The sequence below is a fragment of the Zeugodacus cucurbitae genome, chromosome 4 (assembly GCF_028554725.1).
Source record: "Zeugodacus cucurbitae isolate PBARC_wt_2022May chromosome 4, idZeuCucr1.2, whole genome shotgun sequence".
Taxonomy (NCBI): Eukaryota; Metazoa; Arthropoda; class Insecta; order Diptera; family Tephritidae; genus Zeugodacus; species Zeugodacus cucurbitae.
The window spans coordinates 68,654,542-68,942,899 of NC_071669.1; the positions used below are offsets into that span (position 1 = coordinate 68,654,542).

At 37.1% G+C, this 288,358-nt stretch overlaps 3 protein-coding genes and 1 non-coding gene across 7 annotated transcripts; 1 reads left to right on the forward strand and 3 right to left on the reverse strand.

Moving 5' to 3' along the window:
• Nucleotides 1-3,281: 3,281 nt before the first annotated feature.
• Nucleotides 3,282-129,597, reverse strand: LOC105213691 (L-lactate dehydrogenase). Its single transcript, XM_011186699.3, has 3 exons — nucleotides 128,981-129,597; nucleotides 3,715-4,564; nucleotides 3,282-3,651 (listed from the first exon to the last, which is right to left on the reverse strand). The coding sequence occupies exons 1-3, from the start codon at nucleotides 129,370-129,372 to the stop codon at nucleotides 3,469-3,471; spliced, it is 1,425 nt and encodes a 474-aa protein (XP_011185001.2). The 5' UTR covers nucleotides 129,373-129,597; the 3' UTR covers nucleotides 3,282-3,468.
• On the reverse strand, nucleotides 126,124-128,974 carry LOC128921398 (uncharacterized). The gene is made up of 2 exons (XM_054229014.1): nucleotides 128,580-128,974; nucleotides 126,124-126,301 (listed from the first exon to the last, which is right to left on the reverse strand). Exons 1-2 carry the CDS (start codon nucleotides 128,971-128,973, stop codon nucleotides 126,180-126,182), a joined length of 516 nt encoding a protein of 171 aa, XP_054084989.1. The 5' UTR covers nucleotide 128,974; the 3' UTR covers nucleotides 126,124-126,179.
• A 5,819-nt stretch (nucleotides 129,598-135,416) lies between the features above and the next one.
• Trnar-ucu (transfer RNA arginine (anticodon UCU)) lies at nucleotides 135,417-135,490 on the forward strand. The gene has a single exon. It is a non-coding gene; the product is annotated as a tRNA-Arg (tRNA).
• A 23,455-nt stretch (nucleotides 135,491-158,945) lies between these two features.
• On the reverse strand, nucleotides 158,946-210,515 carry LOC105213679 (probable serine/threonine-protein kinase DDB_G0267686). Of its 4 annotated transcripts, XM_011186687.3 has the most exons (7): nucleotides 209,947-210,514; nucleotides 207,502-208,015; nucleotides 182,273-182,341; nucleotides 166,093-167,410; nucleotides 165,327-165,429; nucleotides 164,627-164,652; nucleotides 158,946-163,588 (listed from the first exon to the last, which is right to left on the reverse strand). In XM_011186687.3, the coding sequence occupies exons 4-7, from the start codon at nucleotides 167,027-167,029 to the stop codon at nucleotides 162,897-162,899; spliced, it is 1,758 nt and encodes a 585-aa protein (XP_011184989.2). In that variant the 5' UTR covers nucleotides 167,030-167,410; nucleotides 182,273-182,341; nucleotides 207,502-208,015; nucleotides 209,947-210,514; the 3' UTR covers nucleotides 158,946-162,896. The 4 variants fall into 4 exon arrangements, with proteins under 4 accessions (XP_011184989.2, XP_011184980.2, XP_028896581.2 ...); XM_011186678.3 differs by having other exon boundaries at nucleotides 163,445-164,652; nucleotides 209,947-210,515; XM_029040748.2 differs by lacking the exons at nucleotides 182,273-182,341; nucleotides 207,502-208,015; nucleotides 209,947-210,514 and adding an exon at nucleotides 174,237-174,812 and having other exon boundaries at nucleotides 163,445-164,652.
• Nucleotides 210,516-288,358: the final 77,843 nt, after the last annotated feature.

Here is a 288,358-nt window from a genome sequence, read left to right on the forward strand (position 1 = left end):
AAAAAAATAATAAATTTGCGCATATTCATATGACATGCATTATGTGTACTCGTATATCACTGCTAATGGGTTTGCTGGCTGATGATAAGGTAGCGGACTCATTGATGAGTGTGTATGCATTAGCTGATTAGAGGTTATACGCCGCGTGGGCAGCGTTATCAACGCGTAACAAAGTCATCAACGAAATTTCCATACGAAAATGCGATAATGACTGACTGGCGAAATCGATAACGGTAAACGAAGATATCCACACAAGCGGTGTTTATATGTACAAAAAATTTCTAGATATATATATCTATGTATGACTACCTAATTATCATTTCATTAAGAAATTAGCACACAAAAATGAAAAACTTGAAAGCACCTCAAAATACCCAAAATATTTCTCAGAAATGTATGTCATATATCATTGGGCACGATCTAATATAGTATTTAAATTTAACGTTATATTCTAGAGCTCTAGAGTTCTTCAAAAACGTCTTGATCTGTAGATCTGATATTGATTTGAATAAAATTATTCACAACCAAAATAGATTGATATCCAAAAATCTTCCCCTAATCAGAATTTAAGCTGTTTTGATAATAGATTATTATTAAAAATAATGTTTTAGGGCCATAATCTTTCGTAAATTGCATCACTAATTAAAAAAATTGAAAAACCTCTCGAAAAACTTGATTACTGTAATGTAAAATATCAAATAAATATTTGAAAATCAATTGGGATTGTTTTGAACAAGAATCACCGTCTGATAACCTTCACGGTGTATCTCATATTCTATCATACAACTGACCTAAGTCCATATTTGTACACAATACATGTCTTTTCATAATCATAAGTATGTAATTACGCAAATTTGTTTAAAAAACATTGAAACTTAATAGAAGCGATTTAATATAGATAACTGTCATTATCAACTAAACCGCTATCAATCATCAGAGCCACGCGCTCTGGCGCTGCAAGTCGTGTGTGCAGATACGTAAAGGAACTCATGTATCTGATTATGAACTCTTGACGTCAGCTCACATACATACATACATACATACATTTGGAGACAATACATTGCATTTAAAAACTTGTTGTTAGCCCGATTTTCGCTCCACCATCTGATTACTCACGCAGTTACTGCTGAATATTACGCACTCAACAAAGCTGCAGCAACATCCACAGAACTTGTGCAATTTAGTTGCTAACTGTGGCAGTGATGCGAGCGCACTTATACAAACATTACTGTTTCTTCATATGTGTGAGTATAATATTTGTATATGCCATCAGACAATCTTATATGAATTCTGTCTAGTGTAGTTGTGAAATCGTGCCGACGCTTCTTAGTTAAGGTTTATAGTTTTCCAATAAGATTAAAGCGGAAAATCCTTATTTTAATTTACTATAAACTTACTAATATTTATTTATGGTGTCTTTTAGTATGATATCGTGCAACAATTAGTTCTCTTAATACATCATACATACATACATATGTATATAATAAATAGGCGATTGAAATTTTAATTGAAATAATTACTCGTTAAAATATATTTTCCCAACAATATTATATTGCTTTGGGGTTTTTAAAGTCATACTGACTAACATCCATACATATATGTAAATATTTAATCTTTATACCCAGCAAGCAACCTTCAGCGAACCCAGCGAAGTGACTGGAATTGACATTAGAGTCCAAGCGCTTTGTTGAACCATGAGGGGCTTGGCGATCCATTAGGGGTATTTGGGTGCCACAAAGAACGGTCGAAGCTCTCTAAGTGAGATGCTCTGTAGTTGCGGAAATCTACCCTATGACTTAAGCTAACCTAACCCAGTAAAGAAATCGAAATAGTTTCTAGGAGGCATAATTTTTGAATTTATCTATTAGATATTTTTTTTTTTATTTTATTAATTTCATTACACTGAATGAAATTTTGAACTAATGGCTTCGAATAAAGAAAATGTAGGCTATTCGAAGTAGTTGTTTAGCTGCTTTCATTAAAGCTCTCTTAGAACAGTAGCTATTCTGAAACAAGCTTGAAACGTAATGTCACCATGAAAGCTCTTCGGTAGACTTTTTGTTATCTGAGACTCCAGTGTTTACATTACTCTCACAATAAATCTAATTTGAATAAAATGAATGAACTTGTTTGAATCTAGACACGCCCTAATAATAATACTATACGGCACGTACTAATACTAAAACTCTTATATGTATTAACTAGTAATTATTTTTATTTTTTTCTTAAGAATTTGCTCTGATTACTAATTATTCTCTGAATAATTTAACTCAGCTGATCCCAAGCAACCGCAGCAACAAGGCATAACAGCTTAACTCAATATTGATAAATTCAGAAGCCAATACATTAGGTTCTAATTCTGTTGTATTTTATTTTAAAATTCATAATAAATGCGTAAACATAATTCCAATGAAACTTAACTTTAATCGTTCCACCCTCCGACGCAAAAAAATTATTTTCATACATAGTACATTGTATTTCTTCCGCATATTTTTAAATATTTTTTTGCAACCTTTTAGTATATTATACAAAATAAATATGTGTGTATATCCAGTATTATATTCTTATCTCCATTTTAATGCCACTTGTGTGCCCGCATTAAGCTCTCATCCACTTATAAATACTACACTGTATTATTTTGTCTTTGCGAATTTAATGTTAATGCCGACGGTGAGATCAATGCAAATAAAATATAAAATCTGTTGTTGCAAATTTTCCTGCATTAAACGTATGAACACACACACTTTTTCCGAGGTTTCGTTTTTGTGCCAATATTTGCTTTGCACGCGATCATTGTCACGTTTACCTTTTGCAGGTCTTCTGTTGCAATTTAACTGTAAATGTTGACGCACCGCTTGCGTACAGTGGAGTTCATTTGCGTGTACAGTGTTAAAAATATCCATTATACCATTATTATATGACCGCGTACTTCTGTTTAAAGGGTTATTCGGACGAATAAGAAGTGGTTTGACGAAAAAATATTTCCACTTTATACCTCAGAGGTTTAATATTTTTCGAACGAAATTAAATTGTATTGTGATAATTTGTGTTTAAATTTAAAAGTGACTACTAAGCCTCTGAAACAGAAAAAGTTCAAAAGCGATTATTCTTCTTGGTTTTAGTAAGCATTTATGTAAATGGAACATATAATCTCTTTCATGAATTTTCGACATAAAAAACCGCATTCGCTTCAGAAGTCAATTCGAATGAGTGCTGATTGATGCTCAAACTCTCTCTTCCATACTAAAATCTTTGCATTTTTGAGTAAAACAAAAACAAAATACAATAATAAAAATTGGTGATCTACTTTAATAGAAAAACAAAACAATCTCTTAAAATAGTACAAATATTTTAAGAAATTGTTTTAATTGTTCTGCGGATCATTAACATAAAATATACAACAAATAAAACAACAACACTTTCAATTGGAACCGAATCAACCGTTTATAATTTCCTCGAACGACGATTTTATTTTTTTTCTTTATTTTTGCCGCCCACCGATTTGATTGCTTTATCTATAATTTCAGCAGATTTGCATAAACCTTCTTGTTCGCTCTCACTCAGCGTTAGCTTTATGTATGATGTTATGCCATTTGCGCCGAGCACTACGGGTAGTGATAAGAAAACATCATTTTCAATGCCTTGCTGACCCTAAGAATAAATAAAATCTTAAATGCATTTCCTCCACAATGCGAACTCAAGGTCTTAACTTACCTTTGCCGATACAGAACACGTGACTATTTCATTTTTATTATCCAAAATTGTCGAAACTACGGACGCCGCTGCCAGTCCGATTGCCCAATTGGTGTAACCCTTACCGGCGATCACCTCGTAGGCCGCCTTAACGACACGTTTATGCACTTCACCCCATTTATCGGTGTCACCCTCGGAGCCCACACATTTAGAAAGATCCGTAAAGCGTATACCACCCACACTAACAGCACTCCATACCGCTACCGAACTGTCACCATGCTCGCCAATAATATAGGCTAACACTGAACTCGGTGCGACACCCAGTCGCTGTGCGATGAAGTAACGGAAACGTGCGGTGTCTAAGTGTGTGCCAGTGGAAAATACACGTTCTTTGGGCAAACCGGAAATCGTCCAAGCGCCATATGTCAATATATCACAGGGATTCGAGACCATCACTAATATCGTATCGGGCGAATACTTGACCAGTTGTGGTATTATTTGATTTAAAATCTTCATATTCGTATCCAACAGTTCCAAGCGCGTTTGTCCCGGCTTCTGACGTGCACCAGCTGTGATGACACAAACAGCCGAATCCGCCGAAGCTTTGTAATCTGTATTGCCCACAATTGTTGCATCCCTCAGAAACACGGAACCTTGTTGTAAGTCTTTGCTTTCGCTATCCACTAATTTCTCGTTGGCATCTATAATGCACACTTCGTTGGAGATGTTTTGCGCTAGTATGCTGAACACTACCGCCATGCCCACATTGCCGCAACCCACAACGGTGACTTTGCGTTTGGTTTTCTTGGCTGGCCGAGCCACAGGTGCAAACAGTTTTTCACGAACCAAATCCGTTGAATATGCCCTGGAACTGAAGAGAAGTTGATATTAGCTTTCATTTTTTGTATATGTGGGTATATTTTGGTTTATAAGTAGTAATGAGAATTTAAATGGCATGCACTGGCTTCCTTCCAGAGGCAGTATTATCCAAACTACCTTGATAGCAAAGAGATCGCCTTGTATGTGGATTAAATTCACAGAATACCTTTATATAATGTATTTTAGGGTTTTATAAAAATAAGTACGTTGAAATCAAGTTTGCCGTGAACCCGTAAACAAATGTGTATCGAAAGTTCATATGTGCGTTGGTGGGTTAAGCAATGTCAGGCGCGCCATCTCTAGGCGAAAATAAGAGGTAAACACTAGCGAGCACTGATTATTATGAAACTCGGATAATTATTACTCAAATGTAGCTAGCAGCCGCTAGAGGTCGCAATAAGCAGTAGTATCAAGTATTTTAATGCTCGCTTTGCTTACATATATTCCTCGATGAGCTAAAGGCAAGTGCTTTTATAAGAAATATTTAAATTTGTGGTGCGTTATAATAATACAATAAAATTGTTGTATTGCCTCTCTGGGAACCTCGAATTTTCAATATTTTCATATACAGTGGAACTTCCATAACTCGAACTTCTATAAGTCGAAGTCATATAACTCGAACTTTTGAATTGGCAATAGAGTTTAGAAATCAAATTTCATACAAATTACCTTCCATAACTCGAACTTCCTTAACTCGAATTTCTCCACAACTCGAACTCATGAATGGGCAATAGAAGTCAAATCTCATACAAATTTCCTTCCTAAATCGAACTCTTCGACCAGGCTATGATACAAAATTTAAAATTTTACTATCGAGGCAGTATTTTAAAAGAGTCTGTCTATATCGTATGGAGGCTAACGAAAAATATGATATTATTCTTATGGATTGCATAAATTAGGTAACAATGGCATGGGATACAGACTTCAATAGCCAAACAATAGCAAAATGGATTACAGAAAACATCTTTTAACGTACGTCCATTTTTGAGAAGTAAATAAATATATATTTTACAGCTTTTTGAAAGATATTATGTTTTAATGAAAATTCTAGAACTCGGAGTTTTTTTGTGGATTATGGTGATTCGAGCTAGAGAAGTTTCACTGTATTAACATATCTTAAGAAATAAGTATTAGGACGACATAGTTCATTCTATTGGCTTGCATTATCGACACTAATATCCTTCCTAGAGACACCAGGGTGACAATCCCGGTTTCTCTACAATTCTTCTATAAGCTGTATAATTAATGAGGTCTAGGAATCATATAATATATACCAATCAATACGCTTTAGAGACCTACGTAAAAGAAGTAGTCTTAATGGAATACATTTGTGTTGCAGAAATCGTCGACAAAATCTAAGAAATGGATCATATCCAATGTTTGCAAAAATAATCTGAAAACATTTTTGACTTTAAGGGAAAGGTAAGACCTTCAGTAGTAAGAAGAGAAATTATCAATTTTTTACTTATCAGTTGAATCAGTTGGGAACTAAGTAGGTGTGGATCTTTAGATCATCAGAATATTACCAAAAATAATTGCAAGGATTTTGCTATATTTAGTTCCGTTAATCTCATTTTTATACTCTCGTAACAAAAGTTGCTAAGAGAGTATTATAGTTTTGTTCACCTAACGGTTGTTTGTAAGTCATTAAACTAAACGAGTTAGATATAGGGTTATATATATCAAAACAAGTAAGGAAAGGTTAAGTTCGGGTGCAACCGAACATTTTATACTCTCGCAATTTATTGATGTAATTTTATAAAGATAACACAATTCGACCCATATATTCTGATTAAAGTTCAATAGAGTAACGAAAATCATCATAAATAGTATATGGGGACCAGAGAGCTGCAACGGGTATATCATTTTCGTGCACACTCGAATGTCCACTCTGATTTCGTTTGATCAAACTTTTCGGTATGAATACACGTATTGATCGCTTGGAGACATGTTCAAAACGAACGAGCCTTTCGCGACACGCGAAACACAAGCATATATGCTTGTTTTAACAGAGTGCCGAGTTGACACTCGTTTGTGAACGAGCTGGCACTCTAACCCGATCGTATTGAATGTGATCGAGTCACACACGAGTGTGCACAAAATTTCAGAATATGTATGTATGTAATTGGCAGTCATGCTATTATTGCGTAGTGATTGTCAACGATTATTGGTTTTGTTTGTTTTGTTTACTATTTATAATTCATAATGACAACGATAGAAAATTCGGGTTGTGAGAACATTTCCAATGGCACAAACACCTTATCTGGTCTACACCTGAAATTTGTGATTTAAAAAAAATTAAAATATTTAAGTGCAATGAAATGTTTTTTATTTATGATTTATGAATTAATAAATAAAATAAGTTTTGAGTGAATTCTATTCTTAAATTGAATTATTCTTTTATAATATGTACTATGTACGTCTAATATTCAAATTATTCAACCAAAAAAGCTAAGACAGAACGCGTCATCCCGACGCCAACATACATACATATGTGTGTACGTATGTTTATCTATTATTTTTTGGTCTTCGAGTGCCACTCGAGTGTGTCGATCACAATCAACACGTGCACGACACACCCGAAAATATAATATACATAAAATCCGAGTTTGCTGCTTGCACTCGAAGATAGGACCGTCGTGATTGTTCGTTTGCGTTATTTTCGCTTCGGGTTCCAAACTCGATGGAACACGTGTTTGAAGAGTGTTACGACACACTCGTACCGAATTTAAGCTAGTGTGATTGAACACACTCGAACATACCCGAAGCTGCTCTCCGATGGGGACTGAGGTAATTCCTGAAGAATAAAAAGAGAAATTATCAATTTTTTACTTAGCAGTTGAATTCGCGGGAACTAAGTAGGTCTGGATCTTCAGAACATCAGCATATAACCAAGAATAAATGCAACGATTTTGCTTTATTTTTTATTATTTATTTCCGTTAATCTCATTTTTTTGTAACATTCTATATGTGTCATACATACGTAATATAAAATATTAATTACCTCATTGAGACATAAAAACATGAATAACAGTAAACCAACATTATTATTATTGCGTTAGACGGAAAGACATTATCAACGTCACATCGATGGGGCAGAACAATCAGTTCTGGCAACATCAATACGGCAGCGTCAATTAATGCTAATTTGCATAAACATTCATGCAACCTTTTTCAAACTGCAACCGCAGATTATGTGGCAATGTCACTGTTGTTGTTGTTGTTGTTGTTGTTGTTGTTGTTGTTGCTGTTATTTTGCATTTATTAAACTGGCTGTTATGGTCGTCAAAAAAAAAAAATACCGGCTCGATGTCTGTCTGCATTGCAATGGCTTTGTCTGGTATTGTCGTTGTTGTTGTTGGTCAACTGCATTTGTTGTTGTTGTATGCATCTAATTTTTGGCGATCGCCTAAAAGGGTTGCTCCACTGGCATTGACGGCACAGATGCTTTTCACAAAAACAACAGCAATAACAAAGTACAACAAAAATACCAACAATCATTGCGGTCGCGTTGCTCTTGTTGCTTTTGCTGTTGTTGTTGTACTCGGCGAATAATCGACAATGAATTGAAACTTTGCCAAAAATATAGTTGTTGTTAGTTTACGAATATCGCTTGTAGCAACATCGGCATCAGTTGCAGTGCTGTTGTTGTTTGTTTTGTTAATGTTACTGCAGCGTCAAAGCTCCAAGCAACGCATAATAAAAGCTGCTGTTTTGGTAGATTGTCTTTGCGCGCATTGTTTTCTCTGTCTTAACAATTTTTTCGTTATTTTGCTTGTACACGTTTTTTGTTGTTGTCCCGTCTGTTTTCGTCTTTTTATCGATTATGAATGCATCAAACAATGGATGACGCAGCTCAGCAACACTGAGACTTAACAACTTAATAATCCAACACAAGACGCTGAAAGCCGACAATGAAAAACTATTCGCTGGTTGGTTGTTGGTTGCAGTAAGAAGGGGGTGTAGAGCCCTATGGGCGTCTAAGATATTTAAAATTCCGTCCATTTTTGGTTGAATGACGACGAAAGAGTTGTAAAAGGATTTGCGGTAAAAACGTGAGCATCGCTTGAGGATGGACCTTGTTAGGGTGTTAGTGACTTAAATTTTAGTGATAATTTAAGGGAGAAATTTTGTAGAATTTGTTGGTAAGAAGTCAAATGATTTTAAATATACTTATACAAGAGGTTTTAGAGAACGTAGACAATAAATTGCGGCATGTAATTTGGGGGTCTAGAACTATTAGCTTGAGGTCGTCTAGTTCTGCACACAGAATAGCGCGATACTAGAGATTTTTTTCAATTGAGAGAGTCGTACGTTCCCGCATTTAGTATGCTAATGAATTTATGAATTATTCGCAGCACCTTGGATCTTTAATGAGATGAAACTACTTGATATGAAGAGCTTTTCCCTTGCTTATCATAGGCTAACAGTATATTCTTCGGCAATTATCCTTTTGAATATAAACTCACTGTAATAATGAATGAAAGAATCATGACAATGTATCAGGGAATCAAGAGAGCATCCAGCATGAGATCACTCAATACCAAAAGAAGAAATATAATCACGATTTAACACATTTAATCTGAGCAGCTTAATTAGTCATCGTAGAAAATAGTAAATTTTTGTGTTGAAAGGCTTTAAAATTTAAATTCAACATTTAAAAGTGCCAAGCAGAACTAATGGAGAAACAAATATTGCAGTAAATAAGTATTAACCCAACACTATCGACGGCTTTCTAGTGGCTCACACCAGTTGCTTAACAATGACCACAACAAATACTTTGCACTCACCAAACGAAATAATTTTCAATGAAAATATTCAATTTCGTTGTGTTTTCGATTTTCGATTAAAAACAAAAATAATAAAATAATTCTCTAAATACATTTGGTAAATTATTTTATGATTGCAATGCATATCCCTCTTCATGCCTTTTCAACCTTTTTGCCAACATATGAAACGCAATATGTGTGTGAGCATGAGCATGTAAGTAAATATATGCACTTACACACGCAAATTACTAGCGCCCAGCAACAACAACTTGTGTTGCCTCGAAACATTAAAATTTACATTTGTGGAATTTTGTATATTGTCAGTTCATTTGCATGTGCATTAGCAACAAATATTTCATAAACCACACAAAATACTATATAATGCCTGCAAAATGCACTATTTCCACACACAGGCACACACACACACACTCAGTCATAATGCAAAAATCCGAATTCAATTCATAGTAGAAGAGTGGAGAAAAAAGAATACTGCGAAAAAAGATTTATTTGACATTTTCCGGCAAATCATTTGTGAATTTTCATTTCATTCTAGTTTTGCATACAATCGTAGTAGTTTTCATCGATTTATTGCCCGAACTGCAGCAGCAACAGCAACAGCAAAAAGAGAATAGAAAATTTGCAATATTGCCAAATAAAAATCCACACACATGCTTACATACAGATATACTACATATGTATATATATATATGTACTTAATATGTGTTGTGGAACCCAGTGGTCAAAGTGACTGGTTTTTTAATTTACGAACTATAAAATTTATATTGGTTGGTAAATATCTCCCTTCCGCTTTTTTGTCTTTTGAATTTCGCGGCAATGTGTGTAATGAGCTACAGAGCTCCTATCTGGCAATACTATACATCTTTGAAAGGTCTTAACATAACCTACTAAACGACCCATGATTAGTTTGGATATTGCGTTCAACAGTTATAGACGTGTAAACATGGAGTCCACTTACGCCGAAATTCGCGCTTTCTAAAGTTTTCCTACGTTAAAGGCAAATCCGTTAGAGAAACGTTCCGTGAGATTGATGATGTTTTGGGGGATGGTACTCTATCACTTCGAACTGCGGAAGAATGGTCTCCACGATTCAGAGCGGGTGAAAACGACACCATGGATAAGCTAGCCGGCGGAAGACCTGTGACGACGAATACCGATCAAATCATGGAAAACATCGAGTTAGACCGGCATACGGCATCTCGTGACATTGCCCAGGAGATGAGAGTTAGTCACCAAACCATTTTAACCCATCTGCAAAAAAAAACCTTCTGTGCCAAATGAACGCCTGCCATATGCTGCTGAAACAGAACGAACTCGACCCATTTTTGAAGCGGCTGGTGACTGGCGACGAAAAATGGATCACATACGACAATATCAAGCGAAAACGGTCGTGGTCGAAGGCCGGTGAATCGTCCCAAACAGTGTCCAAGCCGGGATTGACGGCCAGGAAGGTTTTGCTGTGTGTTTGGTGGGATTGAAAGGGAATCTTCCACTATGACCTGCTCCCATATGGCCAGACGCTTAATTCTACTATCTACTGCGAACAACTGTACCGCTTGAAGCAGGCGATCGACCAGAAGCGTCCACAATTGGCCAACAAGAACGGTGTAGTGTTCCACCAGGACAACGTCAGACCACACACTTCGTTGATGACTCGTCAGAAGCTACGGGAGCTTGAATGGGAGGTTTTATCGCATCCACCATATAGCCCGGACATAGCGTCAAGAGAAAATACTAGTTTGTTATCTTCACAATTTCATATCGGGATAATTTTCTGGAAATCTGCACAGACTACACGCTCAAAAATTTACGAACACAACCGCATTTGTATTCGGGCAGTATTATTATTGCATGCCTGCGAGAATTTGTTTTGCCGTTTTGTAACGCAACTGCGACTGTGTGAGTGCATGTATATGTGTATGCGTTATTGGCTATGTTGCAAGCACTTCACATTTGCATGCGTGCCGGCAACTAGACCCATACATATGAGCTGATTCATAAATGCATAACTACATAAGTAAGCGTATAAGTATGTATTTATGTGAGTATGTATGGGTATGTGTGTGCGTGTGTATTACGTGCCCACTTGCAATTCCGTTGTATGTTAATTTCCTATTGAATTTTCAATTAATTGCTGGCTGTTTGCATTTGCCATTGCAATCGTAGCGCACAAACAGCTAACATCCAATCACACAACTAGCAACAACAAATGCAATAACAACAGTAACAAGAAATCATTCATTTTGCCATGGAAACAAACAACTGTCGAGGATTAATTTATGGCAACCATGCAATGATGGTGCTTTGGTGCTGGTGTCACAGCACGAATCATACCGAAAGTGAATGGGTAAGTACTCGCAAACACATACACTCACACATACACTCACACGCTTGTAGTACCCGCATGTGTGTTTTGCATGTTTTAATTTAAATTTTTTTCTTTGCAACATTTGCCATATGTCCAAATTGACTCATAGCAATAGAATCTGGATTTTATTTACCTGCAACTGTAACTACATGCAACAACATTTACATACATATACATATATATACATATATATGTACATATATACGTAGTATGTATGGCCCTTTTGCAGTAACGGTCGTGATTGACCGTAATTATTTTTGGTAATTTTTTGCAGTGTCAGTGATTGTCCTCTGATTGTGTGATTAATTTTTCTACTAAATTGAAATTGAATTTGCTTTGTTTGTGTGTGTTTGCTTGAAGCCAACAAAAATTTCAATTTCTGGAAGTGTGAAATGTTCAATGGATTATACTTCATCTGCTTAGTTGACCATAAAACTGTACGAAATTTTGGGACGAGACAGGATGAATTGTTGTTGAAGAAAAAGTTGTCGCTCTCACAAATCAGGAAGCAGTGTGAGAGCAGACTTACTATCCAATGGTCTCATTCAGTTCTATTAAAAATATGCTTTATTGGGTTTCAAGAAAAAATTCTCCAATTTGGTCTTCAGAGCTGGGTACATCGGGTAAGTTTTGGCGGTTCAACAACATTGGAAACCCTTCGAAGTGAATTGAGGTATGGCAACACTTCAAGAAATTGTTTTCAGTAGCTTCATGAAGAGATAGAGAGAGACCATACGTAGGTTGTAGACTATGGTTTTATCAGGCTGTAGTTTGGCAGTTTGATAGCCAAAGATGGATATATCACCGAATTATTTCAGTATTCTGGATAAATTACTTCCTGGACCTCGCGTTAAATGTCGTCAAGGGATTGATATAAGTTTCCACTGCTTAGTACAATTAAACAGCAACAACTGTATTTTCATACTCTCGCAACAAAAGTTGTTAAAGAAAGTATTATAGTTTTGTTCACATAACGGTTGTTTGTAAGTCATAAAATCAAACGAGTTAGATATAGGGTTATATATATCAAAATGATCAAGGTGACGAGACGAGTCAAAATCCGAATGTCTGTCTGTCTGTCCGTCCGTCCGTGCAACGGATAATTTTAGTAAAAATCGAGATATCTTAATGAAACTTGGAACACATGTACCTTGGGATCGTGAGAGGGTTGCTTTCGAAAATGGGCAAAATCGGACCACTGCCACGTCCACAAAATGGCGAAACATGAAAACACATAAAGTGTCATAACTAAGCCATAAATAAAGTTATAACAATTTTGGTACAAAGGATCGTCCTAGTAAGGGCTGTAATTTTTTTGAGAAAGTAGGCGTGGTTCCGCCCCCAAATAGGTTTTTTTATACATCTCGCAAACCAATAAAGCTATATAAATCAAATCAATCTGCAGTCGATTCCTTTACGCATCTCACCATACACCATGAAAATAGTTGAAATCGGACAATAACCACGCCCACCTCCAATACAAAGGTTAGGTTGAAAATTACTAAAAGTGTGTTAACTAACTAATGAAAAACGTCAGAAACACTAAATTTTTCAGAAGAAATAACAAAAAGAAGCTGCACTCTGATTTTTTTACAAAGGCGTGGCATCGCCCACTAATGGGTCAAAAAACCATATCTCAGGAACTACTCGACAGATTTCAATGAAATTCGGTATATAATATTTTCTTGACATCCTGATAATACGGATAAAAAATGGAATCGAAATCGGTTCACAACCACGACAACTTTCCATATAACTCAAATTTGAATTCCATCTGATTCCTTCACTTTATAATGTATACATAAGGAACCAATGAAGATTTCGGAATAAAACTTTACACAAATACTGTATATCATCTGTGGCTTCACTTGTGGAAAATTACCGAAATCGGACTATAACTTTTCAAGGTCCCGGATAGCGAACATGATGAACTATGCGCCAAAGGGTAATTTTTAACCGGGGTCATCTCTCAGATAAGTTAAAGTAGGAAAGAGGAAATTTTTTTCTTCTAATAGTGTGTCTCTGTTCCAAAAATTATAAAAATCGATTAAATATTGGTTAATATGTAATACTATTTAATTGTTAAATGCTAGCGTTCGTACCAATGAATAAGGGGTTGTAGAGTTATTTTTATTGGATTCACGTTCCATAAAAACTCAGAGTACGTACGCCATCCCGTAATTACTTATTTATAGGTGCATACAACCGGATCAATGAATACAAATTACCATAATTCTGAAATAATTCTCGGTTTTTGCATAATTATCACCATATTAAAGAATCGATTGCATTTTATTGTCAAATAAATAATATTTATTTATTTTACCATTGTTATGTAAAATAGCAGAAAATGCAACATTTAAAATAAATAGCAGCGTATTGTAATAAAATTAATGTCCGTCGGTTGTAAAGTAGCAAATCGTAAAATTATTGCACTCATTTGCAGTCGGCGTTAATGCATATTGTTATTGTTGTTGGTAATGTTGGTAATTTGAAAAAAGAAGTAACAAAAAAACCAAATCACAACAAGCATTTTATAGTTCTCGGCTTTTAATAGCAACAACCACAAAAGCTGCCGTTGTGGCAACAACAATTGCGGCGGCCGCAGCAATAGCAACAACTCAACAACACAGCAATTTGACTTTTGTCGTTGTCGTGACCAATTAGTCGGCGGTGCACACTGAACGCACACTTGTTGCCGGCCGCTGCTCGCTGCTTACTGCCACTGCGGGCGGCCGAAAATTTGCCAAAACCAGGGGCGAATAGAAACAGCGGTCGCGCCGCGAACGAAACAAAGGCGTGCCAACACACAGTGGGGCTGTTGCCAAAAGTTGCAGCAACAATGAGGAAAATAACAGCAACAACAATGTTGATGACGACGAAATGTCGCATCGCCTTCAGTGCGGTAATCACATTAATGCCAAAAGCAATTGAATTAGGCGTCACATAAATCCGTTGCAGTTGCCATTGTTGTTATTGTTGTGGGCTAACGAATAGTTGTAATACATATGGCTAAAAAATATACACTGTACATATTTATACTAAAAGTAAAAACAAAAATATTTGTGTTTGCCACTCAAAGTTGCACATACAAAGCTTGTCATAATTATTATGGCACCGCTGTGTTGCTGATGTGTGTGCAACAATGCTAACGAGTAGTGTAAAGATACAAAAGCGAGAGTTCATAAGTGCCGTGTAGGAAAGCAGGAACTGGTGCCATTCAACTGGAATGTTCGAAAAATTGTCTTCGAAAATTCGAATATGAACCTTATTTAAAAGTTTAGAACTGTTCTACTGCGATTATTTCGAAATATTATGGACGTCAGACGATTATTAAGTATTTATTGGCTTTTAAAGCCTCCTTTAAATGGATGGTTCTATACTCTCTGAAAAAGGCATTTAATACACTTTTAAAATGTATTCGACGCTACGGTGATTAATAGTTTATTTATGCATCGAGTAAAGATTTCTAAATCGACTCTAGATACTTATTAGAGCTACTATCAGAGCTTTGACATTACATTCAAACACTTTAAAAAGCTCTCAATGAACTTTATTTCGAGAATCATAAATAAAAGCTTTATCTTGTCTCAATTTGCCTGCGTTACATTTATGTTTCCTTTTTTTCGGTTGAGTCATAGCAGTTTCACACTCATGCTGGTTCAAGCCACATTAGATTCTACTTTCCTACAGGGTATTTATTAGATAAATATGTACTTTTGTATTTCAAATAGTAAACGCTAATGACTACGTAATTATTTATTTTGTTGTTGTTGTTTTTAAAATATGAGAATTGCAGTCTCCTCCACTTATAAGTTGCAAGTAACATTAGCACAATCATATAAGCATATTTAATCTGCTGCATGTACAGGTGTATATGTATGTGTGTGTATTCGAGTCATGCGGGCACTGGGTTTGTAGCACATTAACCTTGCACTGGGGCAAACGGAGTGCACTGCGCCCTAAACCAAAGCCACAATAAGACATTACATATTATTACATTGTTTATGCATGAGCTGGTGTGTGTGAACTTACACGTATATATGTATATGTATGTATGTATGTTTGTATATAAATGCATTGCAAATGTCAAGCTGTGGGTAAGTGAACTAATCATTGTTTCCATTATCTTTTCTCTGCTTTTCTTTGTTTTTTTTTTTGCACATGTGCTTTACCGTTTGAATTAATGTTCTCATACTCTTTGAAAGGTCTCATGTGGGACTTTGAAATTAATGATACTGTAATTAGATATTGCTCGTGTTTTAATGTATGTAACAGTGATTAATATTTTTTTTTTTAATTTTAGGCATTAAAGGTGAAATTTGTTGCTGGGTACTTAAATTTAATGTTTACTTAGAGCATAAATTAGTAGACAAGTCTTACAAAACTGTGAAGAATAACCCGGGCTCTAAGCTGTGTTAAGTATTTATTGTCTGCAAATGTTGTGCTTATCACGTTTATAATGATTTTCTAGATATTTTAGACCTGAATGAAGCTTCGTAAGATTCTTCATTTTTCCACAATTCCACAAAATATAGAGAAATAGTAAATAAATGCTTTTAGAAATAAAATATATGATGCCAACATGAGAATTGGAGACCTTTCTCTCTTAAATATAGACGTCATAACTGTTAGGCTCCAGTCGACTCTCTTTCCTTGCTTTGGATTTAGATCATAGCGTAAATTCCCCTCGAATTATGTATTCTGTAGAATTATGGAACCCTTTTTCATCCATTGTCACGTTCGACGACAAAATCTGCTCGAAATCATTAAATCGTTGTTGGATGATGGTAAGCAGAGGTCCAACACATTCCTATGTATTTTTTTAGGGTGTTAGCTATCCGTCTCTATCTCTCTCTCTCCTTTTAAGGATCCACTATTTTCTCACCTTTGTTGCTCAATAATAGGAAACCACTTACGAATAGTTGCAGGGCCTAATACAGAGTCCGGAGAATGCCCATCAAGCCACTTTCAATATCTAGCTTTTTGAAAACTCTAAAGCTTTTGTCACTCAAATTGCAATGTATATCTTACTGCAGTACATGAATCTCTCGAAAGTTAGGTCTAACTAAAAAATAGTTCTAGTGATCCTCTCTTAGATAACTTACTCACTTTTCAGCCCGTCTGCTACATATGTATGAGTTCATGTTCGAAGATTTACTGATGGCGAGTTTCGAAAGAATTCTTAATAGACTATAAATTCATAAGTAGGGGTAGGTTAATGTGATTTAAACATGGAGTGTCTGCGTAGTACACTCAAATGTAGCTGAGAGTCCCTCTATTTAATTAAAAAATTGGCTAAACTATTTATCGCATACAACCTCAACCATAATTATTGATTTACTGAATCCACAAAAAATTCGTATAAATATTTTACAGGAAAAAGAAAAAGGAGAACGTCGGTATGAGACACCTAAACGAAATGTAAATTCAATCTCAACTTGACGAGCAGTACACAGAGCAAAAGCCAAAAGCGGCGGCGGAGCCAAATGGCTTGCAACAGGACAAACTTTTTGGTATGCCATACTACGCTTGTAAAAAGTCGAAGAAGTCAAACCGAAAGCCAAAGGCAAGAAGAAGATAAAAAAATATTACACAACAACAAAGAATGCGCAGAATGCGCAAAAATATGTCGGCAGTTAATAAAATTTAATTAATTTATCTTTTGCAGACGAGAGAAGAAGAAGAACTTTGGCAAAATTACTGAAGCAACAGAAACTTCATACAACTCGAACTCCACTCATACCGAAAATGGCACACATGCACATACACAACAAGTGTGTGAAGTCTGAAGACTGATATGTGGTACAAGGTAGGTGTGTTTGTTTGTTGACAATAATTCTTGCCGGACGTTGTCATGAGCCATAATAATATTCGCAGCACAGCTTTTTGCTGCCGTCCCAGCTATTTACGTGTGCACTTTTTGCTCCACGCTTAGTTGGACGCTTGGTGTGGTGTGGTGACATTCCATCATTTCCAACAGCATGCCAAGGATGGTCGAGCCAGTGGATGATGGCCTTTGCAGCAAGATATATACATACATACAAAGACACATGCCAACAACTCAGTTGCTACAACATGCATTATGTACAGCTGTTGCATGCAGCTGGCGACACACACATACCAAAAGGCTGTGCGAGAAGGCAAGAAGTGAGAGCGGCAGATTTGGCGGAAAGCAGATAATAGTCAATGTGTAGAATTTCAAGGCAAATCAAGCGAAAAATTTCAAACAAATTGGTTGCACATAAACAACAAAAAAAACGAAAAAGCAAAAAACAAAAAGTTAGAAAATAAAAATTCAAAGCTCGTAGCATTGACGAAAATGCGGTGAGTGTGTGTGTGTGTGCGAAAAGAGCAAATTACTTTTGCAATAGATAGCATGGCAAAAGGTGGCAATTGGTTGAAAGTGGTAGATGCGCAGCTGCTGTTGGCGGGGAGACGCGGTGCGGCCAGCGGGTTTTATTGCTCGAAATACGGGTATTAGATGTGGTTAAATATTACATGAGCGGTTATTACATTTTTGTTTTTTTGTTGTTTGGTTGTTGTTTAGCAGTCTGCGGTCGCTATTAGCATGTGGTTACAACAACAAATGCAATAAAAGAAATATGGAATTGTTTTTCTTCATTCGTATGCCTCATGTTGTGGCAAGTTGTTAACTTTTTTTGTGATATTAAGAGTGCAGCATGTTTGAAATGTTTATTGCTTCAATATTAATTTTAGCTCGCTAGAAAAATCTTTAATGGTAAATATTCTACCAAAGTTGAGTATTCAAAAGAAAGTTGAGATAATCTACATATTTTCAAATATTGGCCAATGTATGTATTTTATGGCCAATACTAAGAGAATATTATAAAAATTTGCAAATAATCTGTATGACAAACCAATATTCCAAAGCAACATAAAACGGATTGATTGATTTAATCTATTTCTGTGCCTTAATAAAGGTTGTTTAGGACTAGTGAGCTCGAGTATAGACTTTAACACTTTCAGGGTATATGATTTTGTATTTTGTGTTATCTAACAGCCTAACTGCCTTAAACAATGAGGAAATCTATCGAGTTTTATACAATTATTTTGCTTCTTAATTCGATGATAGTATCGTACTAGAGATCTTCCGGGTCTGGTTATTTTCTTTTGACGGTTCAAAGAAAGATACATAAGTAAGCGAAAAATTAAAAAAATTCTAATAGAAGGAACCAGAGCATATTTAATAGAAACAATTTGATTTTGATTTGATCAAGAAATATGGATCAACTTTGTTAATAAGGAAAACTTACAATAAGATGATCTGTCGGATCTGTAAGTATTCGATGTAGATTGCTATTTCACTCTATTTCACCGTAGTTTTAGAATTGATTATAAGAATATTTAGGTACTATACATTAACATTTGAGACCTTTTCTTCCAGATAGGAACTATGGGAAAATACATATATATATACACTAACTGTAATGTTATACATTTTAAAAATATTTAATTTGAAGAATTTCCATTAAACTATATGAGATTGCAAACTCTCTACTTGCTTTATCTAAAATTCGAGATCTTTAGGAGACCCATTGTGGAAAAAACTTGTAGACAACAAAGAATTGAGTATAATGCATTGACTCTTTCAGTTTACTTATATAGTTCTAGCCTGAACTAAAGATATGACTATCCACTTCCATTTTAGTGCAGCGATATTAATGATATGCAAAAAATTAAAAAAAAAAATGTTTATCATACGACATGGTGTACACCACATTTTCAAAAATTTAATAAATAAAAATTTTCTATTTAATGAAATAATTTTTTATTTAATTTTTATTTATATAAATACATTTACCAAAATATTTGGAAATTATTAGAGACATTCTCTGATATTAATTTTGTTGAAGTTTAATAGTATCGAGTAATTATTTATATTTATTTAAATCCAATAAATATAGATATGTATTATATACACTTTATGGATGTATTCGTATTCTCTGTAATTCTTACTTTACGTTTTTAAGAACGTAGGGCCTTACATGTAAGGAGTATCTATGTATGCACGTACATACAATATGTTAACTTGTATTAAGAGTCCCTTTATTTAATAGGAATCTATTATTTATAAGTAAAATTAATTTTTTTTCATTATTGCTTCAACTATATCGATAATGAGAAGTACCATAAATGTTGGAATTGTATATTTTCTTAAGAAAATTCTCAGTAAAATTCTCATAAACAGAGCCAGCGCCAAATAGTTGTACTCTGTGGAGAACTGGTATGTGTTGCGCTCACCATCATTTGATGCTTGTTCTTAGTTGTTCACAACGTTAACAACAACAACAGCAACCACTGTGCAAATTACAAATACTCTGCGCAACTTTTGCTTCATTTGCAATGCCTTGGGAAATCCTTGTTTTCGATTTTTTTTGGTTTGTTTGCCTGATCATGCGGTGTAAAAGCAAACAGTTTCAACATATTCCTCAACACTTTCTCTGCAATTGCCAAGTGTGTTGCGTTTTTTTTCCTCGTCGCCCGCATTTCTACCGCATTGATTGCACATTTAATTTTTGCATCCGTTAAACAACCAGCATGTGTGCTTGGCTACCGCAACAATAACATGAAACAAAATAACAACAAAAACGCTCCAACACTTTTGCCATTTTCATCATCGTCATCAGTGCAACATCGATTATTTGAAATGTACTTGCTGCTTGCTGCGCTCGCCGAAATGTATGCGCATATCTTATGGATGCAACATCGCCCAAGTAAGTGCATGTGAGACTTTCTTTGCGCTTGCAATTGCAGAACGATTGGTGTGTGCTCTTGAGGAAGGCACCAACAACAGCAGCAGCAGCAACACTTTCATCGGCATGTATGCATTTATGCATGAGTGTGATGCTGCAAGTATGTTTTTAGCCATCAACGCGATTGCCGCGAGAGTAAGAGTAGCAGCGGCGACAACGGCAGCGCTATAAATGTAATGCCAAGTAACTATGTGTAGATGAGGTGACTACCCAGTAGGAACTTTATTCTAAATAGTTTAGATTTTGCTTTCTATAAAAGCAACAATACTTTATCTTTATCTACGTCATGTACCAGTGGGAATATGCTTCTTTGGATACATTTATAAAGGATTCTAATACCTTTATGGAGTTTTTCCTATTTTTAAAACATATTTACCAATTAAGGTGGTTAAATCGTACACTTGAACTCCCGAGAAGTAATCTTTGAGCAGTAATTTAAGTCTAGACTACTGCGTATATAATTTTAAGGACTCTTTTTCCTAAAATATTTTTACAAAATAGTTCAAAAATATTTGCTCATAAATTTCCTGCCGGGTCATTGCACGACTCTGGAATAAGTACATATTTATGCTTGTATTTGCAATACTTAGCCAGTCAGGTGTAAACGTTTGCATTTTTCTGCGTCGTTTCTTCGATTTATTTATTCAACTCACCTACACATACATTCATACACACATAATGCTTTTGTGTACACTTTTTTAATTTGTTTGCCACCTGTAGTGTATACATGAGCATACCCACTACGTACATGTTTGTCGGTGCGTTTGCAGAACTTGCGTTCGAGTGTGGCATGCTCCTTGTGGTGAGTGTGTTCATAAGAAATGTTAGGAATTTTTAGATTTTCGCAATTTTTTTCTCGCATTGACGCTAGTAGACACTCCTAGACAAGGTAAATGCTGTTGGTATATTTACCTGTAGGTTTGTATATATTTGCATGTTGCCGTTAGTGGTATTTTAGAATTTTGTTCGATAATTTAAGTATTTTGTATTTGTTGAATTGCTCGAATGCATTTATATTGCTGGTTAATTGAAATGTTCTTGGTACATATATGAAATCTCGGGTATATATATATACTTATTTGTAAATATATATGAAAAGGTTTTGACAATAGCGGAGAAGTGGTGAATATAATGCTACCGGAATATCAACCACCTGAAATCCAAATAATTGCTTATAAAGGTAAATCGAGAACACCCTTGGCCGCAGGCAATCGCTATTAAGCCTGCAATAATGCTCATTGCAATATCGGGTTACCGAATTGGGAAACAGCTGCAGGGTATAGGACAGTAGACCGACGAATTTTCACTGAACCTTTACGGAGTTAATATCCTGAAAATCCTTCAAGAGTATTAAATAGGGACCGTGCACATTCTTCTTCTTCTTGACTGGGTAGACAACGCTTACGCGGTTATAGCCGAGCCCGTCCACAACAGCGCACCACGCATCTCTCCATTTGGCAATTTGGCGGCAATTGGTAATACCAATCGAAGCCAGGTCCCTCTCCACCTGGTCCTTCCACCGGAGTGAAGCTCTCCCTCTTCCTCGCCTTCCACCAGCGGGTACTACATCAAAAACTTTCAGAGCTGGAACACTTTCGTCCATTCGAACAACATGACCTAGATAGCGTAGCCGCGGCCTTTTTATTCGCTGAACTATGTCTATGTCGTCGAATAACATATACATCTCATCATTCCATCTTCTGCGGTATGCGCCGTTGATAATGTTTAAGGGACCATAAATCATCCGCAAAACCTTTCTCTCGAAAACTCCTAGTGCCGTCCGACCGTGTACATTGTTTTCATAAAAAATAGTATAGTTTATGATGATAGGACAGTCAAAAATACAGATAGAAGCTTATACCAATATACTTGGACTCTGATTAGACATTTCTATTTCATCGAGCGAGATTCACAACGTTTATGCTAAAAGAGTTTAAGTTAGGTTATGTTTGTGCAGATAATTCCAGATCCAGAATATCCGAAGCTTTACCAAAATGATTTGTTTCTGCACCAAATAGTTCCTTAATAGTGAGAGGGAAGGCACTTCAAGCTTTTTGCAAAATCAAGCAGAAAGCCGCAGGATGATTGTATCTCGCCATATACTAGACAATTTTGAAGCTAGAGACAACGTTCAGTCAGAATCTGTATAACTGTAGAGTACTTTACTAAGTTCAAGAAGAAATCTAGACCGGAACCAGGACCTTTCAATTGACAAAGTACGGTCAAACACTCTTTGAGCTTAAGTCCAGTACACCATTATCAGGGATTTCGCCCCTATTCATGCATGATTCCATGAAAAGAAAGTTTATTTCTTGTATTTTTCGTCCAAAGAGAAATAAATGCCTTCAAAATCCATTTTACTCACTGTTTAAAGCTTTAAGCTTCGACGACGCTTAAAAGTTTAGTACTCAATTTATACGAGTATGTAGGTATATGTAAAGGTCAAGTATAATTGAAAATTCAGTAACAGCACTAACGCCAGTCTCAACTGGATCAACAGTGTTGGATGCAATATTTTGAAAACCAACAAAGTGCTACGTTTTTGGCCCAACTGAAATAACGGTAAATAACCGAATAAGAACCGAGGTGTGGTAGATGCAAATGAATGTGCGTAAGCTTCTTAAATTCAGGCCGAGGCCGATATGTACATAAGAGCATATATATACGCTCTCTTGTAGCTACTCGCTTGCGAGTGTCATTAACATTTCATTTGGTGTGAAAGTGGAGCTTGGCTTTGTGCGTGCGACACATTCGGTTGCTTTATGTAAGTAGTTGTATGTGTGTTTGCGTTAGAATGTCAAGCCATGGGTTTTCGGTTAGATGCATCGGGACTGATTGCCACACTGATATATGCACCATTTATCCATTCAACGGCGCAATCAACTCAATTCCGTTGCAAAAGGCAACCACATCAAGACTTGAGCGCTCCACACAAGAAGAAGCAGCTCCAGTCGAGGGCAATACACACACACACACACCAGCAGACAGCGGGCAAACATACATTAGCAATGCGCACCGCACGAGTGTATGTGTGTGTGTGTTTGTGCCAGTACGCAAGTGTACTTAGGCTGACAGTAACTGCTGTTTGGTTGCTGATTGTTTGCCAATGCAACACACAGCAGCAGGCGGCAGTCAGCAGGCAGCAGAAATAGAAGCAATGGCAATCAAATTGGAATCTGCAGCAAATAGCAGTCGCCAAATGAATTTTCTAGCAGCTACTGCTTGAAAGCGGGAAGCGGCATGTTGCTGCGACAACATGTCGTCCAAAGACAACGACGACGACGACTGGGATGATGTGGACAACAAAAACAGCAAACAAACCGAGCAACAAACAACTCGAGTGATGTAGATGGTGATGCGCTGCGGAAATGCGGCAACAACGGCAAAGTTTTGTATTACCCAAGCATTGCACTGACCAGCTCTTCTAACAGCAAGAACTACGTGTATGTGTGTATATGTCTATGTATTGACTTGTTAATGTGTGTGTGCGTGTGCGCATTTGCTTTGACTGCCCACTGATTCTGACCATCAAACATCAGCAAGCAGCCAACAACCTACCGGTGTGATCAGTGATAATCGCGCAACCGCAATGCTTTTTAAATTCTATAAATTTGTTTTGTGCTGATTACAGCTGGCGATTTGGCCACCACCGGGCCAACTATAATACATAATAGTTGTAGCATTTGGTGAGTCCGGGGTATGCTGTGTGGCAATCTCTATGCTGGCTCATCGTTGCAGCGAAACCGCATATCTGTTTCATTTATTTGTGTTAGCGAATCCTTTATTATATGCTCTCTTGTTATTGGCAAAGTTATGGCATATAAAATTTTATATATTTTTGATCTAATCAAAATTTCATGCGTTGGCATAATGAGTTCGTATGTATTCTAAATGGAAATGTGTGCATGAATTATGACGTTGTTTGCAAATAAATATGCATTTAGTTGGCACGTATAATATATTTTTAAAGCTAAATCGGCAGGTGTGCAAGTATTTCGAAGCATAACTTTTAAACAATAGAAAAATATTTATGTTTTTAACATTTGTAAAAATGTATAAAACCATTCTGGCTCCCAAAGGGAAACACACGTAGACTTTAAGATACAGTCCTTTGTGAAGGCTGGATCCACCCTAGATAAACAATTAGAAGTCGCCAAAGCGCCCTGAACCTACTACAAATCTGCAGAGATTTTTAACTTCTATATTCGCTATTTTGCGAGCCTGCTCGAAAAAGTGAGATCCAAGAAATCTCTTTCTTGATCTGGCAAAGGCGGGACATCAGAAGAAAGTGATGAGACGATTCCACCTCATCCTCCTCCATGTAGCTAGCCTCCGGTAAGATTTTTAACCTTACAGCGTGGATTCCGATGGGACAATGGCCAGTAAGAACCCCTACGACTAAGGAGAGGTAAGGTTTAGGTTAGGTTTGTAGGCAGATCTCTGTAAAAAAACAGAAGATCTCACTTAGACAGCCTGACGCTGTCCATTGTAGTACCAAGAGGTAGGTTTACTGAGGGCGAAAAGTTCGGTAGACCTACCGCGGTTTACCTTAATCCAAAAGGATCTTGCGGCTACGCATGTGTTGGTAATTGACCAGCGCCTACACAGCTCAGCCGAGGCCCATCTGTCCATTAGCAGACCCAAATAGGACAACAGTGCTCCTACATGCTTCCATGCTGCTAATAGTGAGTACGTCGTTACTGACTTTGCAAGCTCATCAGCCTTACAATTCCCCGCGATTCCGCAGTGCCCCGGAACCCAGACTAATCTAATTGAAAAGTATAACGATGCCACCGACAGTGAGGATAGACATTACTTAACCAACCTTGAGCGCATAGTCAGTGAACTCAGGGTTAGTATCGCCACTCTACTATTCGAGTGGATCGTCACCTCCCTAAAGGTTGGTGCGCTTCGAAGCAATATATCCGTCACAGCCTTAATAGCAGCCACTTCCGCTTGAAAAACGCAACAATAATCGGGAAGCCTGAAACTTAGGTTGATGCGAAGCTCCCGACAGTAAACTCCCCCTTCCAGAGACTTACTTATATGAAAAGTTCAAAACCGGAGCCTAACTTATAATATTCCAAATACTGTAGAATGGGTCTTTTATTTTATTGTTTGTACCCACAGAGGTTTTTATCCGAGGTAGATATGGGACTTTTATATAAATGCGAAAATATTGTATTGCAGAATATGTTTGTCTGTCTGCACATATTTGTATTGAAAAATCTTGATTTACTCTTAGGAAGTTGGTACTAAAGTTTATCAGAATAGGTTTGTGATTCCATTCAATAATTCTTCTCATATAATAATAGCAACTCTGATAGTCTTTTAAGCTTTATCTACAGAAACCAAATCTGCATTGAATTTCACCGTTTCTGAACGATAAATTTACAAGATACAATAAATTGGATGAAAAATGAAAACCTTCAGAGCACTCTTTGAATTAAGTTTTAATATTATAGTAGCGGTTTCCGGTATAAAATGATATATAACTTATAGTTGCTGATTCTTGAAAATAAAAACATTTTACAGCGTTCTCTTTAAACAGTAAAGTCATATTTCGTACAAATTCGCTAACATGACGACAGCAAAGCAATTTTTTCGAAATGAAAATCAAGTGATCCCGAGTATCCGTTAAAGACGAAAGTATTTCCATTAAGTTTTCTTCATTATAATGTCCACTTCAGTAATATCATAAAAATACACATAGACACTTACAATCGTCATGCTTATGTACGTACTTCATCGTACTCTTGCATTCTTCCCATTTCATTATGCATTTGTTAAGCTCTCCTTGTTTGCTTATTATGACAGATCACCTGGTCTAGTCATTCCATTGCTTTGATTGCAACCTACTCGCGAAAATTCTCAACAGCATCAGCAAGCATGTAAAGTGATATATGCAAAAAACACTAATAAAGTACTTTGGCTATTTGCAAATTGCACAGCTGTGTGGGTTGTGATCCTTTTAAACAAACTGAGCTTTACTTTGAATTTGCATTTCTTGGCATTTGTCTAATTTTCAGTATACCCTACAACATGAAGTTCTGGCATTTGAAATGTAGCAAAATGTTGTCTGGACAAAAATATTCCACGCCTATAAAAATAGTCGTGACTATTTCATAAACTGGTCGAGAATTTCGCACAAAAAGGGTCTGTTGAACAAATTAGTTTGATAGTGTTTTCGCTCACTCATCGCGCCAACACTTGTATACTGTGACTCTATGAGAATTTTCAAAAATGAGATGTTGACTCTCAGTTCTCTTAAGAGAGTTAGTTTTAGGATCAATCGAAAAATATAGTATACTAACTTCTTAGATATAGCTTTACCACGAAAACAAATTTTGATTTCACAGACGTTTTATATAACGGTTTAGAATATGAACTTGTGGAACAGAATTAAAATTAACTCAAAACAGGGAAAAACATTAGAAGTAATCATAATTAGAATTCAATCTTCAAATAAAAGTTCCATTATAAATATTCCATCCCATTATCATTATCAAGTTTGAGTATAGCGCGCTTGCGCAGTCAAATTCACCGATTCTTTTTTAATGTCCTCCGCTGCAAACAGTTATTAGCCCTGTTATGTTATTGTTGTTAAAAATCTTGGCGGTGTGATAGTGAAATACACACAGCAGTCAGGGCTAAACGAATTCGTCTAACCTGTTGAACTTCAATTTCAATACCAGCCAGTTAAGCTTGGCCACAGCACGGACGTCAAAGCATTCATGACAAGATCGCAGCGCAAGTTATGTTTATGCGCGTCTGTATGAAAAGCATTTAAGCATGCGCATTGGAATCTCAGTGCCTGGGTGTGGCGTGTGCGGCGACGGCGTCAAGGAGTTGCTTTGTTAGCACTGCAGCAAACCTCACAACAGAGACGGACGTAAATAAGATGGCATGAAGAAAGCATCAACCAGTTGGTCATTTGACCAGCTGACTCAGGCAAAAGTGGGTGATCATGATAAGTAACGGGTATAGTGTCTCCTCCCACACCACAAACAACATAAACACTGGCAGCGCAAGGCAGCGCCTTGAAAATTACAACAAAAGTGTAGAGATTCTTACAAATCTGCGCAATCGCCGTTGCTGCAATGGGTGTGTGGCACACAAGAGTTGCATTCATATTTCCATTTGATTACATTTGCGGCCAACAACAACGACTGACGCCATTTATCGCCTGCATAACTGTAAATGATGCATTAAGGCGCGTTGTGGCAACGCAATTGTCACATAAAGAAAATATTTTTGAAATATGTGCTTATTGCAAGCATAGCGGAACCGCTTTAATGGCACAAAAGTTAACTGCAAATGGTGTTTATATTTTCTAAATTGTCTGAAAATCTTTTGTGCGTCCGAGTCGGTTTCAGAATTTATTATAGATTTCGTCCCGTGACTATGTGATTCGAGATTTGTAGTGTTGCCATTTTATTTGTGATGCCATAAAATCTGAATGCTCGACTCGCGCATTTGCCACATTGCCACAAGATAGAGATCTTAAAAATGTGCCTTCATATGCCAAGCCATAGAATAATTGTACTGTATGTGAGTGTGTATGTCCAGGAGAATGATATGCAAATGCCACACACACACCTTGCCACCTCGTCCACCTCATCCATGCCTCAAATGCAATGCACGCACACATTCTTAGGTGCCACGTCGCTCATCTACTCACCATTCCTGTCGGACTTGAATAGGCACAAAAGTGATTTATATGCCGTTGAGCCACTTGGACCGCGCAGAACACCACACACCAACGGACACACACACACACAAACAGATATGGACGCATGACAATAACAATAAAGCATCATCTAATCTTAACGATGACACAAATACCAAGATGTGAATTTCATCAATTACATTGTGTCATAATTGCCAACAACAACCAAGTCAACAGTGACTACAACAACAACATAAGCAGCAACAATTGCATTAATGCGCACATATTGCACATAAAATACACAAATGACCGACCACAATGACCAACTCAGTTTGAGCGCCCAAGCAGCGAACAACAACAAGCAATAATAGAACGCGCTCAATGAGGCCTACGCACGTCGCGCATGCGTCTCTCGACAACAACGCTTGCGCATTTATGGCAGCTTGCAGCAGACGTTATGATTTTGAGGTACTGCTTGGTCCTGTCATAGCGTCCAGAACAACAACATGATGTTGGTAGAGTATCGTGTTGTTGTAGGCATTGAAATGCATTGAAGCGCGTCGCGTTATGTTGAATTGCGCTTAAAGTTGTGGTCATATTGTAAGTATGATGTAAGAATTGATAAAAGATCGCCTTCGTACGTTGTTATTCTCGATAGCATACATTTAAATTTCCAGCCGCAAGATGCACTGAGGAAAATTGTTATGGCATCTTTGAATAATTAACCATTCTAGACATAGGTTTTCTTATATGGTATATTATACATATATGTGAGAAAGAGACAGTCTTTAACCTCTGAACTGAACTAAGGGTTAGTATCCCAACTTTAACGTTCTAAGCTTTAATAAGGTTTCCAAAAACTACACTCTTATTTTTATACAATTTTGTTCGAAGATAATCCTTTCCGAAGACTACAGTAGCCGCTAAAGAAAACCATAACGGCTGGGAATCTATAAGCTTCAGTCAGTTGCCATCTCGACACCATCCGATCTGTTTTAACGCGATGTATTTCGGAGTTTATGAAATATATTATTACGAAATGTGACTGCAAACGAGCAAGAAACCTGGGCTATAGGACCATGGAATACAAAATTGTCTTCGTTTTATCTGTGTCACGAAGATTCAGTATTCGAACTTCCTCAATGTTATCGTTTGGAATAATTTCCCTATGACTAACTCTTATGTTTACCCGCAGTCTCTTGTTTAATGATTCTTTGATCATCAAATCCGTTCGTCGTGTTAAGTTTCCTTTAGCATTCTGAACGTTCTCTAGATCACATTGAGAATTATTAGCGGTTCTCTTAGAGGTAAATATATAATTTCATAAATGGAAAATGCTGTGACCACTGTCAGAGTACTGTCACTGTCTGAGTAGACACATGTCTTTGACATTTATGTTCGATATACTTTGACAAATCTCTTTACAAAACCTTTCGCCGTAATAATGAACATTCATTTCTAAAACCTCGAACCCAACAAAAGATTTAAGACTTTTTGGTTCCATATATTCAATATTATCTCACTGCTATATGATTCGAAAAAGAAGATACTACAAGATATGTAACAAGTTCTACTAATTCATTGGAACGGGAAGAAAATATTGAAAAAGTTATCTCTTGTTTTGTTCAAACATGGACAATTTCCGATGAGGTGTTTGAAGGGTTTCAAAATACGATACTGAGAAGATGTACTGGATCTTTTATTTCTCTCTCTTTTCTCTCACTTCCTCACAGATTTTTCTTCCAGTGTATTCAGCAGATAATATTCAATGTTCCTACTCAGTACTCATGCAGTCGAACAAAGGAAGAATGCCAACAAAAGTACATCAAATGCTTTGGAAGATGTATGGCTTTTCATACATTGATGACGCTAATAAGGAAGTAAGTAGATTTGTATGGCGCACCTTAACGCTGCGCACCTTTGAATGCGACACGCACAAACAAACACACACAGACCGAGAATCAAGGCAAAAGTGATGAACTTCGAAGGTCTGGCATGAACGAATTCTATGAATGAGGTAAACATCTTTAAGTAAATAAGGATAACCATTTAGCGGTGCTTGCGGAAGATGAAGCTGTTTTCGCAAGAAGCTTTGTTCTCATGAAGCTTTGTTGTAACTACATAAAAGCGCAGTAAATACAAGTGAACCAGTGATGTAGATGACCCACCCTATATTATCGCATGACAAACACGAGTTGATTTTCAAACAATGTTTTAGTATGAAATTTCTGATGAATGGGCTAACATATGTCATATTTGATGTTATATACCAATATATGTATTTAGTGTTTACATAACTTTCACATAGCTTTCTCGCTGTTCAAATAATTCTAAGTATTCGCATACATTGGCGCTCTTCAGAGTGGGTACTTCATTTCCGAACTTCAAGAGCAGTCGTTTTCGAATGTTTGTAATTGGTTTTGTGTCGCTACGAATTTCCGCATAAACCCACACACACACAGACACTTACTTGGGGACTACAGTAACACTTCCGGATATTCAGTCACTCTTGGATGAAATGAAATTAAATAGAGTCTAAATGGTTTTATGTGCAAAGTTGCAACTAAGTGTGCAAGCGAATAATTTATCAGCAGCGGTTTGAACTGAGTGTCTGTGTGCACAGACTATAGTTTATAAGAGATGAAATTCAATTTGACTAAGTGTGCAACATTTTCGCATTTCATTCACTGACTGACTGACTGACTGGCGCACTTGACGATCGGCGGACAGGCGGGTTGGTGGGTGGCGTTATGGACCAGCGAACTGTCTGTCTGCCCGACTGGGCGGTTAGACAAATGACTGCAACCCAGCAACAGCCACAGTCAAAATAACAACAACAGCGGTCACGTCACGTTTTACTATTAGTGCATTTGCCGAACCCGATTGCAGTTAGGCTATGAACTTGGCCCAACTAAATTGGGTTGCCGCGTCGGCGTTGTATTCCCACAAATGGCGCTGCCATAGCCTTTCAACTGTTACGAAATTTTCGGTTTTTGGTTTTCGGTTTGCCGAGTGGCTATGTACATGGGGGTATCAGTTACTGCACTGTTTTTGTGTGATTAATTTGCGAAAGCAAAAGAAAAACGACAACAACAAAAACACAGATGAAACTATCGTACAATTTGCAAGTCCGTACGAAGTGACAGGTGATTGTTTGGCGTGACATGAAAAGTGCTGCACTCAAAAGCGGCACTCGCTCTATTCTTATCTTGTGGTAACTGCGCATAAGAGTCTCAAGTGTACTAGAGTGCAGCAACATTATGGACGCTTAATAAATTAGCTGAGAAGTGGACGAATTCCGGCAAAGTGCAAAGCTGTTGAGCGCACAGTACGAGCGCAGAATGTTTGCGCTGACAAAAGGCTTTTGATAGAGGAAATTAACCGTAATTTATGTTGACCGAATGTCAGGTCATGGAAAGGTGGCTTGCAATGGAAATGATGGTGGTCGAAATGGCAGTGAGTTATTGTACTCTGCTAAGCTATGATATGTTGTTTGGAGGCTATCCGCATGTGTGTCTGTAATGTAATGGTATGCATATAATCAAATATTTTGATTAAATTGACCTCAAGTGGAATGCTGTTACACCTTTATGTAGGTTGGATCTTAGTATACTGTCGTTGAACATTGATAAGGTTTTAAGAAAATTTAGTCTAAGTTTGAGAAAATGCTAAGTAAGCTCTTCAATATTTTCAAATTTGAACGAAAAAATGTATGAATGATCCATTTTCAGGTATTATCAGAAGTATACATTCCGCTTTGGAATCAAGGACCGATATACTGCAAGGACTTAAGACGAGTTCTTGTTTTAAAACGGAGTAAGAAGTGTTCAGTACTCTGAATTGGTTATGTAACCTGAAATCCTTAATCGTGATCTGGTCTTATCGAATCCTCAATTAAAATAACTTAAGCCGATCGGTTGAAGTGGACTTAAATATAAAGCAACTTCCTGCAGGAACCAGCATTAACAGCAATAACAATGTCAGCCTGGAAATCCAACGCAGAATGACTCTTACCAACAGGTGCTACTATGTAAAGTCCTGACTCGACGAACAAAAACCAAACTCTACAAGACTCTCATCATTCCCGTCCTACTTTACGGTGCAGATGAGACGATACTAGGAGTTTTCGAGAGAAAGGTTTTGCGGAAGATTTATGGTCTCTTAAACATTGGCAACGGCGAATACCACAGAAGATGGAATGATGTTATTTGACGACATAGACATAGTCTAGCGAATAAAAAGACAGCGGCACCGCTGGCTGGGGCATGTTGTTCGAATGGACGAAAGTGCCCCAGCTCTGAAAGTTTTCGATGCAGTACCCGCTGGTGGAAGCCGAGGAAGAGGGAGAGCTTCACTCCGGTGGAAGGACCAGGTGGAGAGGGACCTGGCTTCGATTGGTGCTACCAATTGGCGCCAAACTGCCAAAAGGAGAGATGCGTGGTGCGCTGTTTTGGACTCGGCTATAACCGCGTAAGCGCTGTCTACGCCAGCCAAGAAGAAGAAGAACGTCCTGCAGGCACAATACAACTATATAGGGAACATTCCAATGACTTCTATAGATATCATTAAACGCGATATTCAAAGCATAATCATGAAAGGAAGAAGGAAAAAATCCGCCAACCTCCTTTGTTGCCACATTTATACACATTTGTTTACTGCTGCACGCAAACAGTCCTCCGAGTTTTGCTATTTTGTTGGTAATTGCTACTTCCTACACACGATGCACTACAATCGACTGCGTTTGGGCCGCAAGCAAAGCTAAACACAGCAACTTGCAATGCATTCAGCTGCTTATGATTGACAGAAGCTAATATTTGCGACGGTTTCCACAGGCGCTACGCACGCTATAAAGCGTTTAGTGCCTTTGTCATGTGAACTTTGATGTGTTCGAGTGTGACAGCAAAGGCAGAAGCAACAACTGTTACACAACCTTTGCATATTTTTGCATAACAACAACATTGAGCGTTGAGCAATGGCAATACAACGACAATGTAGTCATTGCAACACACACTTACACACCACATACATTATGTGGCAATGTAGTGGTATGCATGCATAATTCTGCAAAATGCTTCAAAACGCTGAAAATCTGCGAGACATATGCGTACATAAATCATTTTGATTCTTTAACCGTTCGCTGTGTTGCATACGCTGTGGCATATACTCCTATGTGTGTGTGAGTGTTTGTTGTGCTAATATGCGCTGTGTGACATGTTGAATGAGTGAGTCCCGTCGTGCTTTTTGTCAACTTGATGTGCAAAATTTGGGTTAATCAAAATGCAGCGAACCGCTGCAATAAAGTGGTTCATATTGCATAGTTTTGCATTATTTATGAGTTTGTGGCAACTCTAAGACTGGGAATTGCCGCACGATGTGTTTTGTTCAACTTCCTTAATTCCGCTGTGTCGATATTTGGACTTGAAGATGAGTGTATACAGCCAGTTTTAGTTATCTCTATCTCTATCTCTATCTCTATCTCTATCTCTATCTCTATCTCTATCTCTATCTCTATCTCTATCTCTATCTCTATCTCTATCTCTATCTCTATCTCTATCTCTATCTCTATCTCTATCTCTATCTCTATCTCTATCTCTATCTCTATCTCTATCTCTATCTCTATCTCTATCTCTATCTCTATCTCTATCTCTATCTCTATCTCTATCTCTATCTCTATCTCTATCTCTATCTCTATCTCTATCTCTATCTCTATCTCTATCTCTATCTCTATCTCTATCTCTATCTCTATCTCTATCTCTATCTCTATCTCTATCTCTATCTCTATCTCTATCTCTATCTCTATCTCTATCTCTATCTCTATCTCTATCTCTATCTCCATCTCTATCTCTATCTCTATCTCTATCTCTATCTCTATCTCTATCTCTATCTCCATCTCTATCTCTATCTCTATCTCTATCCTATCTCCATCTTTATGCACTATATCTATCTCTATCTCAATCTGTTTATCTAATATATTATAACTGACTTCTTTGTATTTACATCCCTTGTGCTCTTACTTATATAAATAAACTATGATTTAAATAATTCAGTCCATTAAATTACTATAAAGGATTTTCTTTATTTTAAAGATTTATAGCAAAATATTCGTATGATCGAGTATATTTCTAATTGAAACTTTCACTAGACATAAAATAGCCTTTGGCAGCAACATAATGGGAAACCTTCCGAGAATTGTCTTATTATGTGTACAAATCGTACAATACAAGTTTTCTATGATTTACATCAGTCGGCGCAAACAAACTCACGAACTCGCCAAATTGGCTAACACAACCATTTTCTTCCTTTTTCTCTTTTGCTTGTATACCCTTTTCTGGACAATGGGTGTTCAAGTGTGAAGAATCTGCACTTTAAGGTGCCTAAAGCCCATAGCAACTCACAGAAGGATTGGTCGAAGTAGCCGCTTTTTATTTATTTATACAAACACATGTACACATACACACATACATACTAATACAGTACATATATGTATGCGAGTTAATGCCATTCAATGTTTGATTGTTTGTACGCAATAAGTGCCTCGAACAATGCGATGAGTGTTAACAAAACACGATACTCGTGATGACAATTATTGTGTGATTTGGCACAGAGTGTTATTTCCTATATATGTATAGTATGTACATATATATGTAAGTCTGGATGGCTATGAATAATGCTCAAAGTCGATGGTCATTGAAGGAGTGACAGCTCTGATCGGTGGCACATTTTCTACTAAGGAGTCATTGCGCGTGGATTTTAGTCCGAATATACCATATAAATATATTATATAAGAGATAAGGTTAATACAAAGAGATTTTACAAAAACTTCTATTTTTATTAAGTAACCATGAAAATATGGTAGTCGTATAGTACAATTTTTTTAAATATGAGCCCAGTTCCACAGTTGCCCGCTTGCGAATGAAACAACGCCAAAAGTGTTACTTTAGTTTACGAGGCTGATACTTGCGTTCAAGGTTTCGAGGGAGTCCACTTGGTATAGAAAAGCCTCGTTCATCTCCTAATTTGGGAGAGTACAAGGACCGGTTGATAAGTACTTAATTTGACTGCTAATTTTATTTCGATTATTGATGGTTTTGAAAGGGAAATCGCATAGTGAAATCAAAGGAGTTTAAACAAGGATGGAAGATGAGCCCCTTCCAAATCTACCTCGGAGAAAATATTAAAAAAGTAACTAGAAATATTACAAAAAGCTGAAATTGTTAACAAACAACAGGTTGTTGTCAAAGATAATCTGTTTACTTCGAGTATTGAAGCTCCGAGATCCATATCGCCGATTACACTTGTAAGAAGAGCAAGCAAAAAGTCAAGACGAAAATAAGATATTGTTGGCACTTATAAAAAACTAGAAAAATTTGTAACGAAACAGCAACAAACAAGGTTGATAAAGCAAAAACTGAGATATTTCGTGTGTTGCAACAAAAAAGCGACGAACTAATAAAAAGTGCTAACACATCGCCTGCCCATATCGAATACCCAGTGGCAGTGTCAGCTGGCGTTGCCAGCATAAGCATTGTTCAATTGTTACTATTGTTGCTGCTACACATCGAATACAAATATATAGCGATGTACGGTTGTGTGTGTTTTGTGTTGCGGTGATCTATTGCTGCTGCGCGCGCTGACTGATGATGACCATCAGAATGATGAATACGTACACCCGAGCCTTGTGACGTGAAATCTATGCCAAATGTCATTGCCTGCAACACAACAACTGCAACTACAATGCAGGCACGCTACTCATGCCACGCCACGCCATGCCATGCCACCGCCAAACACTCCTGAAACACACCACGCATCACACCAGCACTAGCGTGGCAGTTGCAACAGCCAGCTATATGATGCTGCATAAATGTTGGCATTGCGTGTTGCTGCCAACGAGTTGGTGGGAATATCTCGCTGCGAAAAAAAGTCAAAAATTAAAACGTAAGTTAAAAACTTCATAGCCAACAGCAGCAGTAGTGATGCTCGGAAATAGCAACATGCTAGGAGTTGCATGCCACACCAGCGCCACAGCATTGCCGCAATGCATTCGCCAACCGTGCTGCATGATCGATCGGCATCGATCTGACGAAAACGGCTGCACCGCAGCAGTCAGACAACCGTCTACCGTGTAGCTTGACCAACTAGTTGTTGCATCATGCAACCTATTGTGGCAGCATGGCAGCATGACGTTGTGCTGCCGCTTGTTGCTGCCCCCATGTCTCCCATTAATTTAATGCCTGCTTCGATGTCGACTATTATAATGCCTGTTGAGTCCTTTGTGTGAGTGTGTGTGTGCTCCTACAACTCTCGCCATTACATTTCGCATTCGAATTTCATCGATTTACAAGTGTAGATCAAGACATGCGCTGACAGCTCAATACGCAATGTGGCATGCAACGAGCAGCAATGAGTTTTTGTTTCGCTTTGTTTCTTTTCAATGGCTGTTGAAATGTAGTGGCACAGTGTGTTAAAGTGGTTATGAATAGGGATACAGTTTTTTAAATATATTTCTGAAGAAATGAAGTCATCTTTGGTTCAACACTCGGAGAATTTAAAATAAAAATGTACAGAGTTGCCACCTGTTCCAAAGTTTCACAGCAGTTGCTCTAATTTTTGGTTATTATTTCCAAAGGTTTATGAAAACCTTTCTTTACAGATTTGAAGACTATGAGAATACATCAATCAAGTTTTTGGCAAATTTAAGTCAGTAGATTTTAAGATTCTTCGTAAAATCTTCTTACGATTTATATAAAACTAATTTTCTAGAAAATAATCTGCATGTGTCAAGAACCACAAATGTTGAATGATCTGTGCTACATTTTCAGAATACATTTTCAGAATAAGATATATAGGATGGAAGAAGATTCATCCAGTATTTAATCCCTAATATCCGTGAACCTGTAATTATTCTATTGAATTAGTTTTCTTCCTATTGTTATCTCTTTCTTTCGATTTGGTAGGCTTTCACAACATCTGATTATTGTTTTAAGATCTTGAAAGTTCGTTGCTAAAAGCTTCAAAAACAAAGCCTGGTGCATCAAATAAGTTTATGGAAAAAAATATCAGCAAGTAGTGCCTTTTTTAAATCATAATTTCAGCTTCGTCAGCTGTGCATCACTGTGCAACGAAGGTGAGTTGAGGCATTTGTCGCACGAAGACCATTCAAAAGAGTCTTCAATTTCTACACAACTCGGCTGCAACATAACAGCAACAACAAACAACAACTGACAATGATAACTAGGCAAATGCGAAAGCAATCACGGAGCGCAACAGTGATTCCCAAACGTTTCGAGCAGGAAGTCAATGATCTCATCAATTTACTAGTTTGTATTTATGTTACACTTGTTGGAGCATTGTTGCTGTTAGAGCAGCAGTAGCCGTTGTTGTATAAATTTCTCACCATTTAACTGTAATCAAGTGTGAATGTAAAATTTATGAAAGCTCTTGTCCGAATATGTACATAAGTGTATGTATACAAGTGATTCTGCCGATTTATAGCCCGCAGGCGTGATTGTTGTGAAATTAATTATTTAGCGGAAATGTTGCTATTGGCGTACAAAACTCAATGGTTGCTAAATATAATTGCTGCGTTTAAGCACATAACAGTAAAGGTGTATGTGGTATGTTTTGGCTGCTAGTGCTCTTATGATGAAACCAACTTTGGAATTACATATATTCATTTTTGACATTTTACTCCCGTTTTCGGAGTTATAAGGATATAATTTTGCTTTCCAAATGGAAATTGTAATTTTCATTAATTTGTATTAATAGAAATCGAATGTAATATACTGACCTAACCTTTCTGATTGATCATGTAAATTATATGTGCTCGTAATGTCAAGAAAGTAAGTGAGGAGTAGAGTTTTGACCGTCTTGGGGATTAAAGCTCTGCTTTTGATCTTCTCTCAACAAATGATGCTTCCTTTTTTCAGAAAAAAGTGATAAAGATTAATTTACTAAATTATACCAAAGGAAATGAAACATTTCTTCAGAGGTTCAACAGAGATATATAATAATCTGGTTCTAATTTTTTTTTATTTCTACTGCATCTAAATAGAAAAAGCTCCATCTAATTAAAGCTTAAAACTATTGAGTTAAAAAAATTTGGCATCTGTAACAAATATTAAAAAAAAAACTCTCTGTCCCGTCAATTTTAATCCGAAGGATGACTACTTTTAGAGTCTACTCATGATAAATATTTATTACACGACTACTTTCTCGAAAGGATTCGACCATTGAAATCTTTTGCGAAGATCGCATTGTTTATGAAAATAATTTGTCATGGATACTCTGTATACAAAATTCTGACAAAGCCTAAATCTTCTTCTTTCGTCAACGGTTTGTGAAGAAGAAGTTTGAAACACTAATGCTATTGTTTTCACATTGCGTTCATAGTCGCACCGGCAGCAATTTATTCCTATTTATGTTAGATATGATTCATCGTGAAAAAGTCAAATAAAGTATTATGCGAACATCCATGTGCATTGTCTTCTGTATAAATTATTAGCAGACCGTTCCGGCGTTGCACGGGTTTAAACAAAAATTTCAAAAGTTATAAGTTTTTGCACTTATACACACTGTCCCATACATATGTATGTACTTTCCCGTTTCTTGAGTGGGTCCATTTTAAAAAAGTAAAATGAGGAAAATTCGAATATGAAATTATATTTTATTTGCAATGAGCTACGACTTGATTACGACCTCTAGTATTTGGTGTCCGTTGTCTTTCTCTCTGATTATGAAGGCGTTGGGAATGCACAGAGTTCGACGCCCTAGTGCGAGCTTGTATATTTCTAAAATTTTATTCTGCCGCTGCACACGCTCCGCACTCGACTCACAAGAGCGTACTTAGGAGGTTTTGAAATTTTGTTCAGCAAGCAGCTACGAGCGCTCGTTACTCAACTCTCTGGCACGCGATTGCGATGCGAAGAGAATGACTTGCACCACGATTTTCAGTTTCAGATTAGGATTCTCAATCACGGAGCCTTTTTGATACCCTCACCTGGGAACTATTTCCAGAAAGTTGAGATTCTAGCAATAAATATAGCCTATGTTACTCGGGGTGAATGTAGTTTTCAAAGGTGAAAGAATTTTTGAAATCGGCACAGTAGTTTTTGAGTTTATTCTTTACAAACATACATACAAATCTTTCCTCGTTATAATAGTAGTATAGATATAGCTAAGAGATAAGACTTCTTCAAGTTATGAGAAAACAATTATATAAACTTTATGCTCTGACTCTCATACTAATGCTCCAGTACAACTCAATTTCACTGTAAAACAAAGGTAGTTCTTACTTATTCATTAATTAAGTAAGAAAGTAATTTGAAGAGTTCAATAAATATGGTTCTGCTATCGTTCGTGTGGAGTTAGTCTTCTAGGCTGTTTATTGACTGAGACAGTAAAGAGAAATAAAATTTCATGCACACATACTTTCACTGAAAACAATAAACCTTACAACAAATATATTTGTACGCTGTTCGCCAACTCATTCAAAACATCTCGGAAACACCTCAAATCTTTGTAAATAGTAAACAAGTAATTCAATATATTATTCAACATTTTGCAATTTTGCATTTCGAAACCTTACAAGTGTGAATAATTTCTGAAAACCACAAGTAAGATCGAGAATAAAAGAAATCAAATGCTTGCTGCAGCAACAAATTTCCGATGATTGCTGCCGTTATTGGCAATTGATTGCATTTGTTGTTACCTCGCCTGTTAACAATAACCAAAGCAACACTTTTGCATACAAATATATGTAAAATCAAACGCACACACATACATACATGAAAATGTATGTGTTTATAGCTGCCACCAGTGTTGCCGGCGTCGCCGCTGCTGCTGCTCCGCTTTTACAACATCCGCCGCAATGATTTGCAGTAATTGATAAAATTGTATCGGATTTTGTGCAGCCACAATTGGAACAAGACAACAATAATAGCAACAACAACAATGAGTAGAAACATCAAATACCAGCAATAAGAGAAAAGCCTAATAACAGAATTGCGGAATTAGGTTGGGAAATTGTGGCCAACGCTACATTTAACTAGGCACAACAACATCACAGAGATACAAAATGCATAGCAACATACATGCCTACAAGTGTTTAGAAACTTGTTTATATGCTAGGCTTAAATGTATATTTGCAATTTGTGTTAACATTATTATTCGTTACGATAATGCTCTCTGTGCTTGTTGTGTTGCTTGATTGGGCTGCAACATTTGTGTTTGTGTGTGTCTGGTGGTGATAGGTAAGTGGTATTCGTCATCGCTGTTATTTAGTAAATTACATGGAAATTTGTGTGATATTTTCTATTTCACTTGTCAGCGGTTAATAAATAGTTGTGCCGCTGGAAGCGCGTGTTAGAAGAAAATTGGTTTCAATTGCTTGCTGGAATGTTGCAAATGTCATTGTAAATGTATTACTTTGATTTTATGTGAGATTGGTTTTCATCGAAAAGAATTGTAAGGCATGTTTTATAAGCTCCGAATAACCGTTGATTTATTTATAGATAGATCATCTCCATACAGGCAATCTATCCTGGTCTATTATCATGAAATGGCATCGCATTCCGATTCCTTTAGTGATTTCTATCTACTGCGATTGCGGTATAAAAGAGATCGTTGTATAGTCATTATAATATCACATCACTAATTAATCTCTTTGAAATATATGCCATTCTTCATTTACCATTCTTACATATTTTTAGCAATTCTCAGCAGTATCCATCGGTTAATTTCGAAATATATCTTGAGGTTATATTTATCAGTTTATGAGAATATACATATATTTTTCAATAACTTTTCTCTTCTAATCTATTATTAGATCTCTATTTTTTGATTTTTGTATATTTATGCAATTTACGTCGAGCCAAATCCAACTTAACCTAACAATAAGGCATTTTATCGAATATCAGTCATACAGAATATTTCAAATATGCGAATTTATCTCATCATCTCATCTTGAAACAATCAGAATTCTTCATATGCATTTCTGGCGATTTCTTCGGAAAACTAAAGAAATAATAGTGTTAATTTGAAGCATATTTTAGCGCAGTGTTGTATAGAGAAAGCCGTTAGTTCAATTCCAAACTTTACAGGTCCACGAATGTGGTAAGAAATTAAAGACCGGAGGACTGAAGATCCGCTGGGAACAACTCGTTATACTACAGGATCCTAGGCTAATATTGAGATTTACAATATTAACTTAAAACTATTCAAGATATCACTACACGGATAATATATACACATCGGTTTTATGGAGAGATTATAAGCCTAGAAATTTGATATACTAACGGTAATCTATATATGTACATATATATATAAGAAAGTCGTGTTAGTTACACTATTTATAACTCAAGAACGGCTGAACCGGTTTAACTTAAATTTGGTTTGGAAGTAGCTTAGGACCTGGGGCAGGGCATAGGATACTTCTTAAATTCATCGTGATTCTCGTGACGAGAACATGAATAAGAGGGCCGCCAAATTTCGACGGCCAGTATTTCGACGATCCGAAAAAACGAAACGAAATCGAAATAATATCTTTTTTTATCATTTTTTTTATTGCGATATTTGCGAGACCGTTACCACTGACAACTTTGATAAAAGTGATATAAGCAAGTTCCAAAGTAAAATTTGAGATTATTTTTCAATGAAAACAGAAATCATGAAAACCTACATTAAATTATTATACCATTTAGGCAACGTAAAAAACAACAACAATGTCGCGCAGTTTGTACAAAATATTCGCTCAATTTAATAGTTTTCAAACCCATTCAATGGTTAAAGTTTGCCGTGAATAGCGATGATTGTACGCTTGATACTCACTTCATGTTGCAAGCACCGCTGCTGCTTTGGCATTATGCTTTTCAATATAATCGTATTATGCGAGTGCGCCGTGAGTGTGTTTGTGTGAGTTTTAAGTGCCTGTACAACTTGAGTGAGTGATTGTAGTAAATCGATGAAGTGGACCACCAATGTGGTGGTCATTCTACTTTGCCAAGAGTCCTTCAGACTCGAAACACCAGCGCGCGCCGGATAGACGGACAACTGTTGGCGGTGCAATGCAACGGCAGCGGCAGCAAAAATAAAAACAAATACGTTAAAGCGCAAAAGCAGGCAAATTAAAAGTAGAAAAAATTTTGCAGATTAAACGATTTAAAAAAGTCGTGAGAGGCTAAACTACCACGCGTCACTTGCGGGAAAAGTATCTCATGGATACGAGTATACACTCGTATAAGCGCTGTACACTTTGTAGCTGCGCATGTTGCATGTTGCATGTATGGTGTGTACACATGTTTGTTGGCAAAGCAGTTTTGTTGTAGTTTTATTGGCGTATTTAAGGATCATTGGATTGTCGCGACCGGTTGTTGTTGGCGGTGCAAAGTGTAGAGCTCTTCAAAGGCAACAAGCGTGTGGCGGCCGGTTGCAGCAACGACAAGCGAATGGGCGGACAGACAAAGAGGCTGGTTTGGCGCTTGGCGTGGAGAAGCGTGGCCACAGCCGGCGCTGCTTGCGCTGCAGCTGCCGTCGCTGTCGCCGTCGGCTCCATCGCCATCATCATTTCGTTGCCTTTTAATAAAGTCATTTGATGTTAAGTGTTGCGATTATGCGGCATGCCACAACCGCCTTGTAGTTGAAATTCACCGCCTGTGTGGCAATGCCTTACATTATTACAAACTGACTTTATTTAATTTTTTCGATTTTTTTTTCTTCACGTAACTGTTGCCAACTCGAGCTGTTGGTGGGGGGCCCTACTTTAGTGCCACAGTGTTAGCTCACTGCGTCCCCTCGAGCGCTCATACAAATCGAATTGTGCGCATCAAGCGAAATATAAGGCGGATAACGAATGCGAGCCGAAATAACCACAATAGCGGTTACTGCGAGCGCACATAATAAACGAAAGTGAAATTGCAAAAATCGAAATGGAAAACATCGCTTGGATTCGCATGTTGTTACCAGCAATTGGATGAGCAGACAGTCGGTTAGAGGCGCGACGTGTCGGCGGTGCGCAGTGTTGCACGGACACGCCACAAATCATGGTGCAAGGCAATTGTTGTTGTTGGTGGGGGCAGTCGAGCAGCCGCCGCGCTTCATTTGCTAACGCTGTTTGTTGTTTGTGTTATTTTTACTTTTTTCTAATAAAAAGCATAAAAGTCATCGCGCGTCGGCGCCGAGTTGTGGCATTTCGGTTTATCGCGCGTTTGTGTGGCAATCAAAAATAAATTGTTGCACATGCGCGCGGGCGCATATTGCATGCCACATGCACTGTGTTGCATGTATGTTTCGACCGCCTACAAATGCATTGCTGCATGCCACCACAACGACCCAGTACTACAAGGGCACACTGCTTTTCACTTATTTGTTGTTCACTTTTATTGTTATTGTTATTGTTTTACTTTTGCTTGGCTGGTCTCGTGTTTGTTGTAAGCGGCTGCAGGCAAACGCCAACCGGCAACCACAAGTATGCATGCAATGCGGTGGGTGCAGCAGCGTGCGGTCGCCTGTGGTATGCTGCCATCACCGCGATAAAGAATCAACTCGCTTCAGATTTATTCTTACGTACAAGTACTTACGTTATGGCACGGTGTTGAAGTAGTGGCATGGATTGGTCAAAGTGCGAGAGTAAGCAGCGCAGTTATAGCTAAACAATTGCACACTTTTGTTTGCGTTTGGATGCTTGCAACATATTGCGATCGCTTCGAATATCGTCAAATCAATGTATAAATGTACAGACAAACATTGACTCACTCACATGGAGAGGCAAGTTGGCACAATTACAGTGGCGGCAGATAAATTAGCATACCCATATAGTACAAATGAACTTGTGGAACACTAAATAACTCTATACAAGATGTAGACATGGTTCTACAATCGTAGCTTAATGCGCTAAAAAAGTTGTGTTACTCTGAAATTTGATAAGACAGGTCTTTAAAGAAATTTCCAGATGAAGTAACACGCCCCTTTTCGATTATTCATGAAATATGGTACATGGAATGTCAATGAGCTTCAACATGTTCCTTGATTTTTATGAGAATTTTTGGAGACTATAACAAATACTATCAAATGGTACCGTTATACGAGAAGTGGGTCTGGTTACTATGGATTTTTCACCCGATATTTTCATATAATTCAATAGTACAATAAAATTGTACTATTTCTAGCGAGGCACCTGTACCTAGACTCACTCAAGCACCCGCTTGGTATTTTACAGATATTTTAGCTTGTTTTGTTGCAGTTGTTGTTGCTATTATTGTTATGTTCACAAGCCAATTGCACGATTTTCATGTAGTTTTCGAGCGATTTGCCTGCCGCGAATGATTATTTCCGAGACGCCAAAGTCGCGCCAGCGCCGTCAATTTCATTCAACACACTTGTGACTCTTATATATGTATGTATGAGTGTGTGTGTGCGATTGTGCGACAAGCAATTGATAAGAAAATAGCTGTGCATAGTTTGGCGCCGACAGCGCGGCTGCGAAAGACCTGCTGCTGTCGCAACCAACCAACTGCCACCGTTGTCATTTATTTATTGTATTCGATTTTATTTATTTGTATTTCGCTGTATTATTGTATAACATTTATTTATTTGACTTTGTTGTTTTGGTGTAATCGCGTTTTTTTCTGTTTTTTGTTTTTGCATTCGTAGTCATGTAGTTTAGTCAAATTTGTTTTAAATTGTTCACAGCAATATCAACAGTTGCCGCAACAAGTCCAACACGAACAGCAACAACAACAAATTGTTTACTTTTGCTTAGGTTCGACCCTTGTACGCAAAAAATAAATGAATTTTATTTGCTTTAACGGAGCGAAAACCAATGAAATCAGCGTTCGAAAGCAACAGAAACAAATAAAAAACCTTGTTTGTGTAGTTAGAGACCGTGTTGCATGCAGCAGGTTGCACTTGTAGATCGTCGATTGTGGATCACCGCTGTTTACAGATCGTGATTTAACGATAACATTTTTATGCTAAATGTGATATCAATTTTTGTAATGTGTTTTTCATTCGATTTACCTAAATTTACCTTTTTTTTGGCAATTGACTATTGGGTAACGGTAGTGGTTGGAAATTCTGAAGCGAGCATGAAGTGAGTAAGCTTTCGAAAGTCAAATGTCTTATTGCATTATATATAAATGTATGTATATAATATATTGTATATGAGGTTATGGTGATATTGGGGTGAAATTAGGCAAGACCTTTTTTGCAAAAAAATCCTATATAATATATAATAAAACATATGTACTATGTATATTTTTAAAAAATTGCATTCGAAATAGATGGAACATATAATTTAAATAATTATTTTAGAAAACAACAAACATACTTTATATTTTGGCCACAAATATCTCTTCACTATATGCCAGTTTTTAGCTATCCACTTTCATGAGCAAATATATTGCCAGTGGTCTTAAAAGTCTTTTCATCTGACAATATTGAATTTATTTTTCTTATAGAAAGTAATTAAATTTTTCCAAAAAAAAAAAAACAGCATCCATGTTTCAAAGGTTGTTAAGAGAAACTATGAAATACTATAGGCATTTTCCGATGTTCCCAGTATTTCAATATGCTCTAAAAAATCTTAAAATCCTTCCTAGTTTTTTATACAATAAATTTTATAAACTTAAAAAAAATGTGTGACAATATTAATAGAAATTATTCCAGAGATTTCTCCGCATATTTCTCATACCGTTCAGACAAATTTGGCTTTCTTTCATTGTTTTATAATAGTGGCACTACTAGGTATAATATAATCTGTTGTATAAAATAGAAGATTTTTTCTTGTTTGACACTGCGTTATGATAATTTTCTTATTATCTCCTTCGCTTTCTTCAAAGGTTTCAATAACTTTGTTAAAGTTTTTTGTCAATAATGACATGCCTTTATGACCGGTACGTCTAAATCAATGACAGCCATAGTCAAATATACAATCATAGAAATCTATAACAAAACTATCCGAACCAAAATCACCAACAAAATAATGAAATTAGGAAGGTGTCAAATGTGACCACTGCAGTGGAAGTCATAGAACTCGTGCTTTATCAATTTAGTCTCCATACATTTGGTATAGTGGAAATCGCCCATTAGTATTTCATCACAATATTTAAGATAACATTTTTTGAATCATATTATTCTGTTTTCGCTCTTCTAAAAATCTTCGAAATCGGTCCATAAGTTTTCAATACCCTCTATATCGAATATGAGGACCTTAGAGCTTCCAATAAATTTTTTACCGAAAATATAGATACGTCTCCCAGATATTTTGAAGAAATTCAGAGGAAATATTTTTCTTCTAATAATATAAATAATATATATAAAATGAGTGAAATCGGGTCATAACTTCCCTTATCTCCCATATACCTAATATTAGGGTTTTGAAATATTCAATGGATTTTATATCATATATATGCCGTTTATGTGAGTCAAATTGTGTGTTATATTAATATAATTAAATACATAAATTGCGAGAGTATAAAATGTTCGGTTACATCCGAACTTAGCCCATCATTACTTGTTTTATCTTAAAAATTATCTGAGTGAAATGTTTATCATTTCTAAGTGTTGTCTAAGTAGTACAGTTATGCGTGATTTATAAAAATTTCTTATAACCTTTTCGCACAGCCAAATCAATTTAATATATATAATTATAATTGAGAAACCAGTTTTTGTCTTTCGCACATCCGACTACTCAATTAAGGATCATATATTTTTGTTTGCATTAGAAATTGCTTAGTTTCATCAGTTTATTACTATTTTATTAATAACGACAACCGAATTTACAGCGTGGACAACTACTGGTAGAGTTGCATTTTATTTTCGACTCAATTTGCATTCGGTTCAAAATAAATGTAGTAAAATAAGATTTTTCAGTTTTTGTATGGTAAATCGAGCAAAGGCCTGTTAATTGATCAATTAACTCTTGTGCGCAAAGACTGTATTTCCTTCTCTGTATGCTACATAATTTACTAATTAAGATTTCAATAATCTATCGTGTATCTAAATGCCTCCTGAGTGCAGCAGAAATGTTATGAACACAGTGAGATCAATAATGAATATATTTCATTTGAAACCCTAATGGTTTGATGTCTCTTTTGCCACACTTGATATTGCTGAAATTTCTGATATCTGAATTTATATTCAATAAACTGTCAGCAATGTATGTACAAATAATAAGTGTGCGTAAGTACAAACCACAGAACTTCGTACATACAAACAAACAAACAAGCATATTAATAGAGTAATATGGATATTTAACAACGCCTGATATGTTAACAAGCAAGTCGAGAGGGAGTACAAGGCTTTGAATCCTTAATTGCATTTTAGTGCTGTCCAGACAATCGCCTTTTAAGCTGTCGCTCTCCGCCGCCGCTGCAATGCATGTAAACAAAACACATTGAAAACAACAACAACAACAACAACGTACCATTTTGCCAAGCGGCAATGTACGAGCGTTCAAAGCGATTCGCAATTAACTGCGAATATCAAAATTGACTTTGTCAAGCAGACAATAGACAATCGTCTATGAGCACACCAACACACATTCGAATACACAGATATATTTGTGAGTGTTTAGATTGGTATGTATGTGTGATAATCCTTGCAGGTTGACATTGAGCTGCAGCCAAATACAAACCACAGAGACTAAATGAGACGCATTGCAACGGAGTTGAGATGAAATGTAGCAGAATTTGTGCAACGCTGGAGTAGTTAAAAAGGTTGGTTGGTTGATACATGTCGTTTAATTGCACATTTGATGCACAACGAAAATCGACAATATTGCCAATTTTATCAAACAACTGACGCACTTCCAACTCACCTTACTCGCCACTGAACACTGTACAGGGCTATACTCCACTACACTCTACTCATCCATTCAATTCAATTCATCTCATCTCAAAGAAGCGCACTTGTCACACTGCAACTATTTTGTGAGTGTATGTTGTTGGTGTTGTTTGTGTACTCTGCTGATATTCGGCAAATCGGAAAGTCGGAAAGTCGCATAGATCTCATTGGTATCGCGCTTGGTACACAAAGTAATCGATGGAAAGCCGTCAGCTGTCGCACGGTCACAGCTAAGTGTAACGGTAGCGTGTTGGTTACAGTGGTGTGATGTTGCTCAAGAAGACTACAAATACTCTGAAGTGTTTGAGTATCTAGGTTAGGTTAGGTTAGGTTGTAAGGCCCTTTCCCAAAGGGAAAACACACGTAGGCTTTAAAATATAGTCCTTTGTGAAGCCTAGGATCCCCCTTAGATTAACAAATTAGGAGTCGACAAAGCGCCCTGAACCTACTACAAATCTGCAGAAATTCTTAACCTCTATATTCGCTATTCCGCGAGCCTGTTCTAAAAAGTGAGATCTAAGAAATCTCTTTCTTGATCTCGCAAAGGCGGGACATTCCAGAAGAAAGTGATGAGACGATTCCATCTCATCCACCTCCTTGCAGCTTCTACAGCTAGCATCCGGTAAGATTTTTAACCTTACAGCGTGTTTCCCAATGGGGCAATGGCCAGTAAGAACCCCTACGACTAAGGAGAGGTGAGGTTTACTTAGGGCGAAAAGTTCAGTCGACCTACCGCGGTTAACCTTAGGCCAGAAGGATCTTGCGACTAAGCATGTGTTGGTAACTGACCAGCGCCTACCCAGCTCAGCCGAAGTCCATCTGAGTATCTAAGAGCTCTTTGATTATTTTTCTCAGCTGCTGTTTATATTCTATATCTTCTGAATCATTGAAAATAAAAGTTTTGAAAAGTTTTGAGATATGTTATATATCAACATACTTCCACTCTCAGTCATCATAACAACAATTGTTAATCACTCTTCTAAACATATAAAATGAAAACCATATCAATCTAGCAATTCAAGAGAGTCAATAAAACGATCTTACCGACAAATATCAATTTTCCTCTTCACTCTATTGGAAAGTTTAAAAGAAGTACTTGGCTTCAGTTGAAGTTGGAATGACAGTTCCTTGCGGATCCCAGAAACAGTAAAGGTGTTATTCTGTACAAAACAGTTGCAGAAGAAGAATGAGGAGGAACTCTACTTAAAATATTTGGAGTGAGCTTAGATATCTTTTATAGAAATCAGCTTTTACTTGCTTACTAAAATTTTTTCATATTATTGCAGCAACAATAAGGCACAAGGAATAATGCGAAAATGTAACCCATCTTATATAAAATTTTGTTTAGACTCCCAACAACCTCGCTGCACTGTCGATTGCTCTTGTGGCATTCGCGATATTAGGAACATTAGGAACATAACAATTTGCGCGCCTGTCAATGCCGCAACGACAACATTACACGCAATTGTTTCAATGTTGATGTCAAGTGCGTTGTTCGCGTCGTCATCATCATCGGCATCAACAGCAACATCAACAGTGCTACCAGCATCACCGGCAGCAGCAGCAGTTGTTGTGTTCTCTATTGTTGCAACAAAGCGAGAAGCCAAGCAAGTTGCAATTGCGTTTGTCACAAAGTGAACATTTTGCATTATTCAGCAGCTGGATAATGGGTGCTCATGCCACATGTACGCATTTGTGTGTGTGTGTGCGTTAGATGAGTGCCTCCACCGGTGCGCCAGCTTTAGCGATTGTTCGCTAAGCAAGTGCTGGCCATTGATGTACTATTGTCGCTGGTGCGTTGTTGCCTTGTTGCTGCTGTGTTGCCAGCGCGTCGCACAACAATGTTGCTGATGGGGTGACGGTTTTTAGTGCTGTGCAATTTTTTCCTCTTTTCTTTGCTTTCTGCGTGTGTTGTGTTGTGGTTGTGTCAGCCATTGTTCCTGTGTGTGCGGCGCTTAGATCAATTGGCGCCGCCGCCGCCGAGAGCCAAGTTGCTGCCACGTTTTTTTCCATTGACGCATTGCATGCAAACAATTCCCATATGGTTGCTGCTGGCGGTCACATGCTGATGTTGGTCTAACTGCGCGCACAGACATTGCCACATGCCACATGTATGCCGCCCCCTCCGCATGTGTGTCTGTGCGTGTGTACATGCGCGTGTTTATGCGTCAATAAATGTCGAATGGCCAACGATTGGGTCATTTCACCCGGCGTTGTTTGTTCGATTCTCGCATAGCAATTAAATTTAGTTGCTGCTGGCATGCGTTGCATTGCGATGTGTGTGCGCGCGTATTTGTTGTGCGCAATTTCGCATTTCGCAATTGTCAGCGAAAATTTCGCGAGATTTTCGGTTTGTCTGAATGCCTTTTGCAATGCCTAGAAAGCATTCCAAAAATGAAATTAAATAAGCGTAAATGAAGTGGGATGCGTTGCAATTGCGAGCTCAATTATTGGCGTCGAGAGGATTGGTTCACCGCCTTTGGGCCTTCGTATGTTGTGGAAACAGAGAGATTTAGTACAACTGAAATCACTTGATTCTTGTTAAGTCTTTGGTTTAATGTGAAAAAAAATCACTTTTTTGTATCCATAATTTTCAATTAATTGTGTCACTTGCTAAAGTAGTACAATTTTATTGTTTTAATACTTTTGTAGATATTAAATATTTTCCCAATTTTCTATGAAATTCTCAAAAATTATGAAGGATATGCTAAATATCGTTTTCATTATCAATATCGACAAAAATCGATAAATACGATAAGTTATCGAATTTCTATTAAGAGTACAGCAATTACTTAATATCGATACATATCAATAAATAAAATAAATTATCCATTTTTTAATAAGTTTACAGCTATTTCAAGATATATATCGAAAAATTGATTTTTTATTAAAAGTACCATTATTTTTCGATATCGATAAAAATCGATAAATATAATAAAATTGAATCGATTAACTAAATAAAATACCGATTAACTCCCTTTTACTTGTCACCAAACTCTAAATGCTCATAAAATTCAGCTGAACACACAATTTTCCATGCATTAGATTGTATATTTCAACAATATGTCATTCAAGTGCTTGCAACACGGCTGCAAACTTCCTTCGCAACCAGCCATTTATCACTTTAATTACAAATTACAGATTTATTAGGCATTGTAATCTTGTAGAATTCAACGCGGCTGTGTCGTGCAGCGGAACTGGCGGCTGTCCTTGCAAACATCATCCGTCTGTCCGTCCGTCCATTCGTCCGTACGGTTCAACAGGCAGGCAGCGCGCGTTGTTGTTCGCTCATCATCTGCGCCTGCAATGTTCCAATATATTTTACAGCAATTGCCAACCTGCCTCAACAACACCTTTCCCTACTTTAAGCACAACTAAAGCAAAGGTATGTGTGTGCGCGATGGGGCACATATGTATCCATTTGGTCCTGTTCCCACATTCTTCACTTGCTGTTCATAAAACCTCACCTCAACGGTGCTTTTAATGGCTTCGCAGGCACATGTTGCACGTTGCGCTACTTCTGAACCACTTGCAACACAAGCCATATTGCTATTTAGTTGCATAAGCCACATGGCTAAAAAATATTAATGGCATTTGTAATTTGCAGTATTGTAATTAATTAATTTTTCTTTCGCCTCATGTTTATGTTGCCTGTTTTTATTTTGTGTTTCGCACGTGTGTTTGTTGTTTTTTGAAATTGTTTTAATTGGTTTTAAAACACGGCATTTGCGGCACGCTCTGCTCCAATTCGCAGCATGCCACGTCCACCAATAGCACACACTCGCACTCGGTTACTGTTGTTGTTGTTGTCATAGCCGCCTATGTAATTACGAAATACTTGAGTGTCAGCGCTGTGGCTGTTCTCATGTCCTCATGTTATTGCGTTTAATTTATTTGACAAAGTTTCCTAATTTCTGTTGTCACCAATCGTAAAATACATCTGAGCAGCGCAAGTTAATGTTTTAAAGTTTCGGCAATGAATTTGGCCCATGAAATATTCGCAAATGTTGTAATTTGTGGCAAGTGGCAGATCGAAACGTGTTTGGAATTCGAATGCAACATGGAACAGGTGACGCAAAGCATCAGCCATAAAATTGTAATTACATGGGGGGATGGATACATGCATAGAGTGCTTTTCATTTATTTTGAATTTGTTTATGGTAGAGTAGCGTCTCCGAAATTTATCAAATAACTACAGCACAGTATAGGTATCCCTTTCCACAAATTTTTATATTCTGGAAGACCAGAACTATATTGAGTTATTCTCAGAGTATAAAATCCTCGATGAAATTAACTAAAATTGCTTTTGCTAATTTACTATATTACTCAGACTGGAGAAGAAAAAATACCGTATATATGATAGATTTCTCATCAATCATACTTATAGATTAAAAAAAAATCGAAAAATAAAGCTGATGGATATCTTAATAATCTATTTATTTTTCATATAACTATAGTGTAAAATTCATCTCTCTAGTGCTTTCCATTATCTACTTTTCTTTCCTCTTCTGAAATCACGCGATACCTGGGTGTCTTAGGAGTGTATGGGTGTTCCCTAAGAGTTTGTGATGATATCTATTTAGTTTTTGACAAAGAAAGAATACTGAAATATGAATATGAATATATAATTATAAATATGAATATGAATATGAATATGAATATGCATATGAATATGAATATGAATATGAATATGAATATGCATATGAATATGAATATGAATATGAATATGCATATGAATATGAATATGAATATGCATATGAATATGAATATGCATATGAATATGAATATGAATATGAATATGCATATGAATATGAATATGAATATGCATATGAATATGAATATGAATATGAATATGAATATGAATATGAATATGAATATGAATATGAATATGAATATGAATATGAATATGAATATGAATATGAATATGAATATGAATATGAATATGAATATGAATATGCATATGAATATGAATATGAATATGAATATGAATATGAATATGAATATGAATATGAATATGAATATGAATATGAATATGAATCTGAATATGTATATGAATATGAATATGAATATGAAAATGAATATGAATATGAATATGAATATGAATATGAATATGAATATGAATATGAACATGAATATGTATATGAATATGAATATGAATATGAATATGAATATGAATATGAATATGAATATGAATATTAACCCATGATCCATCATGTGGTCGGTAAAAATTAATTTAAATTAAAAACTGATGGTTTTAGATATAGATCATTTCAACATGAAAAAACTATATCAAGGTTCACTGCTTTTCACCAATTTCCATATGTCTGACCAGTGACATTAACATTTGCTTTCAGAACATTACTAAACATATGAATTTGACCACATAAATGTTAATGCTTCTGGACATAAGTTCGCTGTAATTTCATTTGGTCAAAAAGCCCTTCATATACTTATATATATGTCTCTTAATAAATATGTGTTGGCATGCGCTTATATGAAGCTTCGTCCTAACATTAAGAAACTATGTGTCTACAAAACTATGTGAAACAACTCTTTCGCCATCCGACGTCGCAGACAACAAAACTTTTTAGCAACAAGTCATAAAATACCAAAACGCCTACCCAAAAGTATAAATATGTCATGTAAACAACTACATGCAACAACAAAATGAACTTCCTTCGAGTATTAAACGCCTAGCAGTATGAGTAGCAGTATGAGTACTAGCACCACTGCAAAGAATGCCAATAACGAGAAATTTTTGTAAAAGGCATTTTGCAAAGCATTTAATGTGGCACCACGCACTAAAATTAAATGCAACTCTCAAGTAAAACGACGGGGCGCCGCCAATGTAACGTAAGCAAATGGGCGGACATGAGAGTTTAAATATTTAAATGTATGTATATCTGGTATATATCGGAGTATAAGTATTATTTCAATAATTTATTGGAGTGTGCTTTTTCGTAGGCTGCAAAGAACCCTGGAGAGTAATTTTTAAAAAGCAAAGTGTAACTCAGCAATCTTCGGTCCATTAATGAGACGAAGGCAAAGGTTTATGACGAGATAATGACAGTTCCCCCAAGTGGCAAGTTTTAGAGAATACACCAAAGAAATCTCATTTTGCGGTGTCTAATAAAAGTAGTCAATTAATTTATGTTGAGTCACAGCTAAATAAAAATATTTTGTATATAAAAAGACGCTTTAGAAGTTATGCAAAGTTGATGTATCGACACAACAGATGGCACGTTCAGTGTTCCTGACAGAACACCACATTTTTAATGTAATTATTAACAAATTATTTTGGAAAATGAGGAAATGAGATAATATGGAATGGTATATTTGCTTCCCAGCATTAACTCTTACTCGACCTTGGATTTCTATTGCTTGGCATTTTTTGACATTGACCTAACTACTGATCTTAATTTAGTCCTATTGTGGTAATATAATTTATGTGAGAAAATATTGTGTCTATATATTTTCCATTTTACTTAAGTAAGTAGATATAATTTCAAAGAGCCCAAATCTCACATTATAACCGGTCATATTTCAGCTTGTGAGGAACTGGTCACTTCCACTAAATTCAATAACTTATAACTACAGGGTTGCTGTATACATTTTTGAAATATATGTGAATTCGCAACGTCACCGTGTGACGATCAAAACGGTAATTGCAATTGTGCACCGCAACATATCATTATGAGGGCACAAATTCGAGCAGCTGCAATGCTGCAACAATTTAAACATTAAATTTTAAAGCAATTCCCGCAGTCTGCCTGCTGTCCGACTAATTAGGCATGCCAAGCGCGTACGTGTGTGCGAATGAATGTATGTATGTGGGTTGCCCAAGTACTTAAGGCCAAAAAGGGCGTACACGACGGTGTGGCTTAATTTCTTACATTTTCTGAGGCGTGAAACTGCATGAAAATGTTAAGATGTTTAATAACTTAATTAAGCGATTTTTCGGGTAGCGTTGTGAGCGCAAAATAGCACAAGTATCAAAGATTTCGCAAAAATGCCGCTCACCTGGACCGCTCGCTTCGGTATTCGCTTACCTTACTTTGAGGCTGGACCTTGACTGATTTGTCGGCGAGAATGCCAAATGTGGCAAAGAGTGAGTAGAAATTTGTTGTTATTATTGTTTGGCCGCTGGTCACTCAACAAGCCGGGTGTAGTAGTAATAAAGGGTGCTTTTTTAAGAGCTTGATAACTTTTTAAAAAAAAAAAACGCATAAAATTTGCAAAATCTCATCGGTTCTTTATTTGAAACGTTAGATTGGTTCATGACATTTACTTTTTGAAGATAATTTCATTTAAATGTTGACCGCGGCTGCGTCTTAGGTGGTCCATTCGGAAAGTCCAATTTTGGGCAACTTTTTCGAGCATTTCGGCCGGAATAGCCCGAATTTCTTCGGAAATGTTGTCTTCCAAAGCTGGAATAGTTGCTGGCTTATTTCTGTAGACTTTAGACTTGACGTAGCCCCACAAAAAATAGTCTAAAGGCGTTAAATCGCATGATCTTGGTGGCCAACTTACGGGTCCATTTCTTGAGATGAATTGTTCTCCGAAGTTTTCCCTCAAAATGGCCATAGAATCGCGAGCTGTGTGGCATGTAGCGCCATCTTGTTGAAACCACATGTCAACCAAGTTCAGTTCTTCCATTTTTGGCAACAAAAAGTTTGTTAGCATCGAACGATAGCGATCGCCATTCACCGTAACGTTGCGTCCAACAGCATCTTTGAAAAAATACGGTCCAATGATTCCACCAGCGTACAAACCACACCAAACAGTGCATTTTTCGGGATGCATGGGCAGTTCTTGAACGGCTTCTGGTTGCTCTTCACCCCAAATGCGGCAATTTTGCTTATTTACGTAGCCATTCAACCAGAAATGAGCCTCATCGCTGAACAAAATTTGTCGATAAACACATTTCGAACCGAACACTGATTTTGGTAATAAAATTCAATGATTTGCAAGCGTTGCTCGTTAGTAAGTCTATTCATGATGAAATGTCAAAGCATACTGAGCATCTTTCTCTTTGACACCATGTCTGAAATCCCACGTGATCTGTCAAATACTAATGCATGAAAATCCTAACCTCAAAAAAATCACCCGTTAGTATACTTGTGCTAGACTGGCGGTTTTTTCGTGCTCCACTTTTCGGCCAAGCGCAAAAGTTTTTGAGCAAATTTTAAATTAGTTCATTGCTGCAAACTTTTTGTTGGCCGTGTTGGGGGCATCAATTTCATGGCTGTTGGCTGAAGCCAATTGTTTTCAAACACCAAACACGGACTAACAAACAGATGTACATACATATGTAGATATATAGAGGCTGGTCCGTAGTATAAGGCGTTGAGCATTGAAGTTGTTTGGATTCACAAAGAACATTGTTGTAACTTTGTAATAATGCAACAATGTTTATGTTATATTAAGCTTCTTTTTGTTTATTGCAGCATATAATGAATATATAATCTCGAGTTGTTTCTTAAATTTTTAATACATTTTTCAAAATTGTTTCAGTGCAATGGAATAGGCAATTGAATATTGCTGAGTAGTGATATAAATTCTTCTATATATTATTTAAAGCAGCTCTGTGGATATTACATCTTTAAGATATATTTCTGGAAACGGAAATAAGCCATTTCTACATCTGTATGGACCATAGATAGTTTGATAGTTTGGAATTTAACACGATATAACAGATAGTTCTGCTATCTAACCAACTCAATTAGTTAGTATATGTCAAAGTTATTAATCAACATCAAAGATGGTGTATCCTGTATTGAAAACTTTCTTCAATATTGGATTAATTGTTGAAATAATAACTAGTTTAAGTGAACCCTATAACAAGGACTCCTAAACTTTCGGTAGGAAATCACTAATTATGATCTAGAAATTGCTGCTCAACAAATTCTCATTTTTCACTCCCGTTAAATAATCCAAAACTAAAAGTTTTTAGGCGAATTTTAAGAAAAATCAATCGTTTTTTTCGTTTTAAATGGAATTTTTGTAACTCTTTTCTATGGATTTCCAATAAGTTTAGTAAAAGAAGGAGTTACCTTTTGAATTGTGAAATTTTCAAAGTTAATAAAGTGTGCTCAATAAGCTTGCTTGATTTATATGACAATAATTGACGAGACATCCGCAATGAAAGTATATCGAAATGCCACAACCACTTGAAGCTCAGAAGTATTAATCGAAATTACGAAGGTAAAGTTTTACAGCTCCATAATAACTGCGAGTAAACGCGAAAACAAAAGTGAACCTTCATTATCGACGTCGGTTACTGTGCAATTATTTTTTTTTAATTTGCTGCAACAAAGTTGAAATTGCCATTCCAAACAACTCACAGCGACCAGGGCGAAGCGAATATCGATTTAATTAACTCCAAAAGACACAAACCAAGTAAAATGTTATGTAAAATATCTGTTGGGTGGCCGTGCGTCATACTTATGCGCAAGTGTGAGTATTTGTGTGTTGCAGCATCGTTATTGGCAACGTTATCTTCTTTTTGGCTTTGAAATTCTTCATAATTTTATTAATTTCGATTTTCTTGCGATCCTTTTATCGAATATTTTCTGGTCTGGTACTTCAAAAAGTACAATGAAGTTTTTGCTTTAAGATTTAGAGATGTGTGACCGCGCGGAAGACTCTCTCTAAATTAATTCTGGGAATATATTAATATGGATGGTTGCAAGTAGTCTATAACATCTTATCAAACAACTTGTAACTTGTGATGTCCACTAAATTAAAATTAAAAAATTGCTGGAGTCTCTAAGTCGCTAAAAAAGTATTTGAATCCTATTATATTTCTTTGAATACTCTCTTATTTCTTCTTAGCTTAAATTGGAGTATGTTAATCAAAGGTTATCAGACAGGTTCTGCAATCCGAGTGAAAGTGAAAATTAAAAAAAAATGTGGAATTTGAAAAGTAAAATCGAAATTCAGTACACCAGATATACCAAATACCGGATTGAAAGTGAATTTGCTTGAATTTTACTCGGAAGTGAATTACAGAACCTGCCTAATGACATCGACCCAAAATATTTAGCACTTTTTCTGTAAGCTTATCCTAAAATACTGCTAGCTGCTACTTGCAACTTAGTTGAAATTGGTTTTTAAGATAAAATGTTACATCTAATTCTCCTTTTATTCTTTTTCGTGTATTTTCATATTGCTTTTTTATTGTTGCTGAAGATTATAGATTTTCGTCTAAAATATATTCCGAACATAAGCAACTCAAATGAAATGTTATAAATATACAAAAATAAACAAAATAAATCCTTTCTTACCTTTAATTCTTATTGTAGAAATAAATTTTACAAAATTTCGAATGCGAAGTTTTTAATAAAGCAGTCAATATGCTCACTTTAAAAATCAGCTTACTAAATCTCGGTAAACCGGTTAATATTTTATAGAGAATTGCAAATAAATTTTACACAAATGATGACTTATGTACTACACCTAACCGAGAAGTGCATAAAATATTGCTTACAAGTACCCAGCAGTGAAACAACAAACTCAAATGGAATTAAACTGGACTGCAAGTAGATTTTTCGGAGTAAAAATGAAGTAGTTAGGAAAGCTATAGGTATACATATATTTTGGGAGAGTTATTTTCGAAATAAAGCACCGTTATGTTAGTGTACTCGTTGGTTTCTGACAGAAATCTGACCATATGACTCTTATAACTCGTAAAATATCATGATGCTTGTATGAAAGAAGACAGTTGTGTGACTAGTCAAGTTCGCGATTCATGCTAGTTGAGAATTAGTTTATAACTAGGTGATTCCTCTTTGGGGTATAACAATTATTACAACAATGTAAATATGTCTATGCCTGCATTTGTACTACCAAATTGATAGAATATTCAGCAAAATTGATAATACTAACTGAATGTAACTAAATGTTGCATTCATGGCAAATCTACGTATCTACATGAAGTATATATATTTATTGTTTGTTTTTATTGTTTTCTGCTTGATGTTAGTGCAATCGGTGTTGAACCAACAAACAAATTACTTAAATATCCTGTGGTGTGTGCAGCTTCTTGTTGCTCGGCAAATGAGGAATGTTTGTGTGTGTGAGTATGAATGAATTTAGATGCTTGCTTGCTAACCTACAAGCACTCTGTGTGACATTTCCGATATTTTAGATACAAGAAGCTGTTGTGCGGGTGTGTGCATATAGATATATAAATTGCACTTGATATTGCTGTATTACAAATTATAATTGCAATCGTATGAGTTGTTCATGCTCGCTTAAAAGTGGTATGTATATATGTATATGAATGTGTGTATGAACAAGTAATTGAGATAGAAGTTGTCAAATATACGTTGGTACATATTTATTGAGGGTATTTCAAGTTGTAGCATAGAATATAGATTTGGTACTGCTAACAGAAGAATTTATATGAAGATGTCTCTTTGAGTTGAAATTGAAATGGAAATTTATATTTTTGCACTTTTTATATAAGAGGAAATGCAAAGCTTTGTATAAAGTGTTAAATTTGAGGAAAATATTTTATCGAAAAAATACAGGTATTAAATATTTATCAATAAAAGTATACCTGTATACACATATGTACATTAAATTAATAAATAGCTTGGAAAACAAAATGTGTAAAGAATTTATCCAAATATAATAATAAAATGAAATAAAATTCTCTCCATAGGAAATTTTATTTTTCAAAATAAATTTTGCAATATTTACTGCTGACTTTTTGCTATGGTGAGTGTAAATAAAACACAAGTATTTAACAATTTTAAATTATTTGTTGATTTTCCAGCAAATGTTTGGAAAAGTATGTTTAAAATATTACAATAAATTTAAGTTTTAAATTATTTTTCTTTGTCAAATAAAAACACTAAATATACATATTCAAAAAATAAAAAACAAATTTCCATCGAGTTTAAAATTATTATAATTTATTTTTATTTTTATAAAATACCAATACCCATTAAATCTAATGAATCTAACAGCCAATAACTGTAATAAGCGCCATTTTATTAACAAAAGCCAAGTTGAGCCATTGGTACTACCTCCACATATGCAGCTGCTGCTGCTGCTTGCACTGGCATTTCAAATTACAAATTTCGTAGCGTCATCATGCACTCATTGCATATCCGCTCCACTTGTTGTTTGACTAAGTATGTACATATTGCTGCTGCTTCACCCTAAATTAATACACTTCTTCCGCTTTACAAGTGATGATGACTCGGTTTAAAATGCATAGTCACCGTGTTGTTGGCTCCGCCCCAGAACTAGTTGCTGCAGCCGCAGAAGCAGACGAATGGTAGTAAGAGCAACGCTGAAGATACCGATCGTATACGTAATTAAATGTAGTCTAATGGCAACGTATTAGTGATAATGATGCGTGTTGCACATACACTTACATACATAGATATAAATATGTATATAGAATGGCGAGCAGAAGACACATACTTGCACGGAAACAGCTGAAGAGAGTAATGAATGTAGCTGACATGCAAACTAATTTACATACTTATTGAATGGCGCACGCTTACAGCTTACATATGTAGCTACATGTGTACATATATACTATAGTATAACGTGGCATGCATTGTTGCGTTAGCTTCTGCATGAGTTGCAGGAATTTTTTAAAAATAGCACATCCAGCTTTGGCTGTGTCATCCTGCCTGTTTGTTGGTTGCCCACCAGCCTGTGCTACTTGAAGAAGATTAGTGCTACAATAGGTTAAACTCAGCGACTGCGGTGTAATTACATGCAACTATTCGGGTTATTACTTAAGCTACTGTTGGCAGCAGACGGCCTGTAGGATACAACACAGATAATGAGGCATATTTGGAGTTTACTCATGGAGATAGAGAGAGTGTTTTACCAAGAAGCCTAATTTACGATTAAATGGCTTAAAGTGATATTATATATTTTCACAATTCTTATTTTTCAAAGAAAACTTTCATGGAATTATAGCTCCAACTTTACTTAAATTCGATGATTAAATCTTAAATCAAAAATTTATAAAATAATCGATGTTTATATTATAACTAGGTTTCAAGCATTTCACTTCGTAAATCTTCTCTTTCATTGCCTTAATCTTCTCTACAGGGTATTTTACTAATAAATCTGTTGAGATTTCTAAGTCCGGATTCAGTTACATATATGTACATATACTATACATATATATGTCAAACAATTAGTAGGTCAATCCTTTTGATAGTGAGTCAGCTATTTGAGTGGTTATTTGGTTTGCCAAGGCAACCGATATTCGCCCTTAATCTTGTGTATATGCAAGCATTATATACAACCACATTTCCATACCAATATCCATTCTACATCAGAGTCATTCCTCAACATTGACATAATATAATATCGTTTGGTTGCTAATAACACTTACTGGTGACAAAGGATTTATATTAAATTTGGTATATCTACTTATAAACTGAAATATCTGCATAATTGCAAGAAACTATTTATATAAATGTGGACTTAAAATTAATGTGTCAAGGACAATCTGTTTTGTTTCGAGCTTTTTTTTAATTTGAAAGAATTTCTCTCAAAAGAGTTAACAGTACTCTCAATAGAGGCGGCTCATTCACTACTCGCCAACATTTGACAAATCGAAGACAGCTATCATCAATTATTAAGCCTTATTGAGAAAGTCTTGCATAAAATAAGTACTCAGGTTCAAAGCGAAGTTTGTGCTGTTTGCTAACAGAACGAAATTTGTCAAACAAAACAAAAAACTTGCATTAGGTGAATCAAAAAACACAATATTTATTCTCATATCACAACAATCTCCTAAGTTAAATTAAAACAAGAAAAAACGTTAACTTCGGCTGTACCGAAGCTAATTTACCCTTCACAGGTGCATTTCTTTTAGTAACTATGTGTTTAAGCAAATCTAAAGACGTAAGAAAAAGTAAGTAAAAAAAGAAAACATTTAACTAATTCTTTTTAGCAGGGTTGTTTGCTAGAAACATTAAGGTTATATAGTTAACCGATCTAAACAATTTCTTCGGAGATTATATTATTACCTTAGGCAGTAATCCACGTCAAATGCGAAAATTTTTCATACAAGCCATTCATTCCGATCGTTCAGTTTGTATGGCGGCTATATGATATAGTGAACCGATCTGAACAATTTTTTCGGAGATTAAATTATTTCTACGAACAATAACTCACACCAAATTTCGTGAAGATATGGAGTAAATGCGGTAGTTTTCCATACAAGCCCTTGATTCCGATCCTTCAGTTTGTATGGCAGCTATATGATATAGTGCACCGATATCGGCAGTTCCGACAAATGAGCAAACGATATCTTAAAAACTGAAGGACTAGTTCGTATATATACAGACAGACGGACATGGCTAAATCGACTCATGTATATACTTTATAGGGCCTCCGACGCTTCCTTCTGGGTGTTACAAACTTCGTGACAAACTTAATATACCCTGTTCAAGGTATGAAAATATGAGACAGACGGGGTATATTTATTCTAAAGCATTCTAAAGCAAGTACTTCCAAGACAGCATTATAGGAATGGAAGCCCTTCATCTCTATAAAGAGATTTTCTTATAAGTAGATTAGATTATACAATATAATCTCATGTTTTAAAAGTCATAACTGTCTGAGAACAGGAATATGTTTCCCAGAATACTATATCTTGATTTCTTTTTCTACTGAACTCTTAAACTTTGTGCAGGGTCATTCTTCTAAAAGAGCAAAGAAGAACAAATAAAGCAGCATATCTAATGACGACGTTCCAAATTAAAGATTTAAAGCAAACGTTATCAGTCGAATCAACTTGTATCAATCTTTGTTAGATTTCGAGTCATACGAGGTATTACAAGAGATAGAGAGCTAGAGCCATAGCTTTTCTGAGTGTAGCCGATAATGCAGAACTACATTACTCACTCAGAATAACCTTAAATCGGTTACAAAAGTTATCTATGAGTAGAAGTAACTAGGCCCTATGTTCCATCTTGAGGACCTATGTTCCACCTATTTGAGATCTATGCTCCAATTAACTATAAATTTTTTTGGGATCTTAAATTCTAGCAGCGAGGCGGTTTTAAAAAAGTGTATATAACTATGTTTATCATGTGTATCGAAATATTTTTAGAAGTCTCTATTACAGTTACACATGTCTGTACACATGTATTCATGCCCTAACATCGTTTTTAATGCTTTTCATATTCATATCTGTTTATTAACGCTTCTCACCTCTTCCGCTGCGGCAAAAGTAAAAAAGTGTTATTTATTATGAAAAACAAGCAAACAACGGATATCTGTAATAAACAATAACGTATTTTAAGGTTTTTTAAAACATTTTAATGGCTCAATTCGGCGCTGGAATTAATTTTCAAACAAGCGGCAATACATTAGAACAATTCGAGGTCTACCGTAGGAAGGAGGAAAGAGAAAAGTGATATTTGTATACAAAAGCGTTAATTATAGTGTGCATGTGTGTATGTATGTATGTGATTTTTTATAAATTTATTTTGTGTTTCTGGCTACGTGCTAATAAAGTATATTGTGCGCTTCATACGTGTTCCACCTGTGTTGTACAAGTACAACATGCAACAAGCAGGCCTTATTATATATGCAACCGAAGCATTGTGGCAATGAAGGTAGAAAATTTCTTAATAATTTTAATCGGAAACTGCGGCGAGTTGAAAGTGTTAAGCGCCAAGTGTTTTAGAATGCGCGGCACATGCGATTACGAACAACTTCAGTTTTATTTTTGAGGTTTTCTGTAAGGCAACAACAATTTCTTGACTTATTGCCTATAAATTGAGGACGCTAAAGGTAGTAGCGACGGCGGCGGTGTTGATTTTGTTTGTGAAGTAGAAAATTGTAATATTAAATTTGTGCCGCTGATTGGCAGTATTGATGTTTTCTGCTTTTTTCCCCCGCTTATCTTCACTGCTTTCGTGGTTACGTAAGTTGGGTTGTTATTTTTGTGGCGCTTCTTCGCATAATATTTTCATAAAAAAAAATTTGAATAATTAAATTCACGTTGAGCGCCACCTCCGCCGCCGCACCGTTGTGAATGTCAAACAAATGAACTCATTAGCCGCAATTCAATAACGTCCGTCCCCACTCGACTCGAGCGCGACGCGCAGCGACTCAACACGCCTCAACAAGCCGCAGTCGTCGATGTGCGCGAACACATTGAAAACGCTCGAAATGCCCTAATTGCATGGCAGTCGAATTGCAGATTGGCAGTTGTCGATTGCGAAGCAGCGCGCTGCAGGTTAAAACTTGGAAGTTGGAAGCTGCAAGTTGCGCGAAGCCGCCACAAAAGTGGTGCAATCGAACGCCACTACTTGCAAGAGCAGTGGGTATGCATGCAGCTCCGCCACAAATTGAAATTATTGAAGACAGCACAGTCGAAGACGGCGAAATATCGCTGGCATATCGCGAATTGTAGCGAAATGAAGTGAATTGTGAAGCCACTGAAAATGTGAACTCAATTAAATTAGCAGAATTGAAATGCAAAACGGCGAAGAAATTTTCCGTCAGTTTGTCCGTCTCTGGGTCCAGCTGTTTGTTCGTTCGATTGCTTGTTCCTCCCTCTGACTGGCTGGTTGTCTGTCTGTCTCTTTGTCTGTATGTTGTTGCAACATGTGCTGGCTACTTGACTACACTATCGGCGGACACAAACAGACAACAGACAATGTAACAGACAAGCGCTGATAGACAACAGTAAGTAAATGATATGGTGAGGATGAGCGAAAGGGGGTCGCGCGCAGACAAACTTGCAGCCGCCGACAGCCGCTATGCAGTAAACGTCGATGAAAGGCTCAAAGTGAAGTAGCAGAAGAAGAAGAAGCAGCGAAATGAAATTAATTGTAGGAAGCTGAAAACATTTAACGTCTCATTGTTAAGAAATTGCAGAACCTTCGATTCGATTCGATTCTTTCGGGATGCCAGCAAATAAGCATTGTTTTTGTTGCCGCTGTTGCAAGTCTGGCCAACTTGGCATTGACTGTAGTTGTTGGAGTTGTTTGGGTCATTTTGTTGGTGGCACTGCCACCATTTGTTGACAGTGACGATTCTTGATAATGACGATATTGTGTTTTGCTTATTTAATGCTCCTGCTTCGCGCACACATCTGTGTCTTCAGCTCTGTAGCTCTATAGCTCTTCAGCATTGCAGTTTGTATTCGTTTGCTTCGGTTCTTATTGCATTCTTATGCCGCTGTGTCTATCAGACGTGCACGAAATTTATTAATTTACTATTTAGTGTGTGCTTGTGAGAGACTTTGTGTAGAGTTGCATTGTTAAGACGCTTAAGTTTTGTTGGTTGGTATGTGTGTTTATTATGATTCTTTCCAATTAGTATTTAATGCTATTAAGTTCTCCACCCATAACCTGCCGGAAAATAAAACAATTCATTTTACTATTGGTTTTACAAGAAGTTCTTCACTATGTATTCGACATATTTGTTACGTTTATATAAGAAAAGCTTTGCTTGAGATTTTTTGATACTTCAGTCTTGAAATGATTGAGTTTTGCTGTAATTTGCCCATTACCGATGCCATAATCGATTTCTTGATTCGGTTAGACACATTTTCGCAGAAGTTATTGTGTCTAAAGAAAGCTTAAAGATTAAAGACTCCAAAATTTTGACTATTCGAGCTTCGAGTTAAGGATTCATATTATATATAATATCAGAAGAATAGGCCTCTAGTCAAGCATTGAGCCAGAATACACATGATTCATTAAAACTAGAAAGAAATCCGTTTTGTTGGGAAGCACTCAACTTGATATCGATTATGTAATTGTCTTATTAAATTATACAACATTAAGTCGATTCGAGTAATTATTTCGGAGCTACAGTCCAGTCTGAGGAGCTTGCATGCACCAAGTCAGCTAGTTTAGTCATTCAAAATTTAAAACTCGTTTTCTCAAAAATGTGTTTTCAAAGTCAGTTGTCAAAATTTATCGAGATCTTGATAATATGGGTCAACAGGGAAGCCGGTTCAAAGAAATAAGAGTTTATATAAGCGTCATGACTAACCGATATATTGCTAAATCCGCTTGAGTAGATATTCAAATGAAATAAAAATCTCTTAAAACTTAAATGGGGATCTCTCCTGTTAATAACAAAAGTCAATAAAATTTCCTTGGATATTAATCTAATATACATGTAAGTTCAGTAAAGGGATAACTTTATTGTCAATAGCTTATTAGGAGAGGAAGCAGGATATTAACGAATTAAAAATATAATTTTGATTAAGATCATATGTATATTAAAATAAAATTAATTGGTGAGTCAAAGGAACGTTTTCTTCTAAAAAAGGAGGTTGATTAAAATCATTAATGACAGAGCAATACATAATATTCATCTTCATAAAATGGTATAAATCCCTCACCAACCTCTTAATTAATCATATTCCCAACAATATTCAAGGAGATCCACTGTTATCTGTTCAAAATTAACATTGTTGCAAGTACAAAGTTGTTAGCCAAATAACCTCTTCTTTCTTATACTCGTATACGTATGTATATCCCCTCCCATCACTTATATAAGTTTTTCCTTTTCTCAATATAAAAGAAAATGCACATAATTCGCAATATTAGACGCTTTGTGCGATTATGCGCATGAAATGCTTAATTTTAATAAGTCAGTTCTTTTGCAACATTCGAGCAATATCGCTCATTAAAAGTAAAATGCGCCGTTCAAAGTCGACGAATAATAAGTTAAATTAATTACACTCTTCCTTACAAGCTATTCTACGCGAAACGGATAATTAGGCAAGCAATTATCTTGCAAAACTTAAATACAGCTGCTTTTCCATATCTTGATTTATGGAAATATAGAGCAAAAGGCTTTTACGCGCGGCAGCTATCGACTGCTCCTCGCTTCCCACCATTTAATCTCCCAACCATAAAAGTAGTCTGACTGTTCTTAACGCTGTCATAGTATTTATTTTACAATTTCACGCAGCTGATTTGAACTCATGTCTTATATACAAAGTATGCATCTTTGCTTGGGTTGCGAGGCGCTGCCTTGGCAACACTCATTGCCGCGCCAGCCACAGCGAAGGAGTGCCATTAATCTTTGCTGCGTTCATTATTCTTGTGAAAAGTTCTAGGCGAACGCATAAAAAACTGGAAGTTTTGATGCTTGTCAGTCATTTGCCATCAAGAAATCGCTGCATACAAACGTCGTGGCCTTCCCGCGTGATGTTCGTATGTTGGCAGCGGTAGCACCACCTTTGTCCTTCGTCCTCCGGAGAGATTTATGTCAGTTGAAAACTCGTAAGAGCACATTTGTTGCCAGAAGACAAAGTTCTGCTTCTTTTTACTATTATTTTATTTTGATTTGCTCTTGCTCTTGCTCATTTCGCCAAAGCGCATTTATTTATGGCAGCGCGTTAAAGTAACACAAACAACTTGTTGATTATCTATTTTTAAATTCTTCCTTTTTATTCTATAATTTACTCTTTACGCGCTGTGCTGTGCGAAACCTAAGTATTAATTTAAGTTCATGCCACACGCGCCGCCAGTAATGACTTCATTAAATAGACGCGTTGCAAAGCAACAATTTAATGTACTTGGATGTTGTTGTTGCAATGCACATAAATACACAGAGATAGTCAGTTACTTGATGCTGCATTTTATTTCGCTCATTCAGCTGAGTTGCTGGTAACTAGTGCTTAGTTGTTGTTGGTAAAGGCACTCGGTTGATGCGCATGAAATTTGTATTAACAAGTAAGGAAAGGCTAAGTTCGGGTGTAACCGAACATTTTATACTCTCGCAATTTATTGAAGAAATTTTATTAAGATAACGCACAAATTTACCCATAAATTCGGCACAAAGTTTAATAGAATAGCGAAAATTGTCATATATAGATATGAGGGCTGAGGTAATTCCTGAACCGATTTAATTCAATTTCACCAGCAAGGGACACTATATCCAATACAATACGCTTACTTAATTTTGCTAAGATATATCACATATTAACCAATACATATATGCATAATTAAGCCCAACGAATTTTTGAGAAACCTATAATTAGGTATATAGGAGTTAGGGGATGTTGTAACCCGATTAATAAGTTTTGGAACAGAGACACACTATTGGAAGAAAACAAATTCCTCTGAATTACATTAAATTAGCTGAGAGATTTACCCATATTTTCGGTTAAAATTTAACCTTAGGCGTTGAGTTCAACATGTTCGATATCTGGGGCCTTGAAAAGTTATAGTCCGTTTTCGACAATTTTTTCACAAGTGATGCCACAGATCATATACTGTATTTGTGTAAAGTTTTATTTCGCTATCATCATTGGTTCCTAACGTATATATTATAAAGTTAAGGATTCAGATGGAATTCAAAATTGAGTTATAAAGAAATTAGTCGTTATTGTGAACCGATTTCATCCATTTTCCACATATATCATCAGGGTGTCAATAAAATATTATATACCGAATTTCATTGAAATCTGTCGAGTAGTTCCTGAGATATGGTTTTTGACACATAAGTGGGCGATGCCACGCCCATTTTCCATTTTGTAAAAAAAAATGAGTGCAGCTTCCTTCTGCTATCATTTCTGTGCAATTTTGTGTTCGTGACGTTTCTCGTTGGTGAGTTAACGCACTTTTAGTCATTTTCAACCTAACCTTTGTATGGGGAGTGGGCGTGGTTATTATCCGATTTCTTTCATTTTTGGACTGTATAAGGAAACAGCTAAAAGAAACGACAGCAGAAAGTTTAATTTATATAGCTTTATTGGTTTGCAAGATATATACAAAAAACCTATTTGGGGGCGGGGCTACGCCCACTTTTCCAAAAAAATTACATTCAAATATGCCTCTCCCTAATGCGATCCTATGTTCCAAATTTTATTTTCATAACTTCATTTATGGCTCAGTTATAGCTCTTTATGTGTTTTTGGTTATCGCCATTTTGTGGGCGTGGCAGTGGCCCGATTCCGCCCATCTTCGAACTTAACCTTCTTATGGTGCCAAGGAACACGTGTTCCAAGTTTCATTAAGATATCTCAATTTTTACTCAAGTTACAGCTTGCTCGGACGGACAGACGGACAGACGGACGGACGGACAGACAGACATCCGGATTTGAACTTTACTCGTCACCCTGATCACTTTGGTATATATAACCCTATATCTAACTCGTTTAGTTTTAGGACTTACAAACAACCGTTATGTGGACAAAACTATTATACTCTCTTTAGCAACTTTTGTTGCGAGAGTATAAAAAGGTGTGTTCTTGCAATTCTATCTAAGGCTGTGGGCGCAGTGTAGGAATGAGTGCAAATCAGTTGAAACTAATTACATGTAACATCATAAACCTTCACAGCTGATGGAGTGCATATTAATGTGAGGTACTAATAATAAGTGGTCTTGGAGCCTAACACTGCTAAAAGTGGTTACTACATCGGCAAATGAGATGCTAATTACGCTTTCGTTGAATAAAAATATGATACTCAGATCGCTTCTATTTTATGGTATTTTGCAACTGACGTGGTACCCTCGAAGTTTTCTAATTTACTTTTCTAGGGAAGACGTGTGAACCTTCGATAAACAAAAAGATCTGCTCTCTATCATAAATATTGATTTGAGGAGTTTCAAGGGTTTCAGAGCTTTAGAAAATATATTTTTTGCATTTTCTTATAAGGTTTTCCAACATTAAGTTGATCCGAGTAAGAGTTTTCGAGATACAGTCTGTCGAACTTCTATGCATTGAAACTCATTTCTATTAACTGCTATTCTCAATATGTGGATCATCTATTAATTCTAAGAATTCTTAAAGAAACATTATAGAAAAATACTGCAAAATCTATTAGAAAATTAGAAAAACACAAACACAGTTAGCAAAATAACAAAACCACTCCCTTTTCTTTTACTAGAAAACAGAAAACCGGTCATAAGAATACGCCACTAAGCAGCGTCACGACGTACTAACCATACGCCATAAATTGCCAGCTCAACTCTTCAGCACACAGCATATGTTTATTAATCCTTTGACAGTTTATTGACATCGGCTGACACTAAATTGCATTCTTACCGCCGCAATCTGCATAGCTGATGAGATTTATGCAACAGCCGGTGTGTTGGACTCGCCGCAGGATGTGTTGTGGCATTACATGCAAAGCAATTGTTAGCGTTGTCAAATTAAATATTGCGCCATTTGATAAGCAAACGAACACGTGCGTGTGAGTATGTGTGTGTGTTGTTATGGCGAAGGAGAATGCAATCTATTAGCAGTCAATAGTAATAAGCCATAGCAACGCCCCAAACGATTTTCACTGCAAAATCCGCACAAACTCAATATGCGCTCAACGAGTGCAATCATCGGTGATATAGAGATATGTAGGTGCTTAAAAAAGTTCCGCCCTCAATGGCTTGTGTCATATTTGAGACTAATAATAACAATGAGTATCCTACGATGCAGCCATTAAGCGACCTGTCGTCCAACCCGCTCACCGCTCCACAGTTCAATCGACCCATTCATCGTACGGTGCAGCCAGGGCACCTCCAACCATCAAATCGACCAACCGACATGCAATCCAAGCTGTCACTTATTGTGACACTAAGGCAATTGCCTTTACGTCGCTCGCCGGCTATCAGCTCAGCTGTGCGGCATGGTGCGTTATTGTGCCACAACACAACGGTTCCAAGTGGAAGGAGCACGCTGCACACACACTCTTACTGGATTGCATTGTGCACTTCACCTGTCATATTAAATGGCAAAAGTTGAAAAGCAATTCCTTCAACGAATGGTGTGCGGTAAGAAGGGTCCCCCCTGCACCTCTCCTGCCCCCGCTGCCTTTGTAGACTGTAAATAAATGTCTAAGGATGCTGTCAGTGCGCGGCAGCGCTGCTTTAAGTGGGTTTCATTGCCAAGCAAGGCGAAAAAAAGACGTGGGCCATCACAGCCAAGGACCAACATTTAACTAAGGTACAGCTTTTTGAGTGTGTATCTGTGTGCCTGTGTGTGTGTGTGTAGGAATAGTTACAAACTGTTGTAGTTCACAAATTGCTTGCAGCGCGTTCACTCTCATGCCTCAGAGTTACTTATATTCATAACTATTTACATGTAACGAAGTAAGTTGGTGCGCTGTGCGTGGGTTACGCTCGCAGATTAAAAAGCCAGCCCAACGGATATGGGTGTGTGCGCGTATGTCAACTGCAGGTGTGCATTTGCCTGTGCTCTGACATGCTCTTTGTCCGTTGCCTGGCTGCTCTTAATACTGATTTTGAATCTGATTCTGATTTCGCTTTAACGCCGACGCACAATTTCTGTTGTTATGTTGTTATTAAATCGATTAGAAGTGTTCTGCGTAAATAGCAAATGGTTTAATTCACATGCAATTCAACGAAGTGATGACGGCCTCATGAGTTAGATTTATTTCACAAAAGGCTTTTCCACGATAATAACGTGCGATTAAATCCATATTTTATTATATCATCGCTTGGCTGAAGTAAAAGGTGACACAATAGTGGGAGTATTTGCTTAGGGAGACATTTTCAGTCTGACAACTTGAAATTGGTAGTGTGCTCCTACTATGGACTGAGTAGGCAGGTGAAAAGTAAAGTCCTCTCTCGACGAACAAAAACTAAACTATAGAAGTCCCTCATCATTCCCGTCCTACTTTATGGTGCAGAAGCGTGGAATGATTTTATGGTCCCTTAAACATTTGCAACGGCGAATACCGGCGGAATGATGAGCTGTATGTGTTGTTCGACGACATAGTCCAGCGAATAAAAAGACAGCGGCTACGCTGGCTAGGTCATATTATCCGAATGGACGAATGTGCTCCAGCTCTGAAAGTGTTCAATGCAGTACCCTCTGGTGGAAGCCGGGGAAGAGGGAGGCCTCCACTCCGATGGAAGGACCGGGTGGAGAAGGACCTGTCTTCAGTTGGTATTATCAATAGGCGCCAAACTGCCAAAAGGAGAGATGAGTGGCGCGCTGTTGTGGCCTCGGCTATAACCGCGCAAACGTTGTCTACGTCAGTCAAGAAGATGAAGAAGTGTGCTAAATATATTTGCTAATTATAATAATTTCAAGAATTTCTTATTCAATAATTCCTACATTAAAAAGCCGTTTATCTCTATAAATGGCCCAAACCACCCTATCACTAGTAGCATTAATGTTTCCAGCCTAGCCGACTTCTTTTAGCTAATGTCGTGCTGTTGAGTTATAACTTATTACTCGTCCCTGGTTCATCAGTAATAGAAAAATTAGTCTAAATGAAGAAATCATATAACCTAAGCAGTGAATTGACAGACCAATTTCTTTATACACGGTACTCACCATTGAGAATAACATTGGGTTCATATTAAACATATATCAGATAACTTTTTTTAAATACAAAAGTTCCTATAGAGTATTTCAGGATGTTTCGGACTTCGAATATGACTTGTATGCATGGGAAAAAACGTATTATTTCCGCAACTCGTATGTTTTTAAAAAATACTTATTAAATATACACATATATATATCTTCGCTAGATGCTTTTTTGAACTTTTCCTTCTATTTGTTATATGTATCTACACATCTTACGTCCGCTTAGATTGAGTATTCATGATGTGTATTTTTAATCATTGTTAGCTCTTATATATCTAGCACTCTCTAAGTGAAATTTAGAAGTCAGATCGCTCACATTGAAAATTCCGGCGGACATTTAAGTGATTATTCCAAATCAATGGCTTACAAGAACCTTAAATACCAGCTCTTCAAACTATATCGATTTTGAAAGCTTCATTGCGAAACGAAAGAATACGAATATTTACGAATTAACCGAATGAAAAATCTAAAGATTTTTGAAAAATATACATGAACATGATTATTCTTAATACTGAAATATGACGAAATCTTAGTGAATTATATTAGCTTCCGACATTGTATTTAATGTCAGCACTACAAACCAGTCATGCGTCATTAGGCAACCGCATGTGCATCTATCTAACCTCATTTTAATTAGACAATATCTATACAAGAAGTACTCAAACAGTATTAGATACCCGAATAAAACGCTTTACGCCGCCCTTCTTCCTATTCACAGGCAATAGCTTTCCATATGAGCAGAGAAGTGAATTTCTACCACATTTGCTGCGGTTTAATGTTCCCATGCGCCTATCTTTATGTATATTTGCCTACCTGAATATGTATGCGGTCATAAAAACAGCTTCATAATCAGGTTTATGCGCTTTTACCAATTACATTTCGCTGTCCACACTCAACTTCGACGCAAAATTTATGCCCACTTTTGCCTTTATGTGGATTTAATGCATTGCCAATGCGAAATTTATGCAGTATGGTAGTAAACATCTTCACAGACACATGGACAAACAGCTAGATTCACTCTTGGAAGTAGAGATAAAAAGGAATATTACTGCCGGAAAGCCGCTCTAAAAGATACATATGACAGACTTTTGTAATACTGCTCTTTGGAGCAAGTATAGTTTCGATATGAAGTGAGTATTAGAGAGCTACAATAGGAGCATCAGACATTTTGATTTAGTAAAAATGCGAAGCTAGAACTCGCGATATTCAAAGTGCCGAAAGACACTCATCTCCTTGCAACACAATTCGTATCTCATAAACATACCGACTACTTAAATTAATCTTTGAGAGTATTTTAAGGTAAGATCCTTGCTTATTTATACACATATGTATGTCAGTATTTGTTTAAAATGTCTAAAAACATCAACATATTTTACTGCCTCTCCTTACACCTCGCTAATTTAATTTATGTCTTCGCCTACGCTTAGTACCCGCTAGTTCGTGTAAATATAGTAACGCCAGCAGCAATTTGAACATGAGAATGCGCTGTTATTTTCGAATTTTCTTAAGCTTTTGACAAGTTGATGACGACAGTGACACGACAGCGCAAAATACTTTTCTTTCTCGAAGGGACACAAAAAATAAAGGCTAAAAATGTTCTTCGCTTCAAAAGAGTTCCATGCATGGCATGCAAGAACGCCAGAGTACCTCCTTTCAAAAAACGCACACATTCATGCATTTCTAGACAAGGCCTCGTGGCCATATTTCACTACACTCCAAGGACTGCTTTGAGCGCAAGTTACGGCGCACTTGGCCCATGGGCTGTCGCATAAGTTTTCGTTGACACAAAACCGGCTAAAACATTCGCTTTGCAAAGTAATTTTTCCTGCCACACCGCGTACCTTGTGTACCTTTGTGTGTTGCAGGCGTAAGAAAAAATTCTTATACAAGTGTTTATGTGCTCTGCGCCTAGAAGTAGGCAAGCTTGGAAGTAACTATTGAGTCCTTTGACTATTTTGTTGGTGTTTTTATGCACACTTCGCTCGGACGTTACTTTCCGCGAACTCTGACATTGTTTGTTTACACTCGCATGCCCCGTTATCAGTTGAATGGCAAAAACTTTGCTCGTATTTCTCACAAGAAAGTCATTGCTTCTTTTCGCCCGCTGCGCACTCATCGCATACATTCACATTACTCGGAAGAATTTTCCGAAATTTCTTCTATTCACCGTCTGTCGAGGAGAACTCCATGCTTTTTATGGCTTTTGTTTTACGTAAGTCAAGCATTTATTTATCTAATGCGTGTCCTTTTTGACTTTTATCTATGTATTTGTGTTGAATGTTGTCTTTATTATTTTGTTGTTGCCGTTATTATTATTATTTTTTTCTTCCGTTGTTGTTGTTCGTTACGTTACTCTGCTATTTTATTATACCCACTGTTGCTTCTTGCTCCATTGTCCGCCGGCGTCCGTCTACTTCCCGAGTTGCAAGTATTGCTCGCATGAGTTTGTATTATGAAAATTTTTTGTTTTTCATTTTTCAAGCGCATCCTCTTCGCTTGTTGTGTGTTTAAGTCCTGTCATATTTTCTCACTATGCGTCGATGTCATGAACTTTTGTGCAAAGTGCGGGAACACTTTGACATCGGTCGCCTTTTGATGTCCTAATGATATTCATTTACCTTCGGTGTTCTGGGTGTGTGTGTGTGTGTGTGTGTGTGTGGTTGATGTGCGCGTGACCGAAGTGTCATTGTTTGACGTTGCGAAAATTATATTCAAAAATTTTTCTTTCCTTCATTTAATATGTTTTTATTTTTTTTTCGCTTTAGTTTCTTTTTTGTTGCTTTTTATTTGTTTTGTTTGGGAAAATTATGATAATATGTATTAAAATAAATGTGAAAAGTTGTGTTTAGTGAATTGACTAATTTTGGTTTAGCAATTTTAGAAGTTGCGAGCATATTTTATTGTAGGAAGCAGAGCTGTAACCTAAAAAATACACAAATATTCTCAAATTCGTACTTGAAATCAAATTATGATATTATGGTTTACTAGTGCTGAGTTAAATAACTTTTGAGATTACCAATTTTATTACTAAATGAAATTGCGGTATTTTATTTATTTTAAAAAGTAAAAGAAAAGTAAAAAGAAATTATTTGTCTCTTATCTTATTAAGTACAACATCTGACTGATCTGTTGCCATCCGTTGTCAAAAAAACTTTAAAACTGTATACAATTTAGCTTATTATATTCCATCCGAAGAGTTTAAAAAATCACTTTTTTTCTTTCTGACTGCAGTGTAGCTTAATCTCTGGGCATGCAGTCTTATTACTGATAACGGAACCACTGAAAAATGCAAAGTCTACTGCTTGAAAGGAACCTGAGTCTCTTCCCAATAGCATCCGACTGGAAATTCGGTGGAGCATAACCTCTCTTATGAGCCAACTTTAAGCAACAGGTCCTCTAAGTGAGAGTACTTGCCTGGCTGAGAGATTATAATGTGGCCCTTAGTGGGACGCTATTTCATGAGTTTTGGCATCACAATAATACCGTTTTCTAATATCTAAGTGGAAACCCTATGGCGCGGTTCTCTCCTGAAACCTGAGCTGATCTGCATGCATTCACATCGAATGTTTTAATGAAAATATTTGGGGATAAGCGCTGAGGTCTGATAAGTCCATGTTAAACTAAGAACTGAGAGAAGATCATAGCCTGTAGCAGTTGTTAAATAGAGTCAACAATGAACTCAATGTTCGGTTCACTTATCCACAAAGTTAGTGGCAAATCGTAATGACCTTATACTAACCAGTCTAGATCGTAATTAAAGTGCTAAAAGTATAAGAAAAGCCTATTTAAGATTTCTCCCTAGCAAAATCTTCAACTGCTACATTTTTCACATCGACTTTCTTTAATTACATTCTTCTACAGTGTAAAAGTGAAAGCCTCTCCACCAGCCATTGCTGCCAAGTGACAGTAAATAATCATAAATAAGAAGTTTTAATTGCGAAAATGCAAATTCATTGCATTGCGCTTAAGCACTTTTCCATGAACCGAGTTATGCACCCACAAATATGACGCTATAAGATTGCTTACGCTTAAGTTAGTAAGTAAAGCATTCGCAAGTCAACTTTATATACTTTAACCTTACACATAAGCAAACAACATGAAATTTATATGCATTCTGTTAAGATTAAAGCACATGCCACTTGCCACATACATAAGTATGTAAATATGTAAAAGTTTATATATTTGTATGTCTGAGAATACTTATGAATACATACATAAGTATAAATCCACTTGCATCGAGATGTGTAAATATTTTGTTACGATTTAATTAAGGCGGCAAATCACACTGACTTGCCAAAGTTTTTGGCGAAATGAAACCACAAAAACTACAACAAGCACTACAACAAACATGCACTTATACACATACATATACATATGTATAGAGATATAGAGAGATGGCTGTCAGCATCAATGGCGCTCCGTTGAGTTTTGTGTGCAGTCTAAGTGTCTGTGTTTGATGGCAGTGTGAGACATAAAGTGAAAGCAAAACTTACACTGCACAGAGCACAAGGTATTGCCAGGATGTGCTTGATATTGCGCTATGAAAATTAATTGGTTTACCAAAAGATTTCGCCACACATGCAGACATATACATGTATTTTCCTTGATATGTTTACAAACTTACATATAAATATTTGTTTATCTTATGCATGTGCCTATATCAACAGCTAAGCATTTACATACACTTAAATAAACATAAAGACACTCGTATTGCATACATATATATATATACCAATGTACATACATACATCTATAACTATAGTCTGCACTTATTTGAGCATTTTACACAACTTTTGAGGCCGCCAGTCTCTTGCCACATACAAACTTTTGCTTACGCTGCGGTTTCTCATAAGCAACTTAAGAAATGTGTAGCATACATTAGGGCGTTGTGACTTGTATCTGTTATTGAAATCTTCTTTTATTGATCTAAATTAATTTAACAACTTCTTAGGTGTTTCTTCGTTACTTTTGAATCGTATTACTTAATTTGTTGACTTCAAAATATCTTTTATCATGGTGGATGTTTGTCAGTGACATTAGGCTTGTAGTACATTTAAGCTTCGCTGAGGCACAGTTGAAGGAATACAATGCAATATACATACATGCAAAATTAAATAGTTTTATAGATAATTTAGAAACTCATTAAATTAGATAACTACTACTTAAGTACAGTTAAAAGTTTTACAGGGTTGCCACCACTTTGCTTCATTAAAAAAAAAAATAAAATTAAATTATCAAAAGTTGAAGTAATTTGAATAAAATAAAAAAAAGTAATTAAAAACGCTAATAAATATTAAATATTTCTGCGGGTAGGGTTGTCATACGCATATACATATTTACAATAAAAGTTTTATTACTTTATTTGCAATAATTTACTTGATAAAAATAAATCAAATGTGCTCCCATTATATGTTTAATAAAAAAAATCCGTCATAGAGTTATCAGATTCCTTATTAAGTATAGTCTATAACTGAAAACCATGTTGATATATGTAAAATATGTTTTTGAAGTTTATCTTTGACTCTTTTCCAGTAGAGTTGCCACCAAGAAAAAGCTTTACTATTTATTTTGAAGAGGTTTGCCACCAGAAATAGAAAATTGAATTAAATAATTTTAACTTTAATCAGAATAAACGAAACGAACTCACATTACTTATTTTCATAAAAAATTTCTTAATAGAGTTGCCAATATAAAAAATTTTGTAAGACAGAAACATTTGTGATATGTGGTTACTCTATAAATACGATGTAGATATGACTTAAGAATTTTAAAATAATTTTTCCAAAAAAAATCATATGAGTTCACTTTAGACTGCTTCCGGACAGTGTTGCCACCATGATAGTATTCAAAACGATTTAAGAACTATTAATAAATTAAAGTTGATATACCGCTAATAAAGTTTTTGTTTTTTTTTTGCTTTTAAATAGAGTTGCCAATTTCCAGTTTGCCAATTAAATTTAAAATTATATCTACTATTTTTTTTATAAATATGGATGTATTGTGGAGTATAACATCAAACTATTTTAAGCAATTTTCATTTTAAGATGTTTTCCTTCTCTTCTTCTTTTTTGAATAAAATTCTTTACAACATACCTCACAATATAGTTATATTTTCCTCGTTTCGAAGCGTTAACATACTCGTAATCAAGTTGGAAAATCTAAACAAAAACAGATTCCATAAGACATATTCTTGGCAGCGCTTACGCATAAATAAATAAATTCTATTATTTACATATTAACACATCCTGGCAGACAAGCAAATAAAGAATAGATTATCAGAAAAAATTGCATTGCTGTCACTTGATTATCCTATTAATAAAGTTTAATTAATTTTCTGAAAAGCAATGGAAAAGTTGGAAGTGCTTCGTTTACCCAATGAAAAACTGTCAAGAGCAGTTTTTCCTTAGACAATCTTTTATTTCGCTTTTATCGCGCACGCTTTCTATATTCGCCATTGTCAGTTAGAACTTTCGATTTACTTTAGCGAAAGTGTCGAATGTGTGAAGCTGCCACAACAAAACAACCGCAACGATGGGCAACTCTGTGTGCACGTGTGTTAATGTGTTAATGTGTGTGTGTGTGTGTGTGTTGCGTGGGGTTTTTTGTGTGTTCGGAAACCATCAACCCGCAATGTGTGTAATTTAATAAAAGTTCAAAATAATTTTGTGACACATTGCGCCTCAAAGTCTATTATGCCAAAGTACGACATATATTTTTTGCGATTTCTCAACTCGCTCGGCTTTTTCTCTAAACAATCGAACGAACGCGACACATGAAATACCGTTGCATGGATACATCTGTGCTCCAAGGTGTGTGTAGACACACCAAAAAAAAGCGCAAGAAAATATATTGTCAAAAGTAATTGAACTGCGGCTGTGACGATGACAAAAAATCTGTCATTTCGAATTTCTTTGCTAAAAAAACTTGTGCAAGTCAAAGTTTCTTTTATCTATTATTAATTTCTTGGCACAGCTAAGTGAAAGTAATTACATTTTCACTTCTTCCAAAGTTGTACTGTCTGCGACATGACGTGAAATATGTTGTGGCTTATCGCAATTTAATACAAAAAATATTTAGAGTTTTTTCCATTATGTCTCGTAAAGGTTCATAAATTATTTTTTGGGAGGCAATAAGAAGACTTGATTGTTGAAATTCATGCCGTAATTTTCACTTTCTTGAAGTTCTAATAAATTTCCTTATCAATTGTGGTTTGTGTCTTGCTGTTTTCGACTAAACTTGAATCCACCTGTTAAGTTTTATGAAAATGTTTTTCAAGCCTACATTGGTGTAAGCTGTCCTGTTACAAGAATTGTCGGAAACTATAAATGAATCTAAGTACTAGTGAATATCAGTCCACTCTTTTTAAAAAGTATTATTATGCATTCAAGATAAGACCAGTTTCCATCGCGTAATTGGTAAGAGTTATTGTATACTAGCTATAGGCGTTGTTGCTCTTCGAGCTTCTTTTCTTCGTACTTAGGTTGGTTACTAGACCTTCTCGTTAATTTTTTAGGTATATACCGGGTATTTCCCGTGAGACCAAACCTTCAGTGCTTCGCAAATTAATAACTTATTGGACTTGTCGATTATTATACTTAATTTTTTTGATTTCGAATCAATGAAAGCACTATAAAAATCCATGTTTTGAAAACTGTTCGATATCTAGATTTGCAATACTGTACCCTAAGAACTAAAATAAAAATCTGAACTATATCGTTTATTTGTTGTCAGTTTGACGATTGCAAGTCACTTTTCCAACGGACAATGCATTTGTCAGATCAAGCTCTGTGTTTATCTGTCTTTCTTACCTCTCTGTTTTGGTTCATTATTTGCCTGCTGTGCTAGAAATATCACTAAAAGTCGAGAATAAAAACTTAGAGACACTTTATGATGAGGATGACAACACGGAAAAGCTTTTATCTCATTTCAAACGGTTTCTTATACGCGCGCAACATGTCGGACAGGGTATAATAGTTTTGTTCACCCAACATATGTTTGTTCCACCTAAAATCAATTGCTATACAGGGTCATGTAAATTAAAATATTAAAAATAGAAAAAATGAAGTATCTTAAAACGTGGAACGCGCTCTAGTAAGGAGAATTTCATATGAGTGGTTCGAAACATTGCCACGCCCTCAAATCAGCGTACTTCGAAGAAGAAAAGAAACACAATGTGCTAAGTCTAAGTCAAGAATTCAGTTTAGAGGCAAGAATTTATACAGGAGGTCCCATATAGGTTTCGAATATTTCACATAACATATACTCGCATAATGGTTTTCGAAAATTTAGTTTATACGTCTGCCCAATAAGGAATACGGTCTTATACGAGAGTCTAGCGAGAGTACCTTTTGATCGGATGCACTCTAACTGAGCCCTACCTTACTTGCTCTTTAGTTTTGTTTCATTGTGCCGGTTTGTCACTTCTGTTTTGAAGCTTTTCTAACAACTTTGAGCCCGGCGGCTATATTAAGTAACGCTTACACTTTAAGCTGTGCACTAAGTTGTTTGGGGAAGTGCAAGAAATCGAGTTAATGATGTCGCCATTACCAATGCCAACTAGATGACTGACTAACTGTCATGCCTCAGGTTGCTGTCACAAAAACTATATACTACTAAAATCGTAAATATATATATCCGTATATATATGTATGCATTTGAAAATGTGGTGAGTGTGCGGTTTCCAAGACTGGTGAATTGTTTGCTGGTCTGATTGGTCTTAGCTTGCGTCTTCGCAGTTGATGAGCGTTGATTAGTCGGATTAGTTGTGGTGTTGGCTATATCACTAAGCGATTGTTTTTTCTGCTGCCCCAACGGCATTGTGGCTACTTTTGTGTGTTGCTTACGCGAGAGCCGTTACATCAAAAGCGGTGGCGGTGTTGCTGTTAATTGTACCTAATTTACCAGTTGGTTGAGTCAAGCGCACACCATTGCGGTCACAATTGGATTTGTAGCCATTGTTGTGCACAACAGCGGAGACAAATCGCTGCGGAAACATAAAGCAAAGCAGGTAAACTATTTATTTACTTATGGGTGTAGATCCCGCTGAAAGACACTCACACATATATTAACACATTCATGCTGCTTTCTTGCAACTGAGATTGAGGCAACGACGAAGTTGAAGAAGGCAAACCATAATGCTCGCTTAGTAATTACTGCGGTGCTCTTGTAAGATTCTAAAGAAAAAGAAAATTACCGCTCGCTATATACCGCTTTTGTTTACTTAATGTGCTAATGAAGCATCACAGTTGTAATTAGTGGAGTTCGTAGCTCAAAAGCGTAACCTTCACTTCGAGCATGCGGCATATGGTGTCAGCTGTGCAACAGAACATTGTGGCCACAATAGTTAAATTTTATGAGTAAATGGGAATCTTATGTTGAAAATAGGAAACAGATACTAATAAGTGTTTTTGGAGAATTGGTTTCTTATGGAGATTCAAGGCTATGCAATAGTTAGAATGGCGATTATGGTGTTACTCAGAACATTTGGGAAATAATGTTCGGCTTTGTATAAAAGGATTAGTAAATGCTTGACTAAATAACCATGGAGCTCTAGTTCTTAACTGTAAATAATTAGTTAGCAATAATTTTTGCTATATTTATGATAATTAAGCACGGATTTATTAATTTAATTATAGGTTATTCAGACAGCAACATAATTGAGTCAATTAGCATATTTTGCTTAGTGAAGATAATTTAATGGCTGAATATCTGTAAAATTCTTCCACCAGCATTTTGCTTATTGAAGTTGAAGAAAAGACTCTCGAATTCTCCAATTTCATAATCAACGGGCTAACAATTAACACTAGTCACAGCTTCACTACTAAATATCAGCGGAATTTCTTTAAAATTTCATTGTTGAACTCAAAGCTTTATTAGCTGACTTTTGCCATCGAAACAAAATTCAAAATACTTTTTCTTAAAGTTGGTTCCGTTTTTTTTTGTGAACACGCTGTTTCACCTTTAAGACATACATGCATATGAAAATATGCAGCAAATTTGCAATTCAAAGCACACAGAATGGAAGTACCGCATACCAAGGATAACAATGAAAGTAAACATGAAATCAAAAGCAAATTTTGCAATGAATAATTAGAAGCAGTTTAGGTGTGAGTATGTACTTCCATTTAAAGATAAATATATATTCATGTCTATTTATGTCACGAAAATAAATTATATATCAAAATGTGAAGACCACATTGTATGTACATTTACATACAGACAGTAAAGAAACCTTGTGCAGAGTCATATCTCATATCACTTTGCCATACATGAATGTTTCTATATAATATATACGATAAATTGCCACAAAAGAAGTAGCAACAACTATTGTGTGCATTTATATAGAATTTAGTATTTGTGAAAGTCAACGGTAAAATACCTTAGGAAATTACAAAATACTTTAGTTAATTCCGAAATGACAACAGGAATTTCTTTACACATCTCTACGGTGTTTAGATATGCGAAACTTGAAACTTTTAACCGCAACCGTATGGCCGGCGGAAAAGGAAATGACATCGGTTGCAGGCAACGCAGTTGATAGTGGAAGTATTTGATATTGATAGTAAACTTTCAACTTGTATATTTGCGCATTGTGCATGCAAATGAAGCACTGAAAATTACATTAAAAAAAAAAACAATTGTGGTTTAGAGATGAGATTTTATGAATTGCAGCAAAAATATTTTGTAGTGAAAAATTTGAGAATTTTATTTTTTTAATATTTAATATTATTTTCTAACATTTAAATACATTTTAGTTATATAAATAATAAACAAATAGCAATGGTATGTAACAAAAAATTTTTGAATCGCTAGAATTGTAAAATCTTAGCACAATTTAAGGCGCTATTGCGCTGAAATAGCAATGTCGATATACAAAAAATAATTAAATAAATTATATAAAAAATTTTAAAGAATTTTATAGAATTTTTTTATCATTTTTGTTGTTATTTTTATTGCTTTTATCAACAAAAGAAATACCAATAAACAACAACATAACATAATATATTGTATAAACCTGTCTAAATACACGCAATGCTTTTAGCATAAGTACATACTCTAGTCTAATAAATACTTATAAATATGCATATATCAGTGCCACATAAATCAACAATTTAAAAATAAATTGCTTGCATAATTCTACTTTTCCTAGGTGTTTTACTCTTTTCAGTTTAATGGCAATTAAGTTGTGGCTTCCAGCCAAATGAATATTTATAAGTTTGCACACACTCACACTCACACGCATTCACATTGGCAGTCACGTGCGTATATGAGTGTGTGTGTGTGCTTAAACACATACACACAAATAACATTTTATCTCTGGCTCGCCTGCCACTCTCTGTCAGATTTGATTTACCATTGAAATGAAAGAGTTATCTTTTTAAAAAGTTTTAATTTATCTGTCGTTCAGTTGTTTCTTTGCTGTGCAAATAGTTATAAGGTTTTGTCATACACTTTTCAATTAAAAGTTTCTACCATATTTGTTTATAAAACTTTTGTGTTTTCTTTTTTCTCTCCTCTTTTATTATTATTTTTTTTGAAATACTATCTTTTAATTAAATGCGACAGTTGAAGCATTGAATTATTTAAGTTGTTGTTTGAGTGTATGATATTTGTATGTGTTTTGGAGAGAGTTCATCTTTTTGGAGTGAAATACTATGTGCGCGTCACTGCAGCTGGAGAATCTGGAATTAAAAAATATATATTGTTTTCTTTCTAAATAAGAGTTTATATAGTATATTATTATATACATTTTAAAAATTTTGCTTTCAACATTGCATTTTCCGCTAAGAAGTGAACCACGATCTTTGGATTTATTTGTAACTGCTAGAAAATGGAAAACTAACCCAAGTTGTCAATACATCTTCGGAAAGTAACAGTGCTAAGACCGAAAGGTTCAGGGAGTCAAAGTGCCCACGGTGAGTCCTATGTTAATAATTTTTTTTTTGTCCAGGACTTGGAACACATACCTAAAAGATCTATTGGAAATGGTTTTTGAATCAAGATGGGCTAAGACTCCTAGTTCGTTCCGCTTTCATATCGATTTGATGCTGTTACTCTTTACTTGATTTAATGCTTGTGGGCATAATCTAACCAGAAGACTTTAAAAAGTTCTTTGATTACCAGTATAAGTAATATATATATATATATAACGAGCAGTTCAAATTAATGAAAAAATCATAAATTGTTCCTATATATTTATACTGGCAGCGGCTTCGCATGGGTTTAAACAAACATTCCACAAGTTATTAAAGATTCAAACATGAAATTTAAATATTTTATAATCAATGAGCTGAAACTTGATTACGACCTCTAGTCCTTGGTGTCCGTTGTTTTTCTTTCTGAATATGAAAGCGTTGGGAACGGTCAGAGTTCAACGCCCTAGTGCGGGCTTGTATATTTCTAATATTTTGTTCTTCGAGACGCTGCACACGATCCGTACTCGACTCTCAAGCGCGTACTTGGGAGGTTCTGAAAGTTTGTTAAGCAAGCAGCAGCAAGCGCTCGTTACTCGGCTCTCTGGCACGCGATTACGATGCGAAGAGAATGACTTGCAAGATGATTTTAGTTTCATATTAAGATTCCCCATCTCGAAGTCTTTTTGATACCCTCACCTAGTAACTATTTCCAGAAAGTTGAGATTTTAGCAAAAATAATAAATATAGCATATGTTACTCGGGGTGAATATTGCTTTCCAATGGTGAAAGAATTTTTGAAATCGGCACAGTAGCTTTTGAGTTTATTCATTACAAGCACATAGATAAATCTTTCCTCTATTTATATATAGATATATCGTATATTAAAAGATCGATTACATCTTCATTGATAAGTGTTTGCTATAATACCAGCACATTGTGTCACAAACTCGAGTTAAAGATTGTTTGTATATGACCAACTATCAATTATATTTTTTGTTGTCGTTAAGAAATTCTGAGTTAAACTGAGTCAAAATTTGTTAAAATTCATAATATCTCAGACCTTATTAAATAATTTGTATACAGTCGTCTCTGTTTGTGATCAACACAAATAATTATCAATAAACTCGAGTTTATGTTACAAAGTTAACACACATTTTTTGTAAGTCCAATCTAAATATTCTGCTTTTTATTAAGTTTCGGAGTGACTTTGCTTTCAAATGTTGAATAATTCTTCCATCCTTTGGATCAAAAATGACCCAAAGGTCTTCTTTTTTGTGTTATTTTATTTTTGAACTGTAACGGTGTTTGATTTTATACGCAAATTCGCAACTTAAGAATAGCAAATCATGCGCTAGTGAAACTCTACACACAATTTACGAGTATAGACGAGGCGAAATGCTAGTAAAATCATTTAATATATGCGCCCCAAATATATAAATATATACATACACACATGCATATGTATATGTACAATATATATGTAGGTAAGCATGTTAATAAATAACTATCAAACTGACTTGGTCTACATTAGTGAAATACCAGCACGTTTTTATTTTCACTTGAGTCATCGATACTCAAACGAATATTATCTACGACAGACGTGCTTGGCATGTTGGAGATATAATTGAATTCAGGATGCTGAGCGTGAACACACACATAAACACATATATTTATACTCCACAGCTAGGATACACGCATATGAATATGACCCAAACGCAAATCGATATGTGTGTGTATGTATATGTATGTGTATGTGTGTGTGTGTGGAAATAAATAGAATAGTTCAGTGAGTTACTTTTAGTCTTGCGGTTTACATAATAAAATTATTATTTTATGGTTATCGCCTTCAAATGCCTGGCGTATAAATATGCTCTGCTCATGTGTGTATGTGTGAGTGTGTGTGTGTCTGCATTAATTTTCTTATTCAATTTCGATTTCATTACAACAAGCAGTACATAAGTGGTAATTCATTGCGCTGCACTTCATCTCGTATGCATGTTGGGTTTTGACCTTATTTAATATTTAATTCACTTGAAAAACAAATCTTTACACTTGTAGACTCATACAGTTACTACTAGTAAATGTGCAGCTTCTTGTGTGCACTAAATTGTGAAATAAATATGCCTAGTTTTGTGTTCATGCACCTGTGTGCATTCTAATACAACTAATAAAGCTGTTGGAGATTCGGTTTTCATTGTCTCGCCAACAACAAAACAACAACCACAACCGTCCGTTCAACTAGCGCGCAGGTATTGGCCGGCAGACTCGTTTAGCCTTTCAATAGATAACGAAGTACATCTCAATCAAGCGACTAAAGGTAAAGGTGCGGTGCGCTGCTCACTGCTCGCTGCTGTGCAAGAACAACGGAAGCAGCAGCTGCGGCGGCAATGGTGGCGACGGTGGCACGGACAGCAGCATCATTGAAATTATCGACTACACAAGAAAATTATAGTCCAAGGGTGCGCTGTGCTGGGAAATTTTAAGCCGTTGCGCACTAGTGAAGGTAAAAATGGCAACAACAACAACGAGAAAAGTGGCATAAAAAACGAGTAACCATCAACACCAGCGGTAATAGAAACAGAACAGCAACAGCATTATTATCTGTGGCATTAAATCGAATTGAGTAATTTTGTGTAGTGTGTTTGTGCGAAGGTGAGGAAAGAAATTTATAAATTTCGTGCATTGTAGGCACAACAATGCCCAATAACAAGTTAATTTTTCTGTTTTGTTGCTTTTATATTTTTAGTTTTTTTTTTGCTTCAAATACATTAGTTGTTCATAAGAAATTGCTACAGAACCTGTTCCGTGGTCGCCTTTCAACTGCACGCTGTCAAAATTCGGCTCCCCAACTGTGTCGTGAACAGGTAGCTCTGCAGTTGATTTTTTTTGGTTTTAACCTATTCTTATAGAAATATATGTATGTCTGTAGTTTGATACAGAATTTACGTGCCTCTGCATGTGTATGTGTGTGTGTTTGTCTGCCGATAAATGCCGCTCATTAGAAGGAAGATGTGATAGCAGTTTTGATTCGATTGCCTGCGATTTGCTCGGTCGTGTCTAAGAGATACCGAAAAGGCAATAAAGTAGCAAAGTGACGATGAAGCTGCAGCAAGTCTGCGCAGCGAGTGTAGCACTGAAAGAATTTTAAACGTTTTGTAAGAACTTAATTTGGTATAATGTAAATTGAAATATATTTTAACATGATCTTTGAACTTTATCTTTTATCAGAAATGTGCCTGATATTAATTTTGAAGATCTTAATGTTATGCGACAAATGATGGGTCTACCAAGTGTAAGACATCTTTAAAATACTTTTCATGCACTTTACAGTACTACAGAAGTTGATATTATGAAACCAAAAATATGAAGAAGTAATGCATGGATCTCGGTAGATATATATAGGTCTTCAACTGCAAAATGCTTTAGGATTTATTAGGACTTCTATCTTAAATTGAACTTGACTTGACTTTTTATCTTAAATTGAAGAAATTGAATCTATTTAAATAGTACTTTCGATAAAATTTGTGTCCCGGGAACAATGATATTTGATGGATTTACAATATAGGATTCCAAAGTTGAAATTATGAAGACACTATTTCGTTAAAGTGACGAATCATAAGTCATCACCCAAAACAATAAATGTCGATTAGTCTATAAAGAGAGAATACAAATATCTTTAGTTCTCACGTCATCTTCAAGATTAGTTTCGAAAACTTGTCTACAAAGACTTGTGATTTTCAGTATATTTTAAGAAGAACAAAGCATTAGAAAGAGAGCAAGGTTATTCATGGAACTTAGAGTTAGAGGCATATTTTTATTAACAAAAGAAATTAATTGATGAAAAGGCCCTAAAAATATCTAATAATTACAACTTTTAAGAAAGAAGAAGACTTTCGGTGCGATTATCGTATCAGATTAGAGCAAATCTTCAAAGATTTGTCAAACAACCGGTTTCATCAGTGAATTTTACAGAGAAATTGTTTTCAGTGCCTCAAAATGCAGACATATTCGATTTAAATAGCCTTCAATTAAACTCAATATAATCAGCATTGATATAATGTACTAATACTATTGAGCTTTCACACAATAAATTGACTGTTGTCAACACAAAAAAAAAAGCGAAATAGTACAAGAGACAGTAATTTGAGGTTAATGAGCTTTTCATGTGTTTCGAACATGAATGCCGTAGACGATATGCGAGAGTTGGCTGGCAGACGATGGAACGTGAGATTATTAGGTAATTCTTTTAGTAGAATTCGACATAATATTTGCCTGTCACCATTGCATTTCTAGTATCGAAAGTTCTATAAAATTCTTGAAAGCCTTCGGTAGTGTTGAAAGCTTTCACTTCCGAAAGCTTTCATGAATTTTATAAAATTTTTGAGCCATCTAAAGTACGATATATGGTACTACGCAGCGTTAAAAATTATTATTGTCCATTTTTTATATAAATTCTATTTAACACTCTTTAGCTTCGTAGATTTCTTTCTTTCATATTAAAAAAAAAAAAAACATCTCTCGCCTATCATTTTCTTTTCATGAATATAATCAAATGTATTTTATTGCTTCCGTCATCATTACTCATATCAACCTCAACAAACAGCTCTCTGTACCCATCTCCCGTTGTTATTTTAATTTAGTCAAATTACAACATGTGAAACGAATTAAAATGCCGTTTTTATTGCACTGACAACTTTTCGAATTGCTGGCCATTAAACGTGCAATAAAAACTATTTGGAAATACACACACACATCCAAACTCATTTGCATAACTCATCTGCATGAGTGTGTGTGTGTGTCGCCTTAAGTGGCAGCACATTATTACAATGGCATTTATGCCAAATCTAATGGCAGCACTAATTTCTCTACATTTTAATTAAACTCTAATGTTATTGCATTAAACATTGAAATTGCAAGTAAATTCGAAAATTTTACACACTTTTCGCTGTAACGTTTCATTGAAGCAGAAAGCGCGAGCGGCAAGCAGACTGGATGGTGGTGTGGCTGGCGGATGGAGGGGCGTGTTAAAGCAATTTTTGCCAAAGTGCTGCATAGACATTATGCAGAGACAATGTAAATGAACGGCAATTGCCCACCCATTCAGGTGTCGGATGCCACAAAGCCACACATAGTGTGATTAGGTATGAGCTGCTCGAGCAGCCGGCGCAACCGATGAGCGCGTATTAGGGTGGGTGGTTGGTTGGGAGAGTGGTGGCACCGAAAGATAAAAGGCGCACAGTTCGCTTTGCAACAAGGTTTCACTACTTGCTTTTATTGTTATCTACACAAACACATACAAACACACGCGCGCGCACACAGGTGAGTATAGTTTGGTGTATTTATAAGCAATGTTGCTTTCCTAATAGTTATCCAGGCTGCTGCTGTTGTTGCACGAGTATTTTTACTGCCGTTGTCTGCGCTGTACACACAAGTGGATTTGTTGGAAATTTATGCGGATCACGTTTTCCCATTTTCAAAATGACTAAGTATCATTTATGCTTAATGTGCGTCATTTTTCCTCCGCGTAGCAGCAGCGGTGCGACAGCAGCAAAAGCACAGTAAACAGCAGCCAGCCAAAACGGCAATATCGTGTAACAACAACAACAACAACAACAACAACACGCTGTGTTGTGGAAGACAAGGAAGTGCCGTGCACACGGAAAAGCTAAAAATGTCTGTTTGTCTAACGCTCTAACGGTAGCAATAACGCCAACAAAGCAACTGTTAATCCAAACTAAGTTCAGGTGTCGAAATTAAGCAGCCGCCATTAACGTGACGACAGCCTGACTGCGCACCAATGGGCAGCGTTGGTGGCATGCAGGAGTGTGTGTGCGTGTGTATGTGTTTGTTGTTGGTTGGTGGCCCGCTGTGATTGGAATAGCTTTAATGCATTCACAAATTTTGTTGTCTGTGTCATTTGGTAACTTTTATATTCTCTTGAGTTGATTACAGCAATGTTTACATAGCTTCCCGGGGCTAGTGGTGGTGGAGGAGTGTTATGTTCCAATATTGACAGTTGTCAAATAGATAAAAAATATTTATTATCTAATTTTATTGTTAACAGCTGGAAGTGGCTCCGAAATTGGATTTTTGTGGCGCCTAAAAATTGATTTTGAATATGTCGTCTATGGAGCATGCTATAGCCTTCGTGGTTTTGAAGTAGCAGTGTTGTAATTTGACAGGTCTTTTTTGACTTCGAGAAGAAACGTCAACTGTTCAACAAAGTGGGATCATTTCAAAAGCAGTAATCATGATTTAAAGGAAAGAAACTTAAAATATGGTTCAAAAGATGGAAGAGATCAATTGTTTGTAATATGTCCGGAAATAGTTTTGGAATTTTAATAATTTTCTGATAATATGAAAATTTTCCAGGACACAAAGCGCTGAGAATGACGTCTACATCTACATAAATCTTCTCAATGACATATTTCACCCCAAACTCGTGCGATATTAAAATAGTACCTTCAGGTCCGAGGTGAAAATCAATGAACCGAATAGCGCGGCAAACAGTCAATAAAATTAAGAAAAAAATATCTCTTAGATCCATTTCAGGTTCATCCAAGCACAAATTCCGTTATTTCAACAATATTTTATATTTTTAAGGACTTCTTAAGAATGAAATAACATTGAATGCTATTAAAGCCACCCAACCAACAACACTCTTATTTTGTATATAAATTAACAGTTATTTTTTATTTCCTTCCTTCGAATGCGTTCATTCATGGCACTTAACTTTTAGAATTTCTCATATTTTCAATACAGAATGCATATATGTATAATATATATTTTTTTCCAATTTCCCCAACCGGAATTTTTATTCAATTGCATTCTTTCCGCAGCTAAAACCTATATAGTGGCAAAAGCATTTATCATTTGGCAATTTCCCTTATTTTTCTTCACACTTGATTGCCATCTTGGTGCTGTCGGCTGCCAAGTTTTGTGCCAGCTGTTATTGCCGCACAGCAATGGCACGACGGCCCGCATTACCAATCTGCGACTACAATTCCATATTCAAATACGGCAAATAGCAAATGGCAGCGACAGCAAACAGCGACGGCGACAGAGACAGCAACATCAGTGGCAATAGTTGCTAATGCTAATATGAATTGACATTCCGACAGCAACACATTAGTATCTGACTGCACCTTCTCTGCAATGGCAAGTGTATGCAAATGAGCTTAGCGCTCAGCTCTAACCAAGCGAACAACCAAACACCGTGCGAGCACCGATGCTATCACCACAGCCCACAAGACAGGCAGCCGGTGATCCCTTACTCTAGTAGCAATTCGAGTGATAGGGAATTAGTTTTGAACGCGAATGGCAATTTTTAAAGCATACATTTTGGCGTAATGGTGAATTTATTGTAGGGAAAATATTGTAAAATAAATATTCCGCTTTGACTCCATCGATATATTAACTGTGTTACTTCAACAAAGTTAAAGACATTGTTTGAGGGACCCTAAAGCTAATGAATTATTTCGGAAGATGACTTAATTAGAACCTCAAGATGTAACGTATGGTTCAACACTTTTCTCAAAGAACTATTGGAGATCGGAATCGGTATCGAAAAGAAAAGTTCTCCTTACCTACAAGTTTCCAGAGTTTGTTGAATTCAACCACTTTTAATAAGGCCACAGAATAAGAGTAAAGGTTTCAAAAATAAAACTTGCAAAGTCAACAGTAGTAATCAGTGTGGAGCAAAAAATAAGATTCGTCTAGACAGAAGGGACTCCCAGAGGACACTCAACATTTCTCATAGACAACTACATAGGTTTTTCTGTTAGAAATTTTTGAGATTTTTTCCTCATTAGAAATTAATACCTTTCATATTGAAACTGATATTGTAAAACCTCGAATATTGTAAAACATAAATTTAAGCCTTTAATTACTTTACAACACTGCTCTTAAGTCTACCACTCTCTCTCAAATCTGTTTTTACACTACTCATCTCTCTACTTTCATCCGCTTACCGACAATTTGTAGGCATTTTCTCTAAGTTAATCCTCTTGCTTTATAAGAATGCAAAATTGAAGGTTTTCCTAACAGAGCATTTTTTTCTTGATTTTATTTTATTTTATTTTATTTTTTGTTGTTGCCCAGCGCAGACATTTATCTCTGGTCTGCCGTTCGTGTCGTTCTCGCCGTTCGCAACACGTTTTCGGGCGTGTGCATTTTATCTGCGTCCTCTAATGATAATTGTCGGCTTAGGATTCAAGTTCAAAGCAAAAAAAAGGAGGCGAAATTCTTAACGCCAGCGCAGGCGACCAAGAGCCGCAGGATTATATTTTCACTTAATTGTTACTTAACGATGCAAAGAAGGCATTGACTAACTGTAAGTACGGCTGATAGGCGAAGCAGCAAGGAAACAGAAATGGAGTAAGTGAGTTATATATCTGTTCCGATCTCTTTGGAAATGTCTGTGTGTATGTGTGTTGGTGACTCTGTAAAAACAATGCGTCTAAATAAGTCATTAAATGCAGTGCAGGCAGGGAGGGGAAGGTGTTTGTGCGGTGCGGTTATTGGAAGTGGCACAGAATTGAAAGGTAATTTCTAAGGCGCCACGGATTTTGTGGGCAGGAAAGTAGATACCTCGAAGGATTTTTTTGCTGACGCGATGCCATGTGGTGCATGGCTGCTCTTTGTTTTTTAGAATACTATAGATATAAGAAGTGTAGGTGCTATTGTTATTTCAATTGTGGCCGGCAAAGAACATATGGACCTTAAATAAATTTTCTACGAATCATGTGATTGCATTAGAGAGCGAATAATTAGAGCATCTTTAAGAGTTATAGATTGAGAAAAGGACATATGCATGATAGACAATCGCTAATTACTACTTATAATCTGTATTGAAAATGGGATATTTAATGGTGAGCTCTCTCAGAAGAATGGATCATTAATCGTTTGCCATATGAATTCTTAATTAGGTATGAAATGATAATTGTTAAGAAGGAGGAATGGAACAAGCTTCAAAATAAGATCCACTAGTGTATATATTGCTATATAAAAAATACTGCAAATATAAAATAATATTTTTTAATCAAAACCCCTTTGATGTTTTCACCTTCATCGCAATTTATTTATAATAGTTTCAAAATAATTTCAAGATGCTTTGAAAAAATAACTATACACTCACACACTCGATTCGAAAAATAATCTCGCATCTGTCACTTTCATGCCATGTCACTGTTTTTGCAACAGTATTATTATTGCCGCTGCTGCTGCTGTTGCCACCATGCGTGTCGGTGCAATCGTATTCCATGCACTTTGGAAAACGTGAATTATTTACCGCGTTATCAGTTGGTATGGATCTGGATTTTATCATGGTAAATGTCTGTCGCATGCACGCATTTTAAAGTGCTTAGTTCGGTTGCATGCAACGAGCACAACAACAGCTAGAGTGGAATTAGTGCATTTCGTGCGAGTGATGATGGTGTTACCGCGTCGACAGTACACCGTTGATGATGGCGGTGGTGTTGATGATGACAACGATTTTGATTATGAATTTTTACCTTTACGCTTTAATAAAAATCTTTTTGCTAAAAAAACAGAAAATATGTAGTTAAATAGATTTTATGTGCAGTACTCACGCGAGGAGTAGTACAGGTCTACAGTGGTGGACATAGTAATGGAACGCTGTATAAGGTAATCCTACTGCGAAGAACAGTTCTAGTTCTATCGCTCTAGCTATGATCATTGAACTGTCTACGTCGGTTGTCATTAAATTTTCTCAGATACTTATGGATCCATATACTCAAATTAGGTGGACCTGGTGGTAGTTGAGTTTTCTGAACCATTAATGATTTTGTCTGGTAGAATTTATCTTGCCAATTTATTGTGAATATCTCCAGTGAATAAAACTCAACACGCTTATTGACAAGGAGAAACTGAATATTGGACCTACTGTGTTCACACCATTAAATACCACTTTCTTTGAGGTTCAAATTTATTGAGGAGTTACCTTAGTATATTTTGCTTTCAAAGATTATGGAAAGTTTTATGATATAATTAAAGCTCTGAATAATATCATCTCTTGGTCTTCACCATACCATACTCTTCTACGCGAACCCGATATATCGCGCACACATTCATATATAAATATTCTTCGCTCCTAGGCGAACTAAACTTTCATACTCTTATTGAAAATTATTTTAGATTAAATAAACATGTTTGATCTCTGACTCTAGCAGCATCGACATGCCAATATAGTCCACAACCACAATTGCGCTGCCAAAATGACTATTGAAAATATTAAACCAACAATCAACCGACACGAAAAAGCAGAACACAAAATTAATAAAGCCTGGCAAGCATTTATAAAATCTATGCGATTTTACCAAACGCTGCAACATATCGGTTGACCTGTCAACAACACCGGGGCATAGCAGTGTGGCATAGAGCGAAACACTTGCAACTCAGACGCTGCCACTTTGGGGCGCATAGCGTCAAAAGCACAGCATGCAAAGTGATTGCAACAACAAGAAAGCCGTTGGAAATGCAAACATTGAAATGCCAAATGAAAATGAAATGAATACGAATTTGAGCGGGCCAAAGTTTGGGAGCAAAAGCGACATGCAGCCACCTACAAAGCCCGCGTGCAGTCGATAACTCTGTGCGGCAGCTTAGTTGTCATTGTTGTGCATGCGAAGTGAAAACGAGCAAACACTAACAATAATGCAATCGAATATACATAACGGCGAATAGCAGCGCCATCACAGACGTCTCTTCGAATGTGACACGGTTGGAGAGGGGAGTGCGAGCGCAAAAAAGGTTTATGAATGCCATGCCAAAGCGGTGGCAAGGAGTCAACAAGCCAGACTTAGCGAAAAAAGCCGCACTAACAAAACAAGCATAACAACAAGAACAACAACAGCAGACAGCAGTCGCAATTTTTCATTTAATTTTGTCAATTTTTTCCTTTGACCCATGAAAATTGGCATATCCTACACACGAGCAGGAGCAGCAGCAGCAGCAGCAGCCAAAGCGCTGCCATTGCACCGACGCAAAGCCATAAGCCAATTCACATGCACATACATACTATATCTATGTATGTGTGTGTGGCTGCTTGTGGGTGTGCACATTGAGGCTCACACGCTGTTGGCTGCATTATGATTTCACCCAATGCACAAACACAATTCAATTCGATTTTCAGTTCAATCCGATTTGGCTCTGAATCTGCGAAGTCTGATTCTTCATTCCATCTATTTTGCCATCGCGCCAGCATTCTTAGCAGGAGTCAACTGAAGCCGTATAAATGCATTCAATGCAGAGGCAAAAGGAATAACGGTCCGTTGACGAAAAGCGAAATAAAGTAAACTGAAGTAGAAATTAGTGAACACAACGGCGATATGAACGGTGATAGTGGAAAAGAATTTCGAAATCCGAGGAATTTAAATTTGTAGTAGATATCCGTAAGAGCTATTATTTTGAAGATCTGATAGTGTGAGACTGAAAATTCACACAATTGTTTTAAGATTAAGATGTTAAGTATATCGTTTGCAATTGTTGAAGAACTCGAAATCGAAGATTCCGATTTTAAAATAATGTGAAGGCATGAAACATATTTTAAGAATACACTTGGATTTCCGAGGATTGCCTTGTCATGACCAGCAGGGTCCAGTTTGTGGAGAACGCTACATATCACAACAGCAAACCTTCAATAGTCAATATAAAAATTATCAACCTCTTTGTAACAAAAAAGAAAATATTTTCATAAAAATCCATCGGAAAGTCGGAAGCTGTTTGTTTCGTATAGTAGCTCTCTCTATTTGTAAAAAAAAATTAAAATATAAACCAAAAATAGAAATAAAAGTAATGTTTTGAAAATCGACTCAAGTGCTGCTACATCTGCTACTCTGAACCTCTGTTAACAAATCAGCAACAAATCAATACTCCTACAACCAAAAGTAAAACGACAATTTTATAACGCAATAATGAGAATGGCAATTCATTTCAACACAACAATATATAAACTCAAATGAAACCGAAACTAAGTAAATATTGGCAAGTAAAAGTTATGTCTTAGAGTGTTCACCAGCAGTTGAGACTCATCAGTTTGTCATACAACTCAGTTGTCTGTCTCTTTTATCACACGTTTTTCATACATTTGATGAATTTTATGCGAAATATTCGCAATCATTGTAGTTGACAACGTTGCCAGGTTTGTCGTTGTTAAGAGTCATGCCACTTTTTGACTATTGTCAAAAGCATTTTCATTTATTATGCATATTTTTTACGATTCTTCGTTTTTCCGGTTCAACGCTGCATAAAAATAGCTTTCAAGATACCAAATTAGCCTTGTTCGTGGTATGAAGTCGCATTAATACTAGTATGAGATATATAAAAGTTTGTAAAATATTTGCTTTTATTGTGTGGAAGTTTATTTCATTGGTCTGTGGTCTTTCTCCATCATTATACGAGATTCTACCTTCAAAAAAATTCTCCAACCCTCCTCTCTCAAATAAAAATCAATATAATTATATAGATAAATAATAAATATAAATATATAGACTACAAACTATTTGATAGTCAGACATTTTGAAGAAAAACCTTTATTAGAAAAAGATTATGGTTATATTTCACACTACGATAATCTAGTAGAGATATCGTTAGTGTAACCACATCACCTTTTGAAATTCGTGTCAAGCGCAAACAATCCTCGTTGATGACTACTTCTCATTGACTAAGTAACGGTACCTGGTACCGCAAAGGACCAAAATCGGTCCATATGTGGCTCATTGGTCTACCAGATTAACCTAACCTAACTTATATTTCAGTTGAAAATCTTTATCTCACGAAATATCCACTAAAATCTTGGCATAGTTTCGAATATAGATGCCACCTGTTAAGAAAAGGTAAACTGAGAAAAATATTACTAAAGTAAAGTATTGAAAAAAGTTTTCCGGGAAGCATTACGCAAAATTACAAACCTGAAGCAATCTAGAAATCAAGTTAACATCTATCAAAAATAGAACTATTAGAAGAATCAAGCACTCTGCTTTCAGTAAGAATATCCGGGAACATCGGTGAAAACGTTCATTTATTCCCCATATGTCTCATTAATTTTCACAAACTGACTCGATATGAGTCTGCTTAAGAAGCAAAGCAAGCTTTTAGATTGTTATACCATTTGCATTCTTGCGGAAGCTGAACAGAGACAAATGTTTCATATAAGTAGTTGAGAACACTCTTAGGTTTCCTAAGTTAATTCAGTAATTTGAAAAGTAGCCCCATCGTACGACAAAAACCTCATCTCAAACTAACGGTAATAGTGTTAGTAGAAGTCTGGTAGTGTAGGGAGTTCATTTCATCAACTTTTCAAATTTTTTTCTCTTAGAAATCGCTGTTTTTCTATTCTCTATAATCATCTAAAAGCGAAAAATCAGGTGACACTGATTAAATAAAGAAATAAACGGTAATATTCGTCAATAACAACAAAACAAAACACCTCACAGTAGTGCAACATGTACAATTTGTAACGGAATAGGAGTAGCAAGTTTGGGACAACTTGAAAGCCAACAAGACAACTAACACGCGTGTTCATGCCACACACATGTTAATTTGCAACATTAGCTAACAAAGTCCCGCAGCAGCAGCATGAAAAAAAAAACAAAAACAATTACAATGACAAGCATAGCTAGCGAACGAGTTAAGCTCTTTGCTGTGGCAAACTTAAGCGCACCGAAGTGGGTCGGCAAGGGACTGCAACGCGGGCAATGCCAAGGTATTAGCCATAATTAAAATCAACTAGAAAATGGCAGTGCAACGAAATAAACAAAAGACCGTTTTATGCGCTCACACACACACATATACCCATGCATACAGTTGCCTGGATCTGTGCTTAAAAGTGTAATTGTGGTCTTGAGCCGCTTGTGGCGCTTGCGGCGCAAATAACACGACAGCCAACTTAGGTTGCAGCAACAAACGGCAATGGCAACATTGCATTGAAATAAGGTGAATTTCAGGGAGACAACTCCACCAAGAAACATCTAAATGAATCCCCAACCGCCACCGGTTGGCTGCGATGAATGCCAATTTCAATAGCCTCCAGGTATTTCCTGAACAAATGAGTTCACATCTCACCAAACAGGCTGGCTCTGTGGCTCTCCGCGCTGACGAACTGCTGCAAACGGCACAAAGTAAACTTGTTGCCACACACATTCGCTCACTCATACACATACATATGTATGTATGTGGCATGTGTGTTGCTGCAACAACACCAAATATGTTGCGAAAGGACGTCGTCGCGTAAAGTGTAACAAAACTCCAAGAAATTGTGGCGAGCAAAAAATAAATAAAAGAACAAATTAAGTGGATTGTTTGCGGAAAAACTAACAACTACCATAAAACAACAGCAACAAGAACAACAACACCAGCAGCAACGGCTGCAGCAGCTATAGCAACAGCCACCAAAACACTTGAAAGTGAAGAAGTTAGCCATATTAGCAAAAGAGGCCAACAAAAATTTGCTGCCATGGCCATAACATAATACACAACAACAACAGCAACACCAACAACAATAATAGCAGCTGAGACAGCCGAGCATACTAGTACAAGCGCAACAGACACTTAACAACTCAATTAAGAGTTGCCGTCGCGCTGAGCCAAGCGGCGGTTATGCGGTTAAGCGTTGTTGTTGTTATTATTTATTTTTGTTGTTTTTTCTTACTGCTGCAATGCTGCAGTGTCTCAGCTGAGTTGAGATATGCTCGGCGGCTGTGTCGTTTTTGCGTTTGCGAATTCTTCGAGCAAAGGTATTGGCACCAATTTGAACAGCTACAAGACGCTTACATAACAGCAGCAATTGGGCCACAATTGTTGTTGGTATGTGTGTGTGTGTGTGGTTGAGGGATTTCGCAGAAAATTAAAATTGCCTGCCATCTTCTGTTTGCAGCAAGCGAGAGAGTGAGCTGTGCAGGATCATATACGAAGGGAATGGTTGCATCAGTCATTATAAATGGATATGAGAGCGAGTGTTTAGAAGACTGAATGTGAAGTAGGAAATTAATTAAAATTCGAATTTAAAGATCGCCACAAGCTGATTTGTGATTCGTTTAGTTCGACTAAATGGGAATAGTTAGTGAATCCATCTCTACGTCAGCCACTAAGAAGTTTCCGAAGTTTTAGTAACCCACCTGCACGGCTTGGCTTTACTGACTTAAAAAACCTGAGATCCCTCAGTGAAATTAAAATTTATGTCAGACATATTTGAGGCTCATTTCTCGCTTTCTTGAACTGCGTGGTCATTGAATAATGAGATATTATTGCATTTTTAATGGAATTTCATTAAAATCTATTATATACAACAACCCAAGTGAGTAGCTGTAAATGCTGTCAAACTTGAAGTACTTGAAGAACTTTGAAGTGTTATCAGTTCTTGGAGACACTAGTCCTCTTCAAACCATTAGAAGATGGCAATATTATTTGTCAGTGACTCTACCAAACAGTCATTAACGCACCAACACAAAACTTTTGCTTTTTCAGAAAAGTTTCTTACCCCATCCATACCTCCATGAACCATTCTGAAGTATATCCAATTATTCTAAGTGTTTCCCGCCGTTTTAGGTGTAATATTTCTAAAATCATATCGCAACACAAATTGCATTTCCTGCACTTAACAGCGAGAGGCTTAAACTTACAGCAATTGAGATGGCTTACTGATAAATTAATAAGAAATAAAATTCACGCAATGAAAATGAAACGAAACGGTATTACGTAAAATCATGCGTTAAAACTGTTAAAAGCCAAAAAAATGTCGAACTTTATCAGCTGATTTAAATATTGCCACACACACTTGCGGCATGCGCAAATCCATATGGTAACACGCGCGAGAGGCGCTTGCGTACATTTCATTTGACGGCTGAAACGATCGATGCGGCAGTCACCATTTTCGTCTTCCTCGTTGTCGTCGTCGTGGGTACCTGAGCTACGCCAACTTCTTATCGAAATCTGCACAAAATTAATTACAATCGGCGCATATCAATCAATTCGGCGCAGCCAACGGTCGGCCACAAGCGAACTGTCTGTCTGCTGGTGCCTGCTGGAGCTTGGCGCAAATAAAAATTTATTGACGCTTATTAACAGATAATCAGTTGCATAAAAGACGCCACAGAAATAAATGGAGAGTTGGAGAAAGCAAGCCAAGCAAAAGCTCGATCGAATGACTCAAAACTGAAAGAGCAACAACAACAATGTGCGTGCATATTTGTTTGTGTTGTGGACTCAAGCTGAAATAAATGATCGAAGATTCAACAACTTAAGTTTGCTTATTAAACTGCATTAAGATAATTGAATTGGCTAATAAAAATTATGCTTTCGCACATATGCGAAATGATCGCAGCGAAGGAAAAAGTGAAGCAAAAATGCATAACAGATGTGTGAGGGTACAGAAATACATACTATATATATAATATATATCTATAGATGACTCGAATTTCTGATCGATGTCGTTACACAATAAAAGTGGTATAAATGGTACTCACAGTGTAACATAGTTAACAATAAACCAAAAAATGTTTGAAAACAGACTCTGAATGAATATATATAAAGAGACTAGTTCCCTTTCAACAATAAATCGAATTATGGCAAACGCCTAAATTTCTATAATGTTATTATATCTAAAGGCATGAATCCACCCCATAGCGAGGTTCAGAAAATATATGGCTTCGTTCTGTTTAAACTGTTTAGTGCTGAGTCCTGCCGTAAGCGCACTCGGCCAAAATTCATCGAGAAAAGAAGAAACTGACATCATCGAAAGGTTCCTGGACATACACTGCCGGATGATGAATGATTCCTTGTCATTCACTTTCTTAGATAATGAAGAAATGTTGCCAAAGAAGTGTTTAAAGGGCTACTTGGCTTTCGTACGGAGAAAATTTTTATTTTTTTAATATTAATTTTTGGTTAAAATTTCGAATAAATTATGAAAAGAAAATAATATTGCATTTTTGGCAGTTGGAAAATCCTTCCCCAAACCTTTTGTAAATTAAAATTTTTATTATATATAAATTAAATTATATCTCGTAGACTTGTCTCAAATTTAATCAAGATCTGTTGAATGGTTCTGTAGAAATCTTGACAACCGAACATAGTTTTGAGAAAAACGTGTTTACAGCTACAGTAACAATGCCTTAGCGCGCTCGGTTCAGACTATATCTTCAAAACTATTACTTGTATTGTGTTTAAATTTTAAAGCAATGTCCTCGAGATCTTGTAGAGTTTAATAAAAAGAATTTTTTCGACGCAGTAAAAGATACGGAACCCTTTAAAAAGCTTCGTCATAAAAAGTTTTGAGAAAACCCATTCAAACTATTTCGTACATACTGAAACTAACTAAATCTGAAAGAGGTATTTTTTTTTGGCAGAATCAGAAATGAATTCCTCTCTCTTCCCTCTGTCCTACCCCTTACCCTTTATCCTTATCAATAATTCATATTTTATTCCATATTTATTTCATTTCACCACTGGACACTGTGTAGCGGCGCCCAGCAACAGAAAAAACAAGAACCCATTGGCATTTTTTCCGGAGGAGCCGTGTTGGGTGCGTAGTCATAATTCTAGGAAAGTCATTGCCAAGGTAAAATTCAACGAATATTCACAATTATTTGCTTGCCTCTTTTTTCCCGCTGGCCCAGCAGCCGGCCATTGCTGTTTGTTGGTGTTGCTGTGGCGTTGCTGCGGCCTTTGCCGTTGCCATTGTTGCAATGAAGGGCGGCACCGTTGTTCCATATCGTGATCGATCTGCTGACTTTGACTTCGATCCCTGCACAGCGCACATTTTCCGTTGGCGATTTATGCACTGCGTAGACTCGCACACACACATACACTAACAAGTTGTTATCGAGTTAAATTTTGGTTTGGTTTTGTTTACTTTGTGGTGAACAATAAAATTTTAATAAATACCGCAAACGCAATTTCGAACGACTCGAAACAGTCGCAATGCTTGTACGCCGCCTTTGTTGGCGCTTTTAAATTGGGAGAAATTTTATTGTATTTATAAAGTGAAAAAGGTCACGCGGCGATTGTGTACGAAGGAAATGCCTTTTTTATGACGAGTTGTATGCCTTTTGTGTTCGCAGTGTACGAAATGCTGTTGTTGTTGCCGCCGCCGCCCATTCAATGTGGCTCGTTGACTTCTCGCTTGGCCCCTTTTAATGGCCCGAACACGTTGCAACTCCCTTTAAGTTGTCATAATCTGTTGCAACGTCGATTGGATTTCAATATGTACACAGAGGTACAACACATAACTGTATGCATGTGTATGTGTGTGTGTAAGTATATTTATGTTCACATGCAAACAAGCAGAGCTGTAAATATAAATATTTGCAAAAGGCAGTTTGGCAACAGCAACAACAACAACTATAAAGCAAATACACGTGCACAATTCGCGAAATAATAAAAAATATCGATGTGGCACGGCCACGGACACTGCCACTTGCAACAATTTTTACAGTTCCGCTCGTTGTTGCTGTCTTGTTTATTGTTGCTGCTGGTGAATGCGACTGTTGCCAGTGTAATTACTGTATACACACAATTGTTGTTGTTGTTGTTGCAAGTTTGTTTGTGTATGCAATGTCCAAAGATTAATAATTCCCGCAAGTGTACGTTGTTGTTGTTGTTGCTGGCAGTTGTAGTGGGTGTTGCCATGCTAAATACCAACGACGCAGTTCAACACGGCCAATAACTGCAGCAACGCCAATAAACTGCTGCATCAGCGATGCGCAAGTCGCTGCACTCGCCACAACGACAACCGTTGCAACAACAACAACAAGCAATGACTGTCATAATTTTTGTATGCGTACCGTTAGCAATGGCGTTGGGCAGCCAAGTGACAAGGCTCGAATGAATTGTGGCTGGTGGAGATACAGGAAAGAGAGAGAGTGTGAAAGAGAGAGATAGCGCTGTGTGGCCTGTTGTTTGCATGTCGCAGTGCTCGTCGCATATTGCATGAAAAAAATTAAATTTTTGGTAATAACTATTGAAGTTGCTGTTATTGACTTGGTGGTATTTGAATAGTTGTTATTGTCTGATTGTCAGCCGATGCCAAAGATCGTTTGCCGTACGATACTCTGTTGCCACACGGGCATACATTGTTGCATTCTGTGTTGACTTTCAGGAAGTTCTCTATGTGGAATGCTGTGAAAGTGGAAAAGGTGTGGATATAACGGGAGATATTTAAAATAATGGAAAAAAAGCAAATGAAAAATTTATTAAAGAAAGAACTGTAAAAATTGATTCAAATTATCCAAAAATTTTACTGTTTTTTGTAGACTATGGAATCCTAAAACAATCCAAACCATTTAATAGTCTGCGATGTTCATATTTATAACCTCTTTGAAACACACTTGGTTTAGTTCCAGTATATGTCCATTCTATCACACTCTAAGAAGAACGATTTCGTCTTTTAATAACGTAAAGAAATTCTTCACATATTTCCAGGATTCTGGAAAAATAATGGCTCTCTGAATGTATCAAAATTTATAACTGCTGAAGTACTAGGAGAACACTAAATTAATAGTTATAAGAACAACTATTATGAACATCGAGCAGGTCTCATGGATTTATATTTGATCAGACTTGGAAGAGTATCTACAAATTCTGAGAGATAATCCAAAGCTTTATTTGATAGGCGAGAAGATCATATAGTGTTATTACTTTAGAGATCAAGAGGGTCATAAATATTATTGAAATTGGTAAGGACTGACTCTTACCAAGTACTGTTAATCTTAATGTACATAAATGATTCTTCTTTTCACATCACATACGTACATATACAACAAAAACAATATTTTTTCCATTTACAACAACTACAACACATCAGATTGCTATCAACTACATGCATCAGTTTGGAAATCCAATAAATCTGTAAAATTATTCGCCGAAAAGCAACAACAATGACAAAGCAAGTTATGCAAAGGCCTGTAGTATGACTGCACAGCAACAAGTCTGAGTACAACAACGATAAAATGCAATGTCAAAACAAGTACAGCGGTCATTGTGATGCCTCTGAACACCAACACTGTCAGCTTCAGCGTATACAACCAACACATTGCGCACGTCGTTGTATGCAACAACGCCGCTGCATCCAAAGGGTAACACCTGCTTTGCAAAGCAACAACAAAAGCAAGGCGGCCAATAACCGCGAATGGCACACAATACAATTACATTTTACAACAAGCAGGCCACTAATATTTAGTAAGTGTGTATGTGTGTGTGATTGAGTTGACGCTGTCAGCAGAGCAATTTTCGAAATGTCTTAATTTCGCCGCAGCACACTTATTTCAGTTTTTTGGTTTTTTTTTGTGTTTCAGTTGAGCTTGCCACTTATCAGCGCAAATATGTATGTATGTACTTGCTTATTTGAATATGTGTGTGTGTGGGTAAAAAAGTACATACATACAAGCAACATTAAGTGGGAGCTATCAGAGGACGACGGACTGACGGCTCTGTAACATATCATTTTTATTTTATTCACTGATTGACTGAGTGCTGGTCGCCCAACCGCACTTATATAACACATAAATGTTGCATAAAAATGTATGTATGTATAGACGAGCTGATAGTGACTGCCAGTGCCACTCAATGTCAGCTGCCCCGACGTGATTCGCAAAACTTTGTCGTTGTTGCTTTTATTATTATGCACATTTTTATTGCAGTTATTTTTATGCCGCATATGCGTGTAATTTGTACTGGCCCTCGCTGCCATCTTCCAGTGCCACAACGCTTAAAGCTGCGGCTGCTGCGAAGTACCCAGTTCGGCCCGGCCTTCTTTTCTCCGTGCGACTTTTGAACTGTTATTATGTCTTTATGCCTGGCGTCCGTCCACACTTCTGTCGCCACCAACAATTGTGGGTAAATCATTTTGCTTATTTTTATAGTTGTTGTAGCGGTTTATTGCCGCCACACACTCGTACACTGGTCTGTTCTGCCATTGCAAGGTGCGCGCCCATTTTTATTCGCTGATTGCCTGCTCTTAACTGAGCTACACCTTCTTCGCATGCAAAATTGCAACAAAACGCTATGAACGGAGTCATCTTTCAGCCGCATGCTTCGCCCAAGTGGCCACGCCACGCGGCTGCAACAACAACAAGCCGACACATTCGTCATTATTTTATTTGAAGCAGCGCGCATGTTGTTACTGCTGGAGTTGGCGTTGCTGTTGCTGTTGGTGTTGGCTTTGCGGTGCGATATGCGCAACACTTTAGTCTTGATGGCCGCTGATTTACGTCGAACTTTTCAGCTGCGCGCCTCCTCCCCGCCCACACATCGATTGCCTACACTCTCTTGGCCATTTCATTATTTTCATCTATGATTTGCCTCTTATCCTTTATATCTTTCTTAATTTCTTTTTGCATGAGCAGGTTCCCAGCACTTTGACTCCACTGGAGGTACTTTTGTATGTAAGTACGTAAGCAGTAAGTATGCCCTGCGGGCGCCGTCAACAAGGCAATTGTTATGGGTTAGGTTTATCATTTATTTACATAAACGTTGATCCTTGAAAGCAATCGCGGTTGAGAGAAAATTATAAGTTTTAACAGCAAATATAATCTCTGCTTGTTGTAAATACAAAAATATATATGTACTCGTATATATCTGAGACGATATACTTTTCTTTCGTTGTTACAAAAGAGAAATGTTGAAAACTTGGTGAAGAAGTTGACAAGGTTGCTGGGACTTAAAACAAAAACTGGAAAGTGATACTCAAAGGCCAAGAGTCTGGCTTTCATTGCTTGACGTTAGAAATTTGCATTAAAATCGAAGAAGGAGTTTCAATGGTTGGTATTTATAATAGAAGAGAGAATGCACTCTCCAACCGATCTGGACCGATCCTCTAGAATAATAAATGTACACACATACATACTAGATTGTAAGATCATTATTTCATGAATTAGAAAATTAACTTCGACCACCTCCTACGAAACGGTTATATGCCGGACTAATAAATTTATCAAAGTTATGACCATCCTGACCCAAAAATGGTCAAAAACGGTCTAAAACGATCTGTCGATTTACCAGAAAAATTTCAACGTGCATACCATAGGAAAAAGAAACAGCGATATAAGTAACAATTTGGTCCTTGATTTCACCACTGGACTAATTTGAGAATGTTATTTTACAAAGTTCCCATATGATTCGTATGTTACTATCATCCTCAGAATAGTCAGACTTTTTAAACCGATTAATTTATATTTCCTAGAGAGCTTTGACTCCTAACGTTACAATTTTAAAACCAATAAAAAAAGGAAAAACTAGAATGTATTGTTTATTGGTCCTGAAAATTAGTTTATTCTAGAGTGGTCTTTATATCCGCGAGCATGGAAGATATATTCAACAAAACTTTGTTTAGTTCATTGGAAAAAGGATTATATTAGACTTTTAAGGGTGTTGTTCAGAATCTCAATAAATTAAGAGGTTACATGGGTTTTATCGCGTAAAAATGGCCTATTTTCAATATTTTTTTTTTCACAATAAAAATATTTATTTAATTCAAACTTTTTTCTTTGTCCTATAGATACATATGTATTTAAAAAATAATTTCTGAAATTTTCAAAAAAAGGAAAACTCCTCCATTGCGACGTCATTTCCGGTGACCCGGTAAAATAAATGTTTTAGGTAAGACCATAAACTCGTGAAAAGTAAAAAATTGGAATTTTGGCAGACATTTTTTCAAAAAAAAAAAAAAAATTTGGTCAAATTTGCTGGACATTTTTTTTTTAAATAGTTGTAATTGAAAAAAAAAAATCTTTGTTCAAGCACGAGTAAATTGTTTCTGGAACACTTGTTCAAAATTCCATCAAGATCGGTTGACTAGTTTTCGAGAAAATTTGACAACCGACTTTGAAAGCACGGTTCCGAGAAAAACACTTTTAAAGTTTTGAGTAATAATAATACCTGACTTGGAGCGCACACCTTCCAATGGCTGTAGCTCCGAAACTATTATTCGGATTGACTTGAAAATTTAGGACAATGTTGTAGAAATGAATAAGCCAAAAAACAAAAAAAAATTTTGAATCCACGAAACCAATGTAACCCCTTAATACCGATATTATTCAAACTATAAGAGAACTGACTGTCATATTAGTCAAGTTAATTTGAATATTTGATTCAAGGTATAAACTTAAGATACTCGAAAATTCAATATATAGTTACTGATTATCTCTGTTAAATGCTTCTGAAGAACATAATTATATATAGAACGTGATAATATCTAATGATATTTCGATCCATTTAGGAGTTCTCAACGTTATAAAAGAACAGTGCTTCACCTATTTAAATGAGATACTCTTAAGTTTGGATTTCACTATCAAATATATATATTTCTATTAGTATTTTAGTTAGCATTTTTGAGGATGTAAAATGATGTTTCATACAGAAATTTAATTAAGGTTTATTCAACTGTAGCGTCTTCAATGAACGCAACCATCTTTTTGATTGCATTAAATTTGCGAGCCAATGAGGTCAGTTGGTTAATAATTCGTTAATAGTAATCACATTTTGTAAAATAAAAACACCAAATATTTAAATCTAACACCTGTATTTGCTTTGCCAATGAAAGTTATAATATTTTTTTTTAGAAAATCCTTATTTATAGATTTACATTGATGAAAGCGCCTACACACAGTGTGAATAATGCTCCACTCGGGTGTATTTAGTCATATACACTGCATATATGTATGTGTGTGTACGGTATGCAAGTGAGCAAAAGCCTTAATTGGAAAATACCGAAAGTAGAGATGTTTGTGTATAAATACTAGGTGCACCTATAGCAACAACGTTTATGTTTATGTGCTCCTCTGTTTGACCATAACAACAGATTTTGTGTGGTAAGCAAAAAGAGCAACAAATAAATAACAACAAAAAAGTTTATGCCGAAAAATCAAATAACAGCAGTGCAAAATATTTATGTGTGTGTGTGTGTTTGCGAAAAGCTTCCTCGTTAGCAAATCACAACCTACACACTGAGGACAGCAACAACAACAGCAGCAATAGCAACAAAGCAGCATTAGTAACACAAGTTACTAGAAAATCAAGACAAAGCAAGACAAGGCTCCCCACTCTCTCACATAGCGATACTAACTAACGCAGATGCTGGATGTGGCAGACAAGTCCAGTTTGTGCGAACTGTTAAAATTTTGCAATGCACTTACAAAGGTTTAGTATGTACATATGTGTGTGTGTTGTTGTGGTGTTGAAGGAAGTACCATAAGAGCCTTCATAATAATTTTTTGTGAGGAGAATTCATCCAATCAACATTCATAACCCAAGTGAAGGCCATGCTAAAAACATCAAATCACGCAAACACATAGATATGTATGTATATGCCCTGATGTATGTTTGTATATGTATTTAGGAGCACTTGTATCATATATGTATGTTTGTACATATGTATGTTGCATGAATGTGTATATTAAATAGTTCTAGGTTTGAAGAATGATTATTACATAGTTTATAGTGAAGTCTCAGGCAGCTTAGAATCACAAGGCTATTGTTATTTTCATTTTTTTTTTGCGAAAATATCTTTATACTTGTGCACCAGCAGCCAAACATACAAACTACATATATGTATGTATGTACATTGATACAAGTGGATATGTTATATGGGCGTTTGTGTCGTCGTAACCGAAGAGGCGTTCATGTGGTATGTTGCGAATGGTTTATGTTGATTAGATTTCACTTTGTCTGGCAGCAGTTGAAAATGCATTAGCAACCACAAGCTCATTCACACAAACATATGTATATATGTAGCTGTGTGTGTAAGCCTGTACGTGTATATGTACGGAAATACAAAGCTTTCTGACCGCTGCGTTTCAACCGAATTCGACACAAATAACTAGTTCACATAAATTTTGTTCGATATGTAGGGCATTGAACGACGATATATAAATACATACATAGATTTATGTATGTATGCCCACATAGTCGAAACAGAAATCTAAGAATCAAACTATTTCATACAGAATTCATCCCCGTGAGTGTGAAAATGGCCACTGTAAGACCATCATCCTTATCTGGATGACTTAACATTATATATCAAAACTAACCTCAAATTTACGAAAAATTAAAATAATTATTATTCAAAAATACCTGTTACATGCTGGCATCGATTTGTTTAAAGTTTGCAAATAACGAATCGAATAAACTATATGAACGGTTTAAGGTGCTATACCAGTGTGACATTTTCAAAAAATCGATTTTTTTTATTTTTTGCTTATTCGATAGTTTATACTTTCAAAAATATCCTGTGAAAGCGGTAAGATCATATCTTGAATAGTTTTTGAATGGTATCGTTATAAAGAGCGAAAGCTCGTAGGCATAAAGCGCCATAGTCGAAACTTTAAACGCGTTCTTCGCGAAACGACATTTCTGAAAACTGCTAACATAAAGTAATTGACCTATCGACTTTAAATTTAAACTGATTGTTCTTGATTATATTAACTATACAATGACCTACGATCTTTTTGATTTGTTGAAAATAGTCAAAACTAATAAAAAATACCATTTTTTCACCTAAAAAACGACATTTTTTTAGAACCACGCCATTTTGTTAATTTTTCAAAAATCATAGGTCTATGTATAGGAAATATTTTCAACTTTAATACCCTTGTCAAAATTTTTTGTTTCAGCTACTCATACGGCCGTAATCATGTCAGCAGTTGGGGAACTTTTTTTTTGGTACCTCCCAGGACAGTACATAACTCTGTTATTTTTCAATATTTTTGTAAAAAATCTTAAAATATAGCTGAAAATATACCTTATTATGTCCAATAAACTTCGAAACATTCAATCGAGTACTTTCATTAAAAAAATTCACGAAAATCGCCGAATTTTTCATGGGTTAGACTGGTATAGTCCCTTTAACTGAATACCACATAATTTAAACAGATATCCGCAAAACAACGATTGGAAGCACCGAATAAAACTTGAATGAGATATCCATATAAAAGCTCTTATCAAAATCAAATTGGGTACATTAATTCTTTGTTTTTCCTTGCAAATGATTTGGTATGGGATCGATGTTTCAAGAACAATACTATATTACTTTATATTCAGAAGAGGAGTACGAATATGAAGTGTTCACGAGTTTTCATAAGGTTCTGTATTAGTAATCTAGCCAAGCAATGACGATGATCGTTAGATTTTACTTTGCTTTCAAAATCGATTTTAAATCGCAGAGGTCTCATCCACACAAAATTCTAATGTCACCTATAAAAATTTTATTAAATGAATTAATAAACTGTTATTTGAGAACTTTTCTTGGAATAATTACATTCATTGGCAGTAAAACCAAAAAGTCTTAATTTCGAAATAAATAAAATGAACTCGTGTATGTGCAAATAATATCACAAAAAATAATCTAATGGGATCAAAACATACCACTTCACACACCTTGAAATTGTACAATTTACCTGCATCATTTAACTGTCTTGTTTAAAATCTTAGATCCCAGACTATGAAAACACATAAATAACTCCAAAACTGGGATAAATAAGTGCTATTGTCTAATCCAACCACATAATCTACTCGAAATGAGAAAATATTTTTGAGCAGTTAATTTATATCTCCGGGTTTTCTTATAAAAAGAGAAAGAGAGAATATTTGTGTATGTGTGTATGTAGGGTTGTAAAGGATATTAGGGACCACTTGAGATTTCCCCTTAAATGGATGCTCAACATAATAAAAATATCCTTACTTCGCTTTTATTGCATTGGAGGTAAATATTTGTTGCGAAACAAATATTTGCACGTTACAAAGCCACACACATACATGTATGTGTTTTATGTGTGAATATACAGTTAGAGAAACATATATGTACATATGTATGTGTATATAGTTTTATTGTTGCCTCTTAGCTTTATTATAAACTTATATTACGTTTAACAATCACAGCATGAATTCAAAGTGGAATTACATACGTACATACTTATTTATTTATTTGTATGCATGTATGTGCGCTTAAACACAATCATCGTTTGTGCAAAATATTCGAAATACCTTTGCAACTTGCTTGCCCTTTTTCACTGGTGATTACGACGACTTTGTGCTATGATAGTAGATCAGCATGAAACTATCACAGCCAGACAGACAGACACTTGACAACAACAACTGTGGTGGCGTCGGAAACAAAGGCAATTTGGGCTAAAATTTTCATTGCAAAGTGATAGCAATTTCACAGATTCCTTTCTTTCTGGCCTCGAAAAAAACAAACCCTTAGAAAAAGCAACCAAATTCGGGCTATCCCAGACGAAATAAACGAGTGCAAAAGTCGCCAAACCAAAAGACACACACACACATACGCACCGCAGGCATGTGAGGACACACGTGAGTGTATGTGTGATTACAACCACCATTCGAGCGTTGGTTTTGTTGCTTTGCTGACTGCCCTTTTTCAATTTTCTTTATGGCCCATGTCTATGAAAAAAGCACACAATTTATGTATGGCGCTGCTTACAGTCACATACATAACCTGTATGGGTGTGCGTGAGTGTTGTCCATATGTTAGTGTGGACCGCCTAAAAAACAATCAATTGCACAGCATCTGTAATAAAGGACATACCCATAGCATCACCGAGCGAAAAAGCAAGAGGCCAAAGAGCAAAAAATTGAAAGCGGCAATAAGCAAAACAAAAAAAAAAATGATGAAAAAAAGTCAAGAAGCAGCAACAAAGTTATGAGGCACTCGATTGTAAAGGATACTTTGCTTAGATTAGCCTCACTGTGAACGACGTTCGTACGTTTGAGTACGTACGCCTTGAGCCAAAAGTTTAATGTTTTGTGGTGTTGTTGTTGGTTTGTAAGCAAGTAGCACTTGACTAGTCGAGCGCACATAATCTGTATATATCTTTATGGCAATAGGTATATATGTATGTATATTTGAGCTTGAATATATTTGCAACGCGTGTACCGGTTACACATCCTTAGCCTTTGAGACATAAAACACTTTTTACTGACATCTTTATGAAAATTTCACATTTGTATAGCTGACATGAATTAAGATTCCCGGTGACTTGAAGTGGTACAATACCTTGAAGTGGTCTATACGCTTGTGTGACCACTGGAAAGTTCACCCTATTAAGGCAACAATGACACTGTGGTGCAAAAACGGTTGATGGATGTAACCAAGAAGCGTGTTGGTTAATAATCAGATTGCAGAAATTGGTTGAGTAGATAAAAGTTATTGCATTTCGGCTAACTTTAGATTGACCTAAAAGCGTTACATTACAAAGGGTTCTAAGTTATATTCTCATGCTTTGAACTACATTTTTGGTGTAGTTCAGGAAAACAAGATGAAAACAGTCGATCTAACAAGAATTTTCGACCGATTTGAGAATGACTTACTTATGGATATGGAAACTTCAGTTTTTATTTGTGGATGGGACAGACCGAGGGTCCCACCGAAGGTCATGGTATGGATGTACGGTCAGTTGGAAGATCGAACAGATGGATGGACGACCGGTGGTGCGAATGGACGATTGTGCGAGCGGACGGATGAGCGATTAGACGGATAGACAGACGGATATGTGCGAATAGACTGAGGACGTACGGACGGATGGACTGATACATGGACAGACGGAAGAACGATCGGATTGGCGAACGGACGGATGTGCGTATGGATGTATGGACGAATGGACGTTTGGATGAACGGACGGATGAGCGATTAGACGGATAGACGGACGGATATGTGCCCAGACGTACAGTTAGAAAAGCGGGCATCCGAAGAACGATTGGTCTCACATATTGAAATTTGCTCTTTATAAATGATAAATATTGATCACTCCGTAGATTAAAGCACCTGCAAATACGCATTTGTCTAATTAAATTACCGAATGTATTGGGGCATAAAATCGTGCAATTATTTGCTTTCAATTTCACAAGTTCGCTAAACAGTAAAAATACAACAAAAACAAATTGCGCACACTTAAATCGTACGTGTATGTGCTCACATTCTTATATTCGCACGCACTCCTTATTGCTTTGTATTCCATTTCGGTTTCTCTTCCATTTCAGTGCAGTTCATTTCATTTCATTTCATTCGGTTTAATTCTCTTTTATTATTTATAAATCCTGCGCGAATGCGTTTCACACTTCATTGAGATCGCGCATAAAAGTGCTTTAATAACTCAAGCAAGATGCCGATGCCTGCGCCGGCAACAACAACAACAGCATTCAAGAAAGGAAACGGCATACCAATAATCAGCTAACCGTCCAAAAGATTCGACGAAGAGCGAAGAACGTGTCGGCTCACTCTTCTCGGCTTGCGCTCCTCACCTCACCTCCCCAGGCCTGCTGCGTCCGCTGCTCCGCTAACGGCAGTGGTTTTATCGGTCTTTCTGGCTCACTTGGACGCTGGAACGAAGTCACTTATACAACCACTTGCCGAGCGTGATTATTTGCGCGGTATTTGCGAAATGCGCCAAAGAAATGATGGCACTGCCATAAACACACTCGCAAATACGAAGTTGATATGTGCATTCATGAAGGTATGGCAGGCTGGGTGTTGCTTTATTTGCACTCGATGCCTTTATGAGTTATGAAAATTGCTTAATATCAGAGGTTCGACGATTTCTTCATCTTCTTTACGGTCGCTACGCTCATAAATTCGCTGATTAAAGAAATTTCGAATGAAATTTTTAAATTATACGCGCGCCAATTTGGATTATACACGCGCGAATATATATATATGTATATATAGTATATACATATATTGGTGCTTTGTATCGCATATCTGGGCGCGCATCGCCCATCATTGCCGTTCAACCTTAATCGCCATCAATTAACACCAAATTCAAATAAAGCCTGACATGCACTTAATTCGCTTTATCTGCCCAATGGACATTTCATATCGCGAAAAGCGCTTCCGAATATTGTTGTTCGCACAGCGTCTTAGGCGCGCATTTCATTTATCATTGCGGCAATGGCGTTTGCTCCTTTCACCTCCTAGTGCGCCAACGCGACTCTGCTGCCACTCGCCGTTGGCATTGACTTTGGCGTTCGGCCGCATCTTTTGGCGGAAAAATGTTGCAAGTGAAAGAAAAATATATCTGAAGGCATCAAAATTGTAGCAGCAACAACAACAAATGGAAATGCTACAAAGCAAAGAGTTGGCGTAAGAAGCGCGCGAATGTGTCTTTCCGTTGGTTGGCATCGACATATTGTTGCACGAGACAATACTGTTGCGCTGTTGCAATTGTGAACACTGAAAAAATTTGGTGGCAAGTTCTGATAAAAGAAGGATCTAGCACAACTCGTAGACCGAACTCACGGAAGTACCATGAATGAGATGTTTTGTTATTATAGCAAATTTTGGAACCCTCCGTGCAGGAGTCTTGTTAGATGTTTTCATTGAGGTCAGGAGGTCCTCAAGAAGACGTTCAGAACTTTTCGAGTTTTAGACAGTTGAAAGAAGTAGACTGTCTGAAGAAGTAAGGGATTTTTGAATTTAATCGATTTTTTTCCAATTAGTATTGATAGAGGTGTGACTCTGTTGTCCGCTTCAGAAAATGGGGATTAATATGACCTTGATCAATTCGATTCTGTTATTAATTCTCAGAAACATACTGAAAGATTTCACATTGTGCGCATGTATCAAAGATGGATACTTTGTGAGTCGATAAGCACTTCAGGGTGAAACTGGTGCTCGAAAACTGATTTGATATCTCAACAATCCATACAACAGACTATCAACTTTTGCTTAAACGCTTCAAGCCTAATCAGAATAGCTGGTCAAGCTGCTGTTGCTACTGTCAAAGCTATGTTCTAGTAAAAGACGGATAACCTATGAAAACTTCAAGTCATTCTAAGCCAAACACATTTCCTCTCAGTGTAACAAATGCAACTGCGGTCAGATGAATCCTTTCTAACTGTGCGCGGCTGCCGCATGATTGGTCAGCATGTCGGGGCCAACACTTTGCTACACTCCACATCAACTCTACGGGTTTCGCCAGCATTGGCCAGAGTGGCCAATGTCATACTTACATACTCCTACAGCCCGCAGCTATAGACATCTTCGGTGTAACAGCTACCAATTTTGAAAACATTTGTCCGGCTGCCGTGCGGCATTGTAGCCGGCTGCTTTTAAATGGTACAATGGAGGCCTGTCAGCCGACTTTCGTTGCGGCCGTGTTTGTGGCGTCCACTTGTACCGATGCCGAAGCCGCCGACGCCGCCTTGTGCACACACAATGATGATTAATTGACTTTCAAATTCGTTGAAATTTTTAATTTTTTAAACACGCTCAAGCGATTAATCAGCAAATGGTTGAGTAGGCAGTTAGACAAGCACCCAAGCTGTCCGGCTGGAGATGGTGGGCTTTGCTGCAAAAGATCAGCTAGGAGCGCCATGTCGACGTGTTTACATTAGAAGGGCACAATGATTAAATGCAAATCCTTTAACAGCGGGATAATCCAATAAGTGAATGAAAAAGTGATGTCAAGTTCGCGTATTCAACGAATTCAGAGTTGCCTTTTCTTCGTTTTCGCATACTGTAAGTTGTATGTATTAATTTATAGCTTTGTATTTGGAGCCCAAGTGGATGGTGAATGTAATGGCTTGGAAATGGTAATAGTGCCAGATTTGTGTAACATTGTTGAATAAGTTTCTGCTGTGAATAATGCGAACAGATTTAAGATTCAAGAATTTACATGGACTCTGCAACATGTGAGCTTTTGAGTCTTATTTGAAATATCTAGATATTGTATTTTCAGATTTCACAAAGTTTGGAGACTTATAAGAAATATTTAGACATTCAGATGCCTGCAGCATTTTTCCACAGAGTAAATAAATATATTGCTACGGAATGTTGTGAATATTCTCCTTAATAAAGATTATAAATACTAACCTTGCGCATATTTCTCGTCCCTTCTAGACCAGCTAAGTCGAGCTTAACCTTGTTCGACTTATTTATATGACTTAGTGATTACTGAAAATTTGGGAACTGTAAAGCTGATAACTTTGCAAGGTAAGATCCCTATCATACTATCATCATCGGTGTCACGAAGTCTTCTAACCGTTTAACGCCAAATGTTTTATGGGAGCTTGCTGAGCTCTGGTGAGTAGATTATACCATGATCCTCTACCTCGGGCTGAATTGAGAAAGATAAGTATTTTTCAGACATTCAACAACCAAATTAGGTTGGAAGGTGACCAGCTTGACTTATTTTAGAGCTCCTTCCAAACTCGGGACTGTCAAGAGTTTGTGAGAATAGGTATTAAACTTAAGTTATATTATTTGGATCTCATACTTTTGGTCATACAACTGAACCTATTTAAATCGAAAAAGCCGCTGCTAAGATGATTTCGTCGAATTTGTGTGTAGGTATCTATATGTGATCTCTCGATTAACTAGGTTATATTTAAAACCTAACTTAATTTAATTTTGCGATATTGGTCCGGATTTTAAGTCCTTTTTCTTTAGACTTTCAGGCGGTTTTTTTATAGCAACACCTTTAGTTCTTCCACCCCTTATTTTGTTCACCTCCTTTGGAAATCAGTTACAAAATCATGCCTGCTGTATAAAACAAAAAGGGAAACAACAATTTTTCTATTTGGGGAATCACCGAATGCGCTTTCGCCGCCGGCAAAGCATTTGCAAATTAAACACGTGTTTTCCACGTTGATGCAGCAGGAGTGACTATAGTAACCCGCAACCAATACTTCTCCCGGCGGCAGCAATCCACATTGGCTTTGCAACAACAATGAGGCCAATGACACAGACACAATAAACAGCAATGGGATGACAAAGGGAGTATGGCCCTCAGCAACATTCTCGTTGAAATAGACGAAGTCAAACACATCGTCATTGCAAACACTAACTGTGCCAAAAACAACGAACGTATGCGTTATAACAACAATATGGCACACATAGCGTGAAATTGTGGCGACAAACAATGCAAAGTGCCAAAAAGCTTGACTGCATCAAAGCTCCACTACTATAATACGCGAGATGGGACTGGAGCGAATGAAGCTCTGAGCAGTTAATGGGTCGAACCGGGTGGAAAATAGGGACGTGGTGGACGGCTTTACAGCAGGCCGGTTCTGCGCGTGGCTGCAGCTTCAATAATTTGAATTGTCAACAGGCGTCAGAAAGCTCTATGGTCGTCATATGTGTATATGAGTATTGGTGAATGTATTTGGTATATGTATTTGATTGCTTGCTTGGTTTTGTAAAGTACTTTTGCAATGAATATTTACTTACACGTCATCAAGTTTAGTGAGTGTGGTCGATTTTTGTGGTTTACGGTTGCCTATCGAAAGCAAAAATACTCTACTAAATACGATGTTTTACTACTATGTGGTCGCCAGAATATGTGGTAGAAAGTCAATAAAGTTAACGATATGTGTTATGGCGGGAAATATTTACAACAAATATATATAATATGACTGTTTGACAATAAAAGCATTTTATTATTTAGATGTCCTACTATTTACTTATATAGATGAAATAGAGGTATCATCACATTTGGTTGTCTAACATTCAATAGTCGAGAGATGGCATTTAAACTGTGTGTATGAGTATTTGCTATGAGTAAGTTTGTTGATAAATTATTCAGTTGAAGATGACTTATCGAGTAATACTCTATATGTTGAAACATTAAGGAACACAACAACCGTAAATTCAACGAAACATGAATACATTAATCGTTGGATAGAGCTGAGATGTTATAAGAGGATTACTAGCTAGATTTTTGGTTATGGAAACTTCTGGTGTCCCCAGGTGTTAGGTGACATTTTTGTTTCTGAATATTTTTGGTATCAGGAACCAATGAAACAGGAGTTATCACACATGATGCAACTAAAATATGATATACATCAACCATCCACCGTACAGAGTTAGTATTTTTTATGGGCTTATTAAAGTTCGTTATTCGTTTTTTCTTAAATGATTTAAGATCATATAAGATCATATGAGCTCAATTATCGAAATACTGATCTGTTTTAGAAAAAATAGTATCGGCAAAATGCCTTTTCTGAGAATATATACATATGTTTATAAATATAATTGAATTGTTTAATAAGAACGAACGCCTTCAAATATATATTTCTGCAAAATTTAACGCCAATATAGTAAATCCACCCTCGACAAACTGAAATAAATTTCAATTAAAACACAAATGATATTTCACTACACTTTTAGTACACGTAAATGTGGTATGTACTCATAAACGACCATATGTATTTACGTATGAACATCCTCACCGACGACGCAATCCATTACAATCATCCCTCAAACGCCGCTACCGAAGAGCAGCGTCTACGCCACAATAAGTAAATTGTTTTTCCGCTTGTAATTAAATTTCGTTCTACATGAAATCAAGTAGACACGCCCACATGCTCCACATAGCTGATGGGTGAGCAGCGGTGGCAATTTATTGCCATGCCACCGTGCAACATGTTACACGCAAACACATATAGACACATTTGTATACACATGCATGCAGGGATACATATTGCAATTGCCTATCTGGCAGTGAATATCAATGAAACCAATCAATAATTATCGCTGCTCATCGCCAGCACCGTTATCTTGACTAGCAAGAATGTGCCACAACTGATGACAATTACAAGGCATGCATGGCACATAAACATATGTACATATGTATGTATGAAAGCATATATGTATGTATGGGTGTCAAGCCTTGGAAGCAGTCGTGTAAAGGCAGTGGCAGCTTTGCCTGATCTTCAGGCGCAACATGTCTCTAATGCAAGGCGCTCTTGGTGAGGAGGAGGTGTTGTTAAGCCAATGCAAGTGCATCTGCTGTACGAAATATGCAGGTGTATTGTATTCAAATGCCACACTGTGATTTACACACTTCGCCTCTCTTGCCGCTCGGCGCTCAGACCGCCTGGAGCACTCAGAATTGCAATGTCGTAAGTGATGCGGTGGTGTTTCTGCAAAGCAACCTAGCCACCTAACCAAATAATCGAACAATGTTCTAATGTTGTTGTTGTTGTTGCAACTAAGCAACTGGTCAGCTGAGCAACCTGCACAGCCTCAACTGCCTCGGAATGCGCAGGAACTAATGCAATTAATATTGAATGCCAATAGCTGGTCATAATTTACGTGCAGCGTTTATGATGCGGTGGCGGACGTGGCGGATTTGTTAGAACTGGCTGGCGGTGGTGGGGTTAACGGCATTAAGATTGTGGTTGTGGCAACAGAGTTAATGCAATAGACCGCCGCCTTCGAGGTGTTGCCGCACACTCAAAGAAGGTGGAGCAGTTGCAATTGCTTAGTAGTTTTCAAAGGGGAATATATGATTGTGATTTATTTAGAAAGATGCGCCATGCATTGCTAATATGTAAATAACTCAGCTAAAAAATATTAGAGTTTTTATAAAAAAAGTTTTCAAATATGAAAAAAAATTGAGGAATCTTTCAAGAGCGCGATCCATATGACACCATTTTAAATTACACCAGTGTTTTCCTTAAAAAAGCTACACCAAACATCAATGAATATATCGGAAAAGATAGCATAAATAGAACGAGCTGCAACTTTCATCTAAATAAGGTTCATATAATATCTGTAACTTTTCAAGGACTTCAGTCCTCTCATTCCCGTCCTACTCACTCATCTTCATTCCCGTCCTACTTTATGGTGCAGAAGCGTGGACGATGCCAACATCCGACGAGACGGCACTAGGAGTTTTCGAGAGAAAGGTTTTGCGGAAGATTTATGGTCCCTTAAACATTGGCAACGACGAATACCGCAGAAGATGGATACACTGGCAAGGTCGGGTTGTTCAAATGGACGAAATTGCTCCATCTCTGAAAGTGTTCGATGCAGTACCCGCGTGGAAGCCGAGGAAGAGGGAGGCCTCCACTCCGATGGAAGGAACAGGTGGGGAAGGACCTCTCTTCACTTGGTATTACTAATTGGCGCCAAACAGCCAAAAGGAGACATGCGTGGCGCGCTGTAGTGGACTCGGCTATAACCGCGAAAGCGGTGTCTACGTCATTTAAGAAGAAGAAGAGTGTCTATGTTTGACATTATACCAAAAATATCAGTCTAGTGAAGAGACATTTTATTAAAACTAAATGGACAGCTTTTCCTGGTAATACTTTCGGTTCAATACTTTCCCGAGACCTAATATCTGTCATATAGTGATCTCCTTTGTTTTGACAGATTTAAATAGATTTTACGAGAAATACCTCGATCAATATGCGTATTTTAATAAAAAAAACCGATCTGATTTAATGATATTCCGAATAAATCGCCGAGATTTTTTATATTTAAAAATAAATAATGGGGCTGGTGCTAATAATGTTTGAAAGCTCATATGTTTCCATGACTACCCAGTTAGTTGGTCGTTTTTCTCCAAAATTGTCCATTTTAATTTTATTTTTTTCTATGTTATAAGATAGTAATATATGTAGGCTTAACTCCTCCATTAAGAGTTACGCCCACTTTTAATTAATTCAAAATTCAGTCATCCACAGAAATAAACCGATTTGTGGGTGCAATATATTTGCTAGATTCGTCGGTTCATCAAAATTTTGTTCAAATTATCAAATGTAGACAGACGAACAGATACCACGAAATCAATTAGCCAGACCAACTGCTACCTATATGCCATAAAATTATATTTCGCTGTAATAATTTCCGTATAATGACTTGGAACATGCTAAACGCCTACAAATATGCTTCAAAAGCCGGCACAAATCGATACGCGTTTCATATTTTTTGTGCTATAAATAACCACAAATGCACACACCCACGAAAGATACACCAAATAAACAGCATACACATATTTCTTCCATTGATACAAGCAATGAGTTTATGAGTGTATATGAGAATCTAATATGCGATATATAAAATTTGGTAACCAACACAGCTGCAGCGATTGTTAACGCAACGCTTTGGGTGGTCCAATCAAATGATGGGTCCATCAACAAATTAATGCCACACACAAACGGTAACATTTAATAAAAAAACAAACAAACACACACACACGCTATATGGCACTGGCGCTACACAGAAAGCATTGAGCCATGTGGCAACAAGTCGTTGCGGCTTGTTTTGTTTGATTTAAGCGCGACGCTGTTGACGTTAGAACCAAAATAAAATAAAAGTGGAAATTAAAGTTGGAGGTGAACGCAACATTTGTTGTGGTTGCCACAGCAGGAACACACACACACGCTTATAAACCGAATTTAGTATCGCACGCGCGCAGTGGAACAATGGAGACACCAAAAACCGTGGAGACACAGAAAAATTAATAAAAATCTACGAATTATGTGTGAGTGAGTGAAATGTTATTGTTTTCATAACAATTTGTTTGCTGCGGTGGCGATGGCAACATGGGTGGTCCACACGAGCGCTGGCAACATGTTTATATACAAATGTGTGTGTGTGGCGTTCTATTCAATAACAATAACAACAGCAGTGAAGCGTACGCGCACACACGCGCGTGTCTACTGCTCCATTGTTGCAACATTTGTGGCAACTAGGCATCTCACAATTAGCCCGGCGCTTGCCACCAACAAATTGTGTGGCAAGTACTAGCAGTAGCAGCTACTTAATTAGCAGCGTTGCATTTTTGAAGTGTAATTAATTTCGCTTTTCATTCAATTTTATCGCATCGGCAGCGAAAGTGTTGCGCTACACGCGGCGTAGTTAGTTAGCGGTGGCGGCAGAGCTGTCAATGGAACGCGCGCCACACTTACCGCATGCAACAGCTGCGCGCTGCTTATTAAAGTTGGCATAATATATTTTTGTTGTTGTTGTTGTTTATTGCTGTCACAACGGTAATTAACTGGATTAAAGCGAGCGTTGACAGCTAACACCAAACACATGCATACGGAGTATGGCGCCAGTGCGTGTGTATGGGTGTGGCGCGTTGACTTACTTGCCACAGCCAGCTTTGCGCCGGTTGTGGCATGCGACAGCGACTTGATTTTAACCTTTCACACTCGCCAACAACGGGCGCACTGCCGCTTTAGACCAACTCCTGATGTTGTTGTTGTTATTGTTGCAAATTTTGTAAGCAACAGTGTATGGGTTGGCTTACAGCCGCTGTTGCCGTTGTTGTTGTGTGACTTGTGTTCGCGCTTTTGTCGCAAGTTTTGCGTTTTTGGCACGTTTTCATTCTTGTCTTAATTAATTACTTGCCAAAGTGCATTACGTGCCAATGTTATTGTTGTTGCTTTTATTTGTTTGTTGTTGTTGTTGTTAAAGCTAAACACTATAGTTGCTAGTTGGCATGCTATTATAGCAGTTGTTGCAGTTATTGCTGCCTTTATTGTTGTTCTTGCTTTCGTAAGCGCTTTAACCCACATTTCACGCCATCTAATTAGCAAAGTACATCGCTAGTTCGCTTGCCACCATACTCCGCCACTCACTCGTTCCGTTCTGCAAGCCGCTATAGTCCTTGTTGTTGTAGCAATTTTGCAGGTTTTTGATACTCACTGACACTCACTTCGAGCTTTTGTTTTTGTGAATTTTTCGTTAGCTTCTTATTTGCCAGCAACTGTAGTTGCTACCAGTATTACTCCGGCTGCTTGCGTCGCTGTTGTTGATGCAAATTACCAAATTTGCTTAACTCCACTGGCGTGCAACATGGCGTGTGGATATTCGCGCTAGTCGCTAGGGTAAGGGCCACGGATACAACAGCTGACGCAAAGCGGCTTACAGCGGTGGCCGCGTAAGCCCAAGCGGAGTTGTGACTGTAGCGCGGCGCTTAATAGCCTTCACTAGTCTCATTGGATCAGTTAGACGCTTCAGTAGTGAGACTGTTTGGGTGGCGGGTGAGCTGTTTTTTGGTAATTTGGAAAAGCTACCAGCTGAATTGAGCTACATTTGTGCGAAATAATCGAAACCGCGACGATTTTAATGCGTGTTTAGTAAAGCAGATCAGTTCCAATACTGTAGAACGTTTTAGTTGTAGCATGAAAAGGGGGCGTGGCTTGTGATGCCATAGGGTAAATGCTAGAGCACTAAAGCTCTAAACTACAAATTGAAATTATCTCATTTATAATATAAGTAAAATGAAATGGCATTACCACTAACCCTATACTAGTTCCGAGTAGACCCTCAGCTCAACAAAATCTAAAATCGAACTACTTCTAACCTCAACAAAAGCAAGTATGATTTTCACTATGCTTAAATATATGTTTAGCGTTAGCTAGTGATTCGAAAATGCTATGAATTATAAAACACGACTAGTCCAACACTCTCGGATTCGAGAAAGCAAGCCATTGTGACCTGTGTGTCAAGATTGCATCACGATAGTCAAAGCGTTATTCTCCTCAAATAGTTCCTAACGTTTTAATTGTCTCTTGATATCTATAAATCTCTTAGGAAAACCTGATTAATCCATTTTGGGTGGATCGTCCTGTGACCAAAACAATCATCTCATTTATGTTTCGTATATGGGAAAATTCAACAGCGATCTTTCCAGTTATGTAGCGATCCCGGAACAAAACAACAATTATCTTAAGTATGTTGGTTCTTTACTATCTTTCAGTATCATCCCACTATGACTGCAAACACTACTAGCTGGAATAACAAAAATGCATCGGATAAATATCGGATATTAACCAGGAATACAAGGATTCTGTCAATGATCTCTCTGGGTACGTATTGGAAACAAAAATTTAGTTCTCAGAAAGGTTTCATCGCCATACAGTTTTTTTTTTAATTTTTGGATCGTCCTTAGCATTGAATTCCAAAGTATTAGCAAATAACGACAGAGGGGTTTTCAGATAAGCTTGGGTTCTATCACACGAAGTATTTATGTGAAGCAGAACTTGTTTGCAAACCCATTAAAACTTTTCCGTTAAATTTAAAAATTATTTCTCCAAAAATCGTACACCACGAGTTAAAAAAAAAAACTATTTAAAATACGCACATTTAAATACCCGTACATATGTCTACGACTACTATATCGACATGCCAAAGATGGCGATGACACTTTTGTAAAAATGTCAGCTGTCCACGCTTGACAGCTTGACACTGCCCCCGACATGCAATAACATTTCCGGCAGTTGGCGAATGAAATGCGATAATTAATAAGAAAAAATCTCGCAGTGAATTTCGAGAGCCAAGAGCCACACAGACAGCCACCTTAAATTGGTCAATAATTCATGAATATTAACTACTTAAATGGTTGTCCATAACACACGTATGTATGTTCGTATATACTCGTTCGACATAATGGCGAAAACTATCAGTCGTGGTTGTGACAATGAACGGAATGTCAGAATAAAAGGTAGTGACATTAAATTTAATTAGACATACATACTTTCGCAATATAAAATAATTACGACAAAAAAACGTGAAACTGAAAATTGAAAAAAGTGCACTTCTTGAAATATCAATATTTTTTCGAAAATGCAATAACTCCAAAGTGCTGCTATTAAAGCGAGAGAAAGCGGCCGCAACAGAACAAGAAATCAGAAATCAGTGCAGCGAATGAGTTGTATACATATTTATGTTGATATGTAGCAAGATTGAGTAAAAAGTGGACAGTGGTTTGGGTAAGTGAAATATTGTGAATAATTAAAAAAAAGAAATTAAATTTTGAATTGCAATTAAATTCAGCCATCCCTGATGAAAGAAAATAGTTAATCAAGAAATAAAAAAATATAATCTCAAATTTATTTTCTGTCTCACGAAAAGGAAAACTAGCAAATTCACTTCTAGCATCTCCCTTTCCCTTCCGCTTTATAGCCAGAGTCTGGCTAATAGACTTGGTTCTGGCTGACGTTGCTGTTTTTGTCTTCCTATCTTTGTAACATCTGTTCTAGAGCTCATTGAAAACCCTTCCCACACAAAGGTCCTTCCGGCTTCTACGAAGAAGAACCAAACTCCTTTCGTGTTTATTTGTTGGTTTGATAGAACTCATAATCTAGACCCAGTAGGAGAAAACAAGTCCGCTTACCCATAGCCCCCGCTATGCAAGTAAGGCAATCTTATTACGGAGGGCACCAGGGATACCTGGATACGTAAACTCCGTTCGAGACTAGGCAATTTTAGGGCCCCAGCGCTTCCTTGTATTCACTAGCATGTAAGAATTCACAGTTGAAGAATGGATCAACGAACGGCCAATTCATAGCTAGAGACCTCCCGACAACAACATGAGCGAACCAGTCTGTTCACGCCTCAGTAATTATACTAGTTATTTATTTATTTATACTAGTCGGCAGTTTTGGAGAGGGTTCAGCAGGGGATTTTTTCCGAAATTTATAACGCATAAATATTAAAATTCCACAAACATATCTAATCGCTAAGATATGCATTATAAGAAAGTGAAATACAGTTTTTTAAATATGAATTTAATTTAAGCTATAAGAGTTCAAGTACACCCTCCATAATCAGGATCGATAATCCATAATCAAGAAAATAATCCACGTCAAGAAATTTCGTCCCACTGTAGCTCTGTCTGTTTGTCATTTCATTATGCGTATTGCGTTCAGTTTCCGAAGCGTTTTTTGCTGCTGTGGCTGCTTTATGGCTACTCGTTCTGATGACAAAATTTATTAATGCCTCGCAGACGTATTGGCATACTGCATGGTGCACTTAGTGTCGCATTGATGCTGTTGCATTATACCGCTAATATAATGTGCTTCGGGCTTTTTTTCAGATCCCTGTAATAGTAGTCGCCAAAATTTCGGCGCGAGTAATTTTGGCGGTGAATCGAACGTGTGGACATTTGTCGGAGCGACTGCCAGTCAGTATGCCGTCAATGTCCGCATATTGTCATTGTTGCCTAAGTTTGGCGAGAGTTAATAAATCACAGCGCCGCTGACACATGTCGTAAATACCGAAGTGAAAAATACACAGGCGAGTGGAAAAAAACAACAAATCAAAGCGAACATAAATTTAGCAAAATGCGTACAGATTTATAGAAACACATATACATACATATGTATATGAAATAAAAACAAATTGCTGGGACTTACCTGACTCCAGTTGGATATTTCGGTTTTTTAGAATTTTAGCAAAGCTTGTCAATCAATCAGTTGACAAATAAACCGAAGTGCCGCGCCGTGGAAGGGGTACAATTTCGTATATACAAAATAGCATTGGAATTCGCAGGGGTGTGTGGCATCGATTTATGTGTGTCCATATGAATACGAGCTTTGTAAAAAAATAATTGGTAAAATGTCAGGAAAGGTCAAAACGCAAAATGCACCAACACCAACACCACAGTCGCATTTGCATTGAGAAATTTCAATTTTTCAATTTTCGTTTTTTTCTCATTTGCATTACATTTGCTGTTGTTATTGCCTTCACGCTGTTGTACTAAATCACGAAAACGCTGTTCGGCCGGCCACAAACAAGCGCACATCATTTGATGGCTCCTTACTTGGCCACGCCGCACACCCCCACGCATGCAGCGTGATGCTTTTAAATCGCATTAAGTCATGCCGCGCCGCTCGCTATAATTCGGCTACAAAGTTGAGTGTGTGTGTGCGAGCACGGGACCCACGGTAGCATCTTAGCGCTAAGCCTAACGTCCTGTTTTACTATTTCACATAATGGTATTCACTACTCTTCATGTTGTTGTTGTTGTTTTATCCACATTTGGCTTTTGTGTTGTGTTGTGTTGACGCTAATGGTGTTGCTCGCCGCGTAAGCCACTCTGTTGTTGTTCGGTGTGTGTTTGTTGTTGTTGTTGTCGGCAACACCTTCATTAGCATATTTGGAAATTTGCATTAACACCTTCTGAATTATGTAACTACGTTGGATTTCTGAATGAAATTACCGAAAAGTGTACGACTGTACAGAAGACACGTTGGCGCGCCACCATCATGTGCAATTGTAGTTGTAGGTGTATGTGTGTATGGGTTTTGTTTTAATGTCACAGCCGGAAGAGCGGTCAATTGGGCATGTCTGTAATGTGGCAAGTGGCAAGTGTCTCGCTTCGTGCCTTCGCGTTGCGAACACAATTGGCAAGACATGAATGTCGCGTTATAAAAGTATATTTAAATATGTTGTTGGTGCAAAATTGTTGGGAAATGGGTGTTTCGAGGGTTGATAAGACAACAATTTTTTAAATTTAAAAGTTAAGTATTTTAATAGAACACTTCTGGACTTGACAAATATAATTTTTAGTAATAAAATACTATAATCCATAAGTACATCAAAGTCTTTAATTATGCTGAGCAAGCATAAATTTATTATTGGAGTTCATCTCTAAGGCAAAATGGTTTTTTTTTTCTTTTTTTCCAACACTTTTCAATCTCCTAAATTAGATCAGTCAGCTAGATCACGATGACTTATCCTAACTTGACACTCTCCCAGGAAAGGAACCTATCCTAATGATTTTGATATATGAAATATTTGCTTTCAGATCGGTCTCAGGAAAACTTGTTTAATCATCCTATAAATAGCACATCACCCAGAATTCATAACTTCCTTACTTATGACCCCAAAAAGATCTATCGGAGAAGACCTTAACCTAACCCTAACAATATTTAGTTAAGTATTTCTCGATATATTATTAAGAATTATATTGAAACTGACCCACCTTGGAATACTTTAACACTGAGAAATGGATGTTCTCAAATATTCCCGAGAGAATTTGTTCCTTAAATAACTGAGAGTGGTATTTAGTACATAGAAGAGAGATGAAAAATATTCAACGGTATTCATCAGAATTGTCTTATAAGTTCGGAATAAGCTTTCATGTGAAACATGTGGAACGTCAGTTCAAATAAGAGACAAGTTTCGGCTATTTAGCAAAGGCCTAACTGACCATTATAACATAACTAGGGATAAATAAAACAAAGCGAGACACGGCACAATTTGTGAAATAGCATTTGTGAACTTTTTATTACAAGTAATTACGATTAACGGTATTAACAATTTCAACAATTAAAATTTAGTAACACTGTTAATACGAAACATTGTTAAAAAGAACTACCTCAGACATGGATAATTTGCGTTTGAAATTTGGCTGCCTTTCGAAAATGGTCTTAAGCTTGATCCGTTCCACTCTTTTCAAGTCCATCAGTTATTCTAATAAGGACGGGAAAAAATAAAGAAAACCATTTTAGTGAGTTTTATATAGAAAGAACTTAAAAAGATGAAAAGTCTCCTATATTCTTACTACAGGCTATTCGAGGCTATAAAATCTTCTTTCACACTCTCTCTCTCTCCTACTTTAACTTTCAATATTTGCGCACAACATTCTTATCGGCGTTTCTTATGAATGTAAGCCTGCGAAAGTGCAACAATTATGCAATTGTGTTGCAACAACCATCCACACACCCATACATGTACACTTATGTGTTAATATCTACATAATAAGCGAAAAGACAGCGAAACAGCAAAGGTGAAGGCAATAACAATCGTGTCTGCGACTACTGGCCACGCTATGTCAGCACATCCACACACACTCATACATACGCACATGTTGCACTCACAGCCGGTGCGCATTGCATATTGCAACATTTATTATGCAACATTGCAACAGACAGCAAACGCAACATTTTCGCTTGCAACTTTTGCTGCAGCCGTAAATTACAGTAAGCGGGAGGAGGCGGCAACAAAGGCAGGCAGTGGACTACAGTTTGTGGTGTAAATGTGCGATTGCGATGGGCTGGCCGCATCGGTGTCGGCCATGACGGCTGTTTATTGTACCACGCTGCCTCCTGCCGGCTGCTGTCTGTTGCCTGTTGCCTGCTATGGCCATAGCCTGATCCCGAGCTGCTGTTGTCATCGTCATACTGAATTATTACATCGACACGAGATGTTGCACGCGCGATTTCGTGAGTGCATCTTATAATGCTATTAATTATTTGCATGTATCACCTTAAAATGTCAACGCCATTGCTGGTTGCCGGCTCGCTGGACGGCCGTGGCGCGTTCAAGAGGATCTGCATGCGGCCCAGGTGCCGCTGGTGCGTTGTTATGGACGGTATAACCGTGCGTTTGCTTAAAGCTACACCAGACGCATATTTTAATGGCTGATATTTCGTCGTCTTCTGTTGCTCTCTTAGATATTGCTGACGCCGGGCACCGGTTGCATACGCTTCTGGATTGTGATAGAACATGCGCTGGGAATACTTGCGTTGCTGCGACAGAATGCTGCATTCGTGCGGCGGATTGAGCGGAGACGGCGACAAAATGCGTCTGTTGGAGGCACAACGCAACGCGAACGCACCACGAACGCCGAATTTAACATGATTTAATTTAGACAACATAACCGTAATACCAAATAAACGAGAAAAAAAACAACGATTAAAATTTTTTTTTCAAAAAAGTTAACGTTTAATTTTGATTGACCGATTTAAATTAAAAAAACTTTTGCACATATATTCATATATGTTTATCTGCTACGAAATTTTTACGAATTTTTAAGCTTTCTAATTGACAATTCTCTCGATTTGATTTTTTTTTTTTTTGAAAACTCGTCACTTTTACAAAAGTTTTTGATGGAAATTATTACTTCAGTAAACTTGTGCCCTGAAAATGTGATTGGGATGCTGTGGGTCCTGAGTTCAAATTTTTAGAAGAGATAATCTAAATCTTAAAACAAGTGTAAACAGTTCCAATAAAGGTCAGGTATGACGATCAGTCCAAAGACTTAAGTGGGTTTTAACAATGAACAAGTTTTTGAAATAACTTCTCGGTTAACTTCCTAATGGAGCGGTGTCCATTGGGGAGCAGGAAGAAATCAGGGAATTGAATGTAAGGTTACGAACGCGTTGATTGTTTATTTTCAGTCAATATTCAGGTGATATTATCTATAACTCGTAAAAAAAGTCCGTGAGTTATATTCCGTTCACTTATGGATGGTTGAATGTCTTTAAGTGGAATTTCTTACTGACCGTTTGATTCCCTGGAATTAAATTAATGTGAGCCATCTAACTTGGATTGTAGAAACCCATGAACATAAACTAATGCGAACATCCATAAGTGATTATGACGCCCGGTATCATCCCTCTTAAGATCTATTCTGATCTTTATGAGAAAAATATTAGCGTTAAAGCCGGGTCAAAGTTTTATGGTCTGAAATATGAATATCATATAATGAGTATAGCTCATATATCTCATATCTACTTCGTAATCTCTATAGTAGATTAATGTTTTATCCCACCGTGAGAAAGACCTTATCGTATTAAAGTAATTAAAGTAATTAAGTTGTCAATTTCTCGTTTTTGGTATATGTCGTCTTGAAGTTAGTACTAACTTTGCCCTAAGCGTCAGGTCTACATCTAAACCATGATTCGAATAGGTCGTTAAAATAGAACACATAACTTATAATTGCTATATGCTGAAAAGGGTTGTTTGAAATAGCAACAATTTCGATTTCTTTATATTTAAGAATCTCTTGGAGATTGAGTTGCTTAGTAGAGACTATTTCGAAGATTTGTGACTCCATTACAATGACTTTCGATATCTTAAGAGTATTATAAGGAAAACTTATTAACATTAGTGGTTAGTGTACAACTCGATATATTGAATGTCTCGGTAAATTAGTTTTCTTTTGTGGATATGTGGATATAAGGTATGGATTCGAAAATGCATGATTTTAGACAAATAGGCAGCCCTTCAAATGCTAATCACTTGTATGTAGATAGTGTTTCAATTTCGGCGGAACATTAGTTTTGCCTAACTACTTTCTTCGCTCACATTCCTCGCCAATTTTTTTCACCGTGTCCGGAAGAAAAGAATTTATTCATTATGCACACACGTGAACCTCGAAAATTGCATAATGTCCACACACACACACGCACACACAGGTTGGGCACTCGTGCAGTTGGTTCATGCGGGAATTGATATAAATTCTGTACTGTGCTGTACTGTCATCGTGTGGTTTACAGACTCCGTGCAACATTACACAATTTTCACGCCACAGTTTCACGCTTTTCTAATTGTGTGTTCTCGCTTTGCACAGGTACAACTACACATATGTGCATATTATGCCACATGTTGTTGTTGCCATTGCTGATGGCGTTTAGGATGATGCTTGGCTTTTTTTTCAACGCTCGCTCACTAGCTGGCTGGCTGGCTTGCTGGCTCGCCTTTGCCATCGGTGGTTAGATACCGGTGTTGCACTTGTAGTACTTTGCATGTGCGCTCAAGCAAAAAAAATGGGAATCGCCGCAAGAAAGGTGTGATCATTGCAACACTTCCTGTTGCCGACTGGTGCTAAATCGCCAACATGCCACAGAGCTATTGTTGTTGTTGGTGGTGTCATCACCGTCACTACCGCCGTTGTCGTAGTCGGAATCACCGCATTTGTTCATTTGTTTTGAGGTTTGTTAGTTGGTCGGTCGGTTGGTTGGCTGTTCGGTTGCCTGGTTTGTTAGACCAAAAATGGTTGCAACACGCGCAGTGATAATATTTAAGGAAGCGTTTTACATGTGCATTAAATTGCAACGTCGCACTGTGCAACACACCAGCACACAGTCGTACACGGATGAGCTTTCATATGAGCGCGCACATTATTTACAACTGCCGCAAACGACTACAACAACAACAACATCTACACCAACAACAGTACTAAGCAGCAACTTTACGCTTCTCAACATAGTTTATCGCTGCCACAAATACACTTTTATATGTATTTTTTTTTGTTGTTGTTATTTGTGTGTGCTGTGTGTTGTTGTTGTTGCATTTTGGTTAACTTTGCTGATTATCCCTTTTTGCGCTTTTGTTCCGTGGCTGCCGTGTTTGTCGTGTGAAAAACATGCATTTTCTAACTCCTCTCCGGCATTTCTCCATTTTCGGCTGGTTGGTGTTGTTGCATGCTTTGGGTTTTTGTGTGTGATTTTTTCCCTCGCCGCTTTGGGTTGAGTCCTTGCGCAAGTTGGCAATAAATTTTACATTATTGCGGTTGTTGTTGGTGGTATGTTTGCTATTATTATTGTTGTTGTTGCTGTGCGTGTGTATATTTGTTGTTGTTGTTTTTTTTGGTTAACGCTCTTGTTGCGGCTGCTGTTCTTTCTCAGCGCTTATCTGCTGCATCGTAGCGTGAATTGCTTATGTTTTGTGGGCGAACGCTAACAGCAACAACATCAACAACAGCAACAACAATATGAAAAGTAAATACTGCACTTTTCGCATTTCCACTCCAGCGATTTGTGTCAACAGTAAACATTCGAGTATGATTAAAGTATTAGATTAACACCACTTTACGGTGCACATGTGGCAAGCAGTAAATGAAAATATAAATACAGTGAAATAATAATGTCTTAAGAAATAACAGTAAACTTATAAACAAACAATTTATTTAATAATATAGAACGGTTGCAACTTTGCATTCTACAGAGCTTTCCTCAGTTTCTATAAGATCCCTTTGCAATGGTTTAGTATATGTGGTTCATCTCAAGAAATTATCACAAAAAATGTTTACTCTGTACCCATGGTCAAATATATAGTATATACTATTATAGTGTATTGATCATGACTTCTTAGAACATTAGTCCAACGCTTCCTAATAGGTGCCACATCGTCAACAAATCGCATATACTAGCCTAATATATGAAGAGGTTTCTAGAAACTGACCACTGCCTGATTTATCTCAAGCTGAAAGAGCTCTATCTTAAGTTCTCAACTCTCCTGAGACAGCTTTTGATCGTTCCAAGCTTCAATCTGAACATATTTATTCAAAGCTAAGTCTGTAGTCTATAGGAAAGAGAACTGTGTTTATTTGAGGAAAGCGTACGAGAGGATCATATACTATAACATAGATTAGAGATAGCTACTACTGTGCCTGAGCGACAGTTCAAGATTTACTTTCATAGAACCAACTCTATCAATACTGAGTTTACTGAACTATAGAAGATGGTGGATCAAATAGGTTCAGAGAGAAAGTTTTTATAATAGCAATAGCTACTACTATGTGAAGACACCCCGAACTAGGTCGCGTTGTACCCACCTGCTTAAGAGAGTACAAGCATTAGAGCACATAGTAATCAAATAGGGAGATCCACCATACTGTTACACCAAAACTATACATATTTCCACTATATCTGTGAAACCGCAGCTACAGGCAATTTATTGACAACATATCCAGTGAAATCGCACGCGGATCGCCGGCGCTGCCACAATGATTATTTCCATGCAAAGAAAGTGCTTCATGCGCTGGCGCATTCAATTTGATCACATGATCAGTTGGTAATTTCTGCGCCCACCTTCGTGCCATAAACTTTATACTCCAACCCAATATATACAAACATATGTATATAAAACTGTCTATGTGTGCATGTAAAGTTGGTGGAAACCGCGGCAACAAATGCCAATTTATCGATATGCAGCAAATAGCAAAAACAATGCGATTGCCGTTAAATTTAACAATAGACAATTGTTAGACGCACATGCAATGTGCAATGTGCGCAGCTGCAACAATTGTTGCAACGATTTCTTTCGCCCAATTTTCAACTTGCAGCAACATAACAACTGTAAGCATACATATAATCAAATAATATAAGCGCATGACACACATACAATACCAGCCGCGAGTATTAGCTGGCTCCTTCTCTGCATGGTGAAACTGGCGATCAACAGCGCACGATGCACACAACACACCAACATCGCCTGCGGTGGCAAGCGCACTGACCGGCGCGCATGGCTAATCCACAGTTATCGCTTGCCATGCACCTCCATAGCTGTGTACATTTGCGCTTGCAGCTTGTTTGCCCCATCAGACATTGTTGAAATTTCGTTGGCGATAGAAATTTGCTGACATTGAATTCTAAGCGATATATTCTTTATGTTGTGTTTGCTTTGTCGCTACAACGCTGCAGCATTTCCAGTTTGTTGGCAATTTTTAGTTATGGTAATTGTTGTTATTGCACCCCAAAGCAGCGGTGTTGCTATTGTTGTGCTGCGTTGTTTTTCTAACCGTTGTCTTGCTGCGGCTTTTCGTACTTGTTCTATCGCCTATCGAAGTCGATTGTTGCAAATTGCATTGTCGAAATATTTGCTCTGACTTTGTGGCGTGTGGGTGACGCGGCGCTCAACAGCGATTGTCCGTGCATGTGGTTGGTGTGGTTACTTAGTCATCGAAAAACAGCAACGCGGAGGTAAATCTTGCATGTGGATAACATGACCGTTTCACATTTGATTAGTTTGACTTTGACCCCTAATAAAAAGCTTGCCTGCAACATTTGATATTTATCTACAACATATTGCTTGCATTTTTTATTACTTATATTTTTTGGTGCTAGAAGAAGTGGGGTTTGTCATATTAATATAATCATCAAACTTATTCATAATGCATTATGGATCTGTAATATCTGCCATTCAATCCGTTCGTATCTTAAAGAAAGGAATTTCAAAAGGAATGATTTTTCAAAATTTCTTGAGAATTAATCACGTTCAAAGAGGACTGTTAGTAGTAGAATTGTAAATAGAATTTAGTGTAATTATATGTAGAATATGTTCTATACGAGTACACCTAAGATTATCGAACTACCGAGTATATTTGGTTTGGTCATTCCGAGAGAAATGTCGAAGAAGCACCCCACAGCCCGCGAAAAGTTATATAGCAATTACAGAATATATACTGCTGTCACCTTCTCACTTCGGTGCTTCATTATATACGAGTAGTAACCGAGATGAGGTTAGGTATGTTCCTTGAGAGAATTTGTCCTTCTTACTACCATGCTCAGTTCATCAATTTGGAAAATCTTCCAGTAACAGTCATTGTTCTTTGTCCTTTATTTGTTCATAATCTATTCAAATAATTGTATATGCTATACATATAATGTTGTAAAGGTTGAGATCGAAATGATCCATATACCATATTTCAGTAGAGTCTATTTATTCTCTCATTTAAATTTTTTTTTGCTGTTTTTATCAGGCTTTTTTGTTCCAGCGGTATCAGTTCCGATTTTGAATCATACTATCCAGTTTTCTGATGCTTTTGCTATCTGTCATCAATACGATCTTTGACAAGCCTAACATAATGTAAATGTTAGTAAATATGATTCTTATTTGCTCAGGTTTTTCTTATCCAAATATCAGAACACAAATACAGCCTCCGCTATTGTTTAACATAGACAGCTGTATTAAGATAAATGTAATATTATTATTTACATTATAACAGATCATAGAACAGTAAATAGGCTAGGCTTATATTTTTTAGCATGGTGACCCAGTTCTAAACCCCGAAACAATTGTGTCAATATAATTTTGTGAGTTATGCTTTCATAGTTCTTATGTTATTTATTATTTTTTTATAACATTTTAAAAAATATATTTTTTTGATTATCTACTCATTGCTATATTTCAAATCGGCCCTTTGGTGCAGTGGATAGCACATTGGACTTCTAATCCAAAGGTCGCGGGTTCGATCCCCGCAAGGGCTCAAAGTATTGTAATTTTCATTTTTGGATGTTTTAGTTTTTACTATAATTATTTTTGAAGAGAGGGTCAAGCTACTACACATAATTAGCCCAAGGTAAAGTCTGTTGAACACAGAGTTAGTAGTATATATTCTTTAAGAACTATTTTACAATAGAAAGACAGTTTTTCTAAAATACAGTACATGGAAAATGGGTTCAGGGACTCACAGTATTATACTTTTATGACTGAAACCTTATGTTCCTAAAAATTCTTTACATATCCCATAACAGATTCGTCAACTGGTCTCTTTTCATGACACATTTTCTGTGAAGTGGCAGTAAATCAGAATAGAGCAGAAGTTCGATTTTGATAAGGAAAACATAGTGTCTAGTTGTAAAATGATATATTCCCGTACTTGATGTTTCACTAAAGGTCAAATACCGTTAAGGCCACAGTATAACAACTTGTTTACATAGATATTCGAAACGACAATTAAATCGTATTACAAATAAACAATATCTTTTCATTGAATCCATAAGGAATTAAAATTTTATATTCAAGTGCCATAAATAATGTGCCTAGAAGCTATTATACTACCAAAAACAGAAATATGCTCACCAAATCAAGGCAAATACATATATTTTATTAAACTCACTCTGTTATGTACTAATGTATTATTAGTTTGCTTATGTTACACAATCACCGATTTATTGTTAACTCTGGAAAAATAGTAAAAAATAACAAAAACAAATTCATAAATCCGAAAGTAATCGTAATCATCAGTGTGGTACGAGGCGATATTGTTCGAAAAAACGTGCTAAAGAATTTATGACCCCAAAAATACGAGCAAGCCCCACAACCTGAGTGACATTTAATTATCGCATGTAACACATAAATCTCTAGAAAAAATCAACAACAATTAATGTTAGGAATAATTTTTCTATTTTCTGGCGCATAAAAATTTGAAACATCATAAACATTCAAATGGGGAAAAAGGCATAAAATTGCAGCACATCTAATGTATGGATCTAAGTAAGCTTGTGTGTGAGCTGCAGACCAAATACGTATTTGCTTGCGGTTCTTCTTTTCATAAACCCAAAAAATTATACAATTTTTGAATTGTCTTTCTTCAATCAAGACACGTCGATTTTGGTCATGCATTTGTCGTAAGCGATTCATATCAGTTGTTTTTATATGTTTGTAGGTAATCATAGATACTGTCATTGCTTTGAATACCCTGTAGGGAAGTTGTGGCATAGTCAAATGGTGTGACTTTTCGAAGTTCTGTTGCATGATTTTCTTTAAAACACTGAAAATCACATAAACAAATTTGATCTCTCATACTTTTTTCAAAAAATTGGACTTACATATTCCTGGAACTATTAAATTTTTTGAATTCGAAATTCACTCGATGTGAATAACATCACGATATCTTTAATTAAGCTCTCTCATTATTACACCTTTGACTTTTATGAAGTACGACCTAATTTCTATTAATTATAGATTTTTTCCTGTAGGGCATGTTCTGAAACATATACCATATTTATGCATGAAGCTCTCTCGCATACATATTCATGTGTTGTTGTGGAAACTCACATCAAGTTGTGACAGTTTTAAAGGCAGCTCGTAAATTATATCAGCCTTTGACGATCAACCGTCGTTGCGTGATCGATTTTTAACGAGCCACTGAGTCCATCATCGCTGCGGCATTTACCACACTACATTGTACTTGGTTGACTAGGCTTTTGTTGTAACTGTTGCGTCTTATCCGATGTTAAGCGCGCTGTGATTAGTTTTCCGCCACCCGCAAATGCCTGTGGAATTTCAATTAATCCAATTTCTACGGCTTGGCTTTTCCAATTTCGTATTACATACCTCTAACTGTATGTATGTCTGCCTGTATGTGTGTGTAGGTGTGCACCATCTGTGTTAACCAAACCTTTCTCCGGTTGTTTCTTGCGCTTTGTTTGTTGTGATGACAAAAATTAATTACAATTTGACATTTGACGCTTACAATTGTCAACCTTTCAGTTACTGTTGCAATTACCTTTGTTTGTTGTGGTTGTTGTTGTTTGGGGTTTTGAAGTTATTTCTTTTGTCACTGATTCTTTGAGTGCCTGCCTGCAGTGCGGGATTATTGTATTGTGCGTGACACGTTTAGTAGATCACACAGCTGATAAGCTCGATTATAGCCAGGTTAGTTAGCGGGCATGAAGGCATGTTAGGCGATGAGGCGTGCGATAATTGCTGGGTAAAGATGTATATGTTTGTATATATGTGGTTTGTCCGATTGTAAGTGTCACATATTGATGTTTTGTAAGAAAAGAAATTATCGTGATTGACTTCTTTTCTTCAAAAGAACAGCACAGCCATGACAATGGGATTGCAAAAGTATGAAGAAGAAATTGTCCGAATTGTGATCAGTTAAACTGATAATTAATAATTTTTCTTTCTTCCTTTCGAAAGTTTCATACAATGGAAGCTGCAAACTCTTTTTGATTTAAGAAAAATAACCTCAGATAAACCACGAACAGTTTCAAAACAATAAATTTGTTAGCATGTTCTTCATATTAAGAGACAAATCAAAATCACAGTCTTTGATCACAGATGGTCTTTGAATTATGCTAAATTAAAAATTTCAAATTATCAATAGAAACAAATGATATATGAGATATATATATGAAATATCGAGATCAAATTATCGTTTGACCAAATGGTCGACCGGACAGACGGATGTTGTGCTGTGACCACGTCCACTTACCTAAAAATATGTGAATCCTAATGTCCTTCCGTGCTGTGAATATCTGTTTCTTAGTATTATGTCCAACATACGAAAGAGAAAATCATCATCATCATTTGGCTCTACAGCTCTCTGTGAGCTTTGGCCTGCTGAACAATACTCCTCCAAGCTACTCTGTCTTTTGTGGTCTCTCTCCAGTTTTCTAATCGGAGCTTCTTTAGATCCTCGTTTATTACGTCCTTCCATCTTGTTCTTGGCATTCATCTTCAATACCTTCTTTAGGGCTCTTGAATCATCTATTCTTGAAATATGTCCTAGCCATGTTATTCGTTGCGTTTTGATGAATCGCACCACGTTTTCGCCTTGAATTAGCTGGTCAAGTTCGCTATTCCATATTATCCTCCATTCGTCAGGTCCGATTCTGACTGCGCGGAAATTTTTTCGGAGAATTTTTCTTTCAAAGTTCATTAATTTTGTTTTATTTGTCCGCTCATTTGTTTTGTCCGCTCTTAGCTCCATAGCACAAGACTGGTCGTTTGCATGGTCTGTTGATTAGTTTGGTCTTAAAGAGTTTTATAAGAGATGCGAACGATCTATTTGCTGATTGTAGTCTGTCATCGATTGTAATGCTCATTACGTTGTCTGCTGTTAGCTAACAAGAAGATAAGAAAACTTATTCTTTGTGGATGATTCGAAGGTAGATTTCAAGCCAGAGGTAAGTTTTCTCCCACCAGCATTTCATTCAATAAATAGTAAGAACACATAACTAGTCGATTATGGTCCATCGCTCGCATTAGTTCTAGTCTAGAACCCTTAAATATTCCTAACTTTAATTTTTTCTCTCACTCTTTGCTCAACATTAATTGAGTGCCTTCAAAAAAGTTTATATTGACATTATGGTTTAAAATGACGGCTACTGAAGCGATATTTAAAATCACATTATTCATATGACAGTCTACGGACAATGTTGATTCTAGAAACAAGTTTCCATCTAAAACAACTAGATTTACCTGGGATCAATTACTATTAAAAACGTTGTTATAAAGATTTTTGGAAAGAGAATTACTGTTGACTGCTAATTACTTATGTTTTAGCTTATTTGACAACTTCGAACTTCATATTTTGCGACTCTCTAAGGAGTAGTGGGCGTCAAGTTCTACAAATTAAGATTTCGGTGTGCTCGAGTGCGAGATTTATTTCTGTTTACCGACACAATCGATTGATCAGTTGGTATTCATATATCTTGCTGTAGTTCTATGAATTTTAAGAACAACATAATTTAGCTCGTTCGATATTTCATCATTTTGTCGTAACGGAGAGGTATCCAAACTTATTGTCACCGAGCTTTCCAAGTTCCAAGTGCGTAATTTTTTCATTTCGAGAAAAATACATTACTTTATGGTGTCATCAAGATATTTAATATCTTAAAATTACAATAAAATACCCGTTAACTTCTGTGTTCAGTAGCTTCATCACTTTTTTTCTGTATAATACAAAGCAAAAAAGTTCGTAAAGTATTTCCTTTATTGAAATTAAAATTGCAAACAAATAAATAAAATTAAAATTCCGTTATGGAATCAGTATTCGCCTTTGATTCGAGCGCATATTTAAACAACTAGCAATGCATATACTCGTACACCATCAATATGTTGCAAATGTGTAATCAGATAGGTCAATTTGTGGCTGGATATAAATACATACGCAGCATTTTAATACACACATGAGCATGAAAGCAATAAATGCTTGCGTTTGTATTTATATATTAATACATATGTATAAACACATATATAGTATGTTATGTATGCATATTATGGTTTGCATTGTGTTGCAAGTGGCATGTCAGCGCCATTTCATTTCCTGCCTTCCTTCCTTTTGCAGCTGCACAGCTAGACCACAGCACACACATGCCCACAATTCCGCAGCATTTTAATGCTGCATTCAATGGCTGTCGCTCGCCTGCAATTCACTGCATTTGTGCACCCACACACTCGCACTCTAACAGAGCTCTACGGGCGGCGAATATCCTTTGGCATTTTCTTGCTAGCTCACTTTTATTGAATTCATTTTTTGCTGCTTTTTCTTGTTGTTTTGGTGTGTGTTTTCTGCTTTTGTCATGAATTTCATTTTACGTTTTATTTACTCTTACGTGGCATGATGCATTTGACCGTTCAAGAAAACGTAACCAGAGCGAAATAAAGCTTTGAAATGTAATTAAAAGTCATTCGTGCGTTGCTGTTATTTTTTCCGTAGATTAATTCCTATTTTTCTTTGCCACTTTCGCTTTGTTCCCCACACTTTGTGTGTGTGTGTACTTTGTTGAAAAGGCAAGCGGAAATGTCGCCATGTTTTTGTGCCACGAACAAGCAAGGCACACGGCATGACTATTGTGTGTGCTTGTGGATCGCATTGCTCTGACATTGGCAACCGAGCGCAGACACACAGACACATAAAATTGCAAGTGCAAGTTCATGCATATGTTAGAGCTTTTATTTGTGTAGTAGCTGAGAGGACTTTCATAATGCTATTGTGCATTCGTGCAATGCCTTATAGTGGATACAGGGTCTCAAAGGGAATATTTTAGAAAAAAATTATTAAAAAAATTATTGTGGATTAAACTTGATTTGATCTGTTAAAAAGCTATCTCTTTAATAGCCTTTATTGTCGCCAAAGATCGAACAAAATCATAAGTATATTCCGTAAAAGGACATAAATCCGTAATGAACAGTATTGAAATGGTGATCAACAGGGCTAAGCTGAGAAGCAATCCGCAAAGAGCGCAATTATTCACATAAAGCTAAAAGCTTCCGGCCCTAGAATGCTGCTTTGATCAATCCTCTGGTGCCTGCAACACCCTATACAGATACACTTCCATACATATGTCAGCAAAAAGTGTGAATTGGCATGAGAAACAACAAATGATCGTATCAACACCCAACAAACGGGAAACGGAAGCCTCTACCTATGTGCATACATAAATACATAGCTACATAGTTACAATGGCGCTCAGTTGTGTGCACCAATTGTTATTCAACGCCAGTTCTTAGTCATTTCAGTTTTCATTGCATAGACCCACACAACCACAAAAACACGCGCGCAAACATTGTGCACACTTAGTAATGCATCCACTTTGTGTGCATGTGTTTGTCTCTGTGTGTGTGTGCTCATATTGTTTTAACGTCTAAAGTTCATTTGCGCATTTCGGGCTATCGCATTGTTAGCAAAAACTTTCATACTTAGACAAACACACAGTCACACACACCCACACATAGTGAAGAATGTGCAATTTTAGTTTTAAAATACTAAATAACTATTCGCACAAATGCACATATATACACATATAGAGTCATACTTATATATGGAGTATATATAATTGTTCAGTTATAAAAGCATTTGCAGTGACTTCTGGCTTATAACCATGGTGACCATGTGCATCCTTCAAGAAAATTTGGAATATATTTATGTATGTCATATGTGGCATTATATGTTGTATGAATTTCCCTCTCCGTTCAGTCACTTTTCAAAGGAGTTGTCTAATTCTTACGTTTATACGCTTTCAAAGTGGTATTTGTTTACTTAGATCACGAATCATGGTTTCAAAGAGGAAATTGATTACTCGGGTCATTTAATCTCTACTCCAGTTTGTGTCCTCTACAACCGTACTCTGCTTAGAAATATACAAGTTGACTCCATTAAACCTTTTTGGAATACTATCAACGATGTTACGCGTACAACCTCGTAACGATTTCTTCGATATAAGATTACATATCATTATTAACAAAGGACGGAATCGTGGAAGAACTATCCTACTCGAACAAAAAGTTTGCTGTTTCTTCAAGACATTGCTCACAAATCAAGGAAAGTATCGGTAAAATTGTATTAATTGGGCTTCGTATTGCTTTAAGATCCATTATTAAATATGTCTCCAAATGATTTATTTCTAATTTCTGACCACAGAGTATGCTCGCTGGAAAAAATATATCTAAATTAAGGGGAAACTGCTTGGACAGAGGCTACGACTACAGTACCTTTGCGATGAAATACAAATATAAATATATTAACTATCGAAGTAAATTACTTTATCTTTAATATAAGGTTGTCAGGTAACTCCGCTATTTTAAAGTTTTCCTTCGTTAAGAGCAGACCCGTTAGAGAAACGTTTTGTGAGATTAATGGTGTTTGGGGGGATGGTACTCTATCAGTTCGAACTGCGGAGGAATGGTTTCGACGAGTTGGAGCGGGTGAAAACGACACCATGGATAAGACAGCCGGCGGAAGACCTGTGACGACGAATACCGATCAAATCATGGAAACCATCGAGTTAGACCGGCATGTGGCATCTCATGACTTCGCCCAGCAGATGAGAATTAGTCATCAAACCATTTTAAACCATCTGAAGAAGGCTGGATACCTAAAATGCTTGATTTTTGGGTGCCGCATGATTTTACGCATAAAAACCTTCTGGACCAATTCAACGCCTGCGATATGCTGCTGAAACGGAATGAAGTCGACCCATTTTTGAAGCGGATGGTGACTGGCGACTTCGAAATGGATCACATACAACAATATCGAGCGAAAACGGTAGTCGAAGGCCGGTGAATCGTCCCAAATAGTGGCCAAGCCGGGATTGATGGCCAGAAAGGTTTTGCAGTGTGTTTGGTGTAATTGGAATCGAATCATCCACTATGAGCTGTTCCCATATGGCCAGACGCTTAATTCTACCATCCACTACGAACAACTGGACCGCTTGAAGCAGCCGATCGACCAGAAGCGTCTAGAATTGTCCAACAGAAAGGGTGTCGTGTTCCACCAGAAAAACGCGAGACCACACACTTCTTTGATGACTCGTCAGAAGCTACGGGAGCTCGGATGGGAGGTTTTATCGCATTCATCATATAGCCCGGACATAGCGCCTGCTCCTGTCCATGGCGAACGCCCTTGGTGGTGTAAAGTTGAACTTAAAAGGGGCTTGTAAAAAGTGGCTGTCCGAGTTCTTCGCATATAAGGAGGGGGCTTCTACGAGGGGGGAATTAAGTTGCCGTCTAGATGGAAACAGATTATCGAACGAAACGGCGCATATTTGAACTAAATCTGATCATTGTAACACATTTTATAAAGCATTGAATAAAGAGCTAAAAAGCGGAATGATATTTGATAATCTAATATTTTTGGTACATTATATGTGGAAATAAAAAAGAGATCAACCATACATATAATTTTCGGATCAATATGACTCTGCTTCATTGTCGAGCGGTTGAGAAAGAACTTCATATTTGTTGGACATTTATTTTCATTCCATTTTTTTATAAAAATTTCTAAAATAATATATCATGCAACGCACATGCCTTAATAATTTGGCCACATAAATACTATTATTTTCTTGGTAATTATTATAATTTGAAATAAAAACACGTACAACATTTACTTTACATTTAGCCAGAGGGCACAGACAGTAAAATGTTTCTTGCAGCCTTTGTTTCGACTATAAAACTTGAGAATTTCAAAAAGAAAATTTAAATAAATGTTTTTGCAATTAGGTGCAAGGTGTGTATGATGGTGTTTAGATATGAACTAAATTATCATAAAAACGAGTGATGTGCTTGCAACACCGCCACTGAGGAGGAAGTCAAGGTGTATGCCGAATTGGCATTAGAAGCTGAAAATTTCTAAACATTTGTATGTATGTATTTATGGCACACGTTGGAAAGCTACTAATTTTCGGGTGAACAGCAACAGCGACGGCGCATAAATAAAGAACAGAGGAAAGTTAAATTAAATATTAATAACATGAAAAAGGCGTTGCAGTTGCGGTGATGATAGACATCGATTGCTTAGCAGCCGCTAAATTATTTATTCTTAGACGCAAACACACACACACACACTCCCAGACGCCTGTACACACAGAAGCTGCGGCTGCGATGTCAGGCCAGCCAGTCAGCAGCCATGGCGAACTTTCGGTGACTTGAAAGCAAAAACTTTAATTAAACAAAAAGCACCTACCGCAGAGAACAAACATACAACCATCAACAAACTGAGAATGGCAGTGGCGCAACAACAAACAACAAAAACACACAACAACATAAAGCGAAAAGCAAACAAGTGACGAAAAAATGCTTTAACTAACAACGGAAGGAAAAAATGAAAATAAAATAAAACTCGACGAATTGCAGAGGTGAAGAAAATCACGAGAAGTGAAGTGGGGAGCCGCAGCAAAGAGGTTGTTGAAGAAAAGCTGGCGCTCTGCTAAGCAATTTCCACGCGCCAGCACAAGCACAAAAGACTAAACGATGCCGGTGGCAAGGGCGCTTGAGGTGCAGCACATATGCTGCGAATGAGCGCCGAGGCAGCCTCAAATTTGAAATGATTTGAAAGCACTTCACGAACCACGCACCGCGAGCCACAACTGCAAATGCATGCAAGCACCCACATTATGGCAAATATATGCATATGTATGGAGGTGTGTGTGTGTGCGGCCAAGTGTTGCAGTATGTTGCCATTCATGTATGCCCGCCTGACTTTGTATGCGCCTCAACGCAATTGCATTTCTAACCAACTCACGCATCCGCCAAACGTTCATTATTCCCTTCAAAATACTCGTAACTTTGCCACACCAACACACACATCTGCACTTTCTGTTCCCAGCTTCAATTCTTATTTCCGCCATTTCCCTGCTGGTTTTTGGCATGGTCCAGTTGCACGTATTGCTGCCAAACAGTTGGCTGGTTGGTCGGTCGGTGATTGTTTGGTTAGTTGGGCAATGAGCAACCTGCGAATAATTGTCTAAATTCCGTGCATATTTGAAAAACCTTAACGGTGCCTTAACAACTTACTGTGCTGCTGAGACGCTGTGCTGGCGACTGCTGTTGGATAATGATGCAAGTTGTTGCCACTAATAGCTTGTTGCATGATACGTGAAGCTTCACGAAGCCATGAACTCATCAAGGTGAATATTTGCACTTCATCGTCGGTGAGTTAGTAATGGTTTTGGTAACCCTAAAGGGAGATTTTCGAAAATTTACGAAGGATAAGTATTTTACTTAACATAAACTGAAGTGTACGGTATATTTACATACAACAAATAATTTGATGTCGAAGAAATGCCTATGAGAGTTCATATTTTTGGCCTAAGTATTGTTAAATCTATTCAAACAGTCTTAGAAGTCACTTTCAAAATTTTTTTCTCATTCGTGATTGTCTCACTTGAGTCTGAGATAAGCTTAAAATACGGTTGTGGTTTTCAACTTAGAATATTGGTTTTCCTTTCAAAAAGAATTTCAAGTTGCCTTGTTTCAATATAAAATTCAAGATTTGAAATGATTCTTAACTTAAATTGTTTTCATGAAATCGACGCTACGTCTCATCGTCCGAACTTAACCGCTCTTGAATTATTATAATCAATTAACTAAGCTTGTTGTATGAATACCTAAACGATCTTACTATATTGGGAGTGAGAGAGATATCCACAACTCTTCATCTTGCATGAATGTCTAAATGTTCTGACTTGCATCCTTGAGAGAGAGGGAGACATTCTCTCCTTCTTTTATAAGTTGTTATGAGAGAAGTTACTTCGTTTACAATAATAATTTATACTAACTGACGAAGAATGATCGAAGATATCATTCTTCGATATTTACGACCCTTCAAAGAATATAAACATTTATTGCGTCTATCTGTAATGCTTAAGAGTACAAGGCTTAAAAATGGCGTACTAATAGGCAGATTGCTTCGAAAGATAATCTTGACCGTGCTTTATAGAGAATATGATATATGATGGTTGCAGAAGTCTTTTTTTTAAGTCGGATAGTTCTCTCATTCTCATTATGGATGGTCTTAGATGTTGGGATGAAGATAAGCTGCCGTCACGGCTATAAAATACCATAATATTTTTGTTTGGAGCCTACAGTTGATTCAAAAACATATGTTTTATTCGTACTGTATCATAACAAACACTTTGGATTAACTGTATATTTTACATGCAAGGGATTATTTGGATTTGTCAACCACTGAAATGTTAGGATTACAAGAAGATTCGTTTTTTTCCGAAAAAAGGTCACAGCTTACAAGTTGCCGCTGCAGTATTAATCTGTGTATGATCTGTATCACTAAGCCACGACTTCATTAATATTTTATATACTCGACTAAACACTCGCTTGACAAAAAGTATCATTTGAATGCAAAAAGAATGATTCATTGGACCAATGCAACATCAAATGAAGCGGTATATATCCTCAGCTATTGTTTGGTGCTAAGCCTAGAATTTATTTATTGCCGAATTGAATTGACAATTTCAAATCTTTGTTTCTTTTTTTTGTAATTTTCCGCTCATTCACATTTCCCGCAAATCTTGCAGGGTACACTGATTCACACCACTGTTCGACCACTCGCATTCGTTCGCCACGAAAATGACTGGAAGAAGGACAAAAACAGAAACAAGTGTTCAGTCAATTGGTAAAAATTCGAAAATACACAAAACATGCTGCGGAACATAACAATTGCAACGCATTCATTGGCTTTTAATTTACCGGCCGACAGTAGTTTGTATGCATGTAATACCCGGCTATAGGGACTTTGTTGTATGAACACAAGCGTTTGTGGCTGTAATGCTGTAGGGGAAAGATGAAATGAATTGTCTGAAGAACGGCGGCAAGTTGCCATACAAGTTGAAGACAATTGGAAATTTTAAATTCGCCAAAACTATTTGTGGCATGAGTCGTTGGTATTTCACCACAGCCACCACAAGCTGCTGCTGCCGCCGCTCAGCTACTATGCCACTAAGCCTATATCACTATGTAAGGCAGACATTGTACTGAGCAAGTAGTAGGTAAAAGGTACGAATTTCGAGTTGTGGCAATTGTTGCGGATAATACCACGCTTAGGCAGCCTTAGGCTCGCATTCGATTTTTTTTATCTTTGTCTGGCATCCATTGATTCCTTTTGTTTGGCACGGCACACGGAGTTTTAGTGCGGAGCTACTGTGAAATAAATTTCATTACATTTCATTTTAATCTTGGCCAGCTATTGATTCCGCTACGCCTACCACATGTCGATGGCAGGGGACTCAAAGGAAGCGCGCCGACACGGACGCAACTTAATAACAATTGCAATAGCAATACATACACAAACATAATACAACCATAACAGTAGGTGTATGTGTATTGTCAACAAAATCACCAACAACAACAACAACAATCAGCGTATTGTTGGCGACAATTTTTGCAATTGTGCGGCTCTTAAGAATGCCGCCACCGTTTGGGCGGCTGTCAGTTTTTCCAGCTCCAGCGCTGCTGTTTGCATAGCCGCTGTTGACCATTGTCACATACACGTATATACAGTATGTGTGCAACATGTTGCCTGCAGCATCTCAATGCCGCAGCCACTGAGTCAACAACACGCGTGTGAATATGTGTCCCCGGCTTCGCAGAGTCGGCGCATAAAAATTTTAGCGACCTCCGTCGTAGTTTTAATTTACTGCTACTGCCTCAATGACTTCTGCTGCATTGCTCGCATCGCTGAGGTGCGCGCAATTCGCCACTTCCGTGCGTCGCCGCGTTCTCATCATCACCACACACTTAAGCAATTTACTCACGGACCGCTCTTCATTATGCGCCTTCCCAATTTTTGCACACGGGTCCACGTCCAGCGGGCGCTCTTTTGTTGTTTGCTCCTGTTCGTAATCTTCGCCTTCAGCGTTGATCATCAATTGCCACAGTACACGGTGAAACAAGAACAAGCAACTATGCAAAAAAGAAAAAATGTCAGCGGAAAGTACAAAAAGCAAATTTCTGCATCGACAAACAATATGTTTATTTGTATTGTCAATGATGAGGCGTTGTTCTGTCCGTGTACGTGTCCGTGTGTGTGTGTGTTTTGGTAATTTCCATTTGTACTCTTCTTGCTTTTATCGTGGCCACTGTGGTCATGGTCAATGCTACCGGAGTCATAAATTGCGGTGTTCATACAGAAATGTTTGCTTTCCTTATTGTTATTGCTATTGCTATTTTTATTCATTTATACTTATTATCTTGAGTGTAATATAATTGTTTCTTCTTTGCGAGAACATCTGGAGAAATTGAATAAATATATAAAGAAATAGGTTATTCATAGTTAATCTAATAAAAGTCCTGAGAGATTCACTGGAATATTTCAAACCTTAAATTAAAATTGCAAATAAATGTTGACTGATTCTCCCAGATACTCATTTATCTTTTTGAATAATTGTTAAACATTTTGTTCTACTTATACAGTTATCAGAGGTCATAACTCAAATTTTGGTATTACCGCGATCACATGTAGTGGCGGTTGAGTTGTATTACGCAGCGGTTATGATCACGATATCCCTGACCTACTTCACTTCACTGGGTGCATAATTAATGATCTTGAATGGGAAGATTCAATCGAACTTTGTGGAAGTTAATGTGAATAGTTTTGGAGAACTTATACAAATTTTAAGAGAGATTTTCTTGAGATTCAGTAATATTGACGCTGGTGCAAAATTTGGACTACTCACACTTTATTGCCATTTGGATCGAAGTTGTTTGAGGGATTTCGGAATTTTTTTCTTTTTGGCGTCACAATACTTTAGTATTTAATGTAGCTAAGAGAATTTCACCGTCTAGTAACTTTGCGGTTGATGAGCTTGCCAGACGAGAAAATTAACAACTAAGTGAATTTTGAGTTAGTGCTAGTTCTATAGCTTTGCTGACAGTTCTGGAAGTGTAGGTCGCTATGAAATTGACAAGACCACTTTCGGTAGGGTCGATATATACATATTTGAGTCAATCACCCATTGGGACAATGTTCTGAAACATTTGCACTCGTATCAGCTTCGGTTCTTACTATATTACTTTATACTGTAGTGAGAACTTTAGACTTCATTGGCCTTTGTTGAAGTAAATGAAGTAATATAAAATTATAGATTGAGGAATAAACATCTCAAATCAGCGATACTCATTAATTTAGAACCAATTTTGTGGATAATACAGTGTTTTAGTAATAGACCAAACTATTTCATAATACAAAAATAGTCTCAAAATGGTGAATGTTCGTCTACACTAATGTCATATTACATACATTTTGTCAATATATATTTATATCAATATACACTTAAGCAATCCATATATTATAGCCATATTGCCGAATTTCATGTAATTAAAGATAAATCTCTTGTGGAGTGGAGCTAATTACTTCTAAACTGTGTGTCAACAATTCATGCAAAATTTATGAAATAAATTTACTAAAATGCTGATCAAATCAATATGAATTAATTAAACGAAAGGCGGGTGAGATAAAGGCCAAACACGCATAATTGTTGCTGCCTGGCGTTAGCTGCCGAACCAAAGCAAACAGTTGACAGTTATTTGCACAATGCCTTTTGTTTGTTTATATGATAAGGTTGATTTCAAAATTTCCCTTCTTTTTTGTGGCATGTTGCAAGGTGCAATCGCAGCGCGAAATGTCAGCAAAAGTGCTGGCAGCTCAGATAGGCGCAACGACGCGTCGACAAGCAGTCCCGACAAGCCGCTATTTAAATGTAAATTTAATTTATTGCACGGCGCTGCAACCCCTTCCCGGTGCGTTACACCTATCCACCTGGTGCAACGACCTCGTTGCCATCCTTTGCTTGCCTAAATATGTGCACACTACGCGTTGTTGTTGTTGTTATATTATATTACAACTATGCGTGTGTTTGTGTGGAATGAAGAGAAACTAATTAATAAATTAATTACACCGCCGCACATTGACTTCGAACACATTTTTAGCGGCAGCAGCAACAACATCAGGAGTGGCAGCAGCAGTGTGCATTTAGTTGGCTTCGTTATGCAAAACTCGTTGCCGTTGCAGCGCTGAGTTGTTGGCGCACGCATGCGTGAACGGCATTGCTGACGACAACATTTTTTCCACATTCATGCACACACAGCGCTAACTGCCTGCTTACTTTAAATACTTGTGGTTAATGTTGACTATAGTTTATTACTAATAGGTTAATGTATATATAAGTGTATGTTATTAAAATACAATACAAATACGAGGGCGTGTATAGAATAAATGGATTTGGAGAATTTTATTCATATTTCTTAATACAAGTCTCGTGGTATATGTATGGTGAAAAAGTATCCATAATAAAGTATAGTCGAAAGTGTTATTGAAAATCCAAAATTTAAGATATATACTCTAGAAACATCATATTTTCTCATAGCTATCTCTTCAGCATTGAATATCCAGAATTTTAAACTCTTTACCCACCCTCGTAAGCACTTGAATTCCACAAATTCTTCAATTAATACCAAAAACCCCTTATCGCTCATATCCACCGCATGCCTCTCAAAAGCGGCTATGCGCCAAAATGCCGTTCTCTCGTAACAAACTTAATTAACCGTGGACGCCAGCGGCATAGTTACACACACACACATTCAAACACATACAAGCATATATAGTACATTCCATCAGCTACCTTCATCTTTCCACCATTTTCATGATGGGTTTGCGATATGATAGCGCTACAAAGGAATTCAAAACTAAAATAGCGTAATTGACCTATGCTATGTAGTGCTGTGCTAAGTATGTGTCTGTGTGTGTGTGTATTGGTACTCTTTTGGCCTTTATTAATTAATTTACCAATTAAATCAACATGCAAATTATACGTTCACTCGTTTGTATGCTGCGGTATGCTCTGGAAAAGGAATGTGTTTTACATAAATACTATTAAATGCATAATTAATGATCCATAAGGACTAAGTGGAAATTCCATAAGCACTTCACAGCTGTATTTAAAGAGTTTGGACATAAGTAACTATAAGTTGGTGTATATTAAGTTAGTTGAGTTGCGGAAGTGTTGTAGCAAATGGTGGGCGTGTTTCTTTACAGTTCCTCTTGAGTCGTTCTCTTGAAGGTTATATTGGTTTTAGGCGTAATAAAATAGAAACTCAATCAATATTTCAAGCTTAATAAAAACTATGAGTTTATTGGAAACATCTCTAGAATATCACTAATAGTTTTGTAGATTTTTCTCTTTACTGAGTTTTCTTCAACGGTTGTCAAGATTTCTCGAGAACTCCTCACTGACTACAAAGGTGTCCCAAAAATTAATTTTTTCATATATCCAAGTACTAGTTCAAAGTATAAACTATACACTTACCTCAGGGCTTGATGGAAATGATGCCACATTGGCAGAGTTTTTCCTATTTATATTCACTCTCACCTACATAAATATGAACATATATTTAAGACAATAAAATTTGGAATGAAATTTGAGTTTTTTCTCGAACGAAATCCATGTAACCAGATAATGATTACTCTGAATTGGCTTTCTGAACATTTTTCAACTTTTTTTAAAATATTCAACATTTTTTCTTCACTACCGATGAGTAATAAAGACATTTCTGCAAGACTTTCAATATTCCATAAATTCGATGGCTAATCTATATGGGTTTTGCGGTCAGCATTCGGAGAGATACACAATTCACTGAATTTTGCACCAAACTTAACGAATTTAATGAGAATTCATGTGATATGGAAGTAAACAGGAAGCCCGAGCGAAGATTTCAGCGCAAGAAGAAATAAACAAATAGCACCTCATATCAAGCATGCATGGGTGCCAGGCAATCAAGACAAGACGAACTAAATGGGAGACTGAAAGAAATGACGTATATGGGAAGCGAAGCGAAGGTGTACAGCAAAGGACCGGCACGGAGCTTGTAGGCATTGCTGTTATTTTTCTGCAGTTCTTGTTGTTGTTGTTGCGATGACAATGCGCGAGTATGTCACACAACTCACGACACAATTGGCGAACATGACAACAAATAAAACAGATCGAAATCAAAACAGCGTTAGTTAACATGCCACCACAGGCAAAAGCAGCCACAACAACAACAATAGCAACACGAACCAGAGCAGCCGCCTGCACACAGGCGATAGGCCCCTGAAGCAGTGAAGCACGGTTGGAGAGCAAACTTTTACCACCTCAAGCGTGTACATATGTATGTGAGTATCAACGTACTTATGTCCAAGTATAACTATATGTTGAAACATACACACACATACAATTGTGTGAAGGAGTGCAATGCATATAGGCTTCGATGGAAATTATTCATAAACGAGTGAATGCCGCCGCAGCGGAACGGGTGAGCAAATAAACAAACAATGGCCACGGAATGACAACGCGATTGGCAACAAAGGAGCGCACCCACTACAATCAGAGAGACAGACATACAAGCAGCTTGACATATGCACACTCAAAGCATATTAATATACGAATGTATGTAGGAACGCTGTGCCGCAATAAGGATGTAGTCGCCTCCAACAGTGTCGATAACAAAGAGTTTACAGGAGCGCGTTCCATTGTTGCCGCACCGCGCGGTGGGAGGAGGACTGTGTGTGTGTGTGTGTATGCTGGCGAAGGCGACTGATTGTCAAGCAAATCAGCGCCGCGAAAGCTGCCAACTGATTTGCCTCTGAGGAACCCCCTACCATTCCGTTTTGCATAGGACTCCAAAGCACACAGTTCCACACATATGAGGGTGTATGTGCTTGGCGCGCGGTGGCATGGCGTAGTCACGGCTGTTGTTGGCTGTGGCAGCAGGTAAAATGTCGTGTGGTTTTATGACTTCATTAGCACCGCTGACATTAAGGGGCGCGCTCAAAGCAATTTGCATACAACCGTTGGTGCAAGCGCGGCGGGCGCGGGTGCGGGCGTTGGCATATTGGGAGTAGCGCGGAGGTGTGTGCGCTGATGGCATTCGCTCTGCTCCATAATTTATTTAAATTAGAATGCACTAATTTTTGCAAAATATACATTTTTCATATCACTCAAGTGGGTCGTTTGCGATCAAAAGGCCGTTATGTGTGCCCTGAGTATGGGTGGAAATAAACATACATATGTGTATCATAAGGGGCAGTTGTCTGACCACTGCTTTTCGCGTTTTTAATTATCTTCGCTGGGAGCCCCCAAAGTCTGCACGTTTCGATCATATAATGGCATTTTGTCATACTCTTCAAATTTTTGGGTTACTTCATCATAATCAAGGTAACAAATGTCATTAAAAAAGTAATTTAGCACAAATTTAGAAAAATGTGTACGCTTTCCCTTCAGTGTCAAGTATTCTCATTACGAAAAAAGTTGCAACTTTTATCAGCAGTTAACATTAAGTTAATAATGAATAAACAAGTTAGTTCTTCCGTATTTTCTGAGAGATTTTTTATGACAGAAAGTCTCTGAGAAGAAAATAAATATATATGTGTATATATTTTCCCACAGTTCCGAGATGGCACATAGTGCCTCAATTAACAAATTAGATATAATTAATTTTATTTAAAACTAGGAATTCTCTCCAAGAATAGCTATTGCTTCGACTTCTCGTCTCCGGGTGATTGGCTGGTCTCCCGCGTCTTCGGCTTACTTGAGGATTCCATATAATAAATGTAATAAATGCTATACTCGTACTCACCTACGATATACCTTTTAGCCTTAAGGGATTATCTATGTTTCGTCCGGGAAAACAAAATATTTTCAATAAAATAAAATAAAATAATTGTAAATATAAAAATAAAATGAAATATTTAATCCTTCACTCAAGCCCCTGTAAATTGTACCTGTATAAAATTTTATCAAGATCGGTTGAGTAGTTCTCGAGAAATCTTGACAACGATCATTGAGAACTCATTTTTGAGGAAAACGAGTTTAAAGTGATAATACTCAGCTACTCTGGAGCTTGCATCTTCTTCAGATTGTATGTCCTAAACTATTACGCGGAGCGACTTGAAATTTTAGATAATACTCTATAGATACTGTTGAATTTAAGAATATCCAATTGTTTGAAGCCGTAAAACCGATATAGGTAACCTATTAGTAACATCTTAATTAATATTAAAGTTTACTAAGCAGAGTGATTTCGAAATGTCTAATAAAATTAAAATATAACGATTCTACCTCCATCTTACCCCGGCGTCTATCGAAAGGTCCTCCTGTGCTCACACACATATTTAATCACCGTGTCGCAGGCTCCGCATTCTATTCGGTCAAGCACATAGTCCACATCTGGTCCGCAGCTACTTTATCCGGGATAAAGCAGGGTCAAATATAACATGAAAGCATATATTGATAATAGACATTTATACACAATAAAAAACGTACCTCCTTCATATTAAATAAAATTTTGGTTTCTATACTTTTGGCCCACCCTATATATGCATATACATATGTTCAATAGTTTATGGATATGCGACATTTAAACGAAAATCGCTGACACACATTGTTAAGTGCAAATCGCTAAACGAAAGTCAATTTCGGATTGTCGGGTGAACATTAAATTGAATTGAATTTAAAGTCAGCAATGGTGACAACAACACAGCAATCAAAAATCAACTGCTCACGATAATGTCAATTTGACTACAGCAAATGCAGCGATGATCAACAACAAACGGCTGCAGCAGCAACAGCAGCGCCTGAAGCAACAACATGCGCAGACAGTCAAGCAACATTAGATTGAGAGACGGCTGTGACTAGAGGCGAAATGACGCGGCTGCGAATGAAGTTGTGCTTGCGCTGCTCTGGCATACACTGCCACATTGAGTGCCACATTGTGCAGCGCACAGCCTACTCATGCCGCCGCTGATGAAGACGTCCTACACACATCAGCAGTTGTGCATCTCGGCATGCAACACTAGGCCAGACCAGCAATGCGGCATTGCAACCAGCACGAGTATGTAGCTGCCGTCAGTGTCAACACGGCGAAAAGCTGCTCGATGTGGTATTGCTGCGCTTTGGTAGGCAAATCAGCGGCGGCAGGCAGAGCGCAAATGTAGCGGCGATGAATTAGTAAGTTGCCATGTCGTCATGACACACCGACGCCGAGTGCAGCATGCAATTTAATTTTGTCTACATTAAAGCGAAGGAGCAGCTCATTTGCTCGCCTGCAAGGAAAATAAATACCAAAACAGAAGGTGAAATGCAAAACTCAGACGAAATGTGGCAAACGTGCGATTAAATGGCAAAAATTTAATTGACAAATCGTCATTGTTGATGTTGTCAGCGCTGTTGTTGTTGTCTTTACGCTGTTAAACCAAATGCCTGTCGACATGAGGAAATCATGATGTCTCATTTCGCGCAACTCACTCACGATCATTGGTTTGTGCGATTGCTAATGGTTTGCAACTCGGTTGCGCGCTAATTAATTGCTGCTTGCAACAGCAGCGACAACAACAACTGCTGTCAATGCACATGATCGACTTTTGCCGTCGCATGTGCCTATATACTCTATGTGTGCACAAGTATATTAGTGTGCGCCTTGCGTGATCAATTGAAGCGTACGATCGCTTGACGTTGCACGAACGCGCAAACCGCGCCGCTCATTCACACTGTCAGCCACTCAAGCACACACTCTAAGATACTTGTGCTCGTTTGTTGTATATCCACATTCATATTTATGCATTTTCAGTGAGAGTGGGCCGAAAAGTGTCAACGTTTTCTTTTATTAATAAAAGCGGGCCAACAGGCAGGCTGCTTTATCGATTTTCAATCTGTGAACGTGCGAAAGATCTTAAGATGGCGAAATCGTATAATTACGTATTGAAATACATAAATAATTTCTGGTTGACAAGAAATGACAGCTGAAAATTCACATTCACTTCCTGCTTCACACGTGTCGATGAAGATTTATGCTGGCCGAGTGGGCTGAATGCGGTATTTCAGGCGATTGGCGATCGCTGATAAGATTGTGTGCTGGGTGCTGGGTACCTACATTACTGAAACGCTGGACTTTGGGATTTACATAAGCGTATATAAAAGTTATGTATCATTCATAATACATGAATGACAATGTGGAAACTGTTATGGACATTGCCGAAGTTTATTAAATTTTCTTTAAATGCACTTAATTATGGATTGCATGACTTGATTCGTAGTAGGAAAATAAAAAAAATTAATGAATAGGCGCACTTGTTTTGAAATATAAAACATACATTTAGGCATATTGCACATTTTATCAACATAACGGTAACGTTATAGCGTTTGCGCTTAATTAAGTCGCAATCGAAAAAACTTCGGTTATTTATGACCTTCGATTTACATCACGTGAGGTCATTGACTTCCTCCAAAAAGTAAACAAAAATATCACGTGACCTTGATTTGACATCACGTGATCTGGGCGCGGTCATTGACCTCCTCCCAAAATGTAAACAAAAATATCACGTGACCTTAATATGATATCACGTGATCTGAGTGGGGGTCATTGACCTCCTCCAAAATGTAAACAAAAATATCACGTGATTCACGTGATCAGGGTGGGGACATTGACCTGTAAACAAAAATATCACGTGACCTTGAAGTGACATCACGTGATCAGGGTGGGGTCATTTACCTGTAAACAAAAATATCACGTGATCAGGGTGGGGTCATTGACCTGTAAACAAATATATCACGTGATCTTGAAATGACATCACGTTATCAGGGTGGGGTCATTGTTCTCATGGGAACCAGAACCCAAAATGGGAAACCGGAAATGGGGCGACCGGTTATGGGTATCCGGAACCGGAAATGAGGTAACCGGATCCGGAAATGAGACAACCAAAACCGGATATAGATGTTGCTGGAACCGGAAGTGATATTACCGGAAAACCTATACATACAGGACATAACCATACATACAGTTCAGATTTTGTTTCAAAGAGTTCTAAAATACATGTACAGTTCTGTAATATTTAATGTCCATTGTGGAAGATGTCATGAGATTACGTGAAATTTGAGATTACTCTTTTAGTGCTCGAATTGAACACGATATATCCCAACGAGTACAAATACTGTAGTATAGTTTCTTTGGTATTGACATATTGATATCCTTTCGATTCCAACAAGTTTTATCGAATTGCTCTTATAACTTATCAATGCATAAAGGTACCCTTTAAAAACCATTGATTCCGTTATAGGTAATTTTTAAAGATCTGTTTCATAGTTCTTTGAGTTCTGCTCGCCAATTAGAATATTAATATAAATTAGCTTCGATGACAGTCGAGTAAATATCGAAAAAGCATTGCATAATATCAAAGTTACTTTCGTGTGAATCTTATAAGCGTGATCTCTTTAAATATTCAGCTCAGCAGGTATTTTCTAAAGAATGTATGCGAGAGATCATTTGTATATCAACCTTATCGCAGAACTTTACACATCGTCTATACTTACTTGTCTTCAAAACCTCGTTCCGACAATAGCTTACTACTATCACTCCACTTATTGTCAATGAAATCGAGCATCAACTCTCTCAATTCTATGCTTTCAATACAAACCTTATTAACCAATATTAACAATATACCATGCCTTTCTGTGGATATAATGAAAAACCAATTTTGTTAATTTTTTTGAAGATTCTCTTTTTTTCCATTTTATTTTACTTAGTTGAATTTTAATAATTTCATATTTTCTTTTCAAGTATTTATTTGCTTTAAATATCGAATTAGATTTGATTTGATTCATATAACTACATATTTATTGTATGCATTATATTTTTAGTAGTTATTTATGTATATATATATACGGAATATGTATTTATGTAGTGGTAACTCACACAAAAAGGAAACATTTTCAGTTGCTGATAGTTTACATTAGTTGAAACATTAGATTGCTTATTTTTTCGATTTTTGTAATTTCGGGTTTTTTTATGATTTACTTTTTTGTTTTTTACTTTCTCACTTACAACTCGCTCTACGCTTTCTTTGCACACGCTTTGCAATTTTCAAAAATTAATTTTCGTTTTTTGTTGTTTCTACAAATTTTACCGTTAAATTGTAATGATTGAATTTGCATTTATTGTACATAAGTATGTGTGTGTGCGTGTGTGTGTGTGTGTGGGGGGGGTATACGTATGTACAAAACGTGTTTCTTTAGCTTTACTTTGCTGCTTTGAAATGAAAGTGCTTTCTACGTCTGTGCTGTTCGAAGTGCAGTTTGTTTGTTTGTTTGTTTGCATGTATGTGTAACTGTGTGTGTATGTGGATTTTCTGATGTGTATGTAGTTTGAAACGCATTGGTTGTAATTATTGTTGTAATGCATGTATTTATTTAATATTTAAAATATTTATTATTGCAATTAGTTAAATTCATTTAAGGACTACAAATATACATTTACACATTAATTTAGGTTTGTTGGCTTTTACATTTTTTTGTATGTATGTAGGTATGTATGTCTATTTATGTTTAGGTATTTATTGATAAACTTATTACTTATGTATGTAAGTACACTGCACTTGCTTGTGATTCACATAATCTATTTGTTGTTCTTGCTATGTACATATGTATGTGTTTGCTACTGCATTATTCATTCGATAATTAATCTGAGCATAGATTCTTACATTTATTAGGACTAGTCTTTGGTAGCATCAGTTGCAATTGTTGTTTATGTATGAGTGTGTGTGTGTTTGTGTTTGTGTATTGCTATTTATTGTTAATTGTTGCTGTTGTTGTATTGTAGTTGTACAATTTTCAACTAATTACATAGCGAAATTACTACAGTTAGTTAATGCTTTGCTGCGTTGTACTTGAAAATTCACACACACTCAAACACACGGTTGAGTTAACTGCTCTCAAGTGTATGCGTGTGTGTGTAATCGCTTAGGTGAACAAATAGAATTAGCTTAATTTCGTTATGTATGTATTGTAGTAGTAGTAATAGTAGTTATTAGTATGCATGTTGAACTCTTAAAAAGGAATGTTTGTGTTTTGGTTATATGTAGTTTAAATAGTTTCTACGTAAATGAAATACACTTCTCTCTGCCATGACCTTTGTTTGTTTCGGTTGTGGAAGGCAGTCATGACCGGCTTAACATAATAAATATCACTCTGATGAAATACTTAATCATTATTTAGTTACAATAGTTGATCTTAGCAGCTATTACAAACACACTTAACATTAGAATTTATTTATTCAAATACATGCTACATTAGTTAGTTGAAGTGTTGTTGATTTTGGACATTGCTGCTGTTGCTGCGCTCGAGCAAAGCAGTTCACTAAGTCTTTAATAGCATTAATTTGTTCCCTACAGTTACTTACTTACTTATATAAATATATTTATTTTATAATGTTTGCAACGCGCTATGCATGCTATGATATTATTTTGGAAGTTTCTTTACCGTTATGTACTTACAGCTATTTTATGATACAGTTTTTTTTTAATTTATTTACAACAAAATACAAGTCACTCATAGTTAGTTAGAGGTAAAAAAAAATATTTACAAACAATTGTTAGCATGAAAAAATAGTTTTTACACAACACTTAAGTAACTAGCTAGTATACAGTTATTAGTAGTAGTGCGCCGCACTGCTGAAGTGGCGCGAAAAAGTGCGGGCAAAGAGTCTAAAAAAATAGTAAACACGCTTTGAAAAAGTACTTAAAACTTGCGTGCGGTATTTTATACAACTTTAGAGTATTCGAAAAAAATTGTGTTAATTTATCAAATATTTTTACGCACAATAAAATTCACTTTCATTAAAAACATTTTTTTAATTTGAATTTTTTTTTTTCAAAGAAATTTTTTGTTTACAAATTACGCTTTGCATATTTATTTACCCACAATAATCCTAACGGTTGTTAAAAACATAATTTTTTTTATATAATTTTTTATAAAATATTAATGTTTTGTTTACCAACAACAATATTTTCGTTTGCGCGCATTTACTTATTTATTCATTCTACCACTCCCTTTCGTCACTCTAATCAATTTAGCATAAAAAATTTAGTTTTTTGAAAAACAATTTTGAATATTTCATTTAACAACCTTTTGGTGTAATTTTTTAGAGTTTTTTCAAATTTCAATTAATTTTTTTATATATATGAAATTGTGGCAACATTTGATTTCTGAATTTTTTTTATAATTTTTGGCTTAAATTTCTTATTACTCTCTTTATTTACAACCACTTGCCTATTTTTATTATCTCTTCTATTTTTTAGCATTTATTTATTTTGTTTTTGTCATAAAAATCTGCGTGCTTTATTTTTTTTTTTGTTGCCATGATATGATTTTTTCACGCACTCATGCAATAATTTTATAGTCCTTTTTAACTGCATGAGTTGCTATAATTTTTTCTGCCACTTATTTCTTATCTGTTGATTAAGATTTTCACTCACTCAGCAGGTTTCTGCTCAAATATGTATAATTTATGAGTTGATATAGAAATGTGTTTGTGTGTGAGTGTATGTGTGACTTTGTGGAAAGCGAAGAAATTGCAAAATATCGCACTCCGCAAGTTCTAGGCCCCAAAATTGGATTTTTCTAAGTCTTCGAAAGTTGCTAGAAACGCCAAAATGGGAGAAGCTGACGCTTATCGTATACAGCTTTCGCTCGAAGCTTTCACCAACTCAAAGAAGCTCTCAGATATGAATCTTATAAACACAGTTACTAGTAAGATTCCATGCTAGTCCGACTGTTTTAAGCCAAATAAGATACAATAAGAGATTGTATAAAGAAATCGAGTTCACATAAAAACTTTAAATTCTTTTGTTGTTTGTTGTAATAACCCAAGCATTAAACTGAGTACATCACAGTGTTTTCACAAAGCAATCCCTTTCAACGAGCACAAGCCAATTGAGTTATCTTATCTCGTTTCGGAGAGGATATGAAATATGACAGCAGAATGAAGCGACTAATGAAGAAGGAAGTGCAGTGAGCCAGTCTTTTTTCCAGCGAACTAGTTGCGAATTAACGGAAATGAGTGCAATTGACATAAAAACCAACACATAACCTTTGAAAACGCTTGAAAATGCCAAGCGCCACGAGCAGGAGATTATTTTTTTATAAAGAATTCTTCTGTTTTTTCTTTCAAGAGAAATGCGGCAGTAAGGAATCGTTTAATTTCACTGCGGGGTTCTTAGGCGACTTAACAAGTGCATAAACGTGTGTGTGTCTGCGCTCAAAAGGACGAAACGTGACTGACATGCTGATGCCATTGCTGGTAGACAACAAACGTAAACACACACACACACAGAGACGCATGTAAACAGTTGCGCCGCCAGCGAAATGCTGCTGCAACATTTATTTTTTCCACTTTTTTTTTTTTTTATTTTTTTTTTTTATTTTTTCAGCGAAAGCACTCATTCTTTATTTCTTCAACACTTGGCGGGAATTGTTACTTTTTTAAGTTGCTGTTCGAATGCTGCACTCGCACCGGAAGCCCAACACGTGTGTGTGTGTGCGTGCGTGTGCGCCAGAAAATCAGCGTGTGTCGCCAGACGGTCAGTGGTTACTGCTTTGCAGTCGGCAGGACTATTGGCAGTCACACAACACATGCGCATGCGACACACACAATCAGTATTCTATTATTGTTGTTGTTGTAGTATGTGTGTGTGACTCCAGTGGAGTATTTTTAAGGATTATGTCTTGCCATGATACCATCGTTAAATTGCGACTGTGAACGTGTGCTTAGAATTTTTGATTGCTGATAATTTGTATGATATGGCGAGCAAAGGCAAAAAGCAAAAAAAATAAGCGAAAAAAACAGAAGGGATTGTTAGAGATTTGACGGTTCTTATGGGTGCAATTTAAAGTGGATTGTTGTGCACTGCAGGCATACAAAAAAGGCCAATAACAACAAAAAAAAAAACCGAATTGAGCAACTTTATATGCCTTGGCCGTATAAGCACGTCGCATTGTTGAAAGTATCCGTTTCAATTCTCCGTAAGTACTCAGCTCAGCGCATGTTGGCTAACAAACCAATAAATATTTATAAGCGTTGATTTACAGCGAGTAGGTTCTAGGAACAATTTGCGCTATGAAAAGGTTTCCCAAAAGTACAGAAAAAATAGTGTCATCATTGAGTTGTAAATAGTTGTCATTAGAAACCCGGTGTCGCCTTTCCTCTAGGAATTCATAAATAATTGACTGCAGTCTAGAGATCTCTATCAGTTGTGGTGCCCAATCAATAAATAGAACATCTTATTTGACTCGACCACTTGAGCTGGCGTCATGCTTAAATCGTGTGAAATGTGTTATATGTAAATAACTGTTAATGACTTCGTTAATATGTGAAAACATGTGCGCTTGCAGTTTCAAGTGTTTAAGGAGCCAGCTGCAAATTTTACATGTGGCGCTGCGAAACTGCAGGGGTCCACAGTAGCATTTTTTGACAACTACATTTAACTCCGAAAGTCTCAGATATGATTCGCTCAACAAGACGTCACTGAAACGAGCTCGAGACTTTCACTTGTTTCAATGAAGCTACATCAGTCAGAGAAAGTTGAAAAAATATTTTCTTTGAGATCGAACCTTCCTTGAATGGATCATAATTTCTACGGAGTGCGGTAAGTACCTTCGACTGATAATTTTTTCAAGCCAAATCTACACACTCATACGATCTACATATTGTCAAAATATCTACCCTCTACAGAATATCAAGATCCTCACAATTTTGTTAAATATTTACACGCACCTAATCCCACACTTCACGCACGCTTTGACTCAAGATAACGCACAGCATTTTCACATGCCTAACACCGCTGGTGCACTCAATGCCATATCCAATCATTCTTCAATTGCTCCGAGCTGCATGACTTGGTCCAAACAAATTCGGTGGCCTCCACTTCGCGCTGTTGCCGCTGCAGCTGCTGTTGCTGCTGTTGTTGGCGCTGATAATGGTCGCGGTATGGATGCACCGGTAGCAGCGTCATTGCGCCGCTCAATGTCGCGGGCATACGACTTTTGTACGCAGCTTGCACTCAGCTGGCCACCACAATTGTTGCATTCGGCCAACGGCAGGACGACGACTCCTCGCACATTTCACCAGCGCCGCGACGGCTCATGCCAACACCGACCACACCCGCGCCAAAGCCAACTGTCACACCATCGGACACATTGTAGGCCGCTTGCTGTTGCTGCTGTGACTGCTGCTGTTGCTGCTGATGGTGGTGGTGCTGCAACGGCTGATGTTGCAGTTGCAGCGTGCGCGATTTATTGTTGTTCGCCACCGCCACCGGCAGTGTTGGCGTGTCGGACAGCGATGACAGCGACGAGCTGTGTTGGCGTTGGTGCTGCAGCTGCAATTGCAATTCCTGCGGTTGATGATATTCGTGTTCGTATTCATAATCGGGCGCGCGCTGGTGACCGCTGATGCTGCGGTGTAGCGACGCTTGATGCTGTTGATATGGATGGTGGTAGTATTGCTGCTGTTGTTGTAGTTGCTGTGGCGGCTGCGTGGCGTTCGGTGTGACCGCGTTCGAATGCAGGGGTCCCGCTGATGCGCCCATTGCGGTCATTGTGGTCAGCGATGAGGCGGCCGATAGCGAGGGCTGCTGCAAGCCACGCACGCTATCCGCAGGATGCGCTGTGTAAATATTGCTACGACGCAAGTGATTGTTGTTGTTGCTGCCATTGGTGCGCTTGTTGCGTGACCACCATTGCACGTGCGTCTCTGCTTGTGCGTGAATGGTGATGCACACAGAAGTGACGATGCGAAGTGAAGTTAAGTGTAGTGAAGAGAAGAGAGGGGTGAGAAGAGAGTTATTGTAGTCTCAGTCAACTAAATGCATTAAATTTTGAGTTAATTCAATTTCGTTTTCGTTTTCGTTTAGTTTTTGGGTTTGTGTGGTTTCAATTTTTTAGTTGTTGTTTTTCAATTAATTTTGGGGGGGAAGGTGAGCACGCGCTCAGAATTTCTCCGCCACCATAACAGCCGCTTCAACTATGGGCATATCAGCCTCGTCGACCGGTGACGCATCGATCTCCAGCGTCGTCGGCTCTTCATAAGCCACCGACGATTCGGCGTAACTGTCACTGCAAATGCTCTCATCATCGCCCCTTCTACTACTGCCACTACCACTACCACTACTACCGCTATGACTCGCAATGCTGCTGTTGCAACTGCGCTCGATCACCGCATCGTGATGCGCCTCCGCTGGTGGCGATGGTGGCGGTGGCAGTGAACGCGTAAACATATCAATGCGCTGCTTCAACAACTTCTGCTTTTGTGCCGCCTTCGTCAATGCCACTGTGCCCTCGTGCACCGTGGCGCTGCTGTAGTAGCTCGGTGGCCGATATATGGTCGACAGACTGGTGCGTTGCGTGCTCTGGCTGTCATTTGTCAGCGATGAGGAAGAGCAACTATGGCTGACGTAATGCATTGGTAGCGGTTGAGGTAACCGCTTGTGTTGTTGTTGTTGGTTGTGGTGTTGTTGTTGTTGTTGGTGATGATGTGTTGTCATGGTGTTATGGTGGCTAGACAACGGATACTGTGCGTGTAGGTTACGATAGGCAGTGGGATACAAATGTCGTTGGTGTTCATGTACATATTGATTGAGGTTTTGGTTGTGTTGGTGTTGGTATGGATAATGTTGGTTAAGGTGTTGGTGGTTATATTGTAGTTGTTGGTTATTGTGAAGATGGTGGTGGTGATGGTGTTGTTGTTGGATATAGGGTATCGGTTCGTCGTCAGCAAGTTTAGTACACTTACCGTTACGGTTGTTCGTTGGCTTTTTCCTGCAAGCGAGAGAGAAGAAGAAGAGTTAGTTTAAGAAGGAGAACTTAATAGGCGCAAACTTATACTAAGTCACTGTATTTAGGTCTATAAATTAAATATTTCTCCCAATCATTGTAGAATAGAACCTTTAGTATTTGAAAAAAAAAAATTATTTTAATGTCACAATATCTGCTCTTCATTAAATTTTATTAATTAATATCAATTGAAAGCGCTTGGACTTTGCAAAAAATATATAAAAAATGCTGAACCCTGTTAAAGTATCGCCTACACTTATGCTTTATAAATGAAAAGCCCACCTTTTGCAAAAAGTATGTAGCAGAGGTCAATTAAACTAATAATGAGAAAATATGCCCGTCCTTTTTGAAACACTATATCCCACACAAAGGTTAAATCATGCAATTATCCTCCCCTTAAATGTATTTTATAAAAGGTTATGTGTATCTATATCCTGCACGCATATTTCATTTAGGTTTTGCACTCTCCATTTATAATTGGTATCACATTTCCCAACTAATCCCTTCGTAATTGGTTTGAAACCCATAATTTTGTATATAACCGGTGAAGTCACCCCTAAAAAAGACTAATATCATAATTCGGTCACGAATATTTACACTGATTTCTGCATTTATTGCCTCTATATAGGTAATGTATGTAGAATTGTAATTTAACTCACCTTCGGCAGCGTACAACCGTCACCATGACGATCGCTCCCAGCAATGCTGACAGCACTGAAACGATAATCAGCGTCAAGGGCCAACCCAATTCGGAAGCTTTTTCTGCAAGCGAAAAAAGAGTAGAACATAAACGGAAATTAGTTATGGTATACCATATCCGGCGGAAAGCAGAGATAACCAAATCCTTTACGAGCTTTCATGCCAAATGCATGGCACCGAAAATGTGAAAGGGCTAACAGGTACAGGCAAACAAACAAACATGCAAACAGATATAAACATACACACAGACACATATTGCTTGAACTCAAAATACATATATGTATGCATGTGTGTGTATATAGGTATTCAAACACATTTCCACAGAGAGAGAGAATCATAGCTTAAACCATTCTGTGAACTTTGCAAATCGATTTCTATATATGTATGAATATATATTTAATGCAAAGTTCCCGGAAAAATGCCGGGTGCACGTAAAGCCTTTAGCTGTCTACGTTTTTCGCAAATGCGCTGACAAGAGCAATCCCTTTTTCTGCATACCTTAATACATTTGCATAGATAATGATTGCAAAGCTCATGCACGCACACATACATACTCACAAACAAACAGAAACACAGAGTGCCAAGCACTCGCACATATCTTTCACTCGACACAACCAATTTCATTTAATGACAGTATACTTTTACTCTCAAGCACACACGAACACGTCCTTAAACACAAACACACATACACACACATTCAATCTGGCAGCCACCCACTTTACTCACCTATTGTGCCCTCGAACATGAATGTACTCTTCGTTGGCATAGCCCACGAGCACAAATCACACGTTGTCAGTCCATCACTCAGCACCGGCTCATCGACTAGGAAGGGCGGACGGGGTGGTGGCGGCACGAAACGGCCATTCCACAAACCATTATCGGAAGCATCAAATGCCAATGGCGAGCCAAACAAATCGTCATCGTCGTCGAATATATCGAAGGACACATCACGAAAATTGCTCAAATCCTCAGCTGAACTTGCGACAAGATTCTCTATGCTCGGCGGCCGGAAGGTTGGATATGTGACAGCAGCACCACCAACACTACTACTGCTGCTGCTACTGATGGTTGGGCTGCTGCTGGCGGTGGTGGTGGTGGTGGCGTTTGTGACGGCATTGATGGCAGGCAGAAAATTGGTTAGCAGCTTATTGGCGAGGCGGTTGGGCAGCGCGGCGGCGGCGTTGGTTAGATCAACATTTACGCCTACTCTACTTCCACCTCCGGTGTCCGTATCGACATCTGGTTGCAGTCGTCGCTCCAAAGTATCCGGCTCCCGTGTTGATATGCTATTGTGGTTGTTGTAGTTGACGAAGCCGGTTGTTGTTGTGTACGATGCTGTCGCAGCTGCTGCTGCTGCCGCTGCCGCTGTGGCGGCGGATGTGAGCATCGAGGCGGCTGCTGTCGCTGCGGCAAGCACGGTCGCTCTGAGTGGCCGTAGGCAGCGGGTGGGCGCGGGTCGCTTGTCGGGTGTCGCTTCACTTGTTATGGCAGGCATTTTATTTACTTTTGTTTGCACGTTTCTAGTTTTTTTGTTGCGTATTTTGCTATTTGTTTGTTGTAGCCTTTTGCTACTATAGACTCTAAACTTTTTTCTAAGCTTGTTGTAGTAACTTTTGTTTTGCTTTCTAGTTTCTTTATTGCTTGGCAGCGGATTAGTCGGCATTCAGTGGCGCTGTGTATGTGCCAGCGCTTGTGCTCAACTTAAAATGTGTACTTTAGTGAGATTGAAACCGTTTCCCAACACATTCGAGAGTCTTGTTTTAGGTCTCCTTGCACTGCTGTGCTATTTTTAGTGGCACGAGTGTATACTTTGTAGTTTTCTCTATGCAATATTTTATACGATTATCACTTTGTGTGCAGGAATTTTCAACACAATCTGATGTGCCGACACATTTCGTTTGCTTTTTATGTTTTTTGTGATTTTCCTTTTTTTCAATTTTCCAACTCTCTGTGTTCGTTCGCTGTGATTATTATCCTTTTTTGTGCGCTTATCGTCTGCTGTTGTCACATGTGATTGAAGTCAATTGCAGTAACTAAAGTCGAGCTGTAACGAAAAGAAAGGAAACGTAAAGAAATGAGTGAAAGAGATTAAAAATGTGTTTAATGTAGTTCTCGTTTTTTGTCTCGATTTTATTGCCACCAAAGGACAACCATTGAACTTCATGTCCAATGAACGGAGAGAGTGTTAACTAGCCCTAAATGTGTATGTGTGTAGAAATGTTGCTGCAATCTGTTAAATAAGCCAATAGAAAGTACTTTTCTTAATTGAAACTCACTGCATGAAAAGGACATGGAAGCTTGTTATGTGTAATTTAGCGCACAGTTGTAAGGAGATTTGCGCTCGATAAAAAAGTCAACTGTCATTGGTAGCGAAATTGCTTGGTTTTAGCAGACGTTGATGTGGAAAGTGTATTTTGCGCAATTAATTAGTGTGAATGGGGAAGGATACGATAAATGTATTGAAATTTAAATTATTCGTTAAATAAAAATTATGGAATAGTACACTTAACTCGAGTTTAAGGTTTCGTGTTTATGCTTGAATACCGTTGTTAAAAAAAAATATTAGCTCTTTACAAATTAAAATATACAGTTTTAGTAAAAAGTGTTTATGGTAAACTCCGAGTTTATGGTAGTGTTAAACTTCAAACACTCTCAAAACAAATATTATATCGATAAATATTCAAATGAACAGTTTTAGTAAAAAGTGTTTATGGTAAACTCCAAGTTTATGGTAGTGTTTAACGTTAAACACCAAAAGTTAACTCGAGTTTAAGAAAAAATGTTAATGAGCTGTAAATTGAAACCAATATAAACTCGAGTTGATAGAAAAATGTTAGTGAACTCTAAATCATTTTCGTTCTGTCTCTTCATAGTTTAGATATCACTCTAAATCATATTTTACATTTATATGTACACATTACGCGTTAAAATTAAAGCAGAGGAGCGAAGTTACAACTTCTTCAGAAGGTTAAATGCTTGCAATAAGGTCATTGCGCTGTTGAACTCGATAAAAATTACTTTTTGGATGCGCTGGGGTAGAGAAAGTACACAAAGCATAAGTAATTAACCATTCCAATAAATTTTCCATTTATGATATTTGTATGCATTACTCTTCAAATGCATATAGCTAATTGAAATTTCCGCGCCCTTCAAATAGAAGGTCTCCGCTGACTCGTCCGGCTTTCATCTCCAGCCTCTGTCACCGCAGGAAACCCAACATTGAATTAAACACATATGTATTTCATTCTTAGCCAAAACTACAACATGTGATTACAAATGAATAAAATTGAATGCAACAACATACATCCCTTAATGACTAATATGATACTTAAAAGCATCTCAGAAATCAAACATTTGACAGACATGCTGCTTTGTGCGGATTTCCCAATGAACACAAATCCAAATGTGAACATTGAATGGCCGATTAGTAAGTAAAGCGTAAACTACATGTTCAACGATTATTTTTTGACAGAATTTGGGATGCCAATCACCTGGCTGATATGCAGACCGGAATCGAACACACACACGAGTACATTGTGTGGAGAAGAATGTAGCGATTCTATTGATTTTTGAAAAACGACAACTGACTGAGCACGAAATTCGCCTTTCTTAACTATTGAATGTCGCCTGTCAGTGATGAGCGCGCAACAAATACTCCTGGGTATGCATGTGTGTTTGTGCGTTTGTGTGTTTGTGTCTGCACTTCAATCCAATTGATATTTTTGACAGTTTGACAGAAACGACGGTTCTACGGATTATTTGAATATCAATACAAATACGTATGTTCGGCAGACAGTTGTGTGAGTGTCGAATTGAAGTTGATATGAGGGTAGGTAACACTGACGTCGCAGAAAACAAGGAATTTTAAGGATACAAGCGAAATCAATGGTTTTGAATTAATACGTGAGATTTTAGACAGCGGAAGGTGATATTAAAGCGATAGATTTTAAATTTGAGGGTATAATAGTCAAAATTTCAAATAAATTTTTTTTTTGAAGAGACATGCATATATACATAGAATATATACACAAGTCTTTATTAGAGCTCGTATTTTCCAGTGATTTCTACAATATTAGAATTTTATGATTATGATATTGACTTCTGAAGCGCGACAAAAGCTTCTTTAAAAGCTTCTTAAAACCATCTTAAAATTTTTATTTTTTTGGTTTTCAAATAAAATACATTTTTTTTTAAACTATTGTCAATTGCGTTAAAAATGTAGTAAAATTCCATATTGGTGCCAGCAGATAACGGCAAACATCAAGAAGAAAGCAAGAATTCAACTTCAAATGTGCTTTCAAAAGCTCCGATGACTCCAAACTCCACAACTAACTTAAATTGCGAAATCCCTCCCTTGAAATAATGCAATAAATGCAATTCCACTTCCATTAACGCCGAAAAGAAATGCGAAACTTATAAAAGCTACAAAAGTTCACAAAAGCTATTATTTCACATTTCCGAATTGTACAGTTATTATGACATATTTCTTTATTTTCTACACTTGTAATCGGTTTTTCTCAATCGATTCTGGTACCATTCAACAACTCACCAACTTAATTCACGTGGCAAGCGCAATCAAAGTTGATTTCGAACAAAATAAAATTGTTGCGCTCACAATTCAATAGTAAATGGAACTGTCAGTGCAATGACAATTGAAAACGAATTGTTTTTGTTGTGGCTGTAAGCTTGTCATTGATTGGTAGTGTAGCTGTAGTGCGGCGAATAGCGAAATGAATTTCTATGACAAATCAAAATTGCAACAAAAGCAATTGTCAAAAGCGTCAAAGCGTCAACATTGCAAATAATTTTTAGTTTTGCGCGCGATAAACACGCAGCAACACCAACACGCGCACATACACTTGCATGCAACATAAGCAGGAGCACGAGCGAACTGCTGTGATGCCCTCAAATACACACACACACTCCCAAGCTGATGTGTATTTGTATGTGTGAATTGGAAAAAAAGTTGCTCGATGACACACCCACCGTACAGCGGCAGCACACCTGCCTGCAAGCGTGCTGGTACGTGCGCGGCAAAAAGTTGTTCTCGGCCGCACGGTGTAAGCAACTTGCAACATGCGCGTGTAGTTGTTGGAAAATTGTTTCCTAATGTTTTTGTTTTTGTAAATATATGTTTTTATTGTTGTAACAGTTGTAGTAAGTTAGTATATGACGATTGTTGTTGGTTGTGTGGGGAAAACTCGTACACGCCAAACCTTCTTGTCACGGCCGCAGCCTAGTTGCATGTTGTCGCATGTTGAAGGTGTCATATGTCTTCAGTTGCATGTCAGTCAATTTTTGCTTTATTGTTGCCGTGATTTTTATGTAACTTACATGCAGGCACACACACACTCACAAACATGCATTTATATGCCACCGTTTTTTTGTTTTTGTTGGAAAAATTCTCAGCTATCAAACTCCCGCAGTTTCTCGTCAACAATGTAAAAAATTCAGCAGAACATGTACGCTTGCGGCAGGCGGCAGTGGGGTCAACAGTTGGATAAATAACTCACCACTCTGTATATATGTATGTCGGTTAGTCGAATATATAGATGTGCCTAGTTGACAACTTGCTAAGTGAATGAGCACAGCAGTGTACAATGTAGTAGACCTAATAGAGTCCCTGTATGTGTTTGTGTGTGAGAGTTTGCGCCATGAAAGTGCTTCTAAATCGCATGTGGGTATCTGCCTTTTAAGGCTTTGGCAGCTACGTGTATACTTGCACTTAGCGCAGATTACGGTAAAGCAGTTAAGTAGGCACGTGAAAGCGAGTATTCCAATAGTTGGCTGAAGTATTTGAAATCAATATTGAAGAATAAGTGAAATGCTTGTTGGCTGACACAATTGGAGTTTGCTTTTTATATACTATATAAAAAGAAGAGGATATCACTGCGGTTTACATTAGACTATTAATTTTCTTTAATAGAAACCTCAAACTTAGATATACACAGGTTGAAAAAATTAAAAAACATTTTTTAAATTTTTTGAAAATTAATTTTCACACACAGGCTACACTCTTTCTCGATTTAATAACTCTATTAACAACATAAAAACTTTCCAAAATTTAAAAATTATGACAATTTTGTAAATAAAATTAACTTTCTTTATATTTATATTATTTAATATACTTAATTTTTAAATTTTCAAACATAAAATTTAATTTCCAAAAATTTTCCAAAATCATTAGTTAACTTAAACAATAGAAAAAACTGTGGGAAAACTCGTATATATTACACTCTTTTCATTTTATCTATGGAAATTTGCAACTTCAACTAGTTAGACACACATTTCCAACACCACTTCCCCCTTCCCATTCGCCTTTACGCAACACAAACACTTGATTACTTGTCATATTTGTTATGAGCGCTTGCGTTTGTTTAGGGTAATTACTTCAAAAAGTCATAACTAAATTAGTTACCTGCACGTCATTTTTCCGGTTATGTCAGTAACCAAAGTGTCAGTCAGTGTCAATTACTGTCATTATATGACAAACAGTTAAGCAGGCGCGCTTAGTTTCATGTAATGCGGTGGAACCAGTTGAAAAATTGTGGGCTTTTATTAGAAAATGCAAGAAGAGGGAAAACTAACGCTAATAAAACGTAACTAGAAACGATGTGTGAAGAGTAAGAAGCATGAATTTTGTTGTATTTGTATACTGTAAGAGACCACACACGGGTTTTATAAAAATTATAAGCACAAATTAGGTACAAATTATGTGAAGAGTAGTGTTTAATGAGGAATGAGTGGCGAATCAAAGTAGAAAAGTGAACTACGCGAGACTTCGAGACAAGGCTTTTAGGCATTAGCAAGCTTTTCGAAGACTTGATGAAAGAATTTTAACAAACATTTAATTCGGAAGATGCCTCTTCAATATAAATTTCTCCACTTTAGTTTTTTATAATCTATTTTTCAACTTTAATTTGAACTTGCAACAATTTAATTTTTGCGTCCTCACCAAACATTTGCAACTGCTGTCTTTTGTACTATTAAAATTAACGACAGAGAAACGTCTGCGAAAAATTTCACAACCAAAATTTTCTTCACAAAACTCGGTGTACAAAAAGAGTATGGCAAAAATTCTTGCTTGATTAAACTGCGGAGAATATCGTGGGGCGTATCAAAATACAAACAGCGCCAGCCCGCATGGATCTACGTGTACAAAAGCGTACAGTGCGCGCTGTCAGCTCCCTACACTACCTACCTCTCACACACTTTCGCGCGCCCTCTACACGTGCAACACATGCTATTGAAAGCACATAAAAGCGCTTGAAGCGCCAGGCAGCAGCAGGCAAAGTAAGCAAAAAAGGTGGCAAAGTGTTGGCGCACGTTTCTAACATTAACGTGGCGGCGCACACATAGCCACTCCACCCTCCCAACCGGCGCTTGGCAGGAGTGACACGGATAATAATAAACTGCAGGTGAGGTCTTAACTCGCGCATTAGGAACATTTTTCGTTTAACAAAGCATTTTTTTGCGCTACACTGAGTAGCTGAGCAGTTGTTGCTGCTGTTGTTGCATGTTGCAGCGGTAGTCAGTGGCATCATTGTTTGTTGTTGTTGCTGCTGTGAGTGCTTTTGTGCAATGGGGCACCAAGTGCGCTTTGTACACATAATTACATTTGCAGTAGTTGTTGTTGTTGCTGCTACTACCGTTGCCGTTCGTTCTATGCTATTTATGCACGACGTAAGAGTAAATTAGTGAAAGCCTAGTCGGTGGGTAGCGCGTTGTGGATGTTGCAAAAATAGCTTGCAACAAGCTGCCTGCGCTCACTTGCTCACTTTCTCTCCTCAACCCACAAGCAGCAGTGATATTTTTAAACTGAACTTTTTTTATTGAAAATTCTTCTGCTTTTACTGTCATATGCTCTATAGGCGACCCACTCGCTGTTGGCTGCTTGTGCCTCTAAGTCTTAAGCCGGCTCATTGCAAATTCCTGAGTGCGCTAATGTTAAATTTGTTCCTGCCAACATATGAGGGCAACATTGTGCCACTTGAGCTGCTGCCGTGTGCCTTGCTGTGCTGCAATGTTGTCGTGTGTTGGTTGCTCACTCAGGCGGCAGGTGGCAAGCTGCAAACGCCAGCAGTGGCAATATAAACTGCAATTGCAAATGTCGCTTGCTCAAACGCATACGCACACATATTTATATAGACATATACACTTGTGTCCGTGTGTGTGTGCTTTTGTGTTCATATGTTGCAGCAGCGCACAAATCTCTTTGAGTTACGAGCGCTAGACAAAATATTGGCTAATATTAAAACGTAAACGATATTTACTCATTTTCAAAATGAAAAACGTGATGCGCATAAATTTCATAAATATAACGTTATTGCCAAACACACACACATGCACTCACACAAAGGTTGAACTTGGCGTAGCATATAACTGACAGAATGACAAGCTTAAAATGTTCTGCTTTAGGCAGGTGGATATCAATGTACTGGGAGAAAGATTTTACACTCAATTTGTTGTTGTTTATTATATTTTTGAAAATTTTGTTGTATATAAATATTGATTTTGGCTTTGATTTTTTTCTAATTCAATTACACCATTTTGGTCTTGGAGAATGCTGAGGTTAATTTTTTGATCAGTGAGAATATACACCGAGAATAGGAGAGCTTAGAACACAGATACTTTATATTATAAAGGAACTATGAGTTATATTGAAGGATAAGGCAGCATCTTCAAAGCTTCGAACCACAAATTCACTTGCACTGAGAACTTGAGAACACTTCATCACTAATGATAAGCGCAGAATTTCTCTTTAATAGCCTTTCGCTATATTTTCAAATCGCGATCGGGTTTCTTGCTCTATAACACTCAGAAGTTCAGCTTATTTAAAAACATCGAAAGGTGCTGAACGGCATGCTTACCTTAAATAATTAAAATTCCTGATTTTCACAAGACGATGAGATCGATTATTTATAATATATCTTATATTCTGAACAATTTCTCTCTTCAACACTTTATCTTTTGGTAATAGATCACAGTCAATTTTTTGTTTGGAAACAATAAAATATTGTTTTATTAGCACTTTCAATTCAACACTTCAAATAGAGTCTCACAAGACTTAATAATATTCTTACGTCAGAGAATTTTTAGATCACAAAACAATATGTCTTAAACACTCACTATTCACTTCATAATATTTAAACGATATCGAAGATTTCGATCACTTAAGTGGCGTTGAGGAATATATTTCTCTAATCTTTGCTTGTTTTATATAGAACTGTTTATTAAAGAAAATCCACAATTTTTCCAGGGAAATTCACTCTTCACTCTCTTCAATAGAGATTTCTAATTTTTCAAATACTTCAAAAATGTACGCACATCCACTTACGAGTCTTCGTGGTGACTGTAAATTATTTTGTAAAGTGTAGACTCTGCGCGTGCATGTCCATCACGGTGTTAGTTCGGTGTTAGACTAACTTCACACAACCAAATCTTGCAGGCTCGAGCGTCAGAACGCACAACTGTCGACATATGTACACAAGCGGCAGCTACAAATTGGCGCTAAGCCGGCAGTCACTGCACCTACTACCTACCTACATATACATACGAGTATAAATATACACATAGGCACATATGTAGGTACGGTACCGAGATGACTGCATACAACTGAGTGCCTAGTGCATTGAATGTCCTTATACCCTACACAGAAAACCGCAGGATACTTAGTGCTGCGCTGCCTACGAAATCGCCACCATATGCACAGCAGCGTCCTTTTGAACACATGAAGACATCAGCAATTTAACACGCTAATTTCGGAGGCGGCTTATATGGACATTAACACATAATCCGTAACCATAAATACCAATTTTAAAGCATGACTTCACTAATTTGCTACTCATTGTCAACGCTTGTCTCGCATAGTGCGCGTAGTTAGTAGGCGACCTTCCGCAGAAATGCATAAAAATCACGATAGGAAACTTTTGTGAAAGCATCGAAGGGATTTACTTTTCACCAGCACAAACCATAATTTATATAATTAGCAGCAGATTTGCATGCGCTTTGTGGCCATACCACCTGCGTGCTTCCCAGTTAGACGCTGCGCAACCGTGTTTAACCAAATTTGTGTCGCTGCTAACCTTGAATTACAATTTCCATCGGGGTATATAGTATATATTAAAGGCATTTACAAATATGTATAATATATGTGTATGTGTGTGTGTGTAAATACACATGTGTCGTGTTTCGAAGTATTGAGGTTGCAAACTAGTTGCGGTTTCTGTTTTGAGGTCGTCACTTGCGAAGTTTCACGACAGCAACTGCCACAACTGATTTGCTTTGCTTGTTCTTGTTCTTGTACTCGCTTGCGATGGTTGTATAACGTTGATGGCTATAATCATGTCAAAATGGCGCACACTATCAACGAACTTTGTTGTTTGTGTGCATAAATAAATAAATAAGGATGAATGGATAAGTGTATTTATGAATGTATGTATGTATTGTGTATAGACTGTAGGCCGCAGTGCGATCCTCAAATAAAATCTATGTATTGTGTAATAAAGTAATATCACGGATCGTTCTATAAAATCAAATATTTAATTCAGGAAAAGTGAATTTGTTGGAACGTGTTTTTATGTAATATGTAATATTTATTATTAAAATATTTTTTATAAAAATTTTATAATTTTTATATTTTTTTAAATCAAAAATAATACTTTTTCTCTATTTTTTGGAATTTGTTGTATTTAAAATAAACTATTTCTATTATTTTTTCTTATATTATATGCATATATGCTGTATTTTTATAACTGAAATTTGATATTTTTCCTAAACATAAATCCTCATTCTAATAAATACATAAACTCATGTATGTAAATATGTATTTTCATTATATACACATGAGTATATATGTATAATATATTTGTTGTATATATTCTTAGCTTGCTGGTGTGGCATTGTAATTAATATAAATTGTTAAATAAATTGCGTGCAACATTAAGCTCATTCTTAGCAGCGCACGCACAGCGCAACACATTCGCCAGCTTCATGACAAATGCAGGAAGTAGAGCGCAAAAATGCGTGACAGAGAAAAGCGAAAAAAAAACTTCTTCAACTTTTCCATCAACATCAGCACAAAAGTGAGTGGGCAGTATTTCATAGACTTTTATATATAATACATATATACATACATCTATGAGTACATACTTATGTGCATATGTCGATGAACCAACATAAGAGGATATACCACAATCATAGACATAATAGGATTGTATGTAAATATTTGCTAGAAAAATATATAAAAATCATGTAGTTCTGACATATGAAAATGATTTTGAAAACACAACCGTTCTTTTAAGTAAACACTACTGTTATATGAAGCGTAAAAATTATTGTTTTAAGTAATATGAATCGATTTTAATGAAGAATTGGAAATTTTTATGAAAATTGCAACTCTGACTAAGCAATATTCTAAGGATTAGCTTGCATTTTTCTACAATTTTACTATCAACTAAGCTTGTTAAACTTAACATATATCCAATAGTAATCTTAAAACAACTATTTATTAGAAAAATTTAAAAAACTAAACTGAAAATATGTTTTTATGTATTAAAGGATCACCGTAATAAAGCTTAGATATTTGTAAACCAGCATGTAGTGTCTGAGTATATCGTCAGTAAACTTAGTGGCAGTGGCTTAGACATTCAGGCCACTTCACCGTCAATCTCTCACGACAACGTTATGTGCTGCCATTGAGTTTGAGTGATTGCAACATACATATGTACATTAATAAGATTTCATATATACGCCAATATACATATATATTTAATTGCGTGGGCATATTATGCATACATATCTACAATGTGCCAAAGAAATATGTTTCGCTAAAACAAATGTAATGAAATAATGTGAATCCATCAATTAAATTTCATATTCTAGAACAATTAAGGGCATAAGCAATACTAAATACATATATTTGTATGTATATATAGTAACGGGATGATGTGAATACCAGCCTTTTGTTAGCGTAAGTAGCAGCAGTTTTCTGATGATTTATGATTTGTCAGGGCGTTAAGGCATTCAAAGTCCTTCAACTTGACCTTTTCTCTTAAGCGAACTACTTGTTCGGCTCATATGTTGCAAGTGTTTAATTTGACATATAAGCATTTTGCGTGTTGCTTGTGAATATTATATAATTATTTATTAAATTTGACTATAAGGTGTTTTTTTTTAACTAATTGGATAAGGGATGCTTGACTCAGCTTGATTGTTGAAGATTTGTACTCAAATGTAAAAAAAAATATGCACCTTCATTTCAGAATATGAAAATAGAAGCAAAGTAATTTAAAATGTTTCTATATAAAATAAAATAAAAAAATAAAATAAAAAAATATTTTTCCTTTCTTAATTTTTTATTTTAAAAATGTTTTTACTGTTTTTTACTTATTTTTTGCATAAAATACATTTTTATATTTTTTAAATTTAATTTAATTTTTTTTATTTTTAGAAACAAATATTTTTATTTTTACTAATTATATTTTTTTAATATTTCATTATGTTTTCAGCATATCAGCTCCATATTTTCCACATAAATCTCTTTCAAAAAGTGGGAAATAAATAAACGCTGTGCTCTCTTTGAGCCACTGAAATGTCAGCTGCAATATTTATTTGACCTCAAATATACTATTTATCGAGTAAACACAGCTGAAGTTGTCGAAGGAGAAAATTAAATGCCAAGAAATATTACCAATAAATAACACGAAAAGCAGAGATTAATTATGAATTCATTACTTGCACTTAAGCAAAAGTTCAAGCAATGCGCACAAACACCGCTACAAACAATACATACAACAACTATACATACACAAATATAGCTACGCTTGAATGTTCATATATATACATATGTATTTATGCCTGTGTGCAGCTAAAGGTAAAGTGGCAACAGCAACAGCAACAAAAAAATCCCAATCAATAACCATAAATGAAAACAACTGCCGAAGAATTACTGCGGAAGCTGTGGCAGCTTTGTGCGCTCGGAGCAGCGACAGTAAAAGTGGCCAAGAATAAAGGTGGCCATAATTCAGGCAGTTATAAAAGAAGCCATAAAATTCGAAGTATCGAACATGTAGCTCCGTATATATATATATGTATACACAGGTATGTAGCTTGGTTGGTTAGCCAAATCCAATTTATGCATACCAACAACAGCAACAATACACACATGAGACTCGTGTTGGCGATATTTTTTTGATTGATTGTAGCGGGCTTAGAGCATCCCAATCGAACGCGCCCCGAACACATGCTGTGCGAAATGAGCAAACCATATACATACATATGAGTAAGAAATTTACGGGTGTGCTTACATATTTACATATATGTATGTACCGTTGGAGGCACTGGGAGCCGCAGCGTTTACAAGTTGTTAACAATTCGTTTTGCGCTCGATAGTAATGTTTCGTAGAATTAATTAGAAATTTTTCACCAACATTAAGTAGGCAATAACACAAGGGCGCTGGCATTCGTACATCTCTATATACATACATACATATGTACATAGGTGGAGTCTGTGTGTGTGTGTGTGTGCTCTTGTACTCGCACTCATGTGATGCGCCATAATCATTATGGTAGTTAGGCAATTAATTACTTATTTACAGCAGCGATATTTTGTTGGGCAGCATGAGTTGCTGAAAAGCTCATAAATGTGCATACATACATACAGATGTACTACATGTGAATATGTGTTAGCCGCACTTGTCGATTGCGCTCTGTAAGCTGCCACAATTTGCTTTTAACTTTTTGTGTTTGCTTTAAGGAATATATACAATTTATTTTTAACCACTTTTAACGCTGAAATAGAATGATTAAATTTTTTTTGTGTGAGGATTTTAAGCATTCATACATCAGCACCAGTGCTAATAATGTATTTTAATTTCTCAACTCCAGTTAGCTTGCAATTATTTCCAGCTTCCAAGCAACATGCTAATCATTCTATCTATAATAGCAACTTTCAGCGAAGCTTCCTAGAATTTAATAATTTTCCAACTTTCTCCACATTAACCGTTACGTGGCTCAATCAGGCGCAGCTGGAGCGCGGCCATAACCGCAGCTGGCGTATTATTTTCAATTAAACTTTTGTGCTCCACATAGCTTAGGCATTTAGTTATTAGACGGTTAGCCACATTATGGCCAACAGCCATAGCCTGGCTCATTATCGGCGCGTACGTACATACATATTTCGCTGTAGGTATGTCAGCGCCGTGTGGCATGCTGGCTCTGTCTGACCGCGCTGTTCGTTCCACCATGTTCGGTGGCTGCAAATGTCTACAGTTGTTGTTAGGTATATGTATGCAGGCATGCCAAATTGGATTTTGGTAACTTCATTTGCTGATCAGCTGCGACCACTGACGCATTAGCTGCAATTCTTAAACCGCATCTTCTCGCTTTGAGCCGCTGTTTCGGCACGCTGCAGGGCGCACGCTCAGCAGCGACTCTTCAACTAATTGCGGGTTTTTTCTTTTTCAAATCAAACACAATGTGTTGGTCAGCAGTGCAGCGGGTATACTGGCACTTTTGTATTTGAAAACGTATATTCGAAAATGCATGTTCGAGTATTGTTTTCGAAAACTCATTTTCGTGTTGAAAAGCAATAATCATTGCATCTTTGAGTAGTAACTGGAGATTTCATTTATTCTACTCTAAACTCTAAACAATAATATTTACAATTAATTGCAGTCCATTTTCCAACACATTAGCTTCATTCGCAAATTGCTCGCTAATACGACCGCGTTCGATTGCGCTGAAAATCACGCGTGTAATCAAATCAACGCAAAATTTGCGCTTTGCTTTAATTGAGCATATTAATGAATCAAAGCGCTGTTTTCACACAACAAATACAACAAATTGTTAATTTATTTATGGCAAACATAATGCCGCGCACTTCATTTGTTAAATATTTATTTATTTTCATTTCGATTAATTTTTTCCGAAACGAAAATTTATTTATAAATTGTTTTTGCTGTGCTACACACGCGATATGTTCGCATAAATAAGAGAGAATTTCGTAATGTAAATATTATGCAAATGCAGCCAACTTAAATGCCCGCCTCACCTTAACCTAATGGGGTCACGTGTTGCGATTGTTGCTTTTTCATTATTATTAAGCGCATATATCTACATACATATATGTATAGAGAAGTGGGTGTGTTTGTGATTTCGCAGAAAATTTGCTAAATTAATTTTTTTTTATTGTTTCACATAATTAATTTGCATTTTATTGCTGCAACATTTATTTGCCACTTGTGATTGCACTAACTGTATGCGCGTTTCACTGATTATTTCACCGTTATTTATTTTAGCAGTAATCAAGTGTCGTGTTTGTACATCAATGCAAATATTTAAATTTATATTTGCCTACATATGTATTTTAAATAAGTATATATGGAAATAAAATGCATTTTAATTTATTTGTTTTTTGTAATTGCACTTTTTTTTGCCATTCGCCATTCATTAAAACAAACATTTATTTATACATACATGCAATGCATTTTGTTATAAAGCCAATATTTGCGATTTTTCTATTAATAATTCACTAATGCTTTCATCGGTTTTTTTTCGGCATAATTTTGGCATTTAAATAAATATTTATTGAGCATGTGTCAGCGTTTGATGCATTAGCTGCTGTATTAATGAATATTCATTTAATGCACTGCTTAGTTTTAATTAGATTTTAATATGCTATTTGTGGCATGAAAACCGTTATTTATTTAATTTTTTATTTTGCATAAATAATCCACAGCTGGCTTTTTTAATATGTTTGTAGTTAGGTTAATAGCAAGTTTTAGTGGTATTCAAAGCAAAGCAGTGATTTGCTAATTGCTATTAATTTTAAGTGATTTCAACAACTCGTATGCCATATTTATTTACTGAAGCGTTAAAATGCGCAGCTTAGAAAAAAAAATAGTAAAATCTATTTTGAATTTTTCTGTGAGAATTTTGTTCAGGCGTGTGCCCCGCAGCGTTGCGAAATTTGTTCTGGTGCACCAAGCACCATAGCTAATGCGAGTTTCTTCGGTTTTTCAAAATTCCAACTAGCCAATTTAACGCTGTGTCGTCGCAGTAGGCTGCAAGTGACACCTTCTATATCTTGAGTTCTCTACCAGTTTAAGGTTTTAGAGTATTTTAGAATCGACGAGTATGTGCGAAAATGTGGTGAATTAGCTACCACAGCGTGGTAAATTGGTTACCAACTAGCGAGACAAACCATTAAATTGACGAGAGCATACAAAATCAAGGTTGAAATTTTGTAAAAAAAGAAATTTTATTATCTAAAAATTTTTAACTTTTTTATAAAATAATATTTTTTCTGTGAATACAATATACACAAGGATTCTTTTTTGCGACTTGACCTTGCTCTCCTCGTGTCACGAAGCAGTAGTTCTTACCTGACACAAACAGCATACTAAATGCTGCTATTTTACGGGTTTTAGGAAACAAGTGCCAAAAGAACGCACCACTCGCATAAGATATTAAATAATGCTTTTTCACATTTCTGGATCGCCAAAAAATATATATTATTTTACCGAAAAAAAAAAAAAAAAAAATATTAAATTTCTTCCCCAATGTACTTGAAATGTCAGTGTATAAAAACAACTTGCCTTCTAATTCTTCGAATAACTAGCAAGCAATTCATCACATAAATTTTCCAGCTGCCACATCACTAACAAGTGCAACACACAACAACAGTAAATTTAGGTCTAACAAAGCGACCCTACTCTATTTACACTAGTCCACAGACTCTCGAGTGAAAATCCGATAATGACTTTATACTAATGTTAGAGATTACAATTGTAGCCTATTAAAGTGTTAACAAATTTATATTACTTTATATGTATGTATGTACATATGCACAATCTAATCTATCTATGTTAAAGATATACAAATACACACAAACATATTTACTTACCACACACTGTGCGCCAACAAATGAATCCAATAGGTTTTTGTTATTTGTTGTTGTTGTTGTAGTGGTTAACTGCAAGAAAGTGGAAGAGAACAAAGAGAAAAGAATAAGAAAATGAATTAACATTGTGAACTGATACTTGAAATGCACAAAAGATACCGAAATCCTTAGCTGTCAAATATCAATCATTATTATCCTTATGAGATTTGAACAATCATTATGTGAAGCGCGCAGATATGCGAGTCAAAGCAGCACAACAACAACACTACTACACATGCGTGCATTTTTATGGTTACTCACACGCACATACGCACGAGCACACACAACAACAAACATGCGTGCTAAAGCAGATAATATAATAGAACAACAACGTCATAAAACATGCGACTTCTAAATGTTCTTATGATTATTTTTATATGCATGTAAGTGTATATAAAAATTCTGTAGGGATAAACAACTCCTTGTCAGCGATCAGGTTACCAGCCAGCGTGTGCGTGTGTGTGTGTGTGCCGATTTTATTATTGCTGCTCAAATTCATAATGTGCTTGGCCTTTGTGGGCATAAACCATTATAAGTTGGTACTTTCAACACATTCCGTAGATTCTTTTATTCTCATATGCGTCTTCTCAAGTGTTTTTGCTGTACGAGTACTGTTTGGCGCATAGCGCGACCGCAGGGTTATCACAACACATGCCTCATGCATAATAGGTATGACCGTTGAGGGCGTATATCTATGCAGATGGATTTTTTCACATATCATATTTCGGGTAATAGAGATAGTAAGCGTATAGAGGCGCGGTTGCTTGTTTAACGGTGAATTTTGCTACAAATTTAGAAATTAGGATCTTAATACATATATTTTCCATTATTGTTTGTATGTGGAAGGATTCCAGTGTTGGAATACTCGAAGAAATGAACTCTTAAAATAATATTGGCATTGTAGACTCTAGAAGCGAAAACCTTTGATAATTGATCATACTCTATTTCCTCTATGCTCACCTGAAACACCTCCAAAATATTATTTATTTACTTATTAGTTCTGAAGTTTAGCATCTAACAAAAAATTGAAAAATTGAACTAGTTACTTTCGGACCATATCTGTAATTAGTTACCAACTAAATATAAAAAATTATAACTTCTTCTTACAAAGCCATACGCGCATTAGAGGCAATAAGTTTCACGAAAAGAAAGGAAACGCAAATTATTCATGGCTGTAAATTCGTCTGAAGTTCGGCAATAAATGCTTTATATTTACCTTCTTCTTCTTCTTATGTAAAGCCGTCGTTTATGCCACATATTCTCCGCTATTTACACAGTTAGTTTATACACATTGCTTTATTTCCGATTTTAATATTCGTAATAAATATGCACACACACAAACACACATGCAAGCCGACGCATTTATAGCTCGAGTTTGCTCCGCAAACGAAGAATTATCCTAATATGGCACTTGGCATCTCTTCAAGTGTTATTCTTTCAGCTTTTTTTGTGGCTTATTTATTTTCCGTTTTAATAAAAAAGACTTTGTTATGCACCGCTTTCGGTTTTATGCTTTACTCTATGCCCGCCGGTTTATTTGCCTTTACAACAAGTGTTTTGTGTCCGAGCAAAACCGACAAGTAAATATCAATAAAACTGCATGGCTGTGGCTATAAGCGAACAAGTGTATGTTACTCATTCTTCCTTTTCTCCACCTATTATTGTTGTTGTTGGTCTTGCTTATTTATTTGTTCCTTGACTTTGAATATAATGCTTTTTATGTGTTTTTTTGTTGGGTTTTGTTTGCGTCAAGGTTTGTGTTAATGTTTGTATGCTAAAACATTAAATACACAACAAAATACAATAATAATAAATTTCGTTGTTTGACAGGACTTTGTTGGCGGCAAGAAGTGATAAAAAAGAATTTACATACATTTACTGCTGTAAGCACGTGCATACGCTGCTATGTGTGTTATATATGTATGTATGCGTATTCTAATATAAAAAAGTGCTATATAATATTAAGCAACTTAAATCAAAATTTAGCCGTAATAGACCATAATTTTTAATACCTTTCTCATTTATAGTTTAGTTTGGGTTCTAAGAAGGACGCTATACACACTCACTCAAACAGCGGTCTTCACGCATCACAAGGGTTTTTGGTGCATCATTAAGGTTTCTTGTGTTCATTTGTTGAAATTGTTGAAATTGAGCGCTTAAAATGAGTTTAAAGGTTGACATCAAGTTGAAAGTTGGGTATGAACAACTGTTTTTATTGTGGTTATATCAGTTAAATCTTGATATTTTTAAAGATTTATAACATCAGATAATAATGTATGTGTTTCATGATTGAGAGTCGAGTTTTTTTGTTTCAAGAAAATGTTGTCCTGGGAAAGAGACAGGTGCAGCTGTTTTTATTGCTCTCACTCAACTGGAAATTAAATTTTCGTTAATTCTTTCTTGATAAAAAGATAGATCTGGAGCAAAACAGTTGTCAACAGTTGGCAGTTGGAGTGAGAGGAGGGAACAAAAATAGGTGGAGGTGGAACTATAAACAATGGAAAAACCAAAATGTAAACGCACGAGGAATGACAACAAATTGAGAAAAGAGAGATAAAAATGTAAAATGAGATAAACTCAATGAAGATAATAAATATATTATTTTCGAAACAGGTGAAATCGTAATTACATTATTTTTATTGCATCTTCTAGAATATTATGTTCCAAAATTGAGTTCTTAACATTTTCACGGTTATTTAATATATTCAGAGTACATTAAAAATCTTCTGAGAGCATATTAAATCTTCACTCGCAGTGAAATAATATTTACACGCTTGAAATGCTAATCTGGACGCTGGAGTCTACTTGCTACGAATTGATTTTGAAAGCAGTGCAGCCGCAACCACTACACCATTATACACTCATCATTGCCTGCACTCACTCGCTTTCGCTCTCCTTCTCGTTATCTACGCGTCATCAATTATTCTGATAATATTATGCATAATTTTCATAAAATATAGGAATCAACTGTAGTGTTCTCACAAAGCGCAAAGAGAATTACAGAAGAATTAATAAAAAAATACCGTTGGGAAATGCGGCGATTGACTAAAAGCGAAAGGGGAGAGCAGCGCCAGCAGGAAGTCCTGCCAACACTTTGCACACTGAGAGGAGCACACAGAGAGCATTACAAAAGCAAAGTATTACTTACATCAAAGCATAGCAAATTGTGATGGGAGTTAGAAATTCGTGTAAAAAGTAAGAAGATTTGCCTATGAGTTACAGCTACAGCAAGCATTGCGAACAACTTAGCAGAGGGTGGGTGCGTGTCTGTTTGCCACTGCCACTGCTGCTGTTGAAGAGCTTTTCAATGCGAATTTACATAATTTAAATCAATGTATGCATGGAAATGTAATGCGCTCGGAGGCACTGGAATGATATTCCTCTGAAATTCATGTGAAATCAGGTGAAAATAAGATATTAAGTAGCTTCGATACGACAGCGCGACGCGCCACGGAGCTTATCCATGCTTATATAGGGATGTATGTGTGTGTGATTGTGTTTTGGCATATAAAATTGTGCGCAAGCAAATTGGCAAGCGTTGCAAAGCAATTTGATAGCTAAAATTACTACCTAAAAGCGTAGGTGAAAGCAAATTTGCGTGTGTATATTTATAAACTCGGCTGTCTGTGACAACAGCATGTGCATGCGCCTGTTTATATGCTAAGACATTTTGAAGGGGATGAAGTACATAAACTCATCATGCTACCTTAATAGAAATTGAAAAATTTTCAACTAAGCACACAAAAAACAAAAAAGTAAAAGTGGATTTAAAAGCAATTTCCATGAGCGAAATAACATAAAATTTATTTTTCAGAAATTTATTTGCAGGAAATGATAAAAATATCTGCGCACTGCTCTCTCACTGTAATAAATTGTCAGTCAAATGAAGTGGAGTATAAACAAGCGCATAACTTCATTCCGGGAAAGACAAAGTGAAAGAGCAAAAAAAAATTAAAAAATAACAAAAAAGGTAGTGTAATGCCCTCAGCGTCAGGCTGATAAAACAAATGATGTGAAGAAAGCGAAAGCGAATGAGAAGACGAATGCGAAAGGGAAAGGGAAGAGCAGAGATGTAGACTGAAGTGAAATATCAGCAGCGAGCATTCAATAACTGCGTTGACAGATCGATCAGCATGTCGCTGAGTGACGACGACTGTCGACACAATAAATATAGCTATTGGAGCCAGCGAAAAAAAGGACACCCACGGCGCTTAGTGGCATGATCCTGGGAAACGCATACACAGACACAGCACCACAGCACCAACATTTATAGGTCGGGGCAGCACATTTTTTGTCACCATGTGCGCCCATTTTTCATTGGAGAGCGATTTTTATTTTTATCGCCGCTGTCATTTGAGCTGGAGAAAATACGCTCGACACAAACAAATAAACGCAGCGCGTAAATAAACAAACGGCGGCAAGTATAGAATGTCTAGCATTTAACAGCTGCATTGTTTTGAGATTTTTTTCTAAATTTGTTTTTTTATTATTTTATTCCACTTTTTTGTCTCTGTGCACTTGCATAGATAAATATTTGAAGTTAAACATTGGGCGTTGACAGTACACATCAATCATATACAGTTTTCCTTCTAAGCCTGTGTGTGCGTGTGCTTTTCCAAATCTGACAGCGCTGTCGGCATACATACAAGTGTACAATGGTACAATGGCTTATGCATATTTGCGTAAAACTGACAACAGGTTTAAAAAACTTGGCGGGCATCTGCCGACAATTGTCGTAAAATCGCCCCAGGCATCTTGAACGTTAATAACACAAATACACGCAAAACCATTTACATGCGCACGCATAAGCTGCCCTGTAGGGCAATTCGTTATTAGCGCGATAGAGCGCTAGGGGATATGCCCGAGCGCTTGGGATACAATAAATGAGCTATAATTGAATTCCGCACGCATTTCGGATTCACAAGGGTTTAGTATCTGAGTTAGGTTTGGTAGAATGTCACCCCGAAAGATATATGTCTACACAAATAAGACTAGAAAAAAAAACATTGCTAGCCTAGCCTTTAAATACTTAATTACATTCATGATGGTTTAGATTTGGTTAAGCACTTAATTATCCTGTCAACAGTTTTTTACTAGAAAAACATCAATAAATGCATTAAATTTCTTGTTGAATTATTTTTTCTTTCATTTATTTAAGTGCTCTTTAATACAATACTTCGCGTTCGGAGAATACCTGCTCGAAAAAGCTTCTAAAGCTTATTAAGCTCAGTGGGATAAAAGCTTTCAGAGAGCTTTTTCCATATTCATATATTATTGTATATAGGGAGTGAAAATGAAATTGATTTGAGACATAAAAGCTCAGTAAAAATGAAAAAGAAGGAAGCATAATGGATTGGAAACCTGTGTTTATTTTGAGAATGGGTTAATCTGAAAAATGTTCCAATGCCTACAAGAAAAAATACCACGTCAAAAGTTCTCAAATTAAGCTTTCGAAACTTTGAGAGCAATCTAGCAGTGCTTTAATAATTAAAAAAATATATTTCTTTCTCGTATGGGATGATCTGACCCGTTTTTAACTAGTGGCAACCGCATTTCTATATAAAATAACCCCACCTTACAGTGATAAACATTTCCTAGAGAGCTACTCCCTCGGGCATTATAAGCACTCTCCTTCCTGACCGACACAGACACATTCATCCTCATGAGCATACACACACATACACATCCATACGCGCTCATCACGCTGGTAATAAAGATAAATTCCTGTTGGGCTGGTCGACAGACCGACAGACAATACGCACAATAAATATATCCCAAGGCGGGGTGTTCGAGTGTAGTGAAGATGTTTGAAATGGGTATACCCCCAACACCCACTTGGCGTCCCACTGCACTTGGCTTTTTTCACAATGCTCTAATGCGTCTAATGTGCGCTTCAACACTCACACTAACAATAAAAACGACGACAACAACAAACAATACAGATTCAGTTAATGTTGCTATTTTGGGGCGGGGCAAATTCCCAAGGGTATTTGGGGAATTCTCCAAGCAATTTACTTTACTTTACTTTATGCGCAGCGTTATTGACAATACGCCAACGGCAACAGCAACAATAGTAGCAACAACAACAGCAACACAGCATTAAAGCGGCATCATCTATTCTAATAGTAGTTCCGCTAGCGGTGTGTTGCCAGTGTCTCTGCTCGGTTGTCAACGAGCTCGCTTTAAATAGTCCAGCATTCGGTGTGTCACTCACGATTTCAGCTTCATTGCGTTCACTTGGACTGCGTGTGTGTGTCCGTTTGTCTCTTGATTATTAGTTGGCTATACAGCGGTGGGCAGAGGGCGTGTCTTATGGCCACCGAAAGTATGTATAGCGGAGGTACTACAATAAGTTTTTGTGGCTCGTAAGCATTTGATTTTCGTAGGAAATTGGAAATTTTAACTTTAGTCGTAACAATTTTACAGCCATTAACGTCGTAAATTTCATTGGCAGCGATTAAAGGACCGGTGCGTAGTTAAAGTAGGCGCACACTTACCCGGTTATCAGTGCAGACATATTTACGGGCATAAAATATACTAAATTGCTTAATGGCTGGGAAATTTCCACTAACCAATAGTGACCGGTCGAAAATTGCTTTTGGTCGTTAAATATTGAAAGTTTTCTGATTTCTTCGGTAATGAAAAAAAAAAAATTCAGATTTTTTTACTTTTTTTTTTTTGAACTATTGCGCATAAGACACCCTAATTTTAGAACTTTAAACTGCCAGTAACCCAAAAGAGTTTGAACTTTTCTATAATATCTAAATTTTATGCATCAATGAACTTAAGTTGAGATCCAGTAAAACGTACAGTTGGTAAAAAAACCTGCTGAAACGCATATGCTACACGTGTGATAAGTTTATAGGTATAGAGCTGTATGCATGTTCTCACAGTAAAAGTATAGAAATACATATGAAGATGCCACAAAATATATGCATATTGCTGACTTCAAATGTTCAACTCAATTAAACCTAAAATTTAACCTTCAACTGCGCAAAATACAAGCAAAACAAGGTTTCTTCTTCCAGAAACCCATTGGAACACATGTGCAGACACACACGCGCTTATAGATATGTACTACTTTGCAAGGTTGGCTAGTTTTCGAGAGCAACAAATAAGTTGTTAGCGAGCTAATAACCATGCAGCAACAATAAGAAAGCAAAAGATAAAACAATAACAAAACAAAAAACGAACAAACGAAACAAGTTGTTCGGCGCATCATCAACGAAACTGCCAAACACATTAACTTTACGCCCAAAAAATAATTTCAAGCAATTTTCACTAGCCAAAATGCGGCCACATCAATACCTGAGAAACGAATGTGGCAACTATTTCTTTTTTTCAACAACACAACAACTGGTGTAGTATCAACAACAACTGCGTTAGAAACCCAAAAATTTGTATTTTTTGTTATTGTTATTTGAGTTTTTGGTCACCACTCACATGGGTCTAACGGCCGCAGCATTAGTTTTTACTGCCGATAATCACAAGTTGGTTTTTGTTTCTTTTCTGTATGTTGTTTGTGTTGCGTTGTCTTCATCTCTTTCTTAATGTCTTATTGTTATGGCGAGTGTTGTCATTTTACTTGTTTTATATGTATTTTTATACACATATTTTTTATTTAATTTAATTTTTTCTTCACATTTTTACAAACAACAACAACAACATACATATATACTATGTAGCGTTGGGCACTTGCTTTGGCGCAGAATTCAAGCGGTTCTCTGCCATTATGTGGAGGCAACAATTATAACAGCTAACATAATACGAGTGGATAATAGCAATAAAAAAAACAGCAGAAGAGTTGAAAAAGCAACGGCATGCGCTACAGAGCGACTGATAAACATCTAAACACACACATACACATATTTTACGCTCCATGCAGTCACTATAAGAAAAAAAAAACATTCCTTTTGCGTTAGTTTCAAAGGCAACAACAACACAAAAAACAGTAACAATAGCAGCAACAGCGCACAGCTGTGGCAGACAACAAGCGCTCTGAACGTCGGTCGGCCTTACAGGTTCTTTGTTAGCGAGGCACTAAAGAACTTAAAACTAATTAGTCGTCATCAGCTACATCAGCCAAGTACGGGTGCATGTGTTTGTGTGTGTGTGTCTGTGTACAACACAGCGTCGCGCGCAAAAATGGTAACAGCCGCTTGAACAGCATTTACATTAATATAACAATGTTAGCAATAACAATAACAACAATAGTGTGGCAGTATAGCTAATATCTATTGCTGCCACTAGAGTGGAAAGTGTTGAAGAGTATTAGTGTGCACACTGGCGGCACCAGCAACTCCATTTGTGGGGGCTTCAATTGTTTGGCGATAAGATTTCTTTACTTAGATCTAAATTTTCAATCTCATAAATAGTTTTTGGTACCAAAAATGAAATATGAAATTTTTAGTAACAAAAATAAATCAAGCGATTATTCTTTAAGAGACTGAAGTGTCTCTTTGTGTAATTTCTTAATATTTTTATAGCCTACACTTCATTTTCTTCAAAAAAAAAATATCGCTTGCAGGCTCCTAGTATTTTAAATAGTGCATTCAAAATTCACCAACTGCTTCGATACAAATTGTGAAATTGGTAATTGTTGTTGTAACCTAAAATATTATACAGGACATACTTAATAAAACCACTACTTTTTACCGCTTAGTGCATTGCTGATGCAAGTTTCGTTCTTTATTTGGACAGCTGTAGAAAGAGAACCCTCATAATATTCCAAAATCTCTAGTAATCTATTCAAGCAGCTCAACAAAGTTTCTCATGCACTCAAAACTGCTATAAAACCCTAAAAGGTTCGTGATCTCAGTCTATTTTAAAACCTATGTGTTGTTTGAAAAATATTTGAGATCATCTATACCCTACAAACTCAGGAACTACGTGTATCTCAATCTGCAAATACAAAAATTATTAACCCTAATTACTAAATTGCATGCAATTAAAGAAATTTTTAATTCGCGGAGTGCTACCGAGCTCTTTAACTGTCAGCTTAAATCCAGTTTCATTAACCATACAACTAACTGTAATTGAAAGGGGTCTTAAACACTTGAGCGCGCTACTCCAGATCACCGCTTTGCCATAAAAATCAAGGCTTTAAAGCATTTAGTGTAGCGTTGTTGACAGTTGGGTATCAAGGAAGTAGCTTAACACAAGCGGCGCAGCTTAGCTGGCGTACATACATACTGTATGTACCATATATAGATGAGACATACATATATGTATATGTAAAGTACCTAGACACTAGTTGTGGTGCAAGTTAGCGACGCTGAGCTGCTTTGTTTGGGTGCTGCCGGTGGCGGGTTGATTGCAGGGCAACCATTCGCCACGCTACAGCTACTACTCTACCACATCTACTTGGAGGGGGTATAAACGACTGTTTATGGACAGACACATGTATCTATGTGTGTGTGTGTGTGTACTAAGCTAGTTGTTTGCCTGGCTGTCTGTCTGCATTTGGCCCACGGTAGTTAAGTTCAGTATAATACAGACATCTTGTAGATAAAAGCTTTTTCATGTCTTCCTCAATTTTGGTGCGCGTTTTTTGCTGTTTATAACAACAACAACAACAAATACACTCATACACATTCACATACTTTGTTTTTAATTTTGCTCTTTTCGTCTGCACCAAATTGTTGTTGTCTGGTGTACGAGTATTTATGACGGCTATTGTTGTTGTCTTTAATTTTCCGACTTTTTTTTTGTACTCAAGTCAAGCAAGTTGCACACAGTGGCGCTATGCTATAAAATATCAAATTATTGCCGCAAATAAATTTTTGAGCAATTTTATTGTTATTATTCCACAGTTTAGTAGGTGAAAATTAAAAGCATTTGGTAAAAGCCGCTGCGACTTCTTCTCGCTTGTCTGGCTGTGCTCTGGCTGTCGCCAGCAACGCCACGAAGCATTAGCCGTAATTTCTTTTTGAATACCATTAAAAATTAAAATTCCAGACTGATTTAATTACAAGCATGGCACATTAACAAACTGGCAAGTGGCAAGTAGTGAATGGTAAATGGTGAGTGGCAACTGGCAAGTTTCAAGTGTAGCTGTCTGCTGCTGGTTGTGACTCATGCAATGCGACAGTGGCAACATAAATTTGAATATGCTTCGGGAGTGTGCAGTCACATGCAGATATTTCTTTATATATGTGTATGTATGTGTGTATATGTAATTCGAGCATTTATTCAAATGTAACTTCATGCTTCCCTTTCCATATATTTTCGTATAACTTGCAACACTCCCAGTTTTTCGCAGTAGAATAACCAAAAAAAATCAACAATGTGCCACAAAAAGGTAGCCGTAAAAACTTGCGCACACTTTTTTGGCTTTCTCATGCCACAGACAGACAGACAAACACACACACACACAGCCACAAAGCGTAGTACAAATATTTTGGCGCATTGGTGTCGGTGCGGCATGCGCCATTGCAGCAGTGCCCACAGTGTCCGGTGTGCGGTTGCCGCTTGCCACATTTCGCCATGCTGCCAGCGTTCATTAGGCGCGGCAAACTTCACCTGCCAGCGAGTCTAACATTTCTATCACATTGCTTGGCAGTTGCCAGCGGTATGCCGGCAAGCGCCGCCATTACAACAATACCGTTGACTTCGACAACAACAATAACAAGTCAAATTGCAGCACGAGTCTTGCTTGCTTGCTGGCGTTGCATATGCAGCCATGTTTGTGGCATGTGCGGCCTGGTGTCTGTGCACACGGTTAATTGCATTTTTCATTTTAGCCCATTGCTGCTCACCTTTCGGCCGGCAAAATTGATATGCATAGTGGTGTCAATGTTGCAGCATCAGTTAGTGTGGTGGGTTGAGCCTGTTGCAATGCCTTTTGGTGTAGACTGCGGGGTAAAATATGTGTGTCTGTGTTGCTGTTCGTTAAAATACGTTTGTTCCAACTTCACGTGAAGTGCGTTATACGTCTGCTGTGTTGTTTCAGATTGATTTGTTGTCGCTTTCAGTTGCAGTAGTTTCAATTATGCCGTGTTGCAAGTACTGATACTTCGCAGTGTAGAGTTAAAAGTACGTATTTAAGCAACTATTAGTTCATTTTTTGAATGAAAGTATATTATTGAATGGAAGAAATTTAAAATTTTCACTTTGAATATGTATTCAAAATTTTTTGAATTCAACAAATCCCCTAACCTAACTCTTTTATATAAAAAATTTCATTTCTTGATACTAAAGTCAGCAGAATTTGAAACCCAAAAGTAGTCGAAAGAAATAATTAAATTTTTGTGGTGTAGAATTGTCGAATAAAACTTCCAAATAATGAAATTAATTCACATACAGCACCCAATCTTCAGTTTAGATACACAAAACCCAAATACAAAACACTCAAGCTATTTTCATATCAACCCACAATCAATTCACTTCGGGGTGAGTACAAGTAATTTATTGCAATAAATAACGGTAAACATTTTAATTCCAACCATTTCAACATTAAAACATTTGAAAAACAACAAAAACAACAAATAAAAATGACCACATATTCATCAACATAATGCTCCAGCGCCTAAAAGCATACTAAGAAATATACTTATAAAGGACTATAGCTATATTTTTTTTGGGAAATTTTTCAAAAATACAGTAATCACAGCTGCGTGCGGCATGTACGCTCTGCATATATATTTCCATAAACATATGGAAGCATACATACATATTTTACGCTCTGCTGTTTAAAAGTGCGTATAATTCGATACCCAAAGGCAAGGGTTGAGAATGAAAAAAAAAATATCAACAAAAACACAGCGAAACAAAGACGAATGATATGTGTGAATTATTTGTGGATATGTAAATGAAATGGACGTTTTGTTTTAATGCTGGTATTGTCTTACTGACAAATATGCTGCCCGCGTTGTTGTTGTTGCTGCTGTGAGGCTTCAAATTCATTGGAATATATTTTTCACACTTCTCACACCATGCTGTGGCAGGCATAAATATGCGAGTTGGTTTTAATATTTTGGCGCACTCACACCCCTTTTACTGGTTTGAAGCACATACGTATGCATTCGAAAATATATTTGCTCTTGTTGTTGTTGTTGCTTTTGAGGTTTTCGGTTTTGATGTGAGTTGGCAGTTAGTGTTGCTGAAAGCAAGTGTTGACACGCCTGAAACCCAATACCGTCACATGTGAGCAACAAACAATGAGTTGTTGTTGTTGTTGTTATTGTGTTGGTACTTCCCCACAACAAACACACACATACACATTCAAATATATATACAGCGTAAGATAATATGCCATAAGACAATCAAACAAAACTAAAGTTGTTGTTGTTGTTTCTTCAAGGAGTGTGTCAAGGAGCAGCAGGAACTAGCGACACAACGCGAAGCCACACAATGGAAATGCAAAACGAAACGGAAAACAACAAATACAAATAAACAAACATACAGACACACAACAGCGATCTTGCAGCGGTGCCTCCTGTCAGTTTGGTTAGACGCTTGATTGGTGAGTTCGCTACGGTGGATGTGATGGCTATGTACGGTTGGTTGAGTGTTGGACACACCGGTATGGCCCAGTGATCGGGAGGGTTAAACTGGTATTTCCACTTGGGCATCTGCGCATTGAGTCGTTGAGCTTTAAACGCCGCGAACTAGCACGCAACTAACTAAAAACAACAACAACAATAATAACAACTGCAAATGCGAAGAAAACAAGAAACATGCAATTGTAAGCGACCGAAATGAAAGCGAAAGCCTATAAGATTACGCAGGCATAACATAATGCCAACAACAACAACAATACACAACCAGGCAAGCGACGACAAACCCACAAGGATAAGCGATTTAGGGTTATTTTAAATTGAGTTAAATGCGTGTGCGCCATTATGTGGCAAGCACAAAAACAACTACAAACACACACACACACGTATGAGTTTGGTGTCAGCAGTGAAATATTTCATGTCACACACACACGCACTTACATTTTTGTGAAATATTTGTGCCAGAATTCTTAAACAAAAGGTATGCACTCACACACACACAGGCATACATATGTTAATATGTATTTACGAGTGTTTTTGCTTTTTGGCCGCTTTGTGCCGCACCGCGTGTGCGTGTCATATCAAATAGCACTCAGCGCTTAAGCCTGAATTTACATAAACATACAAGCGCATAGCGCATCAATGTAGATATGTGTGTGTGTGCTTGTGTGACGTTTTGTCAACAGTATTTTTATGAAGCAGACGTTTAAATTTATTCGCATTCATACAGTCGTGTCGTGTAGTTAATGTACTAAGTGTCATATGGCCTTATTTGTATCTTCAAGTAAACGAGTGTACTTCTACACTTCACTGACATGCCGTTTCCGCATTTTTTGATTACACACAGCACACACACCAACAAACAAACACACACTCACACATGTATATATGTATATGTAAATGTTATGGTTTTTTAATGAAAGAGGATACGCCTGTCACTTGCGCGTTAAAAATTTAGTGAGGTGTCGCTTGTGATCAGCCTCAAGTAGGTGGGTGGAAATGTATGTGTCACTTTGTGGGGTATATTAAATTACTTTTGCTTACCTCGGAGACTCTCGAGACTGCAACAATGGTATTTGGGCCATATTTTCGTATTAGTTAAAAAGCTATCATTTTGGTGTGCAGGTTTTTAATTTAGGTAAATGTCTCGTATATAATATTAATGAAGTATGCCACGATGCCACGCTCATTTGGTAATTTATAGTGTGTGGTTAGCGTAATGGAGTTGGTTAAATGGCTGACAGTTGGGTTAAGCTGGTTTAAGTAGATGTGATTACTCAAAATTTTTGGAAATAAAAATAATAAAAATAATAATGGTTTGAATAAGGCATGTTCCTTTTTATTTTTTATTTTTTTGTTTTTGAGTATAAAAAATCTCTCTACGTAGGAAAAAATTCATAATTTTATAACTTTTTATACACTCACAACATGTTGCACGGAGTATAATAGTTTCTTTTTTAATTAAACATTTGTAGCAATACTGGTATCCAGAATTTAAATAATTCTTATTAGATAAGTTATATGACTCTGCCAATATAATTAAGTTAAGCGCCTGATTGTAGGCTAAGTTTTTCATGCAATAAAATATTTGGCATGCCAATAGTAAAATGTTGCCTACATTTGGGCTGATATCTAATAACGTTGGCGGTGTAAAACGAGAAACGAAAAATTAAAATAATACTGATGAAGATCATCTCATCATCTTTAAAATCTATCTCCTTCACAGCTTCTCTAGTCATGATTTCTTTCCGAAAGAAATGTAATCAAATTTAATTAAGTGACATTGATCTATAATATACTTCTTATAACTGCCTTATCATTATGCCGTCATACTTATTCTAATTCACAATCTTATTTATGCGATATTACTTTACGATTATGCGGAATCTTTAAAGCGGCTGCCGGCTCTAAGGTATCAAACTGTATTAAAAGGTACACAAAGATTTCTTGTTATAGATTTGCATGCAATTTCCGGTATTAACAACAACTTTTAGGCTAATTTTCCAGCGCTCTGTCGCAAGCCACATACAAAGCTGTGAAGCTTTACGCAGAAGAAAATTATCAATTTTTTTAAATCAAATCAAATTGTGGCAAGTAATATAAGAATGCCAATGCACGTGCCACATTGTCAAGGCTGCCTTTGTAGGTGTAACAAACAATGTAAGCATTGTTGACGAAAAAAATAAAAAAAAAATAAATAAAAAATGTCAAAAATATATAAGAAAGGAAGATAGAAAAAAAGTGAAAATAAATAAATGAAGCATCCACGCTGTGGTAATGAAATATTTACGTGTACGCAAATGTTTACAAACCAAATATCTTTAAGTGTATAACACATAAATAGCTGGCTTGTGTGGCTGGCGTTGAGTGCCAAAAACTTTACTTTAGCAGCCATATTCTTCGCAACGCTTACCATATAAAACGTGAAAGAGAGTGTAAGTGGGTGTGCTTCATTCTCTCTCTGTGTGTGCGTGGAATGCCCCGAAGGTGTTGTGCCGCAAGTACCGATGCGCATTGGAGACGTAAAAGTTTTGTTGTTGCCACTACCACTACTACTCCAGCTGGTTGTTGTTGTTGCTGTTGTAGTGAAGATGAAACTGTTCACTAAATTTACGATTATGTTTATTACAAGCCAGCAGCGAGCAGCAGCAGGACTAGAATACCTTGGAGACGTCACAATGAGCAAGTGGTTGCCGAGTATACGAGCGTAATAAACGGACGCACACACACACACAGAGACGCACAGAGACGAACATTTATTGGTCGTTTGTTTGTGTAGGTGTCTTATAAAAATATTTCCAGCTTGACTTGCGAAGATATTCGTACGAAAAATATGTATTTTAACGCTTCTTTGACAAAAGGTCATGACATTCATGCCGGCCAAGCACAAGCACAACAAAAGCAACAAAATGCGAATAAGATGAAAAGTAAAATATGCGAGTTTCACTGTTTCCCTGTATGTAGGTGTGTGTGTGTGTGACAGTGTAAGATATAAGAAAAACTTTGTCAAGGCAAATACGCCGGTTGTGGCGGTTATAAAAGCGCATAGTGGTAAATCTTGTCTGCTTCTATGCATGTATGAGTGTGTGTGGACAAATTTTTATAGGCTACAAAAATTTTCGTGAATGACACACTGGGGAAACCTAAAGCGAATTAGTATGCTGGCCCGTAGCCATCGGGGGATGTGCAACAAAAATTACATATAAACACATACATAAATACAGTTAAGATGTCTGCGCTTGTACATAAGTAATGCGCGATTTCTGTAATATAAAATGTGGCGTTTATTTGCCTCAAACATTTTTTAGCGCAACTTAAGGGCGGAATTAGGCTTTTGTGTAAACTTTATTTGTCTATCACCTGCAATTTTGTTGCTATTTCAATTTTGTATTCAATATATATATATATATATTTACATAAATATTTGTAAAGCAATCTAAGATGGCGCTGATCTGATCTTTAATAATATTTGTTGCAAGTTTCCTTGGCTACCTACCCTCTCTAGTATTTAGGCCAATTGTTTCGAGTTATGCGTTTTTGTAATTAAACGCAGCCGGTTGCCATCATTTAACTGTGTGGCACGTGCAACGGCTTCATAAAAAAATCATAAAAAATTTCATTAAGTATAAAATTATATTCTTTAGAAAAAGTTTTCCACTCATTCTTTATGTTGTAATAAATAGATGCCACAATTGTGCGCTTGTCAAACGCTGCTGTGGAAGCAGAAAAGAAAAATTAAATGAAGTTTGTTAATAACGGTTTTGTATAGATACATTTTTTATAGAGCACATTATACTGTCAAAACTTCAATTTGTAATGACTGAAGTGGGTTAATGAATTTTATAAATATCCAAAAAAAAAGCTTAAAAATTTTAGAACACCGTTTCAGAAGTTCATAAATTCTTTTGAGAGCATGAAATGTGTTTAAAATGTATCAATATGATGGAAAGAAAGTCAAAAGGCATAGTAACTGTAGAAAGATATCTTATGAAGAACGCAAGAAATGGTTATACCTTTGAAGATTAGATCAAGATCCATGTTAAGCCTTATAGCTTGGTTATATAGATTTCGCCTGAATGTAGACTATGCTGATTTCGAGGAACAAACTATTGCCTACATTTAGGATGACGTCTATTTTATTAACGTTAAGTTTGAAATTATGAAGGAATTGAAAATGCTTATTATAAAGGTACCTACCAAAGACGCTTCTTTTTCATATAACTGTACAACAATTATTAAAAAATATCAAGCGAGAGATCACATCAGATTTATAGCTTGTAATTTAAAATTGTCGAAACTAATTAAATTCGGGAATAAGAGCTACTTTTAATCTGACCATATTGGTTTCGAATTCGTGTATGAAATAAATGAGCTTTCATGTACGATGTCCCCCAAATTGCGACCGATTTGACTGCACGAAAAGGACGCTCTCAGCATAACACAAATTTGATTTATATCCTCACGTTATTTAAAGGAAAATATTTTATAATCCTATTGAGATTTACAAACGTGACTCAGTTGCATGCAATAATAAGCAACATGCCACAAACCAATGAAAATACGAACGTGCCACAAATAATTACATTTTGTTGCGGCACAGCATCCTTGGAGTATTTGGAGTATGTCAAGCATATAACGGTAAGTTATTACTAAAAAGGAAATATACCAAAAAAAATCTCAATAAATACGAATAAGGTGAGTGCGGCTGAAATTTAAAATTCTTCTCAGCGCAAACAAAAACAGCTGAGAAAATACGACAACTTGGACACCTTGAAATTAATTTCCACTGAGCATTAAATACGTTTTTGGCAAAGCCAAAGGTTTTTCCAAGAACTTAACTTAACTTCAGCAAAAGCAACGAGGACCTGAAGCAAACTAGGCGAAAAAGTGTTCACTAAAAATGTAAAGGCCGTAAAGTTGCCGAAGGATGGGTCGCCATAAACCAGCAACTTTGTGCTGTGAAGCAAGTGAGCGCTTAAACGGCACTCGTTGGTGTTGTTGTTGTTGTAGGAAAAACGAAAGCTAAGCTAGGAAGTTACACTCTCCACATACATACATATATAGTACTTGTCAAAAATTTTTACTTTTTGTGTGTTTGTGTTTACATAGTTTGCAACTTTGACGAAAACTTGCCACATGCCACACTAAATTGCACAAAAGCCGAGCAGACAAAGTCAAAAGCATATGCAAATATTAAGAGCAAAATAAATATATTTGTTTGTAGGTGATTAGGCAGTTGAAAAGTGAAAAGGCAACTTTCCACTTCGACGCAAGGCGTAAAGCGTCGCTTTTGCAGGCTTGCTATCTTTGGGAGCGAGAGAGAACTTTTCGGCGCTTTAATGAACGAATGCGCCTCAGCATCTGCCCAAGAAAATGGCAAAAATTGCGTGTTAGTTTACACGCAGCACATATAGAATGGTTGTTTGTCTCAAGATCTGTATGTAAATAGTCTGGCTTGTTTTTGTTGCAACTAAATGACACTTGTGTCAGCGCCGACGGAATACTCGCTCCGCAAAGTTTCGAATTTCAAATGTTTCTCTTTGGCGCATATTTCGAAAACAATTAGATCAAGTTTGTGGCTGGAGCTAATGGCGTTCGCAGTGCTTTGGGGACACACATTTGTGCTGTCAGACGCACACACTTACTTGCCACAAGTGTTTAGTAAGTGTGTGTGTTAGGGGCGTGAAAGTTCTAATAACAACAATGTTGAAGAAATAATTGTACAACAACAAAGTATAAGTTATTATGAGTGAATTTGAATTGCAAATAATATTTGTTTATGCCCATTGAAAGTCATAAAACTGTTGAAGTACTATTGTTGGTGTTCTTTAAGCGTGTGTGAGGTATTTGTGAATAAAATTAAAAGTTTAATTCTGTGGAGAATTTTGAATAACGGTACCCTGATAAAAAAAAATTAAAAATAATAATTTTGATTACCCGTGCTGTCAGATTTTTACTAATTGTTGGAAAAATTTAAAAAAGTATATATATATTTATTGAAAAAAATTCATCAAAAATGTCTTTCCCAATCAAAAAAAATCATTCTTAATTTTTTTTTTGAAATATTTTTGTATTATTCGCTGTAGCGACTGTACTTAACGGTGTCAACTCAGTCTATACACAGGCGTGGGAACTATATAGTTACGTAATTGCATCATAATTTTATTATGACAACAATACGTATCCAATAACGTGATATGCCTATTCAAGCATACATATATCCTTCAACAGTTGCAGTTGCAACATTTTGTAATTTATATATGAATTATATGCCACAACTGGAGTATCTGCTTCATAAAAAATATAAATAACAAAATTTTAATTAGAAATTTGTCTCAATAACTCAGATTTTCACTGCAGGGGACATGCTCCAAATACAACAATGTACAGCAACAAACACACACATGCTGGCATGTAGCACAAGCCTCTAACTACATAAATATGTGAGGCAACTGTGTCAAAGATGTACGAACGAACGTGTTGTACGCGCATTAGATACGAACTCGAACTCAGCTGATAAGTGATGAAGCTGTAGCAGCACACACACACACAAACACACATATACAAGTGATACAATATAGCCAAAGATGCCGCAGCACCGATGCCACTTATATGGATATGATGGATATATGAAACAACATTATAGTTAACAACAGCAACAACAACAAAAGCAGCATGGTCACGGCTATGTATAAGTCTACGGTTTTGACGTGCTACAAAGTGACTGTTGATGCAGCGCGATACGTTGCTGTGGCTTGTGGTAACTACTGACGTTGCAGCAGCAGCAGCAGCAAGTTGCGGCCGGTGTTGCCAGCCACAAGAGCAGCCAAACGAGACGAGATGAGACGAGATGCGATGCGATGAGATGATTTGAAACAAGTATTGATGCAACATTATATGCTTGTTTGCTTGTGTCTGTGGCAGTTGTGTGGTTGTTGTTGTTGTTTGCAAGCAGCAGCGTGAGTTGATGAAAAACACCAATCAGAGCAGGCTAAAGGTAACAACGAACAATGTGCGTATGCTTTAGAGTGTGAGTGTGTGTGTGTGAGGAGCTGTGGAAAATGCTGTGTATATTAAAGAAATTCAGTTTATTGCATAAAGGCAGGCTAGCACGGTGGTGGTCATATAATTGGGAACATGACAAATAATTTTTTGTAGGATTTGTTTTCAGAATGGGAATAGGCTTAGTTAGAACTCATGCAACAAATTAATTTTGAACATTAAGCGCTCGTGGAATCAATGCTATAAACAGCTGCTTTGCAAAAAAAAAAAATATAAATCCCATTAAATTTATGAAAATTTACTTAATGAAAATCCAGTTGGAATTGAAAATATTTTTCCTATAAGATAAAATCCCTAAAAATTTGTTTAAAATCATGGCTGAAACATTTGAAAGTAATATAAACGATTTTTATTTTCTTAACAGTCTTTATCTGTGATGCCCTTACTCTAATATTTTTTTCACAATCCAATGCTTATTCAATCCCCACTTTATCACTACTCCACACCCAACACTGTAGTCCAGACACACATACAATCGCATGCAACAATAGACAGGCACAACCACAAGTGGCAGTCAGACGACCGGCATACAATCAGGCACACGCAATTCCGACTAGTTGGGGCGGCAGCAATCAGTTGAGCCAATTTCCAGATCAATATCTTTTCGGACAAAACAAGTAAACGTGACACACAATACAACTTGCAACAATGCGACGGAAAACATGTAAAAGAAAGAGCAAAAATACAACTTGCAACAATGCGTTGCATAGAAATGCAAACAAAAAATCACTACAAAAAGATAGACAGATGCCGCATGGCATAAATTTACGATGTTGCAATAGCAAATAATGAAAGTAAATGATAAATATAAAGTTATAATTTGAGAATTTTCGATAACAGAAAAATATTATTGGCAAACAGAATTTATATTTGTAAAATCAAAAAATATAAAAAAAAATATATAAAAAACAACAACAAAAGCAGCCCACGTAATTTCAAGCAAATGAAGCCAAAATCACACTGCATAAAATTAACAATCATAAAGAATTATGAAGTCAACGCGTGATATGCGCACACGAGCGGATTTATAGCTGCTGATTTTTCACGGGCATCAGCGGCGTTGTTGTTTTTTTTTTTTTTGCTTTCTAAACACTTCATACCATTTCAATTTCGTTCGCATTACCGCTACTCATAACGAAGAAATGATTAATGATATGGCGGCGGTGGCGGCGGCGGGCGGTGTGCGCTGCCAACGGAAAACACACAACAACAACCAGCATAAGCAGCAAAAAAATGCTGCAGCAAAAAATTCGAAATGAAATGAAAATCCAATTCAACAACTCATTCATGTGTGCACGAACTTCATGCGTTGCATTTGTTACACTTGAGAAGCATAAATACGCGCGCAAGCACACACGCACGCACACTCCGGCGCAGCGATGGGGCGCACGCCCCTGCCTTAGTTGAGCTTGAGAAATCAAGAAATCGAAATTTTTTACACTTGATTAAGGTGAATGTGAAAAATTTGAATTTCGTTGCCCCCGCCGCCTGCTGTTGCTACTCCAGCTACTCACAAAACCTCCAGCATCTCACAACTCCCAGAAGGCGCAGCGCAATCTATTTTGACTTCTTTCGCATTACGCTTTTTCTTTGTGCTTTTGTGCGTTGCTACTTACGAGCGCGCGCAAGTAAATTTGTTTACCATCCACTCCTACAATCATTCATCTCCTCACTCCCCCCTCTCTCGACAGCCGCGCTGCGCTGAGTGTTCACACATTCATCGTTCATTTGACTTTTTGAAGAATTTCCCCGCATTGTTTATTGACTGACTGACTGACTGGCTGGTTGATTGGTTGGCTGGCTGCTTGGCTGCTTACTTGTGATTGCCAGTGATTTTTACTTTTACACTTTGGGAGTGCGTCATTTTTCATGTCATGCATCGTTGAAAAATCCCTTTGTTTCGCTTTTTTGGTAATGCACAGAGAGAATTGATTGCGATTAAACACTGTGATCTATGTATTTGTTTAGCCCATTTTCGGATCGGTACTGACTCTTATTTGCTGTCTCCGCTTGTGTTTGACTATTTACTTATGGACTTTACGCTTTACGCTGATCAAAAATTAAAAACAAAGCAATTTATTTTTGTGTCTGTATGTATGTTTGTTTGTAAATATACTGGAGCTAGACATTATGTAAATACAGCGTGTCCGATAGTTTTGTGAGTTCAATCATATTTCGTATCATTTTTCATGGTTAAGCAGATAATACCAGTGTATTCTCCTTTGGCGCTTTGAAAGATTGCTTTTTAATATGTATGAAGCATTTGAATACTTTATCAACATAAATATAGAATTCTTATAAATACAAACTCAGGTCATCCACACCGACTTAGCAGCGGGACTAAAGTAATTGCGTGGTGAGTAAGTGTCGTGAATATGTGTGAAGGAACTTTTGTTTACGAAATAAGGAACTAATTAGCTCAAAAAAAAAAATAGTGAATTGACTGAATGTAGTATACAATTTTAGATTTGTTTTTGAATTAAAAAATTTTCGAAAATTTTCAAATTTTTTTGGATGGAAATTGAGAAGGAACTTATATCAAAATATTTGTGAGGTTAATAATTGATCTTTTATATAGTTTTTGATTTTTTTTCATAACAGTAGATAGCAGTAGAAGAGATTATAGATAAAATAGAAAAAAAATATTTTTTTTCGAGTATTTTTTAAAATTGTTTGTAAATAACACCCCGAGAGCAATTTAATTTACTTTGAGCTTAATAAAATTTGAAAATATTTGTAGAAAATATTATTTTAGTGGGTTTCTCATTTATATTAATAATTGTTAAAGCATATAAACTTCTCACTAAAGACGCTCAACTGTACATGCAACATGCGAAGCTGCCACGACCCACTCAGAAAACCTTGAAATAGTTCACGCATGTAACTTTCGTTTTTACGCAGCTCCCCTTTTATCAGCTGGTAATTTTCTCATGGAATGCTGTAACTAAAGTAAATTGTAGAAAGATAGCATTAAATTGCTGCTGAAGAAAGCGTATACAGTCATACTTGATGACTAACTAAGAGTATATCAGTATATGTACTTATATAGCGCTTATTTATTCATAGAAAACTAGCAGTACCACCAAAACTAAGTGTGACTCAACAGCAAAGCACGTTCTTCTTGTTGTTGCACCCATCCTCTAAGGCCAATGCAGTGTAATCATCTCATCATATGCTACTCAGCAACCCCGCCCTCACGGGTACTACACGGATTTTAGCACTTTGGCAGCGCCGACCCATTTCATTAACTGCTGCTGTCCTGTGTAAAAATTGTGACAGTGGAAATTAGAAAAGTGCGTAATTTTCCAAACGGCACACGGCGGTGGTTGCCAACCACCACTCGTTAACATCCGCTATTTATTCATTCATTGTTATTTTTGTTATTACAATTACAATGGAGGAAGCGCATATAAAAGCATAAATCGTAAGTCCAAAGTGTGTTTATCTCACGGCGACAGCCACCCCACCAACCGGCAACCGCACAGCTTAATCCGACCATATGCCAATAATTGCCTTATGTTACCCTTAGTAATGCATTAAAGGTTGCACTTTTTATTTTTCTCTGTGTGTGTGTGTGTGTTGTGGGAAATGTACAAAGCAAATGTTAAACTGTCATAAATCAAATGTTAAATAATAAAAACAAATAAAGGAAAAACTTTTTTCGGGCTGTTAAAATTTGTGCAATTTTTTTTTTCTTTATTTTTTTTTTGAAAACATGGCAACGTGCTGTTTTGAAAAAGTGTGTGCTACTAAATTAGTTAAGCAACACATGCGGTGATTTTTCTTCAAGGGTGCAGTGCACATCAAAAAAAATTGGCATTACTGCTCGACAGCGTACAGTGTACAATCATTGGAAAAGTCGTTGGAAGCCTTATCACATGCGCAAGATTGAGTGCTTTTTGGCAGACAGAAATTTTAAACATTATGCTTGCAACATGTGTAAGTGAAAGATTGCAGAAAAACGTGCCAACGAAATTATTTTTTTGCTTACAAAGTGCGTGCCACATCCACCAAGCTGTTGATAGGCAACAAACATGAAGAAATGTTATCGCTAGTGATAATGTACTCTGTGGTCGTAAGGCTTTAAGTTGTTCAGAGGAAATCACGATTTTAAGCCTGCCATATTTTAGATTTGTCGCTTTAATCTTCCGTACAACAGGACAGGAAATGTCATGACACCCTAAAGGTAGGCAACAGCTAATCTTTAGTGTAAAAGTGACCTTTAATTGCGTAAGTTAGCATACAATTAGGCGCATTTAAATGAGGTGTTGATAGAGGTTAGTTGATAGCTACAGAATTATACCTAGTAAAGAATTATTAAGGAAAAATCTTAACTGATAGGAGGAAGTCACCAAAATCGTGCTTTCATCTTCTTTTTTTAACTGTAACCTTAACATAATTTAATGTTAACTACAATTAGGCGCATTTTAAATATAATAAATTGCTGCTTGAGCGAAAAAAAATAATTGAGGAACTGCTTGTCATACTTTAAAGTAGACAAACTTAGTTAATTGGATGAAGACATATTGAAAGCAGCTGTCGTGTGGCACGCATTTTTTTGTTTAGTTAATTCAAGCATTCTTTAAGAAATATCTTCATTAGAATGTAGAATATATGCTGTCATAAAAGTGAAGGTAGTGAAAGAAATTACTTTGCATCCTGATTGCACACATTTTGATACAATAATCTAGAAGAAAATATAATAATGTTCCCTTTAAAGTCGCACTCTTATGCGTGTGCTATACTGAGAGTGTAGAAAGTCATGAATTCGTTCAATACCGCTACCCTCCTCCTGTCAGACAATTATAACTCTTTAGCGGTTTTGAGGCACAAAAAACCAGCTGTCGCTTTTCCCTTCTGTCGGCGGCATTCCTACACAATTCCATATGTCTTACGCTCGACTTTATAGATGAGTTAGGTATTGATATGTAGACCTTTTCCACTTTTCATTTTATTCAAAACAAAAAAAAAAAACAAAACAAAAAACCTCGCCGCTCCCTACTGTTTTTTTCTTTTCTTTCTCAAATGTGAACCTAAAGTCATCATTATCAAAGCAAAGAACACATTTCAACAGAAATGCATTTCGTTATACCCTCATCGAACGCAGCGCCGAAAAGGACATGACCACTAAAGGCGACTAAGGATACAATTGAGTTGTCACGAAAAATTGATGCTCTTGTGTTCGCACAAAAACGCTCCAATAAAGGTGTACCCAGGCAATTAATATTCATTGTTGCAATGAGGATTTGTAATGTAGACGTGCAGTTTTTTTTTTTTGAATTTTTGACATTTAAATTAAGGTATTGTGCTTTGGTGGCAGGCATATATGTAGAAATATATATGTCATATATATGGGCAGAAAAGAAAGAATTATATATGGTTTAATGATAAGGGTTTCAATGTTTTAAAGAATTGTTCTTAATTGAATTGCTTCGCAAAAATTGCAAGAAAAAGGTTCGAGACTCTTACATACTTCTATCTCTAGTAGATACATAACATAGTATATACCAAAAGACACTACTTTGGCTTCAAACACGTTCTAGTCCCCAACAAAAATCTCCTTCCCAAAGAATCCACTCATACTACTTAACATATAAAATCAATTTACTGTGTAGCATTAGCACAAAAACTCACCTGCAACACTTGATGACACAGCAACAACAATGCGAGCAATCACTTCACTTTAAGCAGCAATAGCATTTAAAATGCTTCAAATCCAATTAGTAATAGGTGGCACGTAAATAATCCAATTCAATTCTGATTTGTACGGCAAACAGCCAGTATGTATGTATGTATGTTGCACGTTTAAGAGGCAGGTAAAAGCAAATAAATTTCTTTTCTACGCAAATTGTTGTGCTTAAGCACACACAGACGCGACGCGAAATACGCTGAAGATGACACTTTCAGTTACGCTTGCAACACACACACAGACACAAATCACAAATGTTTACATACAACAACAACACAGGCGTATGTTGTTTACTTGTTGTAGAAATGTTGCAGCGACAAAATAATTTTATTTGCTATGCAAATTCGCTAATACGTGAGTGTTAGTTGTTGCACAGACAAACAAACAAGCGCGTAGATATGTGGCATATGTTGCACGTACGTTTTAGGTTGGGTTGGTTGTTGTTGTTGTTGGACAAAGCTGCAAAAAAAGGAAGTTGCTTTAGTATACACACGTACATAGTACAAACAAATTTATTTATTTATGTCTCTATTTGCTGTTGTTGTTGTTGCGCTCATTTTATTGACAACCTTTTAAGCGGAAATGTTGCAATTTGCAGTAAAATGGCAGTTTATTTGTATTTTTGCGTAAAAAAATACTTTCTTTCCGCTGCGCCTTTAAATAAATATTAAAACACATTTTGTAGTGGCCACCTATTTTTATTTTTGTTGTTGTTGTTGTTTTGCTACACTTGCAGCAGGTTTAGATTTTCTTGGCGTATATTTTTTGCAGCAGCAATTCTTGTGGTTGTTGTTGTTGCTGTTGCTGTTTTTATTTCAGCTGAAATTGGCATTTCGCTTTGCTTTACTGCCTTGGCCAAAAGCCGGTTGCGGCAGCTAGCCAGAAAGTGCTTATGTATGAGTGTGTATGAACAGTTGATTGCCGGGCAGCTTGCAGCAAGTTTGTGCTTTTGTTTTGTTTTTATTGTGCTGGAAAATTAGCGGGGCGTAAGCACACAGGCCGCAAAAGCGAACATGCATGTTGCTACACACACACATGCGAACACATATACATACATGTTTAGCTACATGTATATTAATAGGCAAGTTGCAAGCAGCCGAACAAGTTGCAGAAAAATGCAGTTGCTGTTGTTTTCGCTATTGCTTGCTAGCTACTGCTGCTGTTGTTGTTGCTTTTATTGTTGGTAGTTGCTGCTTTTTCTTCTTCACTTGCTGTTGTTGCTGCTGCTGCTGCTGCGTACTTTGAATCAACGAAGCAAATCGCGAATTGTTTGCAGTTGATGACCGCGTCCGACGCGGCAACATCCGCGACGATGACGACAACAACAACAACATGAATACAAGTGTGGCAATAAAAAACGTATCAAAAGCCGTGTGGCAGCAAGTGGGCCTGCTGCATTTGTGACCATATGTGCTTTTATTGTACACAGCAACAATAAGGTGAAGAAAATCTTCACTGCAGCAAGTTTGAAATAAAGTCAGCAATGCCAAAGACAATTTAGAAAATTTGCTGTTTTTTTGTTGTGTTTGTAATTTTTTTTTGTAACTATTAGCAATATATGCTGGCGTAGCGGTGAAAATTACAACACGCTTAGTTGTGTTTGCATGTGTAGGTGTTGCTTGCAACAAAAGTTGTTAGCGCTTATTTATATATGGAAAAATGCATCAATTAAACTATTTTCGTGAATAAAAAATAATTTTTAAGCTATAAATATATTTATTTACGCTTAAGTGCTCCACATATTTAATTTGTTGCGCTGATTATCAATATAATTTTTTCAACAAAAATATCGCTGCCTAATTGACTCTCAACGCATTGACAGCGCTCAATTGATCAGACTAAGTAGGCTTTCAACTGCAGCAATCAACTGCAGCTCTATAATAGCATATGTGTGTATATAGAAATAATCCACCGTTAATGTGCATGCTGGCGCGAGCCGCAACACCACTTCAACAGCCAGCTGTATGCTTCAACAATTAAATACTACAATATTACTATTAGGCAGGCAATAGCAAGCCTTTGAAAGCAATTATGTCATGAAGTAGCAACACTTGAAGACCATCTGCCGTCACGAGCACTCAAATTGTAACGCTAAACACACACACAAACGCGAGTTCGAGCTAATAAGCTTGCATGCAACACATTATAATAAATAAAAATGTTATCAATAACAAAACTATGTCATAAAATTAGTTTTCCGTTTGCACAATTCATTAAGTTGAGCGCTCAAAGGCCAGCACTTTAGTGGAAACAATGCATGAAATAATTTTCAGCAGCTTTTTCAGCTGATAAGCAGCCACTACAGAGTGTTTTAAACTTGCAACATGAGGCTTTTGGGGTCACAGCGTGTAAATTTTTATGTGAAAATTTTAGTATTATTTTATTATTACCATTTACTTATGACTTAATGGATTTCCAATCAGCAGCAATTAAATTTCACTGTTTTTATTTGCTTATTCAAATACATTCCGTCTAATTTTTTCAACACAAACTTGTCTTTTTTTTTGATATTTTTGTATTTTTTAACACTTTATTTTATTTATTTTCGATTAAACTTTGTACTTTTGCTACTTATTTACATAGACGGTTTTAATTAAATTTGTTTAAAATTTTAATATTTTTTCAATATTTTTTTTCACTTTATCACACGCACTTACACACAGAATTGGCCTTCACAACACTTTGTTTGCATTTTCAATTCGTTTTTTTATTTAAGCAAAATTCTCTACAGTTGCCAATTTGACGTTCGTACGTGTATATATGTACATATATTTATTTTTTGATAATTTTTCAGACACACTATCGTACCGTTCGTTCGTTCGTTAATGTGACGATTCCGTGTATTTGCATCCGCACGCCAACGTAGCGCCGTAATTTTGCTTCAATCGATTTGAACCGGTCTCAAGCACTGAATCGCACTCAATGGAAACAGGTCCGACGAAGCTAATATTTTCCGGCGCAGCGCGACACTTATCACATTGAGCCGCACCGAGTGAGCGGCATGAGCTGCATGAGCTATGTACACAGTGCCCGCAATGCCCAGCCGTTTGGCCACAAACGCATTTCACTCAATAGCCCAAACACAGGTCGGCCGTTGATGGCGCTACCTTGTTTTTGCTGAGCGCGTGTGTTGTTCTTCTTGTTATTGCTATTGTTGTTGTTGGTGGTTTTAAGGTGGTGGTGGTGGTAGTGTGTTTCTCAAAGTCAATTTCGTTTCATACGCAACTGTGAGATACAAACAAAACCAATTGGAAGTTGTATTTGTTGAGTTGTCGCGTATGAGTGAGTTTTATTCAGTGTTGAGAGTTAAAAAAACTCACTCTTTGAGTCACGCTTGAGTATTGTATAAACAACTTTTGCTGTATATAAAATATACTTTAAAACATGTGGAATATGCGAAACACTCAATGTAAACACTTTTCTTGCGCTCTTTCACTCATACTCCAACTGAGTGTTTTTCCAAGAGCAAGAGTAAATAAATTGTGCGCTCTTTAATATTTAATGCACTCCAATTGGAAATTCTCATTTGCATCTCATGCGCATACAAATTGAGTTGTTGTGCGAGGGAATGGCGTAAATATGAAACATGTTATTAAACAGGAACTGTCACACACACACTCATACACGTACACTCATATGCAAACATACTCACATATGCAGCTCATTTAATAAGCCTGTTGTGTATTTGTATCTTGTATGAATGCCTGCCTGCATATGTTAATATGTTTGTACAAACAAATAACAGGTAATAAATACTTTCCTCTCTCCATCGAGCTACGCCGCTCAGCGCGCATTTCTTTGCCTTTTTATGACTTTTCCATTTTTATTGGTTCATTGTGGGTGCATGTGCTTGATCGTATATACTTGTACTTCGCTGCGTCTGTATGTTTGCCGCTCCATACATATTTATAAGCTTGTCTTTGCGTCTGCGGCTTAATCCACTGCATCTGATCAATATTTATTGTTGTAATATAAACTTTTGTACTAACTTTGGGTTTGTATTAAGCTATTATTGCATTATTTAGCGCTTATTTATGTATTAAAATATAAAATAAAGCCATAAATAGATACAGTTTCATGTGGAAATTTGTCAATTTCTATTATTTTGAGTTTAAGACATTAACACTGCATATTATTATGATAATTTGCATGGGATAAGCTTTCTAGTGTCACGGCATTAAAATCGCACGGAATTTCCATTTGAAATTTGGGAACTAAAACCAAAATTTATTGAGTATGAATTTCAAGCGATATTTTGGAAAATATTGGAGGGAAGTTTTTAATAATTATTGTATTGATTTTAGGCAAGATTAAGCTGGAATTAAAGTTTAGGTCTATGAATACAACCAACCGAGAACCGCTGTCAAGCTATATCTAATATCGGTAAATTTAGTAGGGCCCTATATATAATTTACCTTTTCCTTAGGTATTTACTTTCTTGAACCAGAACATCAGAACATTAAATCCTTTATTATATAGGCTGTTTCGTACTTAGAACGTCGAAATACGACCAAATCCGTCACTAACAAGTAAGGAAAGGCTAAATTCGGGTGTTACCGAAGATTTTATACTCTCTCTATTACTAATTTATTTATTTAATTTTATTAATATAACAAAACAGTTTGTCACATATATTCGACAGATATATTGTATAATTGAAAGAAAGGTATGGTCCATTGAAAGTTTGAAAAGCCTAGTATTAAGTATATGGGAGATAGGGGAAGTTATGACCCGATTTAATTTTTTCACGGAGACATATTATTAGAAGAAAAATAATATTTCCTCTGAATTTCTTCAAAATATCTGAGAGACTTACCTATATTTTCGGTAAAAAATTTGTTAGAAGCACTGAGATCCTCATACTCGATATATAGCGTCTTGAAAACTTATGAAACGATTTCGTCGATTTTTAGAAGGGCGATGCCACCTTTTAAATGCAGTATTTTTGCAAAGTTCTGTTCCGATGGCTTCACCAGTGCTTACTTTATATATTGTAAAGTAAACGATTCAGATCGACTTCAAAGTTCTAATATTTTCACAATATATCATTGGGAAGCTGGGTAGATATTATGAACCAAATTTCATTGAAATTGGTCGAGTAGTTCCTGGGATATGGTTTTTGACCCATAAGTTGGCGGAACCACGCCCATTTTAAAGTTTTTATGTAATTTTGAGTGCATCTCTTCTGTGCCACGATTACGCCCATTTTCGAACTTAACCTTATTATGGTTACAAGAAATACGTCTTCCAAGTTTCATCAAGATATCTCAATTTTTACTCAAGTTACAGCTTGCACGGACGGACGGACAGACAGACATCCGGATTTGAACTTTACTCGTCACTCTGATCATATTGACATATATAACCCTATATCTAACTCGTTTAGTTTTAGGAATTACAACCAACCGTTATGTGAACAAAACTATAGTACTCTCTTTAGCAACTTTGTTGCGAGAGTATAAAAATCTAAACCTTTATATTAAGGGGCATGGCTATGTATTATTGATTGATAGATATATAGAGTTGAGTATACATAGAAAGATATATATGGTATATAGACTTTAAGGTCGTATTGTGAATTAGAACTTGGTCCTTTAACAATTCTTCAAACTCAAAGCTTTTAGAGCCAGAGTATCTCTTACATTTTGCGGGCAGATTCTTCAGCGATGATGATGTTGCAAGTTAAAATATGGTACGTACCGAGATGCTGTGCGTTTAGAGCTTAAAGATTAGACGAGGAAATTGTAACCAAAGATATTTAAATGTGTAAATAGAGAAGCACCAATATTTTCTCTAATTATTGAGGAAGGAAGTTTGGTATCTAACATAATAATATTAAAAATATAGTACAAAGTGAACTGATTTAAAACGGTACCTAAATGTCAAATTTTCACTGTACATAATATAAAAATTATATAAAATTGGTTCAATGATGCACAAGAAGCTATTACATTTCATAATTTCGAATTTGATCTCCAACGGTAAATCCCAAATAAGCGCACTGGGATTAAACTTATCAAACAACTTATTAGTTACTCACACACGCTTGCAAATAAGTGCGTTTGTATGTGCCACAAAACTTTTTCGATCCACTCGAATGGCAACAAAAAATATTTATTTATCATTAAAAGAAATGAACGAGAAGCGCATTTTCGAATTAAAGTAATTCCCAAAAGTCAATATTCACGCTTGGTAAACAACATAAAATATGTAGATGCAAGCGAAGTCGAAGTCAAATCCAAGCGCAAAAGCACACACACACTGAAACACCCCTGTAAAGTATTTTTATACAATACCATTTACGTTCCCCTCAATAGTTCGGTGTTCGAGTCATAAATTCCAATTGATTAAAACCACAATAGCGGTGCCTTACACAGCAGCCAACAACAAACAACAAAAACAAACAAAAGGGAGGAAAAACGAAAAAAATAAAAAAGAAATCATAAAAAATAAGCAGAGTAACTAGCTACCAATTTAAGTTCAGCTTGAGCTGCATTGGCAGCAAGCAAACAAACCACCGCCGACGCCGCCGCCACCGCTGCGGCAGCCAATATTTGTTGCATGTAAAAGTAAAAGTTCAATTGGCAATTGCTCATGTTGCAATGTTGGCAAATACTTTGATCACGTTCGCTTTGCAATTAAGTGACAATTTTTTCAACGATAAGAACAGCACAACCAGCGCAACAACAACAGCAACCACAATAACGATAATCATACACCCTGCCACGTAGCAGCACACGGTTCTATGCGACTACGAGTTCATGGCGGCAAGGCTGAGATTTTTACCTTTACGGCATTGTGGCACAGCTGCAGCAAGCGTTGCAAGTACGGGAAAAAAAGACATGCATAGAACAGAAAATATGTGCAGCGGATGGCACTCGCTGTCGCAGCGCGGGTATGTCGCCATGGCGTGCTCCTCGTCCAACTAAAGTTATTGAAATTCTTTTGATTGCAAGATTTCTTTGGCTGTGGCTGTTCGGTAACCCTATTCGACGATGTTGTTTCGGCTGTGTTGCTTATTTTGCGGCACTGCACCTGCTGTTGTTGTTGCATTTGTTGTTGTCGCAGTTGTCTAGTATTGCTGTTCGTAATTGTTGCTTTACTTACCTACACTCGCTTATAGGTTTGTGTGTGTGCTTCAGTCAACCTCAGCCAGCCGTTGGTCGATGCCACCAAAAGCCTGCAGCAATTGTCCAACTATTGCCGCCACCGCCGTTGTCGATGAGCTTTAAAAAATAGTTCGAACAGTTCGAGTGCGCTTTGGTGCGAGTATTCGTAGTATTCCGCAGAAGCTCAGTAGTTGATGGCAGCGCTCGGCTACTGTTGGCGGCGCGCCTTGTGCAAGTACTGGTACAAGTTGGCTGTTGCACATGCCACATACACCTTTACCAGCAACAACACCGATTGGGATAGTTGAAGGTCCTGCACATTGTTTGAATATATTCTGGATGACTTTGTAAATTTACAAGTTGCAAGTATTTTACGATATCCGTTTATAGATTTAGTTATGCTAAGCATGGAAGTAAGGCAGCGGAGAGTTGCAACATTGGAATAAATAATTAAATACATATAAGATACAAATATGAAGTTATATTATAATTTATGGCAAAATATGCCGCCATAACGAGCGGAAAATATATAATTTCTTCATATTTGGCGGATGACTTCTCAATGTAACTACTTCTTATGTTAAGTTAAGGTTGTGGAGTCGGTATATATTGTTTTTAGAGTTCTTGTTGTGAACACTCTGGTTCTTTGAACTCCTTCTTTCTCGTTTTTCGTAAAAATTGCAATGCTGTAACATTTTAGTAGTCACAATGGATTCTGAGGGATAGCTTGTATCTCTGATGGTTTTAAAAGGTTAAGGAGATCTTGCAATCTTTGTCAGAGGAGTAGAAATGTCACACTCGACGGTTTGCCAATTCCTTAGCTTTAAACTGATACTAGTACCAATTCATTCGCTCTCATGTTTTATTGACAAGTCATCTAGGGATATCATTTTGCATACTTTTTGATATCAGTTCACTATCGGGATTAGATTAACGATTCTTGACTGGCGTAGACACCGCTTACGCGGTTATAGCCGAGTCCACAACAGCGCGCCACGCATCTCTCCTTTTGGCAGGTTAGATTAACGATTGCCAAATTTAAATATCAGAAAATACGAAAGTTCATTAAGGACTAACTAAACTCATTCTGCTATGGCTTCTACTTCTTCTTGACTGGCGTAGACAACACTTACACGATTATAGCAGAGTCCACAAAAGCGCCCCAATCGTTTCTTCTTTTGACAGTTTAGCGCCAATTGGTAATGCCAAGTGAAGTCAGGTCCTTCTCCTCCTGGTCCTTGAATCGGAGTGGAGGTTTTCCGCTTCCTCGGCTTTCACCAGCGGGTACTGCATCGAACACTTCCAGAGCTGGAGCATTTTCTTCCATTCGATGACCTAGCCTGCGTAGCCGCTGTTTTTTTATTCGCTGAACTATGTCAATGTCGTCGTATAACTCGTACAGCTCATCGTTCCACCATCTGCGGTATTCGCCATTGCCAATGTTTAAGGGACCATAAATAAATAGAGAGGACTTTACCTTTTTAATTACCTACTCAGTCTAAAGTAGCACCTGTTGGCCAGAGTGATTCTGCGTTGGATTTCCAGGCTGAAATTGTTATTACTCTTAATGCTGGTTCCCAGAGACGAAATTATCTACTACTTCAAAGGTATGACTGTCAACAGTGACGTGGGAGCCAAGACGTGAATGCGCTGTCAGGAGATATTTCGCCTTGCCCTCGTTCACCACCAGACCCACCTATTATGACTTACATGGGAACTATTTAAACCACGTGTAGATTTTTGAATTCTTTCCTACTATTTCTCTAATCATTTTATAGTTTATCGGATTCCCCAAAATCTTCTCTGATTGTGCTTAATTAAGTTTTCGGAAGAATTCTCGAGTATGAAAAGCACCGACAATTACTTATACTGATTCTTTGTGACGTCCTCATACGCCTCTGTGATAACTTTTTGGGTTATACTTTGTGCTTGTCTCTGGTTATACATAAGAAGAGAGCTTTTCGGCTCTAAAGTTGAGTTTCATCAACGTATGAAGAAATCGTCTTTCAGGAGGACATGTGAAGAAATGGGTTCTCACATTCGAAATTAATAAATTTTCTCCCAAAAAATTAAGTTTTTTTGGCACTCATTAAAGCAAAGAACCCAAATACCCATTTATATTTTATTAGCTTGCGCAATCAGCAAATAAAGCACATACACACATATACGCCTTTGACAGTGATCAATGTTAATTGGGTAGCGCTAGAAAGATTTCGAAATTGAAAAATAAAAGAATCAAAGCAGAAGTCTTTTGTACAGACATTAACAAACATTTGTCTATTGTGAAAAAATGGTGACCCGCCTACTTCTCACCACAACACAAAGCAATCGTGCTGCGCACATACATTTTACACAATACATATGGACATAATTAGAAGCCGAACATTAGCTTAAACTACTGTAAAAACTTACTGTCACGACGTGAAGCCGCGCAGCAGCGCAGCTAGTGTTAGTACGAGTGCTCTGTTCGAAATACATATGACTCGGTCAAGACACAGCAAACGGCCAGCTGTGCGCAGGCGCTTTTTGACTCGGCTGAACTTTGAGGCAGCTTCCAAACGCACTGCGCCACATGTGTGCTGCGCTGTCCATTTGGCTCTGTGGTCATGTGTATAACAAAGTGGCTGATCATGAGTGTGCAACAAGCTGCCGGCATAACTGGTGTGGTTGTTTGCTATCTTGGCGGTGATTTTTGATGTTCGATTTTTGTAGCAGCAACACGTTTGTGGTTTGTGGCAACTTCATATGAAGCCATGCGCATGCCTCAGCGTTAGAGCGCCTCACATGTGTGTGATATGTATGCAAACATATATAAGTGTATTTGTTGTTGGCCTCATCCATTTGACCGGCGCGCTATGTTAAAGCTTCTCAAGCAGCTGATTAATTACACCGCCCGCTGTGCGAATTCAATAATGCGTTAGTAATCAGAAAAATGCTTGTTTTCAACTTATTAAGCGTTGAGGTCGTTATAACTTTGTTTTCGTTCCGTCGATGCTGTTCAAACGCTTTGTTAGTGCATAATTTAGCACTTTGTACAAATTTATTTGGGATTTTTAATTTTCTGTATTTTTTTTTTTTAATTTTTCAATATTGTTTATCAAGCGGAATCTTCATATGCCAAGCATTTTATATAAATTATTTTTTGTTGAATTTATGCTGCCACATTCCCTACGTTAGTTAGGGTGTAACCAATTTTTAATTGAAACAAGTAAGGAAGGGCTAAGTTCGGGTGTAACCGAACATTTTATACTCTCGCAATTTAATGATGTAATTTTATAAAGATAACACAAGTTGACCCATATATTTGGTATAAAGTTCAATAGAATAACGAAAATCATATTTATGATGATGATGGTATATGGGGACTGAGGTAATTCCTAAGCCGATTTCACTTGTTTTCACCACCAAGATACAATGTATCGAAGACTATACGCTCACTTAATTTAATATTACTTATAATTAGGTATATAGGGTCTGGGGGAAGTTATGACCCGATTTTTACCATTTCAGGTACAGAGAGAAACTGTTATAAGAAAAAAATTCAGAGGGAATGAATTACATTAAAATATCTGAGGGATTTACCTATATTTTCGGTGAAAAATTAACCTTAGGCACTGAGTTCTTCATGTTCGATATCAGGGGCCTTGAAAAGTCATGGTCCGATTTTGACAATTTTTCCACAAGTGATGTCACAGCTCAAATACAGTATTTGTGTAAAGTTTTATTCCGCTAGCTTCATTGGTTCCTTATGAATACATTATAAAAAAATGAACGAATCAGATGGAATTCAAAATTGAGTTATATGGGAAGTAGACGTAGTTGTGAACCGATTCGCCCATATTCCACCCGTGTCATCAGGGTGTCAAGAAAGTGTTATATACCGAATTTCATTGAAATCGGTCGAATAGTTCTTGAGATATGGTTTTTGACCCATAAGTGGACGACGCCACGCCCATTTTCCATTTTGTAAAAAAATCTCAGTGCAGCTTCCCTCTGCCATTTCTTATGCAAAATTTGGTGTTTCTGACGTTTTTCTTTAGGGAGTTAACCCACTTTTAGTAATTTTCAACCTAACCTTTGTATGGGAGGTGGGCGTGGTTATTATCCGATTTCTTTCATTTTTGGACTGTATAAGGAAATGGCTAAAAGAAACGACTGCAGAAAGATTGACTTATATAGCTTTGTTGGTTTGCGAGTTATATACAAAAAACCTATTTGTGGGCGCGGTCACGACCACTTTTCCAAAAAAATTACATCCAAATGTGCCCCTCCCTAATGGGATCCTATGTTCCAAATTTCATTTTCATAACTTTATTTATGGCTTAGTTATGACACTGTATAGATTTTCGGTTTCCACCATTTTGTGGGCGTGGCAGTGGACCGATTTTGCCCATTTTCGAAAGCAACCTCCTCAGGGTGCCAAGGAACATGTGTTCCAAGTTTCATTAAGATATCTTAATTTTTACTCAAGTTATCGCTTGCACGGACAGACGGACAGACGGACGGACAGACATCCGGATTTCAAATCTACTCGTCATCCTGATCATTTATGTATATATAACCCCATATCTAACTCTTATATTTCTTGGTGACACAAACAACCGTTATGTGAACAAAACTATGATACTCTGTGCAACAGGTTGCGAGAGTATAAAAAAATCTGAGTGATCGATTATGGCTTTTGTTTTGAGCATTTTTGTTAGTTAAAATATCTAAAAAAAATATTTTATACCAAACTTAAAATAAATTATATATAAATACGTATATCTACACAAACACATTCAAACATAAAGATTTTTAGGTGTGAAAGTAAATGAGACTCATTAATTCTCCCGACAGCTGTACGTTTTAATAAAGATATTTATTGGGAAACCTTGTGCTGAACTTACACTCTACACACATACTCATAAGCGTGTATTTTGAATTCCCATGAGCGTTATGTGGCTTCGTAAAGAAACTTTTTGAGGCAGAGAATCTTGACTCCACCACTTATTCGCAATGTAAAGATGCTATGAGCGTGCTCACATTTGCTTGTGTGTGTTTCTAAGCGTTTGACTGTTGGGAGCGAAATTTGCCATGAAAAATTGTTGATTGATTGGATAGCTTAATGAATAACTTTCTAATTATTTGAACATGTGTATATATATACTCACTTACATACATATATCTGTATAGGTTTGACCATATGGGAATATATTTGAGGAATGTGTTTTTGACTTACTCTTAATTAATATATATTGCGAAGTATTAGGTATGAAGTCAAGCATCCATTAAAAACCAGCTATGTAATTTAGTAATGATGGTGTAAGAAATAGCGCTTCTAAGTAAACTTATCTTCTTCGAATAAATTGTTTTCTCATCTATGTATCATGCTAAAGTAAACGCTTGTACAGAAAGAATCACAAATAATAGTAATGTATAGTATACCTATTCGCTAATTAGGAGGGGTTTACACTACATACCACCATGGCAACCGTATCAAAAAAAAAATGTGTTCCATTCAGTCTTCGGAACATCTATGCCTTGTTTTAGTGTGGTGTTGTCAGTCAGCTTTGAAATAATAATTTTTCAACATAAATCTATAGAATCCTGGGGAATGTCGACTTTAAGTTTAAACACGCTAGATGGCGCTGGATAAAAGTTTTTAGAGAAAAAAAGGTGTATGGTTCAATGGTTGTTTCATACTAAATAAATTGACTAGAACTGTAAGTAATGGAAGAAGCCACAGTCGTATGATTGGAATCGAATCGAATGATTCATATCTTAGCTTTGGTTTCCTTATTTCTTTTACACCTATCAGGTCAGAGTGTAAAAATCTATTACATTTAATATATGAAATATTCTTAACATATCGGTCTACGTAATACACACAATAATCGTCGAGGTAATTTAGGTTGGGTTCAGAGGATCGTTACGACATGAGATATACATGAAGTATCTCACTTAGGCAGCTAAAGGCACCGATCCACTATAATGACAAAAGACTCACGCGAGTATATGAGTATACACGCTAAGAGCTTTGAGTCTGCCATATATTTGCTTAGGCCGCGAACATCTACTTCAGCTAATTCGCTTAGTTCGTGGAAGGTATGATTTTAGAGATTTTTAATCTGTCTAGCGAAAACAGTTGCTACACCTCACCGTACTCCATGCAGCATTATGAGAGTGTAATAATCATTTTAATAATTCTAATACAAATATTTTTCTCATGACCTTTATTTGAAATTTTGACAATGAAAAAATTGAATTTACAAATTTGTATTTACTAAAACCACAAGCTGTAAACGGTTCCACAGATTACTACTATAGAAATCTGAAATAAAGCTGAATCGTATATACAGGAATGCTTCATCAAAATAAGAATATCTATTCATACTATGTACAATAACATGCATAAGCTTAAATATATCAATATCTTCCACTACGCCTTTTTTACACATACATTCCTCATATATTTATGTACATATGTGTGTCGATATCACTTACGTGGCTATCAAACACCAACTCGAAGTGATTTCTCATTAATAAATCTTCGCTCATTAAACTTGGCATCTAAGCAACGCCCTGCAGATATGCCATAAGTAAATGCTTCATAGAAATAAAAAAGTAAACAAATATAGCGTTGCTCGATACACATATATGTACATATTTGCGTATATATAAGCTTGCATGTTTAGCTGTTTGTGTGCCTTGAACCATTTTGCATGACTTCATTTGGCACATATGCGCATATGTAGGCAGATAGCAACAACAGCAACAGTAGTCGGCAGAAAACTAATGAGTCAACGTCGCCAAGGCTCAGCTGTCATTTTCGCAATTGCGGCTATTTAGCTTTAAATCATTTCCACTCACTGTGATTTTAAACAAAATAAATCAACTCCAAAGCCACTAAATAAATAGTGGAAAAACCAAAAAAAACAAAAAGAAAAATATTCAAAAACACACAACAACACATACGCAGACACCGATTTGACGTGGAATTAACCGCACGGTCTTGTGGCAGTCTGTGGAGCTTCACTATGTAAAAGTGTAATAATTTAAATTACGCTGCAGCGTTTTAGTTTTCACTTTTGTTATAACTCTTAGTTTTCGTGATTTGTTGTTGTTTTCGTTTAATCTTTTTTCCATTTTCATTTTGCAACCACACAGCATGGGTTGGCAACTAAATTATGGAGCAGCATTTTGTTGGAGGACAGTGGCAATGGCAGTCAGCAGTTCACCTTGATTGCAGAGTCCACAACTACCAAACTACTGCGTCCTTCTGCTATATACATATGTATTTATTCATATGACATTCTGACATTCCTACCAAATGCTTGCATATGACCAGGGCGTAAATACTCGGCATATCTGCATACCACATTCAGCGTCCAGCGATGTTGCAAGGTGTCATATTCATAATTTACGGCATACGCTCGCCACAGGGGTACATATGGACGACGAAGGCAATGTCTCGCTTGAATATCTCGCATCTGTATATTCGCATTTAGTTGTCCACTTCGCAGCTTGCTGTTGTTGCATTTAGCCTTGACTACATGCAATGTGTGTGTGTGTGTGTGTGTTTTTTTTTTTTTTTTGTGTAAAAATATAAAATGTTTTCATTATGCATACGATTCATTTTTAAATAACTTGTGAAATTTCTCTGACATGGGCGTTTAAATGTGAATTTCATGCGGCCAATTTGACATGTAATTATGCGCCTAAATTTGTGTAACCACCTGTAAGTAATGGCGTTAATGGATTTTCGGTGGCGTCAAGGAACAACAACTCGAAAATTTTAGTCAAATTTCAATGTCATGATATCAGACAGTAGTATATGCCAGTATACTATACAGTATAAGTGGAGCATAACCTAACTATTTGGAGTGTGAGAGTGTCATAGTTCAAATATTGAGTTGTATCTTTATTTCAGATCTGAAAGTCAGCCACACGTTCCAAGCAATAGAATCTCTTGTTTCGTAACTAAGAATCAGTTGCGGTATTTTGTTAACAGTTAGCATGGTACAAATACATGAGTTCGACTTTAAGAGTACTAAGAAGATGCCCAATCTATCGAATGAGATTATCAGAATAAATTCATTAATGTATGCTCCAAGTTTCTTCCAAAAATTTCAAAGATTTTTGTGAACATATTATTGTTGGATCGAGATTATCTATTTACCTTGTGTAAAATCTTTACTGAACGATGTCTGAGGTTCTCGAGTTCGACTAACACGCAAGATAAATTTTAATGATGATATTTCTTTGTTAACGCTAGCTTTGTTAGATATTTCTTGCTAAACAATCTGAAAGGCATTCTTGAAATGAAGTTTTCAATAAATAGAGATGGATAAAAGTAAAAGATTGTTATGAACTTGGGATAAATACCAAATAAAAATACTTAGTACAAAAGAAGTTAATCATTATGACCGTTTTCGCCATTAAAGTTCATGCCACAGTTATAACAAAGGTGGCAATGAAACGCTAGTTAGTTGGTTGTCCAATAAAAACCGCAGAACCGCCACCACAACAAAGCAGATTGCTTCCTACGGCTCAAGCACCACACATAAGAATACCGAGCTGAACAAGAATATTACCGATAGAAGAACGAAGATCGAAAAACAAAAACGTTCCTTAGCAAGCTGTCTTCATTGTTAGTAGTGCCAGTGTCAAGGCTATACACATGTGAAGGAGCTTTGGACAAGCACAGCGCACTGCTTAAATACGTGTATATAAATTCACCAAATTGTTAGAGGACTGCCTTGGCGCATATGAATTACTGGCATTTTGCGGCGCGTTGCACTTGAAACTATCGCATTACACTTGATTGCGCTGCCCGCGCCAACGCCAACGCCGCACTGGCAGGATGCTGTTGCATTAGTCGGGCGATATTGATCGCATATATAATATAGCTGGGTGTGTGTTGAATAGTTTGGGCAGAGTGTTAGCGGTTCCGGCGTACGGATGCGCGCCAAAGTTGGGTGTACAATAATATTGATTTATACCTTTCAGCGTTTCACAACATTTATCATGGCATAAAAATGCATTTATCATTTAATGTTGTTGCGCTTGCGCAGCGTAAACACTTTAAGTGCCAACTAAGCCAATAATGTTATTGCTATAGCTGCCGCTGCTGCCACTGCTGCTGCTCTTCTAGTTGTTGTTGTTGCCGTTGCAGGCGCGCAGCTTATAAAGTTAGACTTGACATAGAATGCCGACAGCGTGTTTATGCTCACTTGTTGGCTTAGACAGCTTTAGCGCAGACGCTAGACTTAAACACACACTCACACTCATGGACACTCACACACACATATTTATGCGCAGCGCTCATTGTCGCTCGCCGCCAGCCGCCTCATTGGGCGCCCGCCGTTTCTTTTCGGCCTTCATTTCGCTAGCATCCTTAGGCGTTTGACGCGGCAGCCGTCGCGCTGGAAGCTAGCCACCAACAGCTTGAGACATCCGCAGCCGCCCCGCTGCGCTGATTGGCGCTGGGTGTTGCATTGTGCCGCGCGTCGGCTGCATGTGTCGGCTGGTGTGCGGTGTCGCAGCGGTTGTCGCAGGCGCGGATTGGAGATTTTTCATTTCATTGCCTGCTTCTTCTTGTGGCGGCCAGAACGCGCCGCCAGTGGCAGTGTGGCACTTATTGTGCGATCATTTTTAGAACATCTACACCTTCGGTTTCTTTTCGATTTCAATTTGAGTTTTTGTTTTTCTTGTTTTGATTTTTCGCTTGCTGCTTAGGCGGCACTGTCACCGATGCTGTCATTATATGCGCTATTTGTTGTTGTTTTGGTATTTGTTTTTGCTTTTTGGAAATGCCACGCTGCTCTGCCATTTTAGGTAAGCGATTTGTGCGGATTGTGCTAATGTCAAGTCAAGCTGTGCGCGTTCCACGCTCCACGGTCTACGGTGGTTGCTGGAGGTGCAGCGAGCATCGGCATTCTACATATGGTACATCAAATGATTGCGCTATAAAAAAATTTATTTATCGCCCGAATTGGTAGGCGAAACAGTTGGAGACTTTGCAACTGCCACTTATTTGTGAATTTTAAATTCTAAGTACATATTAATATGGCCGCATACGGACGTACATTAAATTGCATGTAGGGGGATTTCAAGGTCTTCCGAAGTACATCCACGATTCCGTATAGTTTTGCATGTACATAGCTGCGCGAAAATAGTTGATAATTTAGTTTTCTCATTGACAATATTTCTCGAAAATTGCTGTCTTATGCCGGCTAATTGCCGCAATATTCTGTTAGATGATCCGGCCCGCATTTAAATACAAGGAATGTTCATCTCCAATCTGGAAGTGTGGTTTGATAAAGAGTTAGTTGGGAACTTAACTCTTCATTCTCGTTTTCCAGCTATCAACTATTAGGTATAAGATCAATATTTCTGTAGTTAAAGCTGAGACGGCCTGACCTCAAAGTAAAATTCAAAGTCCGAAAAGGTTTCTGATACGAAAATGATCAATAGTCCGGGATTGGCTTGGAACTCATTAGCCTTTTAAGTTCAGAATCAGAAGCGAGACCAACGTTTCTGTGGGAGTCATGAAATACGTTATGTAGCGGATTAAAACATTCCCCAAATAATTTTGAGGAATGTTGCCGAATGTTGACAGTCCTTGGCCGGATAAAAATCCGGGTCCGTTCCGGTTACGTAGAACCGACTGTCGTAAGAATGAACATTATGTCATAAGACGGTGGTAATCACAACTTAATTTAGTGCTATTGAAATACAAGGCTTCCAAAATGGAACCTCGCTATCTTTAACATCGGATCGCTTCAGACTTTATAAAGAGTCCGCATGGATTCCAACATCCAAAGTTTATATAATCAGGACGCTAATCAGAAGAAACTTCTCAAACTGTCCATATACGAAGTAGCGATTTCCACTTGACGGGCTTCAAAAACGGTCGGCGTAGTATTTTTCATCGAGTTGGTCTGATTATATGAGGATAAGGAAAATCATCATGAGACATAGGACAAAATCGCTAAAGTTCGTAAATATAGATATCGGATTGGTCCCTCACTTACGTTAAAATATGTTTACACATAATACAAACAATGTTCTTATCACACTATTCCTTTGGTAGAGGACATAGCAATGGAAGAGATATAGATATGGGTATTAAGAGAACGGTTTCAGAGTATAAAGCACCAAAAGCTGATATCTTAATCTTAGTTCCTATGAAGTATTTTCTGTCGCCGTATGTTTTCTAAATCATGTTTCTTAACGCGTTGACTGCCAATGTATCACCGGTGATCACAACAAAAAACTATCCCCAGGTGCCAGTGTATCACCGGTGATCACAGCAAAAAACTACTCCCAGTTGCCAAGCAAAAAAAATACATGTTGTGCTTTGAGTTACAACGGGATTTTTTTACCATGAATAAAAGTCATGCTCCCATGCTAAATATTTTTTCTTTTAGAATTAACTTACGTCTTTCTTAAAACTCCTTCCGTTAAGGCCCCAACCCCTAAATTCTAGAGGCCTCGGCGTGTATCACCGGTGATACATTGGCACCTGGGAGTTGTTTTTTGTTGTGATCACCGGTGATACATTGGCAGCCACCGTGTTAACAGGGTCCACAAAAATCTCATAAGGATGTGGCGAAACATAATTTTTATTGGGAGAAAAAATCTTTGAGAATATATGGTTTTTGATTTCGGAACTTGCGATCCATCATAAAAACATATCTTTCAATCACAAATTATGTTTCGATCTTGGTCATTAAAAGGTGTATATTTCATATCCTGAAAAAAGATGGATAGTAGTCGAGATAAGAAAGCATTACAATGTAACGCTAGGCCAGTATTTGTCTTTGCCTTCAAAGAAAACCAGTTTTTTCCACAAAGTTGGGCCACGGATTCATGCACCAATATTCATACTTACTCAATTATTAAGACACACTTAACTTACTGTTATTTCTTAAGACGTACTATCAGTAGTACTTTGGGGGTTGTCAGCAGGCACGAACGATTTGGATGAAGAACAAACAAGCAACGCAGAAACGAGCGGAAGACAAAAAACGCGCATATTAAATTTAGGTTTGCGATTCTCAAGAGGCTTTACAAAATATTGCGAACTGAAGTACACTAGTACTGCGGAGGGGAGTTAGCATACGCGCAAAAGGCAGAGTCACCGGGAAGCGCATAACTCTTCTTTCGCACAGCAAAGTGGATGCAGCAAGGACAACAACAAAGTTGTGCGGGTTAAACCAACAAAGGAGCGATAAAAAGGCGACGCACAAGGCGGATAAGCAGCTATTTACATATCAACACACATATATAGACGAATATATTTATATAGCTATACCCTCGTGTATTTATCATGGGTTTGCGTACGAAAATAAATAACTTTTGCAAAGGGCAAAGATGACAAAGGATGTTTACGCGTTTTGTTCGCGAAGGTGTTTAACAAATAAACCGAACAACAACAACAACAATGCAATACCCAACAAAGCGAATTAATACAATAAAAGCGTATAAAAACGGCGAATGAAGACAGTGAGGAGGCAAGTGGACAAGCGCAATTGTCTGGCAGACAAAGCGGGTCGCGAGCCTAAAAAGGGGTGTCAGCAGCGTTGGGGGGCGGTCAGCCGGTTAAGCGGTGTGAGCGGCGGTCGTTTGGCGCAAAGTTGAAAAGGGCGTACCAGAGCAGACAACAAAAACACAAACAAATGCAAACACAAATGTACATTTAAGGCCTACGAGAGCGACACATAAAGGCGCGCTTATGTCAGCGCGCAGATACAGTAACGCGACAGCGCGCGGCGCAAACGCCTAAACAAATGCACGAATTATTCGCGAATTTTCAAAAAGAATTGCAGCGCGCCAACTGACGGCGTGAACGAACAAACAGTGACACCGGTATGTGGCAGCGCCTGTGGAGGTGCGCGTACGTATGATGGTGTGTGAGCGCCTTGCAATAAATATATTGAAGAGGCGCTGCGCCTGCCAACGTCGATTACGTGGCGGCACAATAAATTGCAGATTTGCTGTGTGGCAAGCGCGGCGGGACAATAATAACTGTGCTCGCAATCTCTGCTTTGTTTGTAAATGTTTTAAATTTCGCTTGTATCGGTTTTTGTTTATCACATCTTTGTTGTTTGGTGGTTTTGGTGTTTTTGGCTTTCTAGATTTCGGCATTTATTTGGTTATGCGTTTTTGTTGCTTATTTACGGGGCGGCGTTGTGCCAGTCACTAAGACAAACTATGTGCCAGCCACATACACCTCTGCCTCGCTCAGTCAGTTGCCTGCCACAACACGAAGCAGCGATTTGGCCGCGCCATTACACTGCGAGCGTTTATTATGTTTTTGGCTTTTGTACGTTGCCTGAAGGCGTGATTGCAGCTTGTTAACAAGTGTTGGCAGTTTAATTGAGTTGAGGGATCAAAGCAATGGCCACAGCGGCAACAAAAGCGACGCGCAACAGCAACATTTGCTGGCGCACACTGCTGGCGTTGATATTCATGTAAATGCGTGTGTATTTGGTTTCATGCATGCATTCAAAACTCAGTATATACACTTAGTGGTATGTATTTTTGTATGTATGTGTGAGAAAGCTCCATCTTCATACCATCGCCACGCGTAACTAATTCGACACTGAGTGCTTTAATCTGCAGCTATCATATGCATGCACAGTGCACAGTGTGTGTGCGTGTACGCCTTTCATGCGTATTGTATGCAGAATAACATGTGCGCATTGTATGCCACAACACTCGCCACGCTGCCAGCCCCGCACTGCGCACACTGTCACTCACACAATGCAGCAACACTCAACGCTCGCCAGCATCAACACCAGCTGTCCCTCCAACCAAGCAACACTCTCATACATCCATTGATGCATGCCACCACCCTTTGCTGTGTCCCTCCTGCCCGCTTTACCTTCCGGCCGAGGACAGACAATTTCATATCGCCGCGACCGCTGCCAGCTTGTTGAAATAAATTAAATGCACGTCAGCATCATTGATTGCAACAACCTGTCAACGGTGGCGGCACACCGCAATCCAATATTGTTGTTGTGCTTGTTGTTGTTGTTATTATGGTTATTTGTTATTGCCGCTTGCAATGTTTGTAAATGTTTTGATTTTTGTGCGCTCCGGTTTTTATTTTTTATTATTTTGTTGTTGTTATTACTTGGGTTGAACTCGATATGTTCCACTTGTCAACAAACGTGGCAGGATTCCACTTGTGACAAGTCGGAAATTTTATTGGTGCACTACTTGAACCGGAAATTGGTGAGTCATATTGACTGTGTACGCAGAAAAAAATTAACGGTGTGTGGGTGGCGATGGAAAAATTATTTTAAAGAGCTCAAGGCCGGTCGTATTTAGTTTGAAGCAGATTATCAAATTTCTTCTAAAAGGTTTAAAGTTAAATATTACTTCACTGTATCGAAACTTTGACGACTCCCCTAACTTCATATGTATGTACATAGTATATACTCGTCACCTTCTCTGTGTAGGAAAAGAATCGCAACTATTGGAAGCGGTTTTCTCGATGATGTGGGCGAAGTTGCTCATATCAAATTGTGTGAACTTTTTCATTTTATTAAGACCACAGGGTGGTTTAAAGATTACTCAATAGTGTGAGGGATCACAGTCCCAGTGGTGTCACAATGGGTCTCCCAAATGCCTAGGTGCATCGTCTGACAACCACTTAACTTACCTACCTACCTAGCATATACTCCGATTTTTGGTCGAGTCACATTGTAAACCTAGGTTTTTACGACGCAACAGAGTTTATAACATTATTCCATATCCAGGGTGTAAGTAAATCTTTGTGTTGTAAAGACTATTTTGACATATAAAGCGCTATGCTATCATAGCAATAGGCTCTGAAAAGGCTCTGCGATGTTGAGGAATATCATTCGATAAGAAGTAATGTCCACGGTCAAAATAGAGCTCGATATCAAAACGAATTCAAGTTCGAGTTCGAGTCGCACTGAAGGTGACCAGAAGATGTTAAGGGTTAAAAGATGTATATACTATTTCATAATATTGATGCAACGAAGCTGTCATTGATTTGTTGAAAAGCAACCCTAGTGGAACTGGGAGATCATCTGTGATATGGTAGAGAATGTTCCAAAATCGGACGTCAGGAACTCAAAGGAAAAACGACCAGCTTCAACTATTTTGATATCCATACATCCGCTGAAATCTACTGCTTCAACTGACACAAGTTGTCAAGCAATTTGCGAAGTGGTCTCAGAGTTGTGGAAGGTCGACCGTAGGATCATGGCATTCTCCACTTGATAGTTAGTTGTTCACTTTCATCCGAATTTTTAGGTTAAAGCCTGAAAATCCATTTTGAAATAAGTATTTTTCAAACTTGAAGTCTGTTTGGAGACCTGAAACATTGAAAGCTTCATGGTATGCACGCTGTCTGCCATTGCTTGTTTTAATTGAACCTTCTGCTTGTTTAAGCCAGGTAGTTATTTAATTTAAAACTATTTCCCATACACAAAATGACCTATTGCCTTCTTATTCACCGTTTTTTTAATATTATACAATCTTTTAGTATTCTCCAACGTCTCCTCCATACAAGGAACCCACTATAGCTTCAGTATTGCGTCATATGGCATTCAGCCATCACCGCCAGCCACCGGCCGCCAGACGCTTTATCAGCTTCGACACAAGCGAATGCTGTAAATCCTTTTAAAAATGCGCGTGCTTTTAATTTTTATCCTAGACAGTGTGACGTGTGTTGCCCGATTAGGTTGTAGCCGACGGACGGCTGCAACCGGCAGCCACGGCAATACAAAAATCCATGTTGGCAGCCCGGCAACAAACATTGAATGGCGTGTGGCACATTTGCTGCAACAAATAAAGTAATGAGACAAAAGCGGATGCTGATGCTATACAAACACTTCTGCTGTATGTTGTAGTTGTGGGTATTGTTAGCATAGCCCCTTTAGGTGCGAATAGCCCCAAACGCTAACGAGATGTATGTGTGTGTGTGAGCCACACACTAAAGCGAAGCGTATGCATATATGTACTTCTCTATATATGCAGATAACAGTATAACACATAAATTTGTGTGTGTGAATGTGTGTTGCATGCCACGAGCTTACTTTGCTATATATTCCGGGTGTGTAAATATGTATTGCATATGTGAAATTAACTGTTAGCAACCATCATATATTCCACTGAAAAAGCTCCGACAGCAATTGCTGCTGCTGCTCCTCACTACACACATACATGCACCCATAACACTTGCCACTTTATGGTGGCAGCTGCCCTTACCCTGCACTTAGTTGCATGCTCTTCCCTCCGGAGCGTTTCATGGCTGCCAGCATTGCTTTGCCTTTGTCCTGCTGCTGCTGCTGTTGCTGTTACTGGTTTTTTAAAAGTGTTCCCATGTTTTGATAGCCTTGCTATCAGTGCGCCATGAAAATGAATGTGGACTATTGGCAGATTAAAGCAAATGAAATGAGTGAGAGCGCGCCAAATGTTGTAATTGCATCAACAGCGACAACAACAACAAATAACCAACTAGTTAGTGAATATTATTGCATTACACATGCTCCTTCATATACATGCATACATGTATATATATCTATATGTTGCATGATGCATGTTGCCACACTTGTTAAGCATGGACCAACACAGCTACAGAGCTTTAAATATACATGCGTATATCTGTATAATACATATATGAGAGCATGTGTCGTTTCGCAAGTGTGAGTTTTGTTGCGTTGCATGCTGCAGTTATCTGTGGCAGGCACTTTGTTTGCATTTCATATGAATTTTACGAGTTTGTCTTCACATTTTGCCTGCCGTTCAGCAGCTCAAGCGAATCTCCTTTTTTTCATATGAGAGACATTGCAAAAAAGGAAAAGGAGAAATACTGCTGATGTGACCCAAAATGTGACCTAGAAATACCAAAAGCCGTACAGTATGTGTTGGTGATTGCAACATGGGAACCTTAAATTATGGTAGAGCTGTTGGCGGGGACAAACCAATAAAGAGATAAGGGACTCTAGATAAGATAAATAGAATGGGAATTTAGACATTTTGTTAGATCAGCTGAGGTAAAGACCAAAAAAATATTGGAATATCTTCGATAAAAAAGTTTAGTTCATCCTTTCCTAGTTTTATTTAGACCCCTAGACTGTTAGCTTCTTCATTCCTCAAATATTTTTTCGACAGTTTTAATTCTAGGGAGATTCTCTCGGAATGATAAGTGCATCGAATGAGCTAGATCGTGCCATTATCCACTCCAGACAATTTTATGAAGACACTCCACGTCTTCGACACCAGTAAACAAGTTAAAACAATTGCTTAAAACTATACATAATTACATCGATATTATTCAATTAGCCAGTTTACAGGTGACATTCGTAAATTATACCTAATTAGTATACATCAAATCGGATTTGTTAAAAGTCATAGACAACGAATCAATGAAAATAGATGAAATCCAATTACAAATAATTTGACAAGAATGACAATTATTTTGATATTATTTTGATAGTGGAACTATGTACGTGCGCTTGCAGGAACACTAAATCAAATCAAGCTAAAGACAAATACAAAGCCAGACAAAGAGCGTCGTGATAAAATTTAATTGCAGCAACAATAAACAAACAATCGCAGAACTACAGACTGCTTGGCTCTTTGAAAATATACTCGGATATACTCGTATAGACATTCCATCTGGAGTAACCCAGTAAAGAAATATTTCATAAGAGGTTGTACATCGAATGCTTTTAAGTATAACGCCGAAAAGAGGTTACTATTTCGGTGAGGTAAGGTGTTCTAATCTAATTGGAACGGTTAGGGAATGATAATCCCTGTTAAAGGTATTGATCGGATATGGCATTAGAACTCTTAATTAGTGGTATGGAATTCCTGGAAGAGCCCCTAATAAGCTTAGGTAGTCGGCACATTCAAATCCACAGGTTCTACGAGAACATGTCAAATAAACAAGCGATGGAACTTTGGAGGCTATTTTTGGTGTTGTTGTTTTAGCGATGTTTGAAGAGGAAAGCGTAAGTTCAATTATCATCGAAGTCATCTGATGTAAATCTCAGGAAACGAGCTGTTTCTACGAACGAGATGAGCCGATCTAACATGGTCGTCTTAGATCAAAACTTGTTCCGAATCCTTTTTTAAGCCAAAACAGCTTCAATAGAAGTTGATTTGGGCAACAGAGGTCTGTTAAACTTTAACTGATCAGCATTGTGTTAATTCAATTAGTGAATAGGGTGGGGCTTCTCTAGATGCATTGGAAAACAGGAGTGGGTCTAGAACAACAATCAATCTCTCAAAAAGAAAAAGAAGTAACAAAATTAGTACCAAAAGTTACCCTTTATAAGACACTTTAGCGAACTGTCTTGAGCGAAAATAATTTTTAAAAGTCCCATAAGCTGCTCCAGATAAATATTTGTATATGTCAGAAAAAAATTTAACGAATTCCAACTTCAAACAACTTCCAACAATTTTCGTTCAGTGGGTTTAACACAACAACAACAATAACGATAAATCGTACAATTGTAGTCAATAAACTAAAATGACAAGCAATCAAGCGGATACGTATAGAGAGGAAGAATAGTCAATAACACCGCCCTCTACTTTAGGCAATGCACGGAAATGTAATTGGAAGCAGAGGGGGGTGGGGGCGGTGACGCGGAAGTCAAGGTCGTCACGATTGTCACTGATTGTGAAATGCCATTCGCAGTCGCGCTGTTGTGTGTGCCTTAGAATTTAAAGCGAGAAATTTTACAATACTCAGACGCTGACAAGCAGTCAATGCTTTTGTATGCCTTTGGCGATAACAATAAGGACAACAACAATAGCAAAAGTGCAAAAAGATGATGGAAATAGCAATAAAAACGCGCCGAACGACTGCAATTCTATTAATAACCATGTAATTGAAAGTGAAATATCACCATGAGGACAAGACGTCTGCAGCTGCGGAAGACACTCAAATGCAGCAAATCAAAATGACTCAAGGAGAAATGTGAATACGTAAGTGTTAATTTAAATATTTGAATAGCAATTTGGGGAAGTGAGTGGTGTGAGGACGATTAATTGTCATAGTGCTAATTACATTGTGGCACTTAACTTGGTTGGTATTGGGTGCTCTTACTCTTCGAATGGATGACGCAAGGAATTGACTGCGAGTTTTAGAAGGGATCTTTAAGTATTAACAAGGATTTGGTTTGGCAGTTGGGTTTCGTTCTTTGACTGTACTTCTTAAACGACAAACCAAGTTTTATCGATAAAAGATTTAATGACGCCAAAAAGATTGGTTCCTCTACAGTCTAAACTGACTTCTGTACTGATATAGATAGGTTCTTCGTAAGAGTACCTTGAGTCTACAGTCTAAACTGACTTCTGTACTCATATAGATAGGTTCCTCATAAGAGTACCTTGAGTCTACAATCTAAACTGACTTCTGTACTGATATAGATAGGTTCCTCATAAGAGTACATTGATAGATTTAAAGGGAGTCGATCTACTCGAATTTGTTCAATAACTTGAATAAGAAGAAATACCAGTTTTTTTCACTTACAGCATCTGCCCTTCCACCGCTGAGAAAAAGTATTTACATTATAGTCGGCTCGTCTAATCTGATTATTCTTAAATATGAGTTTATTTTCTTTTATGATATACACAACAAACCAACTGGTTCAACTGGTTCTAATATAATGATGAAGTGATCTTCCACTATCCAGTAGTATATGTGTCCAGGGAACAGATCTCTAATTAAATCAAGTCGCATCTCTCTAATACTTCTTGAAGAACTTTATTGTTTATACCTTAATCTGAATTTGGTGTTTTTCAGATCTGAAGTCGCTTCATATAAGGTATATTACGAAAAACATAACAACAAACTAAACCTATTTGGTCTTCTATAAATTTAGACACTAAAATATTTGTTAAAGCGCTTTCCTTCAATTTCCTTTAATTGCTCTACTGACAATTGAGAATTTATACACTCTCGCATTTTAAATAAGTGTGCATAAGTCATATCCATATTGTGCAGGAAATTGTGTCTAACATTAATTATCGAAGCCTTTTACTGCCCTTTTTATTCACGTGCAACTAATTTAATCACACTTATTATTATCATGTGAGCAAATACATACAAGGACTATGGGCTATGGGTGAGATCGAATTAAACTAAGAGTATGAACGCGCTTGTCCGTTGAATTAAAATTCACACCCAACACTTTGCCGCGCTCAATGGAACACTTTGTGTGTGTGTATGTGTATGTGTGAATGAAATCTCCCAGCGCCGCACCGAAAGCCATTTTCATAGCCGATGAAGTCATTAAAAATTATTACAATACATAATTGCCCATAATTAATAAGCACTCATATCCTGTGCAGCGGATGTATGAAAAGGCAGAAACACACACAAACACAGTCAGCCATGCTCTTACACACATACATACGTGAATGTAACATGTATGTAAGAATGTATGTATGTAGATGAGCGCTCATGTATTTACAGCGACTGAAATATGTTGGCGTGTAAAATGCGGTTGCAACGGAACTATTATAAGGGCAAGTAGATCATTATATGCGTTCGCTCATATATACGATATATGATTACAAATATGTATGTATGTTTGTATGTGTGCGCATGTATCAACATGTCTGTATGGCCTTTTGTCGGCGTTTTTCGATCAAACATTCATACCCACACATACACACATGCATTTGTATGAACAATAAGCCGTAGGCAGACACTTGACCAGACCGCGCATCAGTAGCCTATCCTGTTCTTTTGCTCGCGCTCGCATCCAACCGTGGTCTAGTGGGTCCCTTTGCGCGGTTTTACCCGCACTTGGCTTTTGTCTGCCCTCGGACAGCTGCTTTGTATTGTAATGAGTTGTAATTTTTATCAGCTCATTCAGTGCAGTGTGTTGTGTCGACAACAAAACCGCCATTCAACCGACAAGCTCGCATCAGCCAGCCATCCATCCAACCAACCAACCGACCGACCGACCGACTATCCAGCTTAAAAAGAAGCCAATATTATGTGTGTATATTATAGTGGATGACTTGTACTTGTGCGTATTGTTGAAAATAAAAGAAAATTTTATTAAAAATCTGTAATGTCATTCGATAATAATGGGTCACATTTTTTACACACACACACACACTTACATATACATATGCGTCTGCAATAAATATAATGCAGTGTTGTTTAATTCATACATATAATTTTCATTATGGTTGTGTGTGCTCTTAAGCATATCCAGCTTTAAGCAAGTGCACTGTTAAATATTTAATGTGAACTTAAGGTTTAATCCACAATGTTAAAGGGAAGCACACACAGAGCTGAGGCTTTAATTATTGTTATTTTATGTTCCATAAAAATTTTGTTACGGAAAAAATGATTCAAAGGGTAATATGACAAAGGAGAGTATTAAAAATGATAATTCGATTATTCTACACGTTACTCATGAAACAATTGGATTTGGTTTTAAGAGTTTGCAAGAACATTGGGCTATATGAGCCTCCTTAAGTTGAATCTTATATTAATCCATAGCTTACAGTCCACTCTTTGCCTGTCTGTCTCTTTGGAACTTGGAGCAATGAGCTCCTTAGAATCTCGTTGGAACAGAAGTATTTATATATTAAGGGACGTATCCAAAGCTGGAGGCTAAATATCTGAAACTTATCGTTTCTTGACAGTTGTCTTAGAAACAAAGATTAATTGTTAGTGGAGAATTTTTGAAAAATCTGATAAAATTCATTCTACAAAGTAAGACAATTAATTTTTTAAAGTCTTTTCGGAAAGAGTTATATGTAACGCCGAAATTCGCTATATTTTAAAGTTTTCCTTCGTTAAACCTTCGTTAAAGCCAAATCCGCTAGAGAAACGTTCCATTAATTGTGTTTTGGAGGATGGTACTCTATCACTTCGAACTGCGGAGGAATGGTTTCGACGATTCAGAGCAGATGAAAACGACACCATGGATAAGCCAGCCGGCGGAAGACCTGTGATGACGAATACCGATCAAATCATGGAAAACATCGAGTTAGACCGGCATGTGGCTTCCCGTGACATCGCCCAGGAGATGGGAGTTAATTATTGATCACATACGACAATATCAAGCAAAAACGGTCGTGGTCGAAGGTCGGTGAATCGTTCCAAACAGTGGCCAAGCCGGAATTGATGGCCAAAAAGGTTTCGCTATGTGTTTGGTGGGATTGGAAGTGAATCATCTACTATGAGCTGCTCCCATATGGCCAGACGCTTAATTCTACCATCTACTGCGAACAACTGGACCGCTTGAGGCAGGCGATCGACCGGAAGCGTCCAGAATTGGCCAACAAGAAGGGTGTAGTGTTCCACTTGAACAACACCAGACCACACACTTCGTTGATGTCTCGTCAGAAGCTACGGGAGCTCGGATGGGAGGTTTTATCGCATCCACCATATAACCCAAGTGATTACCACTTTTCCTGTCCATGGCGAACCAACCAACAGTCTGGTCATCTGAAATTGACGACCTCAACACTTATTAATAGTTTACAGACATAGGAAGTTTTAAAGATAATAATTGTTTTCGCTGGCTGGTTATAGACTCGATAAATAAATCCACAAATAGCGACCATATCTATTATTAAATATGCAAGACTTGAAGATTTGTTTTAGTATATCTATTCTGACGCTTTAAATGGCAAGAGTTTGCTATATCCCATTGAGTTGTTAGTATGTACTAATAGCTCCAGACTTAATAGCCTAACTATACGGTCTTTACGATAAATACAAAATTCCCTATGTATTCTCCCTTTATACACATATTTGTTTACTTGTATAGCTTTTGCGCCTGCAAAGCGCCGTCTTATCGAGGGAATCTAAAGTAATTACCTGTAATAAAATAAAGAATGACTTTCGAAACGAAACAAATTAGCTACGATCTCACATTTTGCCAGCGCTCACTTTACTGCTTGCGGTAAATCTGTGCGTGTATCTGCATTTTATGTTGATTAGTCGCCCATTGAAATCCATTTACCGGACATTATCGCTGAAAGCCACAAGCATAAATGCGATAATTTAATGTCACACTAAATGTGTGCAACGTGATCTCTGGATGCTAATCCGTCCGGCGCACATACACCCGTGTGCGCAGACAATATCGACAATCGACGACTATCTTTGAGTCAGCGCCGCGTTAATGATGAGCGAATGATGAGTGCCGGTGCGTGTGTGCGTTGTATGCAAATGCAGTTAAGTTAATGTTAATTTGTATTGATCTCGCTAATAAAACGAGCCGTGCTAATCTCAACGAGATCTGGATTGACTTTTCAGCTTTTGCTATGTGTGCGCAAAGCGCGTATGTCCTTGAGCGGATAAGCGCAAAGCACGACGTCAATCACACGCCGCACCGAGACGAACGAATGTGACTCCATTAGCGAAAGTGCCATGCATATGGCTGCAACAGCAAAAAACAACAACAAGAGTCGCTGCTTAAGTGCGTGATATCGATCGGCAAGATGCAGCCGGCGACCAGCGTGCAACAACAAGAACAACGGTTGCAGCAGCATTGCAATATGGCGATTGGTCCATCAGTTCGCATCAATAAAACGTTCCATCAATTGCTGTGATCGTACGCAAAGGCAAACCGGTGAGCCACCAACTGCCAGCAGAGCGGCGTAAGGACCCTTGCTACATTTACACGATGCCATTCATATGCTGCATCCACATGCTGCATGTGTTCGATGCACTGAGCCACGACGATATCTAAAGTGATATTAATTAAAATATCATTTATATCAATGTACATATAAAAATAGCAAAATGATGCAGCAAATGCAACATGATGCTGATGATGCTGATGCTGATGCAACATGGGCATACGTAGACAAGCTTATCATCAGCAGCAGTCTATACTTATGTCACATGTGTGAGTGTGTGTGTGCGCATAGATGCGAGGATTTGATTTGGTTGAGGTTCTCGGATTCTGTTTGGTTGTTGTTGTACACCAACGACGCGTATCACTTGTTGGCGGACGCATTTAAAAGACTCATCAACGCCAGTCGGAATAAACTCGTTTGCTAGCGAGCGGATATGTACGAGGTATTAACACAATTGTCTCCTTTTTGTCGAAGGAAGTGACAGTGGGTTGTGGGCAATGTAAATTTAAAAAGACTCATTAGAGGAACTTCAAGATCATGTTTCGGATTTCTGAAAGAATATATACTTTTTAGATTCATGAACTCGTAATCGAACAATTGCTAGGAGATATCTTCTAGGTTCTATAAGGAAGAATTGGGATTCGGTTGAATAGTATTGCTGTGTGTGATCAGTATTTCTTGATGTCCGAGGAATATGAGTTCTGAGTTGACTTATTTGACTCTATTTTTTTCTTAAAAACCTTAGATAATCCATTTGTCGGGCAATCTTTCGGGCCTGATGATAGATCATACTTCTAGGTGAATTAAAATTGATCGGCAAATTCGCCGCACTTCTTTAGAACACCTGTATAAAATTGAAGCATACCTTTAGGATAATATGTAATTCCAAAAAAACACGTGATAAAGAAGCTTCAGAGACGTGATTTAGGAGAAGTTTAGAAAAATTTTATCTATTAGTCGAAAACTCAGGACCTAACCTCCAATAGACTTCAAAGACACTTAATTTTTCCCATCATTTTAGGTTTGATTATGAAAGCAGTAGATTGATAAAAGCAGTTCCGAAAAATTCTCAACAACAATATTAGTTGCACTGTGCTCAGCTGACAGTGTGTCCCTCAGGCAGTCAGTCGTCAGCGAGTTGTCTAAAGTCAAAAGTGCGTGAATTGGTGTTGAGTAGTTGCTGCTTTTGCTATTGTTGCATGAACTATTGTAGTTGTAGTTGTTGCTGTTGTCGCATCTTGGATGGCCGGCGGATGGATGCCTGCAGTCTGCGTTGATGTTTATTGCACTTGACAGCACAAATTCATAGCTCAAGTCCATGCGCGGCCAGGCGAGGAAGTGCATACGCGTGTATGTGTATGTCTGTGTATGATGTTTGCGGCTTCTCGCGGGATATGCAAATTTGCCGTATTACAACCAACAAACAAACAAACAAGTAGCGATGAAATGTGACAGCAAAAGCATTGTAATGAATGTGTTAAATAAAGAGACGGCGACAAGGATGGCAGCGGAGGAAGACAAAGAAGCGAGTGGACGGACGATTTGTTGACGAAGTGATCAAAAGAGCTTTGAAGTGCAGAGAGTACAGAATACGAGTTGCAAAAAGTATTGGCAGAGGTAGTAGGAGGCGGGAGTAAGCAATGCAATCAATGACAAAAAATGTGCAAAGTGTGAACGGATATACCGATGAATGTGTGTGTATGCGGGCGATGCGTGAAAATTGACGAGCTTTTGCTGAGTGTTGCGGCAATCAACTGCAAAAACCTTCAGCCACACTTCAAGTGCCTACCACGTTCTAGCTAGTGTGTGAGTCTATAGTTTGCTTGCAACAAAGCAGCTTCGCTAGCTTGCAGCAAATTTGCCACAACGCTCACTTATTGCAACATTTTGAGCCAGAACTCACCGGTTGTTGGCAACGTGTTGGCACGCAGACAATCACCGATTCAGCAACAAACTGACATACACATAAATATACATACTCGTGTGTATCTATGTATGTTTGTTTGTCAGCGGTTTGTGACTGGAATTTCGTCTGCGAATTCCTCAGCAACATGCTCTAGTGGCATCTACATCATCTTCCGCACATTCTATGCGTCTAGTCTCTTCGTTAGCATTATTATTGTTGTTGTTGTTTGTTATTTTTGTCTTTTTGCCGGTTACAACAGCAATTGCCGCCGCACTGGTTCAAGTTGCTGCTGCCTGAATGATTGATGGCAAATTTATTTTGAAATATGTGCGCAAGCGCTTTTCGTCTTCAATTACATGCGAATGAACAGGCGAACTCGGCCTAGGTTGAAGATGGCCACAGCAGCGGCGGTGACGGTTAAGGCGGCCGCAGTAAAAGGGTGGCAACCACTACTGCAATGCCTTCGCAAGCAAGCTTATAGCGATGGCAAGCAGGCTGGTATGTAGTGTGTGCAGTCAAGTGTGCATTGCCAACTGCAAGTAAAACGAAACCATATCAGATCATAGTCGTTGATAAATCTGTTTAGCTGCGCACAATCACAGGCCTCCAACGACCATCGCATGGACAAAGAATCAAACTATCTGTCGACCAGTTAGTTGATCGGCGCAGTATACTAGCCAACTCTCCTCATGTGAGTTGTGAATATATATTCTTATTCATATACATGTATGTATGATATATTTTTTCCTTCATACAGATATATTCGGTGTGTTTCTAGAAGTTTAAATAGGCTTACTGCGCGGCACTTCCTTGCATCGGTGCAATTCCGCCTTGCTATAGTTGTTGTGCAGGGGTGGGATAACAGTGACTCATTTTTATTAAAAAAAGAAGATTCTTATTACACATTGTTTTGACTTGAAGTTACGAAAGTTTGAAAATAAAAATATTTATAATTTCCAGTTCCAAAAAAAAAGGCCTGGCGGTGACAATCATAAGTCCATAGAGATTCATCTAAAATCAATTGTATGAGAAAAATTAGTTTTATAAATAGATAATCCTGAGCCTGATCGAGGTGTTCTGTTCTTTTCAAAAATTAACAAAATGGTGGCCTCAGCAAATTTGTTTCTAGATTTTCGGGAAAAAATGAATTTTTGAAAACCAAAAAAATTTCTATTAGAACAGAAAGTATATTTTAAAGGGTAACCTTAAAGTTTATAATAAGTCTTTTTTAAAGCTAGGTTTAACAACGGTTATACGCATCACTCCCTTGTTCAAAGGATATGTTTTCTGCCTAAACAGTAACTGTAGCTAAAATTTCAGTCATCTCGAATGTAGGCAACATGTCTAAAAATTTTGGGCAATAACTGATTATGTTTTAGTTATAATTTGAAGTATAATTAAAGACTTCAAAAATAATAACAAAACTCATTTTGCCGCCTAGAAATGTTTGGGAACCGCTGTTATATGCAGACATATAAATCAACTAACCAAAAGTTGCAAGCAACAAGTGGCTAAAAATACTTGTAGGAGTGTGATCTTATTTAGTGTACTTATATATAAAGCAGTTGGTCGCCTACCATATTATTTCAAAATGTGGCACGTATAGGAGTGATTACTACGGCGTATTGTATTCAGTGGCACATAGCGCTGGACAGGCGTAGTACAAATAAAACTGGATATATTCTTATGTTTATCGCTAAATATATGGAATGAGAGTATACTATATAGTATATGAGTATATGACTGTATGTGGTTATGCAGTACCCCATCTCAAAAGCATTCATGCATCAAAAGCAATGCCAATCAGTCGGACTTTGGGGACTTGCGTTGACAAAAGATTGCACACTTATTTAATTTTAATTTACTTGAACTTCCAGTTTATTATTGTTGTTACAGGTTTTTTTTTTGCCAAAATTATATTTAGTACATTTACTGCGAAATTTTGTTGTTATGAGTTAAACTCCAGTTTTAATAAAGTAATTAAAAAAAAATAAATTTCTCTGACCGAACCCAAAAATAATTATAACTCCAGAGTTCTCAGAATCTAACTTCTCACTAAATTTATTTCCCCACTTTGCAACATTTCGACTAATTGGCAGTTGCAAAGTGAGGAGCAATTTGTATGCACAACAGCGAAGCACACAGTTATATTCAATTGCTTAATTAACGAAATATTTTCACACAATTATTTGAAATTCACAAAATCATACTAACAAACTTTGTGCAACCAACCGTAGAGCTTTCACACACACTCACATGTATACAGCATTCACACGCATGCGAAATTAATTACCGTTTCCGGTGAGATACATTTTTCGGAAAAGTCAGTTGTTGGCTTAGTTGGGTACAAGCATGATGAAATGAAAGCGAGTAACGAGTGCCGCACAAAGTTGCCAACTGCTGCACACCAAAGTTATCAACAGCTTTCGATTGATAGAGTTTTAACTAGCTAACTCATACTTTTAACTAGCACTCGCTGATAGCAGTGTCGCACTAACGGCAGTTGAATTGCAAGTTTTGTGGACTTTGTGTTGCCGGAAGTTAGTTTGTTCTCTTTTTCTTTCATTTCTTCTATTATTGGTCTAACTGTATGGATAGTTTGAGGACAAGTTTGTCAAAGCGGTTCACACATGTGGCTGCCATGACCAATTCGTGAAGACAATACCGATGTGGCATTCCATGTGACAAATTAAAAATTAGTTTATAGATACCTCATTGAAAGAAAGCTCTTAACTTCTTCAATCACTTGCTTGTGATATGATAAATTACAAATGTTTCCATTATTTCTTTAATGATGATCTAATTTTGTCGGATTCTTGCTAAAAGAACTTATCAGCCTCGTCCAGTTTTATCAAATTTTATCTAGTTTAATATATCTATATTAGTTTAATCTTAACAGGTCTAATATTGACTTGTTAAAGTTTGAGATAATGAGATAATCTAATCTAATTATTGCTCCGAGAAAATCCGACCTCATTGCAATTTAGTCACTAAGTAGGGCAATAAAAGAAACATTATACCGTTAAAATAAATACTTGCCATTCTTTGACAGAAAAATCAAGTTACTTGCAACATCCTGGGAAATCACTCAACTAATTTAATACCATAAACTCGTTAGTCATTATATTAGGAAAATTAAAAGAATTATGAAGACTCTACATACCAGCAATGCATTAGAAAATTTTCCCGAGTATTCAATAAAATTGTTAAAGTAATCATATAAAAATTTCTGCGTCCAACTCAATTAAATCAAACAAGATTATTTGCTAGCCAACGGCATTTGTGGGGCAAGCAACATGCACACACACACAGATACATGCTGCACAAGCACTTAGAAACTGTAAAAGGAGTTAAGAGCTTCATACGCATAACTGGCTGCCCTTATGTGGTGCACATGTCAGCGGGAACGGGTTGGAGGGTAAAATTTTAACACGGAGGGCAAGTAGAGTAACTGCTCTAATTCCACTTGTACTACTTCTTCTTCTGCACTAGCCTAAGCTACAGCTTCAACTACAACTACAACTGCGAGTACTTGACACTCACAGTTCGTGCAACATTGTGGTTGTTAGCCTGATTTGGTTGAGGCATTCGCTGTGTTGCTCCAGTACAATAACAACGACAACAACTACAACTGCAATTGGAGCAGACGAACAACGACGTCATTTAGCTGCGAGCTGCAAGCGTACATTACTGAGTATGTGTGTGTGTGTGTCTAAAGTGCATTTGTGGCATTACAGTTGTTGTTGTAATTGTTATTGTTATTGCATATTATTGCCATTGCGCTTGTTGGGTTGTAGCTTACGCTTGTTTTTCGTCCCGGCTGTTGTTATTGTTGTTGCAAGTTATGACACACTTCAAATTTGCTGCAAGTTCGACATGTGTGTGTGTCTATTTTATGATCTCCTTTCCGACGTTTCGAGACCACACTATGTTTTTTGTTGTTCTTGCCACATACATATGTATATTCACCAGCGCTTATATGCGTAGCACTACTCTCTACAAATATGCAGTTAGATGTTGCAGCAACAACAGCCTAGAAACATTTGTTAGCATGTTGCAACATTCGAGCACTCACCACTGTAGCTTTGTGTGCATGTGTTTGTTGTTTGCAAAAATTCCAAGAATTCTATTGGAGTTTGAATTTCTACGAATTTCCAATGCGAAGCTCACTTAGCGTGCGTGCGTGTGTGTCTTTTGAATCGGTTGTTTGATGGAGTCTACACTTGGCGCAGTCAATGCGTCAACATTTATGCCTCTTTCAATGTGCATGGTTACTTATTAATAGGAATTTAAAGGCACTTATTGTGGCTTCTTTTATTTTTTAAGAACTGATGGTTCTTTCCTTTTGCTCATAAATGTAGTGCCGTCGCAAGAGAGACTTCCATTGAAACTTACTTATGCAATAATTGAAAATAGTCGAAGAAGTGTGCAGTAGTATGAAACTTGAGTAGTATGAAACTCATATTTTCGCATTCCATACTATAGATTATGGAATGCGAAAATAAGAGTTTTTGTAATAACAACAACAACAAAAAAGTTAATTATAAGAAAATGAATTTATTGATTTTTGGAGATCTTTGAAATTGATGAAAATGGTAGAAGTAATTTTTTTTATTCTCAACAATAATTGGAAGCATTCTCTGGAAACTTAAAGATTTTTCTTTAATTACAACAAATTTCGACTTGTATTGCAACACCCCAAAAAAGTGATTCGCAATATACTTAAAGACCCGCTAAAATAATCTCCACAACTAAATTTATAACTCTTTTACGCAATTGTTTCTTAACTTATTTTAGCGCTCTTTTGTGAATTTATTACACTCCGCAGCACCGCACGTAACTTTTAGCAAGTATCCACTTAACGGAATTCGCTTAAAGTTTTTTTGGCAATGCTGCGGGCATTCGCTCAACTATCCAACTATTTCACGAGCTTTTCCACGTGCATTTGTTGTAGTTTTATGTTTTGTGTACGCATAAGAAAAATAGTGTACAAAATCTTCTAAAAAAAGAGCAACAACAACAACAACATTGAAAATGCGTTTGGCCATAACTCTTTCTTCGCGAAAATTTTTATTTTTCCTCCAAACAAAATGAACCTAAGTATTTTCGCCTTCAATAAATTTCTCGCTGCAACAATAAATAGCTCGGGGGTAAAAATGCTGGTAATTTTGATATTTTCTTGCATGTTTTAATTAAAATTTATTTCGCAGCTTAAGCTTTGGGGTCTTGAAGGTTATTCATGTATAATCTGTTTCTGCGATATGTATACAAATATAGCTGGTGCTTGATTGAGTCTTTATCTCATTCCGAGTGGGATTATTAGTGTTCCAAAAAACCATACTGCATTGTTCAGATAGTTTCCAGCAGAAAACGAATTTCCTATTGATGATTACTAATGTTAAAAACATACTCCATCCAAGCTTTGATAATGCCTACAATCCTTATAATACCTCATCTTATGATATGAGAGCTTTCTTCATCCGATATTTGAAGCCACTGCCAATCAAGTGATAGAACTGCCCTCGAGAGACAAGATATGAGCGATCATTAATGCGTAAATAATTCCAGAGTTTTACCAAATTCTCGAGTGCATCGATTGGATGGCCGCCTATCTCTTCGATTATCAATAATCCTACATTTACTTGAGCACTTCACTGGATATTTTGCGGCAAGCAAGACCAAAAGGTAAACCAAAAAACTTCTATCGTTCTTACGATCACTACTCTCGTGTGTGTATGTGTGTGGTTAAATGAATGAATGAATGACGTTTTTGAGCGTTGCGACCACCGTGACTGTGGAGGCTGTCATACGCAATACCACCAACTGAGTGAGAATGCACACGATAACAAATAAATATTTTTTGTATTTATTCGTAAGTTCCGTTCAAGTTAAGCACCTGCTGCAATATGAAATACTACCGTGGATTAAGAGACTAATATCATATATAGGGTGGTTTTATTAGAGTTATACAATCGTTTAAAGGAGTGGCTTTCAAAATAGCTGTCAAAGTAAATATAAGAGTGTGACATTTATATTCAATATACTGTTGAAAGACGTACTCTCAAAAGTATAGGGTATACAATTTGATCGACCAATAATCTTCATACAAAGAAGCTAAAATATTGACAGTTCATCCTTCCTATTTAAAACGATATTTCCACAGCTCTAAAAAAGCACCCTTAGTATAAATTTTTTTTTTGCCTTAAGGAGTATGAATACAATGAAATGTTGACAAAATATGAGCGACCGAAGAAAGGATTACATATGCCGGATAGTTTAATATATGTAAATACCTTTAATAGATACTTTAGCCCATAGCACGAGGACATACATATATGCATATGTAATTTTTGACCGTGTTCAGTGACCACATATTTGCTTCATTAGTTAACGAGGATATGGCCAAAAATGCAAATGAGCAAGGACAGGGCGCTGGCCATCGCAGCTTGATCCCTTAACTGCGTTAAAGTTTATGTGAGTATTAAAAGCTAGTTGAGTTTATTGAAAAAGGGTTACTTTGTCCATAGCCCACCAAAAAGCAAACTACTGTGAAATATCCACTAAAATATTTAAGGAAAAACTACACAGTAAAATAGCAGCTGTAACTATCTTTAAGGGATTAGTCAACAATTGCATAGATTATTGACTGAAGCTAACTTGGCTGCCTTAGGAATAGTGAAAAGGCTCTAACAAAGATGTTTCCATATTAGAGAGTGAATGAGAAGGCAAGTTGTTATGCTGTTACTCCTCAGAGTTCACTTGGACTATCGAAGTGTTCCCAAAAAGATATCGCTGCTGAGCTGAGGTCAATAACGGAGATTTCAGGAATTCACGATTTTCGAAACAAGTTATCGATTCTGAAGAGCAAATTATCGCCTGGTTCTCCGATAAAGTAAGTCCTCAATTATTTAACACCTTGTTCTGACATTCACATCACATTCGTCCCAGTCTCAGACAGTTGAATAGTATGCGACCCGTTTCACCCACCATATGCACTTCACCAACCCCATCGTTATAGATATGATAGATACAAATAAGTATAACAACAACGAATTACTCACAATCGGTTGCTTTAAAAAGAACACTCCGCTCGCCTATAAAATACAAATGTCACCTCTAAATGCACTTGTTATTGCCAACAATAAAATCATAGACACGCACATTTTATACAAGGCACTTTAATTTACGGTCGGCAAAGAAGTGAACGATCGGCGAAGTGCGAAAAATTGCCATTATAAAGGAGATGTGGAGCAGCAGGCCGGTAGACCAGCGCTCGGCACTCAGTGCTGCTTAATGTACATTCTCCCAGCCATAGGCGAGTATGTATTTCAATATTCATAAAATGTACAGCCGTGTGTAAGCATATTGCAGTCAATTGCCCGCTATTAAGCTTGCCAGGCAGACAGAACGGCACACATACTGAATTTATTCACTGTCACAGGCCTTAAAAATTTTCACACCTCCCGCAGTTTGCTTTTGTTCGGCGGCAACGCCTCATTGCCATCTAATATGCTTTTTATGTCAGCTACTCACACTTATGGCCGGGCAAGCAATTCTTGAGGCTGTTTCCTTCTTCAAAATTTGTATCGCCTTTTGCTCGATTATAAAGGCAATGATTTCGCTACAACTTTTGTTGTCTCCGCAGTCGTAAAATGCTAAGAGGCTCGTTATTTGTGTTGAATTTCTTTGGCGTTTGGAAAAGTGTTGTGTTTATATTGCATTTGGAAAGTAAGGCAGCTAAGATTGTGTCTCCTATGTCGCCATCCGATATTGAAACTACCAAGCATATGAGATACTATAAACTCGCAAATAAAGACAATCTATTAAGTGGAGTAGAGATTGATACTCAAAATATATAAAATTTAAAATTAAGGAGTCCAATTTAATTTTTGACTTCGATCGAATTCTATGAAAAATAATACGAACAATTACTCGAGACTTTTTGAGAGCCGATTTATCCTACTATTCGATGGTAGATTAGACAGAGATATTCCAAATGCGCTAAGTTCGCGACCTCTTAAGGATGGTGATATTGGATCTGAACATATATAATATATTATGGTCGTCATCCCACGTTATGTAATGTCATATTTCCGGATGTAATTTGTAATGAAACAATGGATCATATATCATCTATTAAAGAAAAAACTTGACCACAAAGCAACATAAAAGATCTATCTTATAGGTATTTGAGTTTAGAACCATTAAATAAGACCGCGGGACTTAATTATTGTATAGATTATTCGGTAGTTAAAGGTTTTGTATAAAACATCTGCTTAAGGACTGATTCCTGATTCATTTAAACGAGAGTTTCAGTCGCAGCAGAGGATTATTTTACTTGCATTGGAACGTAAACGGGGATGACTAAGATTAACTGATGAATAGGCATACCTGGAGTTCGGATGCCTTCGGAAGCAGGGAAAATTAAACTCAGTCCCTCCTCAAACAAATCTGGTTGCTTGCCATTATTTCCTACGGGCCTTAAACGCGCCACATTTATGTATTTAATAAATGGAATGGCTGACGGTATGCGTCTAATTAGTGCCATATGTGGGAGTAACGCTTGAGTTTTGCTACACATTTGATTTACACGACGATGCAGCGCTTCGAGGCATAAAGTACTCTGTGAAATTACGACAAGCGGCGGGTGGCGGGCGGCGAGCGGGGTACCTAGTACGCAAGCAGGTATGGCATTAAAAGTTATTATTAAAGTTTATAGTTGTTAGCAATTTTTTGTGTGCGCCTACACACACGCACAGGCCCGAAGCGACAAGCGTGCGCGTTCGCATACGCATTTGCGTTTTTTGTTGCGTCTCCGGCTGATTGTAAGTGCGAAGTATGCATGTTCGAGTATAAGGAGTTGTAGTAGTAAAATTTTACGACATCCTTGGAATGCCGCTTATATGGGTAATGTGCCGCAGCGTGAAAGCCTGCCAGCGCGGCCGCCGCAGCCACCGCAGCTGGAGTTGACCTTTGTGGCGTGTTGTTATGTTCGGTGATAAGCGTAATGATTAATGCTGAAATGTGTTCGGTGCGTTGAATTCCACCGATGACGGAATATTTACGACAACTTGACGTTATACACTCACTCTGGCACACTGGATGCTGTTAGTAGCTTCGCATCACTTGTAAGTGGCATGTTATCATTATTGCGCTAATGTTTAAAGTTTATTGTTGCCTTTGGCAACAGGCATATTTTGTTCTTGCTTTTTGGTTTTAGGGTTTCTTGGCTGTTGGATTCGTAGGCAAATTTGAAAACTAATGCGCCGCTGAGCGTGGTGAATCTCTTACTCTTGGTTAATTACAGATGTAGTTAATAATTTCGGAAAGTTTTAAATTTATGAGCTTAAATAGTTTGTCCTCAATTAAGGATGCGATATCCTTCCACAAATTCAGTGGTTAAAGAAGTAGCGCATACCGTAAGTTAGTTGAAGTAATTAGTCATTTGAAGATTAGTGGCAGAAGGGTAATGCCCTCGTAATACATAGATAAACTTAAGATTCGAAAAATTACTAAGCGATTGGGTACTAAGCACACATATTCAAGTAGGGTGTTTTCAGAAGCTATCTTTCGAATATACCTTTTGAGTGCGTTGTATGCTTTGTTTTGAAGGAGATTTAGTTACTTATCAGCCAAAAAGTTTTATAGAAGCAAGAAGAGAAATGCTGGTAAAGCTTCTAAGATATAAATTTTTAACTTAATAGAACATTACTTTACATAGAGGAGCGAAGAGAGGATGCTCGTTGGGATTTTGGTCTGACTCTCAAATATTTGCTATATGACACGTCCATAGAGGTCTTCTCATAAGAAAATCGAAGATTAGGTCAATCTAGTTGAGTGTAATAGTTATAAAATCGAGGATTCTTCTCCGATTTCGAGAAAGACTACGGTAATAAGATATGAAAGAAGTGAGAAGAAGAGAAGTTTTATACAGGCAGCAAATAGATAATGGAGAAGAAGCATCGGTCTGTATCAATGATGAGCAGTATGTGTTACTCAACGATATAGACATAGTCCAGCGAATAAAGAGACAGCGGCTACGCTGGCTAGGTCATGTTGTTCGAATGGACGAAAGTGCTCCAGCTCTGAAAGCGTTCGATGCAGTACCCGCTGGTAGAAGCCGAGGAAGAGGGAGGCCTCCACTCCGATGGAAGGACCGCTGTTGTAGATTCGGCTATAACCGCGTAAGCGGTGTCTACAAGTCAAGAAGAAGAAGATGTGATTCAAGCAAGTTTGATCTCACACCAAGTAAGATTAAAAAGAAATCTCAAGATCGTGGTTGTCAGAGACTCGTAAAAGCCTGCCAATCAAACTCAAACCCTGCAGCAAGTGAGAGTTGTTCGAGTATTTTTCGTAACTTTAATTAAAAAAGCTAATCTAAATCTCATATTTTAAATTAAATTATGCCAATATGTCTTCTGTGCACCTAAAATTTCTTCAACTGTGTGTTAAATGACTATTTTTGTTTACAAAATTACGAACCTCATTTATGCCAACAATTTTCCACCTAAAAACACCGAAATGCAACAAAATTATAAATTAGCCACATTTTAATTTCTGCTTTTCAAAAGTTTTGACCATAACGAAAGCTCCGCCAACTAAGTAAGAATAAAAGTTTCGTCGAACAAAAACCAAAAAACAACAAAGAGGAAAAGATTTATTATGCCAACAAATATTAATGCGCCAAACAAACTGCGAAATAACAACAAAAGCAACACAACTATTGTGTGCCCGCCTCCCACCGCGCTGTGCCCAGCATTTAATGTTGCAAGCATCTAAGCTCAGCTGAAACTGGTAATTACAGCGCTTTTTTAACACTTTCCAGCACTCGATGCGCTCGAATGTTAAGTAGTCGCATGAAAAACTTACCCTTTGGCAGTGTATGCGTGTGTGTGTGTGTGCGTGCAGCATTCAAATCACTTATCAGCTAAGCGAGCTGCCTGCAAAGGTGCGCAGCTAGCGGCCATTACAGCAACTTGACCCACATTAAATGTATACTTTTACACAGTTTTTCCTAATTGTTATGCGTCGGCAAAAACATAGTGTAACAAAAACAATAAGAAATTTCCGCTTTTCATGAGAATATTGTCGGCGAATGCATAAAAGCTCTGGTCATAAGCAGGTAAGAGCCGGGCAACACCACACCCCCGCCCTGTCGTCGGCGATGGAACGCAATACCGGCGAAGGGACTGGGGCTTGGAGTAGGAAGTGTGCGGCCATAATTACCCGCTCATTAAATTGGCTATGCAAATTATGTATTGTGTTACATAAATATATAGTATGCATGTGCTCAAGCTAAAGCGCAGAGCGCGGGGGGAGGGTGTGCAGAAGACGCCGCAAAAAGTTTAAATTGTTTGTTTGTTGCATATTTTAACTAAATAAACATTTGCTTTCCTCCAACAATGCGTTTCTGCTTCGCCGCTGAAAAGTTAAGAACTAATGTGTAATTTCTCTTTTTTTGCACAAATGTTGTGAGTAAGTGTAGCACATTTAAATTTTAAGTCGTAAAACAAAGAATATTTCATGAAATTAGATTTTTTCGAGCTTATTATTTGCGCAAGGGTTGCGTGAATGTGAGAAATTAATGCGCCCCATTTATGATTCGCTGCTAAGCTTCAGCGTAATATTTTATGGCGCGAAGGTGTGAACAGTGTTGTTCGCAACATTAGCAGCGTGTAAAAATTATAAAAAATTAAATGAAGCGGGAAATACATATTATATATATTAATTTGAATATTTGGGGATCTAGAAATTTATATTTTCGCTAAATTAACTGTTAAGTATACCGTAATATTTTTAAGACTGAATATTACAAGTATTTTAAAGTTAAGGAGCTTTATAGGTAGACTATATTATGTCAAATAAGTAAAGTACCAGGACATTTGAAATAAAACACAAACAACTTATCAATCATCTAAATTTAATTAAAAATAGGCTCCATCTGAGACAATACGAATTAGTTTGATGTCTTCAATGCTCTCAAAACGGGTTCCACTAAGTGGTAATTTGAGTTTTGGAAACAGGAAAAAGTCACACGGGGCCATATCTGGAGGGTACGGTGGTTGTTCGAAGATATTTGTTGAATTTTAGTTCAAAAACTCGTTCACAATGATTGCTTTGTGCGCTGGTGCATTATTGTGGTGCAAAATCCAACTGTTGTTCCGTCACAAATCTGGTTTTTTGCGACAAACATTATCTCTCAAACGCTTCATAACGCCAAGTTAATACTCTTTATTGACGGTTTTGCCCTCCAGTAAGAGTTCCGACTAATTTTTTCGCGCCATTACGATGATTGTTGACTTGTTAGCATGTCGTACTCGAAAACCCATGCCTCGTCGCCAGTTATGATGCGTTCGTTGAACGTTGGATCGGAATTTACGCGTTCAAGCATGTCTTTAGCAACCTTACTGCGATTCACTTTTTAAAGAAAATTCAGATCTTTTGGCACCAATCGCCTTGCAATTATCCGCATACCCAAAACATCAACAAAAATATGACGAGCGGTCTCATGAGACATGTCCATTATTAGGGCTATCTCTCGCAAACTATAATGACGATTTCCGAGCACCATTTCTTTTACTTTGTCGACGTTTTCTTCAGTTGAAGAGGTCGAAGGCCGTCCTGAACGTGGCAAATCGTTCACTTCTTCTCGCTCCTCTTTCAACGATTTATACCAATCGAAAACTTGAGCTTTCGACATGGTTGAATCACCAAATATTTTGTTCAACATTTCCAACGTTATGGCACAAGAAATTTCTTTTGAAACACAAAATTTTACATAAACTCTTTGTTCAATATGTTTATTCATAGTAAAAATCGAAACGCGCAAAAAAAGTTGATTTGTTCCTAATGAACTAAATGACATATAGCAATAAAAATTGACAGAATAGTGAGTGGCTGACAGTTGTGCCAACCTGGGAAAACAAAAATTTTGAAATATTCTCAACGGGAAATATTAAAATGGGAATTTGCAAATACTTATTTGAAAGAATGCGCGGTTCTCTGGAAACGTTATCCACACTTTAAGACAGAAGAACGTGGCACTCTCAGAATCATACATCAGTTCTTATCGATGAGTTTCGAAACATAGTGATTTACCAAATAGCTGTGTATAAGGACAACTGACTTTAGAAACTATCTTCCCTAATAAGTAAATAATGGTTCAATAAGACCTTTGATCCGAGAACATTTTTAAATCTGGTTTCTCAAGGTATGTTCCTTATTTGAAGATATTTTTTTCAACCGTAATTCACCCAACATTTTGTTATCATTTATTCCATAATTCAAAGAGAAGTGATAGTCAGTCGATCACCTCGAGAATAAAATTTTTTGTTCCAAGAAAGCTTCCTATTTAGAAAGCATTCTCTTTGTTTCTATCTCTTCCTTTTTTTTGAGCTGTATGAAGCTTTTAATTTTATGACATCAAGAACAAAAATTCTTTCGACAAATCAAATTAGGAGGAAGCTGTAAAAGTTAGATAGATTCGACTAAATTTACTTTTCATTAGTTACAGTAAAAGTTTTATTAAACGAATCAAATTTTAAGTCAGTCGATTTTGTTTAAAACATAATTAAACTGAGTGATCAGTAGTAGTGGTCAACCTTTGATTATACTGAAGTCTTCAACTTTATACCACTACTATTACTTTTAACGCAAGTGTACTCATTTGCATAATGTTAGTATGTATATATGTATGTATGTAAGCTGAATAAATGTTTATATCTCTGACATGCACAACACTTAAGCTTGACCTCGTTGCGTTGAAATATTTGCACATTAATTTAACAGCACAAACACTTGCCCACCAGAACAAACACCGACACACACACACACATACAAATGCAAACATTTGCGTATTCATTGCATTCGTGTGATACATAAATTGCGAAGCGTGTCATCCCCATCAGCAGCGTTATCATTTTAATAATCATAACCCACATCTGTTTCTGTATCTAATGTGTCCTGACAGCATGCAAGTGGGGCATGAAATGACATGAGCGACAACAACAAGAACAACAACAACAGCGACGGCCACCTTCAAATGTACCACATAGAGGCGGCGATCAAAGTTCATTCGAGTTGAGCAGAGCGGAGCGCAAAAAAATGGAAATGACAAGCGTCCAGTGCGCGCAACAACGCAGAGACAAACTGTCTGCCCGGGTTCTAGAAATGCAGAAATTCGCAATAACAGTATTGTGGGTGAGTGTGTATGAAAATACAGATGAGTATGCCACAAACGAGACATTGAAATCGACACCACAGGTCCGAAGGTTTCTGCATGCGCTCACTTCAAAATAAGAAGACGAGAACCAATGCGAAAGGACAGCTTTGAAGAAGACAAAGGTGACGCAAAATTAAAGTATGAATTTCGTAGAGCTCATTTTGGGTTAACCAGTCTGCGAGACAATTTTCTTGTGAATGTTAAATAAAATTTAGCTTTTGGACAAATGATCTGTCACATGCCAAACAACACAGGAGATCATGCCACACAGGCACACCTTACTACATGCAAATTGCCATATACACCGTATAAAAATATTTATTTAGTACTGACTTGTGTATATAAAAATCAACTCTAAAACGGTAGCAAGCGCATCCTTGCTGCTTACAACTTACATAGCTTACTTATCCACATTCAAGTTTATCCGTATGTGCGTACAAAAAATCATAAAACAAGCAAGTCAAGCGTATAAAATACACTCAGGAAACTTGAGCAATTTATGAGAAAGTTGCGAACACCAGACACATAAGAATGAACTTCAAACCTCAAATTCTCCAGAGAAATGCACTTACACTTGCACGTGTGGCGCTCACTTTGTATCGTTTGTTTATAGTGCGTCGGAAAACTTTTCGGACAATTTCATATGTACAACTCACTATTATACCATTTGATTAGCTTCGTATTACTTAGTCGCATTCGCAATTCCCAAGTGGTGCGAAGTTGGTGGCTGTTTCATTCACCGTTGTCCACGTTATAAGGCAAGTGGAAGCAGCGGAAGTGGGGCTTTTTTTGAGGAATTAACTTCAATCGGTATACTTCATTGAACCGCAATTGAGTTTTTTTTTTTTGGGTTACTATTATTGTGAAAAGAAAGTGGTGGAAGAGAGTTAAAGCCTCTGGAGCTTCTGTTCCTAATTTTGGTGATATTAGATTGTCCGGCTTTGTAAGAAAATTGGCAGCTCATATAATTTATGAGAGACGAATTAGCCAGGAGTCAGAGAGCATTTCATTGTCATCCTTGAAAAACATTCATTTGGTGATCGCAATATTGATTTTTTGAAACAACAGTTACCTTTTCAGATGAGACTTTGCAGGAGAGATACTGAGAACCTCTGTTATCTCCATTATATCAGCGGAACACATTTTCGTTACTCTTTCGATATTATCGCCATTAACAGAGACTGAGCGAGCAGAGGTGAGTTTTCGATAATCTCAAGATTCTCACTGAAAATATTTCATGTTCTCAACTTCCAAAAACTCTTTAATTTTCAATGATTCTACAGCAATAATTTCAGTTGAATTTGCTCGCTAAAGGAGAAAATTTACTATAGACGATAAGAAAATGAGATTTACGACATATATGGAAAGATGTATGGAAAAGTTCATAAAACTAGAAATTTTATTCAAAAATATTAAGTGGAGTTAGGACTTTCTGGCTTCGCAATATTTCGAAGATTGTGAAATTACTTAGGGAACCCTTTTTCGAGATACCTAAAGATACTTCGAGCTTCGAAGGAAAGATAGGAGTTTAGCGCTATCATCGATTCGGCTATAGCCGGCTAAACGGTTTCCACACCAATCACATACATACAAAGACACTTCAAACAACACTTTTGTTCTATAAACCCATATTCTAAAACTTTCAAGAACTGAAAAAAATATCGGAGCTATCCGGTATATAAAAATACTTCCATCGAAGCGGTTCGAACGGTTGAGACTACATTCTCGTGTGAGTATGTGTGTGCTGATGAGAAAAGTAAATGTTCAAAGTTATCAAATACAATAAAAATCACCGACGCTTCCCACGCAGAATTAAGCAATATTTCAAAACAGTTTAAGTGAGCTTATAGCACAGACTTTACATTTTAATTTCGCTTATGACGAAGGGCATGTGCGCCAATATTTATATTGTCTTCTGAGCATATGCATTTTGTTGTCACAAGGCTTAAATAAATTTATTCATGCCACGCAGCGGCCAAGCGACATTTTTGTTAATATCCTGCCACCCCTAACAGCCGAACAAACGACGAAGCACCGCAAACACAAACACCGCTTACAACTTATACACGAAGTATTTACAAAGGATTTTCATTAATTCGCACTTCGCGCAGACACCCTCACGTGCAACTCCCCCACCATAAACCGGCCGGCTTACTAAGTGCAAACCAAAAATGAAAATAAATAAATGAAATGGAATGCACATTATCAAAAACAACCTTACGCATTTGCGCTTAATTTTCGCAGACACTGTCGCTTGTCACAGTGTTGTTGTTGCATGCCGGCCTTGCGCTTGTTTTTATTGCTATTGCTGTGCGTTCGCTCGCGTCGTCGTCATTGTCGTCGTTTTCATGCATTTGGAAACACATTTCGAGTAATTAATCTGAAAACCACACGTGAATTTCGATATCCCGGGTGATGAAGTGCACGCAGCGCATAACAACGGCTTGATTATAGCTGCTGCTACCGCTGTTGTTGTTATTTTTATTGTTGTTGGCCGCCAGGTTGCAGTTGTTGCTCGAATGGTCAGCAAATTCAAAAATGCAAAGCGCTGCGACACTGTGTGTCGTGTGTTTATAAGTACATGGTGTTCTATATATACACACATACATACGCATGTACATATGTATATCTCGAAAAATCACACACATCCTCAATGGCACGGTTAGTTTGGCGCAAATGCAGCAATGTCAATCGCAATTTTGCCACACGATTGCATATATTCTGCACACACGCATGACTCACACACACATGCATATGCACATACATTCAGCTTGCCACATTCATTTGGGGTTTTCGGCTGTTGCTTTAGTTGCTGTTAATGCCTTCCTTTCGTTTGTTTTGCTTTTCCCGTGCGTTGCGCCGCAATATCACATCATACTAACATTATTGCTGCTGTTGTTGTTGTTGTTATTCTAAAGCTCTCCTTTGTGTTATGGAAGTAGTTTTTTTTGTCGCTGTGAATTTTCAACTAAAACCGCTGCGTTGTGTCGCTGCTGCTGCATATCTCTCGGGATGTGGCATGGCGCAGAACCGCAACCCCAACAAAGCATATCCTTTTACCAGCTGAGGTTGTGCGTATACATTACGCAGGCACACCATCACACACAGGCACATACATTGAGGAATAGTACACATCATGGCAGTGACTCTTGCTGCTTGCTGTTTCGCACTCCACCACTTTTGGCGCGCTGCTGCTTGTGATAGCAGTTGTTGTTGTTGTTATAGCTGTCAGTGTCACCGACATTCGTATTGGCATGCATATCGCATGTGCAACAACAACAACAAAAAATATATAAACAACAACAACAACAATATAACAAGAAACAACAACAGTGCGGTTGCACATCAGTGTGGCCGCAGCATGTCACCAACAGCAGCATTGTTGCTCAGCGGATGCCAACATTTCGCATTCTGCACTCTGCCAACACACAGACACAGGCGCACGCAGACACACATACATATGTATGTATATATAAAAGTATATATATATATATATGAATGTAGTTGATTGTATGTTGTTCGCCGACATTCGCACTTCATGGTTCAATGGCAAAGTTTTTGCTGTCTTTTATTGCTATTGTTGTTTTATTAAAATATTCTTCCGCTGCTGAAACCTTAGAAATGCGTGTTTCGTCATCAGCGGGGAGGTTAAACCTGCTTGCTTGCTGTTGTGACTCATAACTGTACTTACTAAATATTGGTTGACATAGCACGTGCAGTCACAAATGCAAACAATCAAAATAGCAAAAACAAAAACAACAAGGCTGGAATTGGTGAGAACCTTAATTCCATAGCACATTATTTTGAATATGACACGCGACTGTGGCAAGCTCATTCAAAGTTTGTTAATAATACAGGAAGTATGTATTTGTAAACTGAAACGGTATATATCTGCACATATTCAATTAAAATTTTGGAAGAACTTGTTTTGCTTAAAAATTACTATAAATTCCGATGAATATTGTGGTGACGTCATACTAGCGAAGTTCTAGTGGAAAGCTGAACAGAGTCTGCTAACCAACTACCTATTTTAATAACGTTTTTAGACAGGAGCTAATTGATCAATTTACCGGCCTCTGCTCGATTTAAACGCTTATTAAGTTCGATTCACCATACAAAATAAAATATCCATTTATTTTAAATTGAATTGAAAATCAAATATAACTCTGCGACAAAAACGTACGATATACGTTCCTTGCGATTGGCTGCATTTTTTGATAAAAGAAAGCTACGGTAGATGTCGCAGTTGAAAAATATTAATCAGCTGATTAAAATTGCCAACTTCTTATGAAAAGCAAAAACAAAAATATATAATAGCTGATCGGTTATCGAGTAGCCGGTAGTATAAAAGACAAAAAGGGTTTCTCAATAAAAATTTAAATTGATCAATTTACTTGGCTGTCTAAAAATGCTATAAAGCAGTCAAAGCATAATTTTATATCAATAGCTGCTAGTACGACATCATCAATGAACTGATGTTTTCTAATAACTGTTTTGAGATCTCCCGAGATGTGTTTTTAAGAATGAACCGACCAGTATTGTACGACAGTTTTTGGGCGAATCTCCAGACGGTGTAAAGGTACAGAAAGAACAATAAAAATTTTGGATTATTTTCCCAAACTCGTACCCTTCGCTATTATTTAGGGAATTATTAATATCTATATTCTGAAAACAATCTTTCAAAATTTCGATTGGGAACTTAATTTTTTTCAAACTAGTATTCGAAAAACCTTTCTAGTGACTATTTCTGCGCTATTTTGGGAAAGTGATATACATTTGAAATACCCTGGAATATATGAAACGAAGTCAGTATGAGGCTAAGACACAAAGATCAAGCAAGTTTCTTTGCATTGGAATAAGTATATCACATCAAAAACATTTTGAAGCAATGAATGGTCTTCACATCAATTCAGGACAAAGACCGCAGCATTTGATTTCAAACAAAGACCTGGCTTACATAAAAAATTTTAGTTAATTTGATAAAAGATTTCGCGTTTAAGTGAACAATTCCCGAAAGAGAACTGGTGTAATGATAACCAAAAGAATTTTGACCCGGTTCTCCTTTGAAGAGAGTTTGGAAGAAAGCAAAAATGAAGTCCTTAAGGAATTAGAAGAACCCCAGAGAAAGAAAAGGCGTTTACTTAAGTACTGCACTTTTGGTTGCAAGCGAAATGAAAGAAACATACTTTTCACAATTAATTGACGCAGAAAGTGGAAAGACTATCCCCAAACGCTTTAGCTAAAGGGAAATTACGAAAAGTGTGTAGAGAAATTTCATTTTGATCCATATCCATTGGCAGAACTTACATTCAGGAAGCATTCGTGTTGCCACATCCCTATGAATTAGCAATCAACGCAGAGAAATATGAAACGCTCCTCACTAATGTACCCATTCAATTGGAAATCACATGCCCATTGGCTTAGCAACCACTCATTTATCAGATGACCAAATTTGCAATTCGCATTTACACACACATACATATTGCAACAGGCAAATTTGCACATTTTTTTCGTTTTTGTGTTTTCACAACTAATTTGATTTTATCAGGCATCGTCAAAACAGCCGACAACGCCACCACAAATGTACAGCCGTTTTACAAGCCACTTGAAAAATAAATCAAATAGATTAGCAGCCTCTGCTGAAACCGAAATTAATTTTGTGTGCATTTTGTGCACGCGTGTGTGTGTGTGTTGAATCCACATGCAGATACACATGTAGATCGGCGCTTGTGAATGCATGTTGGCTCGCCTAAGCGGATATTACTTAATATACATATGTTTGTTTGTTTGCTTGTCTATGTGTGATGTGTGCGTTTGCGTGTAGACACATCGTGTACATATGTTTTCGCTCGAATCCGATTAGTGCGCTTTTCTGCGGCTAAAATCCGGCAATCAAGTGTGTAATCCTCTAATCAGTCGGTCTGTTTGTGTCATTTTGTCAAAATCGATTTTTGCATTTTTGTTTGTGTGCAATTAAATGCTCATTAGTTGTGCGAGCACTCTGCGCTCGGCACTCGTCGCTATGGATTTAAAGTTAATGGCATTTATCATCACAAGGATATTAGTGTAATAATTTAATTCATTTGCGGACAACAAATTTTAATTTCTGATACATGCTCAACGCGTTAGCCCACTCGTAATTGGTTATGTGGCTAATGGAAAAATGCGCAAGCAATTATTTTGCGATAAACTATTTTAGATTGAGCGGCCTTCAAGAGTTGTGTAATTAATTATTCAGAAATGTTTGCTGCTGCGAACGCTTAGAAATAGTTTTGTTATTGTTGGTATATTTTAAGCCTAGGATTTATAGTTTGAAAAATAGCTGATTTCGTTTTGCCAAATATTGGAAAGTGGCAACTGGTAAAACTGGTATAAAGTGGTTACACTAATATATTCTTCATGCCTAAATTATAAAATTGGAGTGAAGTTAGGGGTTGTTCCAGATATATTTGCTCGAGATTGAAGTCCAACCTCTAACAAAACAATTGTCTATTATAGCTTTCTCAAGTTTTATAAAGAAAGGAGTTTTGAAAGGAAGACTAAGATGGCATGGTTGAAATTATTTTAATTGTAGCATAAGGGTATATGAGATATTTATACCTAACTATACTACTGAGTAGGCAATTGAAAAGTAAAGTCCTCTCTCGACGAACCAAAATCAAAATCTACAAGTCGCTTATCATTCCCGTCCTGCTTTACGATGCAGAAGCTTGGACGATGTCAACATCAGATGAGACGACACTAGGAGTTTTCGAGAGGAAAATTTTGCGCAAGATGGTCCTCAGAACATTGGCAACGGCGATTACCGCATACGATGGAACTATGAGCTGTACGAGTTATACGACGACATTGACATAGTTCAGCGAATAAAAAGGCAGCGGCTACGCTGGCTAGGTCCATTCGGACAAAAACACTCCAGCTCTCAAAGTGTTCGATGCCGTACCCGCCGGAGGAAGCCGAGGAAGGGGAAGGCCTCAATCCGTTGGAGGGAACAGGTGGAGACCAACCTGGTTACACTTGAGATCTGCAACTGGCGCCAAACTGCGAGGGAAAGAGAGGAGTGGCGCGCTATCATCGATACGGCTATAACCGGCTAAACCGTTTCCACGCTAATCACATACATAAAAATTAATCTTCCATTTATCTAAAAATTTCGAAGAATATGTTCTGAAACCCCACAAAATCCATAACACATACTCAACTGCCACAAATCTCCAAAATATCTCTAAAGAAAAGAGCGCCTAAAAGCTAATTAATCCCAGCGAATCCACTTGCCGGTCACGAACCAAAGAAAAATACAAATCAGCAAAATATAATTTGTACGAACGTGTTCTCAGGATTTACTTCATTTTATTTTAACGCACAATTCATCAAGCAGCAACAACAACAACAACAATGTGTGGGTAAAATATGTTGCATAAACTGCTAAGCTTAGCACGAGCCAATAAAGAAGCATTTTCTAAAATCACGTTTGCGCGAGAAAATATACTCTCATCTTTATGATAAATGAAAGTGTAAATGGAAATTTTGCTAAAAAATGCCGAGGCATGTACTTGCCACGCTGCATGTAAGTATGTATAGGTAAAGTACACCCAAAAAGAAAAAATAAATAAATTGAGCTAACAACTTCTAATACAACAGGGAGCAACCTGAGCGCCGAGCTCTGTGCGATCAAAGTGAAAAATGGCGGTCTATGAGTTGTGTTGCATGCCACACATACAGAAAGTAGCATATCAAATTGTGAAAATATGCAAATGCCAAATGGCACGTAACAACACCATAAGCATGAGTATATATGAGTAATATACATATATTTGCAAATAAGTATGTACAGTTACAATTGTGTGCTCACCTGAGGAGGTGTGGAAGCCTGTGGCATTACTGTGTACTTTGTTTGCTGCGCGATTTGTTCATTGTTGCCAAATTGTTGCAGAACTACGTTGTGCGAGAGAGTGAGGGGAGCAGAGCGATGGAGTGAAAAACGGAAAATAAATGGGAAATTGTAAAAACCGGCAAGTCAAAGTATGAAAGGTGTCAAACGTGTGCCAAATGCTAAATTTCCTTTGGCAACACAAAAAATCATATGTAAATAAAAATATGAAAACTTTTACAGATTAGGCGAATTTACAACTTCTTCCTGTGCACACAATCCTCCAATAAGCACACACATACACTCACACACGTACGAACGGTGCTAGTTTATAGAGTGGTGTTGCACCTTTTTATTGCCACACGTCGGCGATGCGAAAGTCGAAAAGCTAAAGAAAGTGATACGTGCAACGAAGTCGAGTTGTTGTAGCTTTGTTGTCGAGCGAAGGCCAAACATCTAGCATAACCTGCATGGCGGAAAGTTCTTCTTATGCCAAAAGTAAAAGCGTGATGGCAAGTGCAAAATAGTAAAATAATTGGAGAGGAAACAAGAATGAGGTGCACAATTATTTTGTTGCACATACCTGAGAAATATAGAGTTGCTTAAGAGTATTTTAAGGATATAACAAAGAAGATATACGTACCTACAAGCCTTTAAAGTTGCTATAAAATGCTTTGAAGTTTTTAATAGGCATAGTATAGAAATGCCTCTCAGTTTAACGCTGACTCCAGATCGATAACTTTAAAATTAAATTCATCAAGTTGCTTTAATAACAAACATTTATAAATTCGTTGAGAATTGCATACTTTTTACAAGCCACAAACGAAATATTAGCATTAAAGCTTAGTTCACACTCTCTCGTCACCCACAGTAGTCTGGCGAATTCCCAATAATTCAATTTCATAATTCATGCTGCCACCAAGGTGTGCTGCTGCGACATTACGCCACCGAAATGCACATAAATCCCCCGCAATTGTTGTTGTGGAACAACGCTGCAATATCAAATCAACATTTATGATATTTTTTATGATTATTATTGCGTTATTATTATTCCAACAATGCGCGGCTGGCAAGTGCTTTATGTACTGTCCGGCGCAATTGAAGTTCACAGCCAATGTCTGCCAAGTCTTTAGCTGTCATCAACGCTTGTCTGGCTTGTCCTTCCAATAAGTCGCCGCATTGACTTTTAAATGTCTGCGCTGCTTGTTGCCAAACTATACCGAAACAACTGCGCCTCACACTCCTTCTATATGTACATATGTATGTATGTATGTATAGACAGATGCACATATGTATTTAAGTGCGCTTGTTTATTATTTTGCTTTATGAGTACAGTGGTCTCAGACAGACTGCTTGTCTTTACAGTGGAATTGTCACGCCCTTGCCATATGTTATTGCTGCTGTCACACCGTGTCGGAGTGGCGTTGCCGGACACGTTATTCACTGCTGATTGACAATCTTTTTTTCTTTTGTGGTTGTTGTTGTTGCATTTTGACGGGCATGCCCTGTATGGAAATGATTTACTTGACTGCCGAAGGGGTGGGGTAAACCCATAAGGTAGGTGCGTTGCATAGTTTAAGAATGGAAAAAACCAACGGTACTATGCGGTGAAAGAGTGTCATTCGGGTAGTTCCATGTATATGTGTACGAATGCGCACTTTGGTGTGAGCATTAATTGGAAACAAGGAGCGAACATCTAATTAAGAGCATTCGGAAACGCTCTAATGGTGTTAGGCGCCACGCCCACCGTGTGAGTTTCCACAAATCAGCCGGAATTCGATGTTTATGTCATCGAGTATAGCCCATAATGCTTTAGCTGAAATTTATGGTGATTTTAGAGGAGGAGCATCCACTTTTTGGCGGGTGTCAGAAATGTGTGAACGGAAATGTACGAGTGGAACTGGGTTCGATGTATTTAAAAATATGCGGTTTTTTCGATCAGATCTATTAAGAAATATAAAATATGTTGAAAAATTTACAATGTGTAAAATAAAAAAAATCATGAGAGACATACATATCCTAAAAGAGGATTCAAGGAATTTTTCCAAGTTTTTTCGAAGAAACTGAACACTTGAAATTTGTGTTCTGAATGAAGGATAAGAAAGGAATTGGTAACATTAGTATGCAGTTTCGAATGGCTTTGAACAAAGTTAATCATTTTGATCAAATGGATAAAGTCAATCAAAGCCATAAACTAAGTCCAATCACAGAAAATTAAGCCTAGCTTAGGGTAATTTTTACGCCTAATCGATACTGTATTTTAAGACAACTTTCATAAATGATTCAGTGATTTTCATGTCTGTCATCGCTTGGTTCGTATGTATAGTACCAATAAGTATTCTCAAAGATGACTCGAAATATTATTTTAATAATATTAAAGAAAACCTTAATATATGAGAAAAGAACTACATGTTCTTTCTTTGACTAACTTACTGCTAATTGAAGTTGTTTATGAGTAACCTTCTTCTAATATATTTTTGTCTTAATTTGAGTTCTTGCTTTATATAAAAGGACTTGTAAGGTGCATTTCACTTCTATCAGCTCCTTAAGCCTTTGCCAAATCTCACTCATCTGCTTTCTATCCTTCAAATAGTTGGTCGATGGGTCTAAAAAGTCTAATTGATGTCCAATTAAGATATTAAACTGAAGATTTATGATCGCTCTCTTTGACTATCTTTTTGCCATTTAAATAGAAGACAATCTTCCCTAATTTCAAAAGTAAACTTTTTACTCCAGCCTACATCCAACACAAGGCGCACAAAGAATTTTCGACTACTCACAATTTCTTTTGCATATTTTCCGGCTAAAGAGCATGCTTGTTAAGCCTCGGGTAAAACGTTTGTAAATATTTGCAAGCAATTTCCTTAATGTTCCGGCAAAACTTGGTAATAGCTAGTTAAGACAGAAACATATGGTGCGAGTAAGTAACTGAAAAAACGAGTAAAAATAAAGCGAAGAAATCCTTTTTGCCAAATTTTTTCCAAACGTCCGCATTAAACCTCACTCACTACTCAGCACAACTACTACTTTGATGGATGGCAGATAGTGGGATTTGCTTTTAACTGTGTTGGCTTAAGTGCAGCAAAGAAAGCGTTTTGAATGAAATTGTTGGCCATCAAAGCTTTAGTTTGCCTTGCTCCACTAATGCATACTCATTAAAGTGGAAAAGTTTCGGCTCAGGACGATTGCCGTTTTCTGTGTGCGAGTGTATGTGTGTTTTCACTTTAAATGCATAAACGCAAATTCTTCAAGCGTTCAGCGAATTATTGCTGCCTTTAAATATCGGCTGCAATTTGCATGAGTTCTACATAACCAATTATGAAAGCGTAATTTTAATATTTTAACAATTTGTTTGCCTACTTCAAGGCGTTTTGCAGTTGAACTCTACACACCACTCAAATTACGCGCGTGTTTCAGTGTGTGCGCGAGGCGTAAATAATGCTGGAGGTGCGTGAGTGCGTGTGCGCATATGTATACGGCGTTGCTTTGCAACTTTTGCGTGAAATTATGCCAACGCATTAAAACTTTCACTGCCGCAAGTGTATGCGTAAGCGCTTATTTTAATTTCATCGATTGCTCTACGCTTTTTGCTTATTTGCAAGTATGTGATTGTGGAAACTTATGCATGTGTATGTATATGTAAACATTGTAAATATTTGTGTGCGTATTGAATTGCGTTAAGTGCGTAAGTGCAAAGTTATTTCTACGTAATTCCATTAAAATATTTTCTTTTGCCACAACTCTCTAACTGTTGCAAAAACACCACATACATATGCGCTATATATGTGTGCATGTCACCTGCACCTGCCACATGCGCGCCAATAAAAAGTAAATCAGCGTTTTTTTTTCTCAACACAAGCGTGCACTTGACATCAATTTTCGTTTGCAAACTCGTGAGAAAAAGTTTTAATTGTTTGTATGTACATGCATGTGTGAGCAGAAGCAATACTTTGCGATAAAATGTGGTAGACTCTTTCCTTCAGAATTGTGCAGAAATACTTCCTTCTTGGGTACAGTGTCTGGTTTTATTTATATCTGAGCACTTAGGAGACTAGTTTCACTGATTCTTAAAATATATCTCTAAAATTCTCATAGGACTATAGTTGTCATGAAACACTTTTGTTGCTACAGTTCAGTCTGGATGTTGTAAAACCTCGAACCCTCATAGCTGGACTTTTAGAACATCGATCAAAAATTAATCTTCGGGAGCCCTTAAGTGTCCCCTATCGTATTTTTTCTTTCTCTCAATAGAGAGAAGGGGATTCAACATGGGTTTATAAAACGATATTAGTTGATCGTGGAAGTAATGTGGCACCCAGTTTTTTATTTAAGGGGACCCCCCATTCTCGATTTCAAATTTTGACGATTTTCAATGTGTTGGTAAATGAACATAAATTATTTTTAGGGTTGTAACTTTGCATACATTTATTTGTGGACTTAAATAAGAAGAAATAAATTTACATACTTTTTTTTGTTGTTGTTGTTTTTTGTGATCAAATAAAAGCCATTCTTGTCCGCGGCGCATGTGATTTCCGCTCACTGGAACATCTGAAACCAAAAATTCCAACGGGATTAGAAGGAGTACATGTTTGGCTCTGGTCTGACCTAGAATTATTAATTTCGCACAAAAATTAACAAAATGGCGGACCTTTGAAAATATTTTTTTTTCTGAAAATTGCCTTTTTTTCAGCCACCGTAATCACTGTTTCGAGAAAATCGCGTTTAAAGTTTTGAGGCGCTCTCGTCGTCGCCTGACGCTTCCACCATAAATCGACTATATCTTCAAGAGTTTTTAAAATTTTCACTTGAAACTGTAAAGGAAAATTCTTGAATAGTTATAGGTTCGAATTAAGTTAAAACAAATGATTTTTTGAAACCTAGAATGGGGGGGTTCCCCTAAAGGATATATCACAATCAAGAAGCTGAAGAAATCTGCTAAGATTTTATGCGAAGTTGTTTCATATCTACAAAATATTCGAAGTCCTGCTTGCCTGTTGCTTTTCTCTGACTCTGAAGCCTACTGGTCGGTACTGTGGCAGCCATTTTATTATTATTATTAATATGCAGTTTGCTGTATTTATGTTTATATCAGTTTGCATTTTTTCTATCATTAGACCATAAATGAGAAAATATATTCATAAACATGTTGTGGTATAATAAGGTGGTTGCAACAATACTGAAAAGAAAACTTTTTCTTCGTTATATAAAATTAATCGAGAAAGCAAAATGGCAATGTCAAAATTTAATGAATCGCTCCGGTTTTCATTGTATTTTCGAATCTGACTCTGAATGACTTTCTCCGTTTTCAGAACTAAAGATTATCTTTGCTTTGAAGAAATTTAGTGAGAATGAAGGGTTAATCGCTCTCAAAAATATGACAACCTTCCACAAAATTTATCAAAAAGTTGCAAGATCGATATTATCAATTTATGGCACTCCCAGGGACCCGTTTTCAATATCAAAATCAAAAATCGAATATCGGATGAATATTTCACTTTATGCCATATTTTAGACGAGGATAACTGTAAATTTCAACAAAAAAAGTCATCAAAGGTATTACTGATGAAAGCTGATAAATATAACCCCACTATGTAGGTAACTTAAAAATTTTCTCAGTTCAGTTATCTTTTTTCGAAAAATCAATATGACCACCCTAATGCATGTAGGCCCTTATTTAATTACACACACATACACACACCGAGTAGGCATTGCGGTTTGCCAATACCATACAACAAAATCAGATGAGCTTTCAAATATAACATACTTTATTGAGTGCATATGAATTATTGAATGCCAAAACAGGAAGATGTGGCATGCCACAAAGTACACTTTGCATCAACATGCAATTCAAAAACCACTATTCAACAACTAATTAGAGTGAGTGGTGGCAGGCTTTATGCGAGCACGCACACACACACCGATGCATTTGAGGTTAGAGTGCGTATCTATGGTATGGGCAAATGAATTGAAAGGCAGCAACAAAAGCGTAAAGCAAAGAGGATTACATTGTATACCTGTTACATACGCAATTTCAATATTTTATTTATAAAATACATATATTTTTTGTGCGCTGCCAAGCTTTTATGTCAGCTTGCTTGCTTGCGTGCTCTCAATTTACACCTTTTGACTGAATGGCTGGTGTTTTAAAATATTCTTCCGCCACACACACATGTCAATTCGTTTAACCCTTAAGTACATTTTAACAAACGCCACCAAGTCAAATAAGTGTCAAAACTTTCTTGTTCAACTGTCAAAATGTTTCGTTATGTCTGCAAAAGTCAGAGTGGCGGAAGAAAATATATACAATCTATTTCTCTTACTTTCTTTCTTTCTTTCAGTTTTTTGTTACATTGAAAAGTTTCGAAAAGAGTCTGGCATTCTGGTTTTACCCTTTACGAGGGAAAAATGGAAGCGCACATTTATATTTTAGATGGAATGTTTTGGAAGAAATGTGAAAGAAATTAAAAATTTTGTTTTAAAATTAAATTCTTTCAAAGAAGATACAATGTATGACATGGAAGGAAGGCCTAAGATCGGTCGTAACCGAACATTTTATACTCTCGCAATTTCTTAATTTAACTTTATTAAGATGACACATAATTTGGTCTATGTATTCGGTCCAGTTAAGTCCATTAGAATAACGAAAAAAAAAAAGAAATTGGGGACTGGGGTAATTTCTGGGCCTAGCAACATACTATCCGTGATTATACTCTCACTTAATTTTGCTAAGATATCTAAGTAATATTAACCGATATACATATACAGTATAAAGCTCTCTGGAAGTTTAAAAATCCTGATATTAGATATATGGTAGTTAAGGGAAGTAGTAACCCGATTTGATCAATATTTGTCAAAGAGGTATAATATTATAAAGAAAGGAGGAAAGAATTTCTTTAAAATGAAATTAGAGATTTTCTGATATTTTCGCTAAAAATTATCCTTATTATATGTTATCTGGGGCATTGAAAAAATATAGTCCGATTTCGATGGCACATATCCAAAGGTTTATTTATATATTTTCAAAAAAAGTTCAGTCTGATATGAGGCCTAACTTTGGTAACAGAAGGTCAAAATTATTGAAACCTAATTTAATTTCGTAGCAATTGTCTTTCAGCCAATGATACTTTTAAGAATGATAGGAAAAAAAATGTTCGATGTTTATTCGATTCTTTGTAATAAAGCTGTATCACCACTCATAACTTCCTCAAAATTCAAATATTTTGGTGTTATTTGGTACTAATAACCTCCTCTTTTCAAGTAGCGGCTTATAAACCACACACACCTATACAAAATTCAACATACTTTGGAAAACTTTTAATGAAAATGTGCAAAAGAAAGAGCAAATGTGAAACGAATGAGGAGCAAAAAGAACATTACTAGGAATGCTAGACTCACACAGCTGTGCGCTGTCAAGCTACAAAGTATTTGACATATGATTTAACGCCGTCGCCGCCGCCACCGCCAGCGACGTTGCCACCACCAATGAGGCAAGACTGCTAAGAGGCCACAAGAAAATTTCAATTTGTACAAAATAAACTGGAATTTTGAATTTTCGAAATTCCAAGGGTAAACAAAAGTGCTGAACTTCCATATAAACACATATAAGTGTGTGTGTGTGACTTAAGGAAATTTTTCATTAAGCTGAAAAATGCGCAGACGACATACATGCAACTGTCTCAAGTGCCAAGTAATTTTCACTCAATAAATCCACTTACCTATTGTAAACGGCGATGCTGCAGCACATGCATATCTGAGTGTGAGTGTGTATGTATGTGAATGGGGATCTACATATGCTTGCTGTTTGTCAGCGCTATTGTCTGTGTTTTAATTGTTTCCAATGAAATTTCCAAATTGTATCGGCTGCTGGCATCGCCGTGCATACTTGCAACATACGCATTGTTGTTTTTGTCGTTTCTTTAATATTGCTGATGCACTAGATAATGACAAGTGATGATTATTGCATGCGTCAATGACATTTTTGGGTGAATAATGAAAATTTATTCGAAGGTGTGTTCGTGCGTAACTGTATATACTGCATACAGATGTGTGTGTTGCAAGTTCCTGCGGTATTTATGGGTGGGGCTGGAGCGTTCGAGTGGTGTGTTCGCAGTATTTATAAAACAAATAATCAAAATGAGATTAGAAATAAAAAAAACTTCAATGAGAGGATGCTGCAGCACATAATTTTTCATGCTTGACAAATGGTACGCCAAACGGTATAATTTTAATTTAATTAAAAACTACAAAATGTGTAAAATATGTCATATATTAAATGAACAATGCATACTAGCGAATACTTTTAACTATGCATGGCAGTCACTCATACACACATACAACGTTACATATGTAATGACAGCTTTCAACAACTTTCCGCTACTATGTGAGTCCACAGACTACATGCAACATGCAGAATAAAGCAAATAATTCACGCGATTGTACCTTTGCGTTTATGGAATGCGCGGCAAAATACTCACATATTCAATTTATGCGCGTATGTGGCAAGTATGTATGTGTGTGTGGCAACAACACACTCTCAGCATTGAATTCGATTTCAAGTGGCAATTTGTTCAAAATCCAATCAACATTATAATTTCCAACAGAATGTGTGAATGCAAATGCGAAAGTTTGAGTGTTGCATGCAACATGCACCAACACATGTAAGTGCAGGGGGAAGAACACATATTCCCACATACATGGTACATACGTGAAACTATGGCAACGAAATGGACGTAAGCTCATAAACTTTCCGTGCAACATAACTGCATTAATACATTGCAACTCACACATACACAAATAAGCGAATAAGTGTGCGTGTTTTTATTAATATATATGTATGTATATAAATTTATTCCCTTATTTAACCCACGCCTACATAGCTTGCAACAAGCGGCACGAGTGAATCAAGTTGCAGCATTGTTCAATAATACACAGTTATATGTATGTAGAGAGTATACGCCACGTATGTACTTGCAACAAGTTGGCACGAAACAAAACGTTAGTGCCACACAAATCACAAGTTTGCAATTTGTTGTAAATTCCCGTAGGTGTTTTTGTTAACTTTTCGTTGCTCGCAGCGCAACGCCGCAGCCGCATGAAGGGCGCTGAGTGCGGCAGTCAAGCGAGTGGGGTGCGCTGAAGGTTTGTGGCGCTATGGCATTTCACCCAAAAAACACTTGTAATTGTTGCAAATTTTTAAATTGTTGTTGTTATTATTGCGTTGTTTATGAGATAGTAAATGTAATTGGATTCGTGCAGAATAACGGAAAACATTGCGGTAAATAAAGTAAGTTAAGAAATTAAATGAGCGCAAAGGAAATTGTAAAGCTGAAAAGAAAGTTTTGAGGTCATTTCATTTGTAGTAAATGGTAAATGAAACATGAAGTAACACCATCGATTCTTAAGGTGATTAGGTAAAATATTGGCAAGCACAAGGAGACCAGTAAACTTACTGGATATTTGAGGATAGGTAACATAAATAACATTTCAAGCAGGACTATGATTGGGTTATAGCTGGTCCCAATGTGAGGTAATATCGATCGTTACTCAATGAAAAAAACATATAAATCTGTTGGAATTTCAACATACTTGTCACGCCTTTCATAGACGATAAACTACACTGGTCCCCGTGAAGGTAAATAATACATTAAACGGGTATATAGTTCCAAGAACTTTGGTTTAGCAAAAGGGTACTAGCATTGTATATAGATTTTCACCTTCAACTAAGTCTCTGTTGAAAGATTTTGGAGTTTCAACTAACCAAATTATAGGAAAAGCCAAATCTGACTGCAATAAACCTTTTTCTTCATTTATGATGGCTACATTCAAGATCTACAATAAGCTATGCAAAAAATATAGTCCGGAGACGGACAATAAGCAGCGATTCTCGATATATGTTGCAGTGTTGTTACCCCTAAAGAACCATATTTGTTCTGATATTGGAGAGCCCACATCAAAATACTGTTCAGACAAGACTGCTTATGGAACATTTGGAAGTCACCACTGCTATAAGGGCTATTTAGCTTACCAGAAGTTTATGACAAAACTCTCCATAGAGAGACGCTCTCCAATTGACAGTAAGTAGTCGGCGGAAGTAAGTAGTCGGCGGAAATGTTCACGGTTATACTAAAATTTTAAAACGGTAGAATAATCTTCTCAGTACTGGCAGCGAGTATTAAATAAAGCTAAGCCTTTTAACAGTATTATATAAATAGATAAATAGATCTTTCATCACACATCAGTTATTTGTACAGTCGTGATCCCACCAGCCATTTCCATGTTCCAAAATGCTTGCAAGAAAAATAAATATTAATTTCGGTCTAAAGCTTGCAATGCGCAATATTGTTTTTGCGCTATCTTTTTACAGCAAAATATCACCACCCGCAGTTGCATGCTTCATGCAGTTGCATCTAACACTGATGCACAGCTTAAAATATAATGACTTTATTAAGCTGATAAAATTGCAACACTAAAAACTAAATAAAAAGAAAAATGAAAAGAAACTACAACAACAGCAACAAGCTTCACTGGCACTTATATAACAGGAGCACGCCAACAACGACACTACAACAATGATTGTTGTGGCAGTCGGTGCCAACACCGCGTTTAGCCAATTGAGCCAAGCGCGCCGCCAAGTGCCTACTCGTTCATGCGCAGTTTTTCTCATAATTTCATAAGCAGTGGACAACAATAACAACGGCGCATGCAACTTGCCACAGATATATATATACAATAGGTTGATGGTAAGCCCGACGGGTTGATGTTGCGACTGACTGACTGACGGCTAGACTGACAAGCTAAAATTGAGTGGACGGACAGACTGTCAAGCGCTCACTCCGCCGCCATGCGCTGGCTGGAATACATGCCACACACATACATTGCCGCCACTTGAAAGCACTTGTGTTGCAAAAGCCCGGCCTCTTAGGCAGGTGTAAGAGCGTTATGGCTTACAAACAAATAACTGCATAGCTATGCATGTGTGCTCTTAGCCACACAGCCAGACATCGAAATATCGTTTATTTTCCTGGATTTCGGCAACGCTTAACTGCTTCATCCGCCACCGCCGTCGCCACCATGAATAGTTAGTTGCCTAGCTTCTGCTTGGTATTTAGCTCTTTCCAACCCACTTTTGATTTTTTATCATCTTTTTTGTTCGTTCATTTTCGGCTTGCTACAAGTGGATTGCGGTTTTATTCACGATTTTTCTTGCAACTTTTATTTGGAATCACTGTTATTTTTGTATTCATAAAGATTTATCTTAATTCATTTTGCTGTGTTTCTGCTTTTTTTGTTCTCCTCAACGCGTCGCCAGTTAGTGTAGCCAAACTGAAGGACTTTATAAGTAGTCTAGCGTTGATATGATTGCTCATATGTATGTATTTAAGTGTGTTGGCCACTTCATTGTAGAGTGCGTGGCTTTTAAATATAATTTTTCTATAAGCCTACATTTGGACTTGTGTGGCCGGTGTTGGTTGACGGCCTACACCGGTGGTCTCTAATAGTTTGACTCCATGATTTGGCGCTATCTATGATTGTTGGCATTAAATTTAATGCGTGAGATATTTTCTGAAAAAATAATTTTGAATTTTATTTTTTATAATATTGACTTAGTTTTTTATTATATAATAATTTTTATTTAGTTGGAAGCGTATACATTTGCTAGAGAGCAATCTTAGCTATTGTAAGTATTATAAAATTTACACGCCTCTCTTAAATTCATTGTGTTTGAGTACGTGAGAGATGTGATTTATTAGAAAAATTGTATCCAAGAAATCGGACTTCCACTGGTAACGACGCAAACATTAAAACGCTGTGGAGATATAAAGCAGATTCGACTCTCTGTGACCTACTTTTGCATCCAAACTCAAATATCCGTTTCATGAACCTCAATGATGTAGTCGAGATCCTAATTGCATTGGTAAAACTTAAGTTCATCCGAAAGACACCTTTAACAAGCTTTTATACTTTACTTTCGTAGTTATGTGTTCAAAACAAGTTCATTCTAAGCACGACAAGAAAGAGAGAGTTTCCCTTCTCTCATGAGATATATACTGTTGACTAGGTTGAAGTATATTTTATAATTAAGCTCATGAAAAAAGTTGTCTTATATCCACAGTTTTCGTACCTATAATACAACCAGAAACAAAAATTCTTCTTAGAAACAAAAATGATGATTCCTTGCTAACAAATACACCTTAATAAAACTGTCGGAACTTTCCTAGAATATTTACTACTTTCACCTTAATAACTACGCCTATCTTTCGGCATAACTCTCTAATATCGTTCGTATATTAAAATAATTAGGCATTATAAAACTTGGAACCCTAAATTTGGTACATAAGATTCAGATTTGGTTAAGATCATTAGGAATTTGAAACTTTTTTTACATCATGACAATACTATCTGTAGATAATTGATCCGCACGAATTTAAATTTACTTAATTTTAAACTCTGTCCTTATAGTACCGCCATTTGTTTTCTCTAGAAATTCTTTCTATATATGATTGAACTATATAAATCATACAAACTTACACCCAAAGAACCTAACCCATACGATATTTCATGACAGTTTAGTGACCTAGAACTTAGGCGGGCGAGTTAGTGGCGGTCAATTTTTCACTCAGGGTTTCCTCTAGCATCAAACTCTATTGGTCTCACAACTTGAAATAAGACAATTCACGAGAAGATGGAAGTCGGTTTTTCAGTATCGTTTCCTAATACGAAAAGGTACAAGGATCTTTTGCAGATGCATATTGAATACCGGAGATCATCTTCATATCTTGAGATAGCCGAAAGATTTCAAGGCAACCAAAGAGGTATACCTCATGAGAAATTTCAATTAAGCACGATCGGTTAAAATAATCTCATCTACTCGCAGATGCACATTGATCGATAGCGCTGCTTAAGATTTAAAAATTTCCAAATAATTTTGTAGACACAGTCCCGATTACAATTAAGCCCGACTCGGTACCGAGTAAGTGAAGTGTATTCGTATATGCGTCAATTTTAATTCACTTAAATAGACATAAAAATTAATTACTTGTCACTTGCTGAATGAGCATTTCATATGCCATGCGGTGGGCAAATTTTAATCACCAATCAAATCAATCAATCATGATTGTAAATTACGTAAAATCTTATGAATTACTCATGCGACTTGTCAATGCCTACAATGTGCGCGCACATTTAATACATTTACATATATATAATTTGTGAATATGCTTACAGCGCATAATCAACTAGCTGCTTGACTATTGGCGCGCATGCGCAGTCGCCTTAGCCGCCAAGCAAATGGCCAAGCATTTAAACGTTAATTTGATTGAAGTGGAAAAAAGTTAATTAATTACATAGCAGCAAATTACAAGAGACATTAATATCACAGAGCGATCGACAGCGCGGCACAGACACACATGCATACAAACATACAGATTTGCGCTGAAACTAGCAGCGCCGCTTGTGCGCATAGCAAGTGTGGCAAGTAAGTGCTCTTGACTGCGGAAAGCCAATTTAATTTAGTTGGCCGGTCAATTGGTTGCCGAGCTTAAGCGATTCGCCAACTAAGTGCGTATGTGTGTGTGTGTACATGCTTGCAACATGAAATTGTCGTTGCGTACAGCGTATAGCGTACGGCGAACGCTTGACGCCAAATAAATCTGTTAATTTGTAATTGATGTGAAAAATTGCTTTACGAGACATCAAACAGGCTTAAATTGTTATTATGACCTGATTTGTGAGTCCAACCTGCCGTTCCATTGCGGGCATCATGTGTGATTTGCGGAATTTCAAGCACACATACACCACTGTTTGTTGGTGCCTCCATGCAACACATTGCCAGCCTCGCTCTGTATATATATAATTTATATGTATTAATGTTGCTGTGTTGTTGTTGCTCGAAGTGTGAATTTTTACATGTTCCGTTGCCGCGAATTTTGTGTTCATGTTCGCCGGCTTTTAGGCCAATCGTCCAATTTTCAGCCACAACATGCAATTTGGCACTCAGCGCTAATGATCCGTTGCGGCGCATTAATTTATTTACCAAAATAACAACAACAAAAAAAAACGCATTTTCCACAGATTTAACAAATTTATGCGCTAAAACAGTTGCGATTTCGACCGGTTTATTAATTTATTTCTTAAAAACATATTTGGTTATATAAAATTGTGGTGGTGAACTGTCAACAGTGGGTCGGAAAATGTATCGATTAATTTTTGTTTTGCTAAAAAAATGTGTTGTTGTAAACGAGAAATTTATAGCTGAATATTATGTGGTGGTAAACATTTTGATGGAGCGTAATGCATGTATGCAATATTGATACACTGCGGAGTAAATTTGAAAAAAATGCTTGGTGTGAACTAAATTTGTGCGGTGCCGCGATTCGTTGTGGTCAATTTGTAATTTAAAAAATAAATGATCAGAAATCGAAAAACATATGGCGCTCTTTAAGTTTTCCACATTTAAATCAAGCGTGCAGTCTCGAAATTAAGTTATTCACAACAAATTGTTTCACATTGCCACACACACACTAATACTCTCACTCGTCAGTGAGTAAGTACTCTATCATCTGCTCTCAAACTGTTGCGTCTTATCAAAAAATAAGCAAACATCCAGCGCTATGTCGGTTCCCAATCTAAGCGTGGCAAATGCGATTTACGCAGCATGCCACAAACGTATGTTGTTTTACGTCCACCATACGCGGTACAAACGCATGCGTACGCGCCCTGCAGCCAGTCGCAATTAATCAAAATCATTGTGATTGATTTGTTATGTATTGGTATGACGCAAGCGTAAAGTATTTGCCTACTTCATGGTAAGCGGTATAAAATTCAAAATTAAAAATAAATATGATATCACTTTAAGTGAGCGATTAAAATGAAGTTGACTGCAAAATACAGGGTGTTTCATATTAATTATATAATTTTAAAGAAAAAAAGCAGAACAATTTTTTTATTCGGTATAATTTGCACAGTTATGACATAAATATATTGTGGTAATCTCGGTGAACCATTTCAGATTCTGTCTTACTAATATCTTGTCAGCTACTCACATTTAAATTTCTAAAACGGTAATAGATCTTTTGACAACATCGTCGTCGATTCTGCAGTTCCAGAGTGATCCTACGACTGCGAAATTGCCACTCTTAATCTCCATCCTGGGCATCAAACTGTCGCGATATAAAAAAAAAACGAATCGTTATCCAATTTTGCATGAAGTCCCAGAATGACGAGCAATATCGAGTATATAGAAGTTTCTAAATGTATATAGATTCGTGTGTCCTTTTTGTAAATCGTGAATAAACTGATTGTTGATTCAGGTGATCTAGAAAATTTCAGACCAACCTCATAATAATTGAAATAAGGAGTAAAGCAGTAAAAGCGATTGATTACTCATTCAAGATTTTGAAAGTAAACACATGTCTTTTCTATAACGAACTTGTAAAGCGATATTTTGAAAGAGTTGATATTTATTTTCATTAATATTACCCCCAGCACATTGCTAAAAATTTATGCAAATGACCTTATAATACTTTATAGTGACAGGTTTTTGAGATAACTTTGCATTAGCACTGCTGAGCTTGCTTAAAGATCGGTCGATGTTCCAAGAATGGATCGCATAGCCTTAATCAATTTGAAGTATCCGGTAAGAGATAAGATAAATTTTTAGCTTACATTTCCTCTCACACCTTATCTCATTTCCTATTACTTTTTGCCAAAAGTAGAACAAACCTTTTAGGTTGGTCATTAGATTACATCTATACCATATTTCCGAGGATCCGTTGGATGTCACAAAGTCGACGAGAGTACTTAAAGTGCAGAAACTAATAGCGGTTTATTTCCAGAATGTAGTGAGATTGTAATATATATGGTTCCTTTGCATACCGTAGTTTTCTTATGTATCCTAGACGATGCTTGTGGATTCTTGAGAGATAGTTTATCCCACAACAGCTCAAGACTTTTTTCGTAAGTCAAAGATGAAGTATTCCGATTGACAAACCATAATTTCCGATGAAAGTGGAAGTGGCTCATCGATTTCGGTGTTGAAACTATTGTCATAGATTGTAAAAACCTTTAATTCCGAGCGACTATAACGAAAATTAGAGTACAGTTCAACTGGACCGTTCTAATTTGTCGAAGCGCAGTTGTGAAGAAAGTAACCCCGTTGATAGAGAGTGTTTTAAGAAGAGTTATTCCTCGTAAAATTGCCACCGAATTACTCCGAAATTATATAAAAAAAACTCCGATTTTATATATTACGAAGCTAATTAATGTTTAAAAGGAAACCGCGCGAATCAGCGAATAAAGTAAAGTTAACGAAGTCAATTTAAAAAGAAGAAATATGAAAGGAAAATACACTGAAGCCCACGTGCGGACATTATTCCGCTTCAAATTTATCTTCATTTTATTCATTAAATTAATATTCTTTGCCTACACATACAACAGCTTCGAGCTGTTCGTTCGTCGCCGGTTGCTATGTATCCTCGTATCGCCCTAATTGCGACCAGGATTCACTCGGAAATTTTCATTAAGCACGTAAAGCAGAAATAAAGCAATTAGCCACGAACATCGCTGATATGAGCCAACGCGCACGCCTCAAAGCGATCCTTCCTGTTGTACCGCCATGCAGGCGAACGACGGTGGCAACGGTGCTCCGCGCATGTGCAGCCGTCGTCGCCAATTATTCGCATTCACATCTGCTGTGCTACCGCAAAGGCACGCAGACACACACATGCACACTCGTATGTCTTATGGATGGTGTGTGTGTGTGTGTGTCTGCGTTGATTTGCCTGACTTTCACGATTTCAACTCAATTTGAGGCAGCAACAAAATAACGATTTGTCATTGCTGCAGTGCCACAGTGCTGCTCTCGTCTCGAGTGGAGCGCATGAAAATTCCATGGAAATTGCATGCAAAGCGTTTGTCATGACATGGCAACCGACTAATTCATCATTAACGCCGCTGCTGCAACAGCAACAGTAAAAGCAACATAGCAACCCAGCAACTGGCAAGGGGCAACAGGCAGCATGGGCTGCCAAGTGTGTTGCAAGTAGCAATGTTGGCGTTGAGCGAATGTGGCTTAAAGGCGCAGTGTCATGCCGCCACGCAAGGTGATTGTGGCTGCTCAACGAGATGCAGCATAAGTTGGTTGCATGCAGCACGGGCAGCACAGCAACACGAACGACGACGACGATGACGCTGACGATGTGGGACGTTGACAACGAAACGGCAAATGGCAAACAATGTTGTCAACATTCAATTCTTACTTTTCTTGCCGCGAATTTAGTTTTAGCGCATGTTGCAAGTACACATATCTACATATGTATGTATGTATGTGTATGTGCCTCGACACAGTTCATATGCAAATGAGTTTATTTTGGGCTATTTTTATTGAAAAAGTATTCTTTTTGCACTTTGTTATATTTCATGCACTGCAATCGTGTCATACCGCCTCGCTGATTTGACGTCACATGTTGCCACAAACTAACACATTTCACTGCATTGTGGCAAATATGCAGCCGTCACCGACACCACAAATTTTGTGCCACCAACTAAATATAATCTAGAAATTTTTGTTTTTCACTGCAACAACAAGAGGAACAACAGCAAATATGTCTATGTTGCTCCGCTCACAATTGCAATGAGTATGTAAATTTCCACGAAGTAAGTCAAAAGCGCGCTGGCTAAGTGGTAAACCTCTACCGCCATTCGCTGCTCGTCATTTCATCTTCACTCAGCCGCGTTGCCACCACACTAATGAAGTTATAAAACCACACGACACTCCTGAGCGTATTGTGCAGTGACTATGTTGCAAGAAGCTGCGATTGTTGCATCTGTTATTCATTAGTCGTATCACAAGTACGAGGCACACAATTTGTGCTGTTCCTTTGCGCAGCAAGCAGGAAGAAATTGAGCGTGAAGGTTGCCACAGTTTTCGGTGTATTTTTCTCCAATTAAAAATCTGAGTTTGCTTCTGGCAGAGTATATTATATTATCGGTTCTTGTTATTTAAATGGCAGAAACATTATCCAAACAATTTTAAGAAGACTCGACTCTCGTGGGAACGTATCTGTGGATCTCGGTTGTCATTAGTATCTGAGTCTGAGTTGATCTACATTCACTGACGACAAGATCCATCAACTTCTGGAGGTTAAGTATGTGTTCTAGGGAACTCTGGATCCACCTCCTTACTAAAAGCGGATAGGGAGTCCTTCTGGAGGAAGCTTTGGTTGTTGGACTGGTTGCACTTTGATGTTTCGAGTATCTGTGGTTTATATAAGCCTATATAGTTCCAATTCTTGCGAACCGCGAGTGTTCAATCTCTGAACTCATGGACTATCTTGCCAATAAGGAACTATTGCTTTTGGAATATCTAGAAAGACTGTGTTCAGAAATATACGAGATCTCTTTTTCGAAGTTAGGTCATGTTTACGAAGCCTAGGATTGTTGAGAATGATTTCTTCACCAAGTTAGGAATGTCTCCGAGATTGGGAATGTGTAGTCTTGACATTTTCACCTCCTGCAGTGTGGCAACTCATTGGTAGCATATCAACATTGTCTCCGAGTCTACACTCACATCAAGTCTACTTTACATATTCGCCTGGTTTTTGGCTAGTGCGCTCTGTTTTCCACGAATCACCCAATCATGTCGCACCCCATTTGGACGGCCAAAAAGTTTCTGCCGAAATGTCTTCCTTCAACTTCTTCCCACACACACACACATTCATACCCAAGCGGTATGTGAAGACTTTGGTTGGCACAATGTTTCTTTCAGCGATTTCCACACCAAATATCATATCTCCGACCCGCCATCAGCCAGTGCTGCGCTTCATTTCGCTACTTCGGACGCGGCTGCATTGGCTGTCGTGTATTTGGTGACATACTGTCGACGAACGTGCCGATATGCTAGGCGGGCAGCCAGCAGCGGAGCCGCCACCACTCAGTCATACCAACCAACCCGGCAATTCACTCAACTTTGTCATTGTTGTTGGCACAATTTCGCACAAAGTTTAGCGAAACTCATGCAGAGTTGGTGCATGTGTGCCGTTGCATGCACCATGAAGTTGTGGTTCGCCAACGAAATTCCAAAGTAATAATGCTCGCATTATTTAGTTAGTCAACTCGACTCGTTATGCAAAGCAGACACAATTTCCACGTCGAGTATGTCGTTATGGATATTTCTGTGTCGATTATCATCTATGCATGTATGCATTGCTATTTTTATTTTTTGCTTTTCTGGTAGCAACCATGATTTGGCAAATAATGCATTATAGATTTTTGTGACACACTCTCGAAGATGGCGACGGCGGCGGCGTTATGCACCGCTGACCATATTTCTCAGCGGTCGTGCCTAGGTCAAATATTAATAAACAAGTTTGTCAAAGATAAATAAATTAGAGAGACAAAGACGTCAACGATTTTACTCAACTAACCTACATTGGCAATCGGTCATAAGGGTTTATGAATTATTAATAGGTGAAAGAGGATGTGGAACAGTAAAAAATGTAGCAAAGGAAAATAACACGTACATGTGTTTAAGGAATTGCTTGGATAGTGAATTAATTTTGCTAAATATTGGGCTAAGGATGAAGACTGTTTCGAAACCCCGTGGAATTACACATGGGGTCTAGTATATGTTACTATAATACCTCAAGAAAGATTGTGCTATGGTACTATGGTAAACTTATCCATCGAGGTGACAGAAGACAAAGTTTTCAGAATAATGAATGTCATCCTAAGAGTTCGAGGCCAAATATTGTTCCATCAGAAGTGACAGAAGACAAAGTTTTCAGAATAATGAATGTCATCCTAAGAGTTCGAGGCCAATTATTGTTCCATCTGTATGAAACATCCATTGACTCAAATCGTTGAGGTTCTGAAGTTCTTGGCAGTAAATTTAATCTCTTGATCTCCAACTTTTGCCACAGAACATCGAAAATCCGTGATATGAATGCGATACTTTGGAAATCGTTGAGAAGATAGTTCTGTCACCTAGCTACACACATGAGCTCTAGGTTTATTAGTACTGTAAGATCAGAGCTTAAACTTATGAAAACCAACAAACTCTTTGACAGTGTTGATTGTTTTTGTTGTTAGTTCCTTTAGAACAAATTGTTCATAAAAGAGACTTCGCGATAAATGATGGTTAGTTGCTCATATCTACCCATATTCTTCTTCAGTCGTTATCTAGCCACATCGAGTTAATAACAGGTGATCGCGGTTGAAGTGGAGGAACACTTGCTGTAATATTTGGTCTCCTCTTTCTTCTTTCCTGTTATAAATCTTCGCCGTTTCGCCGCTTTGAGACACCCTTCACTAAAGACTATAAGGCTGAATAGTCGCTCGATCTAACTGTTCGCATCTATCACTTTGCAGCGCAGCAAAATATCAGCACAGAGTTTTTGTCGTATTTACCTAAAGTTGTTTGCTATTTCGCGCTAATGCCTGTTGGATGTTTTGCCAAAACACTAGATTTCGTACACTGGCACTCACGTACACATACTGTTTTATTGATATTATCGACGCTATAACGGCGTTTAGCAGTTTCGGCGGCTTAATAAAGACATAAAACTTATCTGCATCTTAAAAGCATAATTCATAACGCTTGCGAGCAACGCTTTTAAAGTAATACTCATATGGATGTAGGTTGATGGTTATGTCTATACAATGGGGTACTTCATTTCGCAGATAATATCAATGGGTGAAACTTGTGAGAGGTAAATATTCAAGATGTGGAGTGCGAGTGTGAGAGGCTTGAGTAGTTTTAAAAATAAAAGTTAAAAATTTCCTTTAAGTAAAATGCAGCATTCAATTTGGTCTACTAATGCAGAATTTTTTATAAAAACGTTATAAAAAGCTTCACTATAGAAATCTAGAGATATAGATTATAAAAAAACAGTTTAACTTTTCAAAAACTGACAGTCTACTTGGACAAGTGCGCTTGCTGTTATCAGCTTCCCAGTGTTATTGTTTTTGGAACTGATATTTTTAAAGCTTTAAGCTTTACAAAATCCTTAAAAGCTTCTCATAAATCTATGAGAGAGATTTGATCGTAATGAATATACATATGTATGCACAGTAATATCAAAATACTAAACATTTACATATGTCACTACATTTATAACTGACACTCTGAAATATCTTAATAAATTAACAAGCCCCGAAGTCAAAATACGCCTTCGAACAGAGCGCTTGCACAGATTGCTCACTTTAATTACAATAATTTTTCCAAGTGATTTCGAAGTCTCTATTAAGTGATCGCTGCACGGATAAAAATAAATATGCAACAGAATCGTTTGAAAATTGCATGCAGCAAATTCATACGAGATATGCGCATAGATATTATGTAGTTAAGCGGAGAGACAAACCTGGAGAACTGGATATGGCTGATAGTATGGCAAATTAGCATAGCAAATAGCTGACATGCCGCCGTACGACGACATACTCGCTTTCGGCTCTCAACCTACCGGAAAAACGCTATTGCCAACTTTGCTTTTATGAGACGCGTAAGTCTAAGAAATAATGTTGCTTGAATGTAGGTGATTTTACGAATCTCTAAATATGCATATGTATAATGGCTAAGGATTCTTTTGAAACTTTGGTGCCTCTAATTGAAGATGGACTCCTCTACAGATAAGGAAACCATAGAGCTATGATCGGAGTATTTGCCCAAATTTAGCTTTAGGAGCTTAACCTACTATTATAATTCTAGCTAAGCATCGGTTTGTATTTTAAAGCTCATCATGGTTCGTTCTCACATCCAACGGAGTTAGTCAAGAGAGTTAATGCTGATTCCCACGGCTTAAAACAAATAATTATAGCTTTTGAAAGAAAATGGCTGAAACAAACTAGTCTAAACGAAATTATTTCCGCTTCATGTGTAAGTATATGAGGCATACATACATACACATATGAAAATTGGTCTGCATCCATAGCTCTTGCATAAAGCCATGAGCCAACTGTAGTATGAATGAATAGCAGTCGTAATTGCACTTGCCCGCATGTTGTTCCTGCTTTCCAAAGCACTGTTTGTTTCTTCTTCCTTTCACGGTGTCACTTACTTTTGATTATGTTTATGTTGCTGTTTTTGTTGTTGTTCCACAGTCTTGTTAGTACTCTTCTACCTGTTATTGGTTGTCACTGCGATTTTCGCCGGTCGCGTCGCAGCACCACCTTGCGTCTGAATGCCCATTTAAAATTGCAAATTACGCGAAAGTGCCAACCGGCAACTTGTCACATGACAAGTGCCACACTTACTACAAGCACACGCACACACACACATACAAGAAAGTGTTGCATGTGTAATTTGCACTTAACAGCACAATGACAGTCAAGCAATTTAGCGCAGTCGATGCATTGAAAGGCGAATGAAAATGTGTTAAAACATAATAACAACAACAAATTGCAAAACACCAAAATGTCAATAAAAGCAAAAACAATGCAATAACTATATATTTATTTTTGCTGCTGGTCGCTGCAAGGTTGCTTTGCCTTGTTGCCTTTTGTAAAGTGCATAAATTTGTGTTAAACTCATTTAATATGCAAATTACTAGCAGCAGCGACGGCGTGCTGCCGGCAGCGCCGTAATTGCTGTCAGTTTAGCTGCGCGGATTCACATTTTGTTTTATTTACTGGCGTTTTTTGTGTCTACTAATTTGCGCATTGACAGTTGCAAGTTATATTATCAACCGGTCTGCCACACATATACACACATCTATATAAACTGACTCACCATACTGTGAAGCCTTATGTGTGCATGTGTGCAGCATACATCACTTTCCACTTTATGCATAATATAACAGTAAATCAGTGCTTGAGTCGTTGCTTTGCAGTACTTCTACCCGGATTAACCAGAGGAATTATGAGAAGTAATTTTCATAAATTTCGCAAACGTCGCAACAACCTAGAAATTTATTGCGTGATATATGGTAAGTAGGTACGGTTGAGTAATAGTGGTTGAGAGGGTTGGAGTCCTTGACATATTATTTGGCTCTTACTAAACGCTATTATTTATAGGTGTGCCATACTGGTATTTTTTGATATATAAACTGAATCTTTAGAGAACTTTTGGTAGACTTTAGGAACGCAGAGGTTCTATTAGGGTAAGATTATAATAAACCATAAGCATAAAGGAATTGTTAGTAGTTAGTACCTCACATTTATACCATACTAACATCGAAGAAGAAATATTCTAAAGTCATATCTGTAGAAGCTCTCTTGCTGAAGACGAGATCTACCCATAGAACATAATAGACGATGTTTTGAATGTAACTCGGTTAAAGAAAAGTATATCTATAGTGATAATCAGAATTCCTTAATGATCTGTACTATACCAAATCTTAATCTTACCACATTAGTGATTTGTGATATTTTTTACCATGATTGGTGAAGAAACGCTGGATAATTTCGACAATCAGTGCTATCAATCTGACGGAACAGAGTTCGATAATTAAAAGGAAGATGAAGCTAGAGGAAATCACAATATCAAATAAAGAAACAAATAGACCGCAAAGTTTGGTCACGCCAGGTAATATAGTATCATCTTATAAGACTCATCTCACGATTGCCAAACAGCATGATGTGTTGAACACATAGAAGACGACAAGCGACGAGCGACATCTGTCAAATATTAAAATACACGCGTTCTTTTGGGCACAGATTTTTTGACAACAGCACGACTACGCGACAACAGGCTTGTAGTTGTCGTTGTCATCAAATTAGAAATGTTTCTAATTTTTGTCGCTGCCGTCTTCAAAATGTTCAAGACGCTGGCTTCAAAGCGACATTTGTGGTCAGCCGTCGCTACGTCGTGTCGTGTCGTCTTTGTGTTCAGCACATGAAGCAATGCTAGAAACTAAGACGCTGTTCGTGACAGTACATATTTGTGAATACTGCCGTGCCACTGGGTGAAAGGGTTATATACTTTAAGTTACTCTGTGGATCAGCCATAAGACCCAACAGCTACTATTACAACATCGCTGCTTATAACAGTGACACCAGTCAAATCTGTTAACTGTTCTCTTTGGATTCAGTTTAAAACAGTGTTCCACTATGACCCATATTTCGTTGCCTAACCAAATATCTAGCATAGAAGAAGCTCAATTATCTAAATAAGTTTTCATAAAATAAGTAATTGCGAAAAATAGATGAGTTTCCTTAACAAAATGAATAGAATAACTAAGATAATTTTTTCCGAAAATATCCGCTGCACATTTCCCCGCATTAGGGAAGCTTATCTCTATGAGGTCTCAAGCGCAATGAGTGCTTCCAGTGAAATTGTCAAATAATGCACTTACTTAAAGACTTCAATGGAAAAGCTTTTCAAATTCTAATAATACACACTTAAGCAGGGGTATTATCAACTTGAGAAAGTACCTGTTGCTTAGCCCATTCATTTTGTTTATCGCAATTTGCGGTTGAGTTGCAACTCAATAGCAGTGGCTACCTGACCGAGCAACTACTTCACACAGCAGTTGTTGTTGCAGTTGCACGCTGCAGGTGAACACAACTACACAAACACATATATATTTCTGTATATCTGCTGTCTTAGTATTAGATGTGGATTTTGTATTTCAATTCTTCGTATTTATATGTTTTTTTTAGTCTTCGTGTAGTGCGACTGCCCCATGTTGCACAGCATGCTACCGATTCGCATTGACAAATCTTGCTCATGAACTTGTTATACTCAATTGTCATGGTGATTTGTTCCCGCCGAAGGTGCGGTTAACCGCACACTGGCCAAGTGAAAGACAAGCAAGTTAAGCAAAGAATTGTTGATGGTTGCGGGAAATTTGCAAGAAACCCGCAAAGAAAGGCAGACACTTGGCGTGCAAACAAGCTAAGTAGTAGGAGAATGCAATAAAATTGGCATCCTCAATGGGCAGCCAGGCTTGTTAGCCATTCTATTCAGCTATTCAGAATTGTGGTGTCATTTCGTTCTATTTGTTCACTTTTTATTAGCATTTGGTGCGTTGCTGTTGTTGCAGTAGTACATTGGTCATACTATGAGGCATGGCATTGTTGCGTGGTAGTAAGTTGGCGTAAGATTTCAATCGCGCTCGAATTTCTAAGCTGATCCCAAAAATGTTCAGCAAGCTGTGTACAGCGTGTACATGTCTGGAGGTGTGTGTGTCTGTGTTTGTTGTACAACGGAATACCCGCAGTTTTATTAACGGTTTCTCGTTTACATTTTTATGGTTGACATTTAATTTTCGCTTATTTGTTGTTGCCTCTGCCTCCTCGTTGCTGTTGTCTCGCTCTAGTTGCCTTGCACCAATGTCGCTGTAGTGTTTGTATATGTGTGTGTGTGGGTTTTATCACCGCCATTGATCGTGTTCTAATATAAAAATTACATTTTACAGCTGCACAACAGTTGCCTAAACGATTGGCCGGCTTGAGGAACGCTCTCACTGCTCGTGGCATGCCACAGATCTCGTCAGCGCCGCCAACGCCAGCAAGTGTTGCAACACACACATACGTACGTGTGTACTTGGCCAATTCATGTTGTTTTAGAGTCAAACCATAAGCAAATAAATGCATAAATAATTGTTGACATAAAATGCGAGCAACCGACAATTCCATCGCTGTGGGACTGCTTGCTCGGCCAGCATGTGTTGCAAGCTGGCGGCGGTGCTACGTATTCACACATTCGCCGGCGCATCCGCTGCCACATTTGTGGACACCATCGCCCGCTGTCGCTCGCTGCTTGAATGGCAACCAAACAGGCGTGTGATTGAGTGGACGATCGTGAGTGGCGATAATTGAACAGGATTTGTTAGAAATGTGCGCAGCAGCAGTTGACAAAATGTGGTGCAGTTGACACGTCCTCCAATGGTGGAAGAAGCTGTTAAGCGCTTTTATTATTTTTAATGCGTTCGATTAGTTTGCAGCGAATTTGGCAATAGCCGAGTGTCCATCACACAATGGCAGTGTGATAAAGCAGTGCTTTAGAAAACAAAAAAATTTAACACCTCAAAAATTTATAAATATACCAAATGAATTTTAGTTGGTAATGGTTGAAGATATAGTACTACATAATATCATTTGAGCTGAACTCGAATAGTTTGCTGAAACCCTTGTCTTTACGTACCTTAAGTTTATAATGCATAGATCACTG

Coding starts and splice junctions, on each gene's coding strand:
- LOC128921398 (XM_054229014.1), bottom strand. CDS start 128,973: ATGCAAATAATTAATAGCATTATAAGATGCACTCACGAAATCGCGCGT. Junction 126,302..128,579: donor ACCGGCTGTGAGTGCAACAT/GTGCGTATGTAT, acceptor TTTTTTACAAAG/CTCGTATTCATATGGACACA.
- LOC105213691 (XM_011186699.3), bottom strand. CDS start 129,372: ATGTTGTCTAAATTAAATCATGTTAAATTCGGCGTTCGTGGTGCGTTC. Junction 4,565..128,980: donor AATGGCGTTGACATTTTAAG/GTGATACATGCA, acceptor ACTTCTCTTCAG/TTCCAGGGCATATTCAACGG. Junction 3,652..3,714: donor CGTGTTCTGTATCGGCAAAG/GTAAGTTAAGAC, acceptor ATTTATTCTTAG/GGTCAGCAAGGCATTGAAAA.
- LOC105213679 (XM_011186678.3), bottom strand. CDS start 167,029: ATGCCGACTAATCCGCTGCCAAGCAATAAAGAAACTAGAAAGCAAAAC. Junction 165,430..166,092: donor CATGTTCGAGGGCACAATAG/GTGAGTAAAGTG, acceptor TTTCGCTTGCAG/AAAAAGCTTCCGAATTGGGT. Junction 164,653..165,326: donor ACGGTTGTACGCTGCCGAAG/GTGAGTTAAATT, acceptor TCTCGCTTGCAG/GAAAAAGCCAACGAACAACC.